The 243,193-nt window shown below is 41.1% G+C and overlaps 2 protein-coding genes across 3 annotated transcripts; both read right to left on the bottom strand.

Moving 5' to 3' along the window:
- Positions 1 to 115,042: 115,042 nt before the first annotated feature.
- BIN4 (double-stranded DNA binding protein) lies at positions 115,043 to 241,009 on the bottom strand. 2 transcript variants are annotated; one of them, XM_087666658.1, is made up of 11 exons: positions 240,786 to 241,008; positions 239,868 to 240,239; positions 239,732 to 239,791; positions 239,579 to 239,629; positions 197,884 to 197,995; positions 181,623 to 181,669; positions 179,536 to 179,562; positions 146,561 to 146,636; positions 129,799 to 129,932; positions 115,834 to 115,896; positions 115,043 to 115,737 (listed from the first exon to the last, which is right to left on the bottom strand). In XM_087666658.1, the coding sequence occupies exons 1-11, from the start codon at positions 240,846 to 240,848 to the stop codon at positions 115,666 to 115,668; spliced, it is 1,077 nt and encodes a 358-aa protein (XP_087522784.1). In that variant the 5' UTR covers positions 240,849 to 241,008; the 3' UTR covers positions 115,043 to 115,665. The 2 variants fall into 2 exon arrangements, with proteins under 2 accessions (XP_087522784.1, XP_087522785.1); XM_087666659.1 differs by lacking the exons at positions 115,043 to 115,737; positions 115,834 to 115,896; positions 129,799 to 129,932 and adding an exon at positions 146,067 to 146,091 and having other exon boundaries at positions 240,786 to 241,009.
- On the bottom strand, positions 217,634 to 218,767 carry LOC148014279 (uncharacterized). The gene has a single exon (XM_087667402.1). It carries the CDS (start codon positions 218,765 to 218,767, stop codon positions 217,634 to 217,636), a length of 1,134 nt encoding a protein of 377 aa, XP_087523528.1.
- Positions 241,010 to 243,193: the final 2,184 nt, after the last annotated feature.

The following is a 243,193-nucleotide window of genomic DNA, read 5'->3' as shown; positions in this document are numbered from 1 at the left end:
GCATATCATCCACATAGAGTACCAAAATCAATAAAGAACCATCACGGGCTTTCTTCGTGTAAAGACACGGATCTATAGCACTTTGGCTGTAGCCTTGTGACTGCATAAAGGCATCAAACTTATGATACCACTCCCTAGGTGCCTATTTCAAGCCATAAAGACTTTTCTTCAATTTGCGCACCAGGTGCTGTCTTCCAAGTTCTGCAAAGCCCTTAGGCTACTCCATATAAATCTCATCATGCAAGTCCCCATGTAAGAAAGCCGTCTTGACATCCATCTGGTATAAATCCAAGTCAAGCTGAGCAACCAAAGCTAAGACTAAGCGCAGGGTGGTCATCTTAACCATAGGAGAAAAGACATCGTCAAAGTTCACACCATGCTCCTACTTAAAACCCTTTACTACCAATCTAGCCTTGTATGCCGGCTTGGGTGTCCAGGGGTACTTTTTAGCTTGTACACCCACTTGCATGGCAAAGTCTTCTTGTTTGTAGGAAAGGAAACCAAATCCCAAGTGTCATTCTTATGCAGGGAGTCTATCTCACTGCATAGCCCTCTCCTAGGAGTGACTTTCACCCCTGCACATAGCCTGATCATAGGTGAAAGGCTCTCCTGCATCTGTAACCAAGACATAATGCATCGAGGACTGAAATCTATCAGGTGGACATCTATCTCTAGTAGACCGTCTCATGGCAGGCTCTGCTGCCTGCCCAGTTGCCTGTCCAACACCCTGAGCATGAGCATCTACTGCAGCTGTAGGCTGTCCAACTGGCTGTGCGGGAGCTCTCGGCTCCTCCTGAAATATGACCCTACGGATCTCAATAACTCTCTCAGGATGCCTATGCATTTTGTCTTCATGGAAAACTACATCATGATTGCGGATGACTTTCCACGCTTGCGGATCCTAGAGACAGTAACCCATCTCGCTTGCATGCCCATAACCAAGGAAAATGCATTTGACACTCTTGGGATCCAACTTACTTCTCTTGTCCCTGAGCACATGGCAAAATGCATCACATCCAAAGACATAGAGATGCGCATAAGAGGGAGGTTTTCTAGTCCATACGTCCTCTGCAACCTGGAAATCCAAACCACTAGAAGATGATCTGTTTATGACATGCATAGTTGTACTAACTGTCTCAGCCTAAAAGCTCTGTGGTAGGCCTGTGTGGCTAAGCATACTACATACACGCTCCTGGATGGTTCTATTCATCCGCTCAGCCAAACCATTCTAGGGAGGGTGTAGGGGACGGTCAATTGACACTTAATATCCCTCTCATCACATAACTGCTCAAAAGCACGTGAGACATGCTCACCCCCATTATCTGTCCTTAGGCATTTTAGCCTATACCCAGATTGGTTCTCAACCAATGCAAGTCATCTTTGAAATATAGCCAAGATATCGGATTTCAGCTTAATGGGATAAGCCCAAACTTTCCGTGAAAAATCATCTATGAACATAACAAAATACTTTGCACCACCCATAGACTGACAAGGCATGGGCCCACAGACATCCGAATGTACCAATGCCAAGGGCTCACTTATGCGTGGCCTACCAGACTTCTTATGTGTAGAGCTAGTCTGCCTACCATAAAGACAATGCTCAAATGAATCAAAACATGCATAATCAAGGGGCGGTAAGTACTGCAAACCAGAAAGCATCTTCATTCCCTTCAAAGACATATGGCCCAAACGGGCATGCCAAAGAGATACATGTGGGATAGAACCCACAGACAAAACATGATCAAGGGAAAAAGCTGATACAATCAAGGGATAGAGGCTGCCAGCCTTGGCACCTCTCGCAATCACAAGTTTGCCACGAGTGATCTTCCATGCAGAGTTCCCAAAAGATACATGATAACCTGCGTCATCAAGCTGTCTAGCTGTCAAGAGACTGCATGTCAAAGTAGGTATATGACGTACATCCTGCATAACAAAACTGCTGCTAGAAGAAAATTGCAACCTAACATTACCAATGTCCACAATATCAAGAGAGCTGTCATCACCCAAGCGTACAGAACCCGAACAGTACGGTATGAATGAAACCACTCTCGGCAAGGTGTCACATGAAAGGATGCACTTGAGTCCAAGAGCCAACATTGTGCATTCATAGAGTGCATCTCTGTCATCCGCGAAGCACTAGAAGAGGTTGCAAGGATACAATCATCATCATCAACATCCTCAGGCTGCATAACATTGATCTCTTCAATTTTAACATTGGACTTTGCATGCACTATGCTGCGATCAGAAGACTTATCATGCACTTTGTCTTTCCCCTTATCTTTGTTCCTTTCATTGCGCAGTTCATGGCATTGTGGCCTAATATGGCCCTTTTTCCCACAATGGTGATAAGTAACATCTGCATTCCTGCCACGGGATTTGCTATGTGACTTTCCACGAGACTTGGACCGAGATTTCTGAGAATCCTGTCCACGGCCACTACCACTGCCATGCTTTCCATATCCATCATTCCTGCCTCTAACAGTCATAGGATGAGACACATGAGAGGCATCCAAATTCTTACGGCTAACCTCTTCCTGCAGAAGAGCACTCTCAACATGAGATAATTTCAAGGTAGCAGTAGAGGCACATAATGCAGTGCGGAATACATCCCATGACTCATTAAGAGTACCAAGTAAGAAAAGAGGAGTGACATCCTCTGCAAAAGTGATGTCCTGCGAAGTCAAGCTCTTGAGTATAGCATGGAACTGGCTCAAGTGAGCAGACATAGTCACATTCTCCTTCATGCGCAGATCCATAAGCTGCTTCAGCCAATACATCTGACTTGCTGGACTTTTCTTGTCATAGAGATTTTTGATATTTTCCCACAACTGCCATGCACTATGTTCTTCCTCAAAGACTAGTGAACCTGTTCTGTGAGAGACAATACAATAGTGAACTTGCATAGCTCATCAAGCTCAAGCCATTCCTCATCTGGCATAGTTGTAGGCAGATGCCTACTTAACCTCAAAGGTTTGATCTGCGATTTTTGCACCAACACATGCAAAATCTGACTCTTCCAATAAGAGTAATTCATACCATCAAGCTTAGTGATGTTGAAAATAGCATGATCAGTGGACGAACTTGCCATAATGTAGGCTGGAAGACTGTAGACAGTTCAAAACTGCTTGCTGTTTACTATAGAAAATGACCAAAAAATCACAAAAATCAAGGAAAAATGGCAAAGAAAGTGGAATCAAAGCTGCTTCCCACCAAGTACTAGTGAAAGTACATCATTTCAGAGTGTTTCAACATGAAAAATCCATGTCAGTCCATACATATATGCTTGCTATAATAAATTTCAGATTTCAATAAAAGAGAGCTAACAGTGCCAAAATCGGATCCCAAGGCAATGAGATACTGCCAAGACCAAAGCCGGCATCATGGGGGCATAGCATAAGCATATGATAGTCAATAAGCATGAATCCAACACCCAAGTATGTCATACAAACATCTGCCAGTGAGTAGGTACACCCCCTAGGCAACGAGGCAAAGTGTTCCTACCACTACTAAAACTTGACACAAGTAGGTGTCAGTTCACAAAGATACGGATCCAAAATTGAGACTTAGCTCATAATCATACAATGCACCCAAGACATATGATGTATCATCCCAAAAGGTAAGAAGTCCCAAAGTCTCAAGTGTCTGTAACTGCTCAATAGCATGTAACGACTCAATGCATAAAAGTACCTCCTGCTCAATGTCTGATAAGCATTCAAGAATGCTCCTACTGGCACAAAAGCTATATGTACGAGCTCAAGAGCTCAAGCCAAGGCAAGACATAGTGCCAATGACATAAGTCCAAGACAATACATCAATAGTACATCCCGAACATGTAGGCGGTAGAGCATCCGTATGTAGCATCCATAAGCATATAAGACATCAAGTACATCCCAAGATACAAATCTGGCAAGCCAATGAATAGCTCAAGTAAGCTCTGAGAATCCAAGGTCAAGCCAAGACCGAGCTCCAGTAGCAATATGCTCCACACAGTGTAACTAGCATGTAGTAATGGCATAGGCTAAGCATGTCAAGACGACCCGTCAGACATAAGCAACATACATGCCATAAGTACATCTAAGACGGAGCATCCAAATGCTTTGCAAAGCGAGCTCAAGCTCAACCAACGATCCCGAATCAAAACCAAGCTCTATGTCAAGCCCCAAGTGTCAATACATCACCATATATGTCAGAAACATAGCCCGAAAAGCATAGGCATAAGTATATATGAGTAAAATGACTTCAGCCCAATTGTGTACAGTAGTGATTTACTGTTTAAAACTGAGAATTTCAACACCAAAATCAGCTCCAAATGGTTGCCAAACAATAGGCATACATTCCCCTAATATCCGGGCATCAAATGGGACAAACCGGGCATCAAATGACAATGCCAAACAAGCTGTAGCATCAAATGTCAGTGTAACACTGTCAAAAATTGCATGTGGACTATTATGACAGTCCCAAAACAGTGGTAAATCAGTCCAAATGCTATGCCAACACATCAACCATCAAAACCAAGCATCAAAACATGTTCATATGCCCGAAATGGAGCCTTTCCAAGTGCCAATGGAGGGGGAGAGCTGCTGTTGTGACTGTCAATGCTGAAGACACATATGGGAGGGCTGCGTGATTCTATCAACTATAAATGCTAGTCCTAGGGCTGCAAAAAATGGTGGCCAAGCTTTGGAGGGGTCCGGTTAAAGCCAAGAAAGGCCTCAAATAAGCTCCAACAAGTCTTGTTCAAAGGCAAGTGAGATATGAAGCAAGGGAGCTTCAATGGTGGCTGCCCCAATCTTGTTTACAGTATGTGAGACCTAAGAACTAAAGTGAACCCGGAAGAAAATGATCAAATACCTCTGATGTAATGCCCTAAAGGTGTCCAACAATGCCGGGAAGGTGCTTGGGAAGCCGGGGAGTGACGGGAGCTCGAAGGAGTTGGATATGGTTGCCAGAAAGGAGACCCAATGCAAGTAGGGAGTCTATGGGATGCTGAGAATGCAACGAACCAAGCTCAAGAGTCGGAAAGCAAAGCTCTAATACTAGTTGAAAGGGAGCGATGGATCGAAGGTTGGACTCGAGAGCTATGGTGGGAGAGTAAGAGCAAGAAAGGGATAGACTAGAAATGGGAACTCCAACAGTCACAATGTGTGACCGGGCCTTCCTTTAATCATACTGTCACTAAAAGAATAAATAATAAAGTGATGGTGACGGGCGCCCATCACCTGCAGTGTGCAGTTGTGGTGACTGTCAGTGTAGTAATACACGGGCGGCTAGGCAGAGGCGCCTTTACCCCCAACACACTTGTCAGTGTTAAGTGATGTTTGGTTATATATAAGTTTCACTCACATAGATTCCCATACGTAGCTTTTGGACTATGCTCATGTTAGAGTTTTATCCACGGTTTCACCATTCACCAATGACATTGCTTCAAAAATAGAGATATATTGAAACAAAAACTACATTTGGAATTGTTGGAGGCTACTGTAATAAAAGTTCCAAATTCTATTTACCACTGTGTAGCATATGACTAGTAAGTGATGCAAAACAACCATAGTAGGTTCTATTACTAATAAAGAGTGATATGTACAAAACAAATCATTAGAAAAAGGTAGACTAGATAATTTACATATGAAAATCTAGCGAGTCTTTTACCGCAAACATTCTTCTTATTGGTGACACCCTTGTCTCATCCATCCAAAACTGGAAGACTAAGTGTTTGATAGTTTGAGAGATGTGGGTTCTCGATATGCTTCTCTATGACACACAAATTCAGGGGACAAACAATCAACTCACTGAAAGCTGAGAAGGATCGAAGCTTGCTTGGAAGTGAGCTATGGCGGAGAGTAAGAGCAAGAAGAGAGAGAGACACAAATGGGAACTCCAACAGTCACAATGTGTGACCGGGCCTTTCTTTATTCAAACTGTCACTAAAAGAATAAAGAATAAAGTGACGGTGACGAGTGCTTGCCACCACTTGCAGTGTGTAGTGGCGGATACTATTAGTACAGTAATACATGGGCGGCTAGGCAGAGGCGCCTTTACCCCCAGTAACCTCCCACTTAAAGGCGAATCTGCCTTAGTCAGGAGTGAAAAGAAAAAGAGAAGACAGTACAATGTATACATGTACAACAAGATGAGGAAAAATGTCATCTCATCCAACACCCATCAATCATTTGAGGAAGGCAAAGCGCTCAGTAGTGAGGCTTTTCGTGAGCAGATTTGCAAGATTTTCTTCAATGGGGATCTTGACAAGGTCAACAGACTTGTCCTCCACGACTGTATGAAGTGATACCTCATCTCAATGTGTTTCTTCTTCGCATGGAAGAACATATTCTTGGCTAGTTGAATAACACTCATAAAATTCGAATGCAGCATAGATATAGTATCAATCCCAAGGTCATGAACTAGATGGCCTCCTTGCAAGCTGCCTCAGTGGCTGCAACATACTCGGCCTCAGTGGTAGAGAGAGCCGTACACTTCTGAACCATGGACATCCAAGAAACAACACCTCTAGCATAGGTAAAGACATAGCTGGAAGTGGACTTCCTACTATCTACATGTCCTGCATAATCCGAGTCTGTGTAGCCCACAACTCCTGTAGCCTTGTTGTTATAGCAAATGCAAATATCTACTGTGCTCTTCAAGTATCTCATGATACCCTTTCGGCATCCCAATGCTTTTTGCTAGGTGTAGCCATATAGCGTGCCACAACACCAACGGGAAAGGCAATATTTGGACAAGTGGCTATCATGGCATACATCAAATTGCCCATGGCTGATGCATAAGGAATCTTGGCCATGTCAGCCCTCTGCTCATTCATCTACAGACAATCGGCATGTGAAACCTTCACATAAGAAGGTAATAGATAGCCAATAGGCTTTACATCCTACATGCGGAAATGCTCAAGGACTTTATGAATGTCCTCCCTCTGTGAGAGGTAGAGTAGTCCCTGATGCCTGTCACACTTAATGTGCATACCAAGAATGTGAGAGGTCTGTCCCAAATCCTTCATCTTAAAGCTCTTCTTCAGCTCAGATTTAAGAGCATCTAGCTCATCATGAGCTTTCCCTGCTATCAGCATATCATCCATATAAAGTACCAAAATAAGCAAGGAGCCATCACGGGCTTTCTTCGTGTAAAGACACGGATCCATAGCACTCTTGCTGTAGCCCTGTGATTGCATAAAGGAATCAAACTGATGATACCACTCCCTAGGTGCCTGCTTCAAGCCATAAAGACTTTTCTTCAACTTGCACACTAGGTGCTCCCTGCCAAGTTCTGCAAAGCTGTTAGGCTGCTCCATGTATATCTCATAATGCAAATCCCCATGCAAGAATGCAGTCTTGACATCCATCTGATACATGTCCAAGTCAAGCTACGTGATTAAGGCCAAAACCAAGCGTAGGGTGGTCATCTTGACCGTAGGAGAAAAGACTTCATCAAAGTTAACTCCATGCTCCTATTTAAAACCCTTAGCGATAAGTCTTTCCTTATAAGCCGGCTTGGGGTTTCCAAGGGTACTTTTCAGCTTGCACACCCATTTGCATGGCAAAGCCTTCTTGCCCTGAGGCAATGCAACCAAATCCCAAGTCATATTCTTATGGAAGAAGTCTATCTCTCAGGCTATAGAGCCCTCTCCCAGGAGTGACTATTACCCCTATGCATAGCCTCATCATAGGTGAGAGACTCTCCTGCATCTATAACCAATACATAATGCATCGAGGGCTCAAATCTATCAGGTGGACATCTGTCTCTTGTAGACCATCTCACGGCAGGCCTTGTGGCTGGTCGAACACCTTGGTGGGCCATGCGTACCAACTTTTGCTGCAGGCTGTCCAACTGGCTGTGTAGGAGCACATGGCTCGTCCTAGAATATGACCATGCGTATCTCTACCACCTTCTGAGGCTGTCTATGAATCTTGTCCTCATGGAAGACTACATCATGGCTGTGGATGACTTTCCGGTGGGCTTGTGGATCGCGGAGGCAATAACCCATCTCGCCTGCATCCCCATAGCCAAGGAAAATGCATTTGATATAATACACTTGTGTTTGGGCATAGGGCAGAATGCCTCACATCCAAAGACACGTAGATGCACATAAGACAGAGGTTTCCCAGTCCATACTTCCTTTCCAAAGACACGTAGATACACATAAGGCAGAGGTTTCCCAGTCCACACTTCCTTTGCAACCTGAAAATCCAAACCACTAGAAGGTGATCTATTTATGACATGTATAGCTATACCGATTGTCTCAGCCCAAAGCTTTGTGGTAAGCTTGCATGGTTAAGCATACTGCGTACACGCTCCTGGATGATTCTATTCATCTGCTTAGCCAAACCATTCTGGGATGGGACATAGGGGGTGGTCAACTAATGCTTAATATCCCTCTCGTCACATAGTTGCTCAAAAGCACATGACACATACTCTCCCCCATTGTCAGTCATCCTAGAGTATTTCAGCCTATTTCCAGTTTGGTTTTCAACAAATGCAAGCCATATTTGAAATACAGCCAAGACATCTGACTTAAGCTTAATGGGTTAAGACTAGACTTTACACAAAAAATCGTCAATGAACGTCACAAAATACTTGGCACCACCCATAGACTGACAAGTCATGGGCCCACAAACATCCGAATGTACGAGTGCCAGGGGCTCACTCATGCGTGTCCTACCAAACTTCTTATGCATATTCCTAGTCTGTCTGCCATAAAGACAATGTTCACATGAATCAAAACATGCGTAGTCAAGGGGTGGTAAGTACTGCAAACCAGAAAGTATTTTCATTCCCTTCAAGGACATATGGTCCAAACGGACATGCCAAAGAGATATATGTGGGATGGAACCCACTGACAAAACATGGTCAACAGAGTACCCATCAACTACAAGAGGATAGAGGTTGCCAGCTTTGGCACCTCTAGCAAGCACAAGTCCTGCCCCGGGGGATCTTCCAGGTAGAATCCCCAAATGAAATATGAAACCTAGCATCATCAAGCTGGCTTGCAAACATAAGACTACATGTAAGTGCAAGTACATGACGTACATCCTGTAATAGAAAAGTACTGCCAGTAGAGAACTGCATCTGTACATCCCCAATGCCAATAATAGCAAGTGACCTGTCATCACCCAAGAGAACTGAACCAGAGACAGTGCGGTAGAAGTGGAACCACTCACGGCATGGTGTAACATGAAATCAAGCACCAATATCCAAAAGCCAACACCGCACATACATAGAGTGAATATCAGTCAATGACGTAGCATCACAAGAACTAGTTGCAAGTATGAGCTCCCCATCGGAGTCATCAGTCTACATGACATTTATCTCCTCGATTTTCACACTAGATTTCACAGGCATAATGCTGCAATCAGAGGACTTTTCCTATACTTTGTCTTTTCCCTTCTCTTTGCGCAATTCATGACATTGGGGGTGTATATGACCCTTCTTGCCGGAATGATGACATGTCACATTAGCATTTCTCCCACACGAGACTTACCACAGGACTTATACCTAGACTTTTGCGAGTCTCTGCCATGACCATTCCCGCTGTCATTCTTGCCATTACCATCTCTGCCTCTAACATTGAAAGCATGTGACACACGAGAGACATCCAAGTTCTTACGGTTGATCTTTTCCTGCAGAAGAGCACTCTCTACATCAAGCAAGTTCAAAATAGTAGCAGGGGCACATAAGGCAGTGCGGAATACATCCCATGACTCAGAGTCCCAAGCAAAAATAACGGAGTAACCTCATCATTAAAGGTAATACCTTGCGAAGTTAAGTTCTTGAGAATAGCATGGAACTGGCTCAAATGAGCAAACATTGCCATATTCTCCTTCATGTGCACGTCCATAAGCTGCTTCAGCCAATACATTAGACTTGTGGGACTTTTTTTGTCATAGAGGTTCTTAATTTTATCCCAAAGTTTCCAAGCATTCAGTGCTTCCTCAACCTCATTGTAATGCACTTGTTCAGTGAGAGACAAGATGAGGGTGGACTTTCATAACTCATCAAGCTCATCCCATTCGTCATCAGTCATAGTTTCAAGCTGCTCGCCATGCATCCTTAGTGGCTTTATTTGCGATTTTTGCACCAATAGCTGCCAAACTTGGCTCTTTCAATAGGCATAATTCGTATCGTCAAGCTTAGTGATGTTGAATATAGCAGTGTCAATGGAAGAAGAACCTATAATGTAGTCCAAAACAGTGCAGATAGTTCAAAACTGCTTGTTGTTTTCTGCTGTAAACAGTCAAAATACCACCAAAACCAAGGCAAAATGACCACGAACTGATAACTAATGATGCTACCCACCAAGTACCATAAAAAATACATAAAATCAAGATGATTTAGCATGAAAATTCCACATCATTCCATACATAACTGCTTGTAGTAATAAATTATAGCCAGGTAGAATGAGCAAAGTGTAGGAAAAATCAATGCACCAAGTCAACCATCGACTGTCAAGGCATAACTAGTATCAAGTGGGCATAAATCAGCATATGATAGTCATAGAGACATCGAGCAAACACCCAAGCATGTCAAACAAATCCATCAGTAAGCTGGCACAACCCCTATGTAATAGGGAAAAGTGTACACAACACTGGCAAGACCTGACACAAAGAGGTGTATGCTCAGGGAGTGCGAATCCCAAATCAGCCCAAGTACATGTATGCGGACCATGGCATATCAACCATGCAACATCCAAGTGAAGAAGATCCCAGTCTCAGAAGACTCAAAGATCAATAGCATAAACCACCTGCTCAATGTTTGTGAAACATCCAACGATGCTCCCATTGGCACAAAATCCATAGGGATCAAGCCAATAAGCTCAAGAAAGGCATATGAGAGCACCAATGATGAAAGATCCAAGACCAGACATCAATAAGACATCATGAGCATATAGGCTATGTATTCTCCAAATAGATCATCCATAGACATCAACTGTATCCCTAATACAACTCTGGCAATCCAAAAAATATCCCAAGTAAGTTTCGGGAAGCCAGATGCAAGCCAAGACAAGGTACTAGTAGCAATCGGCTCCAAACAATGTAACTAGCATGTAGTAGTGGCATAGGCCAAGCATGTCAAGACCGGTCAGACATAGATAACATACATGCCATATGTACACCCAAGACGGAGCATCAAATGCATTCCAAAGCCAAGATCAAGCTCAAATGAAGATCTAGAATCAAAGACAAGCTCGATGTCGTATCCCGAAGGTCAATACTTCATTGCATATCCCAAAGACATAGCCCGAAACCAATAGGCATAACCAAACATGAAGTAGTAGGCTTCAGCCCACTATTATACAACATTGATTTACTATTCAAAATGAGTATTTTCAGTAAGAAAATAAGTAAAAAATGATGGCATAACGTGTGCGTTGCATCCCCCAAACAATCGGGCATTAATAGGTACCAAACCGATTAAGTAGAAGTGCCCAAACAAGCATAGGATTAGATGCAAATGTTACTTCTACATAACATGACTATGGGACTACTGTAAAAAATCCTGGGAATGTATAGTTCAAACCCAAATCTAATGCCAATGATAAAGGAGGCTTCAACAAATGTTAGAGATCATTGCCAAGTGCATTGCCAAGCCCGAAGAAGCATGACAAAGCCATCACTGAGGAGTAGGTAAGATGTTGTAGTATACAATCTAGATCAGCTAAAAAAATGGTGCAAATTTGCTGATGTATGCTTCTGCTACTGTGCATCCATGTGGCCTCAATGGTAGTGGTTAAAGGCTCTAGGGTGTGCCCAGGTACGACATAGAAGTGGTCTTCCCTGTTATGTTAGAACTACCCTCCTTGTGAGTGGTTATCACAAAGCACTTGGGAGATAATGAGTCCCTATACAATAATGCCTCCTACACTTGGAATGTTTGTACGAAATATGACGGATAGATTTATAGTGTATGGAAGCCACACATGCTTGACAAAAGGCATACCATGATAGCTTCATTAAGCACAAGGAATTCAAGGAAGGTAACCTAGTCCTTACCTATGATTCACACTTTCTATGAAAGCTTCAACAATGCTGGATGGGGCCCTACAAGGTACTTGTTATCAATCCTAGGGGCTCTGTCCAAGTGCAAGCTATTGATGCATCTGTTGAGGATCCCTTCCTGACTAATGGTTCTACCTACGAAAGCATTACCCTCCTCAGGGATCCTGATGTCGCTCTCCCTCTTGGGGTCGCTCCTTCCTACTTATGTTGCTATTGATAGTTGTCATTCTCATCTAAACGAAGTGACATCCTTCTTTTAGCCCCTCATTTCCACCTATTGTCTTTGATCGGTTACCCTCCTATTCAATCCAATTGACGTGGCGAGGTTGGTTCTGATCTATGGTGTTTTTCCATTTACGTGCAAAAGAAAGAAGAAAAAAAGAAAAAGAAAAAAGAAGGTTATGAGAGAAAATGACTTTAGTCTCCCTATCATACCTAACCAACTCTTTGAGAAAAGGTGGAAACACCCTAGGGAGTACGATAAATGAAAAGAAAAGTTTAAAAAAAAGAATAATGTAAAAAATTGTTATGAAAGAAAGGGAATACAATTTCTCTCATAAAAGGCCTCGTTCCAAGAAAAGGTAACAAACACCCTTGGATAGAAAATCAAATGTGGAAAAGGTAGCAACACCCCTTAGTCCATAACAGTTGACTTCTCAGCAGACATCCCCAAAGATGGAGTTTTGAAAGCCACCTCCCTTGGTGTGATGTGTTCGTGTTGATGCTTAGACAATTGCTTTAAAGCCCCACAATAGACAACTTTTTCTACATGCGATTCAAGTTCCTAATTTGTTGGCTACCTCCCTGGGTATGCCTCTTTATCGATAACCACCACTATTTGGCATCATTGACAAGACGAAGTCTCTCTGCATTGATAATTCTAGTGTGATGTGAGCTTTCATCCTAACCAGATGGGGGTATGAGTATGGGTTGCTCTCTTGTATTTATCAATAAATTATGAGACCAAAGGGAGGCTACGCATGATTGATTTTTCCTTCAATCAACTCTAAGAGGTGAGGATTGAGGAATGTTATGACACTGGTGTTATGTACGTTTCTATCTTCCTATGCACACATGGAAAAGGCCTCTGCTATCACCACTGGCACGTCCCTTTATTCTATGCACTGCACATAAGGCTGTCTGACTTGCCTTCTCACACCTATGCCAGATGGGTTGGGATGCATTGATGCAGCATCAATTCATGTGTATGCTAGCATACTTTCTCTACATCATTTTCCTTGTTGATTTCTGAAGCAAGATATGGGTTCTCCTTCCTTCCTCTCTAAGTGATGTGAGCCGTGGGGTGAGAATTGATCTATCATTCTCAAATGAGCTCTTGTTGAGCTGAGGGCTAGAGTTGAGGGCTATCTTCTTCATCAACTTAATGGGTCTTCATCAACAACGCTACCTCCCTGGTACTGGAGTATGGTCCATGCCATACTAGATGCATGTTGTGGTGGTGAGCTGTGGTACCTCTTGCAAATGACTCTAATCCCCATCACATTGATAATATTCCACCTTGACCAACTGAATGGGTCAAGTGTTTCTAACCCTACCTCTTGCATTTATATATATATATGTGGTGTCTTACGTATGGGAACACAAGGGTTCGCAGATCATGGTCAAGTGTTAGGCCCTTGATGATTAGAAAAATTGGTCCGTTAAGGTTTTGAGTGTGGGGACGTGTCCTTGCACATCTTATATGCATATATTCATGAATACACCGCTATCTGATCTTTAAACGGTATTATGTTGTATCTATGCCTTGTTAAGATCCCTTCCCCACCCACAACCATCCTGTTCTACCCCATTCTCGAAGTCTTTCCTTGCCCCTTTAGCATTTTCCTCATTTTGTTGTTCTTTCATGTGAACACATGCTATGTTCACTGAATTTGAAATCTGACCTTATAACCTTTTTTATCCTTTAGCACCATATTAGAGAATTTAAAAAATCTCCCAAGAACCACTTTCAAATAAGGGGTAAAGATTTGGCAATCTGGCTAAATCTTAACCCATGCTTCAAAGTGGGACTTGGAAAGACAACCTATATAGTAATTAGAGTAGATTCCACAGGGGACAAGGTTTGATCATGTGTCCAAATATTAACTATATTGGGAATTTTCAAACTATATGAGAATTTTAAAATTCCCTAATATAGTGTTCCTTTGAACTTGACACTTTTCTTTTTTACTACCCTCTATTCTGAGAAATGGTTACTCACATTTTATTAAATTTTGAAGAATTTTCTATGAATTGGATATGTTTTCATGTGAATGCGTCTTTTACACTCCAAAATTACAGTCTCACATGATAGTCTTGCTCTTTTCTTTCTCTCTGGGATATTTTTTCTTTTTACAACCTATCTTTTTGATGCACATATTGACTGTTATTCATTTTTTGCTTGTTTGCGGGTATTTTCTTATGTGAGTTTTGCTATTTTTTTCCATGTGAATACGCTCTCTTCTTGTTGGAATGTTGTCTTGCTTGGATAGTATTAAGCGCTTGTCCCATAAAATAGTTTTTCTTTTTCCTTTCCTCTATTCTGACACATGAATTTTGTGTTGTTAAATTTTTATCATGTTATTCTATATATTTTGTAACTTTTTCCATAGAAATGTGCCTTTCTTACACTAGAATCATGTTTTGACCTGGTAGCCCTGTGGAATACCTCTCCCTTGAAACTTTTTCTTTTCATTGTCCCTTTGTTGGACTAATAGATTGTCTTGAATTCATTTTTGTTCTACTTTTCATGTGCGATTTTTTTGCTTTTTTACATGTGAACACTCATGTTTCTCGTTGGATCCTTGTTTTGATTTGATGGCCCTGTTTGTCTTACCAATCAGATTTCTTTTTCCTTTTCACTCCGTTTTGGCAAACAACTTTTTTGTTATAAATTTTTGCTTCCGTTTTTTGGTGAAATTTTTTGTTTTTTCCATGTGAATGCTTGTTTTTCATATCAGATATCTCATTCATGTGGTCTATCATGTTCCTCCTGTCGCTGTGTCCACTTTTCCCTTTTTCCACATGTCCATTTGAGGTCCGAATATTTTTGAAATAGAATTTTCGTGAATTTTTTGTATTATTGTATATGTGTGTCTAGGAAAATGCTTAGTTTTCGCCTTGAATTGCATGCCATCGATTTTGCCATGTTGTGGTTGACCCGCCCATCCTCCTTTACGGTTCATTCTTCCTATTGCATATTTTTTTTACCTCGCCTCACGCTTATGCACAAAACGGAGGGGAGACATTGGTGTTTAAACAAAAACTAATTAAATCTTGAAAACAAAAAATAAAAAACATAAATAATAATAATCCAAAAAAAGAAAAAAAAGGACAAAAACAAATAAATAATAAAACCCCCAAACCTTCCACTCTTCACTCTCCACTCTCCACTCTCCACTCTCCACTCTCCACTCTCACTCCTTTCTCTTTCCTTTTCTTTTCTCTTCATCTTTTTTTTTTCTCTCTCCTTCCCCCTCACTCTCTCTCCCCATAACCTCTCCCCTCTCTAACTCCCTCTTCTCTCTCTCTTCACCTTGCTCCCTGCGTCCCTTTTTCCCCCCCTCTATGCCCTTCTTCCCTCTTCTTCTTCCTCTCTCCCTTCTCCTTCATCTCTTCTTCTTCTTCATCTTCTCCCCTTCCTCCTCTCCCTCCTCACTATTACAGGTCAGCCGCCCCATGGCTGTTGTGGGCCCCTTTAGTCACCTCCCCCTTACACAGGCACCATTGTGTTCTCAACTTACTAGTAGCCCAATGCTGCTCCTACCAACCCCCCCCCCCCCCCCCCCCCCACCCCCAAATTCCATTTTCCCCCCATTTTTAACCCCTCATTTCCCAGCCCCTGTAACCCCCCCTCCCCCCCCAAATTCCATTTTCCCCCCATTTTTAACCCCTCATTTCCCAGCCCCCGTAACTCCCCCCCCCCCCCCCCCCCCCAAATTCCCTTTGCCCCCCATTTTTAACCCCCTCATTTCCCAGCCCCCGTAAACCCCTCCATCCTCCTAGTCTCCTTTGTTCCCCCGTACCCCCTCAGCATGTACTCACCCCCACCATCCTAGCCCCCGTTTGCCCTCAATTTTTGTGTTCATTGCCACCATGCCTCGAGTCAACTGCGCCCCCTGTGAGGCCCCTAGTCACACGAGTTTCTACGTGCCCTTGGTTTTTTCCTCGTTCCTTTCCATGTTGTTCACGTGTGGGAATTTTATTGGTACATGGTTGTGTTGGTTAGCGAATGTTCCTATGTGAGGATACGGGTGGGTTACCAGCTGTATTGATGCATTGTTGTTGTTTACACGCAGTGTAGCACCCTAGTACACACAAACCTAAGCTGAAAAGTGTAAATAAAAAAATTAAAAACCTAATTAAAACTTTAAATTTCCATTAAAAATATCTAAAATGCTCAAAATAGCTATAATTTTCATTTAAATTTTAAAAATATAAAAAAATTTCAATGACTCATTTTTTTGTCTTTTGATTGTTGTTTGCATTATAATTAAATCCAAGATCCAATAAAATAAAATATAATTAGAAAAATATCTTTAAAAATCCAAAAAAATAAAAAATAAAAATTACATGTAGTATTTTTGGAAATTTTTTCTCATACTATAAATTTTTAGTTTGGTGGGATTGCCATTTGGGATACATACTAAAATAACTTTTTATTATCAATATAAATACTGGTAGATACATAAACATTATGTTGTCTTCTCCCATTTCTATTATTTCCATCTCTTCTCTTTTCTAGATAGTCATATGCAATATGACCTTTCTAATAATAATTATAGCATTTTCTAATATCATAACCTATATTTTGTCTACCACGTTCTCTATGGCTCCCCCTATTGCGAGACCGACCTCTACCACCTCTATGTGACTACTCCTATGATCCATGAGATTGCCCTTGATTTTTTCTATAATGGCTACCATTGTGGCCTTTACCACCTCCTAAACCACCTCCTAAAGAGGGAAAAGAGTGCCATGGTGGTCCTAAGTGTGTTCAAACACATCACTATCAAAATATAGTAACAAATTTCCCTTGGGAGCAATGTGTTGAATGAGAGTTGACACTCATGTATAGGGAAGTGCCATGCCTAGTGAACTAAATCAATCCACAAAGGTGAATAAGCCAAAGCTTTGTGAAAAGCTTCAAATTTCAGGAAGCAAAGACTTTGTGAAAAGACATGCAAGTCTGTCATGTGTTGGAACATAGACCAAGTTGATCTCTCTTGCAATCTGACTATAACTAAAGGTAGTGACTTGATTAGTAGCTAACTGATTCAAAAATCATTTATGATTATTCAATGGGAAACTAATTGATTCCAAAATTACTAATACAAAGCATGACATACTAAAGAAAAAACAATGTTTGTATAAAAACCTATTAATGCATGTTTCAAATGCCTAAGAGTAGCTCAATTTGTAAGGGACTACCCTAAGATTAAATAATGTGAGAATAAAGCCAAATAGGAGACATACAAACTTGAAAATGATGGGTTCTATTCTATCACTAGGAAAGAAAGAAAACCATTAACAACAATAACATAGATAATCTAAAGGAAAACAACAATGCCAACAAGTTTTCCCCCTTGCTCATTGATGTCCCTCATGATTCTTATGGTCTCTAGAAAGGGGAGAGGGATGGCAACAACATGAGGATAAAAAATATTCTAATTAGATCTCTCAATTAGACGAAGATGAAATATTAGTAAAAAATGCCTAGAAGGAAATTGTTGAACCTAGACAATAATTGTGTCCTAAACTTGAATGAGGATCTTGAAGGTGATGGTAATTGTAACATGGATACTCAAGGGAGACATGGAAGGAGGATAGAAGCTCAAAGGGCTACTTCCCTCTCAAAGCTACAAATTAAGAATGAAGACAACGCCAACTATGCGTCTAAAGGTTTTCTAAAGTTAGGAGAAAGTGAAAGTAACTTGTTTGGGAAGGCTAAATAGAATTAGAGGAAGGGGAAATCTAGAAAAGGAAGATAACAGTGAATTCTCTCAAAATAGTTTCTTACAACATAAAGGGCCTTACGGACCCTAAAAGGGATATAATCATAAAAGACTAGATGAAGCATCTCTCCACTTTGCATGGTGACTTATGCCTTGAGCAGATCAAAGAAATAGGAGTTGGGCTATAACAAAATCTAAATGTTATTAACATGATACAATTGGTCCTTCACCAATCACAACAACAAGAATTGGGGGGGGGGGGTTATTGGGTGTGGTGCCTAGAAGAAGACCAACATGCTATGGTGTGTGCAACTATAGAGAGAGAGAGAGAGAGAGAGAGAGAGAGAGAGAGAGAGAGAGAGAGAGAGAGAGAGAGAGAGAGAGAGAGAGAGAGAGAGAGAGAGAACTTGTACATACACCAAATTTATTGGAATAATAAGAGAGTTAAATGATAATAAGATGATTGATGAAAGTATAGCTTATAAGTCTTGAACATTTAGGTTGAAGTATCCACCTACACCTTTGACCTTCATTAAATTCTATAAGTGGTGCAAAAGTTGTTCACACCTAAACACACTTTTACACATATTAATGTATGTTTACACATGGGATAATATTCCCCTTCGATCATGGGGGATTGAAATGAAACATATAAAAAAGGAAATGGGAATGTCTTGCCTTGAAGAGTTAGTACCTAATCCTATACAATGGATTTTGAATTGGAGATACATAAGTGAGCCATGATTAGCTCATGATGTAGTCTACTTATAAGCTCAAGGACCTTAAGTAGAGGATGGTTCAAAGGTACATGTGTTGCCTTAGAGATTGACCAATGTGGCTTAGAGGCACAATGCATGTGATCAAGGGCTCAATATTTAGGTATAGATTTTGATCTTAACTCAAAGGTCATGAAAAAGAGGTTACAACACCCCTTGAAACATAAGTCCTAATAAAATCATAAGAAATAAAAAATACATATACTTTTACATGTGTAGCTTAAGATTACTTTTTCCTTATCTTTTTTCTCCTTTTTTGACATAAAATTTTTTTAAAAATATTTTTTTTCTTTCTATTAATTTTAGTCACTCTAGCTAGGATCCAATGCTTGCTTTCCTCTATGGAGGTGCTTGCTTTTTCTTTGCTTAGGTGATGGCAAAGGGCAAGTCAAGGGTAGAGCTGTAGACACATGAATGAAGCTGGTGAAGCTATAATTATTCCAAGGACATGGTGCCATAATGGCTAGCCTTGGTGGATGGCCTATTCCACTACATATGAAGCTAGAAGTTGGAAGTTCAAGGATTGCTTTGGGGTATCTATACTAGTCCAGCACAACATTAATGATTGTGGGTAGCTCGCCATGTGTGTTCCCTTGGTGGACGAGCATGATGGCACTACCTCAAACATCATTGTGCATGTTTGCATGGCCGACAAGAGGGATGGCACCATCTTGGAATTCTTATTTTCCTTTTGAAGGAGTAGTGTCTATGTCCACAAGCAATTTTACCAACTCACTAGGGATGACACCATCTTCATCTCCATGGATGACTTTCTTAAACATGCCAAACTCTTTGTCACTTTCACAAAACAGTGAGAGTGATTCTTGACTATCCGCATGAGCAACACAACTAGAAGCTACCAATACTAAGGTGTGGCATCCAAAGCTCAAGCTAACAAAGCTTCTAACAACATTGGAAAAAACATTAATGGCCCCTAGGATGGCTATGGTTATGATGTCATGGGGAATATTCTCCATTGTATTGTGTAACAATAGGGAGTGCAATGGAATATTCGAGTAGTTATAGACTATTGGCACAAAGCTCACATAACAAAGATTCGGGTCTAAGCCTCTCTAAAACATTTCCATACAGTAATAACCAAATAGCTAAAGTTTGATATGTGTTCTTGATCAAGTTTTATTTAGAGTCTTTGATTTTCCTCTTCTTTCACCTACTAGACATCAGCATGTTTCTTCATTCGATTACTCTTAATGAGTAATGGCACCCGATACATTCATTCTAATGGTTATCGACAAAGCTTGTGATTGGATATTTAGGGCATCTATCTAATTACAAGGTGCTCACCATTTTGAGCTATGCATAATTGACTCTTTTATTGTCAATGGCTCTCATCTTTCTTTGTATATGTGTAGCTTTAGACTTGAGCCAATAGGTTACCACCCATGTCTTAAGAAGATGGATTTGAGAATAGGCTTGGTTCTTCAATTTTGTGATTCTATTCTTCATACTATATGGTTTTGGTTTTGCCTTCTTTCAATCCTACATTCATTCCTCATGATGATGCCAACTTTTTGATTTGAGCTTTTATTTCCATGTTGCATCACCTGTCTAATTCTTCAATTTTGTGCTTCTATTCTTCACATTACATGACTTCAATTTTCAATAAAAATATGTGGTCCATGATGATGTAATATGTAATGTGCTTGATTGAGGACCCCTTAGTGACATGATTTAGTGGCCCATCAAGAGATTATCCTAAGTGACACTACCAGGTACTCCTTAGAAATAACATGGGGTTTGTCATCTAGGGTCTCTTGAGTCCACCCTGCAAAACGGAAACTTTTGGTAGTAACCCATAAGGATCGACCTAAATGTAGGTTCCTCATTCGAAACTAAGATCGCCTATCAACTTAAATAGCATTGGTCCTTGAGCCACTGCATTTGCAAGTCAACTCAACCCAAAGTAGATTAATGCCACACTTGGTTCATAGTGAGTCACAAACAGGAGGAGTGATACCCGTCAACTCCTCTACTCATAGGGTATAGTCTTGACTTTGTTTTTCTAAAATGACATTGATCAGAACTCTAAGATGACATGCTAAATAATCACACATTCGGTCTTTCCTAATTCTAGTGACCTGGACGAAAACTCTTGGTTCACCGAGACCACCCATTTGTAGGACGGAGGAAATCTCACCCTCTTGCTTTCTTTGAGATGTGTTTTACCTATTTAATTATCCCAACACATTTGTGTTTGAAATACAAAGATGGCTTTGTTAATTAACCATTAAATGCTAAATCCTTCACGTAAATTATGGTCACAGACAGATAGAAAATATCAAATCAATCTTTTGAAAGCAGTTATAAAACAACACACTTATCTCGCACCTTCTTTGCAAGGTAATATGCCAACCTAGCATTTTGTCCCTTAATTTGGGACCCATGTCCAATGTCGGGTACATGATCCACCAATTTGCCCTTAACTAGCATCAAGGCCTTCGAGGAAGTCCATCCTATGCTTGTAGGGATTATGTTAGTCCTCAATAGACCCAATGGATTTACAACCAAAGCCCCTTGGCACCCTTGTTGCCTCTTAGCCTAACATCCTCACTACAGAGAGACCTCTCATATCTCGGGCTAGTCCTACCCTCTAATGTGATCAAACAACCCCTTGGTGAAGGGCTCTTGCCACTAACTTTAGGGAAGGTTTAGTGCGTAACTACAAATCCACCCATGAGGGCACAAAAACTTTTGTGCAATCACATAATTTAGCAATCAACCTATCATCATTAGCTAGGAAAATATTCATTTTTTATAGTATTAATATGACAATCATTTTGAATATACCTTCTTACAAATCCACCAATATATAGAGGCCACGCTAATGGATTTCAATGCTAGAAAGTCACCCGTCCAATCGGATCATGAATTTGAGGTCGTTTGCCCCTTTGTTTAGCAGCCTAAAATCACTTATGGGATAGTTTGAACACAAAGGATTGAATCGATTTTTGAAGGGTTTAAATGGTTAACGAAGATTAAAGAAGAAGAACTAATCGAGAAACATCACAAATGGGGGGGAGGGAGTGCCATTTTTTCATCGACCCTTCAATTCATTAAAAAAGTTAATTTCGCAACCCTTTACATTAGGCATTCTCCTTCTGGCCATGGATTCTCTCCTTCACCTGCATCATGAAAAACAAGTGATTTGATGCAGTAAATGAAAAGATAGAAATTCAGTCTTTCTCTCTCGCCATAAACGTGGTTTATATGGGTTGAGAAAACGAGGGTGAATGGGCGCCGCTTCGATGAGATGGGAGGGATAAATCAAGAAAGCACAAAGGAGGCAACAACAAGGCTATCAAAGAGTGTCAACAGTTTCTTGTTTTCAAAATACAATGCGTACGTATGCAAATTATAGAGTAAGTAGTCTTTAATTAAATTTTATGATGAATCTTTCATTCTTTTTATGGAAAATTATTAGAAATGGTTGAATATAATGGAAAACATAGAATAATTAGTAATTTTCAGCAATTTATCTGATGAAAATCAAAGCCGTAAGACCCATAATGTGGTAGAAAAATGATATTTTCATGGATTTTTATGGTTCAAATGGTATTCCTATGGAGACATATTGCATGTAATATTGAATCACAATCCACATAAGCTTCATAAATTTGATTTTTTAAAAAAATAAATGACTAAAATTTATAAAAAAATATAATTTTAATGAAAAATTAAATTTATGCATAAAAAATCATTATAAATTAGATATATGTGTGTGGACGTATGGTGAAGGTAGAGCATGGGGATTTACCTCAACCTACCTTCATCTTTATGTAAAAGTGTGTGTTTATTACTTTTTTACAAAGAAAATTTGACATAAAAAACCCTCTTAAACCAGTGTATGATTGCAAAACCTAAATGGTAAGGAAAAAGGGATTGCGAAAAGTTATCAATTAAATTTTGATTTCCATGCATATCACGACATATAAGACTCGCTTCATTTAAGTTTTAGAGAGACAATAACATGGATTAGTCCAATATTATTTCTAAGTAATGCAACTTTACATTAGAAAGAAAAACATTGAAATAATATATTTCATATGACACATTGGCTAATTTGTTTGAGCACTATATGTCATTACACCTTGCATTTGCATTTTTATATATGGTATCAAGAAAGAGGAAGTCTATTGTGGATGCATTGCAATTGGTTACTAAAATTGTTGACCAACGATGAGAGTGTGTGGGGATCCCTAAGGTGTAGAATAGTACTATTTTATTTGGGGCCTGATTAAGTGAGAAAAAAAAAAATCTCTTGGAACATGCAATCTGGGAAAAGAGGGGACAATGTTCTTGGAACATGCAATCTGGGAAAAGAGGGGACAATGTTACGATTGTGTTTTATGTTTGAGATAGAGCATCTTGTGGCTAATCCCCAGGGTGTAGGAGAGTTGGAGGAGCCACAATGATTGACTGGGGGATGCTCTATATGTGTGTACAATGAGATGCTATTCACCTGTATGTGTGGTATACTCCCTTTTTTGGAGTTGGGATGGGTAAAATTGTTGGACTACAAATAGATACAAACACATGATTTATTTAGAGCAGTATGTAGCCTCTAGATGCTCTTGACCACGAGGTTGTGAGGGTGGTTTGAGCATAGGAGGTCTGGCTAGAGCCTTAGAGCCTATATTGGGCCTATTTTTGGTTCCAAGAGGTGGTGCATTTGTTATCGAGAGCTGGTGGTTTCCAAATCTTGGTTGATAGAGGGACCAGTTGTTTAGTGCATGCCAAAGAGCATTGAAATAGATCCATAATTTCTTGATAGACACCATCAAGTCAAGATCCAACATCCTTAGAAGATATTCTCCTAAGCATAGTAGCTCGATATCCTTGATAAAGAGAGGTCTTGTTGACCCTATTATCCTAGCCATCCTATTAGGGGAAGGGGAACCTCTAGCATGCCTCTCTTAACTTGATAAGTCATCCTACTTTGAGTTGAGGTGTAGTTGCACCTCGATAAGACCCCTGTAGTGAATCCAGTTATCATTATGGCACAACCCATTGCAATAGATTTGTAGGAACGCCGGATTTGCTAGCCCTAGGTTTCCCTCTACCCATTTTTAATTGATTAGCAGAGGAAGATGCGGAGCTCCATATCACTGAGTTTCAAAAAGTAATATTCAATTGTCGAATTTAGGACAAAGGGCATCTCATGATGTTTTTCAACATGACCTTGAAAGGAAGAGCTACAATGTGGTATCATGGCTTGGAAGCCGGAACTATAACTATGATTTATCTATTTTATATGGCCTTCCGAAGAGAAATTTCCCCTGAGATAGGTGGTCAATATTGGTTGTGTGTTCTAAATGTGACATGTCGATAACCCCATGAGAATGCTCGAGCGTACACCAAGAAACTGAAAGAGGTGTTTTGCAAATTGCAAACCTCTATTCCTATTCCAAACCGGCAATAGTTTTTACACGGATTAGACTTCAATATCCAAGTGTAGTTGAGTAGTGTTACTCTTGTTGATATATAGACACTGCTATTACATGAGCAGAGGTGGTAGAGTCATGCTTACAAGTGGCCTACATATCTAGGGCTAACCTAAATTCGAGTCTAGGTCCTGGAAAATAATTTGATATTGATAAGTGGAAGTCAAGGTGTGACTAGTATACCTATGACCAATTTGAATGGAAGAGAAAGCATAATGTAGAATGTGCCTATGCTGCCGGCTCCTCTTAATGTTGTTATGCCAATGGGTAGCCAAATGACTCCACTAAATAATGGAAGAAAAATGATGAACCTTAATGTCATGCCGATTAATCAGTAGGATGATCACGACTTATAAGTCAAGTGTATCAAATATTCTTGGCAAAGTCAAGGACATGATGAAGCATTATACCGATATGATAATGGAATAATATAGACAAATATCAGTAGATATTAATTTTCTAAATGAGTAGTAAAACTTGATCAGAACTCAACATCTTGAAGAGGGTGGTTCATCAAGATTTAGTTGTACGTGGTGTGGTGGTCAATACTTTTTGAGAAACTGCCTTAATGTCAAAAGCAACATATGTGGAAAGTTTGGTCATCTAGCTAGTACTTGCTGGAGTAAGATCATCTCTCTTTAGCAAGGGAGTAAGCAACTAAGTCCAATTAATCAAAAGGGAATAACCTTCAGTAGGATGAGGGACCAAAGCAAATATTACAAAGAGCAAAAGCTATTGTAGAATAGTTCCCTAGTGGTAATGGTATTAACCTTATCGAAGCTATGCATGTCAACACTAGTGGGGCTTCCAATTTAGGACCCATTATAAGAGAACAGAAGGTTAAAGAAGATGATAGGGATAATGTAAAACCTGTTGAAGCAAACCTTAAACATGATGATTTAACCCTGATGTGGAAGTTAGTCCTCTAAAAGTTGCTACTGATGGCGAAGCTAATTCCAATAAGGAGTTGCTAAAGAAGAAGGTAAAAGCTAAGAAAGAGGCACCTAAGTCTCTTCAACGAGACCAAGAGAAAGAATGGTTTGGAGGGAGAAGAGAACCATTGCTAATTATCATAAATTTGACTTAGCCAATTCTCTTTGCAAGGTAAAGCTTGATGTGAATCTCTTGAGTTGATTAAGTTATCTCCAGGAGTGCGTAAAGAGTTTAATAAGAAGATTGTTTGCAATGGGTATATCGTCAAACCCTTGGGAATAGCCTGTTTGGGAGATGATTGGTTTGAACATGCTAAAAAGCATTGCCTAAGGGTGGTAGCATATGTTGATGGCATATTAGTGGATCATGCCATTATGGATAGGGGATCCTCTGACAACATTATGAGTTCAGAATTGATTGGAAAAACTGGGACTGGAAATCCAAAAGGATGCTTCCATAATTTTCTAGATGGTTAATGATAGTTTAAGGAAACTGGAAGATTGCATTACCAAATGCCACGTGACTGTTGCTAATGCGGAATGCATTTTGGACTTTAGGGTTATTAGTTTTGTAGGTGACCAAGCTATTAAGTATTATTTGGAAGGCCATGGATCTTGCAATCTGACTGCCAAGCTCATATACCCACGGGTCATGTGATTTTCTATCTCATCAATCATATATTATCGACAATTCATTAATGCATTGGTTGAGAGGACATTGCCATTGATGAATCTATTGTACTTTAATTATCTATTTGTTTGAAATGATCCATGTCAAGTATCCTTCAAGAATGTGAAGTAATAATTAACAAAAGTGCTAGTCTTGAAAACACCTAAAAGAGGTGAAATATTTTATATATTTTTAGTGGCTATGATGTATAGTATCAGCTACTGTTTAGTCCAAATTTGGGAGGAGAAGTGGTACCATATGAGTGTATTTGCCAGTCATAAATTGGGGGTGTTTGAGATTAATTATATATACATGAAAAACTGTACCTTAGGATAGCCTTTGCAATGAATAAATTCAGACACTACATCCTATATGAAAATATACTATTTTATACGAAGGCAGAGGGGCTGAGGCTATTGTTGAATAAGTTGCAGCCGCATGACCACCTAGTAAAGTGGCTGATCACTTTGCATGAGTCTGACTGTGAAATTAAGAGTAAGTTGCAAAGTTGCAGGGCATCGTTGAATGTCTTGTGGATGTTGGGGAGTCGAAGGAAGTCTTGGCTGAAGGTAGTGATCTTGAGGGTCTATTCAAAGTCGATATGGTCTCCATTCCATCTTGGTATGTTGCCATAATACACTATCTATCCAGAAGAGAGATTGGAGCCACTTTATTGAAGGTTGAAAAGAGGAAAATTAGGCATCAAGCCTTGAAATTTACCTTGATTACAGGAATACCATATTGACAAGGGATCGATGATGCTTATTGCCAATGTGCCATGCCTAATGAGGTTCCGTTTATCTTGGAAGAGTATCATGACTTCGCTTGTGGAGGGCACTTTGCTAGATGGTTGATTGCACAAAAAGCTTTAAGAGCCAGATAATAGTAGCCATTGATTTTCCAAGATGCATTTGCATATGTCAAGAGATGTAATACATGTCAGAGACATGGCAATAGGGAGAAGAGGAAACACCCACTAACTCCTATTATGGCTATGCTACCATTTGAGAAGTGGAACATTGATTTTGTTGGACCTATACATCCTCATCAACTACACAAAAATGTTATATCATTGTGGTGACAAACTATTTCATGAAGTGGTTTGAAGCCTATGCTACAATGAAGAATAATGCTTAAGGAAATGGTTAATTTTATTTTGAAATAGATTGTTTGTTGTTTTGGTCCACCTAAGGAGCTTATGGCTAACTGTAGGGCACATTTTTTGAATAAAGTGATTGAGGTTTTGACAAAAGCTATGAAGATTAAACATAATAGGACGATGTCTTACAAGCCCCAAGCTAATGGGCAAGTAGAGAGTACTAAATAGCAGCTTGTAGGGATTTTATCGGAGACTGTATCTGACACTATATTACTTGTAGTGGTGTTGGACCTTAAGTAAGTGGTATTGGACCACTTAAATTTTTTTTGATGTGGTACTAGATTACTTGGAGGGGTGGCACACCACTTATAAATTGTAGTGTCCTACTTTTAAGGGGCAACATCTAGTTATAAGTCATAGAGAGGACAACTTACAAGTGATAATGCAACACATGTAAGTGGTAACGTCCACTTTCATGGTGTAGCACACATTTTCCATTGAGAGGTGCATAACTTGTAAGTGGTAGTGTACTGTGGCAAAGTGCTTATAAACAATTACAAGCTAAGAACAAAACTTGTGATAGAGCATCATGTGTGAGTTGTAGTGTCCTACGCGTACCTAGCTCTAATAAAATGAAAGTCTAGTATAGAGACAAAAGAGTGGTGTATAAAATTAAAAAAAAAAGATTTAGAGATAGAAAATAATTACAATGCATCACTTTTCTTAACTAGCTCTAATAGAATGAGTGATGTATAAGCACAAGAATAAAGTGTTTTAAAAGTATATATAATTACTAAAGCAAAACAACATTGTAAAGTGTTACATGCCAATATACTAAATTGTCAAATGTACGCAACAAACTTAGCTTCACTTTGAAAGGGATCGACGGATCGAAGGTTGGACTTGAGAGCTATGGCCGGAGAGCAAGAGAAAGAAAGGGAGAGACTAGAAATGGGAACTCCAACAGTCACAATGTGTGACCGGGCCTTCCTTTATTCAAAGTGTCACTAAAAGAATAAAGAATAAAGTGATGGTGACGGGCACCCGCCACCTGCAGTGTGCAGTGGCGGTGACTGTCAGTGTAGTAATAGACGGGTGGCTGGCAGAGGCGCCTTTACCCCCCAGCAACCTCCCACTTGAAGGCGAATCTGCCCCAGTGAGGAGTGAAAAGAAAAAGAAAAAAGACAGTACAACATGTACACATGTACAATAGGATGAGGAAAGACGTCATCTCATCCCACGCCCATCAACCTCCTAAGGAAGGCAAAGCGCTTTGTAGAGAGGGTTTTTGTGAGTAGATCTGCAGGATTCTGGTCAGTCGAGATCTTGACAAGATCAACAAACTTGTCCTCAACGACCCCACGTATGATGTGATACCTCATCTCAATGTGTTTCATCTTCACATGGAACGTCGGATTCTTAGCTAAGTGAATAGCACTCATAGAATCCAAATGCAGTGTAGGGATAGCATCAGTACCAAGGTCAACAACTAAATGACCCAACCAAATGGCCTCCTTGCAAGCCTCAGTGGGGGCTGCAACATACTCGGCCTCTGTAGTGGAAAGGGCCATGCATTTTTGCACCCTGGATATCCAAGAAACAGCATCTCTAGCATAGGTGAATACATAGCCGAAAGTGGACTTCCTATTATCTGCATGTCCTGCATAATCAGAGTCGGTGTACCCCACGACTCCTGTATCCTGGCTGCCATAGCATATGCACATATCTGCAGTGCCCTTCGGGTACCTCATGATACCCTTCACGGCATCCCAATGCTTCTTGCCAGGTGTAGCCATATAGCGTGCCACAACACCGACTGCAAATGCAATATCTAGACGAGTGGCTATCATGGCATACATAAGACTGCCCACTGCGGATGCATAGGGAATCTTGGCCATCTCGACCCTCTGCTCATCTGTCTGCGGACAATCAACCTATGATACCTTCACATAAGAAGGCAATGGATAGCCAGTAGGCTTTACGTCCTGCATGCGGAAGCGCTCAAGGACTTTATGAATGTACTCCCTCTGTGACAAGTAGAGGAGTCTCTGATGCTTGTCCTGTCTAATGCGCATACCCAGTATGTGAGCGGCATGTCCCAGATCTTTCATCTCAAAGATCTTCTTGAGCTGAGCCTTAAGAGCATCTAGCTCATCATGAGCTTTCCCTGCTATCAGCATATCATCCACATAGAGTACCAAAATCAATAAAGAACCATCACGGGCTTTCTTCGTGTAAAGACACGGATCTATAGCACTTTGGCTGTAGCCTTGTGACTGCATAAAGGCATCAAACTTATGATACCACTCCCTAGGTGCCTATTTCAAGCCATAAAGACTTTTCTTAAATTTGCGCACTAGGTGCTATTTGCCAAGTTCTGCAAAGCCCTTAGGCTACTCCATATAAATCTCATCATGCAAGTCCCTTAGGCTCACATGAATCAAAACATGCATAATCAAGGGGCGGTAAGTACTGCAAACCAGAAAGCATCTTCATTCCCTTCAAAGACATATGGCCCAAACGGGCATGCCAAAGAGATACATGTGGGATAGAACCCACAGACAAAACATGATCAAGGGAAAAAGTTGATACAATCAAGAGATAGAGGCTGCCAGCCTTGGCAGCTCTCGCAATCACAAGTTTGCCATGAGTGATCTTCCATGCAGAGTCTCCAAAAGATACATGATAACCTGCGTCATCAAGCTGTCCAGTTGTCAAGAGACTGCGTGTCAAAGCAGGTATATGACGTACATCCCGCATAACAAAACTGCTGCTAGAAGAAAATTGCAGCCTAACATTACCAATGTCCACAATATCAAGAGAGCTGTCATCACCCAAGCGTACAGAACCCGAAACAGTACGGTATGAATGAAACCACTCTCGGCAAGGTGTCACATGAAAGGATGCACTTGAGTCCAAGAGCCAACATTGTGCATACATAGAGTGCATCTCTGTCATCTGCGAAGCACTAGAAGAGGCTGCAAGGATACAATCATCTTCATCAACATCCTCAGGCTGCATAACATTGATCTCTTCAATTTTAACATTGGACTTTGCATGCACTATGCTGCGATCAGAAGACTTATCCTGCACTTTGTCTTTCCCCTTATCTTTGTGCCTTTCATTGCGCAGTTCATGGCATTGTGGCCTAATATGGCCCTTTTTCCCACAATGGTGATAAGTAACATCTGCATTCCTACCACGGGATTTGCTATGTGACTTTCCACGAGACTTAGACCGAGATTTCTGAGAATCCTGTCCACGGCCACTACCACTGCCATGCTTTCCATATCCATCATTCCTGCCTCTAACTGTCATAGCATGAGACACATGAGAGGCATCCAAATTCTTACGGCTAACCTCTTCCTGCAGAAGAGCACTCTCAACATGAGATAATTTCAAGGTAGCAGTAGAGACACATAATGCAGTGTGGAATAAATCCCATGACTCATTAAGAGTACCAAGTAAGAAAAGAGGAGTGACATCCTCTGCAAAAGTGATGTCCTGCGAAGTCAAGTTCTTGAGTATAGCATGGAACTGGCTCAAGTGCGCAGACATAGTCACATTCTCCTTCATGCGCAGATCCATAAGCTGCTTCAGCCAATACATCTGACTTGCTGGACTTTTCTTGTCATAGAGATTTTTGATATTTTCCCACAACTGCCATGCACTCTGTTCTTTCTCAAAGACATTATAGTGAACTTGTTCTATGAGAGACAATACAATAGTGAACTTGCATAGCTCATCAAGCTCAAGCCATTCCTCATCTGGCATAGTTGTAGGCGGATGCCTACTTAACCTCAAAGGTTTGATCTGCGATTTTTGCACCAACACCTGCAAAATCTGGCTCTTCCAATAAGAGTAATTCATACCATCAAGCTTAGTGATGTTGAAAATAGCATGATCAGTGGACGAACTTGCCATAATGTAGGCTGGAAGACTGTAGACAGTTCAAAACTGCTTGCTGTTTACTACAGAAAATGACCAAAAAATCACAAAAACTGAGGAAAAATGGCAAAGAAAGTGGAATCAAAGCTGCTGTCCATCAAGTACTAGTGAAAGTACATCATTTTAGAGTGTTTCAGCATGAAAAATCCATGTCAGTCCATACATATATGCTTGCTATAATAAATTTCAGATTTCAATAAAAGAGAGCTAACAGTGCTAAAATCGGATCCCAAGGCAATGAGATACTACCAAGACCAAAGCCGGAATCATGGGGGCATAGCATAAGCATATGACAGTCAATAAGCATGAATCCAACACCCAAGTATGTCATACAAACATCTGCCAGTGAGTAGGCACACCCCCTAGGCAACGAGGCAAAGTGTTCCTGCCCACTACTAAAACTTGACACAAGTAGGTGTCAGTTCACAAAGATACGGATCCAAAATTGAGACTTAGCTCATAAGCATACAATGAACCAAGACATATGATGTATCATCCCAAAAGGTAAGAAGTCCCAAAGTCTCAAGTGTCTGTAACTGCTCAATAGCATGTAACCACTCAATGCATAAAAGTACCACCTGCTCAATGTCTGATAAGCATTCAAGAATGCTCCTACTGGCACAAAAGCTATATGTACGAGCTCAAGAGCTCAAGCCAAGGCAAGACATAGTGCCAATGACATAAGTCCAAGACAATACATCAATAGTACATCCCGAACATGTAGGCGGTAGAGCATCCGTATGTAGCATCCATAAGCATATAAGACATCAAGTACATCCCAAGATACAAATCTGGCAAGCCAATGAATAGCTCAAGTAAGCTCTGAGAATCCAAGGTCAAGCCAAGACCAAGCTCCAATAGCAATAGGCTCCAAACAGTGTAACTAGCATGTAGTAATGGCATAGGCTAAGCATGTCAAGACGACCTGTCAGACATAAGCAACATACATGCCATAAGTACATCTAAGACGGAGCATCCAAATGCTTTGCAAAGCGAGCTCAAGCTCAACCAATGATCCCGAATCAAAACCAAGCTCTTGTCAAGCCCCAAGTGTCAATACATCACCATATATGTCAGAAACATAGCCCGAAAAGCATAGGCATAAGTATATATGAGTAAAATGACTTCAGCCCAACTATGTACAGCAGTGATTTACTGTTTAAAACTGAGAATTTCAGCACCAAGATCAGCTCCAAATGGTTGCCAAACGATAGGCATACATTCCCCTAATATCCGGGCATCAAACGGGACCAACCGGGCATCAAATGACAATGCCAAACAAGCTATAGCATCAAATGTCAGTGTAACACTGTCAAAAATTGCATGTGGACTATTATGACAGTCCCAAAACAGTGGTAAATCAGTCCAAATGCTATGCCAACACATCAACCATCAAAACAAATCATCAAAACATGTTCATATGCCCGAAATGGAGCCTTTCCAAGTGCCAATGGAGGGGGAGAGCTGCTGTTGTGACTGTCAATGTTGAAGACACATATGGGAGGGTTGCGTGATTCTATCAACTGTAAATGTTGGTCCTAGGGCTGCAAAAAATGGTGGCCAAGCTTTGGAGGGGTCCGGTTAAAGCCAAGAAAGGCCTCAAATAAGCTCCAACAAGTCTTGTTCAAAGGCAAGTGAGATATGAAGCAAGGGAGCTTCAATGGTGGCTGCCCCAATCTTGTTTACAGCCTGTGAGACCTAAGAACTGAAGTAAAACCTGAAGAAAATGATCAAATACCTCTGATGTAATGCCCTAAAGGTGTCCAACAATGCCGGGAAGGTGCTCGGAAAGCCGGGGAGTGACGGAGCTCGAAGGAGTTGGATATGGTTGTCGGAAAGGAGACCCAATGCAAGTAGGGAGTCGATGGGATGCTGAGAATGCAACGAACCAAGCTCAAGAGTCGAAAAGAAAAGCTCTAATACTAGTTGAAAGGGAGCGATGGATCGAAGGTTGGACTCGAGAGCTATGGTGGGAGAGTAAGAGCAAGAAAGGGATAGACTAGAAATGGGAACTCCAACAGTCACAATGTGTGACCGGGCCTTCCTTTAATCATACTGTCACTAAAAGAATAAATAATAAAGTGATGGTGACGGGCGCCCATCACCTGCAGTGTGCAGTTGTGGTGACTGTCAGTGTAGTAATACACGGGCGGCTAGGCAGAGGCGCCTTTACCCCCAACACACTTGTCAGTGTTAAGTGATGTTTGGTTATATATAAGTTTCACTCACATAGATTCCCATACGTAGCTTTTGGACTATGCTCATGTTAGAGTTTTATCCACGGTTTCACCATTCACCAATGACATTGCTTCAAAAATAGAGATATATTGAAACAAAAACTACATTTGGAATTGTTGGAGGCTACTGTAATAAAAGTTCCAAATTCTATTTACCACTGTGTAGCATATGACTAGTAAGTGATGCAAAACAACCATAGTAGGTTCTATTACTAATAAAGAGTGATATGTACAAAACAAATCATTAGAAAAAGGTAGACTAAATAATTTACATATCAAAATCTAGCGAGTCTTTTACCGCAAACATTCTTCTTATTGGTGACACCCTTGTCTCATCCATCCAAAACTGGAAGACTAAGTGTTTGATAGTTTGAGAGATGTGGGTTCTCGATATGCTTCTCTATGACACACAAATTCAGGGGACAAACAATCAACTCACTGAAAGATGAGAAGGATCGAAGCTTGCTTGGAAGTGAGCTATGGCGGAGAGTAAGAGCAAGAAGAGAGAGAGACACAAATGGGAACTCCAACAGTCACAATGTGTGACCGGGCCTTTCTTTATTCAAACTGTCACTAAAAGAATAAAGAATAAAGTGACGGTGACCAGTGCTCGCCACCTGCAATGTGTAGTGGCAGATACTATTAGTACAGTAATACATGGGCGCCTAGGTAGAGGCGCCTTTAACCCCAGTAACCTCCCACTTGAAGGCGAATCTACCTTAGTGAGGAGTGAAAAGAAAAAGAAAAGACAGTACAATGTATACATGTACAACAAGATGAGGAAAAATGTCATCTCATCCAACACCCATCAATCTCTTGAGGAAGGTAAAGCGCTCAGTAATGAGGCTTTTCGTGAGCAGATTTGTAGGATTTTCTTCAATGGGGATCTTGACAAGGTCAACAGACTTGTCCTCCACACTGTATGAAGTGATACCTCATCTCAATGTGTTTCTTCTTCCCATGGAAGAACATATTCTTGGCTAGTTGAATAACACTCATAGAATTCTAATGCAGCATAGATATAGTATCAATCCCAAGGTCATGAACCAGATGGCCTCCTTGCAAGCTGGCTCAGTGGCTGCAACATACTCGGTCTCAGTGGTAGAGAGAGCCGTACACTTCTGAACCATGGACATCCAAGAAACAACACCTCTAGCATAGGTAAAGACATAGTTGGAAGTGGACTTCCTACTATCTACATGTCCTGCATAATCCGAGTCTGTGTAGCCCACAACTCCTGTAGCCTTGTTGTTATAGCAAATGCAAATATCTACTGTGCTCTTCAAGTATCTCATGATACCCTTTCGGCATCCCAATGCTTTTTGCTAGGTGTAGCCATATAGCGTGCCACAACACCAACGGTAAAGGCAATATTTGGACAAGTGGCTATCATGGCATACATCAAATTGCCCATGGCTGATGCATAAGGAATCTTGGCCATCTCAGCCCTCTGCTCATTCATCTACAGACAATCGGCATGTGAAACCTTCACATAAGAAGGTAATAGATAGCCAATAGGCTTTACGTCCTACATGCAGAAATGCTCAAGGACTTTATGAATGTCCTCCCTCTGTGAGAGGTAGAGTAGTCCCTGATGCCTGTCACACTTAATGTGCATACCAAGAATGTGAGAGGCCTGTCCCAAATCCTTCATCTTAAAGCTCTTCTTCAGCTCAGATTTAAGAGCATCTAGCTCATCATGAGCTTTCCCTGCTATCAGCATATCATCCATATAAAGTACCAAAATAAGCAAGGAGCCATCACGGGCTTTCTTCATGTAAAGACACAGATCCATAGCACTTTTGCTCTAGCCTTGTGATTGCATAAAGGAATCAAACTGATGATACCACTCCCTAGGTGCCTGCTTCAAGCCATAAAGACTTTTCTTCAACTTGCACACTAGGTGCTCCCTGCCAAGTTCTGCAAAGCCGTTAGGCTGCTCCATGTATATCTCATAATGCAAATCCCCATGCAAGAATGCAGTCTTGACATCCATCTGATACATGTCCAAGTCAAGCTATGTGATTAAGGCCAAAACCAAGCATAGGGTGGTCATCTTGACCGCAGGAGAAAAGACTTCATCAAAGTCAACTCCATGCTCCTATTTAAAACCCTTAGCGATAAGTCTTTCCTTATAAGCCGGCTTGGGGTTTCCAGGGGTACTTTTCAGCTTGCACACCCATTTGCATGGTAAAGCCTTCTTGCCCTGAGGCAATGCAACCAAATCACAAGTCATATTCTTATGGAAGAATTCTATCTCTCAGACTGTAGAGCCCTCTCCCAGAAGTGACTATCACCCCTACGCATAGCCTCATCATAGGTGAGAGACTCTCCTGCATCTATAACCAATACATAATGCATCGAGGGCTCAAATATATCAGGTGGACGTCTATCTCTTGTAGACCGTCTCACGGTAGGCTCTGTGGGGCTGGTCCAACACCTCAGTGGGCCATATGTACCAGCTGTTACTGCAGGCTGTCCAACTGGCTGTGTAGGAGCACATGGCTCGTCCTGGAATATAACCATGCATATCTCTACCACCTTCTAAGGCTGCCTATGAATCTTGTCCTCATGGAAGACTACATCATGGCTGTGGATGACTTTCCGATGGGCTTGTGGATCCCGGAGGCAATAACCCATCTCGCCTGCATCCCCATCCAAGGAAAATGCATTTGATATAATACACTTGTCTTTGGGCACATGGCAGAATGCCTCACATCCAAAGACACGTAGATGCGCATAAGACAGAGGTTTCCCAGTCCATACTTCCTTTGCAACCTGAAAATCCAAATCACTAGAAGGTGATCTATTTATGACATGTATAGCTGTACCGATTGTCTCAACCCAAAGCATTGTGGTAAGCTTCCATGGTTAAGCATACTACGTACACGCTCCTGGATGATTCTATTCATCCGCTTAGCCAAACCATTCTGGGATGGGGCATAGGGGGTGGTCAACTAATGCTTAATATCCCTCTCGTCACAGAGTTGCTCAAAAGCACATGACACATATTCTCCCCCATTGTCAATCGTCCTAAGGCATTTCAGCCTATTTCCAGTTTGGTTTTCAACAAATGCAAGCCATATTTGAAATACAATCAAGACATCTGACTTAAGCTTAATGGGTTAAGACTAGACTTTACGCAAAAAATCGTCAATGAACGTCACAAAATACTTGGCACCACCCATAGACTGACAAGTCGTGGGCCCACAAACATCCGAATGTACGAGTGCCAGGGGCTCACTCATGCGTGTCCTACCAGACTTCTTATGCATATTCCTAGTCTGTCTGCCATAAAGACAATGTTCACATGAATCAAAACATGCATAGTCAAGGGGTGGTAATTACTGCATACCAGAAAGTATTTTCATTCCCTTCAAGGACATATGGTCCAAACGGACATGCCAAAGAGATATATGTGGGATGGAACCCACTGACAAAACATGGTCAACAGAGTACCCATCAACTACAAGAGGATAGAGGTTGCCAGCTTTGGCACCTCTAGCAAGCACAAGTCCTGCCCCGGGGGATCTTCCAGGTAGAATCCCCAAATGAAATATGAAACCTAGCATCATCAAGCTGGCTTGCAAACATAAGACTACATGTAAGTGCAGGTACATGACGTACATCCTATAATAGAAAAGTACTGCCAGTAGAGAACTGCATCTGTACATCCCCAATGCCAACAATAGCAAGTGACCTATCATCACCCAAGAGAATTGAACCAGAGACAGTGCGGTAGAAGTGGAGCCACTCACGACATGGTGTAACATGAAATCAAGCACCAGTATCCAAAAGCCAACACCGCGCATACATAGAGTGAATATCAGTCAATGACGTAGCATCACAAGAACTAGTTGCAAGTATGAACTCCCCATCGGAGTCATCAGTCTACATGACATTTATCTCCTCGTTTTTCACACTAGATTTCACAGGCATAATGCTGCAATCAGAGGACTTTTCCTATACTTTGTCTTTTCCCTTCGCTTTGTGCAATTCATGACATTGGGGGCGTATATGACCCTTCTTGCCGCAATGATGACATGTCACATTAGCATTTCTCCCACACGAGACTTACCACACGACTTATACCTAGACTTCTGCGAGTCTCTGCCATGACCATTCCCACTGTCATTCTTGCCATTACCATCTCTGCCTCTAACAGTCAAAGCATGTGACACACGAGAGACATCCAAGTTCTTACGGTTGATCTTTTCTTGCAGAAGAGCACTCTCTATATCAAGCAAGTTCAAAATAGTAGCAGGGGCACATAAGGCAGTGCGGAATACATCCCATGACTCACTTAGAGTCCCAAGCAAAAATAACGGAGTAACCTCATCATTAAAGGTAATACCTTGCGAAGTTAAGTTCTTGAGAATAGCATGGAACTGGCTCAAATGAGCAAACATTGCCATATTCTCCTTCATGTGCAGGTCCATAAGCTGCTTCAGTCAATACATCAGACTTGTGGGACTTTTTTTGTCATAGAGATTCTTAATTTCCAAAGTTTCCAAGCACTCTGTGCTTCCTCAACCTCATTGTAATGCACTTGTTCAGTGAGAGACAAGATGAGGGTGGACTTGCATAACTCATCAAGCTCATCCCATTCGTCATCAGTCATAGTTTCAGGTTGCTCGCCATGCATCCTTAATGGCTTTATTTGCGATTTTTGCACCAATAGCTGCCAAACTTGGCTCTTTCAATAGGCATAATTCGTATCGTCAAGCTTAATGATGTTGAATATAGCAGTGTCAATGGAAGAAGAACCTAAAATGTAGTCCAAAATAGTGCAGATAGTTCAAAACTACTTGTTGTTTTCTGCTGTAAACAGTCAAAATACCACCAAAACCAAGGCAAAATGACCGCGAACTGATAGCTAATGATGCTACCCACCAAGTACCATCAAAAGTACATAAAATCAAGATGATTCAGCATGAAAATTCCACATCATTCCATACATAACTGCTTGTAGTAATAAATTATAGCCAGGTAGAATGAGAGCAAAGTGTAGGAAAAATCAATGCACCAAGTCAACCATTGACTGTCAAGGCATAACTAGTATCAAGTGGGCAAAAATCAGCATATGATAGTCATACAGACATCGAGCAAACACCCAAGCATGTCAAACAAATCCATTAGTAAGCTGGCACACCCCCTATGTAATAGGGAAAAGTGTACACAACACTGGCAAGACCTGACACAAAGAGGTGTATGCTCAGGGAGTGCGAAGCTCAAATCAGCCCAAGTACATGTATGCGGACCATGGCATATCAACCATGCAACATCCATGTGAAGAAGATCCCAGTCTCAGAAGACTCAAAGATCAATAGCATAAACCACCTGCTCAATGTTTGTGAAACATCCAATGATGCTCCCATTGGCACAAAATCCATAGGGATCAAGCCAAGAAGCTCAAGAAAGGCATATGAGAGCACCAATGATGAAAGATCCAAGACTAGACATCAATAAGACATCATGAGCATATAGGCTATGTATTCTCCAAATAGATCATCCATAGACATCAACTGTATCCCAAATACAACTCTGGCAATCCAAAAAATATCCCAAGTAAGTTTCAGGAAGCCAGATGCAAGCCAAGACAAGGTACTAGTAGCAATCGGCTCCAAACAATGTAACTAGCATGTAGTAGTGGCATAGGCCAAGCATGTCAAGACCGGTCAGACATAGATAACATACATGCCATATGTACATCCAAGACGGAGCATCAAATGCATTCCAAAGCCAAGCTCAAGCTCAAATGAAGATCTAGAATCAAAGACAAGCTCGACGTCGTATCCCGAAGGTCAATACTTCATTGCATATCCCAAAGACATAGCCCGAAACCAATAGGCATAACCAAACATGAAGTAGTAGGCTTCAGCCCACTATTATACAACAGTGATTTACTATTCAAAATGAGTATTTTCAGTAAGAAAATAAGTAAAAAATGATGGCATAACGTGTGCGTTGCATCCCCCAAACAATCGGGCATTAATAGGTACCAAACCGATTAAGTAGAAGTGCCCAAACAAGCATAGCATTAGATGCCAATGTTACTTCTACATAACATGACTATGGGACTACTGTAAAAAATCTTGGGAATGTATAGATCAAACCCAAATCTGATGCCAATGATCAAGGAGGCTTCAACACATGTTAGAGATCATTGCCAAGTGCATTGCCAAGCCCGAAGAAGCATGACAAAGCCATCACTGAGGAGTAGGTAAGATGTTGTAGTATACAATCTAGATCAGCCAAAAAAATGGTGCAAATTTGCTGATGTATGCTTCTGCTACTGTGCATCCATGTGGCCTCAATGGTAGTGGTTAAAGGCTCCAGGGGGTGCCCAGGGAGGCACACAACAAGCCTCAAGTGCCCAAATGCAAGTGGGAGCAAGATACAAGCTCCAAGGGTTTGAGCTATGGCTGCCCTGGTTGAATGCAATCTGAGAACTGAATAAAAGCACTAAAAGAACACTTCAATACACTCCTGCTCGCACTTGAACGTCGGAAACACAACGTTGTGTCGCGTTGATATCTCCTCTTCAGATGGGTCCACCCTAGGTCATTCGTTCAATATATATATCCACACACACACACACACACACACACACACACACACACACACACACACACACACACACACACACACACACACACACACACACACACACACACACACACACACACACACACACACACACACACACACACACACACACATACACATGTATATATGTATATGTGTGTGTGTGTTTTTTTTTTTATAAAAAATATATAAAGGAGAATTGAAAGAGTACCATGTATTAGAACCACCCGTGCCACTTCTACTAAATCTGACAATGCCTTGAGTGTGCCTCAATAGACCGTGAATGTGCTTGGGAAATAGGGGAGTGACGGGAGCTCGAGAAGGTCGGCTATGGCTGTCGGGAAGGAGACCCAATGTTGTAGGTATTTGAATGGAAGTTAAGAATGCCACGAACCAAGCTCGGGAAGTCGAGAGGTCTTGCTCTGATACCAGTTGAAAGGTGAGAAGGATCGAAGCTTGCTTCAAAGTGAGCTATGGCGGAGAGCAAGAGCAAGAAGAGAGAGAGAGACACAAATGGAAACTCCAACAGTCACAATGTGTGACTGGGCTTTTCTTTATTCAAACTGTCACTAAAAAAATAAAGAATAAAGTGACGGTGATGGACGCATACCACTTATAGTGTGCAATGGCGGATACTGTCAGTGTAGTAATACACGGGCGGCTAGGCAAAGGTGCCTTTACCCCCAACACTCACTTGCTACATTAGCAACTGATGTTTAGCCATATCTAGGTTTCTTCTAGAACCAGCTCCCTACATTCTACTAGGTGGCGCTTTGTACAAGAGAGGCAAAGATGAAGTAATACAAAGATGTGTTTCGGGAGATGAGATGGCGCTTTGTACAAGAGAGGCAAAGATGAAGTAATACAAAGATGTGTTTCGGGAGATGAGATCAAGATAGTGCAAAAAGCCATGATGAGCCGTGTGGAGGACACTTTGTGGGAGAAGTGACAGGTAGAAAGGCTCTGCTCATCATAGGTTATTGGTGGCCTATATTGCATAAATATGCCTATAACCTACTGCAAATGCTGTGACACTTGTTAGTGGATAGGAAAGCCTACCAAATCCAGTGCTATGACACTATGGCCCATCCTTCCTTGGAAGTCATTCAATAAGTGGGGTATCAATTTCATGGGCCCTATTGACCCTCCAACTAGAAGAAAGCAGAATCAAGGCATCTTGGTATGTAGTACAGACAATGTGACGAAGTGATGTGAAGCCAAAGCTCTCAAACGAGATGATGGTAACAACATAGCCTTGTTCTTGTACAAGAATATTATCACTCACTTTGGTAGTCCCTTAAAGCTGGTCAATGATAGAGGCACTCATTTTCTGAATATGACTATGAAAGATCTTACAGAGGTTTACAAGATCCGCCATTGCAAGTTCACACCCTACTACCCTTGAGCCAATAGCCAAGTCGAAGTTACCAATTGCATCATCTGTTTGATCCTAACAAGAACAATCACTGCACATTGCCGTGATTGGGATGATCGACTTACAGAGGCTCTCTAGGCATATAGAATCTCTTATATGGTTGCTAGAGGACAAATACCTTTCCAGCTAGTGTACGACATAGAAGTGGTCTTCCCTGTTGTGTTAGAACTACCCTCCTTGCGAGTGATTATCACAAAGCACTTGGGAGATAATGAGTCCCTATATAATAATGCCTCCTACACTTGGAATGTTTGTACGAAATATGACGAATGGCTTTATAGTGTATGGAAGCCACACATGCTTGACAAAAGGCATACCATGATAGCTTCATTAAGCACAAAGAATTCAAGGAAGGTAACCTAGTCCTTACCTATGATTCACACTTTCTATGAAAGCTTCAACAATGCTAGATGGGGCCCTACAAGGTACTTGTTATCAATCCTAGGGGCTCTGTCCAAGTGCAAGCCATTGATGCCTCTGTTGAGGATCCCTTCCTGACTAATGGTTCTACCTACGAAAGCATTACCCTCCTCAGGGATCCTGATGTCGCTCTCCCTCTTGGGGTTGCTCCTTCCTACTTATGTTGCTATTGATAGTTGTCATTCTCATCTAAACGAAGTGACATCCTTCTTTTAGCCCCTCATTTCCACCTATTGTCTTTGATCGGTTACCCTCTTATTCAATCCAATTGACGTGGCGAGGTTGGTTCTGATCTATGGTGTTTTTCCATTTACGTGCAAAAGAAAGAAGAAAAAAAGAAAAAGAAAAAAGAAGGTTATGAGAGAAAATGACTTTAGTCTCCCTGTCATACCTAACCAACTCTTTGAGAAAAGGTGGAAACATACTAGGGAGTACGATAAATGAAAAGAAAAGTTTTAAAAAAAGAATAATGTAAAAAATTGTTATGAAAGAAAGGGAATACAATTTCTCTCATAAAAGGCCTCGTTCCAAGAAAAGGTAACAAACACCCTTGGATAGAAAATCAAATGTGGAAAAGGTAGCAACACCCCTTAGTCCATAACAATTGACTTCTCAGCAAACATCCCCAAAGATGGAGATTTGAAAGCCACCTCCCTTGGTGTGATGTGTTTGTGATGATGCTTAGACAGTTGCTTTTAAGCCCCACAATAGACAACCTTTTCTACATGCGATTCAAGTTCCTAATTTGTTGGCTACCTCCCTGGGTATGCCTCTTTATCGATAACCACCACGATTTGGCATCATTGACAAGACGAAGTCTCTCTGCATTGATAATTGTAGTGTGATGTGAGCTTTCATCCTAACCAGATGGGGGTATGAGTATGGGTTACTCTCTTGTATTTATCAATAAATTATGAGACCAAAGGGAGGCTAAACATGATTGATTTTTCCTTCAATCAACTATAAGAGGTGAGGATTGAGGAATGTTATGACACTGGTGTTATGTACATTTCTATCTTCCTATGCACACATGGAAAAGGCCTCTGCTATCACCACTGGCACGTCCCTCTATTCTATGCACTGCACATAAGGCTGTCTGACTTGCCTTCTCACACCTATGCCAGATGGGTTGGGATGCATTGATGCAGCATCAATTCATGTGTATGCTAGCATACTTTCTCTATATCATTTTCTTTGTTGATCCTGATGCAAGATATGGGTTCTCCTTCCTTCCTCTCTAAGTGATGTGAGCCGTGGGGTGAGAAACTGATCTATCATTCTCAAATGAGCTCTTGTTGAGCTGAGGACTAGAGTTGAGGGCTATCTTCTTTGTCAACTTAATGGGTCTTCATCAACAACGCTACCTCCCTGGTACTGGAGTATGGTCCATGCCATACTAGATGCATGTTGTGGTGGTGAGCTGTGGTACCTCTTGCAAATGACTCTAATCCCCATCACATTGATAATATTCCACCTTGACCAACTGAATGGGTCAAGTGTTTCTAACCCTACCTCTTGCATTTATATATATATATGTGGTGTCTTACGTATGGGAACACAAGGGTTCGCAGATCATGGTCAAGTGTTAGGCCCTTGATGATTAGAAAAATTGGTCCATTAAGGTTTTGAGTGTGGGGACGCGTCCTTGCACATCTTATATGCATATATTCATGAATACACCGCTATCTGATCTTTAAACGATATTATGTTGTATCTATGCCTTGTTAAGATCCCTTCCCCACCCACAACCATCCTGTTCTACCCCATTCTCGAAGTCTTTCCTTGCCCCTTTAGCATTTTCCTCATTTTGTTGTTCTTTCATGTGAACACATGCTATGTTCACTGAATTTGAAATCTGACCTTACAACCTTTTTTATCCATTAGCACCATATTAGAGAATTTGGAAATCTCCCAAGAACCACTTTCAAATAAGGGGTAAAGATTTGGCAATCTGGCTAAATCTTAACCCATGCTTCAAAGTGGGACTTGGAAAGACAACCTAAATAGTAATTAGAGTAGATTCCACAGGGGACAAGGTTTGATCATGTGTCCAAATATTAACTATATTGGGAATTTTCAAACTATATGAGAATTTTAAAATTCCCTAATATAGTGTTCCTTTGAACTTGACACTTTTCTTTCTTACTGCCCTCTATTATGAGAAATGGTTACTCACATTTTATTAATTTTTGAAGAATTTTCTATGAATTGGATATGTTTTCATGTGAATGCGTCTTTTACACTCCAAAATTACAGTCTCACATGATAGTCTTGCTCTTTTCTTTCTCTCTGGGATATTTTTTCTTTTTACAACCTATCTTTTTGATGCACATATTGACTGTTATTCATTTTTTGCTTGTTTGCGGGTATTTTCTTATGTGAGTTTTGCTATTTTTTTCCATGTGAATACGCTCTCTTCTTGTTGAAATGTTGTCCTTCTTGGATAGTATTAAGCGCTTGTCCCATAAAATAGTTTTTCTTTTTCCTTTCCTCTATTCTGACACATGAATTTTGTGTTGTTAAATTTTTATCATGTTATTCTATATATTTTGTACTTTTTTCCATAGAAATGTGCCTTTCTTACACTAGAATCATGTTTTGACCTGGTAGCCCTGTGGAATACCTCTCCCTTGAAACTTTTTCTTTTCATTGTCCCTTTGTTGGACTAATAGATTGTCTTGAATTCATTTTTGTTCTACTTTTCATGTGCGATTTTTTTGCTTTTTTACATCTGAACACTCATGTTTCTCGTTGGATCCTTGTTTTGATTTGATGGCCCTGTTTGTCTTACCAATCAGATTTCTTTTTCTTTTTCACTCCGTTTTGGCAAACAACTTTTTTCTTATTAATTTTTGCTTCCGTTTTTTGGTGAAATTTTTTGTTTTTTCCATGTGAATGCTTGTTTTTCATATCAGATATCTCATTCATGTGGTCTATCATGTTCCTCCTGTCGCTGTGTCCACTTTTCCTTTTTTCCACATGTCCATTTGAGGCCCGAATATTTTTGAAATAGAATTTTCGTGAATTTTTTGTATTATTGTATATGTGTGTCTAGGAAAATGCTTAGTTTTCGCCTTGAATTGCATGCCATCGGGTTTGCCATCTTGTGGTTGACCCGCCCATCCTCCTTTACGGTTCATTCTTCCTATTGCATATTTTTTTTACAATAAAGGGAATACAATTTCTCTCATAAAAGGCCTCGTTCCAAGAAAAGGTAACAAACACCCTTGGATAGAAAATCAAATGTGGAAAAGGTAGCAACACCCCTTAGTCCATAACAGTTGACTTCTCAGCAGACATCCCCAAAGATGGAGTTTTGAAAGCCACCTCCCTTGGTGTGATGTGTTCGTGTTGATGCTTAGACAATTGCTTTAAAGCCCCACAATAGACAACTTTTTCTACATGCGATTCAAGTTCCTAATTTGTTGGCTACCTCCCTGGGTATGCCTCTTTATCGATAACCACCACTATTTGGCATCATTGACAAGACGAAGTCTCTCTGCATTGATAATTCTAGTGTGATGTGAGCTTTCATCCTAACCAGATGGGGGTATGAGTATGGGTTGCTCTCTTGTATTTATCAATAAATTATGAGACCAAAGGGAGGCTACGCATGATTGATTTTTCCTTCAATCAACTCTAAGAGGTGAGGATTGAGGAATGTTATGACACTGGTGTTATGTACGTTTCTATCTTCCTATGCACACATGGAAAAGGCCTCTGCTATCACCACTGGCACGTCCCTTTATTCTATGCACTGCACATAAGGCTGTCTGACTTGCCTTCTCACACCTATGCCAGATGGGTTGGGATGCATTGATGCAGCATCAATTCATGTGTATGCTAGCATACTTTCTCTACATCATTTTCCTTGTTGATTTCTGAAGCAAGATATGGGTTCTCCTTCCTTCCTCTCTAAGTGATGTGAGCCGTGGGGTGAGAATTGATCTATCATTCTCAAATGAGCTCTTGTTGAGCTGAGGGCTAGAGTTGAGGGCTATCTTCTTCATCAACTTAATGGGTCTTCATCAACAACGCTACCTCCCTGGTACTGGAGTATGGTCCATGCCATACTAGATGCATGTTGTGGTGGTGAGCTGTGGTACCTCTTGCAAATGACTCTAATCCCCATCACATTGATAATATTCCACCTTGACCAACTGAATGGGTCAAGTGTTTCTAACCCTACCTCTTGCATTTATATATATATATGTGGTGTCTTACGTATGGGAACACAAGGGTTCGCAGATCATGGTCAAGTGTTAGGCCCTTGATGATTAGAAAAATTGGTCCGTTAAGGTTTTGAGTGTGGGGACGTGTCCTTGCACATCTTATATGCATATATTCATGAATACACCGCTATCTGATCTTTAAACGGTATTATGTTGTATCTATGCCTTGTTAAGATCCCTTCCCCACCCACAACCATCCTGTTCTACCCCATTCTCGAAGTCTTTCCTTGCCCCTTTAGCATTTTCCTCATTTTGTTGTTCTTTCATGTGAACACATGCTATGTTCACTGAATTTGAAATCTGACCTTATAACCTTTTTTATCCTTTAGCACCATATTAGAGAATTTAAAAAATCTCCCAAGAACCACTTTCAAATAAGGGGTAAAGATTTGGCAATCTGGCTAAATCTTAACCCATGCTTCAAAGTGGGACTTGGAAAGACAACCTATATAGTAATTAGAGTAGATTCCACAGGGGACAAGGTTTGATCATGTGTCCAAATATTAACTATATTGGGAATTTTCAAACTATATGAGAATTTTAAAATTCCCTAATATAGTGTTCCTTTGAACTTGACACTTTTCTTTTTTACTACCCTCTATTCTGAGAAATGGTTACTCACATTTTATTAAATTTTGAAGAATTTTCTATGAATTGGATATGTTTTCATGTGAATGCGTCTTTTACACTCCAAAATTACAGTCTCACATGATAGTCTTGCTCTTTTCTTTCTCTCTGGGATATTTTTTCTTTTTACAACCTATCTTTTTGATGCACATATTGACTGTTATTCATTTTTTGCTTGTTTGCGGGTATTTTCTTATGTGAGTTTTGCTATTTTTTTCCATGTGAATACGCTCTCTTCTTGTTGGAATGTTGTCTTGCTTGGATAGTATTAAGCGCTTGTCCCATAAAATAGTTTTTCTTTTTCCTTTCCTCTATTCTGACACATGAATTTTGTGTTGTTAAATTTTTATCATGTTATTCTATATATTTTGTAACTTTTTCCATAGAAATGTGCCTTTCTTACACTAGAATCATGTTTTGACCTGGTAGCCCTGTGGAATACCTCTCCCTTGAAACTTTTTCTTTTCATTGTCCCTTTGTTGGACTAATAGATTGTCTTGAATTCATTTTTGTTCTACTTTTCATGTGCGATTTTTTTGCTTTTTTACATGTGAACACTCATGTTTCTCGTTGGATCCTTGTTTTGATTTGATGGCCCTGTTTGTCTTACCAATCAGATTTCTTTTTCCTTTTCACTCCGTTTTGGCAAACAACTTTTTTGTTATAAATTTTTGCTTCCGTTTTTTGGTGAAATTTTTTGTTTTTTCCATGTGAATGCTTGTTTTTCATATCAGATATCTCATTCATGTGGTCTATCATGTTCCTCCTGTCGCTGTGTCCACTTTTCCCTTTTTCCACATGTCCATTTGAGGTCCGAATATTTTTGAAATAGAATTTTCGTGAATTTTTTGTATTATTGTATATGTGTGTCTAGGAAAATGCTTAGTTTTCGCCTTGAATTGCATGCCATCGATTTTGCCATGTTGTGGTTGACCCGCCCATCCTCCTTTACGGTTCATTCTTCCTATTGCATATTTTTTTTACCTCGCCTCACGCTTATGCACAAAACGGAGGGGAGACATTGGTGTTTAAACAAAAACTAATTAAATCTTGAAAACAAAAAATAAAAAACATAAATAATAATAATCCAAAAAAAGAAAAAAAAGGACAAAAACAAATAAATAATAAAACCCCCAAACCTTCCACTCTTCACTCTCCACTCTCCACTCTCCACCCCCACTCCTTTCTCTTTCCTTTTCTTTTCTCTTCATCTTTTTTTTTCTCTCTCTTTCCCCCTCACTCTCTCTCCCCATAACCTCTCCCCTCTCTAACTCCCTCTTCTCTCTCTCTTCACCTTGCTCCCTGCGTCCCTTTTTCCCCCCTCTATGCCCTTCTTCCCTCTTCTTCTTCCTCTCGCCCTTCTCCTTCATCTCTTCTTCTTCTTCATCTTCTCCCCTTCCTCCTCTCCCTCCTCACTATTACAGGTTAGCCGCCCCGTGGCTGTTGTGGGCCCCTTTAGTCACCTCCCCCTTAACAGCCACTGTTGTGGTCTCAACTTACTAGTAGCCCATTGCTGCTCCTACCAACCCCCCCCCCCCCCCTAAAATTCCCTTTTCCCCCCATTTTTAACCCCTCATTTCCCAGCCCCTGTAACCCCCCCCTCCCCCCCCAAATTCCCTTTTCCCCCCATTTTTAACCCCTCATTTCCTAGCCCCCGTAACTCCCCCCCCCCCCAAAATTCCCTTTGCCCCCCATTTTTAACCCCCTCATTTCCCAACCCCCGTAAACCCCTCCATCCTCCTAGTCTCCTTTGTTCCCCCGTACCCCCTCAGCATGTACTCACCCCCACCATCCTAGCCCCCGTTTGCCCTCAATTTTTGTGTTCATTGCCACCATGCCTCGAGTCAACTCCGCCCCCTGTGAGGCCCCTAGTCACACGAGTTTCTACGTGCCCTTGGTTTTTTCCTCGTTCCTTTCCATGTTGTTCACGTGTGGGAATTTTATTGGTACATGGTTGTGTTGGTTAGCTAATGTTCCTATGCGAGGATACGGGTGGGTTACCAGCAGTGTTGATGCATTGTTGTTGTTTACATGCAGTGTAGCACCCTAGTACACACAAACCTAAGCTGAAAAGTGTAAATAAAAAAATTAAAAACCTAATTAAAACTTTAAATTTCCATTAAAAATATCTAAAATGCTCAAAATAGCTATAATTTTCATTTAAATTTTAAAAATATAAAAAAATTTCAATGACTCATTTTTTTGTCTTTTGATTGTTGTTTGCATTATAATTAAATCCAAGATCCAATAAAATAAAATATAATTAGAAAAATATCTTTAAAAATCCAAAAAAATAAAAAATAAAAATTACATGTAGTATTTTTGGAAATTTTTTCTCATACTATAAATTTTTAGTTTGGTGGGATTGCCATTTGGGATACATAGTAAAATAACTTTTTATTATCAATATAAATACTGGTAGATACATAAACATTATGTTGTCTTCTCCCATTTCTATTATTTCCATCTCTTCTCTTTTCTAGATAGTCATATACAATATGACCTTTCTAATAATAATTATAGCATTTTCTACTATCATAACCTATATTTTGTCTACCACGTTCTCTATGGCTCCCCCTATTGCGAGACCGACCTCTACCACCTCTATGTGACTACTCCTATGATCCATGAGATTGCCCTTGATTTTTTCTATAATGGCTACCATTGTGGCCTTTACCACCATGACCTCTACCTCTACTTGTGTTAGAGTAAAGCACTTGTTATGAACTGTTCTTGCTTTGTGATGAGGATGTAGCAAGGCCCAAGGTTTTCTCTTCTAATATCAACATAGATATTTCATCTACAAAAATAGGGACGGTATTTCTTGAGAAAGTGATCATAATGGCCTCCATTGTTGACTCTACCACCCTTGTTATGAACCCTTTTTACTATGTGATGAGGATGCAGCAAGACCCAAGGTTTCTCTTCTAATATTAACATAGATAATAGATTTGTAAAATTAGGGATGGTGTCTCTTGAGGAACTAATTAAACTGATTACCAAACCATCCAAACATGTAGCCACTATATCATCATCATCAATCTATACTTTAATAGATCCAACAGCTTCAACAATGCTCTTAATCTTCAATTCATAATCACTGATAGATAGATTGCTATGCTTGACATTTTTTAATCGCACTTCAACTGCAACTCTTTAGATTTGGTGCTTGTACCAAATAGCTTGACTAGGTTATTCTATGATTTTGTGAGACTATGTGCATCCTATATATGTCCAATCATATTGTTTGAAACATTGATAGAAAGCTCACAGATGAATTTTTGAGCATCCTATTTTCATTCCTTAAATGCCTTGGTCTACTCCTCAAGCATAGAATTTTCCTCTAGTATCTTTTGAGCCTAAGCATTATCTTCTTTAATTGTAGTCCCAATAATCTTTACCCACAAGGAAATTGGTCAATCTAGACTTCAAAGTATAAAAGTTATGGCTATTAAGCTTGTCATCACTGACAATCTGATTAAACCCAACATTATGTAGTAAAACCCAAAATATCTTATTTTTTTAATAATTTGCAGATATAGGTAAATTGTCACATGTATTGAACTCATTACTTAAGCATACCTTGAACAACACTTATAATGTATGATAGCCAACAAAAAATATCTGCTACACCCACTACCTTCAACTTGTTTGTAGAATGATGAGGTTTTCTAGAGTTTGTAAATCTTACCAAATTCACATACGAATAATCTTCAAGTCCCAAATAGAGGCCAAAATGCATATAGAAGTAATTTCTACTACTAAGCAATTAGAGGTGTGTTACACTCCTTCAAGTACTCCAAACTTGTGAAGATGGCTTGTCAATTAGAGTTCATATGGTAAAGATTTCTATGTGTACTCCCAAACAAGGCTTCCTTGGAGAATATTATGCTTGCAACTCATAACTCCTCACTTGAACAATGCTTTCATACCATGAAAACATGAGGGGTGGGAGAGGGAACTTGATCTCTTGTGAGACACACAACACATAGAGAATGTACACAAGATAGAAAGTTGGAAATCTTAGTCTTTTTTCTTATTCCTTTTTTCCACTATAATAATCTAGTATGAAGAATAAAGAGAGAGTACAAATATATAATATACAAGTGGTCCATAGTATGAACATGCTAACTAGAAAGATGAATAGATAGATATCATGTAACTCAGGTTGGTGGACTAATTATAAAGTATCATTAAAATGATATGTCCATAAAGGTACCAACCATGTAATATGAATGCAAAAACCATCATCTAGCACATGAGTGTCAGCTCGTATTAATCTTGACATCTCAATGGGGGAGGAGAGAGAGAGAAAAGTGACAAGTGGAAGGGGAGACAACCAGGGGGGGCTACTGATTGCAAAATTATTTAACAACTAGTAGCACATTATTTATTTTTCTCTATGGGTAGTTTATAGTTCGATAAAAAACACATAAAAATTGCAAGACAAAGCATGTGTATAATGATGTAAAAAATATTGTAAAAGTTATAAATAAATCACATTTACTAATATAAAAATTCATGTTTTATCTTTTGTAATCTACACATGAAATATTATGCAGATTTGTTAGCATGATAATTAATAGTACTATAGATGCACCCCTAAGTTTTTTCATAGTTCAAAAACTGTGTAATTTGGCTATCTATGTGCCAAATCCTTTGTACTATGGGGCCTAGATTCTTAAATGTAAAACAAGTGCAAACCCTAAAATGCGTGTCAAGGTGACACCCCAGAGAAATGACCTAATGCTAACCCTAACCTTGGACTATATAAAAGTGAGAGGTCTCAGATATCTTTTTTTTTTGTGTATTCATGTTGCAAAAGCTTTGTCATTGTAACTTTTGAGCAACCATTCACTTCTTTTATTCTATCATCTTATCTACATTCTTGAGAGTGAGGAAGATAGAGTGAGTGAGAGGTGTATTGAGCGAGGGCTCACTGAGGGATTGAGGGAAAGTAAAGCTCTACATCTTCTTCTTGCTTTTATTATTCTTCTTTCCATCAACCTCATAAGAGGATCAAGTTTAGAATTACTTGTAAGATTACGAGACTGCAAAGAGTGAGGGATCTTATAAGATGAAGCTTTTCTCTATCTTCTTTCTCTCCTTGTTCTCTATCTTCTTCTCTCAATATTGGCATACTTGGTGATGGATTTGAAGGAGCAATGACATCGGATTGTGTTACTTGGGTCAGGGAATCATCTTTGAGCCTTTAATCCTTTGGATTAAAATGCAAGAAGGTAATTCCGTAAATTCACTACACCTCAAATATCTTGTATTCTTTATTTCTTGGGTTGGAGAGAAGGATGCATGGTTAGTTAAAGTGGAGTGTTGAGAAAAAAAGGTGAGAGATTGTCACCAAAGTGAGTTGCAACTTCTAAAAGAATAGAAGTCAATTTAATGTTCCAATTGTTGTGTGTTTAGCCCAATAGTTTGGCTCCATTTCCAATAAAAGAGTGGCACAATCATTGAGATTCTCACACTTCTATAATGTAGTAGCATAAAACAGTTATGTGCTTGAGTGTAGATGGGATCGATGAGATATTGATTATATGCACTTGTGACTTGTATACTCCAAAATACATGTGGCTAGTCTAGCAAGGCTAGATTTGAAAATATGGGTTTATTGGATTGAGATTGGAAAGATTGAATTTATTAGAGTAGAAGAATACACAAAACTCAAACTTAAAAACACTATAAAACTCAAAAACATCACAAAAATGCAAAAACTCAGAACTCAAACTCTTGGCTAAACAAACCATGTGCAATTATTATAGATTGAAGATACATCATGCTTATCATGCTTTTCTAGTGTAAGTAATTGAAGTGAAAAGAACATAAAAATACAAAAAGAAAAATGCAAAACATAAAAGTCAAAACTGAAAACTCAACTCTTCTTACTTAAACAATCTATGTGTTAATATTGTAGATGCATCTTGCATATTACATATGATTGTTTGTATGTGCATTGAAGGAAGGAAATTTAGAAAAACTCAAAAAATCCAAAACTCAAAACATTAAAAGCTTAAAAATCAAACTTATCTTACTTGAATAATTTGTGTGATACTATTTTGGATTGAAATTGAATGCATATGCTTATCATAGTTATTTGGTTATATCCATTGAATCAAGGGAAGTTATTAAAACTCAGAAAACATTAAACTCACAATACAAGAATCAAATACACAACCATTTTTCTCATTTTTTGGTTGGTTGTTGCTTGTTGCCATATGTTGAGTTGGTTGATTGCTTTTGGTTCTTATTATTTGCTTTGATTCCAATCAACACCCCCACCTGTTGTACTCTCATATACTCCTCTATTCACACACTATATTTCCACTCGCACACTACTACTCAAACACTAGTACTTACACACGAAGGGCACAATAGTTATGTATATTTGTTATGGTGGCAAAGACATAGGAGTTGTGGGATACACTAACTCTGATTATGCAGGACATGCAGACAATAGGAATTCCATTTCTTGCTATGTCTTCACCTTTGCTAGAGGTATTGTTTCTTGGATGCCCAGTGTGCAGAAATGCACGACCCTATCTACTATAGAGGTAGAGTATATTGCAGCCCATTGAGGCTTGTAAAGAGGCTCTTTGGTTAGGCCATCTGGTAGTCAGCAGACCTTAGTATTACTTATGTAGACCCTACACTGTATTCGAATTCTATGAGTGCTATTTAGTTGATCAAGAATCCAGTCTTCCATACAAAGACAAAGCACATTGAGATGCATTACCACTTTATTCGAGAGGTCATTGAGGACGAACTCATTGAGCTTGTAAAGATCTCAATTGACCAAAATCTTGCAGATCTGCTTACTTAAAGTCTCTCAACGGAGCGTTTTACATTCCTAATTAGGAAGTTGATGGGCATTGGATGAGATGACGACTTTCCTCATCTTGTTGTACTTATGTACATTTGTACTTTGTCACTTTTTTTCTTGCCTTCTCCTCACTAGGGATACATTCACCTTTAAGTGGGAGGTTGTTGGGGGTAAAGCCTGTGCCTAGCCCCCCATGTATTTGTTACATTGATAGTACCCACATATGCACATGTATTAGTTACATTGGCAGTATCCACATACCCACACATTGTGAATATTGGAGTTCCCATATCTTATCTCTCTCTCTCTCTCTCTCTCTCTCTCTCTCTCTCTCTCTCTCTCTCTCTCTCTCTCTCTCTCTCTCTCTCTCTCTCTCTCTGTCCTTCCACCATAGCTCTTGCTTTTGCTCCGTGCTTCCACTTCAAGGCTACTCCCTTTAGGAAATAGATGAGAGTAAATGTTGCATATACAAGAAAGCGTGGTTGTAGCTACTCAAATAAGCCATAAGCTAATATGCTAAACGTAGCATTACATAAATGCTTTTTCCAACATGCGATCAAAACTAGCCTCAAATGTATATACAATAGGTCCATGAATTATACAATATGATATTTACATAAGGGCCCTTTGGGTAGGGGAGGAAGAGTCTCCCAAAGAAGGGCTCTGCCCTCCCTTTGCACTCCCCCCAAGAAGGTTCGTGGAAAATGTCATGCCAGTACTATATGCCCCCTCCAAATAAGAATTTATTGTAGCAATGACTCCACATATGTATGTAGCCAAGTTGATGACATGTTAACTCTCTCAATGGTTTATCTCTAGCTATTTGGGTATAATTAGCTAGTGCTTACAAAAAATCGACCTTTAACATATTTTTTCAAGGTTGAATTTGAGAACTCTCAAATAATTTTTATATGTACACACACAAAACCTTATCTTCTTGTACATGTCCTTTACTGTTTAATGCATTTTACAAATTTTTACTTTACTTTTATTTATCTATTACTATTAGTTTTATATTTTGAAAGAAGCATAGCATCTCTTCACTATATTTTCTTTACCCATGGAGTGAGGACATGCATAGGCTCATTGTGTGTGCCCATATAATCAAGTCGAACTCTATATATGGCCAAGTCCATTTGACTTTCATAATGAATCAACTGTAGGTCTTCCAAGGTGGTAGCTATGTGGCTTTATTTGATTGCCTAGCAGCTTAGTAAACACGTATTTGTTAATAGTCTAATAGCTTGCAACAATGGGGTTGATGATAGGGCCTCTCTAGTCTTGACATGTGTGGTTGCATGATGCTCACATCCATGCCCTTCCCAGCTTCCATGGGAAGTCAATATACTTATGCGTGGGACGAGTCTTTATCTTTTCTCTCTCTCTCTCTCTTTAGTGGATTGCTGGACCATATGAGACTTAAAGGCACAGTATCGAGGGCCAGCAAATGCGTGGCATGATAATAGATGAGCTGGAGAAATGGAGACAACTGGAGGGGGACTGATCATCTCTCTCTCTCTCTGTGAGTTGGTGGAACGTGGCTCCATCATTCGTATAAAATTAGGTTAAAGGCTGGATTTCATCATGGGCACCCGCACCTGCACTGCAGCTATTATGTAGGCTGTGGCGGCATTTGGAAGAGGAGGCGGCAAAGGAGAGAGAGAGAGAGAGAGAGAGAGAGAGAGAGAGAGAGAGAGAGAGAGATGGAGATGGAACTGTACGCAGGCCTCATCCCTAGCCTCTACAAGGCCATCGCCTCTCGTGCCAGGTCGCGCAAATACTCGAGACTTACACCCCAATCCAGTTCCGCCTCTTCTTCTTCTTCTTCTTCTTCGTCTTCTTCTCCTTCTCCTTCTTCTTCTTCTCTTTCCCCTTCTTCTAATTCGTCTTCGTCAACATCATCATCGTCATCTTCTCCATTCAGCTGGCGACACTCTTTGAGGATGAAAAGGCGGCCATTGCAGCTGATTACGAGCAGGCGCCGGATCGCATCAGCTGCCGCCGCCTGCACGAACAACGACAATATTGATTATCATCACTGTACAAGCTCCAGTGACGACAACCAATGATGCAGGCGCGGATCTTATAAGGCATGATGGCTTGTATTACTACTTTGCGGACAAAAGTCACAGCTCCGCCATCCCTTTATACACCAAACAACGTCAGTCTTTCATGCAGAGCTCGAGATCAGGCATCAATCTGGTTCCTCGAGATGCTGGGCAAGGCCAGTGATCATGATGATCAATCCGCAAACTCTTCCTTCAATCATCCCGCGTTTAGCCGATTTCTGGGCTGATATGATCACATTTAGATGCCCCTCTCTACCGCTATGCATGGCTATGATCAGCTGTAGCTACCGTATTGCTCTGAATTTTTATCCCATCCTTCCAATTTTTGGATTATTCCGTTGGTCCTCTTGTATTGTTGGCGGAGGCAGGACGCAGTACAGACAGAGAGGCAGATTATGATTATGACCACCAGGTCCAATTCTTGTTGCTCTTTGTGGTTGTACCTCTATTATAACATTCGAAGGATGAGGCCTGCTGTAATCATACTCAATTTGAAGGTGTAATTTTTTTGTCAAAAATTCCCTCTCCTTGACATATCTTACCAATCAAACTCCTCTTAAGCCTGTCTTTTCCTCATTATGTGCATAATTTTGGGCTTTCATAATTATATTTGATATACCTGGGTTACCATTTATAGAGCTTCTGAGATCACACCCCGCAGCATGTTTCATGATTTACAAGGGGTTTGTACTTAATATGCACGAGTTATTTATGAATTTATAAAACGTTTGAGCTCATTTGACATGAGTCTTTACATCACGACTTTTAAATGTTAGAATCCTCTTCTTGACATAAAAATGTGTTTCTATTATAGTAAAACTAGAGACTTTAGGGTTTTGCATTTACATTTCTTTAATATTCAAGTATGTTTCATACACACATTTATCCTATTATGTCTTACTCTTACACACAAGGTCGAGATCTAAGGTAGTTTCCTATGATAGTCCATATTTTGCCCTTCCTAAATTCTCCTAGCCTATCAAGTTCTACGGGAAACCTCTCAGTTAACCAAGACCACCCTACCATAAGATGAATCCATCAGCAAAAGGGATCCACCCTCCATCTTCCCTTTTTTGATGGGTTCACTTAGTTATCTTATTATCTAGCACATTTAGTTATCTAATTATTTAGCATATTCTCCGCTGAAAGTGAGGAAACACCAATCCGCCCTTGGCTAGCATTGAGGCCTTTTGATAGAACCATCTTGGGCGTGCAAAAGGTTAGCATAATCCTAGGCACCCAAGGGATTTATAACCAGAGCCCCCTCGGAACCCTTATCACTTTCTAGAAATATCTAATCCCTATGGGGAGACCTTTTGCATCCATTGTTGGTCCTAGCATCAAGAACGGACAAAAATAGCCCCTTAGTGAAGGGCTCCACAAATAGCCTTGGGGGGACCTAGCACACATTCAAAGTTTGATTTGTGTTGATACAAATTCTACTCAAAATACACAATCAACAAAAAATCCTTCCTAATGCACGAAACAATATTTTGAAATGCAATCTATGCATTGGAATTAGTTTCTAAGTGATGTTCTTCCAACTTGAGGTTCCACTTGACATGTTAAGTTGCCATGAACTTAGAGAAGATACTAGCCTAGTACCTCAAAGAGAATTCAACCCTTTAATTGTTTTTGACATCCTAGTTTGGGGGTTTGTTTTTCTATCCTTGAGATTCTCTAAATCTTCTAACTCAAGTACTTGGACTTAAGGACCTTTATGGTTCCCTTGAACACCATAGTCTCCTTTTATGGGCGTAGAAGTTTAAGTTCATAACTTGTTAAGGCTACAAAGAGCCTTTTTTCTCAAGGATCCTAAGAGGGAATCCTTTAAGCATATATAATCTCCTAAATCATTAAAATATTAATCTATATTGTCTATTCTTTTATCTTAAGTTTCATTAAAAAAGTTACACCTTACTCGTATGAGAAAATGATATCCATTTTTTAAATATGTACTTACTTTTCCTCAACTATGTTGAGAAACATGAATCCTTGAGAAAGGTTTAGCTATGGTGGTTGAAATTCATGGACAAGAAGCATGATGACTTAGAGTATTACTCAAGTGAATTAGGTTCCAAGATTAATTAACTTGGACTCATAAACACAATCTTTTGTAGACATGGACAAGACTAAAAGTACAAAGTGCAATAGCATTGCCTTAAAATGATTGTCGAGTACATTGCTTTATAGTTCTAGGATAGTACAACTTTTTCTCACTATGCCAATGGGATACAAGGTAGTTCTTCTAGGCTGTTGCATGTTCCTTGCCTTACTGCTCCATACAAAGAGGCTATCATAGGAGTATGATTGCATAATTCTCAACACCCCTCCTCAATGACAACCATAAAAACAATGAGTATACCGAGGCTGTCATGAGTAGAACCTTGGTAAGTGTAGACATGGAATAAAATAACCATTTAAAGCTAGAGGTTGTCACAAGACCTCACTACGTGTACAAAGGCTATAATGCATAGGTCACCTGAGGGTTATAAAGCTTATGATTGGGTGCAAGTACATACAATGCTTTAAAAAGTCAATCTAAATAGTGAAAATAGAAGGACTGATGAGGCTTGTCCTTCTACTCTTGAGTGTCTTCTTCTTCTTCTTCTTCTTCCTGGTCTTCTTCTTCTTTGACAGTCGCAAGGTAGGCCTTTTGTGATTTTTTCTTGGTCATATTTTTTTAAAAAAAATGTGCCTAGTTCTACACAACGAAATGGGGAACCTATGCTTATAGAGTGATGTCATTTGGCCTCTGTAATGCCCCTGCTACCTGTCAATGAGTAATAATGGCCACCTTTCAAAATCAACTGCATGATTTCATTGAGGTATACTTAGATGACTTCTGTGTTTATAGCCTCGAAGGGAGATCTCTCGCTCAACCCCCGAGACCTACGGACAACTTATTGGTCAAGCGTTTCAAGCCGAGCAGGCATGGCTACCTATCACGTAGCTGATGTGTGCTGCCTACCTATGGGGTGTAGTGAGCTTACCTTGATGCTCGATTGAGTATCCTCCTCTTTCTTGCACTCCGGTAGCTCCACGATCCTTGAGGCAAGCTCTCAAGAAACCTTTGCCACACACCAAGAATGAGAGTTTTCATTAACTTTTTGGCTTATATACATGCCCTCTTTCCCTTGGGTAGTCATCCCCTTTTTACATGGCCGTGACCATGGTCTAGGCCATTTTTTCCATTGTCCTCCTATCTTCCTCACTTCCTTCCTACCGCCCATCTACCTCTACAATTTGCACAAGAGGGAGCATGGCGCTCTTTTACAACAGTTTTAGGGGTGTCTTGTATTTAAAAATGTGATTTTACCTTTGACTTGATTTTTGAAGGTCGCCCTTGTGCTTTTAGTCATTCTCCTTCTTGCCTCTTTCATTGTGTCTGATTTCCTCCTAAGCCACCTCTTTTAGGTCCCAACTTGCACTTTTCCACTTTTTTCCTCTTTCTTCTTGTACTGAGGTTAACATTATCCCCCTCCTAGCTTAGTACTAGTCCCATGGCACTGATGGTGGTAGTTGGAAGGTGGGATGGGTGTAGCCATATGGCTTTTTTGGGTTTGTATACAAGCCCTTGTGGGCGATGATGTTGGATGGACCGTCCCTTGAAATTGAAGATGTAGCTGGGGCGGGTTCTTTTTTGCTGTTGGTATTAAGGGGATTTGTCCTTTGAATCAAAGATAAAGTTGGATGGATCCCTGTGTGGAGAGAGGCGGATGGGTGGATCCATATTTTTGAAATCGAAGATATAGTTAGACAGATCCATTTTTTGTCCTCCGCAGTTGTCTTCTCATGCACTGTTCCAAATGAGCTTCTTCATTCATTTTTTCACTGGGGCTATCTCGGTCTATCTCTATTTTGTTTCGCATGCATGGTGATAGCGTCATACAAGATGACCCTATTTGTAAGCAGGTGTTGGTTCTAGCACGCTTGCCTTTTGAGATGGCAAGGGTTTGATGAGGAAGCATGCACGTGTAAGTCGATATTGATGAATTGGACTTGGGACAAATGGATCACCCGATTAAGGTGGTGAGAGCCAGGGGCGTTGCATGGATGATGGGGCCTTTGAAGCTGGTGGTTGGGGCCTTTGTTTGTACTTGGAAAGAAAAGAAGGTGCACTACCTAGGGGTTTCTGCTCTGTCATGTGGTGCATGGTGCGTGTGCTTGTGAAACTAGGAGATGGGTCTAACCCTCGGTGGTGTCCCACACTTAAGGACCCAATTCATGCGTCATTGTATATGCAGTGCATCACCTAGGGAGACATTTATGGGAGAATGTCCTACCCTTGATGTACCCTAAGCATGTGCAATGGGGGACGGGGCTAGGTATGGAAACCCTATGTGCAGTGATTGTGGCACTCAAGATGCTTTTGGGGGGGTCCAGTGTTTCCACTTTTTGTTTCTTTGTCTTTTTCTTTTTCTTTTTCTCTTCTTTTTTTATTTTTTCCTTATTTTTTCCTTTTTTAAAAAGTAGATTAGAGCTGGCATTTTGATCTCTTCTTGAAGCCAATTACAAAGCCTCAACTACTACAACATTGGTTACATTTCTCTCCTTTTCAAGCTCAATAGAAAACTAATGAATTATCTCAATTGGAGATTGAATCATAGAGTTTATGGTGCACAGAGATCGGGTGTTGTATGCGTGCGTAGTGAACGTGGAAAGGTCCCCAAGAACAAAGAACTCTATAAAAGCTTCATAAAGGCAAAAAGAGAATTTCCATAACAAGAGACAAGAAGACCAATTGGGTGCAATCTCCCCCCATGCCTTGTGTGAGTGCTTCACAAGGTATGCATTTATAGATTTATTAATCTCCAAGCTAAAAAATAGCCCAATTTACAATTAGCATACTTTTGGCTTTTGTGTTTGCTTTTGCCCAAATAAAGAGTAAAGTGTTTGGGCATCCAAAAATCAGGCTGTGCCCAAATACAATGTCTAATAATGAAATATTAAACCGAGCGCCTATGCGCATACAAAAATAATAAATGTTTGTCAAGTGCTTTAATAGATAAGCGCATCTAAATAAATATTGATGCTACGCCTTTAGTGATAAGATGTGCACCCATCAAAAATAATAATTCTTCTAGGTAATCTGAATACACGCCACTGCCCGGTGCTTTCTAACGCCACCGCTACCTACTCTACACATCAACTGAAGCATTCACAATTGTTCGAAAAGAATAAGATAAAACCCACAAAAGTGAATACCTAGTAGTTTTCAACTACAAAATCATAAAATAGGTTGGAACTCTCTCCTAACCTTAATTTAATATGAGTGCACTCTAAATGCATAAACGTCCATTAATTTAATATGTATTTTGCAGAATCACTCACGTGCACATTAAATTAACCTAACGCCTAAAAAGGACAGGTATCCCCATCAACTTCTCACACAAGGAATCCACCTTGTGTACGAGCCCCGGCAAATAAATATAGTTTTATGAAATCCACCGAAAAACCTGACAGAATCCACCGTGGAATATGCCTCCTAGGATCATGGGTGGGATAGCAATTGTCCTCAATTGCTATTAGCTTAATGTGGAGCGAGTAGTGAGGGGTAAGCACTTAGGTCGTGGGAGTGCATCCATTGGGCTTCTTCAACAGGATGATTTTTAAACTTAACCAAATATCTAGAATATCTATGGCCAGTTCTAGTGGTCATATAGTCAGTGTCTAGAATAGTTTCAGGTTTAAGGATTTCAGTTTCTTCTTCTAACAAATGAGGGTTTTCATAGACAGGATGGATAGGTAATTGGCCTCTAAAAGGTCGTAGTAAACTAATATGAAAAGTATTAAGGATCTTCTAATGTTGGGGTAGTTCTAATTTAAATGAATTGTCATTGATCTTGTAAATTATTTTGAAAGGTCCATAAAATCTAGATGCTAATTTAACAACAGGGTGTTTCTCAACACTTTGCAATATTCTCTTTTCAATGCGTAACCAAACATAATCATCAACATTGAAACTCATGGCTTTTCTTTTCTTATTAGCTTGTTTAGTGTATGATTGCTGGGCTTTCGTAATCATATCTTTAACTTGAGCAAAAATAGTAGCATGTGTATTGGCAATATCATCAGCAGTTTTAACTTTGTTCGATAATGATGTAACAAGTGTAGGTAATCTATGTCCATAAATGATTTCAAAAGGCGCTTTATGAGTAGCTGTGTGTGGTGTATTATTGTATACAAATTGAAGTAGATGCAAGTGTGTATCCCATGTTTGTGGTTTTGAAATTGTGTATGCACGCAAGAGATCTAGAATTGTATTGTTAGTAGCTTTTGTTTGCCCATGGATTTTAGGATGGAATGCAGATGAGAAATCAATCTTAGTACCCAAATTAGCGAATAAATTAGTCCAAAAATTATTACAAAATCTAGAATCACGATAAAAAATAATAACTTTTGGCAAACCATGGTTAGTGAAAATAGTCTTTAAGAACAATTGTGCAGTTGAGATGCAGATAATGTTTTCTTGCATGGTAGAAAATATGCTTGTTTGTTAAATCGATCTACTATAGTCCAAATCATATCATGATTAGCTTATGTGTTAGGCAAACTAGTTATAAAATCCATTGAAATATGTTTCCATGGATGTTCAAGAATTGGTAAAGGCATTAACAAACCATAATGCTTACCATGGTGTCGCTTGACTCTTTGACAAATTAAACACTTAGAAACAAAGTTAGACACATCAGATTCCATTTGTGGCCAATAAAAATCTTCAACCAACGTTCTTAAAGTGGAAATAATACCTCTGTGACCTTGATATGAAGAACAATGAATTTCATGCAATAGAAATGATCTAAATTAAATAGTGGCACACAATCTTTTCTCATAAAACATAAAACCATCAGAATAAGACAAAGAATCAATTGGAATCCAGTTATTAGCAACTAATTTGTTCCAATCAGCTTGAAAACTGGGGTCATGGTCATAGGCATCCTTCATAGGAATAAGAGAATCAAAGGATAGAACGGAAATATTATGGATACTTGGTCTTCTACTCAATGCATTGGTAACAACATTCTCTCTTCCGGATTGATATTGGATAAGTGGATGGAAACTTTGAATAAAAGCAGCCCATTTAGTATGATAGTTAGAAATTTGTGGCTGACTAAGGAGATGTTTGATACTTTGTTGGTCAGTTTTGATCATAAATTTGGATCCCATTAGATAATGTTTCCATCGACATCAGGCTTGAACTATAGCTAACAATTCTTTATCATAGGTGGAATACTTTAGTTCAAAGGGTTTAAGTTCGCAACTAGAATAGGCTATGGGATGTGAATCTTGCATGAGGACAGCTCCTATTTCTGATCCGCTAGCATCAGTGACTACTAGAAATAATGATCGATTAAAATCAGGTAATTGCAAAACAAGTGCATGTGTTAAAGCATGTTTCAATAAATCAAAAGACTTTTGTTGATTGTCAGACCAATGATAGATAACACCTTTCTTTGACAATTTTGTCAAAGGCAATGCAAGCAATGAAAAAATTCTCTCAAATTTTCTATGAAAGCTGGCAAGACCTAAGAAAGAACGTAACTCATGCACATTTTTAGGGATTGACCAATTCAAAATTGCCTCTATCTTTTTAGGATCAACACAAATACCATCAGAAGAAACAATATGACCTAAGTATTCAATTTGGGTTTGGAAAATTTCACTATTGTTAGGGTTAGTATATAATTGATTCTCTTTCAACAATTTGAAAACCAAAGATATCAGATGTTCACAATGCTCATTCTCATTCTTACTAAAAACCAATATATCATCAAAGAAAACAATCACATAATTCTAACACTTCAAAAATATATAATTCATCATACGATTGAATGTAGCTAGTGCATTGGTCAAACCGAAAGGCATAACAAGAAATTTATAATGACCAAATTGAGTTCTAAATGCAGTCTTGAAAATGTCAAGTATATCCAATCGTACTTGATGATATTGATATTTGAGATCTATATTTCTAAAAATAGTGGCTCCTTGTAGTTTATCCATGAGGTCGTCTATCCTAGGGATCAGATATCTATTCTTAACAGTGATCTTGTTTAGGGCACGATAGTCAATGCACATCCTATAGGTGTTATTTTTCTTCTTAACTAATAGGACAAGTGTACCAAAAGGAGAACTACTGGGCCTAATGAGTCCTTGGTTCAACAGTTCTTCAACTTGTGCTTGGATTTCTCTTTGCTCAATCTAATTGTGTCTATAAGGTGCTTTACATGGTGGTTGAGAACCTGGGATTAAGTCTATTTTATGGTCTTTGGGACGTATAGATGGTAAACCAGGGGGTAAATCAGCAGCAAAACAATCTTTAAATTATTAAAGAAATTGTGCATGCCTAGGATGCATCTGATTTTTCTTAGCTTCAATTTCATTCACCCATACTAAATATGATCTGCTACCTTTTCTTAATGCACGTTTAGCATGTGTGTGACTAAGCAGGGGAAATTTATCAAAGGTATGTGATCCATGTAAAGTGATTTGTTTTCCATTAGAATGAATTTTCATGGAATGTGTGGAATAATCTATGTCGATATTATATTTGTGAAGCTAAGGCATTCCTAAAATAATATCACTAGCTTGCAAAGGGACAACCAATAAATTTGTGTGCTCAAGATAATCACCAATTTTAATCTCTAAGTCATGAACTTCTTGTGTATCATTGTATTTAGTGTCTAAAAATGCAGCCTTTATGCGATAATGAGTTGGAACATTAGGTAAATTCAATTCTTTTACCACCTTTACGAAAATAAAATCATGTGTGCTTCCATCATCATGCAAAATAATCTTTTCTTGACCACGCACAAAACATTTCATCGTTAATAATGAATGAGGATTTGGATATCTAGTAAAGTATCTGAAGCATCACCGATATCATCATAATCTTCAATGAAGTTTGGCATATCTTAATGGCCTTCGTCTTCAGTCGCTCCCAAGTAATTGATTTGAACAGCTTGCTTCTTGGATTGACAGTTCACTGCTAAGTGTCCAGGTTGTTGACACTTGTAGCAAACTATAGGCTTTGCTTTGGAGACATTATTAATAAGGGCTGAAATTTTGGGTATGTTGGGATTTGGCTAGACAGAAGGCTTAGGGTTTGAATTTGTGTTTGATGGTAAAGCAGGAGGTCAAGTCCAGGGTTTACGGAAAGAAAAATAAACAAAGCGATTTTGATTGAATCTTCGAAAGTTAGAATTAAATTGCTTTGAACCAAAGTTACCATTAATAAAAAGTTGTTGCAATCGCTTTTCTTATCCACGAATTTTGCCTTCAGCATCATGTGCTAAAGAAATCACATCCTCCAAAGCCTTTGGCTTGAACATATTCACTTTCGCATAGAAGTGACGAAGCAAACCAGACATATACTTAAGCTTGTGGATTGCCTTAAGAACATTTTCAAACATTTGAAGTTGTAATAAGTCACTCTAGAAATGCTCAGTGTATTGCGGAATGGATTCATGATCTCTTTATTGCAGAAGATCCCATTCTTTGATAGCTTTTTCATGGAATTGAGGTGGAAGGAAATTTTGCAAAAATTTCTGTTGAAAGGCCTCCTAAGTAGAGGGAAAATCAACACTCTTGCGGACAACAATCCACCATAATGATGCTCTGTCTGGTAGGTGGTTAGTGACGCATTTAAGTTTATATTTTTCAGCATATTGCTCTTCATGAAAATTGTCATCAAATAGACTGACGAAAGCATGAACAATTTTGCCGTCACATTGCCCATTAAAAGTACAGAATTTGAAATTTATTTTACTTATCTTGGCTTCTTTCCTGAGAGATTGTGCATTGAGTGTCGCATCAATCGTACGTCGAATAACATCTTCGGTTTGCGCTCCATCTTTATCGTCAGTAGCTAGTGGTGCTTGCAAATTTTGTCGTTCTCTTCGCTCTTCTTGAAGTTGCATCATGATTACAACCAATTTTTGCTCCATAGTCGACTCTAGAAAATCACATTTGCCCCCATAAGATCTTCCATGTTTTGATCGGACATCCTGCAAAAATCTCAAACAACCTCACACACTTGAAATCTCGTTAGAAGGATGAGCATAGCTCAAATTTGGGTTTACAAGGCTTGCTCTTTCTTTTAAAAAAATGGATTTTGCTTTTACGATCCTTTTTTTTTGCAGGTACGGCAATTGATGACGATCTTCTTCTCTTCTTCCAAGTGAAAAATTCTTTTCCTCATAGACTGTGTGTGACAGCATACTTGTTGTGAATCAACTCTGCCAAATTGCAAGTCTGATAGAGGCTTGCTGGGTCTACGAAACTGGTTTGGGAGTAACCCACTATGGAGGAGGTTTAAAATTGAATTTAAAGCCTTAGTAGAGCTTAAAACTTTAAGCTTTAAAGAAAAAGCTTAATAATTTGAAGTAATCACTGCATAACAGCGACAGCTTGACAACAGATTCGGCACTGTTGAGTACATCCTACCGCCCACCGATTGTTGAATTTTGAAAATCTTAAGCTCTTTTTAAAGCTTTATTAAGCTTATAAGCTCCAAAGTTAATAATATTTTTCTCTGCTTCTCTGTTAGACAAAATGACTTACAAAGGATCTTTTGAGGTGGTCCTTCGCCTTCATGGGAGAGGTTCTTCGCGATCTGAGAGCAGAATAGGGGGTTCTTCATCGCCAAGAACACGCTCGTATTGACCTTTCATTGTGAGACTACCTACAGAGCCCGTTCGTTCCAAGAGCTTCGCCTTCGCGCGAGATGGTAAGCAATTGGAAGCCCTTGAACTCAACTTCGCTCTAATACCAATGGTATGCAGATCGGGTGCTATATGTGTGCATAGTGAACGCTAGAAGGTCCCCAAGAAAAAAGAACTCTACAAAAGCTTCATAAAGGCAAAAAGATATTTTGTACGACAAGAGACAAGAAGACCAATTGGGTGAAATCTCCCCCCATGCCTTGTGTGAGCACTTCACAAGGCACATATTTATAGATTTATTAATCTCCAAGCTCAAAAATAGCCCAATTTACAATTAGCATGCTTTTGGCTTTTGTATTTGCTTTTTCCCAAATAAAGAGTAAAGTGTTTGGGCGTCCAAAAATTAGGTTATGCCCAAATATAATGTCCAATAATGAAATATTAAATCGAGTGCCTATGCACATGCAAAATTAATAAATGTTTGTCAAGCACTTTAACAAATAAGCATGCCTAAATAAATATTGACACCTTATCTTTAGTGATAAGATGCGCGCCCATCAAAAATAATAATTCTTCTAGGTAATCTGAATACACGCCATCGCCCAGTGCTTCCCAGCGCCACAGCTACGTGCTCTACACATCAACTGAAGCATTCACAATTGTTAAAAAATAATAAGATAAAACCCACAAAAGTGAATACCTAGCAGTCTTCAGCTATAAAATAATAAAATAAGTTGGAACTCTGTCCTAACCTTAATTTAATACGAGTGCACTCTAAACTCATAAATGTCCATTAATTTAATATGTATTTTGCAGAGTCACCCACATGCACATTAAATTAACCTGATGCCCGAAAAGGACAGGCAACCACGTCAATTTCTCGCACAAAGAATCCACCTTGTGTACGAGCCCCGGTAAATAAATATAGTCTTACGAAATCCACCGAAAAAACTCACAGAATCCACCATGGAATATGCGTCTTGGCATTAGTTTACCTCATACAAAACTTTAGAAAAACCATACAAACCGACTGCATTCTACAATGTTTCATATTCAATCGACGCTTGCAAAGGAAATTTAGTGCAAATCTTACAATCTTCTCTTCGTGCAAAGGGATTATAGTGCTAATCGTGCAATTCGGCAATTCCTGTAGTGGAACAGTGACTTGTTCTTTACATCGAGAAATGCAATCACTTGAAATATTATGTTGCATGTTGGAAACATTGGTATCCTAAACAAATACATCTAAATATGGTGTATTTTGCATTACGAGTAGTGGCACTTCTTCAAGTTTTGGCAAAGTTTCTTCATTGAAGTCCAACTTAGTAACTGCATTATTTTCCTTAGTATCAATAAGATAACCAAGAAAATCATGCACAATGACATCTTCATTGCAAAAGTCATAATCCTTAAACTTACTATCCATAATATCATCATATTCTTGAATATATAACCGATCTCCTTGACCACCAATATGATTATCTTCATTATTCATAACTTCTGCCTTGCTTTCTTCTTGATTAAAGTTGACTGGAGATTAATTAGGGAAGTTTGCAAAATACCAAAATATGGAAAATACCTTAAGATTATTGATGAAAAGTGTGCGGTGATCCACTCTTTCATTGGCAAGTTGCTATGTGGGGTTTGGAGCACTCGAGGATCCTTGGCTTCTTTGGCTCTTGTTCTCCCTCGCTCCCTTTATCTCAATCTTTGGCAAGAACATGGGTAAAGAGCACCAATCATCATCATCATCACTTAAACTTGAATTGGAATCTGAATCAAAATCCAAAATATCTTCATATCTTTACTTGATCTTTTCAACTATTGTAAGCAATCTCTCAATATGCTTACTACTTGAACAAGACCTAACTTTCTTGCCTTCATGATCATCATGCCATTCATAAGCATAATGAAGAACATCCTCAAAAGAATCCAACTTCTCCCACACTATAAGGATATAGGGACATAGTGACTGGTAGTTGCGACGCATATTAGCAGCGTCGCTATTTGCGTCGTAGTGGTACTTAAAGAGAAAGAGACAGGAGAACTTCTCATGACTGCCACCACTATTCGTAAATAAGAGTGATTGGCAGTTGCGACGCATATTAGCGGCGTCACTATTTGCATCGCAAGGGGACTCAGAGAAAAAAAAAGGGGGCGAAACCCGAGCGTGGTATTTTGCCGCAAAGAGTGAAAGAGAGAGCAAAAGAGATTGTGTCTTTGGGAGGGAGAGGAAGAGAGAAGGAGAGCTTCTCACCACCGCCACCGCCGTCGCCGCTATTTGCGAAGAAGAGGAGGAAGTGCACGAAGGAAGAACAGGGGCCATCGTGAAGAGGAGACTAAGAATCCATCCTTGGGCCTTTGCGGTGAGTACATTGCTCCCTCTTGGTTTTTTCTTATTCTTCCTTCTTTTATTTTGTTTGTTTTTGTTGAGAATGAGGTGCGTTGAGGGTGAAAGAGACAAATTGAGAGAGGAAATGAGAGAGGGAGAAGAAGAAAGGAAAAGGAAGAGAGCACGAGAGAGAGAGAGAGAGAGAGAGAGAGAGAGAGAGAGAGAGAGAGAGAGAGAGAGAGAGAGAGAGAGAGAGAGAGAGAGAGAGAGAGAGAGAGAGAGAGAGAGAGAGAGAGAGAGAGAGAGAGAGAGAGAATAAACATGAAAGATAACAAAGAATGTAAGAAAGAGAGAGGGGGAGGGAGGGGGAGAGGAGAATGAGTGAGAAAACACGAGGGGTGGAGAGAAACAAAAAGAGGGTTTGTCGCGAAGAGGAGACGAACAATCCATCCTCCTCTTGGTTTGTTCTTATTCTTTCTTCTTCTTTTTTGTTTGTTTTTTTTTTTTAGAATGAGGTACGTTGAGGGAGAAAGAGAGGAAATGAGAGAGGGAGAAGAAGAAAGAAAAAGAAAGAGATTTGTACTAACAATAGTAAACCTATTGCTTGCAATGGTGAGCTTGTTGCCTGCAGCAGTTTACTTGCTTCTTGCAAATGGTAACCTTATTTTTTGTTGTAATAACCTTGTTTCTTGCTGTGGTAACCTTGTTTCCTATAGTAGTGTTATGGTCTCTCGTAGCAAGGTTGCAATCACCTTCATTAAGATTGTAACTTCTTGTAACATGAATGACATTTGTTTTGTCTGTTCAAGACAAATAAATACTACTACCATTAATAAAATATTACCAACATAAGTTCAATGAGATGTTATCAAAGTTTGAGAACTATGTATCTCATAAAATTGACAAATAACCATAATGTCCATAGAATTCTGCACTACTGCTACTTCAGATATTGCAATAGTGACTTGCATAAAATTGATTTCAACTACTTTGCTGAGCTTATAAATCCTTCTGTGGCTCATTATAATCAACTTGAATTAGTATTCGGAGCATAAATCCATTAATTGAAAGTTTAACAATATCCCTTGGCATTATAGCTAGAATGAAAATAGTTGCAACTGTTAACAAGTAATGAGCCATAGTTGTATAATACAACCATTTTCAATAAAATATGCAAAGACTGAGAACTTATCATATACAATGACATCCATAATATATCATAGAGAATGAAGATATAGAACCACAATAGAATAAATAGATTATTGCTCCAACTACAAAGAATAAATCCATTGACTCGAAAAAATGTTAATGATGCTCTAGTATTTTCATCATAATAAATATATGGCAATGTACCACCAAATTTGGACCTTGAATAAGACATTGCATCTTGAAAGAAATATGTAAGATAATCCACAACAACTTGTGACTATAGATTTTCAAGTACTTGAAACTAGTAATCAACATTTGGTTATCGTATTTGCTGGTTTTGAGGTTGTCGTAGCACTTCTAACTACTTTTCAACTTGTTGTAGTACATTTTGCTACTGTAGAAAGTCCAAGAATTTAGCTTGCTACTATAGATACTGTGAAAATTCAACTTGTGTTGCATGAAGTTTGACTACTGCTCCAAGAAATCAAGATACTATTGCAAGACTTCAAAAATGAGAGAGAGAGAGAGAGAGAGAGAGAGAGAGAGAGAGAGAGAGAGAGAGAGAGAGAGAGAGAGAGAGAGAGAGAGAGAGAGAGAGAGAGAGAGGTTTGTACATTTTAGGGATATAGATTTATAGATTTATCTATTAGTTAGTTAGTTTAGTTAGATACTTTGCTTTAAATTGTTTAGATTATTGATCAATGATTGAGAAAGAGAGAGAGAGAGAGAGAGAGAGAGAGAGAGAGAGAGAGAGAGAGAGAGAGAGAGAGAGAGGTTTGTATTGTTTAAATTGTTATCTATTTAAATAATTGATTAGTAAGTTAGTAGGTTTGTTTACAATTAGTAAGTTTAGATTTATAGATTTTTAGCCATGATTTGCAACTAATTTAAAGAGAGAGTGTGAGTGAGGAAGAGAGGATAATGAGTGAGAAAACACGAGGGGGTGATCGATTTATAGGTTTATCTATTAGTTAGTTAGTTTAGTTAGATACTTTACTTTAAATTGTTTAGATTACTGATCAATAAGAAAGAGAGAGAGGGGAGAGAATATAAAACGAAGAGTGCAAAGAAAGGTGCAAAGAAAGGGAAGAAAACCAAGACTTTAGTTGACGTTAATTTTTTTGAGTTACAAGAGAAGAAATCTCTTCTCAAACAAATTAAGAAAAAAAAAGAGAATGAGAACAAAAACCAATTGTTTGTCGTAACATAGACAAAAGGGAAAATAATGATGGTCATTATGTTCAAGATCTCAAGGCGTATCTTAATCAGCGTGTCCCATGTCCTTGCTCTCAATGCAAGCTAGAAATCAGACGAAAGCGGCGCTTGTCTATAGAATATGTACGATGCTTCGACAAGTTTCTATCGGAGATCATTGATCAGGCGAATCTCAGACTTTAAGTAAACGATAAGAAAAATGTATATCAATCATGCCTTATACTATTTTCACAAACTAATTTAATATCATATACAAAAACAGTAGACGTTGTCGTAATATTTATATAGGGAGGTGATGTCTCATCCCAATGAGGAATACACCTATTGCGGTCAGTTAGAAGAGTTCATGGGCATGTGATGGATGGAGTGCCTAAGCCAATCCACCACTTGGAAGAAACGACCCAGTCTATACTGTCAATAAGAGAGGAGACAAGTAGCCTTTCAGACTTTTCTACAATCTTGGAGCAGGAGGCAATGATCGATGCATTGATACCCATGGATGTCGAGATATTTGATCCACTAAGAAAGAAAGCATCCATACCATTATATGATGGGTGCCAAGTATCTCGCCTGAAGACGTTGCTTGCACTCCTAAGTGTGCAAGTAAAATACGGATGGAGCGATGTGAGTGTGCTAGTTGTTCAGGTACCTTCTATGTACGCTTCATTGATTTCTTTTCGGCACCATTATTTTAAAAAAATATGCTTTTTAAAGGTGTTTTATGATTTCTTTTCAAGTTGCTAAAGTATCATATATTGCCACTTGGAAATACCATGCCTAAGTCTCATGATGATGCATGACATGTTTTATGAAGGCTTGGCATGGACTACAATAGTATCCATGCATGTGTCAACGATTGCATGCTGTTTTGAGGAGAGTACGAGACTATGGAGACATGTTCGAAGTGTGGTGCTTATAGATATTGACAGGACTTGCAAGTGTAAACCATCCCTCAAAAAGTTCTGACACTTTTCACTAATCCCCTGTATACGTCACATGTTTCATACGTCAAGCATGGCGAGCTTGACAACGTGGCATGCATAGAATAGATCCACAAATGGAGTCCAACGAATATCAGTGGATGCATGCGCATGGAGCCACATTGACTATGCCTTTCTAGGCTTTGCACAAGAGCCAAGGAATCTTCGGCTGTCTTGCTATGGATGGTGTGAACCCATTCGGTCTCCGCTCAACTATTTACAGTGTGTGGCCTGTAGTTCTTGTTAACTACAGCATTCTACCATGGCTTTCTACGAAGAAAGGATAGAAAGACCTTAGCTTACTCATTCCTGGCCGCTACAAAGTCAAGAATATGGACGTCTATCTCTGTCCATTAGTCGATGAGCTTAAGATTTTGTGGGAGGAGGGGGTCGACGTGGAAGATATGAGCAAGCACAATGGTCGACGGTCTGCCACCAATATACGGAGATTACGAGGTGCAACCAAAGTGGCGGAGGAGGATTTAGGACACCAATTTTGATGCATGGATGACCTTCTGCGGTATGATACCGGAAGAAAGGAATGATCCTACCTACATGCCCTAGCCTAGCAGACATGGAGTGGATTACGATAGGGGGTGCATGGTAGATACAACTTCCCAAAGATCTACAACATCAACGCAGCAACTCCCAAGGAATGCATGACCTTTAAAGCATGGGACTTGTGCCCATCCATCAACCGCTTCCTCGAGGATTTCTCTTCCTACCCGAACCTAGCCTTCATAACTACTTGTAATTACCTTAGGACCATTAGATTTTTGCTTAAACAAAAGCCAATAGTTGAGAAAGCCCACCTTCCCCCACTCTTTTTTGACATTAACCTAGGAATAGATAGTTGTGCTATGGCTAGGCTCATGATGAGGGAAACCCTGCTTCCCTCTTTTTGGAGGACATGAGCAATAGCCACTTTACGAGGTGCAATCATCCTTTCTTATCAACCACACCTCTTAATGCAAAGGCTAGTATCAAGAAATACATGTAGAGCTGCACCTTTTTTACTAAGTCCCTAAGACCACCTCTCACGAATCGTCCGAGGAAGCTTAGGGTAGAGCCTAAGAACAGTAGGAGGTTTCTCAAATGAGGAATGTAATGTATTTCCAAGTTTCTCATTGTTTTGAAGTCATTAATGCTCTTGAGGAAGTTGTTCTATAGAAGGATAATGAAATTACTAATTTGCATACACAATTGATATTTTCTCCTTATTCAACTCAATATGTTATTCTTGAGTATCTTTATGCATTGGATGATTAGGTTGTTGATGTTTCTATTCCAACTAGTATTTTTGAAGTTTATTAGGACTTTGATTAGTGTATCACTGAAGTTGAAGTATGCAAGTACCTACAGTGGATATCTATGTAGTTTATAGTGCAGTAGGAATGGTTGATGCTATTCATGTTGATTGGTTTCTAACAATGAAAATGTTGATGATGTATGAGGTGGATGCTTATAGCAAGTGTATGTTACAATTTTTTGTATCAAGAAAGCTTCAGAATGATCTGCAAAAACCTAAAATTCAGCAATTCCTATGTAGCAAGACATTGACTTGATACAATAGTATATTACATTGGTTGCAAAAAGTAATGATAACCCTAAGGGGAGTAAGAGAACTGATATGGAGACACTCAAGGAGTAGCAAAATCCTCCATCAAAAATAGAGGAGGATTTTGATAGAGTAAGTTAGTAAGCTAATATTGATGTGGAGTTGAAGTATGAACACACTATGAGTCAGTCACAGCTAGAGTGTTTGAAGATTATGTTCACAAAGTGTATTTGGATGCTGAGTCCTATTCTAAACCGATAAAGGTGAGTATTTTTATTGAGGAATATTTTAAGCAGCAGTTGATTAATCTATGCAAAGAATTTCTGAAGCTTGTGGAAATGGTTATTTTAAGCAGCAGTTGACTATACTGACATGAAGGGATTTGATCCAAGGGTGTGTCAACATAGAATTATCTTGAAGGCAGATGTTAAACCTATCATTTAGAAGAGATATCATATGAATCCAAACTATGCTAAACAAGTGAAAGAAGAAATTAACAAACTTCTTAGAGTTGGCTTTATCAAGCCTGTAAATGAAGTGACTTGGTTGTCACCTATTGTAGTAGTGCCCAAAAAGAATGGCAAGATATGGGTTTACATAGATTATACAAAATTGAATGTAGCAACAATAACTGATCCATTTCCTCTTCCGTTTATAGCTTCTTTATTGGATGATGATTCAAGTCAAGGCATTCATAGGAAGCCCACAATCGCAGTTAATTTGGTTCAACCTTCTGCAATATTGCTTCACACAGTGGGGTTTTGCCTCATAAGGCAGTTTATGATTCTCTCACTCTTTCTTAGCCTTATGCAGTGTTGGAGTAGTCATCTGTGTTTAAAAATATGAAAGCATTTACTCATGAAAAGAATTCTCTCAAGAAGAAAATTGATGGGATGCAAGTTGAGTATCATAGACTTGTGGAAATGGTTATTAGTTTGCAAAGTGTTAAGAAGATTGATCATACTGAAAATCATTTTTCAGATATTGATGTTATCAAGGCTGATATCAATTATGTATTACATGGTATCAATAAACATGTAAAGATCAAGGAGCTTATAATTGACAAGATTCATGAAGTTTATGTTGTCTCTTATGTCTCATGGCCAACATGCACAAGAGCAGTCTATCCACTGACTCTCATGATGCTCACGAGTCTCATATCTCATGAGACACTCTTTTGTACCACTGTCAAATTTTGTTCTTTTTTCCATCATACTTACTATGTATGCCTTTATGTTTTGTGATTGTCTTTTGGGGGGATTATGCAACCATATTAGAGGGCTATGAGTATCCTACAAGAGAGACTCTAAATATCATTTTTCTGTGTGTGTTACTTCATGGTGTAAGGTTGTGAGTAAGGCATAGGTATGTTAGTTTTTTGGATAAGGCATTTGACAACACAAAGTATGCAAGGGTTCGAGTCATGGATGTGCCAGGCTATGCCAGGCGTTAGCCATGGTTTCACACTTCATATATTATGCCCTTAGCATGGTTTTACCTTAGTCATAATAGTCCTATGTGTGGGCCAACCCTTAAATACCTCATGAAGTTGTATGCCCCATGAAGTGTAGTTTATAAGCAATTGTAAAAATGTGGCTTAATGGGGCAAATTGGTACCATCCTCGTTATTGGGATCATCTCTGATGTTCACAACCTGTGTATGTGGTGGATTCTTATCATAATATATCAGATTTGACAATTGGCACCATCATTCATTGTGTTTTTGCTCTATTTTTAGCATATTTCTTATGTTCTATTTCTTATTCTTTGAGTATTAGCGATGAAGTATGTGTTCTTATGTCTCTATGTGATTATCTTTGGATTTCTATGAGTTACATGATATAATATTATGAGGTACTGTTTGTCTTACTATGCATTCTATATAGATTAGGGAAGCAACACGTAGAATCAAGTTTATGAGTGGCTAGATTTGTAAATCTCATCGCGCTCTTCATTTCTAGTTATATGATACCTAAATCTGATACCGAATATTAAAGTATTGGCCAAAATACGATAGTACTGTCAAGCTACCATAGCTCTCCACCATGACTTCTACAACATACTCTATATCCACTCAAAAATGGATAAAATGGTTGCTTCTTAGATCAATAAGCACTCAACGAGGCTCAACTAAGCATTGAAAAGCTCCTCAACAAGCATAGAGCAAGAACAAGTCAAACAAAGGAAAGACTCAATCCATACCTCAAGAGAAAAAAACAATAATAAATGCATGAAACCTGTTACAATATATAGGCATGGAAATTCATCCTAACCAAGGGTGTATGAGGGCAGACAGATGTGAATGGCCTTAAGGGAAAGGGAAAACCCTAACCCTAGCTTGGCAAAGGCTATATAAACAGCCTATGGGTCACTATCAAGTGTGAGATAGAGTGTACCCAAGTTGTACTTTGAGAACTTAGTAAACAAGATTTTGTTCTTGTACTTTGAGCTCTCATCTCCCTCTTGTGCACATTCTTCTTGTTGCAAACTCTGATTTTCCACATGGTTTTAGAGCCTCCTCTCATCTTTTTAGCTTCCTCTAACCTCAGCTTCATTAAGTGCACAAGAAAAGCTTCATTATCTCATCTTGGACCTTCAACCTCCATAGCCAGCTTGACCCCCTGACCTTGGAGGACCTAGGGGAGCCAAAGGAGAGCATTCCAACTCTTGATTTCAACTGAGGACTTCTTTCCCAACACAAGGCGCTTCATCATGGCATGTTAAACATAGGGATTAGTTGACGTGGAGGGCAACATTGCTTAGTTTCAAAAAACGGTGTAGTTTCAACAGCGTGGAGTTTCAATGCATGGCATGATCTGTAGGCAGTGCAATCTTCCTGGACACCATAGAGCTTTCAAAGCCCCCCCAGTGGGCTATCTCCCTCTAAGAGGGTTTGGTGAAATTCCTCTTGTGTGGTGGTTGCAATCAGTCAAACCCTAACTGCCTATTTCCTGGTAGCCATAGCCAGGAAGCTTCAAGCTTTTCCATGCTTTAAATTTTTCACTTTCTGAGCACTAACAGTGATTCTAATCACTGATTGATCTTCTCCAAATTTAGTTGAAGGTTGAAAGCTCTATTTCAAAGTTCTTACCCTCGGTGGATCTCTTTTTTTCATCAAACAATCCACATCTTACATCTCAAGTGGCATAAACTTTGAGATGAGTGCATGTAAGCACTAATGTTGCATTTTATAATCATGTTGCTAGCTAGATATTGACTCAATCTGGTTTTTTATCAGAAAATTAAATCCATCAAGTGCTTTATAACATTTATCTCTTCTTGCTTGGTTGTAAGGCTATGTGTACGACTATAAACACATAGACCATATCCTAATATTAGTTTGCTGGTACATCAAAGATATGAGTGTTATTGTACTCTCCTTTGATTCATCCAAGAGCATAGAGTTGATTGATAAGCCGTGTTCCACCAATAACTCCTCTAATTGGCCACATTATTGAGAAGAGCTTGAAGTCCAGTCAAAGCTCACCTTGTTGAAACCTAGAAAAATAGTAAAGCCTAAATCGAGGGTTGTTCGAAGAACATGACCTCCTAAATCTTATCTTGAGATATTGCATATGTATGATTTCCAACTGTTTTCAACTCTACAACTTTAAAACTTAGCTATCAGTTCTGTTATTCGGTTGTACTTAGCCACCCGTAAAACGAGACACTGCCATTGCTTAAGGCAATTGGTAAGACCTATGGGCTTCCTATAATGGCCATGGCCTATGCAAATGTAAGGCCTTAAATTCGTAAGTTCAATGGAAAACCATCCTTGGCAAGTCTTGGTAAAATACAAAATGATGGAAAGAGGCTACTGGCCCTTCATAAAAGGGACCAAAGTATTTGACCCATCCAATCCCCTTGATGTAGAAGATTATGAACATGCTCAGGCCATCATCATGTTTCATTTAGATGAATCTTTAATTCATCATATTGACCAACTCTCCACTGCCAAGGAAAAGTGGGATGAGCTTGAAAGGCTCTATGGTGCTATAGGGAAAAACTCCAAGATATTTCTCAAGATTGAGTTTTTTTAGCTTGAAATACAAACATGGAGAATATTTAAGCAAGTTTATTTCACATATGAAGGGGCTTATGGCACAACTTGCCTCTGTTATCCATGATGAAGATGCCATTGCCATCCTGCTAAAGTTTGTGAAGAAGGTTTTTCCAACCCTTGTGACTACCCTAACTAATATCCCAAACCCAACTTTGGCAAGTATCATCTAGTCTTGCCTGGATGACGAGAAGAGAAACAATACTGAAGGAGCTTCAGTAGTCACTTCCCGTGAGCAAGTGTTAGTCCATACCGCTTCTATTAAGGGCTCCTTCTGTCACAAAAAATGGCATATTGTAAGCAATTGTTAGAAGAAATACCCTAACAAAATGAAGTGCAACAAATGCAAAAAAGACCGGCACCAGTAAGTGTCCCAGTGTTCCGCCAGTATCTAAGGAATTGGAGGCTAACTTTGCCTCCCAATCCATAGATGACTGAATCTTTTGAGCCTTGAAACCTCCTCTACCTATGAATATCCTTGTAGCCTGATTTATAAAGGCATCCCATTTGATTGAGGGGGGAACTTTAACATGTCTTGTGATGCAATGCCACCCTGGCATTGAGGGGGGGTGTTACAGTATAGGCATGGGAATTCACCCTAAGCAAGAGTATATGAGGGCAGATGGATGTGAATGGCCTTAAGGGGCAGGGGAAACCCTAACCCTAGCTTGGCAGAGGCTATATAAACATCCTATGGGTCACTATCAAGTGTGAGATAGAGTGTACCCAAGTTGTACTTTGAGCAACTTAGTAAGCAATATTTTGTTCTTGTCTTATGCACATTCTTCTTATTGCAAACTCTGAATTTCCACAAAACCTTGAGTTGAACCTTTGAATCCGGGCTAAAGAAAAGGATAAAGAAGCTCCTCAAATGGTTGTCTCAGATACTAGTTGAAGGGAGTGAGCTTAAAGTGGAAGCAAGAGCTATGGAGAGAGAGAGAGAGAGAGAGAGAGAGAGAGATAGAGAGAGAGAGAGAGAGAGAGAGAGAAGATGCGGAAACTCCAATAGTCAAAATGTGTAACTGGTCTTCCCTTTATTTAGATATCACTGAAAGAATAAAGAATGAAGTGACAGTGATGGGTGCTCGCTAAATACAGTGTACACTCAAAGAATTCATTATATGTATACCCTCTATATCACGTGCGTTTAAGGCCTATTTATAAATATCCTTATCTCTGAACTTTTTCATAATAAAACATAACCCTTTTCTATTTAGTCTATAAGTAGTCCCTTTCTATGGGACCCTTCTATATGTAAAAAATTATATAAAAATGATATGATAAAAATCCCTTATGTTGAACCCACGTGATACATATATATATTTATGGTGGCTGACCTCCTCAAGGAGCATATAGGTGTATGGGTACTATTAGTGTAGTAATGCATGGGTTGCTAGGCATAAGCACCTTTATCCCCAACAAGTACAAGTGTGAGGTAGCTTGGATATGAAAGATACTTGATGATTTGGGGATACAAATAAATAAGAGAGTTGTCATATATCATGACAATATGAGTAGCACATAGTTGGTGAGAAAACTAAAGAGTGGGCCTTAACAAGTGGTATTGATCCCTTATATGTGAGCACAAAAGAATAGGTTCTAGATATTTTCACCAAGGCCCTAGAAGTAGAAAATCTTCAACAATTTTGAAGCTTAGTTGGAGTACAAGTCATCGAGTTGATCTTGAGGGGAAGTGTTGAGATGTCAAGCTCAATGCGAGTTAACATTCACGTACTTGGATGTTGTTTCTCTATTCCTATCATTGACATAGTTGGTACTTGTATCGGCATTTCATTCTAGTGATACTCGAGATATTTATCTAGTCATCTTTCTAGTTATTAGTGTATCCACACTATGAACTACTTATCTATTATGTATATATTATACTCTCTCCTTATTCTTTGTAGATTGTTATAGTGGAGAAGAAGAAAGAAAAGAAGAAAGACTAGGATTATTAGTTTCCTATCTTGTATGCATTCTTTGTGCGTTATGTGTGTTGCAAGAGCTCAAGCTCCCTCTCTCCCCCCATTTTTTGAATTTATATTTATAAAAATACAAATGGTTCGAAGCTATTGTATACTTGGCTTATTGGAAAGTTGCCACAAAGCATATGAAAATAGTATTAGAAAATGATGGCAAGTTGCCATATTGAGCCTACCTTTAAAGAATGCATGGCAAGTTGCTGTATAGATCTAACTTTCGTATGCAATTGAAAAATCAAATATATATAATGGCTTGGGGGAGTTGTATCTACAACATATCCAAATCAATAATATCTACATCTATGGAATCTTATAATACTCGGGTCACTATATTATTGTAAGTTGTTAGATAAAAATTAGACTCACAATACTTGTGGATACTGTATTTATCACTTACAATTGTATTTCTCACACCCACAACTATTGCTTGGGTTGCACACACATGTTTTTTATTGTATTAGTGTAGGAATTGTCTAATTAGGCTAAGGATGAAGCACACTTCAAGGATTGATTGGCTCAGAGTCCACAAAGTGGATAGGATGCACAAAGGAGGGTCCAAACCCTAATTCACAAGGGTGGAAACCCTAAAATACAAAGTAGGGTAAATGAAAGCTTGGGAAACGCAAGGCGAAAGGTTTGGTTTGTAAGAGATGCAAACGTTAAAATGCAAAAGAGGCACTACCCTAGAGAAGTGACTTGACCTTAACCTTAACTTGTGTCTATATACGAGTGGGAGGTCTTGATTGTATTTACCCTTTTGATGCATCCATAGTATGGGAGCTCTGATAGTGCAACCATGCTATCTTTTTATTCCAACATCTTGCCTCCATTTTTGAGTGAGAGAGAGAGAGAGAGAGAGAGAGAGAGAGAGAGAGAGAGAGAGAGAGAGAGAGAGAGAGAGAGAGAGAGAGAGAGAGAGAGAGAGAGAGAGAGAATGTGTATGTGTTGAGTGAGGGATAGAGAAGATGAATCTCTTCATCATCTTATTGCTTTTCTTTGCTTCTCTAATATTATCTTCTTGTTGTGTTCTTGTGTAGTGGATGAGGAGTGACAGTATCGGATCCTGTTTCTTGGGTTGTGGAACTATCTTTGAGCCATTAAGATTTTTTGGATCCAATGTAGAAAGATTAGTTTTGTGTTTTTTCTTTCTTGGTTTTGAGATAAGGATATATGGTTAGTAAGAGTAGATGTTGAGAAACAAGGTGAGAGATTGTCATTTACCGTGAGTTGCACCTTTTGAAACAATAGAAATCCTTCCAAAGTTTAGACTATTGTTGAATTCGGGACAATATTTTGGATTTGTTTTGCTAGTGCGTGTAAGAATGATGGCTGGTTTATTTTATTATTATGCATGTTGAGCGCATGAAGTGTGTGCAATGTGAATGGCAAGTTAATTATATTTGTTTGAACTTGTGTGTGTTGAGCACATGAAGTGTGTGGAAAAAAGTGATCAGCCAACGCTTTTCAACCATTAAATGTGGTTGGGTGTACTAAAAAGAATAAAGAAATAAATATGTGTAGGGTATGTGAATACACCCCAATCTGATTTGGCACACCAAAATTGATAGGTGCAAAGAAAACCAATCTCAAAGCAATCCAAAAGATAATCCCACCAAGCTAAAAATTTACATCATGAGGGAAAAACATACCAACAATACCACTTGTATTGTTTAAATATTTGTTAGATTTGTTCATGGATTTTTAGAGATATTATTTCTAAGATTTACTTGATTTCTATTGGACTTTTGGATTTTATGTGAGTGCAAATAGTAATCAAATAGGTCATGGAATTTTGTTTTGGTTTTCTAAAAATTTGGAGAATCTTTCTTTTTTTAAAAATTTTTAGGGGGTTTCGACTGCATTTTTAGATTTTTATTAGATATTTTAATTTTTTCTATTTTTGTTTGCAATTTTTAATTGAAATTTATAATAAAAATATCAATGGATTTTTAAAGTTTCTCAAACAAATTTAAGGATTTTTTACTTTATTTGAATTTTTATGCATTTTTAAAAAGATTTTCTTAGATTTTTTATATTTTAAACAATTTAAAATTGCAAAAAATGCATGTACCGGGACCCGCAACACTGCGTGTTAATAGTAGCAAAACCTTGGCATGGTTGAGACCCCACGTTTATCCTCACACATGAACAGCAGCTGAATCAATACTCCTGCAACCATGAAAAATCTCGTGTACGAACAATGGTGAAGAAAACCCGGCAAACAAAAGCCACAAGCACGGACCGAGGGGTGGGGTGTGGCAAGTACGAAAGGGGCATGAAAAAGTGTTAGTAGTGAGATGGGGGTGGAAGAAAATGGTGTGTCCGATGTATGCAGTGGGAATGGGGGATGGAAGAAAGGGGCTAGGAAGGGGGAACAGGGGTGGAGCAAGGGAATGGGGGCTTAGGAGGAGAGGGTGGGTGGGCAAGGTCCACTTGGCGATGGGAGGGGTCAAGAAAGGGGTTTGGGGGGTCAGCGGTAGGGGTGGGATGGGCAAGGGACAATGGGAAGGGGGTGGGGGGCAAGGGTTATCAAGTGTGGGTGGGCAGGGGGCAGTGAAAAGGGAGGGTGTGAATGGGGGATGGGCGAGGTAGGGATGAAAATGGGGTGGCGGAGAGGGACCCGGGGTCCAAAGGAGTGGGGGGCGGGCAAAGTTGGGCTGGCAGTGGACACTGAAAGGCAGGGGTGTTGACGAGGACGCGTTGGTCAACGGGCACGTGGCACCAAGCAGTAGGGCAGCGACCAGGGTGACGAGCAGGCATGGTGGCAGGGCCAACGGCCGCGCTTGGCGATGGGGAAGCAGAGGGCGGGTGTCCTGGGGATGTCCGGTGGCTCTTGGACGATGCGAAGGTGGATAGCAGGTGGTGCACTGACAAGGCACCGAGTGGTGTGAGTGTAGGGTGCATTTACATAAAAGATCAACAAAATGAGAGAAAAGATGAAAGGGGCCAGGTAAGACCCCCAGAATGGGGTAGAATAAGATGGATGGGTGTGAGAAAAGGATCTCAATAGGGTATAAATAAAACATGATAGCCTTGAAAGATCAAATAACAGTGTGTTCATGGATATATGCAACCAAGATACGCAAGGACGCGTCCCTATACTTAAAACTTCAGCAGATTGGGTTGTCTAATCAGCAGGGGCCTAGCACTTGACCATGACTTGTACCGTTGCATCCCCACACTTAAGATATTACACATACATAAATAAACACAATAGGTAGGATTAGAAACACTTGGCATGTTCAGTTGGGTGATGTGGACCGTCGTCGATGTGTGGTGAGTCAGAGCCATCCATAGGAGGTACCACCGCTTGCCGCAATATGCGTCCAGCATGGCAGGAACCATGCAATAGTACCCATGGAGGTAGCAATGTTGATGGAAAACTAGTAAGTATTGGTGATGAGGAATATAATACTCAGCTCAATGGGTGCTTATATACGAATGATAGACCCGACAGCTCATATCACTCAGAGGGGGAGGAAGGAGGACCCATATATCACACCCTATTGAGAAATCCACAAGGGGAATGATGTATAGAAAGCGTACCAGCGTGTACAATTGATAGTACATCAGTGCATCCTACCCATCTATCATAGGTGCAAGAAGGCATGCCAGGGAGCCGTACATGTAGTGCACAAAACAAAGTGGCGTATTTGATTGTGATAGCAGAGGCCCATCCCATGTGTATATAGGAAAACAAAAATGTACCTGGTGCCAATGTCGTAACATCCCTCAAATCTCACCTCTTAGTTTATAAAAGGGAAAATTAGTCACACTCAGTCCCTCCTCTATCTCTCACTCTCTAGATGAATACAGGAGGGCAACCCGACTCTTGACACCCATTGATGTAATCTACACTGCCACTTGTGCGAAGATTGTATGCCTTGTCCAGAATAGAACTATGCTTGGAGTTCACAAGCTCATGGTGACCTCAAGGGGGAGTATTGAGATATCAATCTCTATACGAGCTAATAGTAATGCATCCCACCCTATGTCAACATACAATGCAAGAGGGAAGGCTAGGGAGCCTTATAATACCGTGCACAGAAATAGATCATGCTTTGTACATTCAGAGGCCCAACCCCTATGTGCAACGCTCCATTCACATGTCTCACCTCTCATTTGGATTTAAACAACAAGGACTAGTCCCTTATCCCACCCATTGTCCCACACTCAATTGATAGATGTAGAAGGCATCCCATACTCACATCCCCATCAAGGTAGGATGAAAGCCTACAACACTCAAGGGGTTGTCAATGAAGATCATCTTGGACTTATTGATGATGTCAAACAATGCCTATTTTGAGGAAGAGGCATACCTAGGAAGGTAGTTGACAAATCAAGAACTTGTGGCTATAGGAGGATACGTCTACAAGAGGAGTCAGATGCTCTATAGAGTCACAGGATACAATACACCAAGGGAGGCGGCTTCGAAACTGTATCTTGGAAATTTTGATTGAGAAATCAACTAGTTTGGACTATAGGGTATTTCCACCTTTTCCATAGCGAACTTCATGTCTAAGGGTGTTTGTTACCTTTTTCTTGGAACAGGGCATGTTATGACAAGGAGTTGCTTTCTTTTCTCCCATAACAGTTTGGTTTTTTTCTTTTTTTCTCCTCTCATTTTTTAATTTACCCTACTCTCGAGGGTGATGCCACCTTTTCTTGAAGAGTAAGTCAACATGACATGGACCAAGGCCCTTTTCTCTCATGACCTATATGTTTTTTTTTTCAATGGTTAGGGTTCCATTCGTCAAAACCATCCATGCCATGTTTGTTAGAATGAATAGGAAGGTAATAGCATAGGGGCAAGAGGTGGAGCTGAGGAGCCAGAAGAATAATACCACCTCATCAAAAGAAAAATGATAGCTATCAATAGCAATATGCAAAGCATCATAATCAATGCCCAAGGGAGGAAGGGGTTGTCGGCTATAAGTCTTAGGATCCCTAGTGAGAAAAGTACTTCAGGTGATAGCCATTGATTAGGAAAGGATCTTCGGAGATATCAACAGCTTGTATCTAAATAGAGCCATTAGGATTGATTGCTAGGACTTCGTAGGAGCCCATCCAAGACTGTTTGAGCTTTCCTAGAAACTTACCAAAGCGTGAATCATAGACGAGGGTGAGGTCACCCACCTTCTTTGAACTCTTTGTGCTTGATGAACCTATTATGGTAAGCCTTTCATCAAGTTGTATGGCTTCCATACAATGTAAAGCCATCCATCGTATTTCATTCAAAAGTTCCAAGTGCAAGAGGTAGCACTATAGTGAGTCAGTATTGCCCAAGTATTTTGTGATAGCCATGTGCAAAGAGGGTAGCTCTAACTCAATAGGGAAGACTGCTTATGTGTACACTAATCGGAAAGGTGTATATCGTGTAGCAACCTTATGGGAGATTCTATATGCTTAAAGGGCCTCTACAAGTAACTTTTCCCAATCACGGCTATGTGTAGCAATCATCCTTTTCTTAGGATTGAGCAAAGGATACAATTGGTAACTTCAACTTAGTCATTGGCTTTGGGATAGTAGGATGTGGACTTGCGATGGCATATCTTATAAAGCTCTATCATCTCTTTCATAATATTGTTTAAAAAGTGAGTGCTCTATCACTGACCAACTCTAAGGGATTGCCAAAGTGAGTGATAATATTATCATATAGATCAAGGCTACACTGTTACCATCATCTCATTTGAGAGCTTTGGTTTCACATCACTTCATCACATAGTTTGTATATACCAAGATGTATCAATTTTTCTTCCTTCTGGTTGGCAGATCAATGGGGCCCATGAAATCGATGCTCCACTTCTCGAATGGCTTTAGGGAAAGGATGGACTATAGTGGCATACCACCAAATTTGGTAGGCTTTCCCATATGCTGATAAGCATCACAGCAGTTGTAGTAGTCATAGGTATCTTTATGCAGTGTTGTCAGCATAGCAAAGCCTTTCTAACTGTCGCTTCTCCCACATTGTCCACCACATGACTCATCATGCATGTTTTTAGCATGGTCCCAATCTTATCGCCTGCAACATGTTTGCATAGGACTTCATCTTCGCCTCTCTTGTACAAAGTGCTGCCTAGCAGAGTATAGGGGGCTAATTCCAATAGAAGCTTCTTCTTCTCTCTGTGCTAGAGATGCTAGGGGGATATTGTTGTGTGGCCAAGAGATTAGCAATGTCTGCATACCATGGGGTTACTATTTTGACCAAAAACAAGAAAGCTTCAAGGAGAGTTTGGGATCATTGTACTCCTCTTCTTCAATGTGAGGGATATGCAATAGATGATCAGCTAACACATAGGAGAGACTAGGCTTGATAACTAGTTCCAAATCAAACTCTTGGAATAGAATGAGTCATCTCATCATTTTTCCTTTAACATCTACCTTATTTATCAGGAAGGGTAGTGCCTCATGGTCTACATAAAACTGAAGTGTGTCGACGATAAGTAATGTCGAATTCGAGTAAGTTTGCGAGGCCAATGGTCTCACGGACCTTGAACAATGCTCCCATGCATTTGGGCTCTGCTTAGGTGATAAAGGTGGTACACCAGCTTAGACATGGCAGAGCGAGCAAACTTTGCATGACTAAAAAATATCTTCATTAAGAGATTCTTGGAAGCATGATACTTCGACAATCTCATAGTCTAATTAATGAACACTAGTCAAAAGGACAAGGAGGACATAAGAGACTATGCCACTCATGTGCACAGCCTCTTCAAAAGAATCCTTGTGAACGAGCAACCCGATGAAAGAGCAGTCTCCACCGTGTTCATAAACAGAATCTACAGTGAGGAGTTATACAAGGCTTTAGTGGCAAGTAACTCTAGCTTGCAGCGAGATGTGTTAGCTAGGGTCTTTGACAAAGCAATTAGGGTGGAACCGTGGCAACTCCAATCAGAGGACCACAACCTCTAGCGAGATATCAACCACTAGCATGCGCCTTCTTTACTCTACTAATGAAAACCTATTGTGGATACCATCAAACTCATTGCACAAATCAAACATGCAGAAATACTCGCAAAATTTTCCTTCTTCACAAGACCCATGAACATAAGAACAATGCTTTGAAGTATGTCCAAACTCAAAGCAAACTTTGCATCACTTTTTCTTCTCTTTTGATTTACCCATTGCAATTAATCATATTGAAATTTTAAACTTCAAAATTGAAAATGAAATGTGAATGCTCTTTATTTAGGACATTCACAAGGAGGAAGTAAAGAATACATGAACACGCCATGGTACTAGAATAAAGAATATAAGCATAGACATATTCTCTGCATAAACTTTAGCATCCATAACCGAAAACCTTTTATGATTCCATAATACATAAACAGAGATTCAAATAATTAAATAACATGACACAAACATTGAGAATAGCCTGCAGCAACCATGAAGATTTGGCACTGACTCTCTCTATATTCAAGAATTCATGCGACTCCCTTCAAGAAATACAACTACCTACATATCAGAATTAGTGCGTGACATACAGGTACTCTATCCCATGGCATTTAAAGACACAATCACATAGGCTAATCTCAAACCATTATATCCATATATGAAAGTAAGAGACTAAGGTTATTAATGGAATTCAAGGCCTAGGGATTTATGCCCTTAACACTCTCTCATTAATGGAATTCAAGGCCTAGGGATTTATGCCCCTAACACTCTCTCATTAATCCTATGTAGACTTTTTGTAGTAGGCAAAAGGTTGTGCTTCCTCTTTCTCACTAGATTTAGCCAGAGTTTGTTATAGAGATGGTATTCCTGCAGTAGTGCTTCCATTTTAAAATATATTTGTGAACAATCTCTCTTTATTTTCATCTAGGATTGAAAATCTTCATGCTTATTCTCCTTGTGAAATGTATCATCTTGTTGCACATAATATATTACTACTTCAGGCAATTGTCATTGCTTCAAGTAGTTGTTACTACTTCAGGTTGTTGTCATTTTAAAAATATATTACTACTTCACATAGGACATTTTGCTTTATATAGGAACTCTACTTCATGCATGAATTTTTCTTCATACAAGAACTCTGCTTCATGCAGTAATTTTGCTTCATACAGGAACTATGTTTCATGCAAGAACTCTACTTCATGTAGGAATTTGGCTTCATGAAAGAAATATGAATTTTTGCCATCAAACAAAGTCATTTTTGCTAGAGAATTAATGGTTGGGTATACAAAGAGAAAACCCTTCGAACTACATACAAGAAATTCATGTTTCTTCCATAAAACAAAGTCATTTTTCACAAATCTCAAGTAGTACTTCAAGTCTATGCACAAATTTTGCACCCAGAAAACCTTTCAAACTGCATATAGGAAATTAAGTTTTCTTCTCCAAAATAGGGTAATTTTTTATAGAGCTTCAAATTTCTAGCATCAATTGAAGTTGTTTTACTGTTAAACTTCCACACCAGAGATTCAAAAAAGCATGGCAAGATCGCCAAAGTGTTGTTGTCCTAATTTATATAGAATGCATAATAGGACAAACAGTGCCTCATATGAAAAATACCTAATCTTATGACACATGCAACTCATAGAAACCCAAAGATAATCATATAGAGACATAAGAACACATACTTCATCACTAATACTCAGAGAATTAGAAATAGAACATAAGAAACGTGCTAAAAATAGAGCAGAAACATAATGAATGATGGCACCAACAATTGTTAGATTTGATATATTATGATAAGAATCCACCATACATAGGTTCTGAACATTAGAGATGATCCCAAAAATGAGAATGACACCAAATTTCCCCATAGGTCACGTTTTTACAACTGCCTATAAACTACACTTCATGGGGCTTACAACTTCATGAGGCATTTAAGGGATGTCCAACATGTAGAACTAGTATGACTAAGGTAAAACCATGCTAAGGGCATAATACATGAAGTGTGAAACCATGATTAACACTATGCAATTTTTTGTTAAATATTTCACATAGAATGGAGCTAATTTAGTTTGGAAAGCAAATAATAAATTCCATAATACATGTTTGATGCTTTGAGGATGCTATCTTGGTGCTCGGATGGTATGATTATGCTTTTGGGCTAATTTGAGCACATGCTTGCCTCAGTTTTCTTTGAGTTTTCATTGTTGTGAAAATAGGGTTGAATGTCATTTATCTGGGAAAAGTATATGCCTCTTGTTACTTGATGCTTCCGGGGCTTAGTATTGATGTTTGAATGTTTGCTTGACACTTGGGGATGCTTGACACATGTCTTAGAATGCTTTTGGGCTTTAATTGAGCTTGCATTCACTCAGTTTTGACTATCATATCCTTGCTATTCATTGTGGATAGCAAGCAAGTGTTTGATAAAGATTATGCTCATAATGCTTTGAAGCTACTTGGGTACCACATATTGGATGTACCGATAGTTTGGTTGTCATGTATGCCTATGGATACATTTATGACATGAGATTGGAGTTTGGATGGTTTGACATTGGCTATTATGACATGCTCTTAAGCTGAGATTGGAGTTTGGATGGTTTGACATTGGCTATCATTCTTGTCCTTACATGATACTTAGATGCTATAGTCAGAGTCTTGTAAACTACTTGGGTTCAATGCTTCCGGATGTATGCTCTATGAATCTTGGATACTCAAATATCATCCACATGATGTTTTGAGCTTTGCTTTCTCATTTGGCATTTTGACTTTTTCTTCAGTGGGAGCTACTAAGATTTATGTACTAAGCCACACTGGCACTTGGATTATTTGGTTTATGCAGTTGATTACAATCAGATAGTGGGACTCATTGTGACATGTACATGCCCTCTTGATATTTATTGGATGCAATTATCCTATCATGGGGAGATTTGATCTCTTGGCTCTTAGTACTTATGTCTGTCAAGGTATTGTCAATGGTATTTATGTGCTTTTGGGTTATGTATTGAGCTTTGCTCAATGGGATACACATCTGGCAGTTCTCTTCATTTATCTTTGAGACCCACCTTGTGCATGATGTCTATGCCTATTGCACGTATGGTTTGTGACACACTGTAGTTTTGATAGTCTTTAGTGCCGGTTGTTCCTAGCTTCTTCCTTCTTGGTTGCTCACAATTGGTTGTTGACATATTGTTGCAATTTATTACAACAACCATTCATTTCAGATCTATGAATTCTCTTTAAGGAAAGTCACCTAAACTTGACAATCTTTTGCTTATAGTTTGTGGAAAGCTCATTACTTTGGTAGTATCTCCTTCTCCCCCTTGAATTAGTAATCATCTCGAGGTTGATTTGTAGGGTATTACAGCAACATGTCTTGTCCTTTTGTGTACTTGGTTTCATTATGGCTAGTGATTATCGTGACAATGCTATCTTCAATATTTTGAGGAACTGGATGGGATCAATTACAACCATTAGAAGACCCATATATGATAAGTTTTAGTGTAGAAATTGCAAGTTAGACCACTTAAAAATGGAGATGTCAAACCAAAAAATATTGCAACAAAGTATTAGGATGAACTGGATGAGTTATGTAAGTCCACAATCATTTTATCACTCTCTAAGTAGGTTCACTACAATGTTATAACTAGAAATCAAACTGCATATAAACTTTGGACATAGATTAAGAATCTTTATGACAAGCAGAGTCTTGTCTATCAAATGTGTTGGATGAAACAGTTGATAGACCTTTACATGAAGGAAGGGACTTCTATGTCTACACATTGAATGAGTTTCACTCTATCATCAGTTTAAGGATACTTTTCATCCTTTATTTTTGCTTAATATTCTATTTGAGTCATGGGATACTTTTTGTATGGTTCTCTATGCTATGGATGGGCTAAAATTGCAAGATGTTGAGAGTGCCCTCTTGATGACAGAAGAGGTGGATAGAAAGAATGTGGATGCTTCTTGTACGTCCCATGCATTGATTGTGAGAAGCCATCAAGATGGGAATGGCAATGGTAGAGACTTTAACAAGTCTTAGTCTAGGATACATGAAAAGACTCGCAATAAGTCACTTGGTTGTAAGTTCAGCCTTATTTGTCATTATTGTGGAAAACCAGATCATATTTGGCCACAATACCATAAAATGCATGAGGACAAGCATAAGAAAAAGAGAAAGAGTAAAGTGTAGGATAAGAATGATGATTGTAGCATTATGCATAGCAAGTCTAGTGTCAAGATTAAGGAGATTAATGTGGTGCAGCCTAATGTATCTGGTGAACTTATCTTGACAGCTTCTTCTTTGGATGCTTCATAGTTGACCGATGATTTGGTACGATATACTCAGTATTGGTTAATAGATAAAGGGACTTCATTTCATGTAATCCCTTGAGAGAGTGGTTTCACTCTTATCACAGTATAACTAGATCTCTCCATTTGGATAATGACCTTGCATTGGAGATCATTTGGTATCAGTGATGTCCAGTTGCAGTTTGGTTCAAGCAGCATATTCACTCTTCATGATGTATGTCATGTACTAGCTCTCACTATATCCTTATCTTTTTCGGTACCTTGAATGATGTAGATTATGTTATTTATTTTGGTGATTCCTCTCATAAAAGATTTCTCGTGGAAATCTTGTTATTACACGTGGTCCTAAGTCTAGTACCCTCTATTCTTTGCTTATATCTGGGTCAATTGACTATGTTTTGATAGTGGTTGTATTCCACATGAATCTCTTTGGCATTGTCACATTGGGCACATATTTTTGAAAGAAATGAAAATGCTTGCCAAATTGCACTATCTTCCACCCCTAGACTATAAGTGTTTTGAGTCTTGTGATCATTGTTTATATAAAAACCATACACATAGTATGCATAAAAAGTCTAGCACAAAGCACATGAGTGAGCCTTTGGCTCTTGTTCATTTGGATGTATGTGGTCCCATGCCTTGTCAATCACTAGATAGTGTAAAGTACTTTGTCACATTCATTGATGATTACTCACAAAAATTCTAGGCTTTCCCTATTAAGCAAAAATCAGATATCTTGTCTCCCTTTCACCATTGGCTTGCTCTTGTTGAGAACTAGTCTGGGTATAGATTGAAATGCCTAAGGTCAAATAATAGGTATGAGTATATCTCAAAAAGTTTTGAGAAATTTCGCGATGTGAATGGAATATTAAGCATCAATTGATCAACCTCTACACCCCTCCCTAGAATGCTATTGTTGAATGCATGAACATGATGGTTCACGAGAGAGTTCACAGTATGCTTATCTATATAGGCTTACCACAACACTTTTGGACTGAGGCAATTACTACTACCGTACACTTGATTAACCAGTCCCCTTGAACTAGTATTAATTTCCAAGTTGCAAAGGAGGTCAAGACTCGAAAACCTCCATCACATGTCATTTGTGTGTGTTTGGTTGTGAGGCATTCTACTATGTTACCAAAGATAAGCGTAGTAAGCTAGATCCTAAGTTTGTGAAATGCATCTTTCTTAGTTATGGGGATGTAGGTAAGATGGGCTATCACATATAGGATCCATAGAATCACAAGGTTATATGTAGCCATGATGTCATTTTCCATGAGAAAAAGATGCGTAAGTAGTCTGCACAAGTAGTTGAGATACACAATGTAATCTTTTAGGAGGAGCCTCCTACTCCTATACAAGTAATGGTGACAAATGTAGGTGAACCTCTCTCTTATGATGACAAGGCCATGCATAGAGATGATAGTCACTCATGGGACATGGCTATTGCCACTAAATTGATTGCTTATTATGAATTCTCTATTTAATAAATTCATGTCAATAAATTAATGACTCACTTTTCTTTATGTATTGATGATGATCTAGCATGGCCATGAGACCATTTAGAGACCAGTATTCCTAGTGCATCACTTAATGGGGTGATCAGAGCACTGTGACGGGGATATCTGGTACAAGCAGTACAAGTTATGAAGGGGGAAAGAAGTGTCTGCCAAGTGTAAGAGTGTACACAAGAACCAAGGAGTTACACATAAATGAAGATGGATTGAGTTCTAATAAGAGGAAGTGCATTAGCATTGTGTTATGTACTTATGTGTGCATCCAGGGACGCCTCAAAATGTTTACTTGTGTGTAATGAGCATTGCATTCATTTGGGGTCATCCTCTCCCCTACAAGTCAAGGTTGAAGATCTTTTCTTTCATTAAGAAAGACGAGAGAGGGAATTCTCTCACTAAGAAAGATGAGAGACGTGATCCTTTGGAAGTGAGGAGAGAAGTGATTTTCTCTTTCTAAGGTCTAAAATGACACAAGCTTTTGTGTGGAATTCAATCTTAAGGTTGAGGCCCAAGGCAATCTAATGAACTCTCCTTATCTATGACTCAAAGTGGTTGCATGGACCACAAGTTAAGAGTATAGTTTAAAAATCTGTTTTTTTGAAAAATCCATTTTTAAAGTATCTCGCAATAGAAAAACGATCTCTAAAAACGAGCCGTGTGGGTTATCGAAAACAGCGAGATCTACAACTGTTGTGTTGGATATTTTTTCATCCAAACAATGCACAAAGAGATATCTCAAAATTAGTGCATTAGAGTGGAACAACCACATCTTGCATGAAAAACAACTCAACTCTCTCTCCAAGAAGAGAAGCTCTTGAAAGCCTATAAAAGAGGAGGCTCTCTTTGGGTGTGAGAAAGAGGTAGAAGGAAGTATCACTTTGCACGTATCCAAGAGGAGAAGAGAAGGTGCAAGTGCTGGGAAGCCTTGCTAAAATCAAGTGCTACGAAAGCCTTGCTAAAATCAAGTTCCAAGAGGAAAAGAGAAGGTGCAAGTGCTACAGAAGCTCAACTGAAATCAAGTTCCAAGAGGAGAAGAGAAGGTGCAAGTGCTGCGAAAGCTCTACTGAAATCAAGCGCCACGAAGAGAGCCCTACACATATTGTGTAAGAGAGAAGGAGACTCAAGAAGGATCAAAAGGTGCCAACTTCAAAGTTGTGCAAGTGTTATCCAGTTGTATACCATGCAAGGAACCGTGATCTTGTTTCCAAGATCTACAAGTAAGAGCTAGCTTATGTGTAATGGAGGAGCTTGCTCCTTGTCAATCATATAACTCCACAAGGGGGGGGGGAGGGGGGGGGACTGGCCCATCTTCCAGCCCCTAGTGTGTTGCCAATTTCTCTACCTCTCTCTCTACATATTTATTTTCTCTCATCTATTCTTTGCCATAAATATATTTTAAGTATATAAGAAAGTTGCGAGTGTATCTCGGATTTTATAACAGTGGTATCAGAGCAAGTCTCTTTGCTTTTCTCAAAGTAAAGGCAATCCTTGCAAGAAGAGGGTAAAGATGGCAAACTGATGAAGTGCCTACAAGTGAGCAATTACAAGCTCAATTGATAGAGTATCGTAGCTTGTTGAAGATTCCTGAAGTATGTCAATTGATTGACAGCTTAAGGGAAAGGGAAGAAGCTACTTATGAAGGGCCGAATCCTCCAAAAGATGGTGATACTGGAAGAAACACCATTGCACCAATTGATGGTGAAGGTGCAAAGCATCCAATTGTTGAGAAGCTTCCTAGAAGAAATAAGGACTCTCGGGTCAAGAAGAGTAAAAAAACCTCACCTCGAGTGAGGTGGATAAGGAGGGAGTCATCTCCCTCAGCAACCAGCTACTCCCATGATTACTCAAGTTCCTCCTCCTCATCATCATCTTCTAGTTTCTACTCTCTTGGTTTTAAGTCTCCTGCAATCCACAAACGGACAAAGAGGGACCATAAGAGGAGCAAGCTTAAGAAGACTAAGACTTTCAGGTCTTGGGGTAAGGACATAAAGTTTGACTCTTACTCTGGTAAGAGAGATCCTGCTAAGGTGTTAGCCTTTGTCAGGCAATTTGAAGTTGCTTTTTCTAATGGTAATTTCTCAGAAAAGTCCAAGCTAAGGCATGTAGGCATGCACTTGAAAGACACCGCTAGCAATTAGTGGTTGACTCTCATTTTGGAGGGAAGGAAACCTACGACTTGGAAAAGTTTCAAGAAGAATTTTTATGCTCAATTCTTGCCCCCTAATTTTGAGAATGATGTCAAGAAGGAGTGGGATTGGCTAGGCAGAAAGAGCATGAAAAGGTCACTAGTTATGTGGACAAGTTTTGGTCTACTCTTCTCAAGGTTACTCCTTTCATGGAGATCAGCGATGAAGAGAAGAAAATGAAGTTTGAAGCTGGCCTACTCCCTCATTTACACAGAACCATGAAGGTGTATCCACATGAAACCTTATCTCGCATGATGGAGTCTGCCATCATAGCTAAAATTTTGCATACACCTGGTACATCTCGAAAGTTGAAGATGAGTTCTTATAGAGCTAGACAAGAGCAGCTATATGATCAACCAAGAGACAGGACTAATCGAAGAAGACCTACCTTTACCCATGACCAATATTCAAAGCCTGAGGGTAACGAGAAGAAGCACAAGTATCTCTCACCCTCTGAGATACAAGTACAAAGAGGAAGAAAGGTGCTTTCTTTGTGGTGAGTTAGGACATATGAAGCCTGATTGTCCTCACAAAAGGAAGGAAGCAAATGTGGCTAAAGATCCTCCTCCGCCATCCTCAAATTCTATTTTGGATGTGCAAGCTAACACTCATTCAAATGAGAAGAAAAGAAAACTCTTAAAGGGTTGGGGGACACTGAACAATCAACGAGTTTTGATACTCTTTGATCCAGGGTTCACAGATAATTTTGTGTCAGTAGATACTATTGAAAGGCTACAAATTCCACCGGATCGATTGGGAACACCGATTGGATCAAGTTTGGCATTTGAAGGACTTACAACCAATTCTACTCCTATTCAAGGGAAGTTGAATCTTATAATTGGGGATTACCGCAACCAAGAATCTTTTCTACTTTCACCCATAGATAATTGTGATGTTATCTTAAGCATGCCTTGGCATTACAAGATTAGACCTCTTCTCGATTTTATTAAGAAGACCCTTGCATTTCAATTCAAGGGTCGAAATATAGTATGCATTGCTAATGCTGGAGATTGGCATGTGCCAATGGCTAGTCATGTTAGCATTTCTAAAGAAACGAAGAAAGCTATTTTTGCATATAAGATTTTTGTGAGAGAGTCAAAAGAAACTAATGATTCAAGGGCACTTGGTGCCTCTAATGAACACACAATACCAGCTAATGCTTCTAAGTCTCAGACTTTAAAAGAACCCCTCTCTTTAATTAATCAAGATAGACATGATTTTGTTAAACAATATGAAGATTGTTTTAGTGATTCACTCCCAAGAGAGTTACCTCCTAAGTGCTTGGAAGATCACACAATTTATCTTATCCCAGACAAATCACCACCTAACCAACCACCTTACCGAGTAAGTGCAAGTCAGCAAGAGGAGATCCTAACACAAGTAAAAGAATTGTTGGAAAAAGGGTTAGTTCAACCTAGCTCTTCTCTATACTGCTCTCCAGTCTTACTTGTTCAAAAGAAAGACGGTTATTTCCGTATGTGCATAGACTACAGATCTTTGAACAAGATCACAATCAAGAATCGTTTTCCTATCCCAAGGATAGATGATATCTTGGATAAATTGCAAGGCGCTAGTATCTTTAGTCACATTGATCTCAAGAGCAGCTATCACCAGATACAGATAGCACCCGAAGATGTTTATAAGACAGTTTTTCATAGAACATTTGGACTATATGAGTTTTTAGTCATGCCATTTGGTTTGACTAATGCACCCGCCACATTCAATCGAATGATGGAGAGAATTTTCAAACCTCACTCAAAGTTCACAGGTGTCTTCTTTGATGACGTTCTAATATTTTCACGGTCTGACAAAGAGCATAGAAAACATCTATCTACTATTTTTCAAGAGCTTCGCAAGCATAGACTACAAGTCAATGCTAAGAAGAGTGAATTCTTCCTTTCGGAAATTCATTACTTGGGCCATATTGTTTCTCACAATTTGGTGAGAATGGATCCTGAGAAGATTGGAGCCATTGTTGAATGGCCTACACCTACTTATGTACATGAAGTTAGAAGTTTCTTGGGCCTATGTTCATACTATAGGAAGTTCATACGAGGTTTTGCGTATGTTGCATCTCCTCTACATGACAAGCGAATGCCTTTTTGCTGGGGATCAAGGCAACTACAAGCCTTTGAAAGAATTAAGTTTCTTGTGACTCAAGAACCAATTCTCATAGTTCCGGATCTTCAAAAACCTTTTGAAGTTCACTGCGATGCTTCTGGGGATTGCATTGGAGCTATGCTTAACCAAGAGCATCATGCAATAGCATTTGAGAGCCGACGCCTGGACCATGAGCTACATGCTCCAGTATATGAGAAAGAGCTTATGGCGGTGGTACATGCTCTTCAAGTATGGAAACACTATTTACTAGATGCTCTATCACAACGACCTCGAGTGAATGCAATCACAACTGTTTACCATAATGAGTTCATGGATTTACCCAAAATGTATGCAACTAATTCCAACTTCTCAACCATATGGGACGAGCTTAACTCATGTCAACCGATTACACCCTACTTGATGCGAGATGATTATTTGCATCATCATCAAGCAATTTGTGTAGCATTACCATTGCGACACAAGGTAAGGGATGAAGCACATGCATCTCCATATGCTGGACATAGGGATATTCTACCCACTACTCAAGCATTGGAAATATATTTCTTTTGGCCCACTCTTTGCTACTAGACAACTCATTGAGACCGAGATGAACTACTCGAGGATAGAAAGAGAAGGTCTGATTGCCATCTTGTTGATACGAAGAAGAAGGTGATCACTAAACCGCATTCTATAATACAGATGTGCCTCGGATATTATAAATATTTGTTGGGTTGTCAAGAAATTTTTCTTGACATGGTTCATGCTGCCGACAATTACGTTGTGGGTGCATTGCGTGTCCAAGTGAAACTTGAATGGGTGGATTTCATGGAGGCAATATCGCTAAGGAGGTGGTTGATGAGGTGTTGTCTCATCTTCCCTACAAGAAAGGCCCTAGTTGGGATGGCTTGCCTAATGAAGTTGGGATTGGCTTGTCTTTCTCAGCAAGTTTGGGGCCAAGTTGCATGCCCTCAAATTGGAAGATTGCAGTGCTTCACTTGTTACCAAAGATTCCCTCACCTCAAACTTGAAATCAATGGAGGCCCATTTCTATCATGGGATCCTTATAAAATATTCTCTAAAGTCATTGTGAATGGATTGCAATAACTTTTCCCACCATTAATTCACCCATGATAGTATGGTTCCATCAAGGGATGCAACGCCATGCAAAATATTCTGAATTGGGGTTAGATTATGCAAAAGCCTTTGACTAGTAGGTTGTTATGATTCAACTATATATTGAAAAGGCTTTTGATCATGTCAAATGTTCATCTCTTTGCACTTAATGTCTACCATGGATTTTGCACCTTGAATGGTATCTCATATTGATACTATCAGCACTGACATAATGGCACATATCACACTTAATGGGGGAGTGATTGATGAGATTGCTCTTTCACACTCACTTCATTAGGGATACACTCTTAGTCCCTCATTACTTGCTTTGATGGCACATCCAATGCTCTTTCTACTAGATAAGTTGGCTATTAATGGTGTGATTGTTGGATTGACTCCTACCAATGGATAGAAACATTGGGCCAATCTCTTGTTGATGATTCCTTTGTGTTCTTGAAGGCTAAAAGATCCAACTTGGAAAGCGAAATGGCAACTTGGAGCCTATTTGGTCTCACTTCAAGCTTTCATATCAATGTATAGAAATCTACTTTGATCAATTGTATAGAGAGGGATTTGAATAATTTGGGTTGGAAGGCGGGTTTTGTTCTTCGAGGTGAGATAACTTGATACCTAGGTTGTCCTCATAGGGTTGGATGTCTTCCTACATGCATGATAAGACTATGTATTCGAAGTCTCAAGGTTGGCCTTTGCATGTGCAATTGAAAGTAGCCCAAACAACCATGATCAACATGATTTCATATTTTTGGACATTTCTTCCATGGAGACAAAAGTTGTTGCATGATCTAGTATAGCCAATTTGCTTCATACTCTGGAAAAAACAAGGAAATCAAATGGGCCAAGTATAGGTGTATTGGTAACATGTAACTATGTCCAAATGGTTGGTTAGAACTACCTTGTTGGATATTAAAATCCACATGACAGCTTTGAGGTTTGCTCTTTTATTGTCTTTGTGTGTTCAACATCGCCCTTGGACTGATATTGCTAAGTTTTCATGGAAGATATTATCATTTTCCATAGGCACACTACTTTCTAGGCCTCATGGTGGAATATCTTGAATTCCACCCAACCATTTAAAACATCTAAGTATTTTTTTCTCACCCATTTGAAGGTGAAGCCTAAGTGGAAGCATGAGTAAGCGGAAGCAAGAGAGATGTGAGCTATGGTGGATGTGGAGAGAGAGAGAGAGAGAGAGAGAGAGAGAGAGAGAGAGAGAGAGAGAGAGAGAGGTGTGTGTGTGTGTGTGTGTGTGTGTGTGTGTGTGTGTGATGGGGTCTCTTTTGATCTTTGATTAGGATTTATACCTTCAGGTTTAGGTCCAATAGCATAATGTGTGACATGCCTTCCCTTATTCAATAGTCACTAAAAGAATAAAGAATAAAGTGATAGTGATGGGCGCCCGCTACTTGCAATGTACAAGTGTGCAGTCATGGTGTGTGTAGTAAATACAAGGTGGCATAGGCATAGGTGCCTTTACCCCCAACAACCTCCCACTTAAAGGAAAATGTGTCTCTAGTGACAAGAGAACAAGAAAAAAGTAACAAAGTACAAATGTACATAAAGCACAACAAGATGAGGAATAGACATCATCTCATCCTACATCCATCATCTTCTTAAGGAGGGAAAAATGTTTTGCTAAAATATCTTTAGTGAGCAGATCTACAATATTCTCATTAGTTGAGATCTTGACAAGCTCAATAGACTTATCCTCTACCACCTCCCTGATGAATTGTGTTAATTTTGGGGGACCAAAGTGGGACTTTGCTTGATGGGAACAAAGGTCGACATGCCTATACTTCTCCTCATTTCTTACTCTCCTTGAACCATGTGCAACACAAGTTAGCTTTGGTTCGAGTGATCTAGCACAAGCTAGCTTGAAAATCAGTGCTAGTTAAATTAATAGGTAACCTTAGTTTATTTTAGGAACCCAGAATACAAGTTGATCCTCATGGATAAGACCAAAACCTTCCATTGTGAACTGGACTCAAGAGTACCTAAGCAACAAACCTTGTGCTATTCAAAAGAGTGCCAAGTGGTGTTTCTTAGGAAAACATCTCGATGGACCACGAAATCGTGGTACTGAGGTCATCTCACTAGAGCATGTTACACGTGGTATCAAAGCCTAAATGAAGTTAGGATTGTGTGGTAAAAAATTATGAACTAGTTAATATTAACTAAGCTAGAAATTCAAGAAATTTTTTTTACTAATGAGGATGTAACGTTGATCGAATATGAAAGCTTGGGATTATTTTCTAGTGTTTTGAGCCATATTCACATTGCCAATGCACTCCTCTGACTTAGGAATGAGGAGAGATGTGATACACATCCTGGACCAGTTGTATGATTCATCCCCATTGTACCAAGAAAAAAGATGAGTTTGGGATGGGTGTTACTACTGCATAGGCACCAATTTTTTGAACTTTGTAATAATTGCTTTCATATTCACTCCATCAAGAGGAAATCCCACTATGTACACTCGCGGTCAAGCCATTTTCCTAGACCACTATATTTATGATGAAGTGAGGCCGAAAAAGTGTCAACATATGACCATTCACACCATAGCGGATTCCATATAGAGGGTCTTCTTGACCCTCATTTATAGTACAAGATTTTGGATATCCACTATGAACCCCCATGCTATTATCCAATTGATCTAGCTTATTATCATGCTTAAGCATCCTACCCTGAAGTTGTAAGCCTTTGAGCTCAATAAAAAGAGCCAATCTCTTCTTGTTATCCATGTATATGAAGCAATTTTTGTACTCAAATTTTCTATTTGATGTAATTTTTTTAAAAAAATAACTAGTATTATTATTGCCATAAATAATAAAAAAAGTCTTAACTTTTTTTCAAGGTTGTGTATTTTTATACTAGACTTCTATTGTAAATTTAAAATTGTGGATTCAATTATTGAAAACCTTAAAAGAGAGACAAAAGCATATGATACAAAATGTACATCTAATCTTGTAAATGTTATCAATCCTAGGATATCACCCCTTCTATGCTTATGCTTATCCCAGCTAAAATGCAAGAGAAGAAATTTCTTCCTGAGCAAATCAAGGGGCACGAGTTTGATAACAAGGGGAAGCATGTTGAGTTCGAAGCCAAAATTTGGATTGAGTCCATGGAGGACTACTTTACTACTACAAGAATTGCTCCTCCTAATCAAGTGATGATAGTTAAGTTAAAGTTAATAGGGGAAGCCCGACTTTGGTGGAAAAAATATTGCAAGGACCAAGGGTGTTGAATGTTGAAATGACTTGATTTTTTGGATGATTTTTGTTGTTTTGAGGGGTGAATGGTTGATTTTGATGGATTTTGAATGATGTTTAGTAGTTTTGAAAATGTTTGAGAGTGTTTTGAATGAGGTTGATTATGTTTTGAAAGCTCATGATGATTTTCAGTAGAGAAATGAAGCTCTGTGGTGATGTTTTGATAGGTTCTGTTGATGTTCTGATTGGTTCTGATAGCTTCTGTTTTGTTCTATTTTTCTTCTATATGAAGCATGGAGTAATGATTGATGAAGGTTGAGGTTATTTGAAAGATCATTAAATGGTTTTTGATAGTTCAAAATTATTTTAGTATGAGTTATGGTGTTTTGATGCTTTCTATTGACCTTATGTAACCCTTTGTTGAGCTTCTGTACAGCCTCTATTCCTATTCTGCTATAATCTATATGCCTCTATAAGTGTTTTATGGAATGTATGTGAGACTTTGAAAAAGTTTTCTAGCCTTGGAAAGTGGTGAATGTAAGTTCAAAAAAGAGCTTAAAGAAGTGACAGAAATATCTATTGAAGACTCAAGAGAAGACTAGAGTGAAGTGACAGTGATGAGCTATGAAGAGTCACTGTAGTGGCTTTGGTGACCTTTCATATTAGACAAACCTTTTGGAAGGGGCATTCACAACTAAACAAGAATTATTATGAGTAATTATTGAGTATTTTAGTAAGGATATGATGTACTATTGATGACTGAGAGAGAGAGTCAGAGATAGCCAATTATATGCCAAATAATGTATCTATCTATGAGAGATTATGAGAGAAAGTTGTGGAAACTTTGAAGATGAATCATACGTGATATTTTTTCATTCAAAGTGGAGTATTATTTTGTGTTTTCAATTTCTATCAATGAATCCTATGAATAATATGAAGAGAATGATGGATTTTGTTAAATTTTAAGCCGTGGGAGAATTGTTTCTATGAAGCCATGTGAAGATTTTTTGTTCTTGGTGTTGTTTTCTTTGTTGAGATCATATAAAAGATGAAAAAGATGGTTGTTGATTATACAAGATAGATTTTCTTGTAGTAGAAACCCTATTTCCTTGGTGTTCCTTTTGAGGCTCCAAAGGGGTTTCTAAAGCAACAATCACTTGGGAGAAGCTCAAGAAAGTTGTACACGACTAATACCTCTTGCCAAGGTACCACACTTTAAAGATGAATGTGTTCTTTAATTTAAAGAAGTTTGGGCTAAGCTTAGAAGCCTACTATTCTAGATTTTTATCCCTACTGAAATACTCCCTGCCCATGGATATCTCCAGTAGGTGTCAAAGTTTTGCCATTGACTAAACCCTCCACTCAATACTCGCCTCGAAGCAATGTGCCCATCTGATTTACAAGATTCATTAATTCAAGCTAGGTTAATCATCCACGATCTTTAAGCAACACCCAAGAGTCACAAACTTTGGGGACATGATACTCCATACAAAGGACTGTGTGGTTATGCCAAAAGGATCCAAGGACCGCCGACCAAAGAAAGAAAGCCAAACAAATGTAGTTGGAAACTTTGTATCTACAAGTCAGCAACAATGAAGCACCGGAGTGTTTGCATTGCAATGAGCCTAGCCACTTCAAAATACAGTGCCCAAAACTAGGTCAGCACAGTTTTGTGGCCAGAATCCAATAGCTATGGCCAAGGGAAAAGTTGTTGGACTTACCTTCAAGGGGATAAAAGAATGTGAAGATCCTACTTTGGGGTCAGACATGGAAATAGCAAAAATACATGCTACCCTCAACAAGAAGGGTCCAAATTGCTAGTTTCCCAATGATCCAGACCCTGAAAACCTACTAAGGTAAAGCCTTCAAGATTCAAATTGACTATGGAAGCACTCACTCGTTTATCTCACCGAAATGTGCAAAAATTTTAGGGATAGACATTGCACCTACATCAACTTTGTTAGTAGACTTAGCAAATGGAAAAGAGGTAATTTATGCTTAAAGCTCTCTTGCATTAGGTTGTGTACTCATGTAAGAAGCTCATTTGATAGTCTATTATTCTAAAAAGCTAAAGTCTCATGAGAAAAATTATGCTACCCATGATCTAGAGCTACTTGCTATGATTCATACTCTCAAACTATGGAGACACTATTTACTTAGCAATAAGTTCACTTTAGTCACTAACCACAAGAGTCTCAAATAGATCTTCACTCAACCAAACCTAAATACGAGGCAACGATGATGGATAGAAAGCTTGTAAGAGTATGACATTGAGATCAAGTACAGGCCAGGTAAGGAGAATGCCTTTGTGGATGCCCTAAGCCACAAAACATTTCTCAATGCCCTCATCTCAGATGAACCCTCTAAGGCAAAATATCTAGCGACAATGGTGTCAATGCCTAGTAATCCAATCATAGAAATGGCCAAAGAAGAGCTAAGTAAGGATCCAAAGTATCAACTGATTGTAAAAGGGATCCTATTATCCAATTATATAAACCCTAAGCTCAAGCCCAGTATTTGAAATTTTCTACAAAGGAAAAGTCACCAGTCACATACAAAAGTAGGAGCACAATTGCCGTATTTCTCCCATCAAGAGGCAAGCTGAAGTTGTGTGCTGGAAGAACCTATTTAAGGCCATTGGTACCTGACTTTCTTTCAATATAATCTATCATCCCCAAACTGATGGCCGAACTGGGCAAATTAATCAAGTCATTGAAGACATACTTAGAGCTAATTGCTATAGGAAACCTAAGAAATGAATACAATACTTACCCTTGGTTGAATTTTCTTACAATACATCCTATCATCAGGGCATTCAAATGACCCCATTCCAAGCTTTGTATGGACAAGAATGTCTACCTCCATTGAACTTTTCTAACCCTATCCTAAAGGTAGAAGCTTCCAAGAAGATGTTGAAAGAAATGGACAAACAAGTTAAGGCTATCAGTCAAGATATCCAGGTTGCCAAGGATTGGCAACATATGTTGATTTAGGAAGGCATGAATGAATCTTCAAGGAAGGAGACGTGGTTTTTTTTCCGTGTCCTAAGAAAAGTTTCTTATCCTTGGGACAATTTACGAAACTAAGCTAAGATATTGTGGGCCATAAAAAATTCTTAAGTGTCTAGGACTCAACACTTACAAGTTACAACTTCCCAAACACTTGAAAGTTCATAATGTATTTCATGTTAGCTATTGAAAGGTTATGTAGCCAATCATGATCATGTTCTTAATGATCAACAAGTTGTAATGCCAAGCCAAGGTGTCCTTGAGCTTCAACTTGATAGGGTACTTAATTTAAAAAAACACACCCCAAGAAGCAGAAACCTTAAGGAATATCTCATCTAATGGAAAGACTATTCTAAAGAGGATGCCACTTGGATTCATGAGGATATCCAAACTAAGAAACATCCCCGGTTTCTTTCGAGATAAGAACATCTCGATTCCTCTAAGGGGAAGAGGATGCAATGTTTCTCTCCCCCCTCCCCCTCCAAGTGAAGGAGCATTGGGGGGGGGAGCTCAAAAGTTTAAACCTTTATATTTTTTTTAAATGAGAAAAAGAAATCAAATGGTCTTCAACTAAAACTACTGCAACCATCAATCTAATCATCATCATCGAAACAAACAACATCCGTTGCTCAATGCCATCAATCCTCACCATATGTATGATCATCACTGCACTCCTTGGCAAGACCAAAGCTTCCATGCCACCACTCAAGAAGTTAGAGGAGGAATAGGTGGTGGCCAATATCCTAAGCATTAGCCTACAGATAAGTCTTGTAAAAGCCTTAGCTAAGGCTCCATAGGCTTGTCCTTTCTTGCATGCAAAAGAGAGAGAGAGAACACAATTTTCTCACACTTTTGTTAATTTCTCACAAGATTTTAAATCAACTAGTTCTTCCAATGCATCCATGGATGCGAGTAGGATATCATTCTTGATTGCTAAGGCTACCAAACCTAGCAAATTAGTGGTGCTATTACTACAAATCAAGAGTGGAATCAAAATAGCATAGCCCTTGACTCTAACTCCCATCTCCAATTCAAGCAAGTAGCTAGCCTCTAGTGCTAGATAGCACATTTTATGCACCAATTTCAAATATTCATGGGATGTGCTTTTCTCAATTGAACAAAGAAGAGCAATAAAGCTAGAAAAGAAAGTATGACAAAGCCCATTGAATGGAAATGGTATGACATCTGAGCTTCAACTACAAGCTTTTGAAGGTGTCTTATGGCCAACAATGAACAAAGAAGAGCAATAAAGCTTCGAAATGTGATCTAACATATGTGACTCTCACTTCCCTCCTAGTGATGGCAATTGTATGTAATTTCCCACTGAGTGAAAAACTACAGCATCCTCTACTTGATAAACTCTTGACAAAGAAAGTTTGTTGATAGCCATGCTAGGCCAAGATGACATAATCTCAAGTATTGTGACACTCTATCCAAACCAAAACCAAAAAACTAAACAAAACAATAATATCACCTCAAGATATTGGTGTAGTTAAAGAGAGGATTATAATAGTGTTGAATTAATACAAGAATACATATCCTCTCAAATCATAAAGGAAAAGTGCAACATTTATATATTTATGTAATAGACTCAGTATATAAGGGAGTTTGTTGTACAATTTATCCCATGAGGAGGTAATGCTCTTTACTTCATAGGTAAAATATATCGGGGAAGACAAGTTATTCCAGACAAAATACAAGAACACACTTTTCTTATCAAATGCCCCTTCAAACTTTGAATCCTCATCGAAAAACTTACAATTACCTATCCAAGGATCACATAAAATCAATAACAACATCCTTAAGAGCAGCACTAAGAGCTCCAATGCAACCCAAGAAGGCTTGCAACTAGTGTTTTTGTTTTAGGCAATTTTTTCTTTTTAGGCTAAAAATATAGGTCCCGAGACAAATCAGGTGAAAAGCATGATCATTTTTTAGCCCAAAAAATCATGATGATCATCTAATATTGAAAATTTTTGCAAAAATTTTGAGTTTTGATCACCTAAAATGGCTAATTCTGTAGAGAAAAAATATGTGTATCCAAAGAAGACATCCATAAAAAGTATTTAGTTGCATGTAATAAAGGTACCTCTTAAGTTGAGGACCTTTTTGCCAAATCATAATCAATTTTTGGACAGAGGACTTTGATAGAAAAATCATTGTGTGCAACTTGAAAACAATCAGGCAGGTAATCTAGGAGCTTGATCTAGTAGCTTATAAAGATATAAACCCTTCTTTTTACTCACAAGTGGGGCTCTTAATTCTCGAACAAATATAACTCAAACTCATGAACCTTGGCTCTTGTTCATGCATAGATTCTTGACCTCAATGAAGAATGTTACGTGTACACAAACAAGTGGATATAGTATCTCCTCTTCTTCTCTTCTTTATTCTCCTTCCTTCCCTCTCTATATCAAATAGATAGTCCTTCCCTCTTTAAGAGTTCTTCTTTGTTATCCTTAAAATAGACATGTAATATACTATCACCTCTATCTTTTGATACTTTATCTTCTACCTCTTCTCCTCCACCCATTAAAAAGATAATGCCTTCTTTGATTAACCTCTTTTCCTCCTTTATGTGCATCACATAAATGCTTCCCCTCTCTTTCAATAAGACCTATATCTACCATCTTCTTTTCCTTAAAGATAGTATCACATACTATATAAGTGTTTGAGCCTCCTTTCATGAATAGTGCTCCATGTTTCCCATATGTTTTTCTAAAGTTGGTGGTGGAAATCTATTCTAGTTGGTGAAATAGGTGATAAAGCTTTAGCTTTACCTAAAGCTAAACTTTAATGCTTTGTCTCATTGCATGGATCAAAATGTCCTCTTTTCAAGAAAGCCCGCTCAATCTAGAAAGGAGGAGTTGAAAAAAATGTGAAGACAAATCGAAAAAATATAGGAAAAAACAAGATAGGATCTATTGGTAGGAGGAAGTAGAAGTGAGAGTGGCATTGGAAAAATCAAGGAATGAACAAAAGACTACTTTTTTTCAAAAAAGCTAAGAAGGAGGATTATGAGTGCACGAATGAGAATACCTTTTGAGAAGTAAATTTTAAAACAAGAGCTTCAAAGTAGTAATAATAGGATGAAATACTATAAATGGTCCAAGAACAACCAACAACTAGTTGAAGAAAGGGGAAAGAGAAGATACCTAAGATGATACTATCCTTTGGATACAATATGCTACATGAAGTCCTTAATACCTTACATGGCCATGGTGCAGTAGTCAAGTACTTAGCTAAGAAAGTGGAGTTTCTTGAAAAGAGGCCCACATGTGATACCATAATAGCCTCCACTAGAAAGAGACATGGGGGGGGAGCAATTACATAAAGATTGTCATACTTAATATAGCCCTTTATTTCAGTGTCTAGGATATTGTATATTGACAAATTCATAGGTATCACCATTTGTTATACATTATATCACCATCAACCTACCCTTGGTCTCAATGATTCATACCAAAGAAGGCACTAGAACATGGGGGGAGAGAGAGAGAGAGAGAGAGAGAGAGAGAGAGAGAGAGAGAGAGAGAGAGAGAACAAGAAGAAGAAGAAGAAGAAGAAGAAGAAGAAGGATTGAAGAAAGGACAAGAAGGGTAGGGAAAAAGAGAGAGAGGAGTAGAAGAAAAGGAAGTAAGGAGAAGAAGAAGAAGAGATAAGAAGAGGATAGATGGGGGGTAGAGAAGTAAGGAGAAGAAAGGAAAGGAGGCAAAGAAGGAGTAGAAGGGGTGAAGAGAATAAGAGGAGGGTGGGGGTAAAGGAAGGGAAGAGGAGGGGAAAAGGGGGTCAACATCATTGGTTATCAATGATATCACACAAGGAGTCCCTCTTCCATCTGATGAAAACTCTATCTGTACACCCCCTGCCTCTAGCACTCAATGGATTACTTCATTCCCATCATGCAAAGGATTTGCATACACAAAAACTTCATAGTTAGGGGATAAAATTCAACAAGAAAAAATGTTGGAATGAGATAGGAAATATTAATTTAAGTTATTAAACTAAGAAAAGAGAATTATAGGAAAATTCAACACTAGGTTTTTTTTCCAAGAAAATAAAATTAGAGTAGAAAATGATGCACAATTTAGGGGAAATTCAAAGGTAGTTGCATTTGATCAAAGTGCATCAGATAAATCAAACATTCAATTTTGGGAAAATCTATTAGGAAATTTACATTAAAATCCATTTAGCAATGAATGATAGAACAAATAAATGCATCAAAATATCTAGGTAACCTAAGGCATGTAGAGTTAGGAAAAGAAGGACTAATCTAATTATAAGCAAATCATTCTTTTGTTATTAAGTTGATTTAATTGAATGGAATTTCATTTATTTATTACAATAAGTACGCATGTTACTCAACATTAGTAGTTAAGGAAAATCCTTGGTCTATTTGTAGATCCCAGGTTAATTAGAATAAAATCGCATCGACCACTTAAGAAAGCATGACCCTTAGTCAAAGAGGCAACTGCAAGTGCTTAAGTGACCCTCTTCCGATATATTAGAAGCTCAAATTTCTTAAGGGAAGTACTCATTTTGTTAGCTTACCTAGCATGCACCCTAAAAACAAACTCACATGAGAAAGATTGCAAGGTTTCAACCTAGCTTCCACAAGCTTAGACAAGACTTTGGCGTACCTCAACACATAGAAACCTAACTAATCGACCAATTCTCACAATAGGTCAATTGTCCAACCTTCAATAAAGGGTTTAGACCAAGAGAGATTGCGAGTGAAACCTAAACAAACTAGGTAAACTGATTATAGCCAAGGAGAGATTTAATGGGGGGAAACTATTTAGTTTGGAGTTTTGAAAACCCTAGGAAAGTCCAAGGAGAGGACAAACCAACTTGGAAAGTTTCCACATGTTAAATCCTACTTTTGATTGCCATCTCGCTTGTGATTGCAATAGTGCTTCCAAAAGATTGTTTTGTGATTGCAAAGGTACTTGCAAAAGATTACTTTACACACGCAAAAAGATATGATTGTACAAGTTTAGGACCCTAATTGAATCTAATTTACAAAAAAATAAAAGAGTTGTGCTAGACCTCCCCCAAGGCTAGTTGCAAAACCCTTTACTAATAAGGGGGTTAGTTTTTACTACCTCGAAGAGCTCACCAATGGTGAAAGGTCACTCCATAGTGAACCCTTGGGTAGGAGGAGGTGAGGGTGCTAAGGGGCCTTTGGCCAATAAACCCCTTAGGCTACAAATTGCCCACCAAACCCTGCATAACTTGGGGTGGATGTCTTGAGAGGTCGGTTACTAGTTAGGGTCAGAATCTTGGTGGACATAAGACTTTTGACTCATTCTTTCATATGGATGGAAGGTGGATAATTATATAAGACTCTTTATAATAAATAAAAGCTATTTTTTCAAAGGATTCTTTTCTTTGTTGTGTATCATGGCCTACATTACATGAATGAACATCATGATCTAAACGATTAATTAAAGAAGCTAGTTTTATATGTCTAAGCATAACTGTGTTAGGTAATTAGCTAACTAAAGCTAATCAATCGAGGGAAGTGGAAGGGCGCAATTCTAGATGAATATGTTCTAAGGCAAAGTGGTCTCGATACGCTGAGAGCTTTTTCACAATTCAACAATTCAAAGAATTATGTTAGAGGAAACATTGACCAAGTAGAGATTACATAGCACGCTGAATTCATGTTTTTTTAAGGGATCGAAGTGAGACTTTTTTCTACAAGCACAAGGGTCGACATGCATATAATCCCCCTCATTTCTCACTCTCCTTGAACCAATTGCAACACAAGTCAGCTTCAATTCAAGCAATCTAGCACAAGCTATTGCTTGAAAATCGACACTAGTTAAACTAATAGGTGACCTTAGCTTATTTTAGAAACCCAAAATTAGATCGATCCTTATGGTAGGTAAGGCTGAAACCTTTCGTTGTGAAGTGGACTTGAGAGTGCCTAAGCAACAAAACTTGTGCTATTCAAAGACTACATAGAAACATTGCTTATCTCAATGGACCCTAAATCTTGCTACTAAGGGTATCTTCATTGGGCACATTACAATCTTGATCAATGCCTTCTAGCTTTACACCCTTGCATTTCAATGGCCTAATCTGCAACTTCTATATGATACCTGCATCTTTTAGTAGCTGTAATTAGTGCCATCAAGTTTGACAATGTTGAAAATAGCACTATCATTTGAATGACCAGCCAGAATGACAACAAACAAATGAAAAACTCAAGAGTGCATGTTATTGTAAATGATTGCAAAACACCCCAAAACTCAACCAAAAACAAGAGGCATTATCAAAATAGAGAGTTGCCCACTAACCTGCAGCAACTAATAGATTGTTAGATCTAAGTATCTACTCTCATAAAGAATGATGAAAACTGTAATGCAATATTGTTGTAATAAATGCAATAGTATGACAAGAACCAATTATGGGTAATCGAGTAAGAAAGGCCAAGCTCCAAGCGCCAAGAATATCGGAGAACAACCAAGATATGTAAAAGCAACCAACAATGAATAGGCATAGTGACTAGTATCAACATCCGTCACAACCTTAATGTGTCAATAAGCCATACATCCAATAGGCATAGGAACCATGCATATAGTAGATCTCAGGGGTAACCAAGATGCACAACAAACTAAGCAAAGAGTAATGAAGCTCAATACATAACCAAGATGCATGTATATATCACTAACATCATGTTGACAGAAACAAGTGCCAAGTCCGAAGCATGTAATCAAATATTGCCACTAGTAGGGTAACTACATCTAATGAGCATCAAGAGAGCATGTACATAAGTCAAGAGTCCCGCTATCTCAAGAGATCAAGCTCAACTACATAAAGAATCCAAAGCTCTAATACCAATAGCATGTAACTCTTACTAGAGCAAATCCAAATGCTAAATGAGCAATGCTAAGCATCAAGACATCCAAGTGATATACCCATATATCATCAAATGATAGTAGGCATAACTTCCTAAATAAGTAGCTTGGTGTCCAAAAGTATTCCAATAGTCAAATGATTGTTGAACCATCGAGCTATGGTAGCTCAAATAAGTCTAAGAGCATCCCAATACATCAACCAAATATCTACTAATGATCCAACATCAAATAGGCATCAAGAGAAGCATATATGACCTCCAAGCAATGAAGAAAACCATTGCACAAAACTATGTATAGGAAATAGCCATTGTATTTAGCAAATACCAGATAAGTAGGAGCTTCAAATCAGTGCCCAATGACAAATACCAATGCCGAGTAGTCTCCAAGATGATTGCCGATGTGTCCAAGAGTGTCTTCCCTATGGGAGCTTAGGAAGTGGTTGACAAGGGTAGGAGTGGGGCCAACAATAGTAAGCGCAATTCGTGGTGCTGCTATTGGGGTGGTTGGTACTATGACTAAGGTGAATGGGGCACAATGGAAGCTCAAGGGGAGCTTAATGAAGCCTCTACAATACCCTGAAGATGCCTTGTACAAGGTAAGAAGAGGGAGAGACCAAATGATTACCTTGGAAGCTCAAGAAATGGCTATCCTAAATGGAGTGTTCTAGGTATTTGAATCCAAGCTGAAGCAATGAAGGGTGAAGCTTCTCAATCCCAACTCTAATACCAAATAAACGTGTAGCCGAGTGGAAGCACAAGCAAGCGAAAACAAGCTAGATGCGAGCTATGGTGGGGATAGAAAAAGAGAGCAAGAGAGAGTGTAACAGGATGTGGGAACTCCAACCATCACATTGTGTGATATACCTTCTCTTGTTCAATAGTCACTAAAAGAATAAAGAATAGTGACAATGATGGGCGCCTGCCACGTGCAGTGTACAAGTGGGTGGTCACTCTGCGTGCGTGCGTGCGTGTGTGTGTGTGTGTGTGTGTGTGTGTGTGTGTGTGTGTGTAGTAAATACAAGACAGTGTAGGCATAGGCGCCTTTACCCCCTACACCACTTGATTACATCATGGAAAATGTCTCTTCACCTTACGATATGGCACCCTCCAAATTTCAATAAAGAAGTGAATTATTTGCAAGCAGAGGTTTTGGCTGCATCAAATTGCTTAATCGATGTGACAAGTAGAGGTTTTGGCTACATCAAATTGCTCAATCAACGTGATAAGCAATTGCAAAGGGCTAAATTTTACAAGATGGCAAGATTGGGCTTGAAGACTATCTAGGATGTTGTTATCCCGAGTTGGACAAGAGTTTATTTTTCGTGTCGCATTTGCCAATACTTTCAAATACTGAGAGGTTACAAGCTACTCTGGTCAACCTTAGATGATGAGCTTCGAAGGTACTTTCCCTTACTTGCTTCCTCACCCTTATCATTGTGGTTGGATTAAGTTTTGTGAAACCTAACATTTCTGAATTGGACAACTAATCCGATCTATCACAAAATGGAAGAGGATAAGAGATAGATTATTGAGAAAGCTAACAAAGTGTAATCAATTCGTGATAGTATAACTAAGTGGTGTGATTGTGTGCTTCACTTACAAAAGCCAAATCTTCCTTATCAAGGGAAAGTTTTTCTCTACATGCTTCACATGGGGGGGCCTACACATAGGAAATGTGCTACGGGCTAAAAGATATCCCATGGAAAATGTATATTTTGTACAACTTATGATGAGACCTCAATTGTCCTTTCATTTATTGCCTAGGTTTGGAATTTCATTTCTAGAGTATGAACCTTATTGATAAGTCAAAGAATGTCTATCCGTTCTTCGGTCTTAGGCAAGATGCCTTCCACAACCAAGTTGTTGTCTCATCATCCTTGCCTTTTTCACTTCATGCAATGTACTAGTCTTTGGCACATCTAATGGACTAGAAATGCTTTTATATTTGATTCGGCCTCAGGTACCTATAACCATGTGGGACGAGTGCAAGGCTTGCTTTTATAGTACATTTCGTTTATGATTTCAATTGGCCTCATAATTGGAGAGTTGGGAACTCCATGCATGGATACTCCTCACTCCACCCCTGTTGTGCCCTCTTGAGGATCCCCTTTCTATGTTCTAATGGATTGGTGCTTGGTAGCTTTTTAAAAAGTTTCTATTCATGTAGTATGTTGTTCTAATAATCGTTTGACTTCATGTGAGTTGTTGCCATTTTACTTGGTCGGCCTAAATGCCTAATATAAATATTTATATACATTAATTTACACTTTTTCATACACACACACACACACACACACACACACACACACACACATACATTCATGTCTACAAAAGGCTAATGCACCCTATGAGACAAAATCAACCTCCAATGCCAATTGTAATGTACTTGCCCAATGATACCCCTATTCATTCATTGAAAAGCCATTGCAAGAAGATGAAAATATGATTCCTTTTGTCTATTACAATGAGAAGGGCATGTGATCCTCATGGACTACCATCTTCTACCCATTATGATGTTAGGACGAGGCCGCATATGAGGCATGCCTGCAAATTGGGACCCCATTTCATGAGAAGCTACATCATAGAGTTGCATGTATGGAAGAGAGAGAAAAAGGGTTAGATATACACGCCTAAGAATTGGACATGCCAAAAAGGGAGCCATAATTTTTGAACTAAAGTAGGGTGTCTCTTAATTGACTGAAAAAAAAGTGAACTTCAAGCAAACTAAAGAACTCTTAATTATTAAGTGTAAAAATGGACCAATTAACTCAAGTAGAGAGAATTTTTGGGGATAGGCACCATGTTGTCAAACACCATACCATTGTAATAGCATATGCACTCAAGGGCAATGCTAATAGTGCCTACAGTCTATGCTAATAAACATAGTTCATAAATTGTCATGAATGCAATGCTCCATAGACTAGGTATTAGCGTTTGAGTTGATGGTGGTTTTTAGAATAGCAACAAGTTGAAGGATTAAGGCTCCTTTGCGTGGCAATTGGAATGGATTGTCCACTATTATTGGACTTCTCACTTTGCCTTGGCTAAGGAATGCATTTGTCATTGTTAAAAGAGTTGGGTGCAAGTCATAGGTGTATATATGATATTTGTAGATGCCTTGTCTAGGGTCCATCTGTGCAACTATAACAAAGGAGAGAGGGTGTTATGCATCATGTGGAGTGTTAGCATAACAATGATTGTTCCATTAATTTGATTAACTCAATACTATGTATCATGTACAAATTTGACCCCTTTGTATTAACAAACAATCTTCACATCTACACGCGAAGGATTGACGAAACTCAAATGTGCAAATGTGTCTTTACTCAAAGATTACTTCCATCCTAATTGATTAAAAACAGGTGTCTTAAATTAGAAAGTTCAAGCAGCAAAAGACCCAACCCTACCTCTCACTCTTGAGAAGCAAGAATTAACTACAAGTAACATATGAGAAGAGAGGTGTAGAGAACTTGACCTTACAAGAACAAAAAAGGCCTACTAAAATGATTAGGGCTAATGAGCACCCTTTTGCAATCTTCGCATCCACACACAAAGGATTGACCTTTTGATTTTATAAAGGGACTCGTAACTAGGAATCTTGGACCTACCCTAAGTGATTTGTTGGGTTGCCATCCACACGTCTATGGAAGGTGAGAGCACAAGATAATGGACCAAACATATAGGGACTACAACTAGAGCGCATGGAGTGTAATCCAATAAAACAATATCCATCACGAGTAGAGAACCTATGGAGGAACCCCATCTTAAGAATAGAATCCCCCTTGAACATCAAAAATTCATTGCATTTTCTAAGAAGCATCATCATAGAGATGTAAATACAAAAGAGATCTCACAATAGGGCACTACAATAGGAGCAAGAAAAATCTAGTGATAGAGGATAACAATAGATTTTACAAAGGCTCATTGAGATCCCATTGTCATGTGCATGAGTATAGTGCATCCAAATGTCTCAATATCCCCTGTGAAGAAAGGGCTCATAGATAAACTATATTGCATTAGTTCCATATGTACCAAAGTACATTTTGGTATTTCTTTTAGGAAACAAAAAGACGATGCTCTAGTGCATGACCAATGCATTCGTGTTGCTTTAGCTATTGTGTTAGATGTATGTCACCAAAGTAGATGGATATAACAAATGTATATAGGCAGATGGATCTTTTTTTTTAAGAGATCAGTTTGGATATACACAGATGAATGTGAAGGATGGACAAATATATGGATGGATGGATAAATGATACACTAGTATAATTATTTTAATTCGGCAATTGTATACATCTTAACAATACACCTACAAAGGTGTGCGATCAATTATTTTCGTATGTTTAAAAGTAGAATAATAATTTCATGTTTAGTATACACATGCTAAAGCGTCTTACCTATACACTCATAGAATTTGATGAACCTCAATGCTTAGTCATTTTTGCAAAATCTTGCCTAAAAATATTTCACGTTTGAGCTCTTGTACACCATTCGAAAGAGCATTCAATTCAGGAAGGCTTGATTTCAATTCTACTTAAACATGTGATATTAATACACAATGCTCCTTACATGGTTGCATATCTTGAACTACATGAGTGCACATTTGATAACACATGGTTGCACGAGGAAGACTAGTAACATCAAGTTGCTATATAGTCTAGTCAAATCAACAAGTTCAGAATACAAGAACGATGAAACCTCGTCATATGCATCATGCATGGATCATTGACACTTACTTGAAAGTCATATTTGATGAAAGTCGTTGACATCAAAGTGAAGTCACTGTCGACGAGTATATAACCTGGCTCTTCCCATGAATATACATGTGGCTTTTGAGCACGGAATATAGTACATAAAATATACATCAGTAGCGGATCATCACAGTGTTGTATAAGACTCCAAACTGCCACTTTGGAGACTCTTGATTCATTGTGCTATGCCTAAATTATTTGATATATTTTCTCTGCAAATGTTGAGCTGAAGCAGATCATACCTGAACCCTTGATCGATTGTAGATTACAATATTTGATTGCTTGTAGGTTACAAGGAGGGTAAAGGGTTTACATCTTTGGTCAATCTGTGGTTTTCTATCCAATCAATCTAAAGATATATCATAGTCTTTACAACGTGCCGTCTGCCACGCTTTATCATAGACAAAGTAAAACTCCATCGCCCCCTATGATGTTCCAGACGCATGGCTGCTTCTATGCGATCACTTGCCTCGTTTCTGTGACTTTTTCTTCACTCCCTTGCCAGCTGCACTGAGTTTCCTTGCACCACCACTCTGAGATGTAAGAAACATACAGTTACTAGCATCAGTTAGAAACAGCAAATGTTGCTGATCAAGCCACACAACCAAATCAAACCCATCAAGCATTACCTTTCCAGTACTTCTGGAGGTTCCTCCCTTTCCTGATTTCCTTATCGTAACTTTTGCTGATTTCTACATTAATCAGTTTGCTTATTAGTATTGACGTCTAAAATACAAGATAGGAACAAGACGATGCATGGAAATACACAATGGCACGGGAAACAAACATTGCACATTCACTAGTTTATTTTGACAGAATTGCAGGCTGTTGAAGGGATATTAAAATAGCATAATGGCACCACAGATACTCGCTCTCCTGTGTTTTATGCAGTTGAGCAAAGCTTAAGTTTCTTTGTTGGCTCTTGGGCAGAAAGAAAAGCATCTGTTTCACAATCTACAGCAGACAATGGATTCTGTACTATCAGCTTGTGAAGTCTCCAGGTTCAGCATCCTCAATAGCAAGCTAGGCTTTGTACACAAGTGCCCTGATACTGATGTCGTTTATCAGATTCTGTACAGAGCACTCCCAGGAAAACAGATTGACATGGAGGAAAGCATTTCCCCCGTCAAGTACTTATTGATATCCAAGTATTTGTGTCTCTGAGAAAGAAATTTCCAAGAATGCAGTGCTAAACTTCTTTGTGGCAAAACGCCACCAATAATGTGCATCAATCGACTGCATTTTGCATTGGACATGTGCAGAACAGGGACTCTGCAAGGTTACCTCTCTACTGGAAAAACCTTCTATGTAATATTTGGTACCTTCAACTAGACCACAATCAGTTACACCAGATTGCAGATGCCAGATGTACTCTCTGCACAAGCTTATACAGTGCAACTGATGGGAAAACTACATAAGTGGCTTCATAAAAACTCGTGCCTATCTTCTGTTTGTCCAATTAGAAACCCACTGGAAGTTAGTAGACAGAGTGTTTTTTACAACATACACTATTGAAACCCTCAGAAGATGGTATTATTATAATGTTGGCACAACGATCCTAAGAAGAATGAGTTTTGATACTTTCAGAACGGAATATCTCCCCCTCTGTAGTGGTTTGAAAGCTGAATTCAAGGATGTTGAAAAGAAGGAAGTAGAAGAGATGTTGGCTAGAGAATCCCCCAAAGACTAAAGCCCCTCTCTGATTCTATTCTGTTGAGTACTGAACAACTGGTTGGAGCCAAGTCCCTGATGAATGACGCAATCAAGAGGCAAGCGTTAGACAGGTACATTAAGAATCATTCTCTTGTGCATTTCTCCCTCTTTGAGTCTCACTTTCCCTCAGGGTTCACCTCTCCCGCTTTCCAACATCTCATATGGTAACAGGTTCAGCCCTATCTCGTATGATAACAGGTTCAGCCCTATCTTCTGTTTTTTTCCATTTTCAATTTCATTCATAACCTTTCTTGTCAAAAGCAAAGATGGCCCTAACTACAAGCACTGTGCATAGTTAGATAGGACACTAAGCATTGCTTTGTTAGTAGCATAGAGTCTAATAACTCGAAGAAACCTAAAAAGGCAGTACGTTTAGTAGTCACAAGTTCTTCTAAAAACGTCTCACTTTATGATCTCACATATTATTTCAAGACTAGTAGCTTTTTGCAAGGATACTGAGGTGAAAGGAGTAAGGACATTGAACACCAAACAATGCAGGTAACTCCATAACTAACTTTGCACACCACCAAAATGGGATGCATGCTGCATGCTGCATGCACTATTGCTCCTTGAACACTGCATATGGGGGTCATCTCCCTAGATCCCAGTTACTTCATGCACATGGGTGGGATGATACACTAATCAAACCATCATTGTACACACATGGCAAACACATTGTGAGAGAGCACCATCAACTGCACATGCACACCTTATCACATACACTTAGGGATGCTCAGATACTCAATTAAGAACCATGGGCTTGACTGGGAGAGGAAGATGGTGACTCAACAGTCGTGAAGGAATGCAACAACTGTGAGTTAAGGACATCCAGTCAGCTCCATTGAGAGCTAGTGAGGAGATCTCTCTTTTTCAAATAAGGGGTGAAATGAGTGCTAAAGGACTAATTTAACTCAAGGAACCTATGTGTTTTGCATATACTCTAAAGAAATACAGAAAGGGGTACCAAGCTTTGGAGCAGCAAGTGTCATGTGTAGTGTAGGAGCTCTAGCTCCAGTTGTGTGGCTTCCTCTTGCTGAATTTATGGTTATGCTCAGTTAAGTGTTTGCTGAAATGTGGTTCACTACCCTTTGGATTTCCTAAGACCGGTCACACTCTCCTTCACACCTATCGTACCATTGTTAGATTTGGGGATACACATTTGCTTGGGAATGCACCTCAAATTGATTCGTCTTCTCTTGCCCCTGACTGCTTCAGAAGGACCTGCAATGGCTGCAAATCAGACCAACAGCATCTCCTCCCTCCCTCTTGCAAGCTAAATACACTAAAATGCCCCTCTCCAACCTCTAAAGACGTTTTTTAGTCTTGCATGGGCATTTTTGACAAGTGACAGCCTTCCCAAATGGTTTTTCCAACATAATTAATTATTAATTTTCAATCTTTAAATGTTGAAAATTAATCTAATAATTATTTCGATACCCTGAAAAATAAATTGGATGGCCAATAATTAAATTGGCTAGGGAACTTCCATTCTCAAGTGACTCTATATCATCTTTGACCATCTAATTGGCGTTAGATACCATTAAACGCCACTTCTCTAATATCACCAACTGACACTTAAGACCAAATGAATGACCTAGGCTAACAACTGATACCAAGTACTTATGCGTTCAATCTTGCTGGGCATTTTTGACAAGTGGCAACCTTTCCGAATGGTTTTCCTAGAATTATCCATAATTAAATATTAATTTTCAATCTTTAAATACTAAAAATTAATCTAATAATTATTTCGGTGCCCTTTCAATTCCCAAGTATCTTTGCATCATCTTTGACCATCAGATTAGCGTTAGGTACCATTAAACGCCACTTTTCTAGTGTCACAAAAAACTGGCACCAAGTACTTATGCGTTCAATCTTACACATGGGCATTTTTAACAAGTGGCAACCTTTTCAAATGGTTTTCCAAGTCTTATCCATAATTAAATATTAATTTTCAATCTTAAAATACTGAAATTTAATCTAATAATTATTTCGGTGCCCTGAAAAATAATCTAACTAGCCAATAATTAAATTGGCTAGGCAACTTCTATTCTTGAGTGTCTCTCCGTCATCTCTAATCATCAAATTGGTGTTAGGTACCATTAAACACCACTTCTCTAGTGTCACCAACTAACACTTATGGCCAAATGAATGACCTAGGCCAACAACTAGCACCAAGTACCTATGCAGCATAACTTACAGTAACTTTTACCTTTGACATTTCATGATTTCCTCGAGTCCCAGGCTCGTAAATTTACTCTAACTCCAGTTACACCTCACATGTGCAACATTTACTTAACCATGTGATTAAAAATTAATCCACATCTTAAGTAAGGTTTCAAAAATACATATGCTCATGACAACCCTTCCCCTTAAAATCCTTGCAATCGTCCTCGATTGCATTATCGGATGCATCAAAAGTAAAATAATGGATTTGAATTTTCAAAAGGCATCGTAGTTAACACAACATTACGCACTTTTGCTCAACCATTCCATATGCCCAACACATGCTGAAAATTACCAATCAATCATAACATAACATAAGACTTTCAAATAATCTTAAAAACATTGCCAAATTATCATATGACATGTCTATTTCTCATGGGCTCAACTCATCTAGCAAAACCACACCATAGCATAGCATAATCAAGCATAAACCATGGCTAAAACATCAATGGCATCAAAATATATGCTGTTGTCCATGGAACCAGATGTTAACTATTGAAAACTGAGCATAATTTGATCATAAATTGATCACTTATTGATCTGAGAACTAATCACAAACTGCTGCAAACGTGACCCCAAACTGATCACAAACTCATTGCAAAAACTAGCCAACAATCAATGCAAAACTGATCCCAAAAGTGACCATAAACCGTTCTCGAGCTGATAAAAAACTAAGCTGAAACGGATCAAAATTCGTCTCAAAATTAAGGCAAAATTCATGCCAAATTGATCATAAGCTGTTACAAAAGTATAGTTCCAGTGCCTGCGTAAAACTCATACTCATTTGTATACATCTCACAGTAACTAGTACATTAAGTAGTGACCTCATGGCAAACATGCTGTTAGCGCAATACCTTGGATGCATTCCGAATACATCCGAGATCCACTACATATGAGAGTTATCCATAATTGGAGGAGTGGAAGTGCTACCTCCCCCTTAAGCATCACGCAATACTCTGGACCCTTGCTCTGCTGAACCTGACGAAACCCGAACTAAAGTCGGCTCTGCAAACTGCGAAGCACGTCTATGGTGATCACCTACCCTCTTTTGCTTTTCTTGTGATCTCTGAAGTGCATATTTTATATTTGCATAGGCTACATCCAAGTTTTCCACATAACGATCAGTTTCAAAGATCTTATCTTTAGTTTGCAAAATAGATGGTACCTTCTTGCCACGCTCAACCATCTCAAATGGAGCTTTGCTCGTAGAACTATAAACTATATTGTAAGCAAATCAACCAAGGGAAAATACTACTCCCACTGTGTCTTGTGGTTTGAAACATAGTACCTCAAAAGATCTAACATTGTGAATTTTGCTTCCTCAAACTGACCATCTATCTGCAGATGGAAGGATTGTGAGAATTTCAGCGTCATACCCATATTCTCAAATAACCCCTTCCAAAATAAACTAGTCATCCACGGGTCTTGATCACTAATGATCAACTCTGACATACCATGATACTTAAAGATGTGATGTAAAAACAATCACGCCATATGATCAGCCTTTATTTTCTTTCTCACCGAAATGAAATGGGCTTGTTTGATAAACCTACAAATGATACTCCATATGCCATCATTCTATGTAGATGTCTTAGGAAGCTCAAAAATAAAGTCCATTGCAATGCTCTGCCAAGGCCTATCTGAAATGGGCAAGGGCTGCAACAAACCCGACATCTTTTGCCTATCATGCTTTACCTTCTAGCATACGATACATGTCTTGACAAATTATTCTACATCATGCCTCAAAGCTGGCTGATAAAAAAAATGCTCCACTGCCTTGACCGTGGCATCAGTAGCTTTGTGTCCTCAATACAGAGGAGCTTGACTTTCAATGATAACTCTATACTTGAACTGCTTTGTGACACACATTCATCCATGCATCATCAAAAATCCATCTCTTAGCACAAAGTATTCATGCCTTTGGCCATTCCAAAGCTTATCATAAACATTGGCAAAGTCTGGATTGGCAACATATTGCTCTTTCACGACATCTAACTCGGTGTGATAAACCATGCTGACCGCTGAAATTTGTGGCCTATATGACAGTGCATCAGCCACAACATTCTTTTTACCATCAATATATAAAATCTGAAAATAAAACATAGAGAGAAAATTTGCCCATCTCATATGCTTCTCTGACAACTTTGTCTACATCAAAAAGGACCTCAAAGTTTAATGGTCTATCTATACTCTAAAATCAATCCCCCAACAAATATTGTTTCCACGTAGACAGTACATGAATTACAATCAAGAGCTCTTTACAATAGATCTACAAATTCTTTTTCTCCATCGTGGAGAATTCAGCTCTCATAGGTCACAACTCGTCCATCGTGCATAAGAACAGCCGCAATGTTGTTACCACATGCATCACATTGAACTATGAATGACTTTCTTAAATCGAGCAACACAAGCGCAGGATTTGAAGTCATCTTTTCCTTCAACTTTTCAAATGCTGAAATTTCCACTGCTGTCCATCTAAATGGCACATCCCTCTTTTGCAAAGCATGCAATGGAGATGCAATTTCAACAAACCCATATACGTACTTCCTGTAATAAGAACATAAACCCAAGAAGCTACAGATCTCATGCACATTCCTCATAGGTGGCCATGATTGTATTGCCTCAACCTTTGCAAGGTCCATGCGAATACCATCAGTCAATATAATATGTCCCAAAAAAGTGAATTTCGCACAAGAAGAATTCACTTTCTTGTCATTGATAGGCAATCTATGCTCACACAGTTCATTGAACACAATGTCCAAGTGTTTTCTATGCTCTACCTCGTTCTTTGAATAGACAATCATGTCATCAAAGTGTCCACAAATCCTCTCTGTGGCCTAAAGATACAATCCATCATCCGATTAGAAGTCGCAAGAGCATTCATAAGTCCAAAAGGCATAACAAGAAACTCATACAATCCAAAAGATGCCCTAAAATATGTCTTAGGCATATCTTCCGATCTAATGTGTATTTGATGATACCCACTTTTCAAATCTATATGGCTAAATATAGTTGTCCCTTGCAATCTATCCATAACATCATTCATCCGAGGAATTGAAAAGCGATTCTTTATTGTGATCTTGTTCAGAGCACGATAATCAATGCACATATGCTATGAACCATCTTTTTTCTGCGCCAAAAGTACTGGAGAACAAAAAGGATGCACTTTTTCTAATAGCTCATTTACTTGACTCATAATCTCCTCTTGTTGAGCTGCACTGACTTTGTAGGGTGGCTTATTAGATAGGCTATTTTCAAGGATAAGATCTGTGTCATAATCTTCTGGCCTTTCAAGCAGTAGCGGCCCTGGAAGTGACTAAGAGAAGCAATCAGCATACATTTTCAAAAATGACATGCAATACTTCTCTAATTCAGACAAGTTCCCAACATTCTCACTATCATCTTTATCCTTGGTAAAAGCCAAGTATGCTGAAAGATGATTTTTCATTACTTTAGAAATAACAACTGTATATATAACAAGGACAGATTCATCTTTCAACTTTACATCAAGTGTGAGTACATTTCCCTTACACTGAATAGTGATCTTTTTTGCAGGAGAATCAATCACTGCATACATACAGTGACACCATGGCATACCAAGCAATACATCACAACCCTCAAGCGGAGCAATGAAAAAATCTTTGTTGTCCACCTATCCTTGTTTATGCAACAGAAGCTTTCCAATGAGCAATGTGACGAGCTTTGCATGCCATTCCAACTTCCCCCATGGATCCTATCTCATCCTCTTTGATGCCTAGACAAGGGCCGTGTCAACAAAGATGAAGTTGGCTCATGCACCATTATCAAAGAAAATCAATGCATGTTGATTCCTAATTTTCCCCCATGCTTTGCACAACTCATTGGCATCATCATTGGGTCGATCACTAACAACATCGAGCACCAGTTCCACTGATGTTTTGGGCTTTTTTTCTTTAGAATATTCTTGATTTTCTGATTTTCCAGCTTGTTGTCTATTGGGATAGTCCCTTACAATGTGACTCTCATGTTCACAAATAAAGCATTTATTTGCAACCATCAATTCCCTACCGCTTTGTCAATGTTTTCTAGCCCTTTCTTTGCTATTTTGACCACTTTTCAGGCTGCTTTTCAGATCTGCCCCTTTTCTCATTTTGATCCTACTATGGTTAACATAATCAACAACAATCTTTTACTTTTCTCTCCTCTCTTCTTCCGTGGCAAAGATGTTACCCGATTTTCCGGTACAGTGGACAAGAAACATAACTAATCCGAAGGAAGTTAGTTTGTGAAAGGAGGCGAAGGGAGACCAAAGCACACTGGTCTAGGAAATACTTGAATATACCAAAACCACCTAGTAAAGTAGCAAAGAGTCCCATATGTCCTCTTAATAAGAAAAAAAGGGTAAAAACTTTTAATGAACGAACGGTTATAAACATCAGAAACAAGTGAACCTCATGTCGTAAGTTGCTAGAATGCTTAACCATCAGCCAACTTTTTATTCGGCTTCTCCCTACTCTCTAGGAAGCCCAAATCCTTCCCACGCAGCAAAGTGTCGGCTATAGTAGCAGTCTCTATGAGCTGGGACATGCTAGACACAGTGGATTTAATACCAAAATCCCTGATTTCTTTGGGCAGCCACAAACATATTTTTCTACTTGCTTATGAAGGGGTACGGGGCAATAAGAAGTAATAAGCAGCAATGCATCCCAAAACTTCTTATTATATTGCTCCAAATTCTTACATTCCTTAGCATCCATCTTATTCCATGCAGTTATGATGTCCACCTCAAAGGTACTTATCAACCAATTCGATGCAAACATTTGATTGAATTGTACCCACCACTATAATACATTCTCTTTCAAGAAAGTGACTGCCTTTCGAATCTTCGAGGACTCCATGAAGTTCCCCCCTTAATAGGCTGCATCAAACTACTGAATGAAAGTCAAAGCTTTCAGTCTATCTTGTATACCACTAAAGGACTCAAACTTCACTGCTTTCCACCTCTAGGTGTCAAGTTGTCATACATTGGCTATTGCAAAAAGGGTACATTTGCTGAATTTATATCAAAACCAATGCCAAACGAAGCATTTGCATGACCAACATTCATTCCTTGTGCCCCATAAGCATTCGGGGGTGCAAGGGATGCAATACCAAACGTGCTACTTTGTGCCCCAAGCATCAAGCCAATGCTACCATACATAGGGTTTTACATATTTCCAGTCATACCCGAATACATTGGGCCTTGCACACAATGCATTGGTTGCTGTATACGATAGGGATTCGTGCCATGCATTCCCATATGCGGTCCTTGTTCAACCATAGCATGAAAAAGCGTGCTTCCACCAAAATATCTTAGCTACCCCATCATAGCATGCATGCCTAACTGTCCAAAATCCATTGGATTGGCTCTCCCGTGATGGCCTTGCATTTTCATTCCTTACCCCATAAGTACCAACTGTTTTATTTCATTAATATCTTTGGAAGCTTCAAATGAAGGGTTTGGCATTATCTTCACTACATCTTGCTATCTCAAACGTGTAAAAGACGTCCTCTTATTCATGCCTTTCCTGTCCTTCTTTAGAGCATTCAAAAATCAGGTAAATTGAGGATCCTTTGTCAATTCAGCAAAGAGATTTTCTGTTGTTATCATCTGATTCTTGAACTAGTCATCAAATTTCTCTTCACTTTGCTAGTCATCAACCTCCTTATGCCCTGGAGGCCGTGCATCTTACCCAACAGCAACATTTCAGCTTACTGTCCATGGTTTGAGCCTTGTCCATGGTTTGAGCCTTGTCCAAGGTCACGCATTGTATTTCCTTCATTCCCATGTGAATAATCATACTAAGATGCACCATCACTGCTTGAGTCATCTCACTGTATGAAGACATATTGCTGTAATTTCCCAATTGAGAGTAAAAATCAGCACTAGCACAAAGCTTTGGCGTACAATCAGGTGCCTTGAGCCTACCAAATCAAGGGATTGAGTGGTAATCCATGCAATGGAACCATGAAACCAATCTTCCTTCCGTGGATGGGTCGAATTTCCTAATTACAACTTAGTTACAGCAGTAACATTTATTACAAAATTGAGAAATGCAAATTAACTTACAATCTTGGACACCGTGTTGTCCCCAAAACTAGCGCCACTTTCGGTATTTCTTTAACTTAATTGAAGAAGAAGTTGATGTACAATGGGATTCTCCCAATCCCTTTTGGTATTCCAACTCCCCTTGTTGTCCAAAATGACCAGTAAGTCTTTAATCTAATTTGCCCCTTGATTCAAGCAATCAATTGGCCTTCGTCCCCTTTGATGGAGATGGAAAATACCCCAAATTCATTGATTTGTTGGTGCCTCTACTTGAATTTGACTAAAAACAGCTTCAGCCCTATTGAATCCAAGTCTTGGAGCTTCCAACTTCTAGTAGCTTCCCGAGGTTGCTGCTAAACCCTAAATTATGCTGTTGATTAGGGTTTACAACAAAGAAATCTAACATTTCTAAACCTCTGGTGATCTCAATGCTGTCTTCGGAGCAAGGCGTAGAAAGACTCGAAGATGAGAGAGAATGATGAGGAGAGAGAAAATTCAGACTTCTTCGCAAAAAACTGAAGAAAATCTGTCATTTACTACTACTGTAAAGTCTCAACAGCTTGTAGATATAAAGAACTGAAGAAAATCAATCATTTACTGCTACTACCCTTATAGATGCTGTCACATGCTGTTGATTGGTCTTCTCTTGCCCCTGGCTGTCTCAGAAGGTCCTCCGAGGTTTGCGAATCAAATCAACAGCATCTCCTCCCTTCCTCTTGCAAGCTGAATACGCCTTCTCAAATGGTTTTTTTGGTATTATCCACAATTAAATATTAATTTTCAGTCTTTAAATACTGAAAATTAATCTAATACTTATTTTGGTGCCCTGAAAAATAATCTGACTGGCCAATAATTAAATTGGCTAGGCAACTTCCATTCTTGAATGTCTCTGTGTCATCTCTGACCATCAAATTGGCGTTAGGTACCATTAAACGCCACTTCTCTAATGTCATCAACTCACACCAGATACCACCAAGTACAAGATGAGAGAGAATGATGAGGAGAGAGAAAATTCAGACTTCTTCGCGAAAAACTGAAGAAAATCTGTCATTTACTACTGCTGCAATGTCTCAACAGCTTGTAGATATAAAGAACTGAAGAAAATCAATCATTTACTGCTACTACCCTTATAGATGCTGCCACATATTGTTAATTGGTCTTGTCTTGCCCCTGGCTGTCTCAAAAGATCCTCCGAGGTCTGCGAATCAAACCAACAGCATCTCCTCCCTTCCTCTTGCAAGCTGAATGCGCCTTCCCAAATGGTTTTTTTGGTATTATCCACAATTAAATATTAATTTTTAATCTTTAAATACAGAAAATTAATCTAATAATTATTTTGGTGCCCTGAAAAATAATCTGACTGGCCAATAATTAAATTGGCTAGGCAACTTCCATTCTCGAATGTCTCTGTATCATCTCTGACCATCAGATTGGCGTTAGGTACCATTAAACGCCACTTCTCTAATGTCATCAACTTATGGCCAAATGAATGACCTAGGCCAACAACTCACACCAGATACCACCAAGTACCTGTGCAGCATAACTTATAGCAACTTTTGCCTTTGACATCCCATGATTTCCTCGGGTCCCAAGCTCGTAAATTTACTCTAACCCCAATTACACCTCACATGTGTAACATTTACTTAACCAAGTGGTAAAAATTAATCCACATTGTAAGTAAGGTTTCAAAAAAACATGTCCTCATGATAGGTAGTAATATCAGATCTATGAAAAAATTCTATCACTACTCTCTATGTGAGTCCCTCTAGGTAAGTCAGTCGCCTGTCTCGCAATGGTATTGTGCTACGCGTTTGGAGCTCCAAGAGGAAAAGACCCAGGCATCTCTGGTCCTTGTACTCCAAAATAGGACAAAAATGTCTAAAACCATCACATAAGAGGCAATGATATCGTCTTCATATGTCACACTATATTGTACATCTGCATATGTAATGCTCCTCTGTCTCAAGCTCTCGGCCACAAAGCTAGCAAGTCCTATCCTGTACTTGAGTATCTGTCCATCTACCTCACTTCATCTATAGTCTATGGGAGGAGGTACAAATCTATCTGATAGCAACCTACATGTTGTGGAAGAGATGGATGTCCATGTATGCTGGCCGAATACGGAATCCATCATTAGAGAGATACAACAAGTGACTCCAAACAGAACTCCATTCAACATCCTAGAGGGATTGGTGGGTGGATCCATGTCCTCACTGTCTCAATCCTCGGATCTCAAGATATCAGATCTAACCACCTGGTTCAGGAGCTTTGGTCGATTGAGAGCAGTGCAAGGCAATCAAAACTGTAGTCAAAGGTAAAAGGCAGCGATCAATATCCAAACAATGTAGGCTCATCCAAATAGTCATCTGTGAAAACCAACAATTCTTCTCGCTCTCAGACGCTAGTTGTCTAGATGAAGTTAGTTCCAATCTGGAGTATCTATGACGTGGGAGATACGATAACCTATGGCAAAACATCACTGCCCTAAAGAGTGCCTCCATGACTATAGATGCTACCCCCAGCTCTGCTTTGACAATGGGATGTGGGGTGGAGGGTTTACTCCTAGTCATACATGCTATCATTATGATCAATGGCCTTTCCATGCTATCCTAGCCATCATAGTAATCTCTCTCTATTTTGGTTTGATCAATGAGTGGACTGAGACCCCTGTGGTACAAGCTGCAGCCCCATACCTCTGCTCCATATAGTAGTGTAGGTGTAACTAGGGTGTCAAACAACCATAGTTTGGTGTGAGGTCCCAAAAATGTATGTGAACACATTGACTCTCAAGTGTCCTTAGTGTTGCATAGCCTCATGGCAAATGTGCCTCTGATGCCCCTCTCAATGTAAATCATGGGCCAGAGAAGGTGATTCCCAGATAAACATATTCCCTCACAAGCTCCACTATGTCTCCTCCAAATGTAAACTGGTACATAGATCTAGTCATCCATGCTGCTGCAGTATTGAAATTTGAAATTTGAACGAGAAGAGAGGAAGCCCTAAGCCAGCTCAGCTGCCCAAACAGTCCAACCCACAAGGGTCTAGAATCAGTCACCCAACATCTCTAGTTGAATGACCACTTTTTGACCACTAGGTGTTAGTAGTCACTAGAAACCATCGAATGAGATTGGACAAGATCAGACTAACAAGATGGGGCACAACAGATCAGACAAGTGGTCTCGTCTATCTGACATAGGCATGCCAGTGTCATAGTAGCAACTTCCTTCATATGGTTGAAAGAATCATTCGGTGTACAAAGGTGGAGGTGCTCCTCCCAAAAAGTGTCCTCTGTACAACGGGCTCCAAGAAGCAACTAGAGAAAAACAGTACAAATTAGTCAAACCCGATCTTCTTCTCCTCTTCAAATGCATTCTACCTTTGATTATTCTCCCTCCATTTCATAAAGGTACTCCAAAGTCCAGATGCAAATGTAGTGCACCTCTAACATGGGATATCTTTTGCGAGCTTCAAATTTTCAAATTTCCAGTTGGACGTGATATATTTAGTTATGCTAGTCAAACCATTCAGTCATCAGATTCTCATAGCAATCAATTATCAGTTGAAATTCAAATATTCAATCTTAGTTTCTAATTGCAAGACTTGTATGCTAGACTGATTCAGTATTTGACAGGTAGGGCATCAGTCCCCCTCGCTTCTATTGAATTTCTTTCAGCCTCTCTCTGGATCATCCTCCTCTGATGTCTGTGTACTAATGTTCAGCATGAATTCCATTCAAGTCTCTTTGCAGTTCAACAGTCCTTGCCATGTGGCAGTGGCCTACAATTGGATCAAAGTGCCATCCTTCAGTAGACCGCTGCCTTTTCTAGCATGTTCTTGCCCATCTACCCTCTTTTAGAGATCCAAGAAGCCTATTACTTCCACCATCCTCCAGCAAGATCACTTCAATTTCCAACAGTCACTAATTTCCAACATGCATTTCTATGTCAATTTATACAGAACTTCAAAGCATCCTAGGCCTCTAGCCGAATGTTTCCACCCTACAACATTGGACTAAGTGGTTGGCCTGTTCAACAGCTGGCTCACATGCTCCTCTCAACAAAGTCCACATATTTTGAGAAAACATTGTTTGGAAATAAAAGCACTTCTTTTGCTCACTCTTTCCACTCATTCTTAAAATTACAGATACATATACTACTCATCATATGCATCTTCAACCCTAGAAAAGCATTCTTTATGTAATTGATAAAATTTACAATGATCTCTTATTTGTAATGCTCCTAGTCATTTCAAATGCTCATAATAGTACAAAATAAACAAACAAGAAATATATGGAACAATCCATGGAACAAGTAGATAAACAAGTAAACACAACACTATATGGAACAATCAATCATTTAAACCCTAAACCCTAAACGTATGAAATTAAGTGCAATTAAAAATCAGAATACATGCAACACATGTGAATGCTATCCCTACATCATTTCAACATCTATATAGGCATGCTACTCATTTTTCTGTTGAAGTGAAAATTTATTAATTTATTCCAGTCATCTTGTAGAAGCTATCAAATAGATATTAATTGATTTACTTGCAGAATCATAACCTAATATAATATTTTCAAGCTACATACCAAGGGCTTGTCAGATTTCATCTTTTGATTAAGCAATGCTTTCTTGTCTTTGGACTCATTGTTAATCATCTCAGTGGCTGCTGGTATATAGTCTCCATCCTCATCAGAATCAAATCCAAAACCCTCCAATGTGCCTAGATGCACAACTGAATCAGTTAGTACTTTATGTCACAAATTACTGGAAATTCAGTTTAAAGCATACTCATAAAAATTTATCAAGAGCTTCATTACTTCGCAACACACAAGTTAGAGATGACTTCACCAACATGATTACACCGGACAACCATAATACAATAAAATCACCAACAAATGAACAAGTTGTTAAGACAAAAAATTTGAGTGCTTGAGGAGTCACTAGCTTCTTATGCCCTGCATTGCGCCAGTCTAAGATGACTGACCAGCATGACTACACCTTAGAACCATGTTACGACTAAGATCAAGAACAGATGATCAAGTTGTTACCATAAAAGTAAATGATTGACGAGTCGCCACCTTCTTAGTAGGCTATATCAACAATGCAGACATTGAGGTCAGCATTCAAGTCGTCCACCATTTTTAACATCCTCTTGCAGCCTATGACCGGCACTCCCAAGCACATTCAATAAAGAGCATAATACGTCTCACAATCCCTCTTGATTCTCAATAGATTACAATGGTGCAAAGAAATAAAAAATGTGTTGAAACCACAGAACCCCCAATCCTTGTCAGACACTAGACTTGCCTTGGATGGCAAAAAAAACTCTTAGAGCTTCACGAGATAAATTCAAGCTAGCATATTGGCTCACCCATGTTCAAAGATAGTCATAGTAAGATTCAAAGCAGAATAGCTTTTAAAAGCCACCCAATAGTTTTCAACCATACAAAATGTCTAGATCACAGTATGATGTCAAAGCAAACAGAATGGGGCTAAGGCCAAACTCGTGAATTATCGTCCAATCACCAATATTCCATAGCCCTACAAGCAAACAAAACACAGCAAAGTAGTCCAGCAGAGACCAAGTCCAAGGTATTCATGAAAATTTGTCAAATATTTCATGGTGGCGTAGGTGCCCCCCCAAACACAACCTAACAACAACAACATCTATTCCCATAGGCCCAACTCCCCCTTCTAATCAAGTGAGCTAGGACAACCCCCTTGCTTGTAAAGGCTTAGGACTTACCTAGAGGAGAACCCCCCCTTGCTTGAAAAGACCGTGTTGTCCCAGTCACTAGACTTCTCTCACCAAACAACTCCACTACTTTTGAAAAGTTATGAACCCACTCTCTAGTGAGATGACCCTACATAGCCAATAGTGATTATTGATGGTCATTGCAAATACACAATTAGCTAACTAGCATTGTAAAAGTGACCCAAAAGGCCTCTACCACACCAAAGCCAAGTTGCACCAACTAGTATGAAACTCCCTTGTGGATTCTATTAATCAAAATGCAGTCACAAGAGCAAACTGATTCCAAGCATGGTTTCAGCAGCATTGCACATCCCCTGCTCTTCAATTCTCAATCCCAAATCAACAAAGGGTACTGACATAGGGTGCAACATGACATTTCTCAAATCTCAATAAACAGCCTGTTTTTCTTCCAATTCACAACTGCTTTTGTGCATTCTATTAACCAAATAAGATCACAAAAGGAAACTGGCTCCGAGCATGAATTCTGCATCTGCATGCTACTCTTGGGATTCTCAGCACAGATCAACAAAGGGCGATGATGTAGGCTGCAAACAGTGAGATATCCCGATTCTGAATAAACAGCCGTTGTTGCTGATGCCTTCACAGAACAGTCCACACATTTCAGACAAGACCAAAGCAGCAGGCATGAGAGCTAATAAAAATCCCATGCAATCACAAGGGGGAAAATCAGGTTAGAGTGGCAATAGCAGACAGATGGAACTTAGAAAAGAAGAGGAAACCAGCAAGCTAACTTTGATACATAGCAAACCCCTTTCTCTTGGCAATAGGATGCTCATGAATGAGCACAAAGCAAAATCAGGTAGGCTTTAAACTTCTAATATCTATTGACCCCATTCTTTCAGGTTTAATAATATAGTATTTAAACCAAGGTTACTAAGGTTTGTGACCCATATAGGTGTGTATTTTAAAATACTCACTTCTGGCATTTATTACATAATTGGGTCATCACACATCAAGTGTATCCTTTCAGTTCATCATTATGTACATGCACACACATTGATTGTATGTGTATCTGCTGGAATCTTCATTGTCTATCTTTTCAACACCATGTGGCACATGCATTAGTGTCACTAGGATTTTCTAAAAACAGAGGAGTGTCTGTATATTAGAGTACAACTCGTTCTTTAGAACATATCCCCACTGGCTAGCTAAAAAAGGAGCAAAGCTGCATTTTAACAAAAATTGTCAGGGCTAATAATTTTTCCATGCTGGAAAATTTTCTTCTCTGTTTTGATAGAAGAGAAAACTTATATTGATAAATCTCCTCAAGACAAAATATGACAAGGCAAAATACAAAGTACAAAACAACCCTATATGGGACTTCCATAACAAAAAACATACAACAAAGGGGAACTCGATGACAAGGTCTGAGTGAGCAACTAGTTGACAAGTCGATAACACCAAACTATATGCAGCTGACAATGAAAAAATGTGCCAAAATCCCAGGTCCTAAGAAAAGAATCTCTCCTCCTCATAGTCTCAAAGCTACCTTTTATCCTCTCCCATCTCCCATAGAGAGCATGGACGATCTTTCTCCAAATATCAGAGAGTCTCTCTACAGTGGATGTGTCCAATAAGTCTATAGCATGGCTGCATCTGCTGGCCAATATAAGGCAAAAATGCAAACTGTGAGTTCCCATCTATGACAGTGTCCCTAATTCCAAACTATTTGTGACAAATTTGGCACCATGATCCTACTCACAAGCTACCCCAAGATAAGGTAAGCATGACATCCCCATACATCCTCATACCTGCAAGTTGGGCCTCTATCCACGACCCAAGCAACTATCTCCCATACAGCAATTGTAGAGTCTGCAGTACCTTGAAACACCATCCCAGGACCCCTCCTCCAAACCTGGAGTCCAAGGGCAATCCCATATGCGGTGTCTCTATGTCTCCTTTGGCTCCTTGTGTTAGACACAAGGAACAAGATCTTTGTCGTAGCAAGCCAAGTATTGACTACTAAACTCCTCTAAGCTAGTAAGAACTACACAAAGAGTGAGACCTTTCTTGGTCTAATGCTGTCTTCCAATCTCCTCCAAAAGTCCGCAAGAAAGGGTGGTGACATACACTATGCAGTTCAATGCTCAACCACCACAAGCACCACTCTAAGCCTACTTATCCGTATCCTCCTCCCCAATCTAGTGGTGTATCCAAAAAGGAAACATCCCTGGGTGTCTTTGCAAATGGATCTCTCCATATCCAATCCCCAAGGTCCCACTATGGTCTTTGAATAAGCCTCCTCCTATATCCCTGGGTGTCTTTGCAAATGGATCTCTCCATATCCAAAAAGGAAACATCCCTGGGTGTCTTTGCAAATGGATCTCTCCATATCCAATCCCCAAGGTCCCACTATGGTCTTTGAACAAGCCTCCTCCTATATGCCAGTACATCCAACCATTCATCATACATGTCTTAGAGTCTCGGTCTAGGTACCAAGTCATGTTATACTGAGCCACAACCCTAATCATCTACCAAGAGCAAGGAATGTAACCAACATTTTGTATATCAATTATTATCAAGACATATTGGCTCAATAATTCATTTTAATTTAATGCTCATATGCTTTGAAAGCCGATTTGTATTAGTGAGTGTTTCAAAATATGATTAAACATTCATATTTCTATTTAACCATGGCCAATGGCCAAAACATCCTATAATTCTACTTGGTTTGTCATTGACAAGATACCCAAGAAAAACTAAAAGTTTAGTCAAGCGGTCAGATTGACCAAAAAGCCTAGATGACTAAGACTTTTATATTGAGCTAGTCACATTGACTAGAAGCCCATATTATGAGTGGTTTTAAAAAGTAAAACCAAATGCTCGTGATCAAAAAAACAAACCATGAACCGGTGAACCTATATAATGAAGCTCTCACAAATCTAAATTCGATGACTTCTAAATTTTAGGATTTTACAATTTTTGAAAGTTGCTCAAATGAGAATTTTGTTTGCATCAAAGGCTTCAAAATTTTGCAACAAACAATTTTGTCTTCAACAGCTATCTCAAATCGTTAACCATTTGAGAGATTTTTAGAGTAGATGACTTAGAAGCTTCTTTTTCTAAAAAAGTGACATGTAGAATGGAACATGTGTCACTTTGAAGATACAAGTGTCCCTACACTTGTCATTTTTGACAAACACTTGTCAATTTTAGCCTCTGCCTTTTACTTTTGAGCACTCAAGCCCCATACCTATATATTGGAGGTCTCTCTCTTCATTTCAAGTAAGCTCTCATGCTAAAATTTCAACCACATGTTGTTGCGCCCGGGAGCGCGAGGATCGAGACACGCAATGCTTTCTCATAGTAGAGTGAGTGAGTGAGTGAGTGAGTGAGTGAGTGAGTGAGTGCAGAGTAGAGAGGAGAGTGAGCACGACTTGTGGGTACAATGATGAGTGTACCTCTTTAGATTTTTAGATAGATATACGTATGAAAGTACAAATGTGCTAAGAATGTGTTCACACCCATGCACATATAAAAGGCACGATGGCCCTTTATTCCTAACAACCTCCCACCTAAAGGCAATGTGTCTTAAGGGGAGAAAAGAATCAGCTAAGTCTAGGTATGTACAAAGCTGAAATACATATATCTATCCAACTCCCTTTATTTGTCGGCAATGAGCAAACTGCTCTGCTGGAAGACCCTTCGTGACAAGATCTGCAAGATTATCATTTCTATGCACTTTGACAAGCTCAATGCTCTTGCTGTCAAGTACATCTCTAATTAAGTGATACTTCACCTGTATGTGCTTGATCTTTGCATGAAAGACGGGATTCCGTGCTAGCATGATAACACTCTAACTATCACAATGGAGAACAGGTAACTCTGTAATGCCAAGCTCTCCCACCAAACGTGAAAGCCATAAAGCCTCCTTGCATGCCTCAATGGCAGCCACATACTCTGCCTCTGTAGTAGACAATGCAACACACTTTTGTAGCCTGGAGATCCAAGAAATTGCTCCTCCTATGAAGGTAAACACATACCCAAAAGTGGACTTTCTGCAATCCGCATGACTAGCGTAGTCTGCATCCGTAAAGCCAACAACAGATGCCTTCTGCTTTCCAAAGCAAATGCACAAATCCTTTGTGCATTTGAGGTATCTCATAATACCTTTCACTGCTTTCCAATGCTTTTTACCAAGGTTTACCATGTACCTGCTAACCACTCCCACTGCAAAGGCAATGTCAAGACATGTAGCAATCATAACATACATCAAACTGCCAACAGCTGAAGCATATGGTATCTTGGCCATTTCAGCCTTCTCATTCTCCGATGTAGGGTTGTCCTTTGCATTGAGTTTCACATATGGAGGCAATGGAACCCCAATTGTTCCCCCCTCCCCTCCATATTGAAACACTGCAAAACCTTGGAGATATACTCCTGCTGAGATAGATAGAGTAATCCTTTTGACCTATCTCTGAGTATTCGCATGCCAAGAATGTGATTTGTATCACTAAGATCCTTCATGTCAAAGCTGCCATGAAGACTTTGCTTTAGTGAGTCCAAGGAATGAGTATCCCTGTCAGCAATAATCAGCATGTCATCAACATACAGAACCAAGATAATCAGGCTGCCATCTACTGCCTCCTTGGTATACAAGCAGTGATCCACTTGACTTCTATGAAAACCTTGAGATTGCATAAATGTATTAAACTTATGATACCATTCTCTTGGTGCTTGCTTCAGCCCGTATAAACTCCTTTTAAGTTTACATACCATCTTCTCTTTCCCTTGTGTCACAAACCCTTCAGGCTGCTGCATATATATGTCTTCATGCAGATCACCATGTAAGAATGCAGTCTTTACATCCATCTGTATGAGCTCCATATCTTCAACTGCAACCAAGCCCAAAATGGCTCTCAATGTAGTCATCTTGACTACAAGAGAGAAGATCTCATCAAAATCAACTCCATGTTCCTACTTGTACCCCTTTGCAACCAATCTTGTTTTGTACTTTGGCGAGGAACCAGGAGTGACCTTCATCTTGTAAACCCATTTGCATGGAAGGGTTCTCTGCCCTTTAGGCAACTGCACCAAATCCCAAGTGTCATTTTTCTCAAGAGATTCCATCTCTGACAATATGGCTTTATACCATTTCTTGTTGTCCTCTCTGTCCATTGCTTCCTTGAAGCAACACGGTTCACCACAGTCTGTCAACATGACATAATCAGCCACATTGTTTGCACCAAGAACGAATCTATCAGGTTGTCTAATAGCCCTAGACGATCTCCTAACCCGATGATCATTGTTTGTTGGCTGTTCCTGCAAATTTCCATTTTCAGCTTGCTGTCCTGGCATTTCAGCCTGCAAATCAGCATTAACAGCTTGTTGTCCTGGTTGTTCTTGCACATCCAGTAGCTCACCATTATGGGCAATAGTTGGCTGATCATTTCCAACATTATTTTCTGCATTTGCAAGTTCATTTACAACAAGTATTTGCCCCTCCCCCAAAGACCTGTTTGGTGACCGATTAATCAAGTGTACGACTGTCATAACGGCCTCTACCCAAAAACCATGGGATAATGCAGCATGAGACAGCATCGTACGGACCTTATCCTGTATGGTCTGATTCATATACTCTACAACTCCATTTTGGGGTGGATTATGAGGGACAGTGAGCTCTCTCTTTATCCCTTTGCTATCACAAAATGCCTGAAAGGCCTTAGACACATATTCCCCACCATTGTCAAAGCGAAGACACTTAAGTGTCTTGTTAGTCTGATTTTCAACCAATGCCAAGAATTTTTTGAACTTGTCAAGCATTTCATCCTTGCTACAAATAGGGTTAACCCATACCTTCCGTGTAGCATCATCGACAAAGGTGATAAATATTTCTTTCCCCCTGAAGATAACTTTGGTATTTGGCATATATCAGAATATACTAACTCTAGAGGAGAAGATTTCAACGAAAGAGACTTCTTATAAGATGTCTGTGCATGTTTACCATAAACATAATGATCACAATGCTCAAAATCAGCATAACGAAGACAAGGTAAGTAACCCAAACGAGAAATCACTTTCATTCCAATTTGACTCATGTGTCCCAACCGGCCATGCCACAAAGAAACACTTGGCTGCTCAGTCACGGCAACAACATGATCGCTCACACTAGATACACGGAGAGGATACAAGGTATCACTTTTATAACCTCTGGCAATCACTCTGGATCCCTTACAGATCTTCCATTTCCCATCACCAAAGGTGATATAAAATCCATCATCATCTAGTTGCCTTGTGCTAATCAAGCTCTTCTTGAGCTGAGCTACATGTTGTACATGCTGAAGTGTCAAGACAGAACAATGTTAAAACTGCAACTGCACACTGCCAATACTTGCAATGTCACATGCATAGTTGTCCCCAAGATAGACAACACCATGTCAACCCCCAATATAGTCACAGAACCACTCACGATGAGGGGTGACATGAAAGAAGCACCTGAATCTAAAATCCAAGTATGCATGCCATCATCCGTATCTGCAAGTAAAGTATGCGTACTAAATTATGAAGAGACAAAGAGTGCATCATTCCCACTGTCACTGTCATGAGTGACTACATTCACCTCTGCAATTTTGACACTGCTCTTCTTAGGCTGACTCTCTTTTTTCTCTTCCTTGCTATTATCTGTCTTCTTGTCCTTTCCTTTCTCTTTTTTCCATTTGTAGCAGTCACGTTTAAAGTGACTCTTCTTGCCACAATGATGGCATTCAACATCCTTACCACGTGATTTACTGCGTCCCTTGCTATCAGATTTTCCTTTCTGCTGTGATCTGCCCCTATTATGCAAAGCACTAGGATCACATTAGAATTGCTCATAGCAGTCTTGAATGTATCCCAACTCTCTGGTAGAGTGCAAAGCAAGAATGTAGCCTTAAATTCTTCATCAATCATGAACTTCAAGGCAACTAGCTAGCTGAAAATGGAGTTAAACTCACTCAAGTGAGTAGACATTGATGTACCTCTTTCATATGCAAATCCATAAGCTTTTTCAGCCAATAAACTTTGCTTGTGGCACTCTTCTGTGCATACAATTCTTCCGATCGAGCCCATAGGCAAAATCCAAATCTTCAATGTTAAACAACAAGGCATCAGAAATCGATAGCTCAATGTTTGAGCGTGCAAGCTCATTTAACTCATCCCAGTCTTCCTGTTCCATATCTGCGAGCTTTGCCCCTTTGGTATTAATCGGCTTTGCATGCTTCTTCTGCAACAAGATATTGTAGCACTGTTTTTGCCAGACTGCAAAGTTATGTGCTCCTTCAAGCTTCTTAATGTGCATGAGATTACTGCTGTCACTGCTGCCAGCCATGATTTTCAGCCCAAATATGACCAAAAAATTCAGCAAATGCAAGCCCAAACTGTCACACAAGTGACCAAGGTACAAGCAAGTACCAACCAGCAATAAATGACCATGCAAAAGCAAAAATTTCAGACCTGCAAATAAATTTTCAGAAGCACCAAAGCTTGTGCTATAGCACTCCACAACTGATTACAGCTGTTCCAAGGACAAATACATCACATTACATGAGAAGTCCCAAATTTTAGCTGCAATTTCTGTTGTACATGTACCCACAGGCACAAAATTTGACACGCACGATCAAAAGCCCCAAAATTTTTGTGCTCAAAGCATCAACCATACATCTGCACTATCTCTGACATGCATAGAGCATGCCAATTTTGCCAAAATAGAGCAATTTCAGCAAAATCCCCAAATTTTTCCAAGTGCTAGATGTCCAAATTGCATGGAATTAAGCCCACATGTACATAAAATGACCAAATGGCGCACAAATTTCGCCCAAACAGCAAAAGCCCCAAATTACACGGGGTCCAATGTACATCAATGTCGAGAAATTGGGTAAATTTCAGCCCAATTCTTGCATGTACATGAAAAGCTCCAAATGTCGGAGGCAAAATGTCGCAAATCCCTCCAATTTCTGAGACAAATATCACTATTGTGTCTTGCTCGCATCAAATTTGTACAACTCCCCAAATTTCTTAGGTCGAGTGTGCACAAATTTCAGTGAAATTGAAAAAATTTCACTAAAATGTGAAAAGCCCCAAAATTCTCGAGCAAATATGCACCGATTTTGCAATTTTTGAGTCAGATTGTCCAGTTCTGCATTAAGGTCCCCAAATCCGAGAAAAGCCCCAATTTTTCGGACTCAAAGTTGCACAAATTTGAGTTTCTGCCTCTAACGCGTGACCTCCGATTAGAGAGAGGAGTTTCAAACGCAAAATTTGAAAAAAATGATGGTTTTTGCAAAGAAAATGAAAAAATGGAACACAGAATGATGGGTCCGTTGACCCGTCAGGTCGACGGCGCCTGATCCGGCCGCATTTCTCCTAGAAGGCTCTTGAGATAGATTGTATTACAGCTATGAAGATCTACCTCAACATGAAAGGTATCAATGTTAATGATGTATTTAAGTCTATGAAGGTAACACATCACCTACCATTCAAGGATCCACCCAAGGAGTGACTTCAAAGTCTCATCCTGCACAAGCTACCTCCTCTTGTCCGAAGAATTCCTCCATGGAGAAGGGCAAGGAGAAAGTCAAAGAACTCGCTATTTCCAAGGTAGCTAAATCTCCAAAGATGCTTTTAGCAAAGGAAAACAATGCTAAAAGAGACTGCAAACCTACAAAGAAAAGCATCAAGTTTGATGTTTCTATGGTAAGAGAGATTCTCAAAAAGTTGTGTCTTTTACTAGACGATTTGATGTTGCTTTTGGTGGTGAAGATTATACATAAAAATCAAAGATTATGATGGTTAAAATGCATTTGAAGCATGTCGCTTTAAATTGGTGGCTCAAAGTTGCTCAAGATGAAAAGAAACCCAAGTCTTGGAAAGAGTTTAAGGAGATATTCAACAAGAAGTTTTTGCCTTCATCCTTTGAAGCCGATGTGCAACAAGAATGGGATGAGTTGAAGCAAAGCCAAGGAGACAATGTCTGTTTCTCTTAAATTTATATCTTTTAATCAAGTTTCTTCCAATATAGAGATGAGAAAGTTTATCTATGGATTATATCCAACAATATTGTGAACTATCAAGATAACAAAGTCTGATACTTTGGAAGTAGCCCAAGATACGGCCCTAGAAGTTGAAGGACTACATATGCCATGGATGCTTGGTAAAGCCTCAAGAAAAGAACCACAAAGAAAGAAGATCAAGATATTTGACTAAAAGATATTAGATAAATATGAACCCAAGCATAAGGATAGAGGTATACCACTTTTGTCATCCAAAAAAAAGCTAACATATTAGCAATTAGCGGAACATATAAGAAGGGTGATGTTTCTCTTGTGAAGAAAAAGAATACATGGTTGGTCAATGTCCTAACAAGGCAAAGAAAGAAAACCAACCCCAAAAGACACCTCAAGCAAATGTCGTACCTAAGGAATCCTTTAATAGAATGAAACTCCATTAGAGAAAAGGAAGCTTTTTATGGCTTGGAGCAAGATTGCTAATCAACATGTTCTCATTTATTTTGATACAGGGGTTACATATCATTATATCCATCCTCGGATTGTTCAAGCTCTACATCTACCAAAGGAGAGATTTGAAACACGAGAAATGTCAGGTGTTGCTTTTCAAGGAATGGAGTCTCAAGTTACTCCCATTTTTGGAAAATCCTTCCATGCCTCTTGGCCTAAAAGAAGGCCCCTCATAATCAACTTTGCCTTCAAGGCTATACTCTAACTCTCTGGGTCAATAATCCCCAAGCTACCTCTAGATATCTGGGCTAAATAATGGCATCCCAAGCTACCTTACTCTTTGCAAGACTTTCATCTCTACCTAAACAAATGAAATTCCTTATGAGCCACTGCATGACCTAGAGAAGGCACAACACAAGGTAATATACTAGATGGTAGCAAGCAAAACCTGGTTAGCCACTACCACCCATATACAAGAATAAATAAATCTAGCAAACCCCCTTCAGGTCATGGGTAACTAAATCCGTGACATAAAACATATGAAAGACAAACACAATGGTATTACCTCAAAGAGATGGTATCTAATCCCGTACAATGATTTTGGAAAAGGGCATACATAAGTTGGAAAGGTCTTAACATATGCATTGGTATGGTCACTGTCTAATTCCAAAACACATTATTTATTTATTTATTTATTTATTTATTTATTTATTTATGATCTCATTCAAAACACATACTGATAGGGTTCATCATTGCCAAGAGACAATGACTAAATAGAGGGCCTTGTCAAAAGTGATAGATGGCTCATTAGAGTCACTATCAGATAAGGTATTGGCAACAACATATTGGGCTTGTTTCTTGTCTTTCTTCTTATAGCATTGATCAACAATGTGACCAATACGCTTACAATATCGACACTTGGGCAGTTGTTTCTTGGTGTGGCTTGCAAGTGCTATGTCAACATCTTTGTTGCACCTTTCTTCATCCAATCAGCCATGCTTCATTTGCTTGCCTATCTCCAGCGCATCATTATTTGATGTCAGCACACGATTGACGACTCGACCTGTAGACCCAGTACTTGTTGACTTATCGACGTTTGCCAAATATCACATCACATCGCTTGTGCTTGTTCTGTCATCTACAACAACGTAGTCCTACCATATCCAGTCATCGTTGTCTGTTGTGTCATTCTTCTTCTTCTTCTTCTTCTTCTTCTTCTTCTTCTTCTTCTTCTTCTTGGTCAAGTGAACCCAACAATGGTAAGATGTGGCTCTAATACCATTGTTAAATATGGATCTCACACGTATGATCAACAAGCTATGGCGGATGAAACTCCGTGTGTCCGCGCGCGCGCGCGCGTGTGTGTGTGTGTGTGTGTGTGTGTGTGTGTGTGTGTGTGTGTGTGTGTGTGTGAGACAGCTAATACAGCCTAAATATATAGGCTAACATGTGTACCTAATCTTTTGACCCTTATTTAATGCTAAGTGGTGTAAAAGGTGTTCACACCTAAACACACTTTTACACACAATAATGTGTGTTCCTACACGAGGATAAATAAATCTAATAGATTAGAATCTACAAAACAAAGGTCAGCAATGAGATGCTCCAAAGCAAAACAAAACAAAAAGTAATGCGAAAGAAAAGAACAATACAATGAGTGTGAGTGAATGCAGCAGAAGACTAAAGATGGGGCCACCATCACGTACGTCCATCAACAAGTCTCTGCCAATGAAACGCCTAATGAAGTGGAGAAGCGATCCTAGATGAAGGTGCAGAGGATGACCTAGGAATGGATGCAAAGAGTGCAATGGCTGGGGAGCCGGCATACAATCAAGTAATCCTTTGGGAGTACTGAAAGATACAAGCTGTTGAAGTTGTTTGTGTGCCACATGTCCAATAGTCACTGGGGTAGATGGAGCAGATGGGACAGCAGCGGGAGGCATAGCCCCATTGGACTATCCAATAGGAGTGGAGGTAGTCACAATGGTTTGTTGAACTTCCTTAGGAGAAAGACCTTGGGCCTTGGTATGACACTCCTCGTCCACATTGTGCGATCTCTCGCAATGTGCAAAAACCTAACTTAGAGAGTTGTTGTCAGATAGGTTTTGTTTCTTTGGTTCCATCGGAGGAAGGGGTATCACCCTTGTTTTGGCTTGCCTTTGCATCTTGTGAGTTTTTGTCACTGCCAGTTTTCCCTTGTGAAAAAAAGGAAACCAGACTCCTCTCTGAATAAGAGTATGTGGAGGACTTCTTGTGGACTTCATCATGCAACCCTGGAGGACTTCTTGTGGACTTCATCATGGAGCCATGCATAATGCAAGAAATGGCACTCCAACTCATAGAAGGTCAGCAAACGAGGCAACCAGATAATGTGCTGAATAAAATGGAACTATTTTTCATGAAGATTATTGGAAATAAATGCAACCTGTGACTTTGGAGAACCAATAGTAGCAAACTCAACGAGTAACTACCTATATTCAACCAATTTGACTTTCAAATTATCCCCTTTCTTAATGGAAAACTCCTTAAGGTCAAAACCGAGATTGATACATTAAGTACGATCTCTTGTCACATAGGGGTCAAGAAGATGGCTCCAACACTCAAATGCAAGGGGAAATGTTGCAACTGAGAATGGAACTCAAGAAGTAACCCCTGCATTAACTCAACATTGACTGTGGCATTGCAAGCTCTCCATTGATGGATGTGCTTGGGGTAAGCTAATTGAGGGTCCAACATTGGCTTTAGAGCGAAAACTAGGTCCCAAAGTCCTTGAGATTCAAGCACTTAATGCACGAAGTTCGATCAAGTGGTAAAATTCGAACTGCCTAGATTCATTGCTTTAGCAAGGTTCTTGTATGCCATTTCAAGCAAAGTGATCGGTCTCCATTAAGTAATCTCTTATCTATCTCTACTATCATTCACAATGAGGTGAATTACTCCCTTGGATAACCTCCATGGCATATCTTCTAATGCCATAATCCCCTGAAATATTGTACAAACTCCTTTATTGACCAAGTCCCAATAGTTTAGGAAGAAGTCATTATCCAATGCATCATCCCTAGGCACTTTCTTAAGGGCAAGGCTAATAAAACCACTACGAGCTTCTCCTATGAAAAGGGGGCCATCAAGTGTCTACTCATATTCTCTGTGCCCACTCTTTTGGTACTCTGCCACGTAGTCTCTCTATCCCCAAAAACCAAGAGATCTAGTTTCGAGCCCGCCAAGGCAGTCTAAGAGTCTCTCAAAACATCATCTCTCCTCGAGAGGAATCCCTCCCTCCCACTGAGAGTGTTAAAGACATGAGCGACCAATAAATTGGTCGAACCTTGGCTGCAAGAGCAACTGCAAATACTAGTGCCACATCAAGGAATTTCATTCTCTATCCCCAAAAACCAAGAGATCTAGTTTCGAGCCCGCCAAGGCAGTCTAATAGTCTCTCAAAACATCATCTCTCCTTGAGAGGAATCCCTCCCTCCCACTGAGAGTGTTAAAGACATGAGGGACCAATAAATTGGTCGAACCTTGGCTGCAAGAGCAACTGCAAATACTAGTGCCACATCAAGGAATTGCATGGGTGATTAAGAGAGAAATAAGCAAGCGGTTTAGTCCAAGGTGGACCAGGAGACATAGCTACCGCTCCAAATGCTAAAGGTGTCAAAGTTGTTGCACGTAAGTAACCAAGCTGTCCCTCAATCATCACATGTAAGTAAGGCTCACATGTAGTTGTCTCTACTGCCATGGAAGCAGTGGCACAACTACTGTTGCATCTCTATAAGCAACATTTGTGGTCCCTGACAACTCTCTACCATCCCCGTCTATCTCTATCTTTGTCTCCTCTGTCTAGTACCTCATCTCCTCTGCCGCTCCCTCTCACTTTTACGAGACAAGGGTCATCGTCCCTCATCCTAAAAGGAGGCCGGATGATGCCTAGCAACTTGTCTCCTTTTGTTCCGTCCTAGGGCAATCTGATACAAGATGGCCCAACATCTCATAGCTGAAAAATTGACCTCAGAGATCAATGTAGTATAATATCTCGAACATGAAACCCTCATGCACTAAGGGGATCCTATTGGCCCAAGGAAGAGAGACCAATGAAGAAGTGGGTACCATGACCTCAACTAATGGGTGCTGAGGGCAACCCTTTGGTACCACATATATAAAGGTCATATTCTACTAAATGACATGCGCAACAAAAAGATATGTCAATCTAGCTGCATAGGGCAAGAAGTACTTGTCCAGGCCAAGAAAATGACTCTAATAGTTGTATCATCCCCAAGTAGGAGTAATCCTTTCCCTCAATGCACCTGTCGAAGAGGGCCACTACAGTCTAAGCATCCAATGGGCACCTTGGATCTCAGATCATGCAAATGCACTTTGGAATCATGCAGCTTCTTTGGTGGAACAACGCCATCACCTATCGAAAATATGGAACCATGAAGTTCCTCTTAAAGACTGTCCTTTTCTTCAGAGATGTATGCTTGGAGCTATTCCTTTCAGGTGATGTCATCGCTGGGGGCTTGAAAGATTGCTCCAGCTACCTATCATAGATGTGGATATTCCCAACAGTCCTGTCCACACATTTTTCTGTTGTCCTTGTTCTCAGGACCTCGTTTGGAGAATGTGATTCTCTCAAGCTTCCCTTCAGACAATTCAGATTTGGCGAGTTTGTTCATTTTTTGGTGCATTCCCCTCGAGATTCAAGTTTTTTCATTTTTTGGTGCATTCCCCTCTAGACTCAAGTTGCATGCTAACCTTTTTATTTTGGGTTCACTTTTGGGCTATCGAAGCTCCACAACTTGGCGACATTTGATCATTTCATTATGGATGGCTACAGCTGCTTTAGAAGATATTTGCACTAATCTCTCCCTGATAGTCTTGTAACTGAAGGCTTGTTATAACCTCAATTGGATCTTTTTGTTAAGTGTTTATGATAGTTGTAGGCTGCAATATTTTATAGTGCTCAGCCCCTTTGTATATTAAACACTAATATATAAAGTTTTCAACAATAGGAGGTATGTATGTGACAAGAGAAAAGAAGCCCATGTGAGCAGACCTCAACATCCCCTGGCCATCCCCTTTCCCATCACAAAGGGGAACATATACCCTGGCTATCCCCTTGTCAAGGATGGGATAAGGGATGTCCCCTGATTTGGACGTGCCCCCAAAACAGATCTGTTTTGAGACACCATTCTCGGAGGCCCGCCAACCCCCCCCCCCCCCCCCCAAGGCCCGATAATAAATCTCTTGTCAATACAACTCAAACTGACAGAAGAAAACCTCACAGTCCCCCTGAAGGAAAATGGCAATCTATAATAAGTTGAAAATGCAACATTATTCCAGGTGATCACTAAGCCAAAAAAGCCGATTGCCCAAAATCTGATCGGAATAAACTTTGCATGACCAAAGGAGCTGGACAGTCTCTCTCAACATTACATTTAATGTTTGATATCAAATGTTGCATAAATGTGTCTTTGGCAAACATGTCACCTGCTTCATGGATAGTAGGAATGGCCTTGGCCGCTCATGAACTTCTCTTTGCTCTTATCTACTAGAATATCACTGCAAGTGCAAACACTTCAATGGCAAAACCATTGGGCTGCATGTTGAGCTGAAACATCACATTAAAATATGACTCGAGTCTGACTTCAAGAATGCCTCAATTCTAGATCAACCTGGAACATTTTCACAAATGAGATAGCCTTGAATTTGTATCTATGTTGGAGCTTGACGTTCATATAAGTTAGACGTTATAACCTTAAATGTATGCATGATTTGGAATAAAATGAGAAAAATGGACACACAAAAGACAAAACTTAAAGCACAACAAGGAATATTGGGAATTTAGAACAAGTGCTGTGCTCAAATTTAGTACATTATGGTTATCCAAAAGCAGAAGTCTGATAACAATAGCAACGAAGTGAAATGCTTGAACTCAACTACAAAGAGACTAGCTTCCATGACCACTTTTATACCAGTATTTGCTGATCCTGTTTCATGCTTTATATGTCCGTACTTGAGAAAGCAAAAATAAAGTAGTGCATAGGGGTATGATGTGATGCTGTGGTTTTGTAAACGCAATCAATATGCATAAATATTTCCATTGTGCCTTAAATTGACAATTATGAAGGTTTTAGCATGTACCTTCAACCATTGTTTCTGCCTCAAATATGTTTGTGCTTGGCTGCAACTGGACAAAATCATTCATAAGAGCCTCCACCTGACAATACCAAGGTAACACCAAAGAGATTTCAAATATGAAAGAATGCTGACTTGAATCATCATACCCATAAGCAAGAAAAAACAGCTTGGAAGACTGTTTCCAGCAGGAAAGCATCCAAGAAGCCCCCATCCGAAACAATGTTGGTAGATGCCTATCCTATTCAAATTAGAAAGCCTTCCCACCATCTCACAGGCGGACAATCACTGAGGTTCAGCAAGAAGCAGGCTAGAGTTGCTATATCAAATTGTGGGGCTGAGACCAAGGCCTCCTTAATAATCATGAGTGCTTTGGTAGTTGCGCAGAATCTCATATTTGTTGCACATACAAATCATATTGAGTTCACCTAGCATGTGTTTGTTTTAGTAGTTTTGGTGTGTACGGGATCCAGCACATGGGCTTTTTTTAAACCTTCAAGCAGGAAATAGTTTTTCCCCCATGTGACCATCCTGTTAAGCAGCGGTTCTTTGAACCTTAGGGTTTTGGACTTTCATCCTTGTTGTTATTCAATCTATCAATTGTGGCATCCAACAGCTCTCTCTCTCTTTTTTCGTAAAGGGTATTGTATTATTTACCAAAATATAATCTCAAAAGTAAAGCATGACCAAACAAAGGGACTAGATGGCCTGTAGGGGAACTGAAAAATTTGGAGTTTGCCAAGAAAGCAAATCTTGTCGAGGGAAAATATCCACCAGAAGCTGCCAATGAAGAAGGCCTCACAAGTGGACTATACAGCTCAAAACTCCTAAAGAAGAATCAAAAATGAATGCATTCCTCATAGTTCATATGTGCCAACCCCAAAAGCGTAAAAAGTGAAAGAGCACTTTCATCTCAGCCCACATAGGATCCATGAACTTGGGATGTCCAAAGACCCAGTCCTTAAGAAGCATCGATAGCCCAACCACTTGAGACCAAATGGCTGACGGCAATGACCAAACTTTCCTCGCTATTGGACAAGAAAAGAACCGATGGCAAGAGGTTTTCAGGCATAGATCTCTTAATCAGTTGTTATATTATATCATGTCACAGTACAAAAGAAAAAATACAAAAAGTCAAGACAAGGTCACAGAATCGACCACTCGATGCCGGGAAACTAAATCATCTCTGGATATCAGCATGCTGGATAAGATCAAGCTGCCACTAAAGAAGTCCCTTAATCTTTGCCATCTAAGGTTGGACATCTGAAGCAGCATCAAAACTGAACGGATTGCATGTGACCCAAATATGCCAACAACCCCAGAATTGGAGAAAGTGAAACAAGATCTTCATATTGTTCAAAGAGTAGAGAGAGAGAAAGGGAAAAACTCCATATCCATGAGCCTTCAGGCTCTCAAGCTCCTTCCTTCATTTCCACACACTTAACTGAAAAGCACACACACACTACAAGATAAAGTGACCTAGTGTAAATGTAGACTAGACTAACTAACTCTAGTCAAGTCACTGACTAACTACTAACCCGACTTATTTAATGTAGTCACATGTAGACAACTGTACACACTAGCTGTCATAGATGTCGGTCATAGATGAAGACACACTGACGGTGAGCTTGATTTCTAACACTCCCCCTCCAGCTCAAAAACAAAACTCAAATCATCTGCATCACTCCAAGTAGCTGTCTAAAGTGAACGAACTTATCTTTACCAAGTGATTTGGTAAAGATATCTGCTACCTGGTCTTCAGTCTTCACATGCTCCAAGTCAATCTGATCTGCTAAAACCATTTCCCTGATGAAATGGTAGTGAACCTCAATGTGTTTTGATCTTGCATGATAAACAGGATTGCTTGCTAACATAACACTGCTCAAATTGTCACAGTACAGCTTGACTTTGCTGTCCAAGTGTACTCCCAAGTCATTCAGTAACTTCTATAACCACTTAGCTTCACAGGCCGCTAAGGCCGCACCACGATACTCTGCTTCCGTACTGGACAATGCAACTGTAGGCTGTTTCTTACTCTGCCAACTGATCATGCTACTACCCAATCCAAATGCATAGCCACTGGTTGACCTCCTGTCATATGTGCAACCAGCCCAGTCAGCATCAGTGTACCCCATCAAGTCAAGGGTTTTCCCATATGCATAAAACAGCCCATGATCTATGGTACCCTTTACATATCTCAGAATTCTTCTAACTGCATCCAAGTGTGGTTTGCGAGGCTTCTGCATGAACTGACTGATCAGCCCCACAGCATAACTCAAGTCAAGTCTAGTGATCGTGAGATAGATCAAGCTGCCTACCATCTGTCTGTACATAGTAACATTCTCAATCTCTGTCCCAACATCAATCTGCAGCTTGACATTCTGCTCCAAAGGCGTATCCATAGACTTGCAATCAGCCATACCATATTTCTGTAACATGTCATGAGCATATTGCTTCTGTAGCAGCCATATGCCTTGAGGTGTAGAAACAACCTCTACATGCAATTCCATTTTCATCATCTCCTGTAATGATTAAGTCATCAACATAGACAACTAGAAAAACATAGCCACTATCTGTCTTCTTCGCAAACAGACTATGATCAACATCTCCCAATCGGAAACCATGTTGCTGTAAATAATTGCTGATGCGAGTATTCCATGCTCTGGGTGCCTCTTTCAACCCATATAATGCCTTTTTCAGCCGACATACATGTGCTGGAAATTCTGGATGTACATAGCCTTCAGGCTGTTCCATGTAAACCTCTTCCTGTAATTCTCCATTGAGAAATGCATTCTTTACATCCATCTGCCATAGTTTCCAGCCTCTAGCTGCTGCCAAAGCAATCACAGAACTAACTGTAGCCATCTTTGCTACAGGGCTGAAAGTCTCCTCATAATCAAGACCATACTGCTGCGCATACCCTTTTGCAAGCAGCCTGGCCTTATATCTTTCCAATGATCCATCTGATTTACATTTTACCTTATACACCCACTTGCATCCAATAGGTGTTTTGCCCTCAGGCAACTGTACCAAATCCCATGTACAATTTTCAGCCAAAGCTGAATATTCCTCATCCATAGCAGCACGCCAATTCTTATCTGAAACTGCCTCATCAAACTTACTTGGTTCTCTAAAACCTGTTACTTTCGTCATATAAGCATAATGACGGGCTGAATATCCAGTGTAAGTATACCTGTCAACAGGTCGTCTGACCCTCTCTGACCTCCTGAGCTATGGCTCACTATAAGCTTGCCTCTCATGAGGCGGCACATAACGGCTCTGTCTAGCACCTGGCGTCATAACAGACGGAATCCCCAATTCACTATCTAAGCTGTCACTGCTAGATGAATCATAACCTGCAGTGAGTGAACCTGTTACATCTTCAAAAACCTTTTCTTTTCCCTTATCTGTTCTCCCCCTCACTGACATATCCGTGTCAGTGGATGCAGTAGTGCGACTCTGTAATCGTCCTGTCCAAGGACTCACTGTAGATGATACATCACCTGTCTGACCAGTCATGGAAGTACTCTCTGCAGGAGTATTTTCAGCATGACTCATACTGGGTGAGCCATCAGTAGGCACTGCAACAGGATTCCCATACCAAGATGCTAACTCATCAAATACCACATCTCTGATTATGAGTGTCTCATGCGTAGACGGTACATAACACTTATAAGCTTTCCGTTCCTGTGCATATCCAATAAACACACTTTTCACTGCCTTAGGATCCAATTTCTTCCTTTTCTCATCCGGTATATGCACATATGCAATGCTGCCAAATACCTTCAAGTGTGAAATATCAGGTTAATGACCATACAGCCGTTCATACGGAGTGACATCATGAATCCCTGCTGTAGAGGTTCGATTCAGCACATATACAGCAGTCACCAGTGCTTCAGCCTAATAACCATTTGGCAGACATTTTTCATTCAGCATAGCTCTAGCTGACTCCATCAAAACCCTGTTTTTCCTCTCTGCAACACCGTTTTGCTGCAGTGTATAACTGCATGTGAGTTGTCTTCTGATCCCATGTTTAGCAAGATACCTGTCAAAGTAGTTTGAGACATATTCACCTCCTCCATCTGATCTCAAACATGATATGTAACAGCCCAATTCATTTTCAGCATGTTTCTTGAAGTCTTTGAATGCATCAAACACATCATCCTTATGTTTCAAGATATAAAGCCAAGTGTACCTACTGAAATCATCAATAAATGAGACATAATATCGTCCACCGCCAAAGGAAGCATTATGTGAAAGACCCCAGACATCAGAGTGTACCAACTGTAAAGGCCTAGTGCTGTTTTTAACATGTCTCATGAAAGGAAACCGTACCTGCTTCCCAAACTGACATGCAGGGCATACATGACCAAAATCATTATACTTGAATTTAGGTAATCCAAGTACTACTTCTTTCTGCTGCATAGATTTCACCTTTTGTACATTGACATGTCCGATTCTCTTGTGCCAGATCTCTACATCTCTGATGGCACTCTCATCATGAGCAAACATAGCTGCTTTAAGTTCAGGAATGGTCGCTTCCAAAGTAAACATCCTGCCATCCCTTCTGCCCTTGGCAATTAGCTTGCAGCCATTTCCATACTCCTCAATGAAACATCCATCCTTGTTAAACCTCACTTGCAGATTCTGTTCTGCCATTTGACCCATAGACAACAAATTCTTTGTTATGGTCGGTACATGTAAGACATCATGCAGGCCTTTCTTCTTGCCATCAGGCATCATCAATGGAACAATCCCTTTATGCTTTATGTCATGTTGGGTATCATCCCCAGTACATACATGACCATGTGTACCTGCAACCATCTCATCAAACCACTCTCCATGCGGGGTCATGTGGTTTGACGCTCCAGAGTCAATGTACCATCTGTCATCTCTATCATATCTCGATGCATTTTTAGATACATGCTGCATGGCAAAGAGTCTATCAACTGACTCATCATGAGCACCACTGGAAGATGCATAGTGCCCATGCTGTCTGCCCTTTGCCTTCATATCTCCTTGCTTCTTGTAACAATCCTTTGCAATATGCCCATACCGGCCACAGTAATGGCAGTCCTTGTCCCTGTTGGACTGATCAGACGACTGCCATGAACCAGAACCACCACCTCTACCTCGGGGTGATCTCCCCCTGCCTCTAAACCCACCAGATCCACGCTGGCCTTATGTATTTGCACCATGCCAATTACTCTGCTGCTGCTGCTGTCCATAAGTATTACGAGTGTCACCACGACCTCGAAATGAACCACGACCTCTAGATCCTCTGCCACGCTGGCTAGAGTACAACACAGTGTCTCTACTCTGAGATGCACTAGAACCTGTATTCAAACCAAGTTTGACTTCCTCATGCAGCAACAAAGCAACTAGCTCTTCCCAGCTAGGGGGCTCTTCTCTGACAGAAATGGAAGTGTCAAAAGCTTTGTACTCTTTGCCTAAGCCATTCAAAGCAACAGCAATCATATCATCTTCTGATACACTTGAGCCAATAGTAGCAAGTTGATCAGCTATGGTCTTAATCTCCGTGGTATACGTCTGGATGCTCTTGCCATTCCTAGACATGTTGTTGAACTGCTGTTTCAACTGGATCTTTCTTGCATGTGTCATGGTTCCATAATTTTTCATCAATATGTCCCAAGCATCCTTCGGAGTCTCACATCCAGTGATTTGAATTACCATAGCATCAGATATACATAAGGAAAACCAATGCAGCACCTTGCATGCTCTTTCATTCCATAGCCTGTAGACTCTTTTCTGTTCATTTGTTGGATTGTGTGCAGGCAACTCAGGAGCAACTTCATCTCTTGTACATAAATCCCAATAACCTCTACCAACCAGAAAGTTTTTCATTCTGAATTTCCATAATGTAAAGTTCTTATTATCCAACTTCTCTCCAACTATCTGAGTGATATTGTCAGTCCCATGTGACTGCGTATGACAGTTTTCAGCCTGTCATTGATTTTCAGATCTGAGTATTCTGTCATTGACTATGTATGACAGTTTTCAGCCTGTCATTGATTTTCAAATCTGAGTATTCTGTGCAAGAGATCTCAGCTCCAAGACATTTGATCCAATGTATACATGCTTTGACACATTCTTGTGCTCCAAAGATGCCTTCTGAGTGTAGTACAAGGCTTTTGTGTGTCAGTAATGACTGAATGCATGCTGTTCATTCATGTTTACAGCAGTTCAGAAATGATTACAGGTCTGTGTCTGTCACTCCAGCTCATAACAGAGCTCCCACACAAGCATTTACTCCTTGCACACTTCAAATACCTTCAATAGTGAGCATACATGCTCTATGAACCTTGTCCAGGTGCCCCACTGAAGATTGACAGGTTGCTGTCCACTCAGATCAGCAGGCGCAGATTTTCAGACCAGGGGGCGCAGATTTTCAGGCACAGGTTGCTGTCCACTCAGATCAGCAGGCGCAGATTTTCAGATACAGGTTGCTGTCCATTCAGATCAACAGGCGCAGATTTTCAGATACAGGTTGCTGATTTTCAGGAGGCACTCCACGATTTTCAGACACAGGTTGCTGATTTTCAGGAGGCAGTCCACGATTTTCAGAAGGCAGTCCACGCTGATTCCTTCCTTTGACTACGGCTTCATTTGCAAGTGTCCAGCTTCTTCCTCATTCCTTACTTCCATCTCCTTTGCACTGCAAGTTGTCATGCCCATTCTCCCACAGCCTCATGGATGAAGCTCTGATACCATGTTCAAAGAGTAGAGAGAGAGAGAGGGAAAAACTCCATATCCATGAGCCTTCAGGCTCTCAAGCTCCTTCCTTCATTTCCACACACTTAACTGAAAAGCACACACACACTACAAGATAAAGTGACCTAGTGTAAATGTAGACTAAACTGACTAACTCTAGTCAGGTCACTGACTACTAACCCGACTTATTTAATGTAGTCACATGTAGACAGCTGTACACACTAGCTGTCATAAATGTCGGTCATAGATGAAGACACACTGACGGTGAGCTTGATTTCTAACACATATGAGGCTGCACTGGAGTTTGTACCCTGATATTTGGCCTTGTCAAAGACACAAGCAACAAGACTCATCCTAGTCTCCACCACAACATGCCATATGTCAAAAAGAAGGGCCTAAATCTTCTGAGCAAAAGGACAAGGAATGAATTTGTGATAGGGAGACTCAACTGCAATGGTACAAAAGAAACAATTCCCATTGGAGATGACCCTGCACTGAAGAGCCGATGCAATGAGAAGGCCACCCACCACCATTCTCCAAATGAATACCTTACATTTGAATAGCGCTTGTTGATCCATCCCTCCATCACCATCGATTTCCATCCAGCTTGAGACTTGAGCAATCCCCAAAGAGCATTGGCTCTACTGGTCAAGCATGAGCAATCTCAAATCATGAGATGATAAGTCTAATTTAACCGAAGAAGATTCTCAAGGGTTAGAAGCCTTGCAAGGTCCTTGCAAGGTCCCAATCCTACCATAGACAATCAGAATGGAGAACAAGAAGGGCTACCAAGTGTGTGGGACACATTTCTCAACGAGATTTTGTGAAATTTAGGGCTAGAATTTTGGAGCTTTTGTTGTTGTCAGCTCTGAGATTGGCAAATGTACATCAGTGAGAGCCTGAAATAGACTGATTTTGTGCATTTTGGGACAAGAAATTTTGGGGCTTTTGCATTTTTAGTGTTGCTAAGCACTGTTTGCACCTTGGATAGCGTGCACTTCAAACACTTTTTTGACAAAGTGTGATTAAATTTGCTAATTACAGCAAAGCGCTTGCTGTAATTTCTAGAAATTTTGAGATTTCCAAGTTGGTCCAGCTTGAAGTATTGCTCTTTTGCTCCTTAATCAATGACATTTACCATGGCAAATTAGGGAGGTGATGTATTTACATATGTGTCCAAGGAGGATAGATTGGATGGCAACAACTATTCTCTATGGTCTTTTATGATGAAGAATGTGCTAATTGCAAAGAATCTTTGGGATTATGTCAACGGTTAGGCCTAGAGTTGTGGCTCCTGTTACACCTCCCCCAAGAGGACGTGGACAACGGGCAACTCAACCTGTTCAACCTACTCCAGCTTAGCCACTTCCCTAGAGATTAGCAACACAAAAGGCATGGGACACATGGGATGCACAAGCTTTGTCACCAATTGCATTGGCAGTTCAGCGGTCTATCATCCCTCACATTCAGTTTGCAACTTCTTCCGAGAAGCATAGCTGACCTTAGAGCAGATGTTTGTTGGAAAGAATGAGACACGCATCCCTTTCTTGAAGAAAGAGCTTGAGACTATGAAGATGGATGAGGGTGATTCTATGCAAGATTATCTAAATAAAATTCAGGACTTGTGTGAGCAGCTTATGAATGTAGATACACAGTTGATATCTGCTACTTTGAATTCATTGCCCCCCTCATATTTAGCCTTTCATATGGCCTTGAACCTCACCATGAGGATTTCCCCACAACCACTTACTTTCCTTCACTTGGTCAGTTTGCTCTTAGAGGAAGAGCTGACAAGAAAAAACAGTAGTATGGATGGTATAGCCTCTGAGAAGGCTTTTATGGCAAGGAAAAAGAGCAAGGGCAACCAAGCTAAAAATGCTCCACAGAGCTCTAGGACATCAAGTGCTTCATAGAGTAGGAAGAAACAGGGGGACACACAAGCCAAAAGGAGCAAGTGCCACTATTGCAAGAAGCCAAGACACTACATCACAGAATGTAGAAAGCCCATAGCCAAGGAGGAGTCAAGGATGTCTGTTTCTAATGCACCTTCCACTGCTATTGAGTCCGCATCTTTTGTTGCAAACCAGGACTATTGTTTTTACACATGCAGTTATGACTATTCTTGGGCTGACAGAGCATTTAGCTCTCCTAAGGATGCGAGCACATGGTTTTTTGACAGTGGTGCTTCTAGGCATATCACATCTCGCAGGGATTTTTTTTCTTCCGTTATTACAGTCCCTGTTGGCAAGTTCGTACAGTGTGCCAACAATGCATCATACCTTGTTAGAGGCATTGGGGAGATTGTGTTGATAGCCATTGATGGCTCTATTCTCTGTTTGCAAGATGCCTTATTTGTGTCAGACATAAAGAAGAATTTGTTATCTATTTCTTCTTTGGCAAAGTGTGGTTTGCAAGTCACCTTTGATGATGACAGACGTATGGTCAAAGATAAGAAACACGTGACTTTGGTTTTGATTGGCACTTTATGTCATGGGTTATATGAGTTGGATACTTTTTCAATTAATCAATCAATCTATCTAGCATCTACTCTCACTCCTGCTATGTCACAGGCAGAGTTATGGCATGCTCCCATGGGGCATGTAAACTATGGTAGCTTGATGCTTATGCAACGTACACAGATGCTTGATGGGTTACCTCTCTTGGAAAGACCTCCTGAGCATATATGCGAGGGGTGCATTTTGAGAAAAATGCATCATTTTTCATTTCTTCATGATGTTACTTTTAGAGCAACTACCAGATTACAGATTATGCACTCAAATGTATGCAGAAGGCTTTATATGGTTTGAAGCAAACTCCTCGAGCTTGGTATGCAAAGATTGATGCAATTTTACTCAGCCAAGGGTTCATAAACAGCTCATCAGAGTCTACACTTTATGCATGTAAAGGGGGGGATCCTTGCTAATCATGTCTTTATGTTGATGATCTTCTGCTTACAGGTACACATGCTGATCAGATTTCAGCATTCAAACAAAATTTGCAGCAAACTTTTGAGATATCAGATTTGGGGCCTTTGCACTATTATTTGGGCATTGAGTTCATTCATCATGCTAGAGACATTGGATTGTCACAGTCTAGATACATTGATAAACTTCTTGAGAGGTTTGGCTTACACGATTGCAAGCCAATTTGTACACCAATGGAACCTGGGGACTAAAGCTGTCCTTGCATGATGGCAATCAGTGTGCAGTTTCAACCCTGAGCAGATATATGCATCACCCACGCATGTCACATTGGCAAGCTGTCAAGCATGTTTTTCATTACTTCCATGCATGTCACATTGGCAAGCTGTCAAGCATGTTTTTCGTTACTTGCAAGGTACTAGGACACTTGGCTTGCTTTATGCCAAAGGGGGGCCATTGCACTTACATATTTACAATGATTCTAATTGGGCTGGTGATTATGATTCTCATCACTCCACTAGTGGTAATTGTTTCTTTATTGGCTCATCTTGCATCTCTTGGCGTAGCAAGAAACAATCCATTGTTGCCACATCGTCATGTGAAGTTGAATACAAGGCAACTTTCACTATCACATTTGAATGCGTATGGGTTAGACGCTTATTGGCTGATTTGGATCTATCTATCACGGAGCCTACTCCTTTGTTCACTAACAGTCAAAGTGCCATTGCAATGGCACAAAACCAAGTGTTTCATGCACACATGAAACACATCGAGATCCACTATCACTTTGTCAGAGAGAAGCTACATGCAAGTGATATCAGCCTTGCCTACTATCCTACCACCAATACTGTGGCAGACATCTTCACCAAAGCTCTTCCTCGTGACAAATTTGAAGCCTTTTGCAATGCTTTAAATTAGATCTCCTTTGGTGGATGACCCTAGTACATTGATCACTCTTCACTCCAGGGGGATTTGTTGGGTTTGACTCATACCTACGCTCACAAAGGAGTGTCAATGATCCTTGGTAGGACACTAGGGCACTTTTTACTCTCCTTACGAGAGGTTTTTTCCCCTAGATTTATTCTCTTTTATTTTATGTGTCTGTGTTACACAGTTGGGACACTTATTGTGTTTTATACCTTTTGGGTGTGAACACACTCTAGCAACCCTAAGGTTTAAGGGTTGTACTTTGTACTTGCATCTTAGACTCTTCAAACTATTGCATTGGGTGTCATGCTATCACACTCACACTCTCCAATGTCAACTGTACTTGCTACTGAGCTTGAGCTTCGATCTCTGTGCATTCTCTCACTTCTCACACTTTGCAAAGATTAGAGGTTTCTGCTTGTAGAATCATAAATGTATCATCAACCACTACCTAGCCAATGAAATGTTGTTGCGAAGAGAGAGAGAGACCAGCTAGTTGTCCCGCATCCACAAGACACAATAACATTGAGAGAATGGGGTGAATAGCAAGTGCAAAAAAGAGAGGGCTCAAAGAGCAACCCTGTCGAATCGAGTGTGCGAGGGAAAAGGACTTAGTGACTCCATATTGCATAACACAAGACGTAGCACCCATATTAAGGTGTAGATCAACCTGGACATACGAGGTCCAAAGCCTATAGCTTTTTTTTTGGCAAATAAAGTGTGGCTAATTATATTACTACAAAAAAAACCTGAATACAAAGAAGTGCTCATGCTTAACAAACTAGCTGGAGCTGATGCAGTGTCATAGATATATCAAGTATACAAGCCTCTCAAGGCGGTCTAGGGGGGATGGGGGGCAAGAAGTCAGGGCGGTCTAGGGGGGATGGGGGCAAGAAGTCATGGAGGGGGTGTATCACCATTTGGGGTTGCATGCCTGCATCATGAAAAATAGGTCATGGCTGCCCCAAGTGCGCATGAAATGAAAACGGAGCTCCTGACGATCTCGAGACTCACCCTGCACCTAGTCCCACCAACCGCGGAGGGAGTGGATGATAGAGATTCAAAGCTTTGCTAAAGTTGCCTGTGCTAAAAGTGTCTCCTCGCCAAAAACCTTCTGACACCGCGCCTTCCAGATATGCCATCCAGTAAGACTCCCTACGATCTCCCATACCTCAAAGCGGTCTGATGTGGGCTCCAATACCTAGCGGATGGGTAGAGCCTCCAAGCCGACCACTGCGCACGACCCAACCTCAATAATGAATATTGTGTCTTGCATCCCAGCCTCATACAGAAGGTAACGGCCCTGGCTGACTGCCTACCAACAGAAAGCTCCCCATGAGATACATCCAAGGCTAGGTGCTATACGGCGGAGGATGCGGCATGCTCCTCTCCACATGAACTACGCCGCCTCACACAACCAAAGGCAGTGCTTTGGAGTTTCCAAAAGTCGTTGTATGCAGCGTTTGCAACCTCCATCCTTCTGCATCTGGGCTAACCAACTCCCCACCGCCAAGTGCCACCAGCCATAAGAAATACGATATCCTCCTCGACCTCCAATTGTCCTATAAGCGATGCCAGAAGGCCCGTCAAAAAGCATCCGTGATTCTATGCTCCGCCCAATACCTGCTACACGACGGCGCCCAATTCATATCCTCCTGCATCAATACGTGTCTGCCAATCCTGGCCGTGTACTCCAGGAACCTCAGTGGCTTCTTGACAACCGCAGTGGCCGGCCATAGCCACTCTCCCGGATCCCACTCTAGCTCATCAAGTGGCTTGCCCTCCCAAATCCAGAGGCGCCACTCCCGGAGCTCCTTCCAGACAACATAAGGGTCCAACCACCATGTCTTCCCCTGAAGGCCAACCACCCGAATCCTCCTCCATGAAAGGACAACAATCCCCTCATCCTGCTACCCTCTCTCAAGGGCCAGACCTCCCTCCTCCTACACAATGAAGAAAGTCCCATGTGGAGCGCTGCCCACTCTACCTACCACCTGTAGGGGAATACCTGTTGGTGAAAACCTAGTGGCCCATACCTCCCCGGGCTCTACTGGCTCGCGTATCGACGGGACAAGCCACTCCTGAGGTATGGCTTCGTCAATCTCCCTTCTCCTCAACATGTCTCCTCTCTGGCAACCTGATGCGCGCTACAACACCTCCTCATCCACCATCCTATACACCTCCTACCATGTCCTGATGGTACGAGTCGGGCCAGCCTCCCAACCAGCCCACTGCATGTGGGGGTGCTCGCCAATCTGTACCCCATCCCGATCTCTAACCTTGGGGTTTCAGATCACTTGCTAGCGGTCTATCTCCTCCTGGCAGCCTAGGGGACTCTGAATTAGGGCCTTACAAAGGCCCTGCCACACACGAAGTAGGCTACGTAGGAAGGGGGATCTGGGAGGCATGATTTGGGCTGTCGTAAAGATCCATCTCAAGGACAGCCTCCAATCACTGCCAAGCCTCGGTCTACACTCCCAAAGACCCTCCTGCAAACAATAGGATCTTCCAAGTCTACCCTCCTGGTGTGAGACCGTGGACTACTAGCTTGCCCAAAAGGGCCAGACTTTAATACTCTAGGTCTATGATCCCAAGCCCTCCCTCTGACCGATGCCGGATGATGGTCACCCACACCACCTTGGCCCATGAGTCTCCGAAACCGTTTGACCCAGCCCAAAGAAAGTTCCGCACTAGGTAGCAAAGCTGAACTACACAGTACGAGGAGAAGCACCAACACGAGGCAATGTATCCTCCTCCGAAGAGAGTCAAGGACTGGAAGAAACTGTTGGGCGGGAGTGATGTTGAGTCCCATCTAGAACCCTAGGTAACGGACGGTTTTCCCTCTCCACACCCATCTAAATCGCAAGTGGAAAACCCACTCCATACTAGAGCCCGGATCTGTAAGGAAACCAACCAACTTTCGCCAGTTGATTTTTGCTCCTGCTACAATACAGAACACCTCGAGAGCCAGTCTCACTCTCTTCAGCATCAACTCATCGTCCTCTATGTAAAGTGATGTATCATCTGCATACTCAGTCTAACAGCTCCATCTCCTCTCTCACTGGAAGTCGGAGACCGCGTAACCCGCTCGCACATGACCTAAGGAAGTGAGACATTGCCTCTGCAAAGAGTAAGAACAGGTACAGGGCCAGGGAGCAACCCTACCAGACCGATCTCTCAAGCCAAAACTCCTCCCCTTGCCTGCTACCTATGAGAATCCTGTTGGTAGCCGATCTGTAAAGTGTGGAGACCCCCGCAGATCCGTGCCTAGGGAAAGCCCAACCTCACCATGGTGCCCTCTAAGAAGTCCCAATCAACCCTGTCATAAGCTTTCTCGAAAATCCAGGAGTAGTACAGCCAATCCCTAACCACTGTGCTGGGCCCACTTTGTCGCCTCAAAGAAGGTGAAGACATTGTGTGGGATGCTCCTATCCTCGACAAAGCTTGTCTGTGTGTCATGAATGATGTCTGGAAGCACAGGGCGGAGTCGCCTACCGATCATCTTTGCCAATGCCTTATAGGCCACTGACAACAAGGTGATCGGTCTCCACAGGAATAGCTCCAACCGGTCTCCCCCTTTGGGGAGGAGACTAATAAGACTTTCCAATACTCCCTAGCATCCGTCCTGAAGTGAAAATCTCATGGAAGGCCAGCAGTAAGGGGTCCTTCACCACCTCCCAGTAGGTAGTGAAAAAGGCCTCAGAGAGACCATCCTCTCCCGAGCATTTATGCCCGTCCTATGTATGGAAAGCCTCCTCTCTGTGAAGGGGTCTAGGAGGGAGTGTCCAATCTCCTTTATGACGAGGCACAAGATGTGGTCCCAGACCTATTGTCTACATCGTTGTCCTCTAGCTGAGGCTGTCTCCAGCTGGAAAAGCCATCTGTAGTAGTCAGTGGCAATCTCCATCACCTCGTCTAGGCTAGAACGAATCCTCCCATACTGATCCCAAAGGCCGCGTATCTGCTCTCCTGAGGTGTGGGGCTGATGCACCTGGAAAAACTCCCCACACATCGTGTCCACCTTCCGCTCCCAAAAGACTGCCAATATGCGAAATGAGAACTCTGAGCGCTTGTCCTCTAGGCCGGTGATGGCTGCTCATACGCGCACCTCCTGTGCGTGGGGGATGGGATCCCCTGGTGCCTCCGGTAGTAATCTCTGTGTGGCTGCTAGGTCCCATCGGAGTGCTCTCCTCCTCCTAGCTCTGTTGTCTGGCGTGGAGAGCTGCCTCCTGGCAGATAATGCTCGACTCGGCTAGGACCTCTGCAACCTCCTCTGCGATCCGGTCTCTGCTGACCCACTCCCTAGTCCAAATCTGCTCAATATATCTCTTCACCTCCTCCCTCCTGTAGATCGAGTCAAGGATCCAACAGGATCATGTGTCTAGGGCAAATGCTGGGGGATCAAGTGTAAGGAGAACCGGGCAGTGATCGGACAAAGTGGTGCCAGCCAACAGCCCTACCTGGCCTGTGCGAGAGCATCCCCACTCTCCCACATAGAACTTGTCCAACCGCTCCAATAAGACTCTGCCTAGCTGCCTGTATCCCCAAGAGAAGTCCAATGACCTCTCCCTCCTATGGAAAGTTGGGTCTCTCCAAGCATCGTGTGCTCCTACTACCAGTAGGAAGACCTCTCATGCCTCTTGCTCCTCCCCAGCCATGCCCTGGTAGTTTTCGCCTCAACCCTGCTGGTCCTCTAAGGCCTTCATGTTGTTGAAGTTTCCTCCAACAATCCAGGAGTCCACCTCTGGGAGTCCTGTTGCGATCTCCACCCAGAACCTGCTACGTGCCCTAACCTCAATAGGGGCATAGACATTGAGGACTCCAAGGCATAAGTCCCCAATATCCAATCTGATCCATAGAACCCTCCCTGCCACAATCGTCCCGTGGTTCCATACACAGGCGGTGAGGCTCAGGCCAATAGAGGTGCATACGCCTCCACTCCAGCCGTGGGCACTGATGGCATGCTCCTAGTAAGTGTGTGAACTGCCCGAGAGTTCCTTCCCTACCCGCTAGCCTGGGCGGGAGTGAGCTTGTACTCCTGTAGAAGTAAGATGTCGATCCGTCTGGCAAGGGCACGTTGCAGCTCCTGCCGAACATTCAACTTCTTGGAACCACGTGCTCCACTATAATGGAGGCTATCCACATTCCAAGATGCAAGATGTAAACTCATAGAAAAACCTGTGACTGACCGAACAAGCATCTATTCGGTGTGAAATCTGCTTATGAAGAGGAGCTATGAGATATGCAAATACGCTTCGATGCTGGCGGCCTAGACGGTGAACTCCATTCCCCCATGGTAGCCCTCGGGCGGACCATGGGAGTGATGGATGCGCCTAGTGGTACCACCAAGGCATCTATCAACCACGTTGAGAGGCGAGACTCTATACAGTGGTAGAAACAGGCCGCCTCTGCCAAGGGCCACTCGACCACACCCATCGAAGCTCTCCACCGAGGAGGGGCTCGAAAAATAATGCTTAGATGTGGGGCCTCGGCCCCAACCCACCAGTTCATGTCCATCATGCAACCTAGCTACTGCTGGGAAAAAAGTGCTAGTCCACCTTCTCCCAGCCACTGGGAGATGTGGTTTGCGACCTAGCTCTCCACCTCCTCCTCTATCTATGTCATCATCCAGTCTCCTCCTGTGTGAGAGGTCTGAAGGAAAAAGGTGTAGTTTGGTCTATCTAGTGGTGCTAGTAGATGGACCTTGGCACTCCTTGACTTGCATACCACAAAGATTCCCACCTCTAGGGATAGTGGGAACTCTCTGCGCTCCGCAACTCTTAGGTAAGACCACGGCCTACTGCGAAAAAACTCATGTAGTAGCAACTGTACTGTCTCGGGAAAGAGTGACGGGCGGCATGGACAGATGAGCTAGTAGCTGTGTAGGGAGGGGGACTACACTGTCGGTGAGTGAAGGATATCGACGTATGGCGCTCCTCACCTCCTTGGGGGGCGGGGGGAGGGGAGGGGAGGGTGGGCACTGGGGATGGGCGTTGTAGACCTTCGGGTGAGGTGGCATGTGACGCCTCTGTGGAGGTTGGATGTGCAGGCCTGTGGTCCTGCTGGGTGGGGCGAGGAGGGGAGGGCTGCGTGGTGTTCTGTCGAGGGGGCGACGCTCGCCCTCCTACTCCCTACTACCATGGTTGTCTGAGGGGCTGACTGCGGTCCCCCCTACCATCTCCCTCTTTCTCGTCTCTAGACCCGTGTAAAGCCGTCTACGTCTACCTATGGGCCTGTTGGCGAAGCCACCTTAGCTCTGAAGCACGTGCACTTTGTTGCCTAATGCCCAAAGTCATGGCAACGTAGACACTGCCCTGGCTGCCCAGTCACAATAACCTACTGCCTGAACGAGTGTCCGTCTGTCTCAATCTCTAAAAACCGTGGTATATTCTTTGTCTCTTTCACTGCCACCCGTACCTTTGGGACTCTTGCAGCTGTCACTGCGCCCACAAAAGAGGCGAGAAAGGCAATGCCGAAGAGCCGTCCAAAGTCTTCCACAAGCTCACTGGATGGACCAAACTACACCTTTTTCCTTCAGACCTCTCACAAGGAGGAGACTGGATGGACCAAGCTAGTAGATGGACCTTGGATCGCCAACAATCCGAGGAAGAGTATAATTGGCTGGTAATTTTCAGCATGTATTGGCCATATGGAATGGTTGAGCAACAATGCACAATATTGTAACTATGATGCTTTGTGAAAATTCCAGTCCATTATTTTGCTTTTGATGCATCTGGTGTCACAAGACTGTGACAACTATTATCTTTTTGCTGATTTCTTTATTACTATTTTATTTGGTTTTTCTTTTTGGAAACATCCCTCTTGAAATCTAAATGTCTGAGTTGCATGGCCAGTATGTGAAACGGACAGGAATGTCTAGTGAGTCAAGACTAGACAAGTAAGGTCTAGTATAAGTCTGGAAGAGACTAATGGCACTGTAGATTGACAAGTCTGGAAGAGACTTGTGAAAGTGTATATGGACAAGTTTGTTGAAGAACTAGCCTGGAAGAGACTAGTTCAAAGTGAAGATGGACAAATCTCCAAGAGATTAGTCCATGTGGGGTCATCAGTGGAAATTCACTTTCAGTTGAGCTACATTGCAAATTTGGATGTAGCCATAGTCTGCAAAGATGGTCAGAAGACTAGTGGGGATGCAATGGAAGCAACTCCTAAAATTTAGGGAGTTACTAATTTTGGACCTCAGAATCTGTTCGCGTCATTACCTTCGTTTTTGCACGAGGATCAATCCTCTGGTCTGTGCCGAGGTCAAATTCTGCACCGAGCATGGAGAATTTTAGACCAGAAGGCTGAAACGGGAAATATCTTCTAGTGCTGCCACTTGGCACAAATGTGTGCACTTACCTCTTTTAAAGAGGGCTGGCGTGCAGTTTTTGGGCAAGAAGGGGCTCATTTGTGATAAACAACTGCAGATGGAGAGCTCTTGAGAGCTGGCCTACCTTGTCTATGATGCACAAAAGGCTGAGCTTGCTTCCTACTCTCTCTCTCTCTCCCTGACAGTATGGTTATGCTACAGAATCAAGGGCCTTTCTTCTGATTCAAGTACAGCTGTGTGGAATATGCTGTTTTTGCATGAGGCAAGAGCCTCTTTTCTCCAGGAACAGGAGCAGTTGTTTGCTGCCCACAAGCAGGGACAGGTGAGGGTGGTAATCTCACCAAGCAAGTGTCTGTAACAGCACTAAATCAGTACAGATTTTGGACTGTTCTGAGGGTAATTCAGAGCCCAATTGATTTCAGAATCAAGGGGCACTTGCCACAGATGTTGGAGAACAGTACAAGGAACAATCTGAGCTAAAAACAGGTTTCAGAACAGGTCTGAACCAGTAATTACAGTGGGCTGAACAGTACAGGGAACAGTATGAGCTGAAAACAGGATTCAGAACAGGTCTGAACCAGTAATTACAGCAGGCTGAAATGGTCAATTCTGCACTCCAACCAGAAGTTTCAGACTTGGGCAGAGTTTCCCCTCCTGGTCAGCTTGTTTTGGGTCAGTAATTGTACTGTTATGCTGCCAAATTTCACCCAGAATAGGTGAAAGACAGCCCATTGTAATTTCTCTCTTTCTAAAAATAAAGAAATACCGCAAGGGGCGCCTAACTTAGGGGCCAACAGGGTGTCTGTCTTGCAACAGGAGCATTCTAGCTTCCTGTATTTCTTCTTGATTCTGTGTCTTTAAGTTCAGGTAATGTGGGCGACTGTTAATTGGGTGAAAGCATTTATATATTTTGGTTGTACACTACCGCCCTTCCCAATGAACAGGCCGGTTACATGGTTCCATTGCCGGGATCGAATCACTTTTTCCCTAAAGAGTCAACCAGGGTTTGTTTGGGTGTAAGACACAGAATTATGCATTATGGCTGATAGAAAGGAAGACACCAGAGAGGAAGCGTCTGCATCATAGGAGATCCCTGTTGTTCATGAGGTGGGAGAATCTTCTAGACCTCCACAGTTTGTTACTCCTCCTGCTATGGTTGAGCCACAAGTTCTTACGGCTTCTTCTATGGATGAAGACATTTTCAAGACTCAGTTAGTTGCTGCTGTGAGTATGTTTACTCGAGTGATGCAGAATCCAAGGTTTTTGGCATTTTTGCAGCCCTCCCTTCCTTTACAGCAAGTTGGGCAATCTGCAAAGATTTCGGTTCCAGTAGAGATCCAGGATAAGGCTAAGCATGCTACAGATTCAGTGGAAACACCAAGCTTGCGGAGTCAATGGAGACTCCAAGATTGGTTCCGACTGTCCAGGAACAGGTGGCAAAAACGCTAGTTACACAGGCATTGCTAGTTCAGCTCGCCACTTTACAGCAGCCAAATGTTGGTTTAAATGGACAGGGAAACAGTTTTCAGGCTTTACCACAGGTTTTCCCACCGATCTCTGTACATCCTGGGTACTTTGGAGGTGGATCTGTATTTCAGAGTATGGCTGGTTTGCGCCTGGAAACCAGATTTATGTACCAGGAACAGTGTTTGGGGGTACACAGGGTTTTATGCCAAACCCCATGTATAGTAATATAGGCATGCAGCCTCGATTTTAGGGTGTTCAGGGCAGTTTTGGCATGCCACAAGGCACTTTTGGTATGGCTGGTTATCAAAATCAGCAAGCAAGTATTGTGTCTACAAGCCCTGTAGTCAGTGGTTCGGCAACTCCTATGCCACCTGTTAGTGTTCCTATGTTGCAGGCATATCCTATGGACCCTTTGATGGCTCATGAGAAGCCAAAGCCATACAAGGAAGGTGGTGCAGCCGTACAATTTGACATCTTTCGAGGATTTGAAGATAGGACTAAGGCTCTCTCTTTCTTACAGCAGTTTGATGCCGCATTTGCATGAGGGAACTTTACAGAGCCTTCTAAGGTCCGGAAAGCCGCCACTTTTCTTAAGGACAATGCTAGTCAGTGGTGGAGTACACTGTTGATGCAAGGACAGGCTCCTGCCACTTGGACTTACTTTAAGCAAGTATTTGCTTTTGCTTGATTGACCAATGAATTTGAGATTGATGTTATGTTAGCTTGGCACAATTTGGATGCATCTAAATGCAAGGATCTGGAAGACTATAACAAGAAGTTTTGGGAGGCTTTGCTTCAAATCACTTCTTACAGGGTTGTGCCATTGACTGAGCAGATAGAGAAATGTTGTTGTGGGCTGCCCAAGGAACTCCGGAATTATTGTACAAAGACAAAGGTCACCACTTTGACTCAGCTAATTGAGAATGCCACTACAAGAAATGCATTATTGTTGGGACAGTCAAGTGGTTTTGGGGGCAGCATTAAACAGGACAAATCTGAAAATTTTTCAGCAAAGAAGCCATTTGGTAAACAAGTTTCTCAGATTTCTCAGAGCACATGTAAATCTTGGCCGTTCAAGAAGAAGCCAGCCAAGTTCTTTGGACAGCAGTCAAAGGACCAGAAGAAACCTTTTGTACGCAAGTCTCTTGAAGAGAGAAAGGCTTTAATGGCTGAGAGGAAATGCTTTATCTGTGAGCAGACTGGTCATATTGCGTCTAACTGTCCGGACAAGAATAAGAGATCAGCTAATGATGATAAAGAGGATAGGAAAGGAAAGAAGCCCAAACCTTCAGCAGGTTTAGTGCCAGATATGCTAGGAGACAAGCCACACTCGGATGCTAATGAGCTCTGCAGAGCTTGGGGTAAAGTTAGGGATCAACATGTACTTATTTTCTTTGATCCTGGAGCTAAGGCAAACTTTATCTCACCAGAGTTGGCTTCTACTTTGAGCATCAGAGCAGATGAGATGGGCTACACAGCAGAGGCAGGGTTGGCATGTCCTGGCCACTCAGAGTCTATGACACCCATTCTTGGAAAGCTGCGTCTTCATGTGCAGCCTTATGTTGATGTAGAAGAATTTTATATCATGCCACTTGAAGGCCGTGATATCTTGTCGGGAATGCCATGGATGTTCAGAAAGCATGGTGTGTTGGATGCCTTTAACAAGACACTGACTTTGGAACATAGGGGAAAGACTCATGTGCTTGATGTGAAGCTTAAAGGAGAGTCTGTACCTGTTGTATCGGCTTCTGCCATTACATCTGTAATAAAGAATCATCTTTCTGCGTACTTGACTTTTGCACATGATGTCAAGGATAATGATGAGTCAAATTTATCTATGTTAGATAGAGACAAGTTTGCTTTCTTGTCTCAGTTCAGTGATTGTTTTTCTGACTCATTACCATCACAGTTGCCACCAGAAAGGTCTGAGGATCATGCAATAGATTTGGTGCCAGGCAGTAGCCCACCAAATAGACCTCTATATAGGGTTAGTGCAGCCCAACAGAAAGAGATATTGAGCCAGGTGAATGAGCTGTTGGAAAAAGGGCTGATTCAGCCAAGTTCATCTCCCTTTTGCTCACCAGTGCTCTTAGTGCAGAAGAAGGATGGCTCTTGGCGCATGTGCATAGATTATCGAGCGTTGAACAAGAGTACCATTAAGAACAGGTTCCCCATTCCAAGAATTGACGACATCCTTGACCGTTTGGAAGGAGCGTCAATTTTCAGCAGGATAGATTTGAAGAGTGGATACCATCAGATCAGGATTAAGCAAGAGGATGTGCATAAGACTCCATTAAGGACCACGTTTGGTCTCTATGAGTTCTTGGTAATGCCATTTGGACTTACTAATGCTCCTGCTACGTTTAATCGATTGATGGACAGGATTTTTCGTCCATACAGGCAATTTGTTGGTACATTCTTTGATGACATGATTGTCTTTTCAAAGAATGAACAGGAGCATAGAGAACACTTGAAAGCAGTCTTTGATGAGCTTCGCAGTAATAGATTGCTTATCAATGGCAAGAAGAGTGAGTTCTTCTTGGAAGAAATCCAGTTCCTGGGGCACATAGTGTCAAAGGATGGTGTCTGAATGGATCCTGCTAAGGTTAAAGCAATTAGAACATGGCCAGATTTGAAGACTGTCCATGATGTTAGAAGCTTCTTGGGTTTGTGTTCTTACTACAGGAGGTTCATTCGCAATTTTGCAGAGATTGCTTCACCTTTACATGCTTGACAGAAGAAAGGAGTCTCTTTCCAGTGGACACAAAAAGAGATTTCAGCTTGTAATCTTCTTAAAGAAAATATGACTTCTAGTCCAGTGATCATTCTGCCAGATCTTAGGAAGTCATTTGTTGTCCAGTGTGACACCTGTGGCAATAGCATTGGTGCAGTGTTAATGCAAGATGGCCGGGTAGTGGCTTATGAAAGCAGAATCTTGCGAGGGCCAGAAAAGACTATGCAGGTCTATGAGAAAGAATTGCTGGCTGTGATTCATGTGCCTTCTTGTTGGAAACACTACCTACTTGGGGCAGATTTTGTTGTCCAGACAGATCATCACACATTGCGTTATTTCTTAACTCAGACTAAGCTGTCAGAAAAGCATATGAGTTGGGCAAACTTTTTGTCAATGTTCCATTTTCAGATTGTGCATGTGGAAGGCAAAAGGAATGTTGTGGCTGATGCTTTATCAAGGAAAGCCACAAATTTCAGCTATGTCAATTCCTTATCATCATGAGCTTGATGATATGAAGGAACAGTATGCTGATGATGAAGATTTTGCAAGGATCTTTGATCAGCTTGTCAATGGACAACATCATGAGCATTATCTTCTCAAGGATGGTTTCATGTTCATGCATGGTAGACTATGTGTGACTATGCCATTGAGACGGAAAGTTATGACAGAGAGTCATTCTCCACCGTATGCAGGGCATCGTGGTATTGATGCAACAGTCAAAGCAGTAGAGACATTCTTTTATTGGCCTACTTTGAGAAGAGATGTGGATGCTTTTGTGCGGCAGTGTTTGATTTGCCAGAAGGTCAAGTTTGACAGGCAAAAAGCACCAGGGCTTTTACAGCCATTGCCTATTCCAAATAAACCATGGGAAAGCATAGCTATGGATTTCATCTTTGATCTTCCAAGGACACAGACAGAAAATGATGGGATATGGACTATTATTTGCAGGTTTAGCAAACAGGCTCATTTCATTCCTGTGAGGAAAAAGATAAAACTAGATCAAATGGCACGTTTGTTTATGTGCAATATCTTCAAGTATCATGGTATGCCATAGTCTATTGTCAGTGACCGTGATCCACGGATGACAAGTCTATTCTGGAGAGGCATATTTGAGAACATGGGCACAATGCTTACGTTCTCATCGTCATTTCATCCACAGACTGATGGATAGTCAGAAGAGGCAAATTCTACTGTCTTGGATCTGCTTAAGTGCTATGTGTCAGAGCACAAGTCAAAATGGGAGAAGTATTTGCCTTTGGTCGAGTATGCATACAATAATACTATGCATTCGTCAACACGCAAAGCCCCTTTTGAATTTGTTGAAGGTGGTAAAAAGGTTCCTCCCATTTTGCATACAAAGGATAAGATCTTTCAGGCAGATCAGTATGTGCAGAGTGTATGGGTGAAATGTATCAGAAAGTTAAGCATGCCCTTGAAAGGACTCGGGCAAAGCAAAAGAAAGCTGTCGATCATCACCGTAGTGAATTGATATTTTCACTTGGTGATTGGGTACTGTTGCAGTTTGAAAAGGCACGCTTAAAGAAGCAGAAAGGCAAGGAAAGTCTTTTCACTAAACTTAGTATGCGATACTATGGGCCTTTTCAAGTAACAGAGAAGATTAGTGATGTCAGCTATAGGCTGAAATTACCTGACAATTGGAAGATTCATAATGCTTTCCATGTAAGTCTTCTTAGACCTTATGTGGGTGATGTGCCAGAAGATATGCCAACTGAGAAACAGCCCGAAGTTGAGGAACTTGATGAAATTCTTCTTCTAGAACAGGTATTGGCACACAAAGAAAGGAAAGTGAAAGGCAAGATTGCTAGAAGGTATTTGGTTAAGTTCAAGAACTATCCAGCTATAGATGCTAAGTGGATGGACGAAGGTGAACTTGCAGAGTCACCTAATGTGTTGGAACTTTACCTTGAAGCATTTCTCTTGCAACCTACCTTGACCCCTTATATCTCTAAGCTGAAATAGATTGTCAAAGTGACAATTGCTTAAGAAAGAAATTATGTACAGAAAACAGATTTTGTACAGGTTAACACTTACTGTGTCCATATGGTTTTCTCAGTGCTAAAGAAGTAAGTATTGCTTGCAAGAATACAGTTTTTACTTCTATTGAATTGAATACATGTTGTAACAATGGTTACTCGATCGGGCATGTATTTTGTGAATTGACTCAGTGGGGATATCATTTTGATGTACCGGCCACTAGATCTCTAGTCAGGGTGATGTGGAGTCATCAAATGAGAATCTGCCACTATGGGGATATCATTGTGGTGTACCGGCCACTATATCTGGAAACATTGATGTGGAGTCACATGATGATAGTTTGCCATGTTTCACAGTTAGAACATACATGTGTTAACAGTGTGTTCAGTTCACAATGTTGACTGATAGCATGTATGTGTTATACATGTGCTGCCAAGTGTAAGTTCACTGGGTTAGCTGAAAGCATGTATGACATTCATGCAAACAAGGACGTTTGCGATTTCGAGAGGGAGGTATGTCACAAGACTGTGACAACTATTATCTTTTTGTTGATTTCTTTATTACTATTTTATTTGGTTTTTCTTTTTGGAAACATCCCTCTTGAAATCTAAATGTCTGAGTTGCATGGCCAATATGTGAAACGGACAGGAATGTTTAGTGAGTCAAGACTAGACAAGTAAGGTCTAGTATAAGTCTGGAAGAGACTAATGGCACTGTAGATTGACAAGTCTGGAAGAGACTTGTGAAAGTGTATATGGACAAGTTTGTTGAAGAACTAGCCTGGAAGAGACTAGTTCAAAGTGAAGATGGACAAATCTCCAAGAGATTAGTCCATGTGGGGTCATCAGTGGAAATTCACTTTCAGTTGAGCTACATTGCAAATTTGGATGTAGCCATAGTCTGCAAAGATGGTCAGAAGACTAGTGGGGATGCAATGGAAGAAACTCCTAAAATTTAGGGAGTTACTAATTTTGGACCTCAGAATCTGTTCGCGTCATTACCTTCGTTTTTGCACGAGGATCAATCCTCTGGTCTGTGCCGAGGTCAAATTCTGCACCGAGCATGGAGAATTTTAGACCAGAAGGCTGAAACGGGAAATATCTTCTAGTGCTGCCACTTGGCACAAATGTGTGCACTTACCTCTTTTAAAGAGGGCTGGCGTGCAGTTTTTGGGCAAGAAGGGGCTCATTTGTGATAAACAGTTGCAGATGGAGAGCTCTTGAGAGCTGGCCTACCTTGTCTATGATGCACAAAAGGCTGAGCTTGCTTCCTACTCTCTCTCTCTCTCCCTGACAGTATGGTTATGCTACAGAATCAAGGGCCTTTCTTCTGATTCAAGTACAGCTGTGTGGAATATGCTGTTTTTGCATGAGGCAAGAGCCTCTTTTCTCCAGGAACAGGAGCAGTTGTTTGCTGCCCACAAGCAGGGACAGGTGAGGGTGGTAATCTCACCAAGCAAGTGTCTGTAACAGCACTAAATCAGTACAGATTTTGGACTGTTCTGAGGGTAATTCAGAGCCCAATTGATTTCAGAATCAAGGGGCACTTGCCACAGATGTTGGAGAACAGTACAAGGAACAATCTGAGCTAAAAACAGGTTTCAGAACAGGTCTGAACCAGTAATTACAGTGGGCTGAACAGTACAGGGAACAGTATGAGCTGAAAACAGGATTCAGAACAGGTCTGAACCAGTAATTACAGCAGGCTGAAATGGTCAATTCTGCACTCCAACCAGAAGTTTCAGACTTGGGCAGAGTTTCCCCTCCTGGTCAGCTTGTTTTGGGTCAGTAATTGTACTGTTATGCTGCCAAATTTCACCCAGAATAGGTGAAAGACAGCCCATTGTAATTTCTCTCTTTCTAAAAATAAAGAAATACCGCAAGGGGCGCCTAACTTAGGGGCCAACAGGGTGTCTGTCTTGCAACAGGAGCATTCTAGCTTCCTGTATTTCTTCTTGATTCTGTGTCTTTAAGTTCAAGTAATGTGGGCGACTGTTAATTGGGTGAAAGCATTTATATATTTTGGTTGTACACTACCGCCCTTCCCAGTGAACAGGCCGGTTACATCTGGCAATGCTATCGAGGACGATTGCAAGGATTTTAAGGGGGAGGGCTATCGTGAGGACATGTATCTTTGAAACCTCACTTAACATGTGGATTAATTTTTAATTAGATGGTTAAAGTAAATGTTGCACATGTGAGGTTCAACTGAGGTTAGAGTAAATTTACGAGCCCAGGACCCGAGGAAATCACAAGGGGTATCAAAGGCAAAAGTTTCTATAAGTTATGCCGCACATGCACTTGGTGGTATCCAGTGCCAGTTGTCGGCCTAAGTCATTCATTTAGCCATAAGTGTTAGTCGATGACACTAGAGAAGTGACATTTAATGGTACCTAACGCCAATCAGATGGTCAAAGATGGCGCAGAGACACTTGGGAATGGAAATTGCCTAGCCAATTTAATTATTAACTAATCAAATTATTTTTATAACCACCGAAATAATTATCAGACTAATTTTTAATATTTAAAGACTGAAAATTATTTTTTAATTATTGATAATGATGGGAAAACCATTTGGAAAGGGTACCACTTGTCAAAAATGCCCATGCAAGACTGAAAAACGTCTTTAGAGGCTGGAGAGACGCATTTTAGTGCATTCAACTTGCAAGAGGGAGGGAGGAGATGTTGCTGGTCTAATTTCCAGCCATTGTAGGACCTTCTGGCGCAACCAAGGGTAGAAGAAGACCAATCAACAGCACGTGACAGCATCTACAGGCTGTTGAGACAAGGCAGCATCAGTAAATGGCTGATTTTCTTCAGTTCTTTGCATCTACAAGCTGTTGAGACAGGACAACAGCAATACGTGACTAATTTTCTTCAAATCTTCGCAAAGAAAGTTTGAATTTTCTCTCTCCTCAACATTCTCTCTTATCTCCCAACCTATTTACAGCCGTGCTTCGAAGATTACAGCATTAGGATCACTAGAGGCCAAGAAGTTTCAGATTTCTTTACTGTAAATCCTAATCTACAACAGAAATTAGGATTTAGTAGCAGCATCGAGAAACGTGTCAAAAATTGGACGCTCCAAGACTTGGATTCAACACGGCTGAAGCTATTTCAATCAAATTCAAGTGGACGAACCAAGAAATGAATGAATTTGGGGCATTTTCCATCTCCATCAAAGCGGGTGAAAGAACAATTGACTACTCAAATCAAGGAGCATTGCAGATTGAAGACTTGTTGGTCATTTTGGACAAAAAGGGAAGTTGGAATACCAAAACCTTTCCTCTTATCAATACCATGTCTTCTCACGGAGTATCTCCCAATTTGATGTGCCCGCTTCTATTGAACTTCAGCACATGGAGAATGTCTATCCTCTCTTGAATCCAAACACATGGAGGATCTTCGAACCCAAACACATGCACGGGCAACATCCCGAAGCCTCTTCTTCTTTCAAATCCAAAGGAGATTCGTCCATTGTGGAGATTCTCCGCTCTCGAGTTAAAGAAATGCAACAACAATTGGCTCAGCTTCGCACTCCCCATTTCCCATTTGTGCCCACAGCCATGACGACGTTACCTATTCAGTTCCAACCTAATCCCTTTAAAGGAGAGAAGAAAGAATACAATGAGATAAAAATCAATTCACAACTCGCCGAATGGACCATATATTTTAATTTGCACAAATTCAATGATACTCAGCGCATCGAACAGATGCAAATCATGTTACAAGGAAAGGCATACACTTTGTGGGCGGACCTACATCCTAAGTAAAAAATTTGAATAACACTTTGGCTGCAAGTAGGGACACCTACTCGGTTGGGGGTTTCCATCGAGCTACCTCAATCTTTAAGAAGTCGTCTATCCCAACAACAACTTATCAACCATCTTGGAAGTTGCATAAGAAAAATAATGGAAAGTGTAAGGTCACTCGCAACAAGGATCACTTAAAGCACTGTTGTTTTGTCTACCATCAAAGGAGTCATTTTCACAATGACCGCGAGAGTCCCTGGAACAAAAAGACAAAGTCTACTTTCAAGACTTCAATAAATACTCTTGAAGCTCCCGGTATTTCTTCTAAAATTTTATTCGAATAATGTTTTTTTAATGCTAGCAATAGCAACAATAGTCCCATTAGTAAAACTATTTTTAGTCCACAAATGGCCAAGAGGTTGCAATTTTATTTGATAATGATTCTACTTATAATTTTAGTTCTTCTCGCTTGATGCAAAGACAACAAATCCACACGTCATGTTTAATATGAGGAGGGCCCTATGGTGGATTGTTAGGATCAGCTAGTACCGCACTTGGATCTTTTGATCCAACAGTACCCTCAAACCATGGATTTCCAACTTATGAGCCTTGACCATGTCGATGTCATTCTTGGCATGCAATGGTTCTTTGAAAAATACTCCTTGTATATTGATTATAAAAATCACAAATTTTCTTTTAAGCTTGATGGTCATTTCCATGTGATCAAGGATTGTTTATCCTCCAAAATCACAAAAAATAATGTACATATAATTTCAGCAATAAAGTTTACTCAATGCTTTTCTAATCCAAGTGTTACTTCTTATATTTGTTTTGTTGAGAAGTTCAATCATGTGATTATCAATGTTATTCAATTACTTTTGATAATAATCTTTATATGAATTCAAAAGTAAATGAATATTTGGATCCAATATAACATGAGTATGCTGATGTCTTTCCATCTAAGCTACCTAACAGTGGACTCCCGCCACCTCACAGAACCTTAGACCATAGGATTGAAACGTTACCTCGTAGCCATCCCATCACTCAACAACCTTATGGGTTTAGCCAAAGAGAGGAAAACAAGATAGCTAGGCAACTTCAAAACTATTTGGGTAAGCGTTATATTGAGCCAAGTAAATCCCCGTGGGACATGCTTATCCTTCTCGCTAAAAAGAAGAATGTTGCAATGCGCTTCTGTGTCAATTACAACGGTCTCAATAAGATGACCATCAAGAATAAATATCCATTGCCGAGGATAGATGACCTTATAGATCGATTTCCGACGTGCGGCATTTTAGCAAAATTGATCTAAGGTCCAAATACCATCAAATACGGATGGCTTCAGAGGATGTTCCAAATGCCCTACAAACATTATCAATTTTTTGTTCTATCTTTTGGATTGACCAATGCTTCCGTAACTGTTCAACAAATAATGAATGATTTATTTCATCCATATCTTGAAAAGTAGATAGTCGTTTTTATCGATGATATCCTTACTATCTAAGAAAATGGAAGAGACAAGGATGATCAAAATGCAAAGTGGACGAAAAAGGCATCTTACCCAACACCCGGGCGTCTACTATCAAGTTACTAAGATCCACACACAAGAAACATATCTCCAAATCTATCTTGCTAGAGGGCAAGAGATAAAGACATGAATCAATGTCTCATCACATGTAGTACATAAGATACATGTACCACGTGAGATCCTATGGACATGTAGCACATCCCCAATGGGAGTACCTCCAAAAAGCAATCTCCATATGAAAACTTTTCCTTGATAAGAAATCTTCAACCTCCACAATTGAAAAAATCTATCCCGTTACTTCACTCTACTATCCTGAGCATGCCAAGCTTTATTGGCTTTCTCAATAACCCATCTCTTATCCTCTACCATATTATAGTACATCTAATTAGCCAACTTTTTCAAAAAATCATCAAGTTTCACAAACATCCAATCTTACCAAGTGAAAGCAAACTGAAAAGCAAGCAATGGATTATAATGCTGAAGCTACTCCTGCAAGGTTAAGCAAATGTGGCTATAACCTCTAGGCAACCGAAAGTACTAGCATATGCGATGAAAGGAATAAAGACGGAACTGGCCAAGAGTTGATAACATCACTCACATCTGCATCCCCAATGAGGCCATAAGTCTTAATCTTTATCTAGCCAATCAAGCAATCTAGAAGAGACCACCACTTCTACCTGTAACGAATTAGCATCCTTTTGGAGATCTAGAGGACGCAAAACTGCAAAGTGAAGAAGCTCTTGCCAAGAGGCAATCAAATGAGTAAGGAGAAATGATTGTGAAGTTTTAAGAGGTTATGTAGAATTCAACACATGCCACCAAGATGCTCAAATAACCGTGCGACCATGAGAGATACCAATCTCCTCAATAAAAAGTTTTGCAACTTCAATCCACAGATGACTTTGCACACACACGGCTTGCAAAAGTATCATTCTCAGAGCTACCATATGAAGATTAACATCCAACAATGCAGCTGCCCCAAACCATTTTGTAGTGACATGCTACCAAGATATCCATACCTAATCCAACTGATTGCCTTTCTTTTTCCACAACATAAAGCAGATGGGTTGTACCAATTCCAAGAGACTTCTTGGTCCAAGAAAGTTAAGGGTAAAAAAATGAGAGACCATACTAATCATGAAAGATTGAGCCGCACATGAAGAGGCCAATCCTAAGATTTCCAATACATAAACCTGTCATGAACTTGGGAGGACATCCAATAAATCAATGCTCTAGGAGGCACATCCACACCAATGGGATATCCCAAGTGCTAGGTAATATCACCTTTAGAAACAGTAGTTCCTTGCCAACCCAATGCTTGCAAATCAATCTATGCAGTGTGCCATGGTTTTCTTGTTTCTCCGCATCAGGGGAACGGGCGGGGGGGGGGGGGGGGGGGCGGTAGTAGTAGCAGCAACAAGTAGCAACAGATTTGAGGCTCAATTGTGAGTGCCAATGAGGAATGAGACCAACAACAATAGTGATAGCTTCAAGACTCAATTGTGTGCACTCCTAGTACTACGTTAGCTTATGACATTCTCTAACTAGAGATGCTTGGGGTCTTGTGGGTGCCGCATGGTTTGAGGATGAGGCCTCCTCAGCTTTGCATAGCTCCATGGTTCTATCTATAGTGACCCTAGAGAGTCTTGTACAATGTATTGAAGTTGGTACTAGGGTTCAGCGTGTGCTGGTGGGTGTCACTACCCTTAAGTGTCTCAAGAGGATTCACTACATCACATTCTATCATGGAGGAGTTGATATCCCCCCGATGAATGTTGTAGATGGTAGGAGAATCACGTGCTCTTGTATACTTTGATGCCGTTATCACATTGGCTTTTTAGATTAGCTTTCCTTTTTCTTTTGTTAGTCCATGATAAGACATGGACTAGTTGTCCTTATTATTTAGGTTTCATAGGTCATTCTAGCCTTTAGTAGATGTTATGACTCTTTTTTTGTGCAGGCTTTGCACTCCCAACAGAAAGTGCCCAAGTAAATAACTATTGCTTCTCTTATCTGATACTACTAAAAGCCTGCTTTTGGAGAAACCATATGTGCACGAGAAGTTTGATTTATAAGAGAATATTAAAATGCTAGAAAGCAAAACCGAAAGCTGCATTCATTCCATTCCATGATCCATTCCCGGATTAATTGAGTTGCCAAGCTGCTCCGAATTGCCATGTCCTCATCAGGCCAAGCCATTTATTGCTGTATTCAAGGAGCTTTACCTACAGCATCGCCTTTCATGAAGGAGAATTTTTTCATCAGCCAGGGCATCTTCGCACATGTTGGTCATCTCCTACTATCTAACCAAGAACCTTAGCATGTCATGGGTGTTATAGCTTCTCCTCTTTCAGGGCCTTGAAATTTTAGGCAACAAAAAGACGGGCAGATACATGCACTAATGCCCATCATTATACAGTGGTATCAAGGTAAATTTAACATTTGCTTAAGAATACCTTTCTTGTTGGAAAATTACTTCCTCCTGTCATGGCTCAACCAAAGCAACCAGTAAGAGAGGAAAAAACATGAGATCAGTCTGCTCCAGAATTTTCAGGTGACTAAAGCCAGGTGCTCCACTACGAAAGCAGGAGTGAAATCTGCTGTTTGAAAAGCATTTTTACCATGCAAAGGGTTCTGCATTATTGTTTTCGGCAACATCTATAGAGCCATTTTTTTCATGAGTGAACAGTTCCTGACTGGCCTTTTTCTTTTCTTTGAAAAGAAGGGTTCTCTATCAACTTCTGAGAGTGATTCAATACAACACAATCATCCATGCTGGCTACAGACTTTGATCACCGATTTCCAAAGGCTTCTCTATTTGAAAACTGTGCTTCTCTTACGGAGGACTTTCCTGGTAGAGATTCCATTGTGAAATTTTGAACAAACTTGGAGAAGAGCTGCTTCATCAGATTATTCTGTCTTTCTATGTATTGTATTGTTAAAGAATTTTGGTAGGGAGCTATTTGGCATCTTATACTACATGATTGAACAAGTTTGAGTTCCTCTAGCAAAAGTGGGTTGCCTCTTTTAGTCACCAATCTGTAATAATTGTTATGTACGTATGCCAGTCATAATATATACATTCAAGCTACAGATTTGTGAGGTGGGTCAAATTACCTTAGCACTACATCTGTGACAGCAATCGTGTATCTAAATAGGAGGGACACCAGTGCTCTAGATGCGGCCCTGGCCCATCTATGGATAGGTTCAAGAGAGGTTCAAACCTATCCTAAGGTCAGTTGAGGGTATCAGTAGTCAATGGAACATCAGATGGCAAGTTTGCAGAATGACATCTTTCCTTCACTGACGAAGTGTCTATGGTTAATCGATCAACTTTGAAAAGCGTGTAAGATCAAGGGTTCAGATCTACTTATTAGCAACCTTGCAACAAATACAAGCTTGCGGTTTTGGTTCAAACATCCATTATACCATGAGTGTGCATCAAATTTTGGCAAAAACTTTGATTTTATACAAGTGTAAACAAGACAGAAAAACATCTTGTTTGTTGAGACTACTATCTGAATTGCCATCTCCTTTTGGTTTGTCAATGCAAGTTCTAACATCAACCAAACAGATAACTTCTCACAACCAACCTTGGCTTCCGATTGCCCAATGTTTACCTGCATTAGAAAATAAAGCAATAAGATATTCAACAAATGCATTACACACACACATTTTTTGTAATACCATTGTCATTATGTCATCAACATATGAATGTACAAGGACAATAGACTTCACTGCAAAGCCCATTCAAAATGATCAAAAATGGTGGTAAAACACATCTATCAGCAAAAGGTTCCTTTCAAGACAAGGGGTACAGTAAGCCCCAGCCTTGTAGGAGCAAGGCAAAGGGTTCACAGGTCCCTGATACTCCACAAGAGGGGCACCATGTTTTTTATTTTTTTGTTGGAGGGCAGGGGGCAGGGGTAGTGGGGGTGGGCGTGGGACTAGCATGGGCTGTAGAGCCACCCTGCTCCTAGAGACTCAAAAACTACCCATGAAGATACTCTCATGGAACCTAAAAGGCTTCAGTGGACATTTTCAGGTAGGGCCAGTGCCTCATGCGACAAGACCTGCATAGAGCATTAGTGGAAAATTTAGTAGATTCTCTCATGGTGCAGGAGCATCACCTCTCAGCAAAGAGGATATTACAATGTTATGGGACACATCTGCAGGGGCGGAGTTACACTTATTGGGGAACAGCTGTGGCAGCCACATAGATCCTGGCAGGAATTCGAATACGTGTTGGAGAGCAATGCACTCAGGCAGTGTAGGACTGGGGGTTCCTTGTTCCTTGTTCCAGTGAGAGCCGCGTGGTTCTGTCTCAAAGTACATTCTATCAGTCCCTACCCCAGGTCAACCATTGGATAGTAGATGGGGACTTCAGCATAGTACAGGCCAGGACATGGCATCTCAAATACCTTCTTGGCAAACTTTTCAAGGAGGCTAGATAACAACTTTAGGCCTATGAAGATTTCTCTCTTCCTATGGCTAGAAGCTCGTAGGTGTTTGGCAGTTGTTACCTTGCTTGATTACGGCAGGGCCCTAGTAACATGTGAAGAATGTAAAGAGTTTGAGGAAACACAAAGACACTATCAATGGGATTACCCCAGAGCTCAAGAGGTGTAGAGGAGAGCCCTCTAGATGATCTTTCACAGCACAAGAAAGACTATGGTAGTGACTTGGGGACAATAGCTTCAGCCAAAGGCAAAGGCCCAACATGTGGGTATAAGGATCTTCATGCCACTCTTTTCTCATCATTGGCAAGCATTTGACCAAGATCCCCGCTCCAAATAACTCGAAAGGAGAATGGGCTCAAGGACACTATCATAGATGGGAGCTGATTGCTAGTATCATTGCTTGATTCATTTGGACTGCCAAACGTAGCCATGCTATTGACCTTCAAGATGTTTCCACTACAAAAAATCTTTTAGGATCTGGACATGATCGTTCATACTCTCCACGTGAGATGGGCGGCTGCAAGGCAGTTCTCAATGGATCAGGATTTTATGTGGACATGAGATTCTAACACCTCCTTTCACATAGACCCTCATATGGTCTGGCACTATAGCCCATCAAATTAGTTGTTCCCACACTCATTGTACTTTTAATGTACTCAGTTGCTCTTTACATGGCATCCTTTGTACTATGCAACGTTTTAGTTCAGAGGGATTTTTCTTCGAACTTTCATTAGTAGAATTTTATTTGCTCTGAGAAGAAAAACGCACATCTATCTAGGAGAGATCTAAATCACCAGCATCGCAACCATATAAGGATGGTTGCAATGAGAGTTGAAAATGAGTGTATGTCTGAAATGACTACCCTCCCAAAAAGACTCATTTCTTTGAGCCCAAATGGTCCACAAAGCCCAAAATCTGAGCAATAAAAGAAAGGAGAACATTGGGACAGCCTTGCAAAAATCTTCTAAACACTCAAATGAATTTCCCAAATCTTTGAGCTGGAAAACTGGCCTGCAATTACTGAGAAAGCTGATCCAATATATCGTATTTATACACACATGCACACACGCACACATATCTTAAAACTCAATGACATTCTTTCACTCTTTTGCTCCAAAGTTACCATCAGGGTATCTAATCGCTTCGCTCAAACAGACATGTGATTTATACACTACAAGCTTTATAAAACTACTGTGTTTTGAAAGTTCATTGAAATGTACCACAAAAAAGGTGTTCGATGGCACAATGGTCGCTTTGTAGATAACACCTGCAAGCAGAAACACAACTAAAACATGTAAGCAATACTTCACAAACAATGATAAACATATTTATCTAGCTTTTGATCAATCTAAAGCTGGTTAAGATTACTGTCACATGCCAGAGTCATGTAAAAGATGCTTAGATACCATTTAACAAGTTCTAGAAGCTTAATAGGAGAAAAGAGTTCTCTATCGTATTTGAAGCATGTCCCTTGTAACACTTGATACAAAATTCCTTTTTAAGCTGGGCACCAAACTTGTCATTGAACATTAGATGATGGGATTTAAAACGAAAACCTGAAACAACGCATCTAGAATTTATTAATGGTGTTAATGTAATACACAGCTCTAGCACCTTAATCCATCTTACTTTTGGTTGTGATTAGACAGGCTCGCATCTTTTCACATGCCACAAAAAGAAAGACATGCTTGCTAAAGATTTCTATCTCTCATCCTTACCTCAAATCTCTGCATTTGGAGAGTTTTCAAGGATCTGAGACATTCCAGAGCTGCTGCTAATGTCAAGTTGGTCAAATTCTGCATGCATATATAATGCAACCAATCTGCAGCCCTTAGGGAGTAGGAGAATCATGAATATCAAGATTGTTTGTGCTGCATCAAGATTCAACTTAGTCTAATTTTGCCATGGATTCAGACAAGTGAACCCCTTTGCTTTCAGTTTCTAATCATCAGCCGTGCGAATAATTCATGAAACACAAAAGTTGGGAAATGATTGCTACAATCTGACAAAGCCGGAAGGCGAATATCGTGAGCTTTCCGTCGTCAATCTTATAGCTGGATCTTCTTTGTCACTTGTTCTGAATCGATTTAAGATGCCTTGGATTTCGTATATTCTATACACTATGAGCTACAAAAGGAACCTCTTCTGCAAAGCATCATTAATTCCACAAATTTTGCCAACTGTAGATTATCCCCAAAAAGGGAAAGATAGGTTGAATGTCCTCCTTTAGTTTGAAGGACAACTGCCCACTTCTAAAAAGAGAGGCAAAGGGGAACAGCCGTACTTTATCCCACTCTTTGTGATTCAGCACCATCCTTCTGCCCAGGCTCCATGCCAGCTCCATCAACCACCATGACTACTTGGCTGCCTGGTGACCTCAACTGGCTGCCTTGATGACAGCCATGCTGCCCTCCTGACTATCCCTGCTGCTGCATGCTGCCGTCTTGCTTCTGTCATCAAAACACAGCCTCTTTTAGGCTGTCATTAGCTGTGTCCCTGCCACAAACTCAGTTTAAACTTCACCATGCTTGGACTGCCACCTATAGCCAAAATGTGGAGCCTTCCTCCTCCTCGGCTTCATTCCCCGAAATTTAATACCATGCACTGGCTGGATGCTATTATCTGGAATCCATTCAAGTAATAGCACAGAATGACATGCTATTCGTGGCGGCTTCAAAACTAAACTCGACTCTGCACATACCAGATCACCTTCTGAGTGTCCTTGACCCTTGTGCTCCATCTTCTGTATTCAGCCTTCACCCTTATTTCACCTTTTCAGCAGTTGGGATGAGTCCTACAACTTCATGTGCTTCATATATCTTTCACTACACTTGTACAGAGGTTCCTGTATCTGTTCTTTCATTTCCATTCCATTTATCTGCACATTCATTTGATATTCAAGGAGTTCATATTTTTTATGCACTATGTTAGCCAATTTCTGTCAGAAGTGGTGCAGCAATGGAAGCATAGACAAGTGCTGAAATAAATTGCTGAACACAAGACAAAAGAGAAGAAAATAGAATAACACTGCAAAAGAAGAGAACTCAGATATCTGCTTGAGAAATGGAATCCATATACCAAACACGAGAATGACACGTACAATAGTGAGTCTCTCGCTCCTAGGCACTGGCACCAACTCCCTCTCCACAGAACCTATAGGTAATGATGTGACTGAATGAGGAGGGAGCCGGGTATATAAAGAAGAAAATAATGACGAAATAGGGGTAGGGCGACCAGCATTTAATGCGGGTTAGCCAGCATAAAATGCCCCAAATAAGCATCATAATAACCATCATAAAATGCCTAATAACCTAGCCATGCCCGGCATAGGTCAAAACTCACACATGAGCTATCTAGACTGCCAACACCCTCTCTCAGATCATGGGTGATACAATACAATGATACAATGATAGAGGCTAATCATAGTCCATACAACAAAAACCACTAGAGTAGAACCATGGATACCCAAGCAGTGGGTGATCAAGCCACCACCAAGGTGCCTCGAAGAGAACCTGAGGTCGATATCGATCATACCAACTCCTAAAAATAGAGAAGAGTCATAATAGATCTCTATGTCTGTCAACAATGTCTCACTATAGAAGACAAGACCATCTTGTCAAAAATGCCTCTGCAAACTGCACATATGTGACCGTGGATTCCCCACCTTTGGCCAAGACTACCAAAGTGTCCCCTCATGTGTGCTCGAACTAGGAGCCAATCCCGCTCTCTATCAAAGAACAACCCATCATGAACCTGAATGTCAATCCTAGCTCCAAGATTTGAACCTACCAAACTTCAGCCGATGTATCACGGACATCTCTCTCTAGAACATGAGCACCTGTATACTTGTATAGAGGAGGCTCAGTTGCCCCATCTCACCACCCTCTCACACTCCCTCTCTGGCACTAAAGAATCATGAGGAATGACCGCATCACTTGGACTAGAAAGTAGCAAAGGAAGGGATAGTCAAGCCCTTCCCTCGATCTGAAGTGGATCCTTGCAATGCCTTGGACTTCCCCTTGGCCAGAGGATTGGAGTAGAAGTCTAAGGAAGAGGATGACTCCCCGAAGGAGTCCACACCCCACTTCTTCTTCTCCTTCTTCTTCCCTGAGGCTACTAACTCCTTGCAGTCCTTCCCCAAGTGTCCCTTCTTATCACAATGATAATACTGAGCCTTGAACTTCTTCTTCACATCATCCCTCTCTAAAGCTGTAAAGGCCTCACTCGAACCTCCATAATGAGATGGAAGTCTCCCCTCTAAACGCAAAGATACCTCATGCTCAAGCAGTATCAAGGACATGTGTAAAGCTCACACGTGTAGAGGATGTCTACATCCACAAAGCTTTGGCCACTCCATCAAACACCAAGGGGAGCTTGTAGAGTACCATTCCAATGAGATGTGTCTCTGAAAGGGCAGACTGAATGTGTCAAAGCTAGTCCTATACCTATGTAACACAGAACAAAGACTAAATGGTTTCCTCTGGCTCAAACTTCATCTGTTGAAGCTATCCATAACGGATCACAACACACATGGGGAAGGTGCCTCGTATAGCATTTGAAGCTTCAATCATATTTCTTGAGATGTCCTACAAGAGGTAACTGCTAGTAGAACTTTTTTAGAAATACACTGAAGCGGTGCAGAATAAGCACGAGCGTCGTCTAAATCCCATGTAAGCACAACTTCCTCATGGTTGTCCCCATCAAAATCTTTCGAAAGAGAAAAAAGACCCTGAGGCCGAGGAATAGCTCCACATATAATATACCAAATCTGCTTTTGCACAAACCAAGCTTTTATCATAGCTCTCCATGTAAGATAGTTAGGTCCATGTAACTTACCAACTGTAGAAGTGCACGGAGGAGCCATTTAAAGATGATAAGAAGAGAAGATAGAAAATAGAAGGTATATAGAGAGAGAATATAACTAAACAAACAGTAAACACTTCACAAAATGAGAGTTCACACGCAATGTAACCAAAAATTTGATCAGAAACAAAAACCAACTGCTACAAAATGAGAAAAAACCAATCAAAAACTACCAAAAATAGCAAAAACGGCCTATACAAACAGTCGCTCAGCCACAATCAAGGGTAGAAAATGAAAAATGCAAGGTGATGGAGCATTTAACGCAACAAACTGATCGACTCAAAGCTGGAATCCAAGCACAAGCCGAAACCGTAGGTTGCTGGTCTGAAGATTGCGAGCCTAATCAACAGGAGGAAGAAAGACCTATAATCGGCAAAAAAATCACAATAGGAACCTAGATCCTACAATCTGATACCATGTCAAAAGTGTCAGCAATGGAAGCATAGAGAAGTGCAGAAACAAACTGCTAAATACAAGACAAAAGAGAAAGAAAACTGAAGAACGCTGCAAAAGAAGAGAACTCGGAGATGTGCTGGGGAAATGGAATCCATATACCAAACACCAGAATGGTGCGTACAACAATGAGTCATTGGCTACTAGGCACTAGCACCGGCTCCCTCTCTCCACAAAACTTGTATGTGATAAGGTGACTGAATGAGGAGGGAGCTGGGTATATAAAGAAGAAAATAATGCCAAAATAAGGGCAGGTTGGCCATCATTTAATGTTGGTCAACCAGCATAAAATGCCCCAAATAAGCATCATAATAACCACAATAAAATGCCTAAATAACCTAGCTACCCGCATAGGTCAACTCACATGAGCTGTCTGGACTGCTAACAATTTCATATTAAAGTCAAGTGCTCTAGACACCATGGATACCATGAGGATTTGGGCTACAAGTCCATGCAAACTTTGAGCTAACATCTGATGTCTCCCATCATAATCAGAGCCTTTATTACCTCCAATTTCTCCCTCTGTTGCAGGTCTACAAGTTGGGGTAGAGACACACAATCAGCCCCGTGTACTATGCCCATGCTTGCTACTACATGATTTCTTATATCAGATCCTATCCTCTTCATGCTGAGCAGTTATGGTAGTAGTAATGATGGTACCACGCACGATATTTCGGAACCCACCATCTCTAGTCTCTCCACATATTCCTCCATCTTCGGCTCCCTATACTAGCACCTTTGATGCACCCAATACAAAGCTAAAGAAAGGTGCACCTCAATCATAGCAACCAGCTGGTGAGAATGCACAAATCCAAACTAGGGGAAAACAGTCAACTTTTAAAACAACTGGCAATCCAAACAGCCAGCCCATGGCACACATATATATGCTTTTTGGTCATATGAGTCAACAGATCCTTTCTTTATTGCTCCTCCTAGTCTGCAAGTACAGGCTGTAAATCACCTAGGAGGCCCAGGCCTGTACAATGTAATCTTAATGAAGAAGATCTAGAAGCGAAAGACCCCCATCATGTATATTTCAAGGTTTTCATTCTACTTTGCATCAACATGGTTTCGGTACATTTAAATCTCAAGTACCACCCTATTCCTAAAATCCTATAGGACCATCATCCTTAGCCTTTTCTCGAAGCTTATCTACCTTTATCCATTCCGAATCAAGTCACCAAGCATATACTCAGATTCGGTTGGAGAGGGACAAAAAATTTCTCTACTCCAAATTCTTACCTTCTTTCGGCACAAGCACCCGGCTCATGTTGTGTACTACAATTGATACTGTTACATTAATAAATGTAACTTATGGGAAACAAGCGCGAGGGATGACCGTCCGGGGGCCTTGGGCACCCGAACGGGGTCAAGGGGAGCCTAGAGAGTAAGTGAGTCTAAGAATAGTAGGACTCACCTGAAGCGGACGGCTAGCAGTCGAATTAGGGAGAGGAGCCAACAATCTTCTAGGCGAGGTTGGGAGGTGAATGAGCAATCTCTCTCGTGCTGTTCAAAGAAAGGACCGGACAGAGGGGGTACCGAATGGTATCGAAGACTTTAAGACAGGAGTAATGGTATCAGAGCCGTCGGGTCCCGTCTTTTGGAAGAGTCATTGGGTCCCATCTTAACCTGAGGCGAATGCTTTCGTGTTGGCAACGGTTGCTGGGTGTAGTCGGTTAGCACGCTGGTCTCACACACTACTGGTCTTCAATTCGAGCCTGGATTCGAATCCGTGTAGGCGCCGTCGTCAGAGCTCGTGTACCTGACAGATTACGTCAGTGTTGGCCAGCCGTCACGTGACAGACCTGACGTTGGCCAGCCGTTACCTGACAGATTACGTCAGTGTTGGCCACCGTCGCCTAACAGATTACGTCAGTGTGGGCGCCGTCACCAGAATTTGTGTATCTGGCGTGGACGGCAGTATGGAGCTAGTCAGGCGAAGTCCCATTTTAAACATAGTTGTGGTCACAACTAGTTTACACGTGACCTTGGGGGGGGGGAAGGGAGGAGTGGGTTAATCCCCTCCTTATTCTGTGTTCCTGGCCGACATGTCTCATTTCAACGCAACCGGCACGGTCTGGAGGAAAGTCAAGAACAATTTGATGATTTAGCTACTCGTGTGCAAGCATAGGGGGTTCAAATGGAGTTGCAAACTCAAACACTCACAGAAATTAAATCTCAATTAGCCTTGTTACTAGAAAGGGATAAAAATAAGGCAGAAACCTCAGACATTCCATCTTCATCGAAAGATCTAGATGTGACTATGCGAGATCCTAGAAAGATCTAGATGTCACTATGCGAGATCCTAGGGAACCCCACCAAAAGTTAAGGGATAACCTAGTGTTAAAAGATATGAAAGCCCCTAAGTTTCTCGAGGAGGAAAAAGACGGAAATAAAGACACTATCTTTAATTTTCTCCAAAAATGGAAGGATTTGCACGAACTTAAAAATACTCCACCACATCTCCAAGCGCTGGAGGCCAGTTTAACCTTGGGACCAAAGGCATATAAATGGTGGTGAACTTTAAAGAAGGCAAATAAAATACTTGAAACTTGGGCTCAATTTGAATCGGTCTTTTTGAAAGAATTCATTCCTGAAAATCAAATGGAAAGAAATTGGGAAGATTGGGATTATGTCAGACAAAAGGGAAAGATGCAGTTCTATTGGCCTAGAATGAATAAGGACGTCCTTGACTATGTGGTCAAACGTAATAAATGCCAGGTTAATAAAGCTGAAAGATTGAAAATGGGAGGACTTCTCCACCCATTAGAGATTCCTTCGAAAAAATGGGAGAGTATCTCCATGGACTTTATTGTTGCGTTACCCAAAACACAGAGGGGGCATGACTCTGTATGGGTGATTGTGGATAGGTTAACCAAAATGGCTAGGTTTATTCCAACTTCAACAGATGTTAAAACACCATAATTGGCTAGACTGTTCATTGAGAACATATACCGATTGTATGGCCTTCCGGCAAATATAGTTTCTGATCCGGATAGGAAATTTGATAGTCAATTTTGGCGGGTTGTATTTAGGAAGTTGGATACTAAACTTAGCATGAGTACGGCAGACCACCCGCAAACTAATGGGCAAACTGAAAGGGTTAACCAAATCCTTGAAGATATACTCAGGGCATATGTAAGTAAAAGGCAAACTAATTGGGAAGAGTATCTACCGATAGCAGAGTTTGCATATAATAGTGCCAAGTACTCTTCCACTGGATATAGTCCATTTATGCTAATGTATGGGTTTCAGCCCAAAGCTCCTCATGCAATGGGACTGCATAAGGAAAAGGTTCAGGCAACCAAGGACTTTTTGGAGGATATGAATAGTATGTTAAAATTTGCTCAAGAAAAAATTTAAGAAAGCTCAAAATCGAGCTAGAGCTTATGCAGATCCTCACCGAAGAAACATCTCCTTTGAAGAAGGAGAATTGGTCTATCTTAAGGTGCCTGAACAAACTAAAACCATGAAAACGGAATGATGTCCAAGGCTTTGACCCAGGTATTGTGGTCCTTTCACAATACTTAAAAGGGTGGGAGAACAAGCTTACAAGCTCCAACTACCTGCTCGTAGTAAAACACATCCAGTTTTTCATGTAAGTAAGCTAAGGAAGAAACTGGGTGATTTAGATAATCTAATCTTAAATGATATCATTGAGGAGCTATTAGATGACCAATCTAATCCACATGAACTAGAAAGAATATTAAATGTTCGTAACAGACGAACAAGGAATATTATTTATCAAGAATATTTGGTCAAATGAAAAGATTATTCAGAAGAAAGCTCAACATGGGAGCGAGAAAGCACTTTAAGGAAAAGGTTTCCCAATTTACAATTGGACCTTCCAAGTATCGTTTTCGAGGACGAAACCGATTCTTAAGGGGAAGGAAATGTTACATTAATAAATGTAACTTATGGGAGACAAGCGCGAGGGATGACCGTCCGGGGGCCTTGGCCACCCGAACAGGGTCAAGGGGAGCCTAGAGAGTAAGTGAGTCTAAGAATAGTAGGACTCACCTGAAGCAAACGGCTGGCAGTCGAATTAGGGAGAGGAGCCAGCAATCTTCTAGGCGAGGTTGGGAGGTGAATGAGCAATCTCTCTCGTGCTGTTCAAAGAAAGGACCAGACACAGGGGGTACCAAATGGTATCGAAGACTTTAAGACAGGCGATCTTATAGATACCTACACTAAGGCGTTAGTGCTTCATTGCCAGAACTGCGCCCTACAAAATGCCCATATCCCTACCATCAAGAAAGTATGCTCGGTGCTCTGTTGTCAAGAGTTCCACTATGCACCTTCCTTGCACCCTCTAGTAGCCATACAATAGGAGGATCCCCAGCTAGCTGCACCCTACGTTTTCTTAGCTAGGAAATCCTCCTTTGCCCGATGGATACACTAGGATGGCTCCCCAGACCCCAAGTATACCCGACCTTTACAATCTATCCTCTGCTGGAGTCTGCAATTCACATTGCTACAGATGGGAATGCATTTATGACCTCGGCTTAATGGATCCACTTTTACTACATGGTGCCCGTATGTATGTATGTATTCTTCCTGCATTTCATTCTGATTAGTCCATGTATCTGCATGCACATCACAGCACTCTGACAGGATGATCTTGAGTTGGCTCCATACACAGCTGTAATTCTTGTCTTTTTCTTCTTGTGTGCAAATGTTTGGAGGTGTCAAGTTGCTTGCAATTCTAGCTAAGAGAGGGAGTTAGAGAGTGGTGCAGGTCTGCAGGATAAGTGACCCTATGCAGGTTTGTAGCAATGAAAGATAATGGTAATGCTGGTTACTGGTAGTGCAAGTGTGGTGGTTGGTTCGAGGTGGCAGGCTAGGAGAGAGACAAGTATGGCAACTGAAGGTGGCAGAGTAGAAGGGGCATAAGTGGAGCAGGGAGATAGGATGGCATCATTGGTATGAACACCATGATTATTGGGCAGCAGGCCAGGATTCAGGCGATGGGTACGGGTTGGTTCAAATGCATCAAATGTGGTTAATTCAGGGACTCCAAGCATGTGACGGGACCAAAGATAGGGACTCCAAGCATGTGACGAACCAAAGATGGGGAATAAGCTTGCATGGCAAAAGCATGGACTCTAGGCATGTGACGAACCAAAGATGGGGAATAAGCTTGCATGGCAAAAGCACGACTGATAGGTGACAATAGGACTGTGTGGCAAAGAGCAATGGGATGAACAAGAATGACATGCAACATGTGACACACTCGCGTGCAAACCCCCAAGCATGGTGTAAGCCTTTATCTCCTCCACAACCTCTCTCATGAAATGGGTGAGAATTGAGAAGGTCCATATTGGCACCCTCCATGTTCGTCATGTGAAGAATCTTGTATAAGAGTGTGATCATGATGGCCAAGGCTTGCACATCCACCCAAAATAACTCTCTTAGGCAAAATCATGAAACGTCCTTGCCTTCCTCCATGCTTGCAAGGGCTTATCATCCAACCACGCTTTGAACTCCTCAAACACCATGCACGTTTTTATCTTGTTTTGCATGTCATAAAGTCATTGAAGGAGCAACCATGTGATGGTAAAATGAGATTTGGATAGCTTTTTAAATGCAACATGACTATACATCCGGAATATGGCATACACTTTTACCTTCTTTGTGGTGAAGTTGACGATCACATTTGCATCCGGCATCCGCCAGTATTTTCTTCATCCACTCCAAGTGGCCTATATCCTCTATAAGAACATCAAGGCAACTGTGGCACAAAGTGTCCACACAATAGAGGAGAATTCCACCTCAAGTAATCGTCCCATCCTATGACAATTTGAAGCATTGTCGATGACGACTTAGATAACATTACTTGGACCCACCTACATACACATGGAACATCGCATGTCTTGATTTTAATCTTTTAAAACTACCAAGATAGAAGTAGACTGTAGAGATAGAGACTAGAGCTAGAGGTGGAAAATTGGGATAATATGTAGAGGTAAAGCCTCAAAAAAGGTTGAGATAGAGATAGAAAGAGAGGTGGGAAATATGCATTCAAGATAGAGGTAGAGACTTGATCCTTAAATCATGATTCATACATATTACAAATATTAATGACTAAACCATGATAAAATATAAAATATTCAAGAACCATGATGATAGAATCTAGAATATAGACTCATCCCTATAATAGCTTGTTGGATGTGCTTCTAGATGAATTACCTAGTTGTCTTCTTTCCCATCACACCCACATCCACAACACGGAAGAAATATATATTGAGATGGCAAGAGATAAGTATATTAATGATACCTCTCTTTTTTCAATCACTCTATCCATCACAGAGGAGCACGAACGGGCTCGAGAGACTTATTGATCCTCTCCCTCTCCTCATCTAGCTTCTTTGTGTACATGTTGATGTATCTAACTTCATGCCACTCCTCTCACGACTCATGGCAGCTATGGCCTTCACCATTCTCCTCTATCCATCCACTCTTAGAATGCAGAAGCAAAGATTACACTCGATAATGGTTTGTGTAATCTCAATTTTCGCATTTCTTTGTTGCTCTCTAAGGAATGATAGTAGCCCAAAACACATCCATGGTCTCAACAAGCGTGGCTTGTCTCTTGAGCCTCTTGGACCCATAGGTGGCAACGGCGAAGGCGGCCAAAGCGGAAGGGGAATTAGAGGGGTCTAGGAATCCCTCCATAGTAGTCCTAGGTGTAGCCATAGGAATGGCCATTAGTGTATCTATGTCGAACAACGCTATCTCCTCTTAAGCTTGGGCCATACTTACAAAGACCTCACCCGATGCCTTTGAAATAGAAGAATATTTCTTGATGATTTCATTGGCTACCGCTTGAGGATTTTTGGGCATGCACCGCATTCTCCACCCATCTTGGACAAGTGGATGAGAAGTCTATTCACACTACTCGCTCTTGGACCTTGCCAAAATACTTGCAAGTCCAACAATAAGCATCGGTGCAATTAGTGACTTTCTCAAGGTGAGACGTATGTAAAGAAAAGGCTTTGTAAAGAGCCATAGGGATAGATATAGTAGATAGAGGAGGTGGTAAGAGAGGTGGAGGTGGAGTTGGTAAGAGAGGTGGTAGATAAAGGAAGTATTAAGAGAGGTGAAGAAAGAGAAAGAGAAAGAGGAAGACTCAAGAGGTAGAGAAAGAGAAGATGGCATGAGAGGAATTGGAAGAGAAAGAGGTGGAGGAAGACTCAAGAGGTAGAGAAAGAGAAGATGGCATGAGAGGAAGAGGAAGAGAAAGAGGTGGAGGTAAGAAGGTTGAGAGGTGAGCTTGAGGCTTGGAGTTGAAGGAGGCTTGATGATTGATAAAGGAGGAAGAGAGCTTAAAGGTTGAGGATGGAGAGTGAAGTGGGAGAAGGCTGAATTCTTATAGTCCCAACCAAAAATCGGGCTGCAAAACTGTCATCCTAGAAGCACAAACGATCATGCCAATGGATAAGAGAAAAGCAGTCAAACATGCAACAGTCATATTGACTGTCCAGTCCACAGACCAATACCACGCGAATCAAATGGATTGGACCAATCCGTTTAGTCCACAGATGGAATGCAATTATGAGGAGTGCAAAGCTCATGGGAGAAGAGTCTACTTTCATTTTGTGGGTTTCCAAAAGCTTTTGACATAGGGCCATGAGGGAGGCCAATGCAAAGGCTATAAGACATGGAGGTACCGAAGGAGATGAGATGGGGGATCTTGACCTCCTATAAGTCACTCAAAGGGCAGTTCCAAGCCATGGGAAGAATGTTAGAAGAGGTCATCAACACCATTGGAATGAAGCAACATTGCCCCCTATCACCTATACTCTTTGGGATATACATTGATGAGATCTCTGTGTCATTGATGGGTTGGGAGGGTCGGGAGACCTCTAAGAGTATTGATTCCCCTTTGCTCTATGCTAATGATCTTTGTACTCATCTCAAACATAATGAATTGCAACCACACTTTAATGCATTACAAACCTTCCACCCAAAACAAAGACCTCAAAATGAACCACGAAAAGACCTCACATAATGGTATTTAACACCTCCCAACAAGAGCAACGAATTACCCATTGTGGAGAGACAATACAAAGTCAAGAGATAAGTATATTTGGGAGTTGCTTTAATTGGATCACGCTTCACCATGAGGAGAGCAACCAAGGTAGACTAACTCCACGATATGTTGCACTTGAAGCCATGGAAAGCCAATGGGCACAAATATAGTTCCAAGAGGCTCTTGTTATTAGATTCATTGATCACACTAGCACTTCTACATGGAGCTCCCATTCGAGAGTCGAGCACCTACTACAAACAAAAGATTGGATCTATAGCACACCAACTAGTATCAAGCAAATGAGAGTTTTATCATGGATGGAAACAAATGAAGAGACACACTAGAGATTATAATCTCCCGCATGATCAAGAGTAAGCCATCCATACCACACAAGATAGTAGGAGGTTGGAGCAAAGATGGGAGCCACGTCAATGCTAGCAGAGGGCCTCTTCCAAATAGTCACCCTCATACATTAGTAGCAAAGCCTCCCTCGATACAGAGACTCCAAGCTCACACATGCAACTTGGCAACTTCCAACACATTGCAGCACAAATGCTAGTATATCCAAATTAGCACATGGTTACAACTACAGGGCATGCACATGGACCATCTCCCACCCCTACAATACAACTTGGACTCCCCTTTAAAAGAGCTGAGCCAAAGTGAGCTCAACAAGATCATGCCTCCACACACTTTAGCATATATAAGGGAGAACATACAAGTGTGAATGCCCCTACACCTCCCTCATTAAACACGATCAAAAGGTTAGGTGTAAAACAAGGCTCTCTCTCAACATAGCAAGTATATTGGTCTCTATTATGCTTCATGCTGATGATATTGTCTTGGTCTCTAAGTCACAAGAGGGTCTACAGGAACATCTCCATGCTCTACATGACTTTTGCACACAGAGCGGATTGACCATTAAGCTTGGGAAAACCAAAATCTTAATCTCACACATCAGCCCCAATGCAGAGGAGGTCAATCTTCACTCTAGGACCAATTCAGGTGGAGATAGTAGATTGATATATCTATTTGGGGGCTTACATTTACCACATCCGTTGGGAGATTCACAATGACACATGCAATCATAGATCAACTCACATGAGAATATGCAACATTAACTATGTTGGAGAGACAATGCCATCAGGCACACTTCCATGAGCCCCGCACACATAGATGGCTTTTTGACGCATTGGTCACACCAGCCATGATGTATGAAGCATCTATCTCGACCCCTGGTTTGGCTATGAACGTAGATTGAGAGATCACAAATTATCATGCTCTCATGGATGATCCACAGCAAACCATCATTACCACATGAGATTATCAAAGGAGAGTTTGCAGCACCTTCTGTGATGATCAAGGCCCTTTTTCAGGCCAGCAGCTTTATAGACAAATTTCAGACCAGCAGCTTAATACACATAGTACGAAACAGATTGCCTAGGAGAGCTTTCGAGGCTTCTAGGCAGCTAGCACAAGCCAGACATGGAAGCTCATGGTATGCACATGTAGAGCAGTGGCTCATGGGATATGGGGTTGACATGGAACACCTACCTCCTTTCCAATATGAGCCTGAATCCCCCTCCATACACCTCTCACACTGAGAGGAACCTAGTTGTGCAACACGATCTCTACTAGCTGCAGCCCCAACTGCTTGGCACTAGACAAACTACCATGACTGGAGTCGTCAGCCTTCTCTCAGCAAAAACAGCATGTTACTTGCCCAAAACCCAGGTTTTGCTGTCCCCCAGACAGTAGACTGCCTACTACAGCCAAACACGAATTTATTTCTTCACTTGCATCCATATACAGAAGTTCCAATTTCTCTTTTGAGTGCCGGCTGGCTGCTCTTCAGGATCCATACAAGTTACAACAAGTTCCATCCAACTGATTCGTGGTGTCTTCGATTCCACCTACAGCAGCCCCAATCATTGCATTTGAAAGCCATCAGTGGAACCTCACAGAGATTATACGGGCTTCTACTGCCTTCTGCTCCATAGGACCTACATGGGCTTCTACTGCCTCCTGCTCCAGGCCTTCTCTTCCCAGTTGACCCTCTGTCATCACTGCTCTTTGAGCTTCCTTGTATCACTCTCCTCGCTTGTGTATCTATTCTTTTTTTTCCATTTATCTGAGCATTTACTTGTTATTTGAGGAATTCCTATTTTGTGAATTTTGTTAGCCCACTCATCCTTACACCTTGCGGGATACAGATAAGCACACAGTGGGCTCAATCAATTTGAAGATCAAAAGTGTGCATCTCAAATTGAGTTGGGGTGCCACAGGTACATGTCTCTATAGTCACTTTTTTGGTTACAAAGAATGCTTTTAGTTTCCATTTCAACCTGTGGCTTAGCTGCCTCAGCTATCAAATCAACAACCCTTGCTTAGAAGCCTCCCACCAGTACCCCTCTTCTTCTCCAGCTATGCACGAAAGGAGCAAGGCTGGTCAACTGAACACATGGTGATAAGAAAAGAAATGAATGCCAAGGATTAGGGCAACAAGTAGCCAAGCCTCAAAGTTGGCTGACCCAAGATCCAATGCATGTGTCCTTTGCATTCTGCATTCACATACTTGGACTGAAATTAGATATTTCTACACCTTAAGCTGACACAGTTGATGCATGCGTTCTCGTGGCTCAAACAGTAAAAGGTAATATAAATCATGGCAGAATTTACAGCGGGCTTTGCAAATGAATGTCGATATCACATGTACTTAACTCCGTGTTTATCATGATCACCAATCCATCTATGATAATAACGTTAAAGGATGGTTGCTTTGGAGTTATGTCCTTTGCATTCACATACTTGGACTGAAATTAGATACTGCTACATCTTTGATCTGACACAGTCAATACCTGCACTCTTTGGGCTCAAATGGTGAAAGGTGATATCAATCATGGCAGTATTTACAGATGTTGAATTCACATGTACTTAACTCCTTATCATGATCATGAATCCATCCATGAAGTGTGTTTGCCTTATCACATTCACTTTTACAAAAATTGAATAATAATGCTAAATCACAGTTGCTTTGAGTAATGTACATTAAGCAAAGCCAGATGCACCATGCTTGCAAGAGCACAATCAGCATACCAGCTGATCAGACCTATTAAATCAATGGTCACCGTATATATTATGTTGGTACAATTTCCATATCAGCAGCTCGCACATCAGGATTTGCAGCCAATCATGGCATATTTAGTGATGCAAGGGGCAGATTACTTCCAGCAAAATGTATAATGCTGAGAATTAAAAATTCTGCCTCTATTGATGCACTTACACTTCTCTGTAAGGTGCAACTATGAACAGTTTGCTGGCATATCATCCATTATATACAGGAGTTTTAAAACCCCATTTCTTAGGGAAGAGCAAAAACAAGCAACTCACATATGCTTGTTGTTTAAAAAGGGGCACCTTTGAATCTCATAAATCCATTGGACGTTTGGATACATTTCGCACAATTCTCATATGAGATGCAAACCTCAACTTGATAGGTGATACTTTCCAGATTCAGAATATTCATTGCAGAATGTGAGTGGATGATGCTTTCAATTCTCCTGTTTGTCTTCATCAGCTACCAGATGATATATCTTTGGTACATAAGCAATTTGGTTGCCAAGAGCTTTTTGTTTTAAGATGATAAAGAGATTCATAACTGTATTTCTACTAAACTGTAAAGAGAATGATATCAATTTTCCTATGAAAGACAGTATTGAAGCTGCTTCAACAGGTGTCATAGTCCAAAAAACTATGGTGTATTCAATGAACCTAGAAGTCACAAAATCATCCCAAAACATAAACATAGCAGAAAGCTAAATCTCAATAAAAGCTTGCTACCATTGATGTCTTCACATAAATTTTACAGAGTGTGCTATCAATTTTCCTATGGAAGACAGTATTTAAGCTCTTTCAACAGTCATTCTAGTCCAAAAATGTATGCTTTGTTCAATGAACCCTGAAGTTACAAGATCATTCCAGAACACACAACATAGCAGACAGTCAAATTACTATAAAAGCTTGCTGTTATCCACGTCTGCCACATAGATCAGCTGAAGGTTTCTGAAAAGTACTGTGGAAAGATAAAGCTACTTGTCTGGACAATCCAGCCTCTAAAGAAGATAACCAAGCACCTTTCAAGTCCAAGAGAAAGTCATCGTTGCTGTTTCCAAGCACACTAAGACGGCCAACTGCTCCCACATCACCGCTTACATCTAAAGCATCTCCTTCACATTCCAACAGAACCTGCAAAACAGCATGTTAAAAACCATGTATTGGATGACTTTACATATTGAATTGGAGCACTGAAACAGACTTATCAATAAACCTCAACCTGTACACTTGCACCACAAGCAACCAGGAAAACCAAAATCAGGCTGGAGATTGAAGAAAGGCCTATTTCAGCTTCAGAGGGTGCAACATTTTCTGCTGTCCTCCAAGTTAGTCTTTTCACTTCTATCTTTGCTTTTTACACTTTTCCGGCAATGAAACTTTTGTGTTTGCATCCTTTTTTGAACAGCCAGATCTGTGATCAACAACCTGAGATGACACTAGTAGTAAGCTATGAAGGTATGAGAAGATCATCCTCTTCCACGTCCACTTTTTCCAAGTGAAGAGTACATCTTGCCTATCTCTTCAGGCATGTCATTTCTATCCTATCATACTATATTTACCCCAAACCCAGGTTGGATGGTTCCAATGACTCAGTTCGGAAGCTGAAGGCCAAGGCTATCCTTGATACCTACAACCCAGTGTAGCCAGCACTTTCAGAAATAGGAAATAAGTATGATGTATCTAGAAAAGTTCCATATGAGCTAAGAAATGGCAAGAAAAAATTTTCATACACAGTACAGACAAAACCGTGTATAATATGCTAACAAGCACTAACTTATACTCGCAGAATCCTATATTATATGAACAACCAAAAGCTAGACCTCTTAATCTGCTTAAACAAATAAAAGGCTGTATACCAAATATATACGTTCGAGAATATTATCTATCTTAGACAACCTTGAGGAAAGAAAGAACCATTCTAAAATATTGTACTAGTCAGATACAAAGAAAAGATATTGTATCTGACAGAAAACAACAAAGGGGAGAGAGAGAGAGAGCGAGAGAGAGAGAGACAAACACACACACACAGTGAGTGTGTATGGAAGAACTTCGCTTCTTTTTTGGGCAGGTGTATATATATATCATCATGGTTCATATCTGATCCTATCAGACGGAAGGAAAAACGATACACATGCATGCACAAAGTTGTTGCCGTTCTGCTTGATTGGCCAGAAGGCCTGATGTAAAACTTTCCATACATTAACTTACAATTCTTCACACAGAGAGAGAGAGGAATGAAATGAGATAGATAGAGACAACCCTGGAGAATCAATGACGAGCGTGCTGGTGGGGATGCGACGGGACCCCGTCTAGGGCTTCCGTCAGTCGCCCCTGTGGATTCCGTCTGAGGTTGCGCAGGTCGCTGCCTTGGGATGCCACGTTCAAGCCCAGCGTCGTCTGCGACGGTCTTCCTTCGTGCGCCTGCCTTCCTTCGTCTGCAACTGCTTTCCCTCGTTGCCCTGCGTGCCGGCCTGCCCTGCGCCTCCCTGCCCTGCGCGTCGCCTGATCCCTTTCCCCAGGGCTGCACAGGATCTACCGGACCCTGCGTGCAGCTGGACCCTGCGACCTGACCCTGCGCAGGATCGACCTGACCCTGCGAATCTGCTCCATTTTCCTGCCCGACGACCCTGACCGTCTGTATAGCAGGCGGCTGAACTGCAGACTTCACCATCAGACTTCACCGTCAGTCCCCCGTCTCTGCTGGCCTTCGAAGCCCCTGTACTAAGAGCGACTGGCACGCAGTCTTCTAGGTTTCTGGCACAGCAGAAAGAATTCTGTGATACAGCAGAGGGTCGGCCTCTGCCGTGTGAGAAACCAGCTTACAGGGGTGCAGATTTCTAACTCAGCAGACAGAGACCTGTGCTGCAGCAAGACACAGAAAGAGAAAGAGAGAGAGAGAGAGAGAGAGAGAGAGAGAGAGAGGCCTGTGCTGTCTCGGTCTTCCGCGAGCTCCTGGTGTGGCATCTGACCTGCACATGTACTGAAACACCATGGCTGGTCTAGATTTGGCTTTTATCGACCAAATGGTGGCTGCCCTTGGTCCGGATTCTGATACAGAGGAACCAGAGGACATGGTTCCGTGTACAGAGGAGATGCCCCCCGGTCCGGACCTCCAGCCTGCAGGCAAACGCTCCAAGCATACGCCAGAAGAGATAATGGATCATCAGGAACGTTCATATGCTCACGTTGCCTCTGACTCTGTGGATTCGCAAGATATTAATTGGGAGCATTTACTGGAGTTTGCCAACACGCTGCTTGGCGAGTATGTCCAACACAATCATGCAGCATTTTTTGACTCTGGAACTGATGATGTTCTGGAAGCCACGGTGGACCCGAAAAGTGTCTTGCACTCTTTTTCGGTGTTTTACGACCATGCTGTTATACTCTTCTTCACTGGCAGGATTCCAGTGCTTTCCCACATTCGCCAATGGCTGCATCATTTACTACAGGGGAAGTGTGTTGAGGAGATTTTTGTTGGGCCCCGAGGCTTCTATGAGGTACTGTTGAAATCTGAGGCGCATCGGGCTGAGCTTCTGTCTAAACTGCCATTGTTCTTTAATCGCCGTTTGGTCCATGTTGTGCCATGGCACCCTATGCCGGACTTTCAGCGCCTCCTTCAACGTGAATGCCCTATGTGGGTTGAAGTGGAAAATTGTCCGACTGTCTATTGGCCGTTGTTAAAGGATGCCATGGCCGCTGTGGGAACTGTTCTGGTCCCCCCGAGCCTAAGGGCCATGAATCACAACCATCTGTGTATGCTATGGGACGCTGCTAGGAAAAGGCCTGCATGGCTTTGTATTAATTGCTCTGGCATGCATCCTTTGCACTTTCGTTTGAAATGGGGCAACTTTGCAGGACACTGCTTTTCGTGTGGAAAATTGGGGCATTTTATGGCCGAATGCCCAAAGAAGAAACCATCTTCAGATAATGAGCATGTTGCGCTGCCAATGGAAGACATGGTGCTTGATGCTCCATCCCAGGAAGCACCCCAACCCCACAGAAAGTTCTGGACAAAGGTAAACAACCTGCTTCGGGTTTGGATTCCCGTGGCAATGACTGGGTAGAGACACGTCCCAAAAAAGGTACAAAGGTTGATGCTAGCCTGGCAGCTACTGGGCCTAATGTTTCACAAGATTCCATGCGCACGTATATGCGCAGGAAAGAACTGCTGTCTTCAGAGCACGCTGCGCGTACTATGGTTCCTTCTGCTCCCCGTAATCAGTCTACCAGGAAATTTTATACCGACAGTCCAAAGGGCCCACTTGCTAAGTTGGCTTTTGATACTCCAGGGAATGTGATTACGCCATGGGATCATCGTTATCCCCGTTCCATCCCCAAGACAATGGATATTCCGTCTACCTCTAAAGCTGGCCGTCAGAACTCTTTTGCCGTGTTAGCTGATTTTTTGGATGACGGTGTCCTTGATATTCTAGCAGAAAAGGTTAAATCGAGGCAAGTGGTGCCTCGTTCCTGATTTTCTTTTTGGATACACATGAAGATAGCCACGTGGAATGTGCGAGGCATTTGTTCTCGCCATAAGCAACATGCCATGTGGATTGTATTGCATGAGAATCAGTGGAATGTCTTGTGTGCCGTAGAGCACAAGAGTCACGGTGAAGCAAGAAAAGTTGTGGATTGCCATGGGTTTCGCTTATTTTATGCAAGGACACCCACCGGCCATTATTCTGGTGTGCTTATGATTGTACATGAGAAATATCAGCCGGTTCTTATTAAAAATGATGTATATGGCCGCTTTGTGGTGGTTGAAGTTTTATTTGAAGGAGAAATCTTATGGTTGCTGGGCCTATATGCTCCGAATGATCCTTTATCCCGCCGGGACCTTTGGAATACCTTGAAGACCTCCTTGTCACTTGGCAGACGGGGTTTTTTTATGGGGGATTTTAATATGTGTGTTGATTCTTCACAATCCACTTTAGGGCATTCGGTGATAGACGCTCCGGAAAGTCGGGTGTGGAATGCGTTTGCTCTTGACGTGCTTAAGCAAGATCTATGGTCCTGGCTACACCCTTCTTCTATAGGGTTTACTTTCCATTCGGCACAGTATGCCACTACATGGTCGAGGCTAGACCGAATGTACATCATGCAGGATGATGATTTTCTTCCTGAGATGCTGGAAATGACAGTCTTGCAACAATATGCCTTGTCGGACCATTTCCCTCTCCAGCTTGAGATACTTGCACAACCCATTACACCTTTTATGCAACTGCTGGATAGACTCCCTTTACGTTTCAACTCCTCTTATTTGAAGCATTCGCTCTTTCGGGGCTATATGCAGCAATTGATTGATAGATTTTTATTGGACTTCGCCTCTAAGGGCACTGCTTCCTTTGAACGCTTGCTCTCTAATGTGCAGTGGATAGCTCGGCAGTATGGGATCCACCATGCCTCTTTATCGGCGGTGTCGACACGCAGCGGAGGACTTACTGGCTCTAGTTCATTCTCTGCTGGTAAACACTCCAGATGATGAATTTCTGTTGTCACTCGCAATGCGTTTGGCTGATCTTATTAAAGAATTTCAGCTGAAATCTTATTGGCAGGCCAAATTACAAAAGTTGACTGAGAATTTGCAAGATAGTGCTTGTCAAACTCATAAGTTCTTTCGCGTGCTGCATGCCTCTCCGGCTCGAGAAAATATGACTAGACTCCAGAATTCAGAGGGTCAAAATGGTCACTGACCCTCAGACTATTGTTAATATGTGCAGGAATTATTTTCTGGAGCTTCTTGGTTCTTCTCAGTCAACTTCTGACCAGGTTACGCATGCACGTTCAGTCTTCTATTATCTGGTCTGACATCAGGTTCCACTTGATATGCAAATTACTTTGGACTTGGATATTTGTGAGGAGGAGGTTATGGATGTTCTGTTACACCTGCCTAAGGATAAAAGTCCGGATTGGGATGGTCTCACCAATGAATTCTTTGAGAGCTCTGCTACCCAACTGGTGAAGCCATTGACGGCTATGTTTCAGCAGGTTTGGGAAAGAGGGTTCATGCCTTCCTCATGGAAAGAAGGGCTTATCAAATTGCTTCCAAAGGTTCCTTCCCCGTCAATGTTGCAACATTGGAGACCAATCTCTTTGATGGGTTCGATGCATAAAATCTTCTCCAAAGTGCTGGCGAATCGGCTCCACAAACATCTTCCGGCCATTGTGCATCCTCTTCAATATGGTTTCATTAAGGGCCGCAACATTTTGCATAATATCTTAAATGTGCAAATGGCTATTGACTATGCAAGGCACTCCAGTCAGGAAGTGGTATTGATACAATTGGATCTGGAAAAGGCGTTTGATTATTTAGACTGGTCTTTCATCGCAGACCTTATGTCGACGATGGGCTTTGGCACTCGGATGTCCCGCTTGATCTACACCATTAGTGCGGCGGCCTCTTCGCGAGTTATGCTAAATGGTGGTGTTACATAGCCCTTTGTCCTGGCACGTTCTGTGAGACAGGGTTGTCCTTTGAGTCCTCTCTTCTTTGCCTTGGCGACTCATCCGGTTCCATCGATGTTATCCTCCATGGCAGCTTCTGCTCAGTTGGCCGGATTGTCTCTTCCTTTTGGTCAGCACTTCGTTAGTCAATCTTTGGCAGATGACAGTTTTATGATTTTATGTGCGGACAAGAACAATATTCGCAAGGCATTAGATGTCTGGACGCTCTTTGGTCAGGCTTCTGGTCTTCATATCAATACTTTCAAATCGGCTCTTCTCAGTTGTACGGAGTCCGATTTACAGTCATTGGGCTGGCAGGGACAGGTTGTGCCCCATGATTCCATTGTCAGGCATCTTGGGAACCCTTTGGGTGTTCATGTTCAGTCGAAACAACTACTACAGTGGATTTCACAAAAACTGGCAGCGAAGTTTCTCTATTGGAAGTCGCAAGCGTGGCCCTTCCATGTTCGCCTCAAAGAGAGTCAAATAATTATGCTGCCAATGCTCACATATTTCTTACAATTGCTGCCTTGGACTCCTACTACTTTGAATACTCTCACCCGGCCCATTCGTTTCATGTTATGGAAGAAGGATTCATTGCATGCCGGTATTTTGTGGATTTCGTGGTCGCATACATGTACCCCCAAACGCCTGGGTGGTGGGGCTATTTTGGATGCCGAAACTCATATGCTGGCACTTCGTTGCTCTCTTTTTCGTGGCATGTGTGTGAAGCATCACCCATGGGCCGCTATAGCCCGTTATTTTCTTGAGGACCGCGGCCTTCTGCATGGGAATACACAAATTCGAGGCTCCTGGTGGCATGTGCTTAATGCAGACTCTCGATTTTCGAGTCCTTCCTCACCTCTACTCGTTCATTTGGTCGGCTCCTGACAATTGGTTCTTCATAAGGCGCGTTGGTCTCCAACGGAAGACCGCGTAAATACTAACTCTTTTCAACTGGAATTGTTGGCAGCCTCGAGATTACTTTCATGGGAAGGCAAACAGGAGCTTCGACCAAAATTTAACCGCATGGCCCGTTTAGGCTTGACCTCAGTTGCAGATGCCACCCTTGCCAGTCGTAATGTCTTCATTTCATTTCGTACTGCCAGGAGGCTTTTCCGAATCCCTCGTGGATACCATGATTTATGGGAACAGCTTTTGTCAGTGCTCCAGAACAAACAACCCTTTCCTGCCCTTGCGGTGGATCGCCTTTGGCAGGACTGGGTCCTTGCAGGTCAGTTAAATTTGGAAAAGGCCTCGGCTAACCAGGTGTACCATCTTCTAATTAAAGATCATCAATGGCTGGTCACTAAAGCTAATACTGTATGGGGGTTGCGGAAATCTCAGTCATGGTGGAAGGCAACTGTCATGGAGGGCTAGGTGAACAAGACACCTTTCAAATGCAAGGTCTTTCTTTGGAGGGTAATGATTGGTGGTCTTTCTCTTGCCTCGGCCCTTTCCAAGCGTCGCATCTCTAACGGCAACTGTTTCTTCTGCACCACTACTGTGGAATCGGCCCGTCACCGATTTATCTCTTGCCCTCTCGCTAAGAAAATCTCGTTGCTTTTGTTTGCCGTTAGGCGAGCTGTGGTTGGTTTCTCAATCAGTCCTTTCAATTGGGTTTTTGCACGCCCAAAATACCCCACACTGGCACAATTGCATATGAAGACCATGTTCCATTTTCTCAGATACTGGGGATGCTGGCATAATTGGACTACTCGGAATGCCTTTCTTTTTGAGTCGGCCTCTAATGTTCCGGGACACATTGCCAAGCTTAAAGGCCTCTTGCTTTGGCAGATAGATCTCATTCGGCACTCTGACTTGTTCCCTCGGGAAGACTTGCTTCCCTGGCATAGAGCAATTTCCTCTGTGTCTTTGCCTTGACTTGTGTATCTCAGTCCATGTTCTGTACTGACAAGTTCACACACGGTGGCTTAGAGCCATCGTGTATCTTGTAATCATGTAACCTTGTACCGTTTTTTCGTAATTAATACAATTACCTTTTACGGGAAAAAAAAGGAATGAAATGAGATGCTGTGAGTGTATTTCTCATGTGATTATTATGATTACTCATTACATAAAAAGAAATGAAATGATATGAAATGATTTATAACATCTATAAAAGGCCAAAATGACCCATGAAACCATAAGTTACAACCATCTGTAAAATTATACAATTGTCTAGGGAAAAAACAATAAATGAAATATAACGTTGATACTAAATCCTAGCTCATGCTATCATAGGTGATAGAAGTACCTAGATGTCCACACACAACCAAAATCAAAAGTACATGAAGTGGGCCTAGGAAGGCCGAGGATACATATCATCTCAAAAAATCCCTCATCACTCACTATGGTGGGGCCTCAATCCCATCCCATGTAGAGAACCTGGCAGGCGTAGATCTAGCTTGAGCAATAATCTCCTATGTCCTCCTATGCATATGTCATCGACACATTCATTGAGTTCTAGGAAATCGGGATGAGTCAAGCTCAACCGCATGATCAATCAATATCCCTCAAGTAGATGCATGCCGAGGCTGTGCAGGGGACTCCTCGGTACTCCTTCTGAATGCAAGCCAAGACTGGCAACTGGCTACTTGTGTACTTGCAAAGAAATCTGTGAGCTGACTCTAAATAAACTGTCGATGTATTGGTGCCCTACCTCTAAGGATAGTCTCTCTTCTAAGTCCTATTTCCAGAAGAAAAGAGACCAAGACATCTATGATTAGTATAGTTAACAATTCTCGACATTGGCCCAAAACCATCCCTGAACGGATATTGGAAGCGCCCCCAAATCTCATAATAGGCCAAGCGATGGCAGATGTAGTGCTCCTTTGTCTCTGGCTCTTGTTAGCAAATCTAGCATATGCACTCCTTGGAAGATTTGGATATATGTCTGCCAATCTCGAGTGTAAATAGGTGTGCAACTAACCAATTGCACATCTAATTTCATAAGAAAGATGAGCGTCCATGTATCTTGGGTGAACAATAAAGCCATTATCAATAGAGTGGAGAAGATGCTCTCAATAAAATGCAATCTTCGTCCTCAACTAATGTATTGGTGTCATCCATGTCCTCCTAATTTCCAACTAAATAAGATCCAGTCTAATGATCCTACCAATCTCTCAGAAAGAGTGCATCAAGAGAGTATTGGAAGGGTGGTAGCTTGTCCATGCTAAAGCCATGTAACTCAAACCAAGACAACATCTAGGCATGCCAATGTCAAGTATCTCCCTTTGCACAGCAAGCTGTCCTTGGGACTCGAGAGCTAGTCACGCATACCTGTGTCTAGGTAGCTCCCACAAGCTTTGTGTTAATGAGATAGATTTGGTAAGAGCCTCCACCACAATCAAAGGAGCCCCCAACTCAACCCTGACGGTCTCATGTTGAACCGAAGCCTTACATCTAATCAGTCTAGAAATCATAGACACCAAGGGCCTATCCATCAATCTCCATCCATCATATATATAAGAGAGTGCTTTTGGGTGACTGTACATTGATGTGGTCAAGACGGACATTTTCTAGGGATGGGCAGCGTTTTGAAGCATTTATCATGCATTTTATGGCACATTTTACTGATCCAACCCGCATGGCCAGTTTCAGCTTGTGTGCCTATTTATAGGCCACCCTTCTCATTCACAGTGAGTCACTTCTCATTCAATGAGCCCTTAGTTTTTAGACTCATCCTCTTACCTTCTTATGGTGCACAAATTGATGTTTTGAGATCTGTGTTGGGACTAATTGTTGCAGCTTTGTACCATTGAGTCTTCTATTAGTTTTGTTCCTTCATTCTTTTGCGTTTCTCTTGTCTCTCTCTTCTCTATTCACTCCATTGAACAAAGAAACAAGAGATGTACCTAAGAAGAAGCAATTGCTACTATTAGAGACATGGAAATCTGAACATCGAGGTTCATACACCATAAGAGCTCCAAATGTCCTTGTTTGACTCAAACTAAGGCTCACAGGCAAGAGATGACCATACATAACATGGTTGGCCCAAGCGTGAAGTAATTGTGCGATTAATTGATAGAGAATGAATTACTCGATGCACAATAACTCAATCACAAAATGAAAGGTGATGTATTAATGAGTGAGAGAGAATACAACACCGAAGGCAATCAAAATGAATAATGCCACACTTGCTTGCTAGTGAGGCAAAAAGCGTCTTGTTATAATAAAATAAATCCCTAATGGCCTCACCGTCATAGGAAAACCTAAATGAAACCCTAACCCTACTGTCACTTAGTGACCTAAATGAAACCCTAACCCTACTGTCACTTAGTGCCTAAAACACTAGGGCCAGCAACTATATTCAATGACAGTTTAAATGCCAAGGGAGCCCACATCATGGATCAAATGGCATCAATGCAGAGCCCATGAGATGGCCCACAAACACACAACTGCTAACACTAAAACGGTGCACTAACATTAATACCTTAATTAGCTCATTTTAAACAGCACCAAAACTCAAAATGCTGCAAAGTTTCTATGTCCCATAAGCAAACCCACAAAAAAGGGCTGCATAGTCACTTGCATCCCTTATCATTATTTCCCTCCATCAGCTGGCACCTGTTTTCTACTGCTGTCCAAACCCCTTGCTGCAGATATCTCAGCTCATGGTGTGCTGCCCAGCCTTTTTCCAGCCTAGCAACCTGATCAGCCCTGCTGTACAGCCTGCATTTGTTGATCACCACCTGTCTCCACCATCTCTGGAACATCCCGCAACTGTCACATCAATTACAGACTGCGTTCATGAACATGGCTTGCTCTATGCTGTTCACAGCAGCAAAGCTTCCTGAGAACCTCTAGTTTGAGGGTCTTAATACTTCGGCGTACCTCATCAATCAATGTCTAGGGTCTAAAAACCCCTTGAGGTATTATGGTGTTCACCTTCTAGTTCTCACCTCTAAGTCTTTGGGAGTCATACATACATGCATACTCCTAATGACAAGATGGGTAAGCTCGTGCCCAAAGCAAAGCTCTTAATTTTCGTAGGCCACCCTTCCAAAGCTAAGGTATATCGGTTGTTTGATCCTAAAGCAGACAATATCCCACAAAGAAGAGATGCAAGGCTTGGTTTATGGGACACATACACTCTCTACAAAAGCTTCTTTTTTAACAAAAGTTTCAGTAATTACATGTTTTGGGGGATGTTGAAAAAAGCTAATCAGTTTGTAATGCACTTTTAGCTCAACGCCCCCTCTCAAGCCCAAAACTAGAACCAAAAAGGGACTGTGAGAAAAGCTCAAGCCCATTTTTAGGCGTCCCAGCACAAACCAACTAGGGCATCAGATAAAGGGTGCACGTCAGCTGCCTAGTGGCCTGCCAAGACTACAAAGGTGATGGTGTCTTACTAAGTAAGCCCAAGTGATCATCTCAAAGAGACCAAGGGATCGGACAAAGGGTGCTCATCAGCTGCCTAGTGGCCTACCAAGACCTGCAAAGGCTGATGGAACCACATTGAACTTTAAAAAAAAAAAAAATTGGGGGGGGGGGGGGGGGGGGGGGGGGGGTTGGTTGTGAAAAATGCTTTGGTCCTAACAGATAACTATGCCCCAAGGGAAGAATAAAAAGGGATGATCAGATCCACCACATCACATAACAGACAAGCTATCCCAACCATCCGTGGGTGTCGATGATAAAGGCAAGAAAGAAGAGGAAAAGGAGAGAAGAAGTATGGAGATGTGGTGATAAGGTGGTAAAAGAATTACCAATGGAAACAACTCAAGATCTATCCACGGATGCTCTACACAATGAGATGCATAAGAGTAATGCATTGTTCCATCAACTCGGGATTCCACAGATGCTCTGCACAATGAGATGCATAGAGTAATGCTACACGATGAAAATGCACATGCAGCATATGCCACTTGGACAATGTCCCTTATGGGGAAATTGTTCACTTATCCAAGCACCCTTTTACAAAGATGATGATCATGCAATGGAAAGGGTAGGTACTATAGGAAGGGAAGGCCAGTATCGAAGATAAATGCCAAAACCTATAGAATAACAATGAAGGGTAGGAACCCCCTCTCAGCCATGGATATCAATGCCAAAGGAGAAAGAGAAACCTAATGTCAATCTTTATGTGGTGCCAAGAACCATGAAAAAGGATGTGGATGAAGCACCCCAGCTGGAGCTAGGGAGAAGCCACCATTGTGATAGCATCAAGAGATATCACAAGATCTACTTGGACATAGGAAACCTCCATGCTAGTAGAAGGACAAGTCTCCATGGAAGATGAAACCACAAGAAACAGTGACTTCGATGTGCATGCAACAAAAGACAAATGAAAGAAAATCTAAAAGCCTAAAGTAGCCTAAGGACAAAGTGGCCTATGGGCCCAAGCCTAAGGAACTAAGAGTGCCAAGTTAAAGCTAGACTAGCCTAGAGTATCCTAAGGATGCTAGCTTAAAAGTGTGGCCACCATCGTGCACAGCCATCAGCGGTCTCTACCAATGAAACTCATATCAAGGGACGGAAATGGTCCTAGGTGGGGATGGAGGAGGCCCTAGAATAGAGTGCAAACGGAGTGGTGTTGGCAAACCAATCACCGACAGCTTCTAGAGTACTATAGGGCGAGGGTGGATGAGGTTGTTTGTGTGCCATGTTCAATGGCATATGTGCCAAAAGGAGCAAATGGAACAACAGCGAGAGACGTAGCCCCACTCAACTATCTAGGGGGAGTACTACCCAAGGATGCAATTGCGGCCCCCTAACATATGAAGACCCCAAGGCTTAGTACAACAGTCCTCGTCTACATGGCCCGATCTCTAGCAATGTGTGCAAAACCTTTTTTGTTACAGGAGCTATTATCATATGTGTTTGGTTTCTTTGGTATCTTTGGTTCTATCTAAGGAAGGGAAATCACCCTTGGTTTGATTTGCCTTCCCAGCTTGAGTATTCTTGCCACCGCCAATGTTCCCCTTCGTAAAAGTGGATACAAGATCCCCATCTACATAGAAAAATGGGATCTTCTTGTGGACTTAGTCATGCAGTCTCGCATAATGCAAGAACTGATATTCAACTCATAGAAGGTCAGCACTTGGGGTAACAAAATGATATGCTGCATAAAGTGAAAGTATTTAGAAGAGGCAACTTGTTTAAGAAAAATGTAACCTAATTGTCATCTAACTTCAGTGAGCCAATACTGGCGAACTTGGCGAATAACTACCTATATTTAACCAATCTGACTTTCAAATTATCCCCTTCCTTAATAGAAAACTCTTACATCAAGTCTTATCCATGAAGGCATTCGTGGACATAGCAACACGAGTGATAGTGCTAAGGGAGGAATAGTAGGGATAGAGTGGGTAGGGTGGAGGAGTGGAGTACACTTGGGAATTAACCCAAAAACGTTCACCATGTATACGAGAAGTGTACACAATGGACCCAAAAGTGCATATGGGCTGACTAGGCATGGGCATGTTAGCCATATGTGTAGCCCAAAGAGAAGGGATAGGGACTCTATAGGCAAAGGATGGAAATCCCAAAGTGGAAGTGAAACCAGCCTTCCTTCCATGGATGGGTGGTAAATCCCTGATTACAACTTAATTACAACAGCAAATAATTAATGCAAATCTGAAAATACAAATTTACCTGCTGATCTTGGACAATGCACACCTAATTGGCCCCAAAATTAGCGCCCCTTTCGGTATTTCTTTAGCTTTATTGAAGAAGAAGTTGATTTACAATGGGAATCTCCTAATCCCTTTCGGTATTTCAACTCCCCTTGCTGTCCAAAGTGACCAGCAAGTCTTCAATCTATTTTGCCCCTTAATTCAGGCACTTAATTAGCCTTCACCCACTTCATGGACGATGGAAATGCCCCAAATTCAATGGTTGGCTAGTCCTCCACCTGAATTTAGCTGAAATTCACCTTCAACCCTGTTGCACCAAGCCTTAGAGCTTCCGATTTTCGGCACGCTTCCCGAGGCTGCTGCTAAACCCTGATTTCTATTGTAAATTAGAGTTTACATCAGAGAACTTTGCAATTTTGCAACCTCCAAGGGTCCAAATGCTAGGATCTTCGGAGCAAGGCTACGAAATGGTTGGGAGACGAGAAAGAAGCTATAGAGAGAGAAAATTCAGAGTTTTGCCGCAAAGAATGACTGAAAATCAGTCAAATGCAGCTGCCGCCCTATCACAACAGCTTGTAGATGCAAAGAACTGAAGAAAATCAGTCATTTACTACTGCTGCCCCATCTCAACAGCTTGCAGATGTTGTCACCTGCTGTTGATTGGTCTTCTCTTGCCCTTGGATACCTTAGAAGGTCCTCCAATGGCTGCAAATCAGACCAGCAGTCTCTCCTCTCTCTCTCCTGCAAGCTAAATTTATAAAAATGCCTCTCTCCAACCTCTAAAGACATTTTTCAGTCTTGCATGGGCATTTTTGACAAGTGGCAGCCTTCCCAAACGGTTTTTCCAACATTTTTCATAATGAAATATTAATTTTCAATCTTTAAATACTGAAAATTAATCCAATAGTTATTTTGATGCCCTAAAAAATAATTTGACTAGCCAATAATTAAATTGGCTAGGGAACTTCCATTCCCGAGTGTCTCTGTGCCAACTTTGACCATCAGATTGGTGTTAGATATTATTAAACGCCACTTCTCTAGTGTCACCAACTGACACTTATGGCCAAATGGATAACCTAGGCCAACAACTGGCACCAGATACCACCAAGTACCTGTGTGGCATAACTTATAACAACTTTTATCTTTGACATCCCATGATTTCCTGGAGTCTCGAGCTTGTAAATTTACTCTAACCCCAATTACACCTCACGTGTGCAATGTTTACTTAACCATGTGATTAAAAATTAATCCACATGTTAAGTGAGGTTTCAAAAATACATGTTCTCATGAAAGTTCCTTGTTGGAAACTTGGCGTTTCAACTAGGCCATTCAAACCTATCTATGCTGCCATATTCCTTGAGTTGAAACCAACCTAGCATTCCTTATTGGAAATGTGGCCTTCCAACTCACCTAGCGAGACCCTTTTTGGTCCAAAAAGTTAGAAACAAAGCGAAATTTATCTTTTTTTTCATCTCTTCATTGTTGTGAATCTTCGCGTAGCCCACTTCTCCCCCGCCTAGTTGTCATCTTAGCCAGTTCAGCACTCTCTCTCGCATCTCAACCAACTCTCTCTCCCTCAACCTTCAGCTAGGCTACCTAATACCCTCTTTCTCTCTCTTTTTTTTTTTCGTAAATACCCTCTCTCTCTCTCTCTCTCTCTCTCTCTCTCTCTCTCTCTCTCTCTCTCTCTCTCTCTCTCCAAATCACGACAGGTAAATATGCGCACTCCCTCCCCCTAAAGGACAAGATTTGCCAGCTCTGTCAACTCGAACCAAACACACAAGAGCACTTCTTATGCAAATGCCCAACGTACTATGAGATCCCAGGGCGCATCCATTGCCTGTTCAAAAAGGGATTTGGGCTACTATCCAAGGTGATGGTTTCCTAGATTAGAGATGTCTCAGCTCTTCTTACTAGAGCTACGCCTCCACAAAGAGCACTTCTTACGGACCTGAGAGCAAAGACACAAAGCCACACCCCAATGCACACTCACGGAGTTCTACAGAGTATTGACTACTCCATTACGCACGCCTCACTTACGCCTACACTCACATAGGAGTCTCGGTGATCAATAGGACATTGGAGCACTTTTTACTCTCGGTAAGAGAGGTTTTTTCCCTAGACTTATGGTATTATTTCGTATGTGCTTATGACACACACTTACGGGCATTTACCGTGTTCGGGTGTGAACACCCCCTTACAACCCTAAGGTTTAAGGATTGTACCTTATACTTTCAGTTTTACACTCTTTCAGTCTATTGCATTGGGTGTCGTGCTTCACTCTCTACTGTCTACTGTTTTTCTATGCTAAGCTTCAATCCTGTCCTCTCTCACATTTGGGTTGTCTTGCTTGCTTATGAAACTGGCATGCTTCACAAAATTTATGAAATTTTGCAACTCTAAAAGTAGGCAACCTTGTAACCAACCCTTTGAACTACTTTTTGGACTACATCAATTTCAGCCTTTGTACATTTGCATGTCCAATATGTTTATGCTATATTTCAATATCTATAACCACTTCTTTTTCTTTAGCATATATAGTAGCATTCATTGGATGATTTCCAACATCTAAAGTGAACATGCAGCCAACTCTAATTCCTTTTGTAAACAACTTGCACTTATTATTAAAGTCTTCTACAAAATAACCTTTTGCATTAAATGGAATCTATAATCCTTGATCTATCATTTGGCCAATAGACACTAAGTTATTTGCGATTGATGGCAGATGTAATACATCTGGTAGATCTTTGTCTAGCCATCATTAAGGATAAGGCAAGAAAGCGGCGTGTCTTTGATATATAATCTTCTTCATGGTTTGTGTCCTTCGGTAGTCTAACTACGGCGCCCACAATGAACATGCATGATAACCTGAGGTAACGAGACCTGTGCCAACATCTCTATCCAATAAATACAAACTTGAAAGAGCTATGATAGATATTACAAATGAGAATAGAAGCCTACTTACCTGAGTACTCCCCGAATCCCGAAAAGTCATACATGGTCCATATGAGAATGGCTCAAATATTGACGGACCGTCGACCATCGCGCTTGCTCATATCTTCCATGGCGACCCCCTCCTCCCACAAAATCTTAAGCTCATTGACTAATGGATGAAAATACACATCCATATTCTTGACTTTGTAGTGGCCAAGAAAGAGCAAGCGAAGGATGAGATGTCCTTTCTTCATAGAAAGCCATGGAGGGATGTTGTACTTAACAAGGACTACAGGCCACACACTGTAAGAAGTTGAGTGCAAACCGAATGGATTCACGCCATCCATAGAAGACCGAGCCGAAGATTCCTTGGCTCTCGGGCAAAGTAGTGGCTCTGCTCTGCTCAGCTTGATACGCCAGTCTGCTGTACGGGCCATCGTGGCCATGTCCTGACAACACAGTCCGTCGTCTCGCAACACCCTGCTTGCCAGCTTGCCAATGCTGCCCGCCTCAGGAGCTCGACCTGCTTCTTCCCACGTCAAACAGTCACCAGCCTGCCTCGGCCCTCGCCTACTACACAGTCCCTGTCCAGTCTTCAGACGCCCCATCAGCTGTGCTGCAAGCCCCGTCCATCAGCCACGTTGCATGTGCCAAAGAACGGCGCCTGCCTCTGCAATCGCTAAGCCTGTCTGCAGCAACGCCTGTACTAGTCGATACTCGCCTAAGGCCTCCTGCTCACCCGTCAACTGCGCCCGTGTTGTTTGTCACCTGCTCTACCCTACCCTCAGACATCAGTCGCTTCGCCTGCCAGCTCGTCTGCGACATCTCGCCCGTTAGTTCTCCCGCTGGTCCACCGCTGCCAATCAACCCGTCAAACACCTGCCTAGCGGCTCTGCGCAGGTAAACCATAATTTTTTTGGTTTTTTTTTTATTTTTAATTTCCTGCAATTTCTAGAAGCAGGGGTTCCAACGCCACAGACACAGAATTCAAGAAACGTGTTTGGGACACATTGAATGCAATTTCTGGACACATTCATAAAAAAAATTTTGGAGCTTTTATGTTTTCTTGGAACATTGGCATACGCACTACAGCTTGGAGTTGTGGGTCCAGTTACTCCTCCTCCAGGAGGACGTGCACCACGAGCACCTCAACCTGCTCCACTTCAACCACTTCCCCAAAGAACAACAACTCAAAAAGCATGGGATACACGGGATGCACAAGCTTTGTCGTTGATTGCATTGGCAGTTCAACAGTCAATCGTCCCCCACATTTATTCAACAGCTTCTTCACGAGAAGCTTGGCTAACTTTGGAGCAGATGTTTGCAAGCAAGAATGAGACTCGCATCTTTCTTAAAGAAAGAGCTACAAACATTGAAAATGGATGAAGGTGATTCTATTCAAGATCACTTGAACAAAATTCAAGACTTAGGAGAGCAACTCATAAATGTTGATGAGTACTATTTGGATGCACAAATGATATCTACCACTTTGAACTCATTACCTCCTTCGTACTTAGCTTTTCATACGGCATTAAACCTCACCATGAGGATTGCCGCGCAGCCAATCACTTTTCTTCAGTTAGTCAATTTGCTTCTAGAGGAGGAGCAAACACGGAGGAATAGTGGTGTGGATGCTATAGCCTCTGAGCAAGCTTTTATGGCTAGACAGAAGGGCAAAAGCAGCCAAGTGAAGAATGCTCCACAGAGTTCTGGGACTTCTGGCACATTACAAGCAAACAAAAAACAACGGGACACGCAAGCCAAAAAGGGCAAATGCCATTATTGCAAGAAGCCAGACCACTACATTACTGAGTGCAAAAAGAGCATTACCAAAGAGAATAAAAAGGAGTCAAGAGTATTTGTTTCTAATGCTCCTTCCACTGCTACTGAGTCTGCGTCCTTTGTTGCAGACAGGGACTATTGTTTTTACACATGCAGTTATGACACCTCTTGGGCAGATTGAGCATTCAACTCTACTGACGATGCAAGCACTTGGTTTTTTGACAATGGTGCTTCTAGACATATCACATCTCGCAGAGATTTATTTGCATCTGTTCATGCAGCTCCACTTGGCAAGTCTATATAGTGTGCCAACAATGCATCATACCCTGTTAGAGGTATTGGGGAGATTGTGCTCACAGCCATTGATGGCTCTATTCTTCGCCTACAGGATGCTTTATTTGTGCCAGGCATAAAGAAAAATTTGCTCTCTATCTCTTCTTTAGCACGTTGTGGATTGCAGGTCATATTACAGATGCATGGTAAGAGACAAAAAACACATGACTTTGGTCTTGACAAGCACTTTATGTCATGGATTATATGAGTTGGATACTCTTTCAGTTGATCAGTCAGCGTATTTGACATCCACTCTTACTCCTACTATGATACAAGCAAAGTTATGGCATGCTAGAATGGGGAATGTGAACCTTGGCAGCTTGATGCTCTTACAGCATACGCAGATGCTAGATGGATTATCTCTACTGGAGAGACCTCCTGAGCACTTGTGCGAAGGATGTATTTTGGGAAAAATGCATTGCTTTTCGTTTCCCGGTGAGGTTGCTTTTAGAGCAACAGCCAAGTTGCAGTTAGTGCATTCAAATGTATGTGGGTCTATGCAGACAAAGTCATTGGGAGGATGTTACTATTTTGTGACTTTACTTGATTTTGCTGGGTCTACTCTTTGGTCCAAAAGTCAGAAGTCATAGAAACATGAAACGGGGAACGGGGAACGGGGACGGGGACGGAGACGGGAACGCCAAACCTAGGGAATGAGGACGTGGGAACGGGAACGGCATTTAAAAAATCAAAATTCATGAAAAAAAATTAATATTTCACTCATAATCCATGTGGACTCTGGAGTGTTAAAACTTAAAACCAAGGTATATAATCCACAAGGACAAATCATTTTAAGTTTTAACTTTAAGATATCATGCATTATTCTAAAACTACTCATTAGAAATTGAATTGCAACTTACAAGGCTCAAGAGGTAAGCTATTCAATTATAAATAATAAAATCCATAATACATATGCCAAAAATCATAAATGATAAAACAATGAACAATGAACTAAACTTAAAAGTCTAAGCTAAAAGAACATGCCTATGGTACCATTGCCAAAAAACTTAAAAGATTACAAATATGAAATTGAAGTCTAATCTTTGAAAGAACATGCTCATTGCCCCAAAAAAGACTGCAAATATAAAGTCTAATCTCTAGACTAAAGCAAAATGCGGCATGCCGCATGCCAAAATAGCCCAAAGGGCAACTGCAAGACTGCAAGACTCAAGTACAAATATAATATCGACATGGCACAACTATCAACAACCCAAGTGTCACAGTGTCATCAATGATCATAATATCATATATAATGTAAATGTGTCATGTATCATGAGACTCGTGATAAGTAAGCTAAATCAAAGATCATGATGGGGCTCTGAGGCTGCCCTAGCCACTCCTGAAGTGCCAACCTCATCATCATGTGTACCATGAATTGCTGCATCTCCCTGAACATCAGCATGTGTCTCCTCTTCTTGCTGCATCTCCCACTCTGTGAATGGATCAGGCTTTGTTGTCATACTGTTACATAACATCCTCAAATTAGCACTAACGAATACTAGATCGTTTGCCCTCTCCACACCAAGACGGTTCCTCTTCTTTGAAGCAATGTGAGCGTAGGTACTCCACAATTGCTCCAAACAAGAGGAGCTAACTGACTGACTCAAAATACGGATGGCTAGTTGCTGCAACTCAGGACTATCCGAACCATAGTCCTCCCACCACAAAGCTGCCCAATCTTACAGCGATCCCCCTATGCATCCCCACAACCAAAAGAACCCCGAAAGGTCCTATAACATGAAAGCTGATCTCTGATCTTTCGTCTAGTGCCATGATCAGGCACTAGACGAGACAATATAAGTCTCCATGCATCCATAACCTCACTGTCATTCTCCTGACCCTTGCCCTGGAACTCAGGATTCACAACAAATGCAGCTGCATGCATGGGTGAGCTATAGGAGTTCCACCTCGTCACAACTAAATGGTGTATTTCCTCATACGCCTCATCATTTGGTGCCAACTCCTGCAACTTTTCATTCAGCCTGTCCATAGCCTCATATACCTTGCCAATGCAAGGTTGCATAGCATCCATAACCCTCAATAAATGTACAATGGGTGATACCATAGCATCTATCAGCTTTACATCATCCCAAAAAGTGGAGTTATTTGCTTTCTCCAAGCATAAGATACCTGTAGGAGTATCTGCCAATGTTGATGAGGTAAACTCATCACTAAGAAATAACTGCCTCAAGGCACCACTGCATTCTCTTAACCTGCCTAGCATCAATAAGTTAAAGGCAAATCTGGTATCAGAGTATTTTAAAAGTGTCTCCTTCGACCGCAAAGAAAAGTGATGGCGAAGAAATTGGTGATTCAAAACAAAGCTAACCATTTGAGCTCCTTGCTCTATGACAGGTGCAATCCATGACAGGTTACCAATATCCTTTAGTAGGTTGTTCAAGCAATGAGCCATACAATATGAAACTGTGATATGTGGATAATATCCCTGAATAATAGCACGTGCTGCCCTATTTGCAGGCTCTCCATCTGCAACAAATCCCACAACATGCTCTGGGCCAATAAGCTCAACACCTGTAACCCACTCTGCTACAAGTACATCTGCTGACTTTCCTGTCCCCGATGCATCATGTGAAGATATAAAATACATTTCCCCACGAGAATAAGCAACCATACCATGAATGGATCGCTTGCGTGTATCACTCCAACCATCAGCAATCAAGGAAACTCCATTTTTAGCCCACATGCTCTTTCTAGTCACTGCTGCTTGCTCAACAAGGCGCTTTTCCTTGTCGAGCAAAGTGGTGCGTAAGGTCTCTGATGATGGAGGTACATACGAAGGGCCATACTCACCAATCTTCTTGCACATCAATTTAAAATACTCTGACCTGACTGCACGAAATTGAATGTGGTCATGATAAAAAAAGTGTGCCACTGATGTATCCACCTCTTCCTTCTTCTTGGGATCCCAACTAGCATCAAGTATGCTTTGTCTACGTGCAACATGTGGCGTTGTTGATGCCATGGCCGATGCAATGCCTGTAGTAGGTGTGAAGGTAGCACTTCCTGATACTGACCCTGCTCTAGATACATCTGATGGGGATGGTGTCACAAAAGTTGCAGGGTCAACTGCAACACGTCGTGGTCTAGATGCAAGATAAGCTTGTTGACCTGCTACACGGTCACGAAGCTCCCTTTGCTTCTCCAAGATCACATTTGGACAAAACTGCACCTCTGAATTTGGCTCATGTAGGAGATGAGCTCGAACCTGATTATGCATAAATATTAAAATTTAAAATGGAACAAGTGGCAATTGGTAGTCCATATTCTAATATTTAAGTAACTTTGAAAAATTAAAATCAATAAAAATTTAAAATACAAATGCTCAGCTCAATGGATTACCTTGTTTACTCCACTAGTTCGCTTGTATGGGCAAAGCTTGCAAGTCCATGGTCGAGATCCTCCACCACTCAAAGGGGGGTCAGCATTTACTTCTTCCCACCATGACCAATCATCAGACCTTCTTCCTCGACCACCAACCCGACGAGCGGGGCGGGAAGATGAAGCCATTTATGATTTTAGGCTGAAAATTGAAGGCCTTAGGTTCAAGAGTCGAGAGAAGGAAAAATTGAAGGTTGAAAATTGATTATTGAAGGCTCGAGAGAAGGGAGAAGGCTCAAGAGTCAAGACTCACTTAAGAGTCGAGAGAGAAGGGAAAGGGAGAGAAGGGAGAAGAAGAAGAAGGTTCATGGAAGAAGGAAAAAGAGAAGGGAGAAGTGAAGAGAAGGTAGAAGGAAGAAGAGAAGGAAGAGAAGAAAGAATAAGAAGAGAAAGAAAGAGAAGGAAGAGAAGGAAGAGAAGGAAGAGAAGGAAGAGGTTGGAGGTGGGAGGAGAAAGAAGAGAAAGAAGAAGAAGGAAGAGAGGGAAGAGAAGGAAGAAGGTGGCTGGGCCTAGGGGCAGGAGAACTGGGTCAGGCTGAGGCGGGAGCAGGAGAAATGGGCCAGGCGGGAGCAGGCGGGAGCAGACGGGACGCAGGCAGGAGCAGGCGGAACGAAATAGAACAGGGCGCAGGCGGAAACTGGGCGCGGGCAAAAACTGGGCGCAGGTCACTTTGCCACGTGGCCTGTTGCGTTCCCTGTCTGAAACGGGACAGGGAACGTTCCATTTTTTGGAAACACGGTCCGCGCCGGATACATGCCGGGGATGGCGATTCCGCGTGTCGGGGGGCCGTTCCGGCCGTTTCCTGTCACTATGTCAGAAGTGTATGATGCATTCTTGGCTTTTATTGCACTTGTTGAAAACCAGTCTAGTTGTAAAATTAAGACTCTCCGTTCGGACCCAGGGGGGGAATGCATGTCCTCTATGTTGAATTCCTTTTTGAAGCAGAAGGGCATTGTCCATCAGTACACTACTGCTTATACTCCACAGCAGAATGGGGTTGCAGAGAGAAAGAATCGGTCACTCATGAAGATGGCCAGATGTATGCTAAAGGCAAAGAGCTTGCCTCACAATTTTTGGATGGAAGCAATCATGTGTACTTGCCATGTTTTGAACAGATGCCCCACCAAAGCATTGAAGAAAATTACACCTTTTGAGGCTTGGAACAACCAGAAACCTTCTATTGGACACTTTCTACCTTTGGGTGCCTTGCATATGCACATATTCCAAAGGTACTTAGGAGAAAGTTGAATAACAAGGCTGTTAAATGCATTTTCATGGGATATAGCAGTGAGAGCAAAGGCTACAGACTCTATGATCCTATTTCTAAAAAGGTGTTTGTCAATAGGGATGTACTATTTGATGAAAAATCAGAATTGTCCCTGGCTGGTTTAGACACATATCAGGCTGCCCGTGATGTATTTGAAGGGCTGCTGCCCATTACATTTGGTGATTCAGCTGGAGTTTCAGCAAGTGAACTCAATGTTCAGCCAGCTGCTCCTTTGGAAAATGCAGAAAATCAGTCATTGGCTGATCTGAATATTCAGCAAAGTGCTGAAACTAAAATTCAGCAAGAGCTTATGCACAGTCAAGGGGCAAGAAAAATGCCTAAATGGTATTTACAGACTATGAAAGATAGTCATCTGGATGCACCCATGGTTGGTCGTACTAGAAGGCAAGCTCGTATGCATGATACTGTACATACCATGGAGTTCGTTATGGCAACAAGCACCCTTGATGATGAGGAGCCTGAATGTTTTGAGGATGCACAACAGAGTGTGCATTGGATGGCAGCAATGAAAGCTGAATTGGATTCTATCACTAAGAATCAAACATGGGATTTGGTGTCTGCCATTTGGGAAGAAAGCCATTGGAACAAAATGGGTCTACAAGCTGAAACGGAATGCAGATGGATCCATTGACAAATACAAGGCAAGGCTTGTAGCTAAAGGCTATACACAGAAAAAAGGCATTGACTATGAGGAGACATTTGCTCCTACTTCCCGTACAACGACCATCAGGTCTATGGTTGCTTTGGCTGCTCATTATGGATGGACTTTGCATCTGTTGGATATTAAAACTGCATTTTTACATGGGGAACTTCATGAGGAAGTATACGTACAGCAGCCCATTGGTTTTGCGGTTGAGGGCTTGGAACACTTGGTCTGCAAGCTGAAAAAAGCTTTGTATGGTTTGAAACAAGCTCCTAGAGCTTGGTATGCAAAGATAGATGCTTTCTTGCTTAGCCAAGGGTTCATAAACAGCTCATCTGAGTCTACCCTTTACGTATATAAAGAGGAGGGATCCATGCTGATCATTTGTCTTTATACTGATGATCTCTTGCTTATAGGGACACATGCTGATCAGATTTCAGCATTTAAACAAAATTTGCAGCAAACTTTTGACATGTTAGACTTGGGGTCTTTGCATCATTACTTGGGCATTCACTTCATACATGATGCTAGAGGTATTGGGTTATCACAGTCAAGATACATTAGTAAACTTCTTGAGAAGTTTGGCTTACAGGATTGCAAGCCAGTTTGTACACCAATGGAACCTAGACTTAAAATGTCATTACATGATGACAGTGATTTTTTTGATATACACACATATGCTCCAGCAGTTGGATGTCTTATTTACTTATGCAACACTAGGCCAGACATACAGTTCGCAATTTCAGCCCTAAGCAGATATATGCATCAACCACACATGTCACATTGGCAAGCTGTTAAGCGTGTCTTCCATTACTTGCAGGGTACTAGATCTCTTGGATTGCTTTATGCCAAGGGGGGACCATTGCAGTTACATGCTTACAGTGATTCTGATTGGGCTGGTGATTATGATTCACGTCACTCCACTAGTGGCAATTGTTTCTTTCTTGGCTCATCTTGCATATCATGGCTTAGCAAGAAACAGTCCACTATTGCCACATCGTCATGTAAAGCTGAATACAAGGCAGCTTTCACTACCACAGTTGAATGCGTATGGATTAGACACTTGCTTGCTGATCTGGATGTATATGTTACGGAGCCTACTCCTTTGTTCACTGACAGTCAGAGTGCCATTACAGTGGCACGGAACCCAATGTTTCATGCACGCACAAAACACATTGAGATACATTACCACTTTATCAGAGAGAGGCTACATACAGGTGATATCAGCTTTGTCTATTGTCCTACCACCAGTAATGTGGCAAACATCTTCACCAAAGCTCTTTCTCGTGAAAATTTTGAAGCATTTCGCAATGCTTTAAATTTGATCTCCTTTGGTGGCGGATGACCCTTGTACTCTTGATCACTCTTCACTCCAGGGGGGTTCGTTGGATATTTCACTCACGCCTCACTTACGTCTACGCTCACAAAGGAGTGTCGGTGATCAGCAGGACACTGGGACACTTTTTACTCTCAGTAAGAGAGGTTTTTTTCCCCAGACTTATGGTATTATTTCGTATGTGCTTATGACACACACTTACAGGCATTTATCGTGTTGGGTGTGAACACCCTCTTACAACCCTAAGGTTTAAGGATTGTACCTTGTACTTTCAGCTTTACACTCTTTCAGTCTATTGCACTGGGTGTCGTGCTTCACTCTCTACTATCTACTGTTTTTTTATGCTAAGCTTGATCCTTTCCTCTCTCACACCCCCATCATCGAACCAACTGATAGCCCCATCACAGGGGACCTGCAACCAACCTTCCTTCCGTGGATGGGTGGTAAATCCCTGATTACAACTTAATTACAGCAGCAAACAACAAATGCAAATCTGAAAATACAAATTTACCTACTGATCTTGGACAACACACACCTAATTGGCCCCAAAATTGGTGCCCCTTTCAATATTTCTTTAGGTTTATTGAAGAAGAAGTTGATTTAGATGGGATTCGCCCTATCCTCTTCGTAATCCAAACTCCCCTTGCTGTCCAAAGCGACCAGTAAGTCTTCAATCTGATTTACCCCCCTTGATTCGAACACTTAATTGACCTTCACCCACTTCATAGACGATGGAAATGCCCCAAACTCAATGGTGGCTAGTCCTCCATCTGAATCTAGCTGAAATTCACCTTCAGCCTTGAAAAATCCAAGTCTTGGAGCTTCCAATTTCTGGCACACTTCCCGAGGCTGCTGCTAAACCCTAATTTTTGCTGTAAATTAGGATTTACAACAGAGAAATTTGCAATTTCTCAGCCTTCAAGGGTCCAAATGTTGAGATCTTCTGAGCAAGGCTGTGAAATGACTAGGAGATGAGAGAGAAAGCTATAGAGAGAAAATTCAGAGTTTTATCACGAAGAATTGATTGAAAATCAATCAAATGCAGCTGCTGCCCTGCCACAACAGCTTGTAGATGCAACAAACTGAAGAAAATCGGTCATTTACTACTGTTGCCCTGTCTTAATAACCTTTAGATGCTGTCACCTGCTGTTGATTGGTCTTCTCCTCCCCCTGGCTGCCTCAAAAGGTCCTCCAATGGCTGCAAATCAAACCAGCAACATCTCCTCCCTCTCTCTTGCAGGCAAAATATACTAAAAATACCTCTCTCCAGCCTCTAAAGACGTTTTTCAATCTTGCATGGCCATTTTTGACAAGTGGCAACCTTCCCAAATGGTTTTTCCAGCATTATCCATAATTAAATATTAATTTTCAATCTTTAAATACTGAAAAATAATCTAATAATTATTTCGGTGCCCTGAAAAATAATGACTGGCCAATAATTAAATTGGCTAGGCAACTTCCATTCCTGAGTATTTCTGCGCTATCTTTGACCGTTAGATCGATATTAGGTACCATTAAACGCCACATCTCTAGTGTCACCAACTAACACTTACAGCCAAATGAATGACCTAGGTCAACAACTGACACCACATACCACCAAGTACCTGTACAACATAACTTATAGCAACTTTTGCCTTTGACATCCCATGATTTTCCTCGGGTCCCACACTCGTAAATTTACTTTAACCCCATTGCACCTCACATGTGCAACATTTACTTAATCATGTGATTAAAAATTAATCCACATGTTAAGTGAGGTTTTAAAAATACATGTCCTCATGACAGGACCACCCTAAACGCAACCACAGAGAGATACAAAGCCTCTCACTTACACCCACCTAGTCCACACCCTCATAGGACGTATCATTTGCAAATATAGATAATACGATACCATCATCAAGGAACACTACCTTGTCGCTTCAGCCTCTCTATGCTAGATAGACCCATAAGAGAGATCTTGGGATGAGAGTGCTTCCTGAGCAATTCCACATTGTATCTGGCTTAGACATCATTTTGTACTCATCAATTATGTATTGTTTACTTTTATTCCCATTTAGTTAGTCAGAGCATTAAACGGTAACTATTTTGAGACTTGGGAAATTCCTGGACTTTTCAAATGTAACATTTTGGTCTCATAGGCCGATTTGGCCTCTTGTAGACATCTCTTTCTCTCTCTCTCTCTCTCTCTCTCTCTCTCTCTCTCTCTCTCTCTCTCTCTCTCTCTCTCTCTCTCTCTCTCTCTCTCTCTCTCTCTCTCTCTCTCTCTCTCTCTCTCGTTTGGAAGTCCAACTGCCATACAGTCTCCAATCCGTCCGATTGCCACGGTCTCTAGTCTGGCAAGCAGTCCAGTCCAACTGCCACGCAGTCTCCAATCTGGCACACAATCTCCAGTCCGGCAATCTCTCTCTCGACTACCGCGCTCTCTCTCTGCACGCGTCAACAAAAAGCAGATGTGTGACTGGTGGAGATAGTGGATAGCTTCCAACTGACAGAGATAATGGACAGCATCATAGCAGTGGAGCTCTGACCAAGCAAGCCCCATCACCATCATCGCACGACCTTGATCAACAGTCCACCAACCATCGCCCGCCTGTTTTAGAGTCGTCCGACTCCCATCGCGTCCGAGTCATCCCCCCTTGGTCCCAGTCAACCCCACCTCGTCCGGGTCACCTGCCTTGGTCAAAACCCCCCCCCCCCATCGGTCCGAGTCACCTGCCCTAGTCCGAGGCACCCCTGGTCTACATCGCCGAAACACACCCCCCCCCCAAACATGGGCCCCACAAACTACACCTAAGGCGCAGAACTTGCCTGCTGAGGTGTAGAACTTGCCCGCAAAGATGTCAGGATCCGCCAATAAAGACCAAAGAGTGTCCCCACGCACGAGAGGGGAAAAGAGTGAAAAATACTCAGCCCTTTGGAGTAGCGCCGACAAGGTGAAAGACAGCCATGTACAGAAGAGCATCGAGGCGCTCCGCGACATCTGTAAGATCCAAGACCAAGACATGGACAACATCAAGGAAATGATGAGGGCCATGTGTGACAAAGCCATCAAGCAAGTAAAGGAGGAGACAATCCGCAAGATGCAAGAGTGGAAGAATGAAATTTATGAAGAGATCAAAGCTCACTTCACATCTTGGCAAGTGGACATCGAATCCTCTCTCCAAGAGAGGAACCGAGCCATTGCAAAACTCCAACAGGAAATTACCAACTGCAAGAGCCAACTCGTCGACCTCGTTAGGAAGGAAGAAGGGGAGATCAAAGACTCAATGCCTCAGAAGGTCCAGTCAGAAATTAACGAGATGAAGACCAAAATGATGAAGGAGATCAACATATGGGCAACGGTCGTGAAACAGGCATAAGTTGACACAACAAAACACTCCAAATGAATCGAAGTAGCAAAAAAGACCCCCGCAAAGGAGTTCATCAACGCAGCCATCGAGAAAGAGAAGAGGAGGAAAATCAGAGGCTTCCATGTCAAGGTGGTCGGGTGGAAAGAGGAAAACAGCCCTATGGAGGATGCCAAAGGCATTTGTGAGAAAATGGGGATGGAGGACCCCTCCCTCGTGGAAAAGGCATGAAGGGTAGGCAAGGAGTCAGCAGACAAAGGACGGCCCCTCATCCTTAAATTTAACAACTTAAGAGTCACGATGCGCCTTCCTCTCCAAAAGAACAACCCTCAAAGGACAAAAAATATATCTGGAAGATGACCTCACCCCAGCCCAAGTAGCCCACAGACGGGAATGTATGCCATAGATCATGGAGGCACGCAAGGCAAGCAAATGGACAGTCTATCGGGACGGGCACATCATCATCATGAAGCGCCAATGATGGGGCGCAGCCTATGAGATACAATTGAGATTTGCAATGTGGAACCATAATGGAGCCATGAGAACAAATGTTGGGCTCTTCTACGAAACCTTCATGGGCAGGGACATAGTCATGTATATCGAGACACACCAGAGCCCAGGCACGCACCTACCAACAGTGAGAGGCTACAAATGGGAGTCAGCGTGCCGCCCCCGGGCCAGATCCCAAGGGGGGACCAAAGGGCCAAGGGGAGTGGCAGTACTCTATACATACAAACTGCCCATGGGATATATATGTCGTAGTATGCTACTTCACCCCGGCAAATTCCCCGTATGAGACAATGGGAGCGTTGTCCCCGTACCTACCCATATATGAGGATATCATACACTACTCGAGCATAGGAGACGTCTTGTTGACGAGGGACTTCAAAGCCCACACAGTGCAAAGCCAAGTCCCCTTCTTTGAGAGCGAAGACCACATGTACTGAGAGCTGGCACCAGAGGAGTTGGGGATCAGCTAGACATCACAGGACACAGCTGAGTGCACAAAGTATGGAGACTATTTACTAGCACTAGGAGGGGCACACAAACTAGCCATCCTTAACGGCCTGGCTAGATGGCTTGGGTCTAATGTACTCACATGCTTTCCACATAAGCATGCATCCAGAGGCTCGGGAAGAGGCAGCACAATGGACCACCTATTAGGGTCGCCTCCCTGATCCTGGACATACAGGCCTTCAACATCTCACCACACCCACTAGCGATAGCTGCAGACCACGCATACCTCCAATTTAGCATCACATGTAATTATGAGGGGACCCCCCCAGTGAGCAGCCCTCAAAGATTCCCCAAATACCACTTCACCAGGACAACAGCAAGTGCCTACTCAGATCATCTGTACTAGAGCCTACAAGAGATGGACCCACACACACCCCTGGAGGAGTTCACGACACAATTGGCCAGGACCCTTCACACATCAACCGCCTACTTCCCCCACACATGTCCCCACTCCACCCCTCCTAGCAAGAATGCCCCCATAGAATAGCTAGTACGACGAGGAATGCAAGGAAACCCGCCTCCACCTCTCCAACAAGGGGAAGCCAAAGGGACATACACACACCGCCAAGCCCACACGATCTTCCGTCACCTAGTGCGAAGGAAAAAGCGGGCATACCTATCTAGGCTAGAGCATGAGTTTTATCAGCTATTCCTAGGGCACAACGGCAAGGAGGTATGGAAAGTGTTCCAAGCACCCCGAGTAGAGACACCCATTACCTCCCCACAGACGTGGCATAGCTACGCCACCTCACTATACCACGTGCCAAGACAACCCCCCCTACCTCGGCTGCCAGAGGACAGGCCAACTACCTCCACCTTCTTCAAGACTGAAACGGTCCGTGATGCCATTGACAGACTCCAAAATGGTCAGACCTAGGACCACACGGAACTAATAGTAAAACACCTCTCATTCACTAGAGATACCATCGCCCCCCTCTTAGCCCACCTATTCAACAGGGCACTATGTGAAGGCTTCCGAGTCAGTTGGTCAGCTAATACAATAGTACCAATCCTAAAGGCTAGAGACCCCATGGTCCCCACAAACTACCGAATGGTCATGGTCGGCCATGTGTTGTGGCTAAGCTCTATGGATCCATCTTGGAGCATAAGTCAAGCAAAAGGGCGGAAACATACCTACACTGGGCACGGGGGCAAGCCGGCTTTAGGAGAGGCTACTCTACACTTGACCACATCCTCACACTCCGAGCCATCATTGAAAAGAACAGGGCACAGGAAAAGCGGGTGTATTGTTGCTTTGTGGACTTCCGCAAGGCCTTTGATACAGTTCCCCGAGCCAGACTCATGCAGAGATTGTAGGCGCTCGAGTCCCAACAGAGATGAGATGGGAAATCCTGGCTCTATACGAGTCTGTCTCACTGGACGCGGGTCCGAGCACCCGGAGGGCTGTCAGAGGAGATTATTAGCAATATTGGTGTAAAGCACGGATGCCCCCTCTCCCCCACCCTATTCGGGCTCTACATTGACGAGATATCAGATTATGTGGACAGACTTGGAGGGGAGGGGTCCTACCAGGGGGGGCCACTAATACCCATGCTACTATGTGCAGATGATATAGTCCTCCTCTCTAGCACGCCGGAGGGACTACAGCGCCACCTAAACACATTACGAACCTTCTGCCAGGACAGGGACCTCATAGTGAACCTGGGAAAAACCAAGATCATGGTATTCAGCACATCTACCCAATGGATTCGCCGGTCAGTGTCCCACTTCAAATATGCAGAGGATATAGTCGAGGTGGTCCAAAAATATGTTTACCTGGGAATCGCATTCTCAGAGCCGAGATTCACCCCGAGGAAGGCCGCGGCAAACAGACTGACATGCGGCTACGCTACTCTGGGATCTATGGAAAGCCAATGTGCACGTCTACAATTTCACGAACCTCAGACAAAGCTATGGCTCTTTGATACCTTGGTCACACTAGCACTTCTGTATGGGGTCCCGATATAGGGATCTAGCCTCTACCATACACGTCAAACCACACAAGATCAGCCATTGCTCGAAGGAGAGGAGAGATGAAGGATGGGAGCAAATGGAACACCCCCTGGTGATGATGATCTCCCGGCTAATCAGGAGTAAACCATCAATACCACATGAGATCGTGAGGGCAGAATTGGGAGCACCACCTATAGTGGCAAAGGCCCTATCCCAAACGGTGACCTTCTTGCACAGGCTTTGGAGCCGACTACGACACAGATACTCCTGCCTCGCACTAGAATCATCCAAACAACTCACATCGCAAGGGGACCCTGAATGTTGATACACCTGTACTCAAGCCTGGCTGCAGATGCATATGGGCTACACATGGACCACCTCTCGCCCCTATAATATAGTCTGGACTGCCCCCACCTGAAGATTAGCCGAGAGGAGCTGAACCGCGTCATTAGGGCGGATATTATTCAGCTACACACAGTCAGGACATGGGTGTTACCAGCCGAGGATCTGGGGACGATGGCCTTCTACAGAGAACACCTCCTACGCCTCACACCTGACGGCTTCATTATACGCTCGAGATACATGGATGTACACCTATCCCATGGGGTCTGAAGTGCCATCGGGAAACTCCGTACGTCATCACACCAACTACGGATCGAGACAAGCAGGTACGGAGCGGACTCTCTCCCCCCAGAGAACAGGATCTGCCAACTGGAGCCAGAGACAGAAGAACACTACATATGTAGATGCCCGGTGTACTACGAGATCACATGCCGCTTCCACTGTCTCTTCAAGGAGGGATTCGGACCAGTATCCCAAACACTAGACTTCCCCGACCAAAAATGCCTCGGGCTCTTCCTCGTGGAGCTACGCCAACATAAAGACCACCTTCTACGGGTCCAGGACGGGAACACATAGCGATGCACCCTCCAAGAGTTCTACAGGCCCTTGGCCACCCCCTCTACAAGAAGGATTGCAGCCAACAGACTAGTGGCCCCACCCCGAGGAGTCACCTTGGATAGAGCTACAAAGAGAGGTAGAGCTCGCCGCTCACACCCAACAGGTCCACGCCACCACAGGAGACATTACCTACAAATACAGCGGATACTACAGCACCACCGAGGAGCCATACCCCACACCAGTTTCACGAGCCTCAAATGAAGCTCTCTCTCTCTCTCTCTCTCTCTCTCTCTCTCTCTATTGCTCGGGCTAGAGCTAGACCCTCCATACCCACATGAGATTGTACCATTTGGAGCTCATTGTTACTAGATAGAGCTCTATGTTTACACATAGCCATAGTTAGTTTCCTTTTTTATTTTGCTTTGTGCTACATATTTTGCCCAGACAGCTGTACCATCATACACATGATTGTAACTCATGGTCTCATAGGTCATTTTGGCCTTTTGTAGACGTTAGTATATCATTTCATTTCTCTCTCTCTCTCTCTCTCTCTCTCTCTCTCTCTCTCTCTCTCTTCGTGAAGATAATTGAATTAAGTAGTAAATATTTACATCAGACCATCAATCTCTCTGTATCTCTTACTTTCTGTTACATCAGACCATCAGGTCATCCAAGAATCTCTCTCTCTCTCTCTCTCTCTCTCTCTCTCTCTCTCTCTCTCTCTCTCTCTCTCTCTCTCTCTCTCTCTCTCTCTCTCTCTCTCTCTCTCTCTCTCTCTCTCTCTCTCTCTCTCTCTCTCTCTCTCTCTCTCTCTCTCTCTCTCTCTCTCTCTCTCTCTCTCTCACACATTCATATATATAGGGTCGATGGAGAGCCAGTGCCCATGCATACAGTTTCACGAGTCTCGAATGAAGCTCTCGCTCTTTAAAACTTTGGTCACACTAGCACTTCCATATGGGACCCTCGTATGGGGATCAAGCCTCTATCTCACGACAAATGATTCAAAGGAAGCCCTCTGTACCACATGAGATTATCAAACTAGAGATGGGAGCACCACCCATAGTGGTGGCAGAGGCCCTCATCCAAGCAGTGAGACTTTCCTACATAGGCTCTGGACCTTGCCAAGATAGTTACTCCCGACTTGCACTAGAGTCATCTAGATAGCTAACATTACAAGGAGGTACTAAGTGCTGCTATGCTCAAACAGAGGCATGGTTATGGTGGCTACATGGGTTACACATGGATCACCTCCAACCATTACAATACAACTTGGATTGCCCTCACTTGGAGCTCAACGAGAGGAGCTGAATTGCATCATCAAGATGGACATTATTCAAATACACGAGCCAAGACATGGGTGACACCTACTGAGGATTTGGGGACAAAGATAGCTTTCTACTAGAAGCATCTTCTATACATATCCCCTAATGGCTTTGTTGTCCCTGCCCGAGATACATGGATGCACACTTGTCTCACGATGTACGATGTGAAATTGGACCACTCCGTACATCCTCACACCAATTGTAGATCAAGATAGGTAGACACGGCACAAACTCCCTCCCCTCGAAGGTCAAGATTTCCCAACTCTGTCAACTCGACTGAGAGATAGAGGAGCACTACCTATTCAAATGCCTAGCATACTATGAGATCCGAGGGCGCTTCCATTGTCTATTCACAGAGGGACTTGGACCACTATCCAAGGTGATGAATTTCCTAATTAGTGATGTCTGGGGCTCTTCTTACTAGAGCTTTACTACCACAAAGGGCACCTCTTATGGACCCAAGAGCAAAGACATAGAGCCACACAATAGTGCATACTCACGAAGTTTTACAGAGTATTGACTACTCCCTCCACTACATAGCCCCCATTGGAAAACCATTGGGGACCATCCTAGACACATCCACAGATAGAAGCAAAGCTCGTCACCCGCACCCAACTAGCCCATGCCCTCACAAGAGGCGTCATCTACAAATACAAATGATACTAGACCATCATCGAGGGACCCTATCTCACCATTTTTGCCTCTCTATGCTAGATGAACCTATGAGAGAGATCTTGGGATGAATGCTTCCTGAGCAATTTCACATTATATTTGGCTTAGACATCATTTTGTACTCATCAGCTATATATTGCTTCTTGTTTATTTTCCATTTAGTTAATCATAGCATTATATGACAACTATTTTGGAACTTGAAAAATTCCATGACTTTTCAAATCTAACATTTTGGTCTCATAGGCCGATTTGGCCTCAAATTCATCAATCGCGTTTGGCCCGACAACCTCCAATAATTTCACCTCGCCTAACCCTCCACATCAAACATGAATTGTCGTTTTACTTCACCTCACCCTCCGCATCAAAAGCAACTTGCCTCCCAACTTACGAACACAACCTAGTCTTCAGTCGCCATGTGCCTACCCTACCCTAGACCCACCTAGCCTACCCCACCTTCTTGCACTCACCACCCTAGACCCATCTACCTCCCCCCACCTACTCAATATCACTAGTTCCAATCTAAACACCATGGCGTTCCGATGATTGTCCTGGAGCAAACATACAACAATTGAGTCTTCGAGATACAATGGGGTCCCCAAGAAAAGCCACAAATCCACACTAGGAAATAAGAACAAGAAATACTCAACTACTTGAAGCCACAACAACAAGGTGACGAACTCCCACATGAAGAAGGGCCTACAGGCGCTGCAAAATCTATGGGAAATATCAAAGAGATGATGATAACAATGTGTGATGAAGCCATACAATAAATCAGGGAAGAGATGGCTAAGAAGATCCAAAAATGGAAGAGCAAAATATACAAGGAGATTACAGCATATTTCACCTCTTGGAAGACCGACATTGAAGTGTCTCTCCAAGAGAGAAATAGGATGATTGAAAAACTCCGGCATGAGATCACTGAATAATTGAAACCAACTTGACATCCTTAAGGAGGGGGAAATCACTGAAGCAATGCCCAACAATGTGCAAACCAAAATAGATGAGCTGCAGACACACATGATGAATGAGATTAATACATGGGCGACCATAGTGAAACAAGCACAAGCAAAGGTGGCTGAAAACTCCAAATGGATCAAAGTGGCAAAGAAGACGCCAACAAAGAAGGAAGAGCTCATGAATGTAGCACTTGAAGAGGAGAAGTGAAGGAAAATTAGTGCCTTGCACATCAAGGTGGTCGGATGGAAAGAGGGAGACAGCCCTCTGAAGATGGCAAGAGCATATGTGGAAAAATGGGAACGGAGGACCCCTCAATGGTGGAAAGCGCATGCAAGGATCTAGAAAAGGGCTATTCCCATATCATCAATTTGGTGATTTAGAGTCACGACGAGTCTTCCTCTCCAAAATGAAGGCTCTCAAAGGAGAAAAAGTATAACTTGAGAATGATCTCACACTCCCCAGGTAGTCCACTGTAGGGAGTGCATGCTGCAGATTATAGAGGCCCGCAAAGTGGGAAAATGGGTAATATATAGAGACAGGCATATCATTATCACAAATAGACACCAATGATGGGGCGCGGCCTATGAGACACATTTGAATTTCACAATATGGAAATGTAATGGAGCCATGAGGATGGATGCAGAGCTATTCTAGGAGACCTTCACTGACAAGGACATCATCCTACATACAGAGACACTAAAGTTCGTGCATGCACTTGCCAAGTGTGAGTGGCTATAGATGGGAGATGGCATGCCATCCTAGAGCCTGATCACGAGGGAGGACCATTGTGTTGTATTGGGAGGAGCTACAACACATAGTAAAGGTCATACGGAGAGATGAGGAAGCTCACTTCATGTGGATCCAGATACAAATCGTCCCCTGTGATATATACATAGCAATGTGCTACTTTGCTCCAACACATTCTCCATATGCACTCCAAGAGGAATCCCTCCAATGAGTAGCTGTCATGGGGACATGAAATTTGTGAAATGCTTTGATTATCCTAGTAACATTTGATTAATTTAATAATCAAATATGCAAGGTTGTAAAGCACATGTGATGCACATGGCAATTATTTCATGGTTAATGGCCAAGGACCCTAAGGAGTCAAGGGATGTCAAAGGCAAAAGTTGTGACAAGTTATGCCAACTGGGCTTTGGTTGTCACTTGGTGTCAATTTTGACCCTAGGACAGTTAATTTGTCTTTAAGTGTCAATGGTAACACTAGGCGCTAGGCATTAATTAATTAATTAATGCCAACTGAGATTGGGGACCACTCCAAGTTGCAAATGGCTTGGCCAATTTAATTATGGATGGGCACATTTAATTTTAAGCAATGTCAGAAGGACTAAAATTAATTTTTAAAATTAGTAATACTGAAAATTGATTTAATGGTGGGAGATTGCTGGATAAATGGGATTAGAAGGCTGCCACTCAGCAAAAATACCCATGCAACTGGAAAAAATGTTTTTGGGGTTGGTGGGGAGGCATTCAATGCATCCAAGCTATGTGAGAGAGCAGAAAAGAGTTGTTGATCAGTTTTCAGGGGCTGATTTCAGCCATTGGAAGCAGAGGACAGCAGCTTGGAGGCCAAAGGAAGCAGGTGATAGCACTTATGAGGCCATCAGCTGCTGGCGACAGCATTTAGAGGCGCACGCAACAGCATTTTAGGCCTCTCCAAGCAACACGCAACAATCTCTGGGCAAATCCAAGTAGGGCAACAGCTTTTGTTGATGCTTCTCCACAAAGAAATTCTGGAATCTCTCTCTACAGCCTTCCCTCACCTTCTCCAACTTGGTCTCAAACCATCTCCACATTTCTCAGCCATTTGGAGCAGATCTCAACCAAATTTGGTGGACACCATGGAGAATTCTGCTGTAAACCCGGAATTTCTGCAGAAATTAGGGTTTAGCAGCCCATCAGTCAAGGGCATCGTACACTGAAATCAACACCTGAAATTGAAAGAATTGCCAAGGATTTCAGATGCTAGCTCATCCATTGTGAATTGGGATAGCATTTGGCCAATTGGGGTTCCATTTCTGCAAGTCCTGGGCGAAAATCAAGGGACAATTGCCCCAATTGCTTGCTAATTGTTTGTACAGCAAGTGTTGGGATGTAAAGGTCCTTTATTCACCTCCGTGTATCTTACACGTGTATTATTATGTTGTACATGTGAATGCACCCTTACACGCCCTAAGTATAAATACATTTTATTCTTTGTGTACCAACACATTGTTGGTACATCCAAAATCATATCGTACTCTCTCTCTGTCGCTCTCAATCACCTGCACACTCCTGCTGCAAATCTTCACGCTTCCTCTATCCCCGCACTCAACAACTGATATCAGAGCCACATTGGTTCGCGCAAGCCACAGGCATTAGTCACCAGCTACAAGCTCGATAGGTGAGAAGTTGTCAACCAAGCTACAATCACAAGAAGAACTTGTGTGCAAAAGACCAGCACAGGCGTCGTGTAGAAGACTGGCCGGCAGCCAGTGGTAGGTCGACAAGGAAACCACGCGATAGGAGACGCGGGCTGCAGGTGCACGTGGGGACCAACGTGGAGGCCGTTGCGTGACAACAGGGTCCAGCGGAACACAAGTGGGCAGCCGAAAGGGGCGCGTGGTGATGGGGTCCAACAGGGCGCTAAAGGGCAAGCGACAACTCGCGATGCCAACGGGCAGGCGATAGGCGTCGCATGATTGATGTAACGAGACGACAGGTCAACGAACCCCCCCCCCCCCCCCCAAAAACCTCTTTTAAATTAGAAATTTCCAACTCATTTTTACTTCTCCCCTTCCGAGCGTTCACACACATAAGCATAGATCTTAAATCTGTACAAATCTACTTCGGGAAATTTGGGGCTTTTCCCAGATTTGATATTGTTTATGCTTGACAGTGACATTTGTGTCAAAAATTGCAGACATTGTGCATGTTGACCTCAATTAAATTGGGGATTTTGCCAAATTTGTTGGAATTTTGCTCATCCGAGTAAAATTTCCTGACATTGGACCTGGAAAATTTGGGGCTTTTCATGGATTGATGAAATTTTGCTTAGCTGGTCAGATTGGCTGACATTTACGCACTATCGAACCTGGAAATTTGGGATTTTGTGCAGATTTTGGTAAATTTCTGCAGTATTTGCCCATGTGGTGGCTGGTTTATGTAAAAACAACAGAGGTTTATTCCTGGTTAGGCAAGAACAGCAATGTATTTGCTGGTTTAGCTTGTGCTCTTGCAATTAAATGCTTTTACACTTGTGTTTGTGATAAAAATGGCAGCAACTTCTTCCAATTCTAACATTAAGAGTTTGATGGAAATCAAACGGTTTGATGGTCAAGCTTATGACCTTTGGAAAGACCGTATGCATGGCATATTCTTTTAAAAGGATTGTGAGGATGCTTTGCAGCAAGATAAACCCACACAAATGTCCGATGCAGAGTGGGCCAAAGTCAATAAAAAGGCTGTGGCTTATACAAAGATGGGTGTCACTGACGACATTTTGACAGACATTAAGGGCTTAGATATTGATCATGCAATATAGAAAAAGTTGAAAACTACCTATGAGATCACCACACCTCTTAATCAAGTGCATTTAATGCGCAAGTTAGTGAATATGCGGTTGGATGAGTCCAAGCCTACAGTTGAGCACTTGAGTGCATTTACTGGTATTTTAAATCAGCTCAAGGATGCTAATTTGGATTTTGATGATAAGTTGAGGGCAATCTTTCTGATCATGCCACTGCCTTATTCTTGGCCCCAATCTCTCATATGATGGTGTGAGGGGTTCAATCTTGAATGAAGAAATTAGACATAAGTCTAGTGGAGAAAAAGCAACTCAGCTTACAATGTTAGAGATAGGCCTGAAACGAAAAATGCAAATGCTGGTCAGAGAAGCAGAAGCAAGAGCAAAGGAAAGGAAAAGAGTGATGTTACTTGCTATCAATGTGGTCGGAAGGGCCACAAGAAGCCTGATTGCAGGTACTACAAGAAGAAACAAGAGAGAAAGAAGAGTTCAGGAGACAAAAAGAAGAAAGAGGATAAGATAGATGCATAGGAGGCAACCAAAGGCAAGGAAAAGACCAATGTGGCCTCCAGTGTAGTCATAGAGAAGCTCTTGGATGCAAAGGCTAATGTACTATGTGTAGTAGATTATAATGCTCTTGTATGTCACATGCACGATATGCATGTGATTGATGCACTTTTGTCAGTTGATGATAGTGTCACTCAGACTTGGATTGTAGACTCTGGTGCCTCTTTTCATGTAACTCCTTGCTTGGAGTGTTTTGCTATGTTCAATGCAAGCAGTTATGAAAAAGTATATCTTGGAAATAACAATGCTTGCAGCATTGATGGGATAGCCACTGTACACTTGTCTTTGGATAATGGGCAAGAGCTTGTGTTGAAAGATGTCAGATATGTGCCTGGCATCAAGAAGAGTTTACTATCTGTTAGACAGCTTGACTTGCATGGTTACACTACACTGTTTGGTGGTGGTTTGTGGAAATTGAAAAAGGGTTCCATGCTGATTGAAAAAGGAACCAAGAAGAGCACATTGTATTGTTTGCACTATAAAGCTTTGAATGGCAAGTTTCTAAGCTGTCATTGGAGTTGTGGCACAAGAGATTAGGCCATATGAGCTAGAAAGGACTCGATGTTCTTACCTCTTTGAAGAGGGTTGATGGAAAAGGCTCTAAACTTGATTTTTGTAATGAATATCAGTTTGGAAAGAAAATGAAAAATTCATTTTACTTTGGTGTCTCCCGTAAGCCCAATGTCTTAGACTTACGGCATTCTAATGTATATGGTATGCCTTGAAATTGTTGGGTGATATTGCATATTTTATCTCTTTTATTGATGATTGCTCCAGGAATATTTGGGTTTATCTGTTGAAAAAGAAAAGTGAAGTATTTGCTGTTTTTAAAACTTTTCATACGTTTGTGACCACTCATACAGGTAGAAAGTTGAAATGCTTGAGAACTAATAATGGGAGTGATTTCACATCTACTAAGTTTAAATCTTTTTGTGACTTGCATGGAATCAAGAGGGAGCTTACAGCTCCTTACAGCCCTTCTTCAAATGGTGTAGCTGAAAGATACAATAGGACTTTATGTGAGAGAGTACGGTGCATGATGTCCACTGTTAATCTCCCTCATAAATTTTGGAGGGAGGCACTTAAAACCGTGGTTCACATTTGCAACCGCTCTCCAAACAAGTCCTTAAATAATGGTCTCCAAACAAGTCCTTAAATAATGGCATCCTTGAGGAGGTTTGGTCTGGCAAATCGGCCTCATATGACCATTTAAGTATATTCGGTTGTGATGCTTTTGTGCATGTTAGAGATAAGTTTAAGAGTAAACTTGACCCGAAATCCACCAAAGGCGTTTTCATGGGCTATGGTGATGAGGGTGAATTTAGCTATAGAGTGTGGTTACCACAGTCCAAGAAAATTGTTCGCAGCCATAATATTGTGTTTAATGAGACGAAGCTGCTAAAAAGTACTTTAGCCTCTGATAAAGACATGCAAAAGGTCAAATTTCAGAATTTGAAGTCACCTATTACTTCAAATGATGAGCCTCATGATGTTGTACCACAGTTGAAACTGATAATCAGCCGGTTATTTTTTAACCAAATGATGATGAACAGCAAATAGAAGCACAAGGAGGTCATGGACAGCAAGATAGACTTGCTAATTATGAAAATGCAGGTGCTGGAAATGAAAATGAAGGTGCTATACAGCATGAACAGCATGCTGAAAATGGCTTACAACAGCCAATAAATGCTGAAAATAACATGTCTCTCCAGATGTAGACCCGATTCTTGAGAATGTAGATCATTGGGTACGCAAGCTACACGCTTAAGAAAGCAGCCACATAGGTATGACCCCTCTTTGCACTATGTGATGCTTACAAATGAGGGTGAGCCCCTTACATATAAAGAGGCCAAGTTATGCAAATTTAGTAGTAAGTGGGAGCTAGCTATGCAGGAAGAGATTAAATCTCTGTATGCTAATGATACTTGGGATCTTGTGTCGTTGCCCAAAGGAAAAAGCCTCTTGATTGTAGCCTATTATGACACACATTATTGTTTTGCTGATATTTATATTCCCCCCTCTCTTTTTTTGTACAGGGTAATTGTATTAATTACCAAAAAATAATCTCAAAAGTACAACATGAAGACCAAGAGTACAAAGATACAGTATGACCAAAAGTAGAAAGGAACTAGATGGCCTATAAGGGAGCCGAAGAAACTACAATGTGCCAACAAAGCAAATCATGTAGAGGAAGAATATCTACTAACTCAATCACATCAAGCTACCAATGAAGAAGACCTCTCCCTCCCTCCCTCCCTCCCTCCCTCCCTCCCTCCCTCCCTCTCTCTCTCTCTCTCTCTCTCTCTCTCTCAATCAATCAATCAATCAATCAAGTGGCTACCTTAGTGGCAAGTCATTTATTTTATTAACCCATTGACTCAAGTTCAAATCCCTGTTTTTCCTACATCTATACTAAATGACTGTGCGAAATGCAAGAGTTGAAACCAAGACCTTTTGGTTACCACATGTTCAACTTAACCAATTGAGCTACACCCGTGTCAGCTCTGTGTGTTTGTGTGTCTGTGTGTGTGTGTGTGTGTGTGTGTGTGTGTGTGTGTGTGTGTGTGTGTGTGTGTGAGAGAGAGAGAGAGAGAGAGCATGCATAAGCACACATGCACACAACACATGTGCACACACATATATGATTACATTAAAACAACATCATGGGCATTTTGAAGTACTTTCAGTATTAAGATGGGAATCATTGCTACCTTGGACCGGTGGACCTTATCCCCAAACACCAATGGTAGTGTAGATAAAACCTACATCGATAGCAAACATATGATAAGCATACTTTTTAACAGTCCTTTATTCTTTGATTAAATATCCATGAGACATTTTTCACAAAGAAGAGAGGCACACACACGCTTTGTACGTCTCTCCTGCCCTTCAGTTGCATCTTCTTCATGTGCACCCTCTTCATCCTGGGAGGAAGAAAAAGGTTGGCATGGACTTGACTGAGAACATGTTGGAGCTTCTATTAATAAATTGCTTTCATACCTTTACCAATCCTCCAAGTGGAGAAACGATGTTGATTTGATCCTCTTGATCCAGCAAATTTTTCTTGTCCTTCACCTTTTTTTTGGACTCCTTTGCTTTGACTTCGGACCCCTTGTTTACCTTAGTCCTTGTAGAAATAATTTTCTTCTCTTCCTCACTTTCCTCAGGATCAGAATCCAAATTTACTAAATCACCACCTTGGACTTTTGGCTTTACATCAGACAATTTAGCTGAATCAACCTCTTCTTTTATGTCCTCACAGAAACTAGATTCAGTCTTCCCAACACCCTTCAAAGTTTGTTTCAATTTTGTGTCATCGGAAGATGACGAGAGTGAAGAGGAAGAGAAGGTTCCGAAGCCCTTTGAAGGAGTCTAGACACCCAACAAAAAGAGGGACACGGTAAGGCAAGGTTATAACATAATTATTGCAATAATATGCATACCTGAGGAAATATAGAAGTAAAGCAGTGCATGTCAGGATATGAACTTTTACAGATTTTTGATACAGCATGGAAGATTAGTAATTAATTCAACGTATGAAAATTTAAAGCAGAACACAAACGAGTCACATGGACGGCTATACGAGGCCACAGCTGCATATGGCAGATCACTTGAAGCAATGCAATCAGTAATTCTACAATATTGCAAACACGTTTCTCTACTGAGATTGATGTTCATCGGTACTGCAACTAGGACAATAAGATAGATTCCAAAAATCCGGATCACAGATTGTTTCCACATAACGCCGCGATCACATCACATTGATGATGAATGGCGGACTTACCTCATCTTTGGCCATTTATGCAGTCAAAAAACGAAAACGATTCTGCTCGAGGAATTCAATGCAGACACAAAGAATTAACATGTCATGCTGAAATTCAATGCAGCGTAAGAATGCCAGTGATAAAGACAGAATACCTGGAAACTACGCAGCCAGTCAGGAGAAGCCTCTCTGTCAGGAGGAGGAGGGCTGTCCATCATGTCGATGCCGGCAAGCTAAGCTAGGTTCGGATTAATGCCGTGATCCCATATCTAAATCCTGGCTTTGTCACCCGCAGCCCCCTCGTACATACCTGAACTCCCGCCACCACGAAAGTCGAAAACTCGAGACAGTGCGAACTATTTTGCTCATTACCAATTTAATTCAGCTTGTTACCTTTATATTTAATGTACATATAACTTTCAGCTTGTTATGAGGATCCTACATCTATGTCTACATTCTTTCATAAACTACATCCACCAAAAGTTGGCAAAGGGAGGGTGTTAGATATGTGGTATTTGCTCTCGCAACTATAGTTAAAGCGAGGGTAAATGGAGGGTTGTGAAAGATAGCTCGATGATAAAAATAGGCCACTAAATCTACCAGGGTGCACCAAGAACACAGATAACTATGTACCTTCGTCTACCGCCAACTTTACAATCATATGTATATATAATTGAGCTTGTTACAAAGATCCTACATGAGTGATTTTTGAGCTTGTGACCAAAGAAAATTAACCAAGGCAAAGGAGAAGTAACTGAGGGGAGGGATGCTAGATCTATGGTATTTGTGCTCACTATCATTATTGTAGTTGAAGCAAGGGGTAAATAAATGGTGGGCTACGAAAGATAGCAAAATGACAAAATGGACTCCTAAATCTACCAAGGAGCACCAAGAAAATGCACACCTTTGTAGCTTCATCTTCCACCAACTTTACAATCACTTTTGTGATCTCTCTCTCTCTCTCTCTCTCTCTCTCTCTCTCTCTCTCTCTCTCTCTCTCTCTCCCTCCCTCCCTCCCTCCCTCCCTCCCTCCCTCCCTCCCTCCCCCCCCCTCTCTCTCTCTCTCTCTCTCTCTCTCTCTCTCTCTCTCTCTCTCTCTCTCTCTCTCTCTCTCTCTCTCTCTCTCTCTCTCTCTCTCTCTCTCTCTCTCTCTCTCTCTCTCATGCCACACAATGCCCAAAATTTTATTCGGAGTCTTTGTTTCAATTGCTCAATGGATTGCTACTCCTTCACTAGACGTAGTAGTCCCACTATTATGCTCGATGAGAGCTATTCGACATTTCTCACCTTTCTCTCTCCTCTTTTTCCTCTCTGTTTCTAATTTCTCTCTCTCTCTCTCTCTCTCTCTCTCTCTCTCTCTCTCTCTCTCTCTCTCTCTCCTTAGACATGGAGTATATATATTTTTTCCTTATTCATTAAAAAATACAATTTATTTTATATATATAGTACAACCGATTTCTTGGAATTATTTACTAACATAGCTTTGCTTTTTGTTATTTATAACCTTTAACTTATGATTCCTTTTTAAGACTTGATCTAATATCATTCATTCTACATATTAGTTTTGTTACTTAGTATTGTGCTTCTCATGTACTAAAAGACATGATATGATTTAGCTTTGTTCATACCATCATTTTGAGCCAATGATCATGTATTCCATTGAGGCATTCCACCTTATTAGTAGATCTATAATTCACTCCATGTGTTAGCTTAATGAAACCCTTTAAGGAAACACCACCTATCACACCAACTTGTATGTTGTTGCCCTATCTATGTAGAATACATAATAAGACAGTATAGTGCCTCGTGGGGAAAATACCTAATCTTATATCATGAACTCATAGAAACTCAAAGATAATCACATAAAGACATAAGAACACAGACTTTAGCACTCATAATCAGAGAATGAGAAGTAGAGCACAAAGAACATGCTGAGAATAGTACAAGAACACAATAAATCATGGCACCAACTGTCAGTTCTAATGTATAATAATGAAAATCCATCATACATAGGTCATGAGCATTATAGATAACCCAGAAACAAGAATGACATACAAATGCCTCAGCAGGCCATCCTGGAAAATGCCTACCATAACCATAACTTCATGAGGCATCTAAGGGCTGCCTCACACATAGAACTAACATGACTAAGGTAAAACCATGCTCAGGGCATAATACATAAAGTGTGAAACCACCATGGCTAACACCTAGCACAGCCCGGTGGATGGTTGGCACAACTATCACTTGAACCCTTGCATCATCCATGGTGTCAAATGCCTTATCGAAAAATTGACATATCTAGGGAGAAAAATTATGCCTTACTCATAGCCTTGCACCATAAAGTAAGTCACAAAGAGTAATGATAAGTAGAGCCTCTCTTGTAGGATACTTATACCCTCTAAATGGTTGCATAATCCCCTCAAAAGACAGTCACAAAATATAAAGGCATACATAGTAAGTATGATGGAAACACAAAGAAACAAAGTCTTTGACAATGGTACAAGAAAGTATCTCATGAACTATGAGGCTCATGAGCATCATGAGAGTTAGTGATAGACTGCTC

The sequence above is a fragment of the Lygodium microphyllum genome, chromosome 25 (genome assembly GCF_053477565.2).
Source record: "Lygodium microphyllum isolate KBCC chromosome 25, Lygodium_microphyllum_v1.1.10, whole genome shotgun sequence".
NCBI classification, from domain to species: domain Eukaryota; kingdom Viridiplantae; phylum Streptophyta; class Polypodiopsida; order Schizaeales; family Lygodiaceae; genus Lygodium; species Lygodium microphyllum.
The sequence above is the reverse complement of the archived record's forward strand: the minus strand, read 5'-3'. Positions and strand labels throughout refer to the sequence as shown.

Coding starts and splice junctions, on each gene's coding strand:
- BIN4 (XM_087666658.1), bottom strand. CDS start 240,848: ATGATGGACAGCCCTCCTCCTCCTGACAGAGAGGCTTCTCCTGACTGG. Junction 197,996..239,578: donor ATAAGGTCCACCGGTCCAAG/GTAGCAATGATT, acceptor GCTGTTTTGCAG/GTTCTGTTGGAATGTGAAGG. Junction 179,563..181,622: donor CATCGAACACCTTTTTTGTG/GTACATTTCAAT, acceptor TTTCTAATGCAG/GTAAACATTGGGCAATCGGA.
- LOC148014279 (XM_087667402.1), bottom strand. CDS start 218,767: ATGTGCAAGAAGATTGGTGAGTATGGCCCTTCGTATGTACCTCCATCA.